This window comes from Cavia porcellus, unplaced genomic scaffold (assembly GCF_034190915.1).
Source record: "Cavia porcellus strain 051 isolate PalLab524CR breed Dunkin Hartley unplaced genomic scaffold, mCavPor4.1 scaffold_19, whole genome shotgun sequence".
NCBI lineage: Eukaryota > Metazoa > Chordata > Mammalia > Rodentia > Caviidae > Cavia > Cavia porcellus.
This window is the reverse complement of record NW_026947502.1, coordinates 49,522,592-49,810,949: the sequence shown is the minus strand read 5'-3', so window position 1 is coordinate 49,810,949 and position 288,358 is coordinate 49,522,592. Positions and strand designations below refer to the sequence as shown.

The 288,358-nt window shown below is 40.7% G+C and overlaps 1 protein-coding gene across 3 annotated transcripts; it reads left to right on the top strand.

Moving 5' to 3' along the window:
• Nucleotides 1-94,286: 94,286 nt before the first annotated feature.
• Nucleotides 94,287-269,493, top strand: Khdrbs3 (KH RNA binding domain containing, signal transduction associated 3). 3 transcript variants are annotated; one of them, XR_010041191.1, is made up of 11 exons: nt 94,287-94,427; nt 149,537-149,655; nt 174,848-174,964; nt 179,995-180,141; nt 194,716-194,855; nt 199,428-199,623; nt 224,549-224,631; nt 258,433-258,491; nt 260,311-260,459; nt 261,849-261,898; nt 269,213-269,493. XR_010041191.1 is itself a non-coding variant. In XM_063231035.1 (9 exons), exons 1-9 carry the CDS (start codon nt 94,340-94,342, stop codon nt 260,400-260,402), a joined length of 1,041 nt encoding a protein of 346 aa, XP_063087105.1. In that variant the 5' UTR covers nt 94,287-94,339; the 3' UTR covers nt 260,403-260,921. The 3 variants fall into 3 exon arrangements, 2 of the variants coding, with proteins under 2 accessions (XP_063087105.1, XP_063087106.1); XM_063231035.1 differs by lacking the exons at nt 261,849-261,898; nt 269,213-269,493 and having other exon boundaries at nt 260,311-260,921; XM_063231036.1 differs by lacking the exons at nt 94,287-94,427; nt 261,849-261,898; nt 269,213-269,493 and adding an exon at nt 95,177-95,303 and having other exon boundaries at nt 260,311-260,921.
• The last annotated feature ends 18,865 nt before the right edge of the window (nt 269,494-288,358 follow it).

Below are 288,358 nucleotides of genomic sequence, written 5' to 3'. Positions count from 1 at the left end.
TATAAGAGGTCAAAAATGTGATGTCAATTTTCCTGGACTGAAATCCATTTACAGAAGGGCTGTGTCCTTTTAGAGGCAGAGATAAAACCTGTTTTCTTTCCTTTCTCAGCTGCTGGGGCTGATTCTTCTCATTCCTCAGACACTGGGTCCTTCTTTCATCTGCAAAGTCAGCAGCAGAGTATCTTGCTTCAGTCAGGCTGCTTCTCCTGGGGTCAGACCTCCTCTTCATTTCCTCTTCTCAGGACTCTCAGGATTACATTTAAGTCCCACTTAAATGTTCCATGATAATCTCCCCATCTCAAAATGTATAATTTAATCACATTTTCAATGTACCAATTGACATATAAGGTAACAGTCACTACTAAAACCAAGGACTAGCCTTGGATGTCTTTGGGACCTACTACAACTTCAGCCTCAACTCCTTGGAGAGTCCCCATCATGCTATTCCTTTAGTGATGGGTCCATCTCCACCTAGCCCAGGCAGGAAAAGAAGCTCTGAGGTCATGAATAGCAAGTGTTCAATTTCTAGCACTTACCCTATGTGACCGTGTGACGAACCAGTCTCTCTTTTCCCCGAGTCATGTGTGAAATGGATCTTGCAGTTTCATTTTACCAAATAGAAATTGTTTTATCTCTTATTGCTCTTGAATCTTTAGGGAAAAGTAGTGCTATTTTTTTATCCACAAAAACATTTTAATATGAATCTGTCAGTAGATACCCATGGCTTCAAATAACTCTTCAACACCAGGCCTTCTTCCTTTGACAGTTTCTATTTCTCGCTCTTTTTTTTTTTTTAGTGTAATAAATCTTTATTCTCTTGGTTTGTTCTTGATTCATTGAGGTGGAGACACTTTTCATACTTTTTTCTTAAATCAGAGTGGTACTATTAACCTTTTTTAATTAGATCACCACCTAGAAATTTTAGTTTGCACATAAAACCACAATCATTTTTTATCTTTTTATTTTATTTTTCTTGCTTTCAGCTGGGATTGTATCAAACGGTGTCAATCTATCAAGGTTGACAAGTCAATTGTGAGAATCATTGCACAAAGTCTTTGCAAAAATATCATGTGTGAAGACTTTCAAAGAGAATTTCTCAAAACTTAAATGGGCTCTACAGTCTGGCTAATGTGGTTGGGCAGTTCAGAAGCAGGAGACCAAGAGCTGCCTCTGCAAGAGTTCCGACTTCACAGTCCAGCAAAGCTGTGTGTATTACTCGGCTGCTTCCTAACCAGCTGTGTGCTACAGCAAAGAAACAGCTTGGTCTTTATTTTTCTCCAGTGCCACAGAAACAAATGCAAGTACATTTACAAAGTTCCTTTGAAAATTAGCTTAAATAATATATGTGTAGCATCTGGCATAAGTCCATGCATACATCTATCTAATCTATTTACCCACTCATCCATCTCTATTTCTATACCTATACTGAGAGAGACAGACAGACAGACAAAAAGACAAAGAGGCAGAGTCAGACAGAAACAGACACAGACAGAGACAGACAATGACACAGAAAGAAGGAGAAGAGACAGTGTAGATAAAGATATGAGAGGGAAATACCCACAACAGTGACTTCAGACAAAGATAGGAGTAAATATTTTCTTTCACTATCAGGGTAGGGAAATCACTACAAGACACATTAAAATACTCAGCCATCACCCATTTACTCTTTTGCTGTCTAAAAGTAAATCGAGCATCACTGCAACCCGGACTAACGTCAGCATACAAACATAGGGCCTCTCTTGCAGATGTCGCCAGCCACTCACTGTAGGTCACACTGCAGTGCCACACCCATGCCATTTCCCTTAATCTTCTGTTCACACTGGTCTCCTTTCCATATAGCAACACCTGTGTTTCTTTCCCTGTGGGATTTCTCTTGTGCTGGTGCTTGCTTTGCTGCTGGTGTGAAAGGCAGAGGCACCACAGAAGTGGCATGATCAAGGATGTAGTTCTAGGCTGACAGAGGCCAGCGGCCAATATATTAAGGCCCCAGATCCCTTAGGCCATCCTGTGAGATAATCCTGAGTTGTGTGTTTTGCCTGAGCAATTTACCACACTGTCCACAGGAGTAGATGAGTGGAAAGACGCCTGTCCTTCCCTGCCTCTCTTCTCTACTGTCCCCCTGTTGTTTGGGGCGGCAACCCTGCTTTAGGGTCTGTCTCTGGCCATGTCTCACAAATCTATTGTGGTGAGTAGCTTTATGCAGTCCCATGATACCATGGCTGGGGAAGGGGGGCAAAAGAATGGAAAGAACTTGGACCCCTGAGCAATTGTTGGATGGGGGATGCTCCTGTACCAGGCTGTTCACTTCAGAACTGCTTTGTGAGAGGAAAATGGGTGTTAATGTGTAAGACGTGTGTCATCAGGTCTGTTTGCTCCAGGTAACTACACTATCCTAATTAGCACATCCACTAGGGGTACTCAGTCTACATGGGAGACAAAATGATAATAAAAATTAATGCTTAGGAAATGCTAAGATAACCATGCATGGATTGCAAAGAAAGCCCATTTTTAGTTTACAGTCCTCCAGTAGATTTGTGAGACAAATGATCTGTGCCACAAGTGCTGTTTAGGCCCCTGATCACAACATTTCTTTCGGTCCTCAAATACACCATGTTTTTCTTTGTTTCAGGCCTCTGTCTTGCTGGACATTCTTTGACAGCTGCCAATCCTCTGTTCTGTGTAGCCTCTGCTGACTCTGTGCATTCTCATATCTCAAGAGTCTTTACTTTTTTTGCTCAGATAGGGGCAGCTCATATAACTTGTCTGAGGGATTTAACAGATTATATTTGTCTTGCTGTCTAGTGTACAATGAGTACTCAAAAATACATTGAGTTCTGAACTGCAAAGAGATTGAATGATGCAGGTAACTTTAAACATTGCCCAGCAGACGGGAAGATTATGAGCTATGATTGTCACTCTTGGTATCATTGAAGAAGCACTGCTAGAGCACAGAAGAAGCAGGAGTAAGATGTCATTTATCCCTTCCTACTGATTATCAAACCACATGGAGGAAGAGTTTCACCCCACTGCCTCCCTCCTCTTCGAAGGCAGTGGTCGGGTGCTGCTACACAGGGGACGTGTGTGAGCATGTGTCCTATTCTTCTGCTGGATGAGAGTCCCTGGGAGAAGGGCTGTGCCTTATCTTTGTATTCCAGAAACACGTTTAGTAAGAGTGCATGGAAGGAGAAGGGATAGAATGAACAGAGTGCAAAAGGAGAAGAGCAAGCAGAGGCATTCTGGTTCCCTAGCTACCTCCTCTTCAGGTGAATGATTGTTTTCCTTATAGGGATTTCAAGTTCTTTCTAACTTTAATGCTGCAAGCACATCACACTAAAAGAGAGATGGCTTTGGAGCAGCTGGATTTAAGTTCAAATCTCAGCTGGGCTACATCTCCTTGTATGATCTTGACCTCTTTGAGCCTCAATGTTGTATTAGTAAAATGAGTAACCATAGTGTGGTAACTAAAGGAAATGATTCTGTAGACTGGTGCCAGGCAAAGCCTGAATTCAGCAAAGGTTTCTAATTAGCATTCCAGTGTTATACAATACAGGTGTCACCAGGAGAGTCACAGAATGAACTTAGCTCAGACCTTGGGAGTAAAGCCAAGTGGAGGTCTGTACCATGTGGAAGTTGTATTTATTTTCTATTAGTTCTGTAATGAACCATCACCAACTTAGTGACTTAAAAGGCAGGGATTTATTACCTCAAAGTTCTAGCGGTTTAGAAGGCTGATATGAGGCCTGTTGGCTAAACCCAGATGTTAGCAGGGCTAAATGGCATAGGAGACAATCTGTTTCTATGTCTTTCTGACATCTAGGGCCACCCACTTATCTTGGCTCATGACCCCTGCAATTATATAACTCTCTTGCTGCTGGGGAAAAATCGTGCTGCTGCACGATTTAAATAAGGAGAGCTTTATTTGACTCACAGTTTCAGTGGATACAATCCTCCAGGGCAGGAGCAGCATGCCAGAACCCCATGGCAGGGGAGGGGTGCTCACTGCATGATGGCCAGGAAGCAGATGACAAAGGAAGGAGTTGAGAACAAGAACATGCCCTTCTGAAACATGGTCCCAGTGACCTATGCTTCCAATCAGGCCCCAGTTCCACATGTAAGCATTTTAAAGGCACTTTGAATCTAAACCATAACAGTATCCTTTCCCATCTCCACATCCATCAGTACAGGGCCTGTCTGTGCATCTTGACTATAGTCACAACATTCGTCTTCTTTGCCACTTTTGAGGACTCTCCTGATTGCACTGAACTCAGATAATTTAGGGTAACTTCTCTACCCACCTGACATACACTTAATCCTAGCTGGAATCTTAATTACCACTTGCCATATAAGGCAACGTATTTGTAGTTTCTGGAGATCGGAGGTGAAACTCTGGAAGTGGACTTTTCTTTATCTTTCTTTCCTTTTCTTTTGTGCCTATCATGGTGGTTAAAAGCCCTGGAGAACTGGGACATGAATACTGATTCCAGCTCTACTGCTTTCCAGCCTTGTGACATGTAATCAGAGGTATTTTTACCTCTTTAAAGCTTCATATTCTTCACTCACCAAATGGGCCTCATAACAATCAGCATAGTGTTATGGTTGGAAACCACGATGGTGATGCCTGTATCATCAGGTCACAGTGATATCTTGTGTCAACTCATCTGTTGTCTCCATCTCCCAGGCAATTCTTTTACCTCAGGGTTATTAGGATTATGTGACATAACCTGTAACATAGGACTTGGAAAAGATTGAATTCTGCAAAGTGCAGATTGTAGCAGAATAAGCCCTAGTCTGAGAGTCCCGTCTTTGACACTTACAGGCAGTATGCCTTCGGCAGATTCTTTCACCTCTCTGTGGGTTGGTGCTTTCATAAACTGAGTGAGAATAAGTTCAAGAAGATCACCTGTCTCATGAGGGTGGATTATGTAGATGTGCAACACTGTAACAAAGTTTTCTGTCCCAGGAAAAGTGCCCTGTGATTGGATTCTGTGTCTGCCAGAATAAACTAGACTTCTCTTGGAGCCTCAGGGGCCTCCTCAGTAAGCTAAGCGGCTGTTCTCCGCAAAGCCTTCTGACCATTACGCTGCAATTTGGTGACAGTGTGAACTGGCAGGATGGTTCCTTCAGTCCACATCCCAGTCCCATCCACCCACTATGAGACCTGCTAATGTCCTTTTCGGGAAGGGTAACTAACTTCTCCTTCTTTGCTAAGTATTTTTCTGGTTTTAGCAGTGACAAGCCTCACATCCTGGCAAAACTTGTCCCCAGATTTCTCCAGGCTCAGAGCACAGAGAAGGCAGGAACTGTAAGAGTTCTGAACCACCAAGTAAGTGTGGAAGAAGATAAGGAGCTTGGGCCTGTCCAGTGCAGCAGTATGACACTGTCTGACCCTGAAGGTCATAAGGCAGATATTGGGATCACTACAAGACTGGAGTCAGCGACCAGCTGGATGTGACCTGCCTATGTGCTGCACTGCACACAGTAAGAAGCCTGATGTTGATTGTCACGCAGACTCAAATCCATGGTAAAACATCCTTGGTGACCCCCAATTCACAAAGCCCCTCTATAAATTTGAAACAATGATTTGACTCTGCTACCCTTCTTAGACATTGACAAAGGAGACTCAAATGCATGGGAAATACTCTGCAGACTGAAAAGGACCATGATAGCAGTGGCACTGACTTAGTTTCTAGATAACTCAAGAAAACAGCTCTAAGTGATGGTTAAGTGAGAGGTTTCAGGTTCACTTGCTTCACTATTGACTTCAGTTTAGAAAACAATAAACTGAGCTGTAGAATCTCAATCAGGAAGTGATATAATCCTGGTGACGAGAAAGATCCTAGCCTCTGAGAGGACAAATCTAATATCTAAAGGAGGAGAGCTCAGCTGATAAATGTCCGAATGGCTGTAGGTTCTTCTTCAGTCTTTCAAGGTGGCTCATCTAAGGGCCAAGACCAGTTATGCCTTGGAATAAAGCTGTGTGCCTTTCTATGACACGTGCTCGAAAATACCTTCACTATTTATGTAGCCAGTGGAGGCATAGAAATCAATTTTGCTCTAACCTGCAAACACTCACTGGTACTATCTTAGAACTAGAAAATAAACAGTAGGCCCTTAGAGTCCACCCAGGACAGGGATGTGGGCTACTTCTCCATCCTGTGTCACTCCAGAACATTGCTGGCCTGCTCGGTCTCGACCCTTATCAACTCACCACTGAGAAGATTTTCATTTCTCACAGTTTATATGACTCAATTTACCACTTCCCTCCTGTAAAACCTATGTGAGCAAAAGAATCAAATAAAAAATTTAAAATAAATGCAATACAGACTGATTCAGCTACAGCATGCAGTTCATCTAATTAAAACCATTTTGGAGAGAAAAATGAGTCTGCTTTCCATCATTCCCAAATCCCCCAGGTCCCATAAACAGCCATGATTATATTTATTCATCTACTTGTAATCACAGTGCACATCCTGCCTTCCTTTCTGCCTTCTTCCCCACCATCTTCAAGGCACGGGGATTGTGTTCTCACTCTAGCAAACTTTTCATAGCTGCATATTGGCTCCTTGCTTTGCTATAACAGACATTACTCTATGATGATCCTTTCCAAACTCTGCAGGGGTAAATGAAACAGTTAGTACCCAACTCTGCATAATGACCTCTCTTTGTTGCTCAAGCTGCCATAATGAGGTGCCACAGACTGGAGGATTCAAATTCAGGGTACTGCAGGCAGGGGGCCTGAGATCAAAGTGTCTTTAGGATTGTCTTGCTCAGAGGCCACTCTCCTTGGTTCTTGATGGATGTCATTCCCTGTGTCTTTACATGGCATCCCTCTATACCTGCTGTGCCCAGATTTCCTCTTCCTATCCAGAACTCTGATTATATTGGATTAGAGTTCCCCATAGGACCCTACTTTAGCTTAATTATCTCTTAAAGACTATCTCCAAACAAGGTCAGATTCAGAGGTTCTTGAAGTTAGGACTTCAATATATGAATTGGAATAGAGAATAGCTTCTTTTTAATTTGGTTTCTTCTGGGTTTCCAACCTGTAGAAAAGACATCAGGTTCCCCTGGAGTTCAGCTTTCTGCTGTTTACGTGTTGCTGCCTCTGTGATAAAACCTGGAAGTACATATATGGAAGGACGACCTTTTCTAAGGGGGCAACAGGAGACAGGAAGATACAGTCAAAGTAATCTTCCTTTCCTTCCCCAGTAAACTGTTTCAAGACACGGTGTCTGAGGACATGCCCCACCACCAAGAATCCAAGTATACTTGCTTGTGGAACTACACCTCATAGTAATTTGTTGCTTTGTACTTCCCTTTTTGCTACCTCACTATCCTCTTTATTGATGTACTTGTTATGTTTCTGCTCCTTTAACTTCTGAGCTATGGCTGACATTGAAAAGATAACCTTCCCGGAAGAAAGCCAAAGACTCAATTCCAAGAGTACCTTTCATATGCAAACCAACCCATCCTAATCCCTTCCTCCTGGCTCTCACACTCAGGCTGTTTGCTCTTCACCTGCCCTAATCCCTTGCAGTCAAGGAGGTTCAGCCTCTGACCTCTAGAGTCTGCAGAAATCTGGTATGCAGAGGAGCCAATCCTAATGCACTTATCCTGGCTCCCTAGTTGTCCCCTAAAGAACTTACAAGGAACATTTTGTCCCATTCCCCACCTCTTCCTCCTCCTCCTGTTATTTCCCCCTTGACCCAGCACAGCATAGCACATCTCCTTCTCCAGAGACCTGTGAGGATCTTCCCTGTGGGTACCACTATTTTGTTTCTTGATCTATTGGCAGAACTTTATCTGAATTATAACAAAATCCATTTTAGAACATTTGCCTTTTGGTGTCTGTCTTAATTACTTTTTACTCATCGCTAAGACGAAATACCTGATGCCCAAAGTTGGGAAAGGAAAGGTTTATTTCTTACAATTTTTGGAGGTTTTTGTCCATACTCAGTTGGCTCCAAGGTAGGGTGGCATGGCGGGGCTGCAGTTCATGGCAGCAGCAAACAGCAAGACAGAAACCGGCAAGAGAGCGTGACACACCTTCTTCCTGCCATTACATCACATTCTGGCTCCACCCCTATGCGGATATGGCACTGATACCACCAATCCAAGCTCTAGACAATGAACCAATCACAAATGCATAATGCAAACACATGAGGCCTGGGGGCCACAGACATAAACCATGATACTAAGTGATAATGAAACTATACATTAAATAAGAGTCCAAAACTTTTGTCTTAACCTCATGTCTCAGGATGGAGCAGGCTTCAGGGTCTCACTTAGCTGTTACAATGGAGTCAGGGTCTAAAATCTGGCCTCTTGGGAACTGAAGAAGCCCAAATTCCTGACCTTCCTGAAAGTCTGTGACAGTTAACTGACTGTGTTAACTTGAGTAAGAAACACCTAATTGAATCAGCCTAGTTCTAAGCACAGCTGAGGGGATTTACTGCAGACAGAAGACCCCTGCTAGGGAGCCTTGCATCTGCACAGCATAAAAGGGAAAGGAAGAAGACAGCTTCACTTTTGTGTCTTTGCAGGAGCTCCAGTCTTCCCCTTTGACATGGTGTTTAACCTCTCAGTGCAGATTCTTTAGCCTCCAGCACAGACCCTTTCACCATCTGAAATGGACTCACACAAGATACTCCAATGACCTCCAGGCCTTCGACTGAATCTTTCAGATCTCCAGTCTTTGTGTACCCTCTCTTGCCTGACTGTGGGCCAGTATTGTAAGCCAACCTTATAGATTTTCATATGCTTGTATATCTTCTATTAGCTCTGTTTTCTAGTGAGCCCTGACTACTACAAGGAGGATTATTATGGTCTAGAGTCCTCTGAACAGGGTATGTACACCCAGGTATCAGGGCACTGCTGAAACAAAGCTGGTGCACTCTTATCTCTTGCTCCTCTGAGCTCTGTTCCTGGAGCAGGGGCTTCTCTAACTGTACTAACTTTGTGTACACTTTAGGATGTGTGTCTCTTAGCTTGGTGACCTTTGGGCTTCTCCTTCTGAGGAATAATGCTTTTTGGTAAAGCACTCTGAGATTCTTCCAAGAAACCTACATTCTTGGGACAAGGTGTTCTTATTTAGCTGATGGGAAACAAATATCCATCTAATAACCATAATTATATTGTCAAAATGGCTTAAAATATCACCTTGCTAGGAGTGCAGTGATGTCAGGGAGTTTTGTGACTAGTAAATTGGAACATTATCATGAAATTAAAAAAGAAAAGTTACATTACCAAGTAATTCATTGGGATGATTTGGTATTTCAGGGATAACCACCAAGCAATTTCTGGAACATGTAATTATTTTTTCACTTGCTATTTTATGATGCATTACTCAGTACAGGATGGTTGACTGTGCCTCAAAAGTGGAAGGATAAAGAATAACAGGTCATTAACATATCAAAGTCTACATGGCAGTATAACTTGGATTTTATTGATTCTCATCTGTTTATGGAATAGAAAACTCATGCAGTGATAGGCATTGTGTGATCTCTCATACAAGAGACATATAGGGTACTCCAGGCCTAGGACAGGGACCCAGTAAATATTAACATGCTAGTGGTTTTTTCATTGCTTGCTATTCTCACTGGTCTCTGTGCCTTTGTATATTCTACTTCTGTTGTTGAAATTTCTCTTTTCTCCTTGGCAAACATTTAGCTATCCATCAAATTGTTCCAAGAATAGTCTCTTCTGCCAAGCTGTGTTTGAATTCCTCATTAGGAATTAGGCATTCTTTCCATTGTATACAGCAGCCCCATAAACAAACCTATATTTCAAACCTATCACGGAGGATAGATTTATTCTCATATTGCATAATGAGTTCCTTGAGGGCAGCAATTGCCCATCTTGTGCCTCTATGCCTGATAACAACCAATAAATATTGATGAGACCCTTGTTCGAGTCAGGTCCTAAGCTGGCTACTATGAACCTAGTGAAAAAAAGTTAGATATGATTCCTGCCCTCATGAAGATTTTGGTTGAAAGCCATATTTTATTTGACTTCACAGTCTGAGGTTCTAGTACAAAACCTTAGTAAATGTTAAAGAAAGGAAATAGAAAGGTATAAAAAAGTGGAAGGAGATGAAGAAGTTGGATAGACCTTGGGCGTATCTTCACAGTGATGTTAATAAGAATATGAAATTTGACTTCTCATTCTGAAGAGGAGGGTTATATAGAAAACCATCTAAAGTCAAACTTCTTTCATGCCAGCTACTGCAGAAGGGGCTGGTGTTACAGGAAAACAGGATGTCCCTTTTGTTTATAAAGAATATAGGAAGAAAAAGCCAAGCCAAGGAGTATCTAGTTGGAGATTCTGTAAATCCCCGAAGCTTGCTGAGTTCAGTGGTTATATATAGTAGGCTGTGAAAGAAAGAAAACATAGTGGGAAGAAAAGAAAGAACAGATAATTTATCTGAGGTGGGTCCCTTCTTATGAAATTTCCTGGGAGTGGCCAGAATTACCGACCTGGAGTAGGGTGAGCAACAGTGGTTATCTGCTCACAGAAGTAAGTAAAGCCAGTAAAATATAATCACTCACCATCACTGTCACCCCTCGTTGCAAATCACTCCTGTGCTTGCAGAGCTCCTGGGGCTGCTCCAGGTGAGACTGACACTGCAGCGAAGGCCTTCCAGGTGATGATGGAAGAAGTGTGTGCCCCTCTGGTCACTCAGCTCTACTGCATGGCTGAAGGAACAGGTAAATGGATTCATACAGACAACGCAAAGACTCACTGAACTTCCGGTCCCTCTGAGCACTCATCTCAAACATTCTCTGGGGAGCCAACCCTGATACATCAAGCAAAACTGCCTCTTTTTTCCCTTTGACTCACTTTTATTATAATCAATGTTCTATTTTTAAAATTAAAACCTTAAGTGTAGATATCTTGAAAAATTCAGAATAATTTTTTGTTACTATTTTCCTCCACATTAAAATCAAAAATCTCATGTTTAGCTCTAGAAAAGATTTAAAACTCAAAGCAAAGATCTGCAAACATCCCCAAAATTACAATAGACTACAGGAAGGCGAATAACCTGACACTGTGACTCATTTATCAACCCCTCCCCATCCTCCCACTGAATCCTCAGCCTTCTCTTGGTAACTACTGGACAGATGGAAGGCAGATATTAGAAGAGGTCTTAGGAGCTCATGAAAGCTCAGGGAATTTTGATGGCATAGTCAGAAAGAGAAAAAAGCTCAGAACATTATGGCTGTCTTTGATGAAGACAATAAATGACGGAAATTAAATTCATAGACGACAAAGCTTAAAAGAGGATCAAGTAATTTAAATAAAAATATTGGCATCCAAGAAGACTAAGAATTCTGGAATGCTGGGGATATAGCTCAGTGGCACAGTGCCTGCCTGGCAAACATGGGGTCCTGAGTTCAATTCCTGTTACTAAACAAAAAAACCAAAGAAAGAATTCTGGAATACAGTATAGATAAAACAAAGTAATGCATAGCAGGAGGGTGGAGATTTCATTCAATCAAATTCAATGCCAAAGAGGCTGAACCCAGGGGCCTGTGATGGGCCATCTGGCCAGTGCTCTGTATTAGACCAGAGAATAGATCCCTCCAGGCCAGGCACACATTAAGTCTCTGGACATTGTGTACCAGGGCAGGGGCCTTTGTAAATCTGCTCTCAGCTCCCCAAAGTCTCTTTCCCAACAATTTCTCTGAAATCAGAGTCCTCAGTGATTGGATCATACAGCATTCTGATCTTGGCAGTGTGCAATGGTGATAGCCATAGTCTTTTAAAAGATTTCATTTATTTTTCACTTTAATCTTTGCAAGTAAAGCAGTTTAAACCTGATTTCCAGACTGTAAAGCAAAGTCCAAGAATAGTTAAATGACTTTGCCAAAATTATACTGCTCACTGCCGATGGAAAATATCTTTCCCAAGTCATGGGCCAAATGTACCAATATACATAAATTTAATTGGGACAAATGCATGATCTTCCATTGGGATCCCATATATAATCTAAAGCCCAGAGGAGATTTGATTCAGCAGAAGTACACAGGACGAGCGCACTGTTTTAGTTTACTTCCCTTTCAATCAGCAAGGAGGACGACTCAGCTAGCAAAGGCATTTGTGTGATCACAGTCCCCTTGATAGATTTTCTCTCTTTTATCAAGGTGGGTGACATGACTGACTACTTTGAAATCACAAGTGTCTTACAGCTACAACACTTGACAAAAAGAGATTGTCCAAGGTCATTGCTTAAAGCTTACTGCTGCTTCTGAAGCTAAACCTCTTCCTGCAACCAAGGTCCCTGATCTCAGGCTATGGGAGCTTAACCGAGCCCCCCCCCCCATGACTCTGAGTTACTCCCTTTCACAGATTTATATCACCATAAATGCTTGTCATTTCATAAATATCCTAATGCCAGTTCAGAACAGCAATCCTGTTTCATATTTTTCCCATCTCACCTTTAGCGTGGATGCCACATAGCTCTGCTATGAGCTAAATTGTCCCCTCTAAATTTATATGCTTAAGTCCTAAACACTCCTCCACAGACTGCAGACATATTTGGGGAAAAGGTCATTAACTAGTAATTAAAGTAAAAGGAGATCATTGAGCCCTAATTCAATATGTCTGGGTCCCTCACAAAACGAGAAAACTGAGACAGAAAGACATGTGCTGAGGAAAGTCCATGAATGGGCACACTCACCTGAAAGATGGACATAAGAAGAAATAATACCAGCTATTACCTTGATCTTAGAGTTCTATCATCTCATACTGTAAGAAAATAAACTTTTATTATTCAAACCAATTGGCCTGGGATATTTTGTTACAGCAGCCACAGGAAATTAATACCAGCTGCAGTACTGTAGGAAATGCTTAGCCTTGTAGCCTGAGTAGATATTCCATCAACAGCATCCTTGAAAATCCTCAGGTTTGAATTTTTATTAATGCTTCTTGCCAAAGGCTGTACCAAGAATCACCTGAGACCAATTCCCAGCAAATACAGTGTGTAGAAAATAGGAGAGGAATTGTGCTTTGCTCTGCTTTGGCTCTGGTCCTACCTGTTTTGTAATCCTTCTTGTTTACGTTCAAAACTTTATATCGACATATTTGTTCATAGTCCTCCGTAGCTCACAAGGAACTTCAAAGTAGGTGTGCTATGCCTCTTACACACACACACACGCATACACGTATCACACCACAGAGTTCTTGGTGCAGTGAACTTTGGCTAAGTGCATGAATGTCCACCAAATTCCTGAGAATTTCTCTTCCCATGATTGTATTCCTTGTGGAGAAAAAACAAAGGCGAAGATATGCAAATACACTCATAACCTGGTCTGGTCAACAAGAACACACTTTCTCACTACAACTTAACCAGCATTATGTATTTCTATCTGTCTAGATATAATTAGATATGTTCACTATTCATCACCACCACAAGAAGGAAGAGACTCCATGTAAACTTTAGTATAGAATTCCTGACAAGTATACAAATAACTCCAACATGAGGTCAGTCTTAGATGTATGGTGGTCTCTGCTCAAGTTCTCACTCCCCAAAAAGACCTGACTGCTTTCTATTTCTTTGGTTTCCTTAATTACCTCATTTTTCACTTGATAGACTCTGGTTTGTGACCTCTGACAATGGCTTGCAAAAATCTCTGGGAAAGCAAAGCCATTTTTGCACCATGGTTTCCACCATTTTAGTAATAATTCATAATTTATCTTGGAGTTTTTAGCAGTGAAGTAAGGTATGTTACTTTAACATATGTGAACATGAAGAACCAAGAGACAGAGTGAAAGGAACAGAGGGGGAAGAAATGAGGCAAAAATATGGTGGGGAATTGTGAAGCGAGTCCCATGGTGAGGAACACGACTGTCAGATACAACAAACATACAAACATATATAAGGAGGAAAAGGGGACAAAAAATAAGAATCCATGTACCAGTATTAATTCCTCAGGAGGGATGTAATCATTATGTACTACAAGCATATACCAATTAAAAAACAAGAATAGCTTGTACCAATAAATCAACCAATAACAAGCACTGGTGTGGCTGTAGGGGAAAAGAAACCTATTACTACTATTGGTGGAAGTGTAGATTGGAATGACCACTGGGAAATCAGTGTGTAGATTCCTCAAAGTAGGACTAGAGGTCACATTTGACCCTTCTATTCCTCTTCTGGGTATCTTCCTTAGAGAATTAAAAGCATCATACAGTAGCAATATATGCACACCCATGTTTGCAGTGCTGTATTTTGTGATAGCCAAATTTTAGAAATGGCTCAAATGCCCATCAACTGAAAATGGACAGAGATGTGCTTTTTTATATGGAGTACTACTCTGCCACTAAGCAAAATAAACTCAAGAAATTTCTAGGTAAATTGATGCACCTTGAGATCATACTCCTAAGTAAAATACATCAGACACACATGTGTAAATACTGCATTCTTTCTCTGGTGGGAGAAACTGGAAGGTGTAAATGAGGACCAAAATGTATAGAAGTATTGTGAAATAAGAAGAAAATATGCAAAGGGAGAGGGGGACAAGCGAGGGGGAAAGGAAAGAAGAGAAAAGTAAAAAAAAAGTATAGAAAAAAGAAGGAAAAATGGAAACAAATGACCTTGGGCAAGTGACTTTGCAAAGGGAGAGGGGAGGGGTCTGAAGAGAAGGTAGGGGAGTGCTAGAAAATGTTATATCTGCACAGGTACAAGTTCTATATAATGGATGTGCTCAGAATGCCTATGTACCAATAAAATATTAAAAGTTAAAAAAAAGAGTAAAAGGATTAAAAAGCCCACTTTATCCGATAGAACCAACGTTCTTTAGAAGATTTCACAACATCACCTGGGTCCTGCCTTTCTGCCTCTCAGAGCTGTCAGTTCCATTTCCTGAGAAGTCTGAGAGCCCTAGACACATGGGTCTCTCTCCACTCTCTGGGTCTTCTTTCTCTTCTCTGCCCTTGGTCAATCCTGTTTAATATTCCTATCTCATCACCTCACAGAAGATGCGCTGGTTTCTGGGCTGTACCTCAGTGATAGAGTTTTGGGTTGGTCTTTGTTTCTGGTCCTTCTTTGTCTCTCTGACAAGATGGTACTGCTTGTAAACCCGCATCCTCAGGCCTGGCATGGTGTCAAGCCCAGGGTGGGTGCTTGATGGACATTTGGCGCATAGGGAAGGACAGCCCAAGCTAATGGAAAATACACAAGAGTGGAAGCCTCCACTGCGCGCTCCTGGAGCCATGCAGCTCTACTGACCTTTCACATTTCCCAAGGCTTGTGGGGACCACTGACTCCAGTAAGATGAGCTCATCACACAGTCTCTTTCTTAAACATTTGCCTGATTCTCTACGGAGTTCGGAGTTCGGTATACTTTCCCCGCTTGCTCCCCTCACAGAGACTTTGTGTTTGCTGTTTGTTTACTAAGTGTATCAACAATGCTGGACATTTAATTGAGATGTGTGGACCTAAAAGGAGGTACAGTCTTGGCACCTGTGTGTGTTGGGGTCAAAAACTAAAAGCCACCAATCATGCCTGAAAACCTGTCAGCCAGGTGAAATAGCCCAATGCTTTGTTTTCACAATTTGCAATTTTCTTTGAACAACAACAACAAATGCTCCATCCAGAAAGTTATATTTCTCTTTTAATGGATGTCGCCTCCAACTATAGCATTCTACATAGAAAAATGCACTAGGTGTTTCCTGTGACTATCCCTGCTTAGATCTATTTGGACTCAAGGAATCGGACAATGGAAAAAGAGCACATTTTCTGGTGGATCCCAGAATGATAAAAAAGGAACATAAAGAGTGCAAGTTATCATAGGGAAATGATATAAATCAAGCCTTGTGGCTCACATAGTCAGTGTACTCAATACCTGCGCTAATACATTGCCAGTCTGCTATTCATCCTTTATTCCCAGCGACTCCACTGAGGGATTAGAAGTAGAGTAAAACACAGTGGATGAGGGTACATGGTTTAGAAGCAAATGACCCTGGGCAAGTGACTAAATAGTCTGCACTTCCTTTCTTCATCTGCTACTTTTGGCCAATAACAGTCCTTAGAATTGCTATAGGAATAAAAAAAGGGTAAGTTCAGGGAAAACACTAAACAAATATGCTGTGTAGTAAGCACATTGTTATAGTACACAGCTGTGAAATAAGGAATGAACAAAGAAATGGTGATTAGACCAAGAAAGAGACCAGCAGTGTCCCAGCAGAGACTAAGCTATGACCAGTAAACTTTAAATATGTGCTTTCTCAATGACAAACACAACATGCAGGATTCTGCAGACACACAGACATGGGCTTGAGTCCCAGGTGTTCCACTATCTAGTTTTCCAAACCTTCTCCCATCTTCTTACAGTCTTTAAAATGGGCTTAATAAAAACACTTTTTGGGGTTCGCATGAATATGTACCATATGGAAAGTGCCAGGCTCAGAGCCCAGCACTTGGTCAGAGGGACAGTTGTAAAGATTCACTGCACACCTGTGCCAAAAACACAGAGACACAGGTACTTTGCTAGAAGAGAGTTCTGAGCTCCATGTGATGGCCTATGGATGACTGAAATAACAGAAGTCTATGTGGGATACACTATGATAAATCATTTTTGATCCTTTTTATTGAAAAGCTTAAAGATATCTGCCACATTAATAGCCACGAACACCGTATCTCATATGATAGCTGCAGTCACAGCTACTCTCGTGTTAAGTATACTCTTTTGGAACACAAACACTATTTTCTTTTGAAATCTAAGTAGAAAGTTAAGTGTAGGACATATGACACAGAAGGCCACCTGCAAATCCTGTTTCTGATGGAGGCATTAATTTTGTATTCATCAGAAATGTGATTTTGCTTCTGATTTATCCTTATGATTAGAAAGAGTATGATTTACTCTTTTTACACAGGTCAGGAAATGAGTGTAATGATGCTACCCATTGCTAGAGCTTTCCATCCTAATTACACTCTTCAAAGCCAAGGAAATATCCAGAGGGTGGGAGTGGAGGCCCAGGACACCACTGTAGGGTGGCCTCAAACCAAAACTCTGCTATTACTTGGTCTCCTCGTACCCCAATTTAACTAAAGGAAAGGTATGATATTTATGTTTTCCCAGTATAAGACTATTATATGTCACTTTTCTGGCCTTAATATCAAGTTACTGTGTTACAAGTCCCTCTGAGGAAAGATCAAGGTTACAATGACTTGCAATCACACACAGACACACAGACACACACACACACACACACACACACACACACACACACACACACACAATGATTTTCCCATTGTTCATGGCGACTTTTGCTTTCTTCTGGTTGTACGAATCACTGGTTGCCAGTCACTTACCATTTGGAATACCTTGGTCTACCAGCCAGTGCCCCTTGCCCCTGTGAGTCAGAGCTCCTTGGTTGTACCCAGCTCCTACTGCCCATGGGAGTAGCTGTGTGTCTGACGTTTACATGCTGCTATCTGACTCCTGCTATTCCAGAATTTGACAGTAATGCTCTCACAATTACCCATCACCACTTGGGCTCTATTTTCATCATAACAATTCTCATGTTGAACCTCAACCTAAGGACAGCCACCACTGAGTTTCAGCAAACTAGTGCCTTCCTTAGTGCCTAAATGAAACCAGTGTCCTCTGGCCTTTCTCAAGAAATATAGTCAGCTAATGGGTTCCCTATTCTTACAGAATAGTCCATCCTTACATCCCCCTGCTCTGACTTCTTCTTCAGTATTTTTCACCCATGGACCTTGGATGCCTTTTGTGGAGCCACTCCAGCAGTGGATAGGATCAGCCCCAGTATCACCAGGATGTTAAATTTGGGTCACAAGAGGTTCTTCCTATTTCAACAAAATTTAAACAGCCTTACATTCTGCTCTCCTTAAGCTGATTCTACTTGTCCTTTCCAGAAATGTATATTGAAATGTATATTGGCTAATTCCTCCCATTCTTTTGCAGTTGTGTTATTTCTTACCAGTGTAACACTTGGTTAAATTCTTCTAGTTATTAATATGGGAGAAACAACAAAAGGTGAATAGATATTAGAGAGAACAACTGTCACTCTATGAAATGTCTGTCTCAAGTTTAAGGTTTTTGTGATCTCTAGACACATACAGAGAGAGAGAGATAGACAGACAGACAGAAACAGACACAGACCCAGAGAGAAAGACAGAGAGATTTCTGTCTTCTAACAAGGAGAGAGGACTGTTTGATCCAGGCTAAAGGTTTCATGGAAACCAAGAGGTTTCAAACTATGGGGTTGTTCCACTCAGTTTAGGTCTCAGGGTTATGAAATTCACACAGACTCTGAATGGAGTTTTCAGTTCATTCTTCAGTATTTTTCAGTTCAATATTCCCTAATGTTGTAAAAAATACAAGTCTCTTCCAACAGAGGTGAGGATTCTCTGCTTCCATGGTGAGACACAGGCTATCAGGTGGCCATCCAAAGCCTGCAGTTTCCTTTCCTGAAGGCAACTAAAGCCATTCCAAGAAGCAGCTGATTCTGTGTTTAAGATTCTCATTGCCTCCCCTTGTCACAATTCACCTTTCACTTGGGCCACGTTTGGCTCCACCACTGTGCAAGTCTTTGTGATCTTGGTGCTACTGCAAGCTGCTGGTTACTGCCATGTCTGCCATCCCAACCCTGTTTCCTCCTCACCTGCAAGTTACATGGGATGAAGGCCTCATTCCAACAGACACTTCTAGGGCCACTTTTCATATTACTTGGTTGAGTTTGAATTCCACCCCACCCTAAAACTAGAGCTGAAGACAAGAACAGAGGAGCAGGTAATTTAAGTCAGAGGAGCTAGGGGAGCAGAAGGGAAATCAGTGAGTGTAGGGGAAGCAGGAAGAAACTCAACAGTGTTCCAGCACACTGGCAGCTGCTCCCTTCCTACGTGTGCAGGACAGTGTCCAGAGTACCTTGCAAGAATTTTCACCTTGACCTGACTCAGAGAAGCAGGAAGCCCACAGTTTGAGAGGGTTCTTAATACACTGCATTTCCAGGCTGCCTATGCATTGGGGCATCCAAGGGAACCAGAACAAAGCTAGATGTGAGCTTCGCAATGGAGATGTAAACAGAGGGACATCTTCTTCCTCACAGCACTGTCCACCCCACCGCAACCAGAACCAGAAAGGATTTGAACCAGAGCATGAGGGATTTTCATGTACTATATGTGACAAATAATTTTAGATTGACCTGGAACATTTTAACCAAAATATCACCTTCCAGTTCTCAACATTTGATTTGTCTTACTTTGAGTTGACACAACAACAAACATCAGATGTTGAGTGAAAATGTCTTTCAGTCAAGTACACAGTAACAAATTTGCAGAAACATCTGGATCCTCAATGAAATTTGTATTCAGTTTGCCTTTAGGTTCACACACCCTTAGGTACACACTGATAAAGAAAGAGGAGGCAGGAGCCTTGAGCACTATCAAGAAAAGGGGAGGCACCCCCTCCATTTGCCTCACCCCATCCTCATGTTCGACTTGCACCCTTAAGGCCCCATGTGGGGTGAGGAGGCCCCGTCCAGTCCAGCAGTGTTCAGTCTGGGGGCAGGGAGGAGCAGCTGTTACTAGACCATCGTGCTAAGATCTTTGAAGTCCTGAACTTCAAAGCTTTGAGAAATTCTGTATTATAAGAGGGATCAATTGAACTCACCTTCGTAGTAGATAGTTCTTTTCTTGTAAAACTGCCTTGCAGGTAGAAAAACAGGAGCAGTGCCCTTCCAGCTTTCTCATTTCTTTCTCCAACAGTTACGTGCATGCAGAGCAAAGATCCTGTGCTCAAATGGAGAGTTCTGTGGCACTCTAGATCCTTGCTGCTTGCATCTCTTTGAAACGGTGCTTTTATTATGGGCAAAGATCAACGTGGGCTACCTGTGTTTCCCAGAAAAAAGAATCTCTTATGCATGACTTTCAAAATTGAACTTGTTCACTTGCTCCTAGGAACCGAGACCCTGAAGATACAGAATGGACATGTGGGCACAGCCACCATCTCTGGCTCTGAAAAGACCTCTTATGATCCCATCTTAGGCCAAACGTAACTGCGTGTATGCAATGGATCAAGAGGTTCCAGATTACAGGGCTTCAGCCAGGTGCTTCCCCTGCTTTGGGGCAATTTATATTGTGGTGGTATTGTCCTGTTGGGAGACACAGCACAAAACCAACCTGTATGGGAGGGGGAGAACTCTCAGGACTCTGGAAAGAGCAGGTCTGAAGGTACAGTGGTGGCATCTGCAGGCTGACCTTAGATTGGGAAGGGGAGAAATTTAGTTCTACAGAGGAATAGACAGGTTCTGGTTGTGTCTCTGATGATGTGGAGAGGAAAGTGGCCTCTGGCTTAGTAAAATGGTCATCACAGAACCACACATCTGGGGCTAGTGGTTTAAAGGGGAAGAGTCCCCATTTTTCTCCATGACAGGTGCTGACCCTGGAAATGCTGGAGCTCCTTCACCTGCAGAGACAACTTCAGGATCAACCAAGTGGGAGAGAGGTCCTCAGCCCAGCTGGAATGGCTAGCCAGGTCTGTCCTGCCCCACACAGAGCCAAGAGGGAGGGTGGGATCATCAAGGGCAGATGGGTGGGCAGAGCGGGACTCCTGTGTCTCTCCAGACGGGAGGCCACAGGAAACCATGGGATTGGGATTCTCTTTTTTTCCTTTCAAATTATTTAACAGTCCACCTCCAGCTAACCCCTTCTATAAGTCACCTCACCCACAGGGACCAGAGTTCCCCCAGATCCTTCTGATGCATGTGTTTACCATCTATTAATTGAAATAGGCATAGTTAATAAACCTACATATTCATCAATTTAAGTCATATTGTTTCACCGTTTCCATCTCCTCTCACCCCACTTAGTAGAGAAACTGAATCTGAAATGAGCTTTTAATTAAAAATCTCATAATAATATACAAAATCCAGAAGATAAGGAAATTAAATTTTAAATATGGATCTTTTTCTTTCTCTTTATTTCCTGTTGTTGCCGCTTACAAAGATTATTAGAAAAGGAGGAGACAGGAAAACTTTTAACACAATAAAGGACAATGCTACAGAAGGTTATTCTGGTGGTGTGGAGTCTGCATTTTATGTCCTCAATCCAGAAGCAAATGAGGAGCTGGAACCCTCTCCTGAGCCTGGGGTTTGGAGACCCCCACACCCCCTGACCAGGCTTGCTGAATTAATGGCGATGCATGCCAGACAATGAGTGCCTCGGAAGATGAAGGTTGACCAGGAGATAAAATGGACTGAAGGATTTAACAAAGAGGGGAGATTGCACGAAAAAAAGAATCTCTCCTGACAAGTAACAAACAGTAGTCCCGCATTCTAATTTCTGACAGGCTGATGGTGACATTTATTATACGATGAACATTTTCTCCCCTAACAGGGGATAAAAGACCTCAGTTCTAAAATTGCAGAAGAAACAATAAAAATTTTTTAAATGTTTAACTTTTATAAATGACATTTAATGCTTTCAGTCCAAGGAAATTTTTTATAAGCATATTTGTTCTATAATAATTCTAGTGTATTATTGAATTATAGATGACAATATTTAAATTCTTAATTCAGTAACATAATTACTGATGTATACCTTCATACACTATAATATCAAACATAACAAAATAGTATAAAACCATTCAAGAGAATGAAAGTATTATAGGGTATTCAAAACCAACTAGCAGAAAATGAACAATGTATCCACAAATATTTCAAGGAAAGAGACACTATGGTAAGCTACTATTATGTCAGTTATCTTGTGGTGAAACACTATGTTGCTTAAATTGTTCTGTTCTGATCTGTTTTGTTATGTCTTCTTTTATCTTCATCTTTTTAAAATTAAAAAAAAATTAATTACTGATGAAAACAGTTCCTAGTTGGGCGTGGTGTTGCATGCCTATAATCCCAGCACTAAGGAAGCTGAGACAGGAAGAGCACCACAAGTTTGAGGCCAGCCTGGACTTCATCATGAATTCAAGGATAGCTTGAACTAGTGAGATCTCGTCTCAAAAAGTAAATAAATAAATACAAAAAGAAAAAAAGGAAAGAAAAAAAAATGTTCTTGAGTTTGCCTTTACAGTGGGATATTTTTTTCAGGAATCTGGGACCAGATGCTTTAGGATGGGGACACAGATCACCCATCAACATTTCCAGGTGTAGTTAAAAGCCAATTCACGGCCACGGCAGAGCCCTGAGGTCTTGTAATCCATTGTGGCAACAGAAGGAGCTCTTCATGGAAAGCAGTATTGCGTGGGGGGGAGGGTGGGGTGGAAGGGAAACAAGAATGGGAAAAGCTGAGGACACCCCAAGGCTTGTTATTGTGCATTCAAAAGGACACATTCGCTTGTTATGTGTTTGTTTAAACTCAACCTTGTTCTGGAAATGATTTGAGGAAGCACAGCAAGACAAAAAATAAAAATAAATGAGAAAACTGGGGCAAGAAGAAAATCTACGCTAGAAGAACAAGATGAAAACAAAATGAAGTTGTCAAGCAGAAAAGCATGCTGTGAAGTCGTGCATCATTATCCTAGTTGGGCCGCAGATTTATTTCTTAGTAAGATGCACTAATGTTTTTACAGGTGAGGGTGCAGAGGCCAATTCCAAAATTAGCATTTGGTTTCATTTCTGTGCAGTGGGCAAAGCTAGATAGAAACTTTATTCAAATGAGTAAAAATATGTCCCTCAGGTAAAGCATAAACAAATGAAACCTACCATATATACTTGTTCTCTTAAAAAGAAGTTTTGATCTGGGAGGGTGTCGGTGAAAAGACTTCAAAGCCAGTTCGAGACATTGTGCATGAGCATTCATTCACTCAGGTCACAATGATGCACTGAATTCAATTTTCAACAGATATTTGTCTTCAGAGCAGAGGAGATAAGGGGCAGAAATAAAGAACCTGCCTCTTGGGTGCCTGTCCAAGTGTCCATTGGCTCAGTGAAACCCAACTTCATCTTCTTGGGAAGCAAAGGCCTCGTTCCCACCTCCCTCGTGAAGGCTGTTCCCTATGTGAAAGTTCCTCATAATTCCCATCAGACAAGTCTATCAGACACAGGCATTGCCTGGGTAATAGCAAGTCTCCAATGTGCAGCCCTGATAATTCCAGTTCTCATCACTTCCATGCTTGTCTAACTCCTGTCCAACATCGCATCTGGGACCCAGTGACCTATCAGAAGTGGTCAATGTGATAATGAATAACTTCCCAAGCTGCGTACCTAGGCTCCTTCCATTTCCTTCTCACTTGCTGCAAGTTTTTCCAGAACTGAACTATTATGTTATTTGAAATCCAAGACACAGGGAGAGGCCATCTGGAAGAGGACTGCAACACTTCAGTCATCAGCCCCAGTTGAGCTCCCCATGGTTGAGCTTTTGCCAAATGCTAAGCATGCTGGTGACTCTTAGGCATTACAGAGGAAAGCCCTCTTGGGACTGCAGCCCAACATGACATTACATGACAAAGAATCACCCAATGACCTCAATCAAGCCGTAGAATTGTGAAACATATTACAGTGGTGATTGTTTCACGCCTCTGTGTTTGGGAGGGTGGCTTGTTACATAGCAATAGATCACTGACATAACTAATGTTTGTTTTGTTCTTTGTCAGATATAATGCTGCAAAGACACCTGGAGAAACACTACTGGCCCTTTCAAGGATTTGCATGTCTGTTGGCTGATGAGGGTCCCAACACTGACAATAGTCTGCCTAGAGGTGCTTTTGTTTCTGACATTAAATCTCCAAAGCAGTTCTGTTTGGGCCCAGAATGGCCTAGTGCCTGCCTCAGAGAGAATATGTAAGTAACTCTGTCACCAGTAGGAATCAGAATGAGTCCAAGTGATGATACTGGAGGTTGTTAGCACCTGGTCTATATGCCATGGGCTCACAAGACATTGGAAGGTCACTGTACCCAGTACCTACTTGGGGTACGAATATCCTTTGGTGTATGAATTGCCCCTGCTCAGGTGGAATAGTGCTGAGGCTTGTGTCCATCACTGCTTTCTAGCGTTTGCCCACTGGACTAAGCTCTGGGCCTGCTTTGAAAGTTTCTTAAAATGTAGCTTTTCATGCTATTCTTTCTGGGAGAAACCTAATTCTACCACGTGGGCAAAATGTCCTCTGTCCTTGTCTAAGTCTCCTATTCCATACTTCTTAGCATATATTAATTTAATTTTAAATAAACTGGTAGACACCTACCTAAAGATAAAATACAAACTCCATGAACTCATAACTGGATCAATTTCCTTATTTGTTGTTTAAGGAATCTCATAATATTTACCTTGAAGAATTCCTGAGGGTATAGTAATCACTAAAAATTATGCATAAAACCTTTGTTTGAGTATGTTTTCCATCACTATCACAAAATACCTTGGGCTGTGTGATTTGTGAAGTTAAGAGGTGTTACTCAGTTCACAGGTCTTCAAGTCTGAGAACATGGTGCAGCTTCCCCTTATCTCTGCTTCTTTGCTATCTCTGTACTTCATTGTGGAAGGGGCTGAGCCTTCTCCTTTTATAACACCCTTCTCATTGATCATGTCTCATAAGAGGTAATTTAATCTCTTCTGAAGGCAGTGGCCCTAATGACTTAAGCCCCATCCTTTGAAGGCTCCACCAAATTTCAATGCTGCTACACTGGGAAGCAAGCTTCCAATAGATGAGCCTTTGGGAGACACATCAAACCATATCTTAGTAGCCCCTAACTTGCATGGTGCTCAAGGAGATTAATATATATGAGATGTGATCAAAACATACAGTGAATGTTTAAATTTTTAAAAAATGATTGGGGTAAAAGACACAATGGCATTACTTCTCCAAATATTCCCCCTCCCTTTGAATGCACTTACCTATTGTTCTTGTCACTTTGTGAGGCAGTTCTTGGAATCTTTCATGACACTTAATTGCACTGGCATGGCTGCCTGGATTCCCTGAATTGATTCAAAACATTTACTTTTCATGGGCATTTTGACTTTGGAGAAGAGCTGCAAGTTGCACAGTCCCAGACTTGGTGAATAAGGTGGGTGAGGACATACCATAATGCTTTTATCTGACAGACGTTGCTGTGCCAGGAATGATGTGTACCATGGAGTGATGTCATGATAGAGGATCCAACTGACTGTGTGAAAAGACTCCCAGAACTGCTTTAGAAAGTAATAAAAATGATGGGATAGGTATGCTCAAAGACAAGGGAAATATTTTGAGAGGCGTCAATGGCAATGTATCTTTCACTGTAATAAACTTGTTTTGAAACTTAAGGACTCAATGCATTTTTATCAGCCTTTTGTATTTACTGAACACTTACTATAGAGACACATTATAAATTCTCTCCAAGGAACCATTCTAAATAGGTATGCTTATTAATCATCATCTCTGTTCTGAAAATGAAGTTGAGTCCAAGACAATCTCTTCTGACTACACAGCCAGTAGGAGGCAGGGCTGGGATATGAATCCAGGTTGCATAAGTCCAGAGCACACCTATTGACCACTTCCTACAAAGTGTGCAATTGTTAGCAATTTAAGGAAATAAAGTTATCCTAGGCTTTAAACACATTTTCCTTTAGAGGCATTAAAAATACTAAAATTTAAGAGAAAAAGAAAAAATATTGTCTGGTTAAGTAGATCTATAGTTAATTAGCCAGCTTCGTAATACTCCTCCCAAACACAAGGTAGGCTTTTATTTTCCTCTATGAGCCCAGCATGGGAGGATGAAGGATGAAGAGTAGCAGACCTTAGCGCATCATACAAAAGAGCTTTCTACATGTTCAACAATAAAATGGGTTTCCCGAGCAATTTCTTGATTACTAAGAGCATTCAAACTGACTGACTTACTACTGCAGAGGGTTTTGTGCATCTAGTAATGACTTAGCTACAAAGACATTTCATTTCGATCCACAAAACTTAAAAAACTCCCATCTCCCATCTCCAAAACTTAAAAAAAAAATAAAAATTAGTTGGTGCTTATTAGAGTAGGAAACTGTTAAGTGCATGTGTTAGCAAGATGTTGCAGCCTCTAAACTGGCTCCAGCTTTTCTCCACATCTTCCTCTCCTGCTCCCTTCCATGCAGGGCTGTTTGAAATGTAAGAAGTAATGTGTGTAGCACACAGGCAGAAGGGGGCTGCTGGTGGTTCCTGCAGCATAAGCAGACACTCAGTTCTCTGCACTGACCTCATAGTACTGGACATGTGCTAATCTTTACACAAACTAACCTCTGGTTTCCTGTGAGAACCCAGTGAGATAGGTTTCTTATTTTGAAGGAGCAAGGACACTAAGGCTGACAAAATGCTCCAAATCACAAGTCAAACTTGCACTTTTGGTCCTTCTTCCAGGAAGACTCACTCAAGCAGCCATGAGGTAGCTCCAGTCCATTCCCAACCACCACCTGTACCAACCTAGGATCTGCTGACAATTAATCTCTCCTGAGTTTTGCTAACAGCACGAGTGGCTTACCTGAAAAAACAGGGAACTTTGTGGTAAGAGAAGGTTGCATTTTATTCTGTTGATTGTCAGCTCCCACAACATATGTGCAATTAATGAACTCAACAAAATCACTGTTTCTCAAGTCCATTTTTCCTGAATCCCACTGAAATTGTGATTGTTTTATAATAGCTGCTGCTGTGACATAAATTACCATTAGTAAACATCAAACATGCTTAATATTCTCATCAAGTAGAACAGCCAGGGTTATATTTTCAGTTACAGCTTTGACCTTAACTCTGAGATCTTTGAACGTTGAGTGCAGTCCTGCCCAGATGAGCTGGGCTTGAAATTAAAGTCTGGAAATGCAACTTACAAATATTAGCTATACAGGTTTTTCTGGGAATTTGGTGGGGTGGGGATGAGGGTAATATATTTTATGGGCTTTTTATATGTTTGCTTGTTTGTTTGTTTTAATAGAAAGAATTATTTGGGATTCTTTGGTTTTGTCTTGCTTTGTTATTGCCAAAGGAGTCTTTGCTTTATAAATAATTTTGTTTAATATTCTTCGAATTGCAGCTTTGCAAAGCAGTGCCAAACTGGGAAGTAGGAAGACTAATTTCTGATGTTAGTCTTGGGAAAACTGCTGAAATTATGGCAACCTCATTACTGAAGAAAAAAATAATTAAAAAAGAGGCAAGGAAGAGAGTGCAAGAGAAGGAAAAAGAGGAGAAAAAGAAGGTCGGGGCACAAAACAGAGGGAAGGGAATGAAAAGTAAGCTGGAGAAAGAGGAGTGAAAGAGGAAGACAAAGAGGAGAGGATAAAAGGGCAGGTCAGAGCCTGAATACTCCTCCATGCTGGAAAGTTTCCTTTTTTTCTCTGGAAGTTTCTCCTTCCCATCCAAGTCTACCACTGCTTGGACAGACTGGCCCCTCCATCAGTCTTGCAGGCTGGGTCCATTTCATGTCCTTTCTCTCTCTCTCTCTCTCTCTCTCTCTCGCTCTCTCCCCCCCCCCCCATGCGACTCCTGTAAATGTGCCAAAGCTACCTGAGAAAGGAGTAGGTCCCAGGTTCTCATACTGGAGAGGAAAACAGCCATCCGTTGCTGACCTTGACTGGGAGCAGAGTGCTGTATGTGAGTGGAAAGAGGAATGTACCCTTAAGGTGGGAGCTGCAGCTGGATAAAGGCCGGAAGTGAGGAAGACAAAAACATTTGGAGAGGCCAGACAGGAAAGGAGACTGGAAATGAACAAGGTCTGAACCCTGGAAAGGCTTTAGGCAAGGGACAGAGAGGCTCAAATGAGAGACTTAAAGAATTACGGCCTTCATCAAATAGCAAGGCTAATAGAAAATGTTCTCTTCTTTCCCATCACTCCACACTTCATACAGTTTGTGGCCAGTTACTCATTAATTCATTAGCAAGTGTCTAACGGCTGACATTGCTCCTCATACTCTGCGAGGTGCTCCTAAGCAGGCCTCCTCTTACCTTTAGAGAGACCCTGCAGGAGAGACATAGGCCTATTCCCATCCAATAGGGGACAAATTTAACGCTTAGCTCCATTCTGTAATCACCTGGGGTTGCTCAGGGAGAAGGCAGTAAACCTGGAATCTGACCTGGGGATTCTGATTTAAGGCCTCCATAGTGCTAACCTAATATTTCCCCAGCTCCCAGATAAAGGCCACCTGAGTGGCTCCTTAAACCTACAGATTACCAAGAGATCTCCTCTGGTCCCCTCAGGTTGCTAATTGTTACCAGCCTATTAGTTACTGCAAAAGCCCTGATGATTCTTTATCTTCAGGGAAGGTTAGAAATCATAAGGAAATATAGTAACAAATCCTTGTTGAACTAACTGAAGATCCTGGAAGAGAAAACATGATGTGGGGAAGGATTTGGGAGATGCTCATCCTGGCAAATGGCAAAGGGGAATTGTCCCTTCCCATGTATCAGGGATCCCTCTAAGGCTCTCCTTGCACCTAAGGGTCCAGGTAAATTTCTGGAGAGCAAAGAAGAGCCTTCAGGCATCTTCAAGTCATCATCACAATGCTCAGAACCTTAAAGAGGGAGATGCTGGAGGACATGTCTGGCAGCAAGGATCCCTTGGGGACCTTCCTAGGGAGCAGCTGAGACAAGTCTGAGACCTCACCAGCTGAGACAAGTCTGCTAAGAATTAAATCTGAAGTCCTTGCCACCACAGTCCAGCTCTTTCTCACTATGCACCCTCGACAGCCAATGTGCTTCCTCCTGTGTCTCTTCCAAAGACATCAGAAAGATCTCAGAGGTGCCCACACTTATCTGGCAATGAGCAGTCTGCCTTGCTTTGTTTTGCTTTTCTCTTCCTGCCTGTTCAAGTACCACAGGCTCCTCATTGATTCTATCTCCATGTCCAGCTTTATTCTTTACCCGTCACTTCAAGAATAGCTGGGAGTCTCCTGAGTTTGAACTGCAGCACCTGGAAGGACTTCGGCTCATACCACCACCTAGATTCTATCCTCCTTTGATGAACCTACTACCTGATCCATGCCCACCATTGGTTCTCTGACACCGACCTGGTGGGCCCTTAAAGAGAATGATCTGCCTGGGAGAAGAGGCGGCCACTAATGGAGGGCTTCCTCTAAAGGTCAGCTGTGTGGATAATTTTATAGAGACATGAGTGTAACTGGTATGTAGTTCACCTAAATCCAAGGTTTTTTTTCTCTTTCAACTGGTGATAAATCACTTAAGCACTTGACTATGCATTCTTGTCTGGAGAAGAAGAGGGAAATAGTGAAGAGGTCTCCATGTCTAAACCAGGTTAAGATTATTCCAATGCTACTGCCCTCCCTCTGAGTACAGAGGAGGCATAGCAATTTATCCTCAAACAAACCCAGTCAGAGATATCATTTGGTGTGTTTGTCAGCTGGGGTTACTATAAAATAGTACTGGAAGTGGTGGGTTTAAAAAGAGGAATGCTATTTTGTTTCACACTTTTGAAAGATTCAGTCTGTGGTGAGCCCTTGTTTTGGGCATGTAGCTAGGCATGTCATGAGAAGAGTACATGACAGAGGAAGTTGCTCACATTATGTGACTTAATGTCCTCTACCTCGTAAAGGTTTCACCATCTCCAAGCAGTGCTAAAGGCTGGCCATCAAGTTGGGAAAACTTATCCAAACCACAGAATCCAGGAAGCCTTTTCTGACTTCCCCAACCTACCCTACCTAGGCTAACAGCCTATCCTGTTTGATATTTTCATAATAATCATACATCAATCCACTACTTAGCCTCTAGGTTCTACATGTCTAAACCATACTCAGATGATTCCAATGCTATAGTTTCAAGGGCCAACCACCTGGTCTAAATAACCACCTTGTTAAGTATGGTTGTCTTTTGTATCTTCTGATGGTGTCAACCAGTTATTTTCCAGAATTGTAACAGGCCTGCAAGTATTATTGAGTAGGTTTGTTTAGTCCCCCACAAACAGGAATGACATTTATTACCTTCATATTTCTTAATTCAGCCACAGATGATCCTACCTGAATATGGCAATTTAGTGAGCTTGGCCAATACAGAAACCTCAGCTTTCCTTGCAGACTTGAGTGGATGTGCTGCTGCATTGCCTAGCTTTTCTCTTGGTCCAGGAAGCAATTCTAGACCAAAGCTTCAGCATGGAGAAAGTGACTCCCATCCACACTCTTCAGCTCCAGCCCAGTCTACTCTCCTTAGCTCAGGTGAGTAGACTCAGAGAAGGAATTTAGCCAACACAGACACTGGTACAGTGCCCTGAGACTCCTGGGAGCCTCCCTTCCCTTCTCCCTTCTTCTTCAACTAGAAGAAAACATTACCTGCTGAGAGAAAGTGATGATTGGAACACAGTGATGGTGTTAGGCAAGGTCTCCTGGCTTCCCTGGGAGAGTGGCAAGAAATGTAATAAGCCCACAGATTGTACCTTCTTGTCCAACTGTTCCCACAAGATTGGCTTCTCACTTTGGAAGATTCCCCAGGCAGGCAGTGCAGAACAAAGAAACACTTTGCATTTTAGTGCTGATAGCTTCTGTGTCCTCTAACATTCTGCTCTCCCACTTGACACTGGGCATTTTTTTCTTGGAGTTTTTCTCCTATTCTAGTGTTTCCTAGATCTGTGACAGAGCGAATCTCTGACACTTCACCATTTTTTAGCCACTTTCTTTATTACTGGGGCAAAATACCCATTACCTGTCAATTAGAGGAGATTATTTTTGCCTCACACTTCAATCCATAGTAAGCTGGCTCCAAGGCAAGATGGCATGGCAGAGGGGTACAGTGGAAGAAAAGCTGTTCACCTGTGGCATTCAGGAAGCAGAAAGCAGAGTGAGGGGAGGAGAAGAGAACAAAATAAACTCTTCCAGATCATGCCCGCAGTGACCTGCCTCCTTCCACAAGAATCTACCTCCAAATAACAAGCTAGTTATACTGCTCCCACAATCCGATACATTCCCCAAAACCCTGTTTATGATTCTATGTGACTCGGGGGGAGGCCATCTAGATATAAACCATAATATCCCTCCCATTGCCCCCAAAGTCTAATGAATATATCTTTATGCAAAATACATTAGTTCATCTCTAAGAATTCTCAAATTCCTAACAGTTAAAACATTGCCGAAAGTACAGGTGCAAAACCTTCCCTGAGAATTATGTCAAGCTCTTTACTGTGAGCCTCTGTAAAAATCAAAAAGAAAGTGAAACACTCCTGAACACAATTGCACAGGGTGAACATTCTCATTCCAAAAGGAATGACAAGGGATGCAAAGGAATTGGATCAGAGCAAGACCAAAATTCAGCAGAGCAGATATCAAATGCAATAACTCAATTTCCAGCATAAAAGGCATGTTGTGGCCATAAAATATAAACTCAAAAAGGTTGAATGGCCCCATTTTATGGCATTGTCAGTGGTTGTAGCCCTTGTGACTCCTCTCTTGGGCTGATTTTGTTCACACCTTGCAGCTCCCCTTGGATATTCCATGTTCCTGTCTTCTCAGACTTCCTATGGATTTTAGTGCACTTTGGGCTTCACTTTCACACCTTAATTCCCTGCCTTCTCAGAGACACAGTGCCTGGCCTCTCGCGCCTTCTTGTGAAATCTAGGTGGAAGTCTTCCTGACCACACAGCATCTGCTTTCTGAATGCCTGTAAGACCAGTATTATACAGATAATCTCAACATCTACCACTATCTTGAGCTGTAGCCCAGTTTCCTTGTATCATGGGTATAAATGCCTCTGGGTGTCTGGATGGCTGATCACTATAAACCAAATCCTGAGGAACAAATTCCCTACACAGCCATTCTGGAGCAGAGTGTTCTGGATTCTTTTCTCAAAGCAGTCTTTCACTTTTGTATCTTTTAGCCTATGAAAGATGGAGTCTTGCTGATTCCTCACTCACCCTTAAGACATTTGTCCTACTATTCTGATCCAAAGTACTTGGCTTCTTTGCAAAGCTAGTGTTTTTAGCAATCAAGTTCTAATCTGTTCCATCTTTGCAGGTTCGTCCTTTTTGGCAAAACTGAAAACCTTTTAAACAGGCTTTTTCTCCTGATTTTCAGTATGAACTGAATAAAAGCTCCCAACAGTATCCATGGCACAGCTTAGATACTAGACTGTATTGAAATGTTCTTTGCTAGATTAACTAATCAGCCTTAATCCCAGTCTCACACAAAGTCTCAGTACATGAAAAAATTATAGGTAGATTTTCCATGAGACCACAACTCACTTGGCCTAGAATCCAACTACCAATACAGTCTATGTAAAACTCCCAAGTCTATCTTTACTATCTGCATTTTTGTCAATATTCTAGTCTTCTGATCTCCTACTGGAATCTCTCATTAAATGTGTTGCATTCTTGTATAATTCTAGCTAGTGTCACCAAAGCTTTTCAAACTCCTCTTGTGAACCAACTCCAAAGATTTCTGAACCCCACAGTCAGGTAGTCTCACAACAACGACTCTACTTTCTTGGCACCAAAGTTTACCTTCGTCACTTCTTCATCCATGAGACACAATATGTGACACACACAATTTAAAGGAGGAAAGGTTTCTTTTGACTCACAATTCATACAGGTTTCAGTCCCTTGTTGGCCAGCTTTAAGGCAGAAGGCATGGTGGAAGGACATGGATAGAGGAAAACTACTCACGTCAAAACATGCAAGAAATAAAACATCAGAGGACCTGAGAATAAAGGTATATCCTTCCAGGTCATGTCCACAAGGACATGCCTCTTAAAACCAAACTCCACCCTTTGCCTCTAGTGACACTATCATCCAGTAATCTTCCAAACTCCTGAGACTTTGGAGACCATTTCAGGTCTCAACATTACCGACCAGTCAACAGTGAAATGAAAACAAAGCCCTGGAAAGCCCTCTTTTATTGCCACCACCAGAAATGTGTCCTTCAATTTGTGTCTTTCAATACTGTCTTCTTAGATGACTGTGTTTTCCATGAAGGAAGGACTGCATGCATTTTGCTTATTTCTGTGGGTCCAGCATGAAAGATGACTTTCAGGATATATCACTGCTGATCCGGCATGCTTAGCCCTATGATGGAGTCCTTCATCACTGTGGCCACAGCCCGGTACCAGTGGAATCCAGCTCACTCTCATCCTTGCTCAAAACCAAGCACAGTGCTTCATGGATGCCAATAATCCATCAATGTTCTTAAAATGAATAAATGAATGTAGGAAATTTTTCATAAAATTAAGTTTAGCAGACTTAAAGAACTTTGTTTTAAAATTATGTACTCTCCCCCTTTCTAATGTAAAGGCATTCATTCTTTTAAAAAGATGATAGACAGTAGGATTTTTTCTTTAACATCATATTTAGTAAATATATTTTAAAATGGAAAATATTGGTCCCAAAATTATTTTGAAACCTTGAAAGTTCATTAAGCCTAAGAAGTCTCTGCTTCATAATCTTTCACTATAACTTATAATCTACATAGCAGCAAGTCCACCCGGTGGTTTTTAGAACATTTATAGCCATGCAGCCTTCACCACTACCTATCTCTAGAATATCTCCATCTTCTAAAAATCTGGCCTCTGTTTGCATTCAGTCTCAATTTCTCTCTTCTCCCAGCATCTTCTGCAAAACCACTAATCTATCTTCTGTCACTACAGATTTGCTTATTTTGAATATTTTAAATAAATGGAATTACAGATTATATGACTTTTTGTGTCTGGCATCTTTCAACTAGCATACAATTTTCAAAGTTAATCACGAGGTACCATGAACTAGTATTTTTCCCTATGGCTTAATATTTTATAAGTATAGTACAATTTGTTTATCTGTTTGTCAGTGGGTTATTTTTACCTTTTGGCTATTATGAATGAATCTCCTAATGAACTTTCATACAAAAGTTTTTGTTTGAAGACCCATTTTAGATTCTTTTGAGCATATATCTACAAGCAGAAATTCTTAGTCTTATTCCATATTTCATGTTTAATTATATGAAGAGCTACCAAACTGTTTTCCAAAGTAGGTGCACCACTTACACCCTCTGCAGCGACTATGAAGATTTTAATCTCTTTATAACCTTATCATCTTTTTTGAGACAAGGTCTTACCATGTAGTTCTGCCCGATCATGAACTCAATATGTAGCCCAAGTTTGTCTCTAACTCTGCTCCTGTTCTATTCATTATAGTTCTCTTCATGAATTGCAGTAGTGTCTAATTGTGGCTTTGATACACATTTCCCTACTGGCTAACTGTAGTAAGGAGCATATCATATGCTTTTTGATCATTTGTGTATTTTCTTAGGAGAAAAGCTAATTAAATCACATGCCATTTTTTCCTGCTATTGAATCATGAGAGTTTTTATGTAGTCTTAATTCTATTATCTCCCTTTCTGTGGATTTTCTTTTAATTTCTTGATAGTATCTACTTGATATGAGAGTCTTCAATTTTTTTTTTTTTTTTTGCTACCAGGGATACAACTCATGACCTTGCACTTGCCAGGCAGGTGCTCATGCTGCTGAGCTAAATTCCCCGCCCAAGAGTCCTTAATTTTGATGAAGCTTATTTTACCTATTTTTTATTTTGTTTTTGGTGTCACGTTTCATAAAACATTGCCTAATCCAAGATCACAAAGATTTATACTTATGTTTTCTTCTAAAAGTTTTTTAGTTTTACCTTTAACATTTTATCTTTGCTTCATTTTTGGTCTGTGATATATTATGACGTAATTTTTTAATATTTGATTTTTTTAGTACATTTTTGCTGAACATAATTATTGCTCTCCTTGTGGGTAGTTGGTACACAGCATTTCTTTTTTTTTTTTTTTGCTTTCATTCTTTTATTATGAAATATTACATATCAATTTAACAGCTCACACCAAACATTTTCATATCCCCAAAGGGAACCAATATGATCCATGAGGCTGTTTTTCACACTATCCTATTAATGTTTCACTGTGAATTTTGTTTTTCTCCCTCAATATACTGTATCAAACTATGTAACTATGTGAAAATTTTGTATCTTCTTTCTAAATGCTGTGCAGTATTGTATTGTAGAGATAAACATATGGTATTAATCTGCGCCTCTATTAGTAGAGGCTTATGTTACACTCTAATTTAGGACAATAAAGCTGTAAGGCAGTAAACACAGTGACACGTATAATTTTTGTATGGATATGTGCATACTTTTGAGGCCAACGCACCAAAAGAGAACTGTCTCCTGTTTATGTGTTTCAAAAGAAATTCTATTGCTATGAAGTAGCATACGTTACTTTTATCAGAGTTCTGGAAATTTAATTTTATATTCTGATTTCCTCTCTCTTCCCTCTACCTTCCCTACATCTATTGGTTCCCTTCTCTTTTGCAAAAGATCTATCTCCCTATTTCCTATTACCTATCTTTTATTTTGTTGAACTAATTTTATTTGTTATGAGGAAGGGAGATATATTAATTTCTTTGTGTGTTGTCCTAGACTTTTTTAAAGACTCTTTCCCCCTTTAGAGTTTTCCTCCAAAGCCCAATTAACCATAAATGTATGGGCTTGTTTTTTGTATTTTCAATTCTTTTTCATTAATCAATATGTTTACATTAATATTCTACTGTTTTAGTAATTATGTTTATAGTAAGTTTGTAGTAAGTTTTAAGGCCAGAAAGAGTGAATCTTTCAATTTCTTTTCTCTTCCAGATTATTCTTACTCTTCTGGAAATCTCAAATTTCCTTATACATTTTAGAATCACTTTATCAATTTCTGTCTCACCAAGGGTTTACCACCAGTTACAGTTATCTCCATAGAGGGGTGGTGATTCGAGCCATGACTTCTAGCAGTATGTCATGGAGTCCAAACAGAACTCTGCATGTTCTCCAAGACTACTTCTTTCTCTGGCAAAATCACAGAAAGCCCAGAGAAACCTAACTATGAAGACAATTTAAAGCTCATCACCTTGAACTCCATTAGTTACTAAACCTCTTGCCTTTAAATTTCCAAGGCTTCAGTCCGTTCTGTCTCTCTTTCTAAGAAGTACCAGCATTGTTGAAGAATTCTGCTTTAAGGCTTCCCAGAGCACACTGCAGGCTCCTGCTATGATCCCCTTGCACTATTGGCTAACCTCCTCATTTACCATGAGCCCCGTGATAACAGAGTTCCTGTTTAGCACCCTCGTGACTCTTTGGTCCCCCTTGCTGCAAACCTTCACTAGCCCACAAAGTCAGGAAAGTATTCCAGTCTTCCCCACACTTCTAGCTTTCCTGATAAGCTTGTACTTAAACCTAATATCTTACTGGAATTAAACTAGTGACTCTACAATCAAATTCTAGACCTCTTAATTCCCTCAGACAACAACAAAAACACAAAAGCAAAGCGAACAAACAAACCACCATGAGTCTGTTCCCATCAAGCTCCGGACTCCACTGATTCTCTCTGTCCTTGCATCTTCTCGTTATCCTTGCTCACCCCTTGACTCAGCTGCAGTCACAAAACCCAAGCCTGTTTTCTGCATCATCAGTCAGCATCTAGTTGACTTAGTCCCAGTCCTCAATCCTGCCCCATTACAGAGTCAGAGGTGTTTGTTGCTTTCAGGTAGCTTCTAGTGAAAGACAAGAGTGGGAATAAGAGTGGTGGATGCATTTGGGAAAGAGCTCAGGGGAGAGTGAAGAGCTGCCTTCCTCCACAAGGAAAAGGTGGCTCTTGGAATCTAAACACCAGTAGAAAGAACATAGGAAGTACCCTGAACCTCAGAGAAGATAGGATGTTCATGGTGCATTCCTGTAATCTTAGAATTCTGAAAGCCTGGTGCAAGAGGATCACAGGTTCAAGCCCAGCCTAGACAATTTAGCAAAATCTGGTCTCAAAATTTAAAAAACAAACAAACAAACATATAAATAGAAATGCTATGGAGGAAGTTGTAGCACAGTGCAAAGGTTCTGAGCTCAGTACCTAGTACTGCCCAAACTAAGTATTGCAGAGGAAAATGCTACAAATAACAGGCTCTGAAGGCAGCCCAAGGGATGTTTCCAGCCTCCCTTTTTCCTTACCACCTTCCGCTGTGGAGGTGGACAGACAGATGGATTTGCTGCCTTCTTGTAGTGAGGATCGACAGTGACACACGCTGCTGGCCATTGGGGCATAAAGGGAAGGCTGCTGGACCTTTCAGACCAAGTCTGTGCTTTTTTAGTGGGAGAGTCATCAGCATTTGGAGCTGTTTCCATTCTCTTTTTATTGCCTTAAACATGGTGTGATTCTTAGAGGTATGCACTCCGTATTTGCAACATGAAATGACAAGTGTGACAAGTGGAAATGCCAGAATAGAAAGGCAAAAAAGAGCCTGCATGTTTGATGGCCTCTTTAAGGAATCAAGTCCGTGTGAGTAATCTCTGACTCCAGAACCCATCCTACCAAGAGGCTTTGGAGGTGGTAACATCTGTGATTTCCTTCAGTTCCCCTTGTAGTTACTGGAACATGGCAAGAACTCAAGGAAGATATCTTCAACCGATTCATAGCTCCTTCCATCTCACAGGGAACCCAGGACTCAATTAAAACAAAAGCTGCCTGATTTTCCCCATCACTGAGAGGAGAAAATCTGCACAAAGTAATCGAGGAATATGGCAGAGTTGGAAACAAAGACCTTTCATTAGCCATGACTGTTTTTCTCAAGCCACTGTGTCCTCTGGGTTCTGGCTATCAGCACTCCATGCATAGTTACATTTCTCCAAGATGCCAGAATGTTACTCTCTTCCTTCCAGGAAAATGATAGACAACAGTAGGCTCAAGAATAGAGAAATAATGCACAGAAAAATGATGCTCAAAACTGTGCCAACACTGCCCAGCTTGGGAGTATAAATCAGTGCAGTCAACTTAGGACAGTCATTTGGCAACCTCTATCAAAGGAGATGCACAAGGAATGGCGGCATCTGCTTGTACATGCACTCCCCAGGGAAACACCCTCATGTGGACAAGAAGACATCCCCACAGAAGAGCATCGCTAGATTTTGCAAAATCAAACTCTGAGAAACTTCTAAACTGCCCTTCTATAAGGGAATATGTCAGTGACTTGGGACTCTGTGGTATAATAGATACCTAGAGATTAAAATAAATGTTCTTATATGCAAGTAGAAATGAGTAGGTTTCAACTCCTACTGCTGAGAAGAAAAAGCAAGCTATAGAAAGATACAAAGGAGACTAGATTGTTGGCTCAACCTGCTCAAGTGGCCATAACAAAATACCATTTTAAATAGAAATTTAATTTGTTCACAATTCCTAAGGCTGGGCATCTGAGATCAGAATCCCAGAACAATAAGGATATCTTCCTGTCTTTCAGGTGGTTTCATTCTAGCCTTGTGCTCTTTGGCCTTTCCTTGGTGCCTCTGCTCAGAAAAAGAAAGGAGGAGTCTAGATCTTTACTTACAAAAACAGTAATTCCATCTTGGAGCTTCCACATCATCAATTAATTATTGCCAATGTCTCTATCTCCAAATACCATCGCACTGAGCATCAGGATTTCAATACATCAATTTGGAGTGGGGGCACAAGTTGTTCAGTCTATAACAAATGCTACTTCTGGTCCTTCATGTGGCAGATGAGATTGAGTGGGCCTCATAAATATGCTCGCAACCACCCAGTCATCTAGCCAGTGATATTAGCGCACACTTTCTTAGGCACAGCCCTGTTTTCTCTACTGTACCATGTTGGTCTCCAGCAGTGGTGCACACACTTCTGTGTGCCACCACTATTGCACTGATAAGATTTGGCATCATTGTTAAGATTTCCTTCAATCATGTTTCCCTACTCTTCTCTACCCCTGTCCCACTTGCTGGATTTAGCTGGAACTGGTGCTTGAGCCTGAGTGATGAGTACACTTGAAACTTACTATGGCTGGGCTCTGCTTTGAGCGTTTAAGGAAACCAACTGATTTAATCCTTACAGCATTATCAACCCAGTTTTATAGATAAAGAAACCAAAATAAAGAGAATTAAATAAACTTCCAAAGTCTCACAGCTAGGAAATGGCAGAGTCAGGATTTGAACTCAAGTCAGTACCTACAGATAGGTCAACTTTTCATCACTGGGAACTCAGACTCAACTTGCACAACTCAAAGGAAGAAGAGTCTGTTTTTGCTCACAGTTTCACAGGGTTTAGTCCATAGTCAGTTGGCTGTAGAGCAGGAACATCTTGGCAGAAGCATATAGAAAGCTTTGTTCATGGCAGCCAGGAAGCAGAGCAGGGAAATGGCATGAGAGAGAAAGGTGCCAGGGACAAGATATAGTACCCAAAGCTATGTTCACAGACTCCCTAGGCACACCCAAAAATGTGCTTTACTAATTCCCTAGGCTGGTGTTTCCCAACCCAATCGAGTTGACAGTTAAGTTTAACTATCACTGTGATATGCCACTAGAATCTAAGCATGTATGACAGTCCCTGGAAGTATGCACAGAAAGATCTGTGAGACAGAAAGCTCTGGTGTGGGACCCCACATGGGAGAATGCTACGGGAAAGCTACCTGGAATAGAGGATCTTTGAACTGAGTCAGGAGACTGACTAAATCCTAGCCAGGGGAAGTGGAAAGTTGTTCTCTAGAGTGAAGGAAACACACAGGCAAGATTCAGGTACAAGAGAATAAATACGTGCTAGGTATAGTCAGGTTATTGATGAGGCAGGAGCTGAGGGAGGGGACTGGTGACAATCAGGAAGTAATACCACACAAGGTCAATCCATTCTAGAACTTTTGCCCCTCTTTTTTGCTTGCTTTTGTTTTGAGTAGTTTAGGCTGGCTTTGAACACATTAACTTGGTAGCCCCGGTGGGCTTCAAACTAATAGCAATCCTCCTACCTCCACTTCCCAAGTGCTGGGATTCTAGGTGTACGCTACACGCCAGGCTTCTGCCCATCTTTACAAGGCAACATAGTATAACATAGTACTTGTTTGGACCATGAAGCTGCTTGAGCTCAAATCTGAGTTCTGAATCTTCTTAACCATCTGAATGTGAAATTCACTGTGTCTCACTTCCTTATACAAAATGAGAATAACGATGTGCCAACCCCATAGAGTTGCAGTGAGAATTAACTCGGTTAATGTGTTTAAAGCTTTCAGAACAGTGCTTGGGACATGGTAAGTGCCTTTCTTCCTCCTCTCCTCCTCATCTTGTTCACTGATTTTCATAGCATGCTTACTGTGTCCTAGGACCATGTGATTGAAGGATGGAGCTGTGGGAAGTAAGCTCTGGAGCTCAGGTTTTGAGATATTCATACCACAAAGTGAACTCAAGGCTAGTGAGGGGAGGGATATGCTTCCAGCCTGTCACTTGGAGTAATGCAAAATGTACCTGCATGTTCCTTTCTGATGACAGCAACCAAGGCCACTGCTGAAAGACAAGGACTTCTATTAACCAGGAGCACAAAGGAGCTCAGCATATTAACATTTGACTTTGCAGAAGGAGACACAAGGGTACTGAATTGTTCTCAGGGTCAGGTATGGCCTCAGAGGACCCTGGTGGAACCATGGTCAGTAGAGAGCTATTCTCCAGGGCTCTCAGGCTGCAGGTGACCCTAAAATCCACAGGAAACCCTCTATAATAATAAACAAAACATTAACAGCATTGCTACTTTGACATTTTGGGAGAAGGGATCCTAAGTTACATTTCAAGATTGCTTTATATTGAGGGGCACTTACAGCCATTCATTAGGTGAACTCTACCAAACCCTTGTGAGTTAGCAGAAGCTGGGGTGATTTTTTTCCTATCCTATTGATTAGTAAACTGGGAACAGTTAATGACCTACTTTACATCAAGTCTAGAATCATAATCAAGATCCGTTTGTCTTCAGGTCAAATATCTTTAGCCATAAACATATCTCTCACTTTGTCTGATTGTCCCTGAACTTCAGGACATGAATCAAATAAGTTTAGGTTCACCTTATGGAGGAGAATCTGCCAGCTAGGCTGCTGCAACCAAAATGGCCTCCAGGCAGGGTCCTCAGGGAAGAAGGCATCCTCTGCCCACCTGGCTGAATCAGGGCAGGGGCTCCCAGCTCTGGAATTTGATGCATCACTACATTTCTCAAAAGCACTTTGAAAGAACTTCAGGTTCTAAGTAAAACCACAGAGTGGTGAGTATTGTATTTTGCAAACTGAGAACATAGAAAAAACAAAGTGAGAAAAACTCTACCACATATCACAGATAGGCTACTGCACCGCATTTTCCCAAGCCCCCTGTAAGTATGAAGAACTGAATGTGATATAAACAATATTCTTTGTAAGAAAAATAAAGCAAGGTCCAAGGCTGCCACGTGTGATTTTACCAGGCTGTGCTCTGTGACGCCAGGGGCCAGAGTGTCTTCCCCAAAGCCTGTTCTGATGGCTTTGGGGAAATGTTTGGAGGAGATAAATTGGATGGCTAGAGTTCTATCTAGTGAGTTCTATAATCTTCATGGCTTCAAGGAAATAATCCGCCTGGACTAGAAATTTTGAAATGTGCTCAGAGGACCACAAGGAATCCACCACTTTGTATCCAGGGCCACCACTCTAAACAGACCCCAGCTCAGCCCCTTCTCCTGTAGCAGCATTCCGTAGCACACTTGAACAAAGTGTTTCCCAATGAAACATTAGCTGAAATCCATACTCTGCTCAGATTTTTACCAGAAAATCTTTTCTCATTCAAGATCTCATCCAAGGTACCACACTACCTTTATTCCTCATGTTTCTTTAGATTCCTGCTGTGGCAATTTCTCATTCTTCCCTGCTTTTGATGACCTTTAAAGTTTTGAAGGCCACTACCCAGGCATATTAAGATTTGCCTGATGTCTTCATGATTAGACCAGGGCTATGGGCTTTGGGGGGGAAGACGGCAGAGATGAAGCGCCTGTTTCATGATATACCAAGGTGCACTCTGTGGTAGGATTTGTCAGTGAGGAGGCTGAGTTTGATCTCATTTCTGGAGTCCTGTTTGTCAGCCCTCTGCAGTGTAGAGCTGCTCTTCTCCTCCACCCACCTTCTCATTTAAAAGAAAGTCACTATGCACAGCTCATACTTAGGAAGAAGAGTGTTCTGCTCTACTTCTTCAAGGCCAGAGAATCTGTATAAATTATTTACAATTCTTCTCTGTCAAAGATATTCCTATTCTCCCCCACTTATTTACTTAATCATCTACGTATACGAGTATTCACCCATGAGTATCTGTACTTAGGCTTATAACCCTGTAGTACTTTGCTTTTTTGCTCAAACTTTTACAGCTTTGGCCACTGGCAGCACTTTCATCTGGCTCTCCTGTCCCTTTGATAGACTCTCACGATGAGTAATGTTTTGATACTACTTTCTCATTTCCTGGCATTATTAGGCAGATTTTGTGTATTTCCTGCTCAGTCTTCCTGTTTCCCCCAGGAACTTTGATTCCTTTTATTGGAAAATGGATATTGTCAACCAAGAGCTAGATGCTATGAAATGCTGTTGCTACCAGGGTGTTGCTGTTGGTAATCTCATTCAAATATCAAACAAGGAAATACATCTGTGTGTACTGATCCTTACATATACACAAAGCTATAAATATTTCGGAGATAGCCATCTGTGGTTTTGAGCTAAATAGGAGCTCATGCTCATGTCGGCAGCTGCAGTCTTTACATGATTATTCTAGTGCCTGCCTTTATTGTCTGTTACCCATCGCCCAATCATGAGACACCTGCTGCCCCCGCTCACCGTGCCCCTGCTCAATTGTTATATTCCATATTTATGATGACAGTATCAGAATTGTTAGCCTGTGTAGTTTCTTTTCCGTAGTCTTAGAGATTTCACTGGGTTTTAAACATACTTAGGTCATCTTTTTTTCCTACTCTCTTCAGGGAGGTCACCTTACATATTCTCATATATTTGTAATACAGTTAAAAGTGTTTTTATCACATGCTTCATCCCATCTTGCCACCTGCTGACCTTCTACATGAGCTTTATTTGCGTACATTAAAGTTTACCTTTTTTTGCCATAAAGTGCTGTGAGAGTGCTCTCTGTCCCTCCTTCCCTTTCTCTTTCCCTCCTTCTGTCCCTCTCTCTGTCCCTCTCCCTCTCTTCCTCTGCCTGTGTGTGTCACTGGGGTCTGAACCCCGGATCTTGTGCATGTTACACAAGACAATTGCCACTAAGCTACAGTCTCAATTTTTCTTTTCCCTTTTTTTCTTTTTCTTACTTTCCTCTTCTCTTTCCTTTTCTTTCTTTCTTTCTTTCTTTCTTTCTTTCTTTCTTTCTTTCTTTCTTTCTTTCTCTCTCTCTCTCTCTTTCTTTCTTTCTTTCTTTCTTTCTTTCTTTCTTTCTTTCTTGTTTTTTCCTTCCTTCCTTCCTTCCTTCCTTCCTTCCTTCCTTCCTTCCTTCTTAATTTCGACATAGTCTTGTTAAGTTTTCCAGGATGGTCTCAAACTTGTGATCCTCCTACCTCAGCTTTCAGACACATACCACCACTCCCTGCTAAATTCTCTAAGATTTGAAAGATCCTTCATATCGTGTTTCCATCATTACAACACCACTCAGCCTAGTTTCGCCTCTCCACAGAATCCCTGTGCTGTGCCTATGTAACCTTACTTCTCCCTGCCTCTTGAAAGCACTGGTAAGCACTGATCAGCTCATGTTCTATACAAAGTGATACAGGAGAAACATATGACGCCTTCTCAGATTGTCTCCGTAGACACAGACATACATCCTTCTCTCCTACACACATTCTAATTCCTTTTTGTATATTTCCTTCCTCAGTCTTGGGGGTTAAACTCATCGCCTTGTACATGCTATATCATTAAGCTACATTTTTACCCATTTTGTTTCTTTCTATTGGTAAATAATATTATAGTTCTTTTATTCCTCTACCCATTAGAATATCATAGTTGCTTTCTACTTTTGGCGATTATGAATAAGGCTACTGTGAGATTCTGTGTGTGTTGCTATGTGTGGATAGATTTTAAATACGTTGGGATATTTTTGTCTTAGCAGGATCATTGCTAGATCGTATGGTAAGACTAAGTTTCAGTTGGGAACATGACATGACAAGTAGCTGCAGCATGTTGTGTCCCCACCAGCAATGAATGGGAGTTCTTGTTGCTCCACCTGTGTCTGCAATTGGCACTGTCAGATATTTTGAATTGCAACCACTTTACTAAACATGTAATGACAATTTGTTGTTTGAATTTGTATTTTCCACATTTTTCCCATGGTTAATTGCACATCTGTGAGAACTCTGTTCAGAGGTTTATCCATTTTTAATCATAGTAAAATATACACAACAAAACCTCACCATTTAGCCATGTTTAGGTGTGTGTTCAGTGGTATGAATTATAACCAACATCTACCTCCAATATTCTTTAACCTCTCAGTACTGAAGCTCTATTTATTTAACAATGACTCCCATATCCTTGCTCCTCCTGGCCTTTGATATCCATGGCTACATGTTCTGTGTAAATCTGACTACTCTAGGAAACTTGTAAAAGTGGAATCATAAAATATTTGTCCTTTTATCTCAGACCTATTTCACTTAGTATAATGTCTTCAAATTCATCCACATTATAGCACGTACCAGAGTTCCTTTCTTTCCAAGACTGAATAAAGTTCCATAGTAAGTATATACCATAATTTATTTCTCCACTCAGTGTTGATGAACATGAATTACTTTCCCATTTCACTCCTACAAATAGGGCAGCTATGTATGTGGGTGTAAAGACCTTTGAGAGTGTCCGTTCGACTATTTTGTAAATGCACACTGAAGTAGGATTGTTAGATCGCATGGTGATTCTCTACTTAATTTTTTGAGGAATCAACTTACTGTGCTTCACAGTGACTTTTTCATTTTACACTCACCTGTGCAGTGAACACATTTTTTGATGTCTCTACCCTTTACCAACACTTTATTTTGTTCTTCATGGTAATAAACTTCCTGATGAGGATGAAGTGATGTCTCATCATCAGTTGCATTTCCCTAATAATTAGTGATGCTGATTCCCTAATAATTTGGATGCTTTCTTTGAAATGATGTCTATTCAAAATCTCAAATGACCAACAACAAATGCTGGAGAGGCTGTGGGGAAAAAAGAACTCTCCTGCACTGTTGGTGGAAGTGTAGACTGGTGCGACCACCATGGAGGTCAGTCTGGAGATTTCCCCAAAAGCTGGGATTGGAGATCCCATTTGTTTCAGCTATTCCACTTCTAGGCATATTCCCAGAAGAACTGAAAACATCATATCACAGTGATATATGTGCACCCATGTTTATAGCAGCACAATTTGTAATAGCCAGATCTTAGAAACAACCTAAATGTCCATCAACTGAGGAATGGATAAAAAAGTTGTGGTATTTTTATACAATGGAGTACTACTCGGCTATAAAGAAGGATCACATTGAGATATTTATAAATAAATGGGCACAGCTTGAGACCATACTCATAAGTGAAATAAATCAAACTCATATGTACAAATACAGTATAGTCTCCCTAGTATAAGAAATGGTAAGAATACATAAAAGTATATAGTAATCATGATTCCTCATTACATTGCTCTGAAGCCTTATTAGTTGGAATGGTTTTATCCTGGGTTTTTTTATTTTACTGCCTGTGATGGTATGAACAGCTATTTTGAAGAAAACAACACATTATAATAGCCAGTGCTGATTTAATATCATTTTGTTTTGAAGTCCTACTACACTTTTGTTCTTCTGTCTCCATTGGTTCTATCATGTTGTATCTTACTGGATTTTATTATATGTGATAGTATAAACAAAAATTTTTATGGACAAGGAGATAATATAGTAACCATTGTTCATTTTCTGTTACTTGGTTCAGTATGCTCTGTAATACTTTCATTCTCTTGAATGGTTTTATACTGTTACATTTGATACTACAGTATATGAAGGTATACTCAAATATTTCAAGAGACATTATGGTAGCTACTATTATTTTGGGTAGTCTTGTGGTGAAATACTATGTTGCTTGAATTATTCTGTTCTGATCTGTTTTGTTATATCCTCTTTTGTCTTAATCTTTTTAAAACTAAAAAAAAAAGAAAAAAATCTCTGCCTACATTTAAGTGGATTGCTAGTTGTTGAATTGTTGACCAATTTTTAAACAATGGGTTGTTTGTCTACATTGTTGATATATAAATATTATAACTCAAAGATTTTCTCCTATATCTTCTTCTAGAAAGTTTACAGTTGTATATTTACATTTGGTTCTTTGATCTATTCTGTGTGTGTGTGTGTGTGTGTGTGTCTGTGTGTGTGTGTGTGTGTGTGTGTGTGTGTGTGTGTGTGTGTGTCTGTGTGTGTTAGGTACATGGTTGTCTAGTTTATTTATTTATGTGAATATTTATATTCCACTTGTCTAACACCATTGGTTGAAAAGATTCCATTGAATTACATTTGTTCTTGTTGCAAAGATTAGTTTGATTATATTATTCAGGTCCAGGTCTAGACCCTGTGCTGATCTAGTGATTAATCTATCTGTTATTTCACAAATACAGTTTGAAGACAGTAACCTTGTAAGTATATCCTGAAGTTGAGTGTCATTAATTCTGCAACATTTTTCCTTTCTCCTTGGTATTATGTTGACTATTCTTAGTGTCTTGCCTCTCTAAGTAAACTTCAGGATTATTAATACTTACAAAATACCTTTTTGGGATTCTGATTAGATTTCTTCGAATATACAAATGATGTTAAGAAAAACTGACTTATCAATGATACTGAGTTTTCCAATCTGGGAACACAGAACAAATATTTGTTTATTTTGGTGGAGTACTTTGTTTCCTTTATCATCAGATTTATATAGTTTTGCAATGCGAACTATGTATGTGAAACTATATCTTTTTGTTCGGATTATACCTAAGTATTTCATTTTGGGGTGCTACTACAAACAATCTTAATTTTTAAATTTCAGAGTCTAATTATGCAATATTATCATGCAGAAAATTAATTAATTTGTTGTATTAGTCTTTTGTCCTGAAGCCCTCTGTAATTTATGGGACTTTTCACTATTATTTAGAGTTTTCAACATAGGCAAATGTGTCACCAGTAATTAAAAATGATTTTTTTTTCCTTCTCAATCTGTATATTCTTATTTACTTTGCTTTATCTTTCCTTCCATTCTGTATTATTAAAGTTTCTTTGCCATATGCACTAACACAGACTGCTGGTGTGAAATTGAATAGTAGTGAGAAAGGGCGTATTTATCTTCACCTAATTTTAGCTCCAAGTATTATTCATTTAGTATTCTATCCATGATAACTGTAGCTGTTTTGTAATTTTTTAATTAAGTTTTCTTTTATTCCTAGATTGATGAGATTTTTATCATGAATAGGTAATACAGTAAACATTTTTGATAATACCTATTCATGATAAAAATCTCATAAGTGGAATAAATCACACTCATATTTGTAAATATCACATTGTCTAAAATAAAAAAAATAATAAAAACTGAAAGAGTAATAAGATCCAAAATGTATAATAGACATTGTAATAATTAAAGGGAAGGAAAGTGCTATAAAGAATGTAATTGTATGTATGTTTAAGTGTATAACATAGATAACCATACTGTTTATTAGTTTATCAAACAGAATATTTTGTACTGTTATTGTTTGATTATCCACTTTTTATGCTTTGATTTTGTAATTTGAACAAATACTTCTAAGGTAATAATATGCAATTTATCAAATAGTGATTTCTTAGTGTTATTTTATGAAATTCTGTATTATTTCTATCCTTTTTTCTGTTTTTCTTTTTCTCTAAGTTAAAAAAAAAAGTTTACTGCATTAGTTGATATGATCATATGATTACTTTCTTTAGTCTACTGATTAAAGTGATTGTTTTTCAAATATTGAACTACTCTTAAATACCCAGAAAAAAATCTCACTTAATTGTGATGTATAATTCTGCTTATATGGTTTTGGATTCTATTCACTATTTGTGTTACTGCTATGAATTTTTTGCATTGATGTATATAAGAGATATTGGTTTGTACTTTTGATGTAATTTCTTTATTTTTGGTGCTAAGGTAATGCTAGATTCACAGAAATAAGTTACAAAATTGAAAGTCTCCATTTATTTTCTGGAAAAAACTGGAGAATTGATATCATTTATCCCTTAAACATTTATAGAATTCACCACTAAAGTCATCTGGCTTTAGTGAAGTTTATTTGAAAATTAATAGTTATTGATTCAAATTACCTAACAGGTAGATATAGGACTATCTGGACTGTCTGTTTCTCTTTGTGTGAATTCTGGTAGTTTGCATTTTTAAGAAATAAATCTATTTCATGTAAATCATCAAAGAAAATTAGCCATGCTATTTGTTTTTATCCTATAATATCTCTCTGATCAGTAATGATGACCTAGCTTTCATTTGCAATACTGGTAATTTTCCACTTTTTTACCACTTAGTTAAAATGGATAAATATTTATAAATTATATTGAACCTTTCAAATAAATATTTTTCATCCATTATTTTGCTGCTTTAAATTTCATTGATTTTTTATTTTCTGTTTTTCTGTTTCAAGGTCAAATTGCTTTCCTTTCTCTAGTTTTCTTCGGTAGTTATTTAGATTATTAAGTTTAGATCTTTATCTTTTCTAGTATGTACATGTAATACTGTAAGTTCTCCCAGTAGCACTTCTTTTACTGCACCAAAAAATGTCAGATTAGTTGTATTTCTATTTTCAACTAGGCAAAAACATTTTTTAAAATTTTCTTCCAGTGAGCAGGACTGTCAAGCCAAGTGCAACCCAGAGAGTGAGATTATGTGCCATGTTTACAAAATACAGGTTAATTTTGTCTGATAGCAGCAAAATATGGAGCAAGTACCCAAGAGGAGGAAAGACTGAGGAGGTATGCAGACATGTCATCAATATCCTTTACGTCATACTGAAAAATCTAGATTTTATCTGAACTAATGAAGAATAAAACTTTCTACTTACTAGTTTTGAATTTAGACAGTTTATTTCAATCAGAATGCTCTATTATCATCTCTAAGTTTAGTGTCCAATTGTGCGGCTTAAAGAGGCTGAAGAACACAATACTGTGGTGTCCTGAAACTGGGATATGCTTGTGCCCATGATGCTGTGGAAGCCTAAACAAAAGAAAGAGCTTAAAAGTGCATATTCCTTCTACATTTCCAAGTTTTAGTAAGCTACCTAACTGTGCCCAACACACTCAGAATTAGCCCTTATGTTAAATATCTCACAGTTTATGCCCGTGTCCCCTCACTGGAGGCCCAAAGGAGGGTGCAGTGGCTTCCCTGCTCTTTGCCCTTTGGCATTTCCAATGACTGAGCAAGATTCTAATTATTTGTATTAAATCCCTTCCTGCTCAGAATACCTGGAGGGATTTCAGTTTTCCTGAAACGCACTGGCTTTCAGTATTTTTTGTAGGAATGGATCCAAGAGAGACATCTGATGTGGGTAGAGTCAAAGGTAATAATGGCCTTGTGTCCAGTGGAAAATCAGCTGTTGGGAGTGTTTGCCTAATATGGGCTGTTTACAAGGCATTGCAAACACAAAATACAGTCAGGGTGGGGGTAGTGGTTAGCTGATTTACAAGTAAAAATGAAAAGTAACAAAAAGAGATTAAAAAAATGTGGGATCTTAGAGGATCTTAAACTGATTCTGAACTCCAAATGGCAAAAAATAAGATCTAGAAAATCTTTGATCGAAGTAAGAAAACAGTGAGACTAAACACTGCAACTAAAATCAGATTAAGAATGCAATCTCTGCAGTTAACCTCACCAGTTTCCATGTAGTGTGAAGCTGGCACAGAAAGACACAACAGAGAAATAAAATACGCTTGAAAACCATGCCCCAGAAAGATCTCTGAGTGTTATTATTGGTAACTGGATCCAACTGGAAGCAAGAAGATCACAAGTTACTGAACTTTGAGCAGAATGGTATCACCAGAGAAACTATAAGTCTGGGCTAACAAGAACCTTGAAAATCTGAGATTTAGAACAACTACAGTCCTTCAGTATTTCAATAGCAAAGATCATGCTCCAAAGACTATTGCCTCCAAGGAGATATTTTCTCCAAAACATACTTTAGATATGGCCATGGAAGTTTATGAATAAGGAATCCCCATGCCTACTGTGCGGTTAAAGAGGTAGCCATTGAAGAAAATAGAATTCATCAATTCATCATTCTACCTGAAACGTGGAATGGATTGTGGGCAACCTCTTATCCTGCTAGGGATCGCAGCTTGACAATGTCTTCACTGCAGGATACCTACATTGTTCAACCCTGAAACCATTTCATGTCATCTTTGCTCTCCTCTTATGTGAATGGAAGATTACGTGGTCAAATTTCTTTCCCTGCTCCACTGTTGTACATCAGAAAGAAAGAATACTTCATAATTTCTCTTTCATGTCCCTGGATCTCTCATATCTGATGTGACCCTCCATACCCTTTCCTCTTTGCCACATGCAGCCTGGAGGGTAACACCTAGGATGACTTTCATATCTTGAAGATGGTGGTACCTATTGTTCTATATCTCATGAGCAGCAAAGCTCTCTTCTGACCCACACTGTATTAATTTGTTTAATCTTTTTTTTTTTTTTTTGGTCTTTTTCTTTTTTATCAGTACTGGGGATCAAACTCATGGCTGCACACTTGCAAGGCAGATGCTTATGCTGCTGAGCTAAATCCCCAGCCCCCTGATTTGTTAAACTATCAAGGTTATGGAGTTGTTTGTTATGGCAGGTAGAACTAATCACCCTGACTAACTCAGTGAGTAATTATCTCATGCCATACAGCACCTCAGAAAAACAGGCCTTACACAGTTTTGACTCTCACTCAGTAAATTTTTCTACTCTTGAACATGTCTTGTGCTGAATTTAAAATGGCAGGTCATTCCCTCAAGACCCACCTTTATTTGCTAGAATAATGGCATGCTCCTGTGGTTTTTCAGCCAACCAATCTCATCTAGGTTAAAGTGCATGATGGAAGTATCATCTACTGACTGAATTTCTCTCCTTCTATGGTGTTGAAGGATTTTATGAAGAACTGTAACTACACAATCACCACCACCCGCCTTTATGAGCTCAGACAATGGCCCTTCTTTTATTACATTTCCTGTCCTCACTTGCCAAGGCACTTTTACGACTCTGGGAACGATTACTTCACTCTCGAGAACTTGGGACTATCCCTCAGTGCTTCATATAACTTGTCACAATATTTTTAACAGCAATTCTTCTTGTGTGTTGCTGTGAGAGCCTCTCGCCTGCATCTCCCCTGATGACACTGTGCAGGGCTGGTGAGCTCTGCAGTGGGAGTCATCTTCTTGCAGCTCCAAGAGCTATTTCCCAGGGCTGTGCCCACAGTCTGCTTCTCCACTCTTTTGAAATACCTCCCATGGTCTCCTCATGAATGCAGAGCTTTGAGGTTGGGATTTGAAGGTCTGGGGCTTTCTTTGTGGGGGTAGGAATAAGAAAGAAACCATCTCCATAAAGGTTCTGAGTTTCAAAGGAGCAAACACAAAGGTATGTCTTTGCACAAAGCAAGAATGACATAAATAGGTAGCATTTGTTTACAAAGAATTCAAATATAATCCATTTCTACTTGATGCAATGCAATCAGGAGATAGCATTATAATTTTGTGCATGGTTTTAAAGATTCAGGTCCTATTGGCTACCTGGGGATGTCTCTGCCACCCCTGGTATCATGACCATTTTATTTAAATTCCCTTACTTTCTTTTGTTCTTGCATAATATCTGCAGCTTATCTCTCTTGCAATATTAATCTATATTGAGAACAATACAGCCATTCATCTCTGAATCCCAGATACACTAAACAGTGCCCTGCACATAGCAAGCAATCAATATTCATTAAGCCAACATTGATTGAGCACTTACCTTATGCCAGGGCCTGTACTAGGTATAGGTGATACAAGGATGAACAATACACATAAGGCACCTGATATCAGAAGGGTTTGATTTGGCGGAAAGATAGGCAGGAAGCATTTCAAAAAATACAAAAGAGAATAGCCAGGAAAGGCAACTGCCATAGACCCAAGAAGATGTTCACTGTCAAAGAGACATAAGTAGAAGCGAAAGATGGTCAGGGTGTCTGATAAAAGATGCAAACAGAGTGAAAGAGGGAGCAGGAGAGATCTGGTGGAGAGATGTCCAGGCAGAGAGGGCAGCCAATGCCTTAGTGTGTCAAAGAGGCAGCAGGGACAGTAGCACCAAATCAGAATGAGCAGCAGGAAGAGTGAAAGATGCAGTTGGACAGGTCAAGGGAGCAGTCCGGGTTGGGAGCCAGGAATTCTGAAGTCAATGGCAACCCCAGGAGGGTAGAAACAGGGGAACCACATGATTCTGTTTCTATTTCTGGAGCCATTCATCCAAATTTCTGTTGGGGAATAGCTAGCAGTGTTAGGTGGGCACAGGGGCATTAGAGGAGTTGTTGCTCCCAAAAGGGACCTGGAGTCTAGAAGACCGGACGTCAGGGCCTGGAATGAGCTTTTAAAGTTGGGTGGACTGGAGAACACTTTCCCACAGAGATGGAGGCAAATCCAGCCCCAGACACTACCTGGCATTTGTAAAGCACTCTTCATGCTGAAGACTGGCATCTCATCCTTGCATTTATAAAATGTTTATGGATCACCCTCAGGCGTTAGGAAGCAGGAACTATTATCTCCATTGCAATACTTGAGAAACTCCACAATAAAAACAGATTTGGGAAAAATGACAATACTATCTCATTCATAACACAATAAGGGAGTAAGAAACAAACACATATGAAACACAAATTATGAGCTTCAGTAAGTTTGGTAAAACTTTTATTATTAGCTGTAAACAATCAGGTTTAATGAAGCAATACATCTGCTCATGAAAAAGTATAAGTGATTATTAGAATTGTAGATAAAACATTCCTACTCACAGAAGGCCTAATGGAATGAAAACAGTAATTACAATGCCAAAAATATTGCTAAGTGTTAAAACTGACACCAGGGAAAATGAAACACTTTGCTTAATTTTTGGTAACATTGCATGTTGAGACATGACATGCCTGGCATTTCGATTGACACAAAACCTTGTTTTTTTCACTCAAACATGTCGTATACTTTCACACTCTGCTTTGTAATGTGATTTCACAAATTGTGGCCTGGCTCCAGCTCATTGCAAAGCACCCCAGGCTGAAGCTGTGTTTCCTTTCTTCCTATATATTGCCTAAACTTGAGAGTCTGACTTTGTTGTTGTTTGCCGTGACACAAGTGATCTAAAATGCTACTCCCTAAAAGTGTCAGCTTTCTTCCCAGGGAATTGCCATGTTTAGGGACAAAAGCAGGACTGCAGACCTGCAGGGATCAGTTGAACCCAATTTCATATAGTGCTCCTATGAACTAACATAAAAGTGTAAACCAGGGATCATTTTATATTTTGTCTGACATTTTTGGACAATCAAAAGATTTCGCCTGGTAATGGTCTACAATTTCTACTTTAATGCGTTCCCTATAATATATGCAGGTCTCTACAAACAAAAGGAACCTCACAAATTCCAGCAGGTCAACAGTCTGAAAGGCCCATTTCCTTAGAGCGCTGAAATCAGCACCATTTGAACAAAGCAGCCTGTCCTTTTAAGAAAAATCCCTCTATAGAAATGCTATAATTTCCCTGTTACAAAGGAGCCTTTTTCCAAGCACGTAAAGTGCCAGTTTGTTCAGTGTGACCTCTGCTTTCATTCTATCAAGGTTGTATCTGATTACAATGTAAGACAGATGAAGGGGATGCCGTACTCGGCAAAAAAGAAAAAAAAAAAGTTTTAGACTTGGGTCACTTGCAAAAATGGTTCATCACTTTTGTTGGCAACGTTTTCAATATCATTGTGCAGTTGGCTTCCTATGGCAGGCTGGAGGGCCTTTGAGGTGCTTATTGAAGACTGATGCACACAGGTAAATCCCGGGCTGCATTGCTGCTGCTTCTGGAAAGCGAGGCCGCGCGACAAGCTGGAGATGCAGAAGACATCTGTGTCAGATTTGCTTCCTCTTGTCCACAGCACATTTGGTCCCTAAGCCTGCGTGCCATGGTCCAAATCCTATAGGAGTGCGTGTGACTTCTACACAAGCACTGAACCATAGTAATGAACAGTGAAAATTTTATTTGTGTAACACTGAAGATAGAAAATGGTCATTTCCAAGGGTTCAACAGACGAGGTATTTGAAACCTTGTTCTACTACCTAATAATTATTGCAATTATTCTGCATTATTTTTATTATGCAAAGTCATGTGTAAGTGACCTTGGATGAGTGAATGAACTTGCTGGGCCTTAACTTTGACTTCTGCTGCACAGAGTTGTCAAAAGTTAAACAAGATGGTGGGTGTCACTCTCTGGACATGGTGTCCAGCATATAGCAGGTACTCAGGAAGTGGCAGGCACAGTTATTTGCAGTTACAGGACTTTTAAGAAGGAGATAAAGGCCAGGGAATGTCCCTCTCATTGAGAGGCATAGAGGAATATACTTCAGTGTAATCAGAATGCCATGAACATTACAGTTACACTTCCTACCTCCTGTTCTTACTTCAGACACTGGTTAAATCTGTTTCCAATGTAGAGTTTCTCAAGTATTGCAATAGAGATAATAGTTCCTGCTTCCTAACACCTGAGGGTGATCCATAAACATTTTATAAATGTATGGATGAGATGCCAGTCTTCAACATGAAGAGTGCTTTACAAATGCCAGGTAGTGTCTGGGGTTGGATTTGCCTCCATCTCAGTGGGAAAGTGTTCTCCCATCAAACATTCTGTCTGCCAGACTCCCGACCCCTGCCAGGAGCAACAACTCCTCCAGTGTCCCTATGCTCACCTAACATGGTCAGCCATTCCCCAAGAGAAATTTGGATGGCTGGTTTTAAAAATAGAAACCAAATCTTGTGGTTCCTGTTTCTACCCTCCCAGGGTGGCCATCGTCTTGGTGAAGATGGCTTTCTAAGCTCCCTCAGGAATTGAGAACAAGGAATTCCATGATGATATTCTCTAATTTCATTCACTACTTAGAATGGTTAGTCATGGAAGCTTGAGGGGACGAGCACTGTATTCCTCCAAGCACCATGAAGCATGTAGTACTCCCTAGAAATAGTGTAAACATGTGGTTAAAAGAAGAACTATGAACACCTTGTGTTCATAGTAACGAGAAAAGGATCAGCAAGAAGAGTTTGGTGCTAGACATACTGGGAGAGACCTGGCTACTGCTAAGTGGAGGAACATCTCATGCTGTATTGGTGCTAAGATTCAGCCTGGTTTGCAAGATCAATAAACTTCCATTATATGAAGGAACTGAGATTCCAGGGTTTATACAGTTTTACAACAGAGTCCACCTATTCCAACTAATAGGTCATCCCTTTAAGGTTGTCATGAGATTCTAATGAGGTATGTTTAGAGACCGTCCAGGCAGGACAGTGAGTAACATCTTCCATGTGTCCCTTAAACACCAGCCCCTCTCTCAAGCAACCTGTGCCAACTCTAAGTAGAGTCATGAAGTGTAGAGAGGCTCAGCAGCTGGCACAATCTTTCTGCCTCACCTTATGAATGTCCTAACTGCTGCAACAGGGTTCTAAAGCCTGCATGGATATATGCAGATGGAGGGCATCTGCTGATGGAATAGACAAAGGATGATGGAGTCCTAGGGCTGGCAAGGCAGCTCTTGTCTAAAGACTGGAGAGTGTTTGGATAGGAACACATCAAAGAGATGTTTAGCTCTTGCTCTTCTACCAGGCCTCTGTAGCTGAGATAATACAGACTTGAAGCAGCCTAGTCCTGAATCAGAGCCTTTAATCAGAAATGGCACTCAGTGGAGAGGGAGCAGCTGGTCACAGGCAACCCAAGAGGTCCTCCCGAGCCACTTGTTCTGCCTCAGGAAATGACTACGTGTTACCAGGAAAGCAAAATCTTGCTGGATGGCACTCGGCCCCTTCCAGACAGCAAGCACGGAGAACAGGGTTCAAGCCTCTCTCCTGCCTCAAACCATCTGGGTCCTTTGGGAGAATTCTGCTTTCTGCAGGACGTTCTTTCCTTCCTTGCACAACAGCAACATTGCTGTTTAGCACATTTCATGCATTAGCAGAATGTGCTTTCTCCCTCTCTTTTCTTTTTCTTTCTTTGTTTATGTTATTGAGTATTGAACCCAAGGCCTTTGTGTGGAGCTATATCCCCAATCCTTTTTGATTTTCTCAGACAGTTATCTCTGCATCACTATGTTGCCCAGGCTGGGCTAAAATTCGCAGTCCCCCTGCATCAGCCTCCCTGGAATCTGGAATTGCAGACATGTGATACTATGCCTACCAGAATTCACTTCTCAAGCAAACTCTTATGCAGAAAGTCAACATGAAAAGTCTAAAAGTACAAATGGTTAGTTTGAAATAGAACCAAGAGGCGCTCCCAACAGCCACCTCAGGAGCCTCCATGCACCCCTGCAGCCTCCTTTGGTCTGCAGCTTTCGGCTTGAAATTTCCAGGCACAGCTGGTCTCTGGAGTCCTGGGGAGGCCTGCTGTCCCCGATTCCCATTTATCCCTCATATGTGGTTTTCCACCCACAGTTTGGGCCCCAGGCAGCCTATTCCAGTGGCTCTCATTTTGTAACAGTCAATTCGTCTCTGGTTTTCCTCAAATTAAAGAAAAAAAAGAGAAAGACACTTTTCTTTCAAGGGATTGGAAGGAGGCCTTTTAACAGCACTGAAACCACCAGCCTCTGTCCCTTAGAAGCCACTGTGCTCTCTTTAGCCTCTTTGGACAAACAAAGACCTTGATGTGAACCATTCCCTGCGTATTTATAGTACTTGGAGTTAACAGGAGTAAGTTGAAGGCCCTTCCTTCGTTTTGTAAAGTGGAAAAGGTTGAGAAAAGGTGAGATCTCCCCTCCTCCTCTGAGGATGACCCTGGGACTCTAGGCGGGGCATGGGCACCTCCTCAGAACTGTCATAACCCTTCTTTTATGAACCTGCCTGCAACCCTACTTCTTTCCTGCTGCCTCAGCTCTGACCTTCCTCTCTCTGGTGTTACTTCAGGGTCTGCTCGATGCTTACTTCCAACTCTGTTCTGAAAGCTGCCCATGCTCTCTGGAGATAGCACCTTCAAGAAAGCAGGGCAAAGCTGATCCTAGTCCTCCTGAGACAATCAGAGGCTGTCACCTCCAAACTCATCCTGGGCACCGAGTAAGCTGGGTGTTCTGGTACCTCCTTCCAGGCACAGCTGACACCTCAGGGTCCAACCTGTTTTCCTCTGAGCCCTGCTTTTTCTTTCCTATCCAGAAGAGCCTGTCATACAATCTCCACTACCATTCTACTGACTTCTGTGTACCTGGGCTGCAATTACACCTCAGTAACAAAAGCCTTCTAAAGTGTATGGTGACGCTCCAGTTCTAACCCTGATGCTAGTGCTCCCTGGTCCTGGGTAGAAAAGGACAGGAGAATGAGAGAGGCAGAAACAGTCTGCTGTAGAGTGTCTTGTAGACCTTTAGATGGAGATCTTATTCTTTCATGGAGGAAATGGAAATTTTAAGGAAGATAGGTTGTCATGTAAATAAAACAACAGGAATTTTTATCACACTACACTTTCTGTGCCAAGCATCATTCCCAGAGCTGGATCCTCAGGAGAAGACCATGCAGCTGGCACTCATACTCATCCCAAATGCTCTGTTTCCAAGGTGATAAGACAAGGTCCAACCCAAAGCAAATATGGACTCAGGTTCAATTGTCACTTTTTGGCCTTTAAATCTTAGTCACTTCATCTCTCTGTCAGTCTCTTGCATATACAATGGGATCAAAAATGCCATGCACCTTGTAGAACAATTATGAAACATAAAGGAGATCTGCATATAAGAACTTAACATAGTACAAAACATAATCCGGTACACTCTCTTCCTTCCTTTCTTCCTTTCTTTCTTTTTTGTATCAGAAATTGAGCTCAGGACCTTGCACTTTCCAGGTGAGCATCATCCATTTTCTTTATTAATAAATTTGCTAAGTCCTTGAGGGTTTCAGAAAATAACAGATCTAAATTACAAGGATGAATCATAAAAGTTAAATGAAATGCTCAGTATTTTCTTAAAGCTTTAAGAATTTTAACTCATGCAATTGCTAAGTGAATGCGCTCTGAGCACAGTGTTGGGTCAGGGTCTCTTTCAGACACTAGAAAAACAGCCAAGAACAAGACAGGTGCAACCCTACCCAGATAGTGCTTTGGTTCTGACAAGGAAGCAAACAAAGACAAGCAGACATCATGTTGAGTATTCTGAGGAAGAAGCAGCAGGAATAATTTTCCATATTTCCATATATTGATACATACAGACGCATATATACTATACACATATGTATCATGCATGGACATATGCACATGCATGCACATGCATACATGGACCATCTCATACACTTGCATCCGAACTCATCCTCACACTCCTTCACATAGTGCACTAAAAGGTGTTCCTTTTATATTATCTTTATCCTGTTCAGCCAGAGGAACCCACTGCATTAGTGAGAATTAGGAGTTTTAAGGCTATAACAGTGAAAGGAGTCAACCAGAAAATGAAGAATTTGGAATATATCAGGCAGGGATGTGCCCACTGGAGAAGAAAAAGTAGAACTCTTCCTGTGGAAGAAACAAGCAAAGAGATCTCATCTGATTGGAGATGCTGCTTGGTTGCTGCAAAGCACTCTCCACACTCTTGTGCTCTAGACCCCTGCCACAAGAAAGGGCACTGCCGAGAATCCCCAAGAAGGTGAGTGCTTCTCCCCTCCTCCATGATTATGTTAAAGTGAAGCCCACAGAGCAACAAGAACAGAGTGGATCATATGGGTGACTGACCCTGAGACACTGCCACTGCCAATCTTTAATACATCTGGAAGTTTCGATATGTGAAGGGGCTGATCAGTAAGGCTTTGAGAGGATAAAGGGCAGACAGAGGATTGAAGCTGGAGGAGGAGTCCACTAGGAGTGAGGATATCATGGCTAGAATAAAATGATAGGGATTGGGGAACAAATCCCACCATGATATCCATGCAGGCTTAGCCAGATCTCAGAGGACACTAGCATATATATCTGTGACCCCAAACTGACCCACAATGGCCATACCATGGTGGAGACACCAAGAAAAGAAGCTATGTAGATTCCTCTTCTCCAAACACAGGGAAAGAAGCTCTGTAGATGCCTCTTCTTCAAACATGGGGAAAGTAAAAAACTCCCCAGAATAAATAGAACCTGAGAAAACAAATGAAGAATGGATTTCAGGAAAAGAGGAGAAGGGTAGTTCTGATGGAGAGTCTGGATTAGAATTGATGGAGTGTTTTCCCAGAAGAGACCGGATTTCCCCCAGATAGGCTATCTTAGACTATTTCAGATCAAAAGAGACCAAGTTTATCCTCTCCACCACTGGGAGGTGACTCCAGCACCCATGTTTATGAGGATCTAGGACAAAATGACATTACTTACAGAAAAAAAGTTAATTATTTTTGCATTTGTGAGATGCAGAGTGCAAATTTCAGTTCTTCTGTGTAAACAAAAGCAAAAACAAGATGTTGAGAGAGAGATAATAATAGGAAAAAGAGTTGCACATTAGCAAGTGTGATTGGGATAGGACCTACTAAGATACTGACATTGGAGTTGCTACACGAAGGGTGAAGGTGGGTAGAGATTCAAAGAACCTAATACATAAAGGATTCCGGGCCAGAAAAAGAAGCAATGACATATAAAGTGGGTGGTAAAGAGTTTAACATGAGTTGAAGAAGGTGGGAGGAAAAAATAACAGGACATGAGATTAGAGAGGTAACCAAGAAGTGGACATTTAGGTCCTTGTAAATCAAAATAGTGAGTCATTTGAGGAGAAAGTCCTTGAAGGGTTTCAGTAGGACAATGATAGGACCCAATAAATATTGTTGAAATCTCTCTCTCTTTCTCTGGTAGTGAGTTGATAACACAGTTGAGACAAGAGTGGAGCAGGAAGTCTGCCACAGAGCCAGGTCATACCCCCTGCAGGAGATAATGATGGCACTGGTCAGAGAAGCAGGAAAGAAAGGAAATGACATGGATGAATTTGCAATTTCTCTGGAGAAAGATTCTCTGAGGCTTGTTGGTTGCTAGTAGATTGGATTTTGGATGAAGGAAAAGAAAGAATGAGGTGCTATGCACAGACTTCTGGCTTGAACAGTTGGGGTCATTTATTGAGATAAAGATACAGCTGTGGAGGTTTTAAAACACGGTTGAAAACTGTTGCTATTTCCTCAGCATCAAGGAGTGGATTCTCTCCTTACTCTTGTCTCCATGCTCACTGATAAACTATGTTAGAAGTGATTATGATTATCATACCCAAGGGCTGGGCGTAGTAGACTAGAAAGATTCCCTTTTTATTACTGCAGTATGTACTCCTGGGCCCCTGAGTCGTCACTTTTTACAGCTAAAAAATACAAAATTTGAATGGAGTCAAGAAACCCTACAGAATGCTTGTGAATTCTGAAGGTCAGAAATTCCCATAGAACACAGGGAGGAACCCTCATCTCCACTTGGCCATCCATGTGGCTTGCCCACATGGCTGATTCTTGGCCTGGGAAGAGTCAAATGTCTGGAGCTGAAGAGTAGAGACCTTTTGGGAATCTCCAATTGGAGGTGTCACCTCACACATTTCATGATGGCTTCAGAGATGTATGTGTGTGCAAACCCAGTGCTCCGTCATTGTGCGAGTAAACCAGGCTGAAGTTGTGTCACTGTTTTAAACCTAGCCCTGGACATTACAAGGTGTCCCCATATTTATTAGCAGCAAGGCAGCAAGTCCAGTTCATGCTCAAAGGCAGAGTCCATTTGTGTTACCATAATGAAACACCTTTGCAGATAACAGGCATTTATTTTGAACAGTTCTGGAAGCTGGAATCCCAGAACAAATGGTGAGTTTTCCCTCTGCCTCCAAGACTGTCCCTCTTCCTGCATCCTCACATGGTGGAAGACATAGATAGTGCCCCTCAGCCTTTTCATAGGGGCTAATCCTACCCAAGACGACTGAGCCCTCCTGGCCCAGTCATTTCCTAAATGGATCTCAAAGCCATTGTCTTGGAGATTAAGTTGAAACCTCTAGGGAGACTAGTCAGAAAGACACAACTCTATGACCAGGGAAGAAGTTTACTGTCTTAATGGTGCCATGCTGGAGGGACCAGACATCTGTAATCCCATCCAATCAACATTTCATGGGAGCCTGTTTCTGGGTTTTCCAACTAATGCACTACACATGCTTGTCAGCCCACCCCGAGTACCTTGGATTCTCCCAACAGTTTATCCCACTGAATATACCCTATTGCCCTTCATGAAAGCCACACTGGAGAGAACCACTCAGTTGAGTCAAGCCCAAATTCCTCAGCCATACAATTATAAGACACAACAAAATTATGATTATTTTAATTCACCAAGTTTTTAGAATGTTTGTTACACAAGTGAGAGATAGCTACAGAGTTGGAGGCAGGTCCAATTTTAGAGTCAGGGATGATTGGGGCGAAAGAACCAAGGGTTCATGTGTAAACCTGAAATTAATGCTGTTGACCAGGTAATTAAAGAAGTAAGCCTAGACCTGGCTGTAGGGAGAGGCTGAGCAGGAGCCAGAAGGGCTAACGGTGCACTAGACCCAGCAGCTGGGAGAACTCTCCCCAGACACATCACAGAGGTGCCTGCACCCAGTTCAACCATCCACCCACTCCCTCCCTTCTTTTTGCCTGGGTGGGTCCAGGTAAGGTGTGTAACTTCTCCGAGCCTTGCTCTCTTCCTAGAGAACAGAGAAGGCTTCTGCACACAGGAACCAATACAGCTGTACAACAGCCTCTCTCAGAGCCTCCTCTTTGTGTATAAGAAAGAGCAAAGCTGAGGCCTTACCTGGAGATAGAAAACCTCAATCTATAGTGGTATTAATGAAGGGGAAAAGCGTTGTTTATTTACATTGTACTTGTCCAAATTATACTGTGAAAAGAATGATTTCCTAAAATAAAATGTAATTTCTAGACAAAATTTAAAGTATCTAGTTCCCAGTTGACTGGTCCATTTTATATAAACAACAAGAAAGCCTGAGTTAATTTTTTTTTAAAACTCAAAACACCTGTGGGGGTGAAAAATCTCCTTTCCTCCAGCTTTTATTCTTAAACCATATCCACATTTTTCCCCTTCAGGACTTTTCTTATTTTTTTCAGTTGCAATTTACAAACTTGAAAAGATCCCCCACCCCACTCCCCACCAGAGACCTTGTTTAGTGACAAGGAGGAACAAGGGCCCTGCTGTGTCCTCCTTCTGTCCCTGTCTTTCTTGTTGTACAGGCTGCACAAGGGGAAGAAGAGAAATCACATGTGGAGAAGGGGCCTGAATGCAAAGCAGAAAACAGACACAGGAAACCAAAGCTCAAGTCAACAGCCTTCTTTCCAAACTGGGTCTTCGATGGACAGTGAAAACCGAGAGAGCTGTTTTATTGAAATTTGCTCAGCCTCTGGGCTGCTGCAAATTAACATCCATCCCATCCGGGCTCCTGACCACTACACAAATGCATTTCTCTTGCAGAAAAATTAGAAAATAACACCATAGTTGTTATTTTATGAGATAAGCAATGTGTTACTGGTATTTGAGGTGGTACAAAGACCTGGCTGGCAGGGCACTTGGGTGGAGGGATCCACTAATTGCATCCTCTGTTTAATCCTCTAGGTCTCAAACACACCTTCCTTCCTGGCAGAACATCACAGACGTCTGCAAGGTTGCTTTGAGGCTTTTATAGAGGGCTGAAAACAACCCTACAGAGCCCAGGTCTGATGATCGTCGGGGTTTGTCCTGGCCCCACGGTCAGAGGTGCCGTGCTGAGCCTTTCTTCTGCAGGAGACAAAGGCAGTGGTGACGTGGCAGGCTGGGGACAGCACGGCAGGCCAACCACAAGCCACGGGAGTCTCTGATTGGAGCTGGGCAAGCCAGATCTGAGCCTCAGAGAGGGCTGCTCATAAATGAGATCAGCCCTGGCATGGTGTCTGTCACCCAACAGCTGCCGACGGCCAAGGGCCTTTTGAAGTGAGACAAAAATATCTCCCAGCGGCTGGCCGGGAAGAGAGGAGAGCAAAGCACCAAGATGAGAGCTGTTCTTGTGGGCTTGTCAAAAGGGAAGGTGGGGAGGTTTGGGAAAAGAGAACATCATAAGCTTTAGAGGCCCATCGGGGTGGATGACCTCCCTATACCCCAGTCACTGAGGCTAGGCAGCAGGAAAGGGCCTTGAAGTCCACTTGTGCAAGCCTCTTGTCACCCAGCGATGGAGTCCCATTCAGCCACCCTCCCATCCACAGTGCTGCTTGAGTCGTTTAGTAAGGGGGCATTGCTTCTTGAGGTCTGACCCCTATATTTCCAAGGCTCTGCAGGAAGTTGCTCCTGGAGGCAATGCCATCTCCCCCGCACTCTGATTTCCCAGACGACCAGCATTCCAGTGCATTGCACTTGGCTCTGTGAGCCCTGGAGGCCTGAGTGTGGGTTACCTTGTGTTTTTAAGGAAGGCACCTCCATCCTGTGGTCAGAGACTAAGGTCCAGCCCAGTTTTCCTGGATTCCACTGCTGAAAGAAAGTTTCTCCCTGCTTCTGAACCATCTGCTGTAGGATACTATATGATGAGACAGGTGCTAGAGATGGTTGATCAACCTCTGCCAATCACCTCAATGAGTCTGACTCATGGGTCCTACTACCAGTGACTGGGTACTAGCTGATGGAGTCTCTCCACACTGCAGACTTGATGTATAGGAAGACTAAAATAAAGATCAAATGAAAGCATATTTTAGAGTAAAAAAAGGAAGTATTTCCTTGAAACAAAGCAAGGAATTCTGGAGAGAGAAAGAGGGCCAGATTTATAGTAAGATGCTGTTTATGCTATGACACAGTTCCACAAAAGTAATAGCCTAAAACAACAAGAATCGAAAGGGTCAGAAATCTAAAAGGGATCTTCTGGGCAAAGCCAAGGCTGCGTTCCTTCTAGAGGCTCCTGGGGAGTTAGCATCTGCTTTTCATCTAGCTCCAGAGAGGCCACCTACATTCCTTGGTTTGTAGCTGCTTCCCTCCTCTTCAACACCCACAGTGCAGCATCTTCCAGGCTCTCTGACTCTTCTTGGAAAGATAGAACTCCTCTTCCACATGTAGAGGAATCCTGTGATTACGCTGGGTTCACTCAGATAATCCAGAATAATTTCTTTAAGGGTAGTTGAATAGCAGTTTGGGTTTTGCCTGAAACCTTAATTCTTCCATGTACTATAAGATAATGTATCCACACTTTCTGGAGATCAGAATGTGGATGAGCTGGAGAGACCCCAGTTCAGCCCTATAGGGCATGTATGGAAAGTCAGGACACGGTCCAACTGCAGTCACATGTGTGGTCACTGAATCCACAGGGTGACAGATAGCTGCAGCATTGGCCTACAGCCCCTCTCTGGCCCAGTATGGAATCCTGTGGCTGACTATTTCAGGTGGCAAACTGGCTGGGCTATGACACCCAGATACTTGGTTAAATTTTAGCATAGATGATTCTGTAAGGTTGATGTGGCTTCATCCAGTCAGTGGAAGATCAGAAAAGAACAAAAGGTTGGCCCTTCCTGGAGCAAGAGGAAATTCCCCAGCAAACTCTTTAACTTTAACTGCAACATCAGTTCTTCCTGTTTCACCCAGAGCCTGCCCTTGGACTTGAACCTCAGCTCTTTTCTGCGTCTCCAGCCTGTTTGCCTCTGTCATTAGATTCTAGTCTCTCAGGTCTCCACAAGTGTTTGAACCATAAATCTGTTTCTCTGGAGAATCTTCTGATACAAACCTCAAATAATTTACTATGATTACTTGTCTAATACCTGTGTTGCTCTTTTGATTGTAACATTCTTTTGAACCAGGGTCTTAGTACTGAGCTACATCCCCAGTCCTCTTGTTTTGAAAAAAATTTTCATTTTGAAAAAGGGTCTAAGTTTCCCAGGCTGGGCTTGAAATTGTGATCCTCCTTCCTGTTTCTTGAGGCAGAACACAGAATCTGTCTAATATCATCAGCATTTGCTGTGGTCTAAACCCTCTCTATTCTCCAACCACAAGGAGTTTAATGCTTCATTTGAACAATGGTGCAGGTTGGATTCATGTGGGTTCCACTGTTTACACATTCAAAGATACAGACAAGACGCATAATCTTTTTACAGGGAAAAGTAAGTAAACAAGAATAATCCAATCTGTTCCATCTATGCTGGTGTCTGACTTGAATATTATTTATTGAACAGATGAACGAATCAGTGGCACCTGTAACAGGGAGAAGAACTGGGGATACCTGAGCAGGGTACTCCTATTATCATCTCTTTTAATTTTTACAAAACGTTTGCCTGGGAAGACTTGGTTTCTATTTTACATATGAGGCAGCTGTATGCTGGAGTGAAAATTAGTCCAGTTCCCTCTGTCCTTAAAGTGGATGTCCTTCATCTGATCTTTCTTCCCTGAAGAATTACTGGGAGGATAAGACATTTTAAAATGTTGTCTTAAAGGGCTGATTTACTATATGTGTACATATATCATTAATGATGGGCAGTTTGATTTATACTAATATGCATTGCAAAAACAATGAAAAGCTGATTTATAAAAGTCTGGGGTCCTTTAAGTCTTTCAAACATAAAATAAGATGTGAATCAAGAGCTGAATCCAGGCTTCCTCCCATTCAAATCCTTTCCTAAGTCTCCTTTTTAGGCCAGGGATGCTTCCCCCCATGGCAACATGGAGTAGTTTACATGTAACTGCAAAAATCACGTTTACTTTTCATCATCTACCAAGATATGAGAGTCAACGATCCAGTAATGCAATTTCCTTGTGCCCACTTCATTTTAAATAATTGCCGATAAAATCAGAAAGAAAACTTCAGCAAATCTGAAAACAGATTATGGCAGAACTCAGTGGCAATAAGCTGGTATTAAATATTGCTTCAGTGCTTGCGATCAGACTTCATATTCAGTCTAGACAAACACTGGGTCACGGGATTTGGATGAAAGCCAGGGTCGAGGCTTCTGTCATTCACAATGCTTAGATTGGGGTTTGGAAGCCACTTCCTAGAACCACTTCACTGTCTCCATTCCATGTTTACAAGCATTAAATACTTGAATTCAAGAATGGCATCACCTGAAATTGGACACACCACTGACACCCCATGTGTCTGAGTCACTTCTCTTCTTGCTAAGGCACAATATCTGTTACCCAAGCCTTAGAGGAGCAAAAGTTTATTTTGGCACACAGTTTCAGGGGTCCCAGTCCCTGCATGGTATCTGACTCCAAAAGGAAATCAGCATGGTGGAAGAGCCGAAGCATGTCAGGCAGTCTGGAAGTAGAGAAGGAAGAGATCCAGGCAGGGAGACATACACTTCCAGGTCATACCCATAGTGACACACCTCTTCCAACCAGGCAGCCCCTTGTCATAGTTCATCTGCTGCTGAACTCCCTGGTGCATGAATCCAACCAATTAGCAAGTGCCCCTGTGGTCCAGCCACTCTTCAAACACCCCAGATCAGAGCACATGAGAGTTTTAGGGAAACATTTCCGTCTAAACCACATGATCACAATTTTACTTACAAGCCTCACATCCTAGCGAGTAGTTATTACATTCCTCATATAACCAGTGAAATTTTCTTTTTTGTTCAAGTTTGTTAAGGCAGTAAGGACCCAAACTAGTACTGAAGGGGAGGTAGTTTTCCCAGGGGATGTGATCATCCTATTGGACCACACTGCCTCTTAATATGTTCTCAATTGTGGTAGTAATATCATTTAATTCAGGGTCAAAATTTACATCGATAATCCTATTTAGCTTTTTACAGTGATTAGTCTAATTATGTTACTGTCACCGTCCACTTCATAAATGCTGTGCAGAAAAAGCGAATGTAATTAAAATAACCTACTATTGAAACAGATGTGCATCTGCAAAACTGAGCACAAATTGAATTTTTAAGCAACATATCTTGTTTTATATGCAAAAGCATCTCCATTAATTTGTTCATTCAACAAACATTTATTAGTGCCTTGATACCAGTGGGTACTCTAACAGACTATAGGAACACTTAGACAAATGTGATCCTGTAGCAGTTTTGAGACGCAGAAGCCCTTGTAAGGAGTGAATGTCAAAGAAACTAAGTAAGGTGGAGGAGGGACCTTTGCTGCCCCAGTACTGGCCTCTCACCTAACTCAGCCCAGAGCTGTCTGCATTCCTTTCATGTATACTGGCTGGGTCCATTCAGCCTGCACTGCACAGAGACTGTGTCTCCATGAGCTCACTGTCTTCCCTTTTGTGAGGTCCAGACAGACCCTAGACATCAATACTGGCTTCTCTAGTCAAGCAACCTGCTAGAAGAGGTCCTCTGTGCCTTATAGTGTCAGACATGTCCTCGCTACTTCCCTGCTCTGTGGAAATTGAACACCTGTCTGTGTTTTTCTGTCCCCTTAGGTTTTACTTTGTGTCCTCATGTTGTACATCCTGTGGACCTGAGTTGGAAAGCAAGCTCACTTCCTGTTTCTGTGGGTATTCACACATACACTGCAATGACATGAGTTTCTCCTCCAAAACTCATGTGAAAGTTACTCACCAATGTAACAATGTTAAGCGGGACTTAAAGGACGATTAGTTCATGGGAACTCTGCCACCATGAATAGATTAATGCAGTTCTCACATGAGTGGGTTCCTCATAAAAGTAAGTTTTATTTGCTTTGCATATGTTTGCTTGCCTTCCTGCCGGATTATGATCAAATGAGAAGTCCCCCACCTCCAGGTACTAGCACTCCACTACGGAATTTCTCAGCCTCCAGAAATATAAGCAAAATAAAGTTCTATTTATAAATTATCCAGCCTGTCGTACTTTGTTAAAAGTGTCACAGATCTGTTAGAAACAGACTAAGGCATGTGCACATACAGTAGGATGGTTACATTATTAACTTGTCTGGGGTAAAAGTGCACAGATAGGTGCTAAAACATTTCTTGGTATGTCTAGGAGGGTGTTTCTGGGAGAGATTAGTGTCTCAATTAGTAGGACACCAAGGTGGTGCCCATCTCTTGAGGTCAAGATAGAGCAAAGACAGGGAAAAAGAGAAAATTCTGTTTGATCCCCTGGAGCACCAATCATTTCCTGCTCTCAAACTACTTCTTGGAACCCCTTATCCTTTAGAATTCCCTCAGGACTTTGGCCTCTGGCGTTTATATTGGTGGCTCCTAGTTCCCCAGCCATGACTTCAGATTGAGTTGTACTACCAGTTGTCCTGGGTCTCCAGCTTGTAATTATCATGGAATGGGACTCCTTGATCTCCATAATTTCATGAGCCAGTTGTCATGATTAACCCTGTCTTATTATCTTTACATATTTTAATGGTTCTTCATCTATGCAAAATCTGACACTGTATCGCTCTGTCTTTCTGTCACACACACACACACACACACACACACACACACACGTACACACACACTTCACTTCACTTGCAATAAGTTTTCATGAGTTTGGTAAACTTTATTGAAGATTTAGTGGCTACAGAGGGAATTGAACAACATACCACATAGATTTCTGTCCTCCTACTTCTTCATCTCCACTGTTTCCTACTCTGGCTCCCTTCTATTTCCTCCCCCCAGGTTTACCCTAGGATACTCCACATACTCCTTACTTTTCCAGAGCAATTCAGCTCCCACCACTATCTGTCCTCACAAACCTGCACATCCTTACAAATCTATATGCTAATAGCTATCGAGCAAAAACAAAGGACCTCATTTACCTGTTTCATCTTGTATACACTGCTTCCTTTGTAATTTTACATTGGAAATTTTGCTTTTCTACTTGATACACTCATTGAATCATTCGTGTGAATTCTCTTAGCCCTTATTCTAAACCAGTACTGCACAGGGATCCAGGAAACAGCAGTGGGTAAAGAACTCAGCCCCTGCTTGCTTCCAAGCAGCTTGTTGTCTGGCAACAATGGTGCTCAACTCCCTCTGCCAGTCCATTTGCATTCTCTTCCTAATCTTCTTTACAATCAGGAGCCACACACAGTGCATGGACCTTTCAATTACAGGTTCAAGCTCAGACCAGAAACCTGTTGTAAGTGTCACAGTATTGTGTATTTTGAGGAGATGAACTAAGGAAGAAGCCCAAAGGCTGTGCAATAGATGGGCTTGAAGTAACTTAGGCAGAAAACTCTGGAAACCTCTCAGAGATGGAAGAGTTGGGGGTCGCAGTGAAATGTGGCAGGAGGAGGCCAGTGAGGGATGCTCCAAAACACAGGCCAACATTTCCCTGAACAGATGAAGGCAACATCTGTTTATCAATGTCATTCTTTTAATTCCTTGCTGAGTGGCTGCTTCTTCCAAATCAGTAACTCAGTTCAAACACCTCTACTCACAGTGTGAGCGTGAGTTATAATCTAAGAATTTGGAGGTGTTCAAATAAATGATTATGAGTTTTCAACTGGTGTGGGTAATGAGTACATATCATTGTCTCCTTTATCACAGAAGAAACTGGAGCACAGGACAGGTTAAGTAAGTTTCCCTAAGTCTCAAAACTAAGAAGAGACAATGGTTGAACTTGAATGCTGGAAGTTTTGTTCCTAAGACTCTTAACAATTATATTACACTGACTCTGAAAGGCAGTATCCTCTAAAGCTGCAGGACTCAAGATAACTCTGTGTGTGTATGTGTGTGGGTGTCTGTCTGTGTCTCTGTGTGTCAGTGTATGTCTGTCTGTCTCTCTCTGTCTCTCTGTGTGTGTGTGTGTGTGTGTGTGTGTGTGTGTGTGTGTGCCCCTTATGCAATTGCTGCTATGAGTCCTGTGAACTATATGCTAGGAGAGAAGAAAGAAGATGATTGTCCAGAGAATCCTTGACCTATTGTCTGCAGGGACAGAGGATGTGTAGGAACAAGTTCAGCAAATTTTTCAGGACTAAAGTGAATTGAGCTGTAAGAGAAGGCTAGAGACAGTGTAAGAAAATGAGTTCCGGTGGAAAATGTAGCATATGAAAAGGCTGAGACTTGAGAGCAAAATGCTACCTTCTTAGAGTGTAAAAATAATCATTGGCATTTATTGTGCCAGTTATTATTCAGTCTTCTCTACAATCTAGGAAAAAGGGTTTATATTAGCCATAATATTAGGAAATATGAAACCTGAACTGAGGTTTGGAGATGATAATTAAGCTAGCGCATAGTAGGGTCATGCCAATGTCCCTTGGCTAGTAAAAGAAGTGGCACAGAGCCTGTGCAATTAACTCTTTTGCATTACTGCTTCCAATTAATTACAGAATGTTTGTGGAACTGGGTTAATTGAATTGAGCTGGTACATAGGTAACAGAAAGGGCACCATCCACCAACGAGTTAGACTTGGTCAGGGAAAGTCCGGCAACCCAGCAAAGTGAGAAATTGCCATGACACTTGTAGCCAGCAGGGTCCCAAGAAAGAGTAACAAGACATTAAGAAGAAACTATCCAACTGGGGCTGCACAGGACCTTGCTTCTCTGATGAAGAGGCAGCAAAAACCTAGCATCATCTGCCTCTTTATTTATATGGGATATAAAAGCGGGAAGCATATGACTGAGTCAAATGTTTAAGGCTTAGTACTTTGCTAAGAACACTGGCAGTGAATCATTCTCAAAGCTATCTGTAGTTAACAGGGAAGAACACCAAGTGAAGACACCTGCTGGACTGGGCTTGCTCTAGTTCTAACATCTTGTTTACATGGCTCACCTCTGGATCTCAGTGTTCTCATGGCTGGCTTTGTCTACCCCAGAATGTGGGATCAATCTCCATCTCAGCTGCCCCCACAGGTCCCCCTTTCCTATTTCTTATCCACAAGCAGTGGGTGGTCAGCTGGAGTTGGAGGAGCTGCATTCAGAGGACTCTGCAGAAGATCTTTCTTGTGGGAGGCTTTTCTTTCTCTCTTTTCTTCAGGCATCCTTGGTGAAGTTTCTTTCTGTGAAGGCTTTTCTACCTCAAACCCTTTCCACTCTGAGTGAACTTACTCATTTAGGTTAAAAACTCTCAGTCCAAAGATTTCAGGACCCTGTGTTCAGCAGCTTATCCCTATATGACCTGTTAACCCACAACACTAGTCAGTTGCCAGTTTAACTGGAAATTTTCTGAAGGTGTCGGTGATTTGAGCTTTTTCTTCATCGCTAGCTTATTAATATGGCATTGTTTTATTCATCCTGTGGTTATACTTTTCTGCTAAATGTTCATGGTTGAATTAAAGGGATGCTTGAAATAATTAAAATTAATCTCTTGCCTTCTATCAAGGTCAGTTAAGTCTCCTCTGGATTTACCTTACAGTGCCTCTCAGTTCTTCTGTTAATGTCAGCAATCTGAATGAGTCAAGGCCATTGCTTGACCAATTTGATTTCCATGAAAGTTTGGGAGACTTATCTCTCTTAGTGACTCTCCTTAGGCACATCATATGCCACTGATCACTTTCCTGTGTGGTCCAACTATTTCCTTAGTCAGGATGTTGTATGACTCACCAAAGTTGTAGAAGATTACAGAAAAATTTCCTTTATTTCTCCGGTTCTTCTTGACTTCAGAGGGCTGGGGCTAAAGCATTGATTGTCCTCTTAGCCCATTTATCTTTCTAGTTTTTAGTCTCCAAATCTCCATTATTAAACATCCAAAAGACAAGGTTTATGATATTATATTGTAGTGGGAGCAGTGAACTAATTATTAAAAGTTGTATCTGAATATCAAGCACCTTGAAACATAAAGTGTATCCAGAGAACAGTTTTTTTTTCTTTTTTTTTTTTTTTTTACCAATCATGGATATTCTAAATGAATCCCTGTAGAACGTTAACAGACAATAGTTGCATAGTTTTACAGAGAAAATTGAGATCAAAAGCCATACATAATATTGTAACATGACGATCATGATGATATTTTTGTAATATTCTTAAATCATCACCTTGGCATACTATAAATAGCCTTAGTCAATTGTCTATTTAATACATAAGAAGTTCTCATCTAATTTGTTGTCCTTTAATGGTATGTCATTGAAGTGTGTGACATTTTCTGGATTGCTTAATGTCTACACATCTCTAAGGATAGTTGCACATACATAGCACACATACCACACAATTTTTTGTTAAAAATGTTACTATTGACTGGTGGCTTCATGTTAGCTTGGCATGAACTTCTTATCACAAATATCCGGAGCACAATAGAAAGGCAGATGTCTGAGAGAAAATGTTTATCACCATGAAGAATACCAGTTTTAGATTTTAGAACACCTGTACATCTGAATACATTTAACATACTACAATATTAGTAACAATGAATTGTCATAACCATGACAACCTTTGTTTTTTTAGTTTTGTATCAAAAGCATCTTTATTTTCTTAAAAATTTTATTTAAAGAAAGACTAAACAAAACAAAAAACAGATAAAAATAATACATACTTTCAAAGAAAAAACAAACAGTAAGAAATCACTAGTTGATGATTACATATTGTCCTCTTACAAATAGTTGTTCAAGATACAAAAGTGAAATATACAAAGTGGGGATTCAAACAGCAAGACTGAAAACAGTTCTGTTCAACTATCCAACAAAAACTTAGTAATATGGTTATCAATCCTATACACTTAAACATTTATTCAGTTATCCGTATCTTCATTTATGTTGAGATTAAACAAACCATAGCAGGCTAAAATCACTCTGAACAAAGAATAATAATATTGCTGGATTTCACATCATGACACTACAGGATTAGCACTGGGTACTGTAGTGTCTCTTTTTTCTTCAAAGTATTTGTTCACTTCATCGTGCATTATAAGATCAGTTCTCGTAAACTGTTTATAGGTTGTAAGATGCATGAGTCTTTTTTATTATTAAAGAGGGTAAGATTAAACAGAACAAAACAGAATAAAACAGATTATAAGGAAATAATTTTTAAGAAACACGGATTTTAAAGCAAGTCCACTGGAGATCTTCACTGTCTATCTTACTGTCTCTAGTTTTCTTGCAAATAGTTGTCTCCATCTTCACACACATTGAATACATACTGAACATTATATAACTAATCTAATCATAACAGGATGATTAAGGCTTTTTAGGTCTTCAAGACCTGACATTGGGGAAGTCAATAATAACTGCCCATAATGTCTCTCATTCTTTTCAAAGTAGCTGTCCTTATCTTTATGTATGCTAAAATTGAACATTAGAGGCTAGAATAATATCACTCTGAACAGTGAATAAAGTATTGCTAGGTTTTATATCATCATGCTACAGAATAAGCATGAGGTATCTTAGTGTCTCTTCTTCTTCAGAGTATCTGTTCATTACATTGTGCATATCTGTTTCCGTAAACTATTTAGAGATTCTCCCCAAAAGCATCTTTAAATCAGAAAAACTTACTGTCTTATTTCAAGAAAACTTAACCTTTTGACAATAACCAATGTAAACATACCACAATAATCTATTTTGAACAATATTTTTTGTTGCATCTCCTATAAGGATATGAAGATCATCAATGAAAAAGATCAATGAAAAAGAATTGGAGAATTTCCCGGCCACTGCTTTCTTATTCATCACTTGGATTCCTGTCCAACAATTTCTCTCCACCCTAAGGAATGTTTTTTTAATTACTGCATCAACAATTTTGATGACCTGTTAGAACCAGATCATAACACATTATTTTGAAAAATGAGAGATTCTCAAGTCATAATACATAAAACAGCAACATGCATTACATTTATAAAACCAATTTTAACACCATTTTGACCAGCTGGCAACTTCAGTGAAATCATATCAGACAAATGTTTCAAAAATTCAAAAATGCAAAAAAGAAGTAAAATTTTATTGAATGCAAATAAAACAGATTAGATACACAGAAAAATAAAACAAATAGATGTATGACAAATCTGTTTATAAAATCAGAGTTCACTCAAATATGTTTTGGCCAAACTGAATTATAGTAACTCTCTTGCAATTTTAGAAGTTTGTAATCATAAAGAAAGTCAGAAATGTTTGTAGGTCAATTAACAGAGATCTCTTATAAGAAGAATTTGGAAGGGATAAAATGTTTATCTAATATATATATATATATATATATATATATATATATATTTTTTTTTTCTTAAGAATACTGACAACTTTTGTGTCCTTTCCTTTCATGCAGCTTTCAGCTTATTTATGTCCATACACCTCACATACTTAGACCTTCTTTCTTTCTAATGGCATTCTATGTAAGACTTAATATAATTTAGTTTAATATTATCACTTACGTAAATTTCCTTTGGTTTATCCTTTGCCAGGGCAGCACCCTACCTGCTTACTCTTGAGTTGCTATGACTATGCCCAAACAGTTCCCTGCCAGTTGCAAATGTTGTAGCCATTTAATGTAAGAATGAGCATGAACCCAAGGAAGGGTCACCAGTTCCATCTCATTCCATGACTCAGCTTCTCATATCAGCAGATGCTGTTTTATCCTCATCTTCTTGAATCTGAAGTGACCTTAGAGGATAATAGAATGGAACTGACATAATGCTCTCAAACTTCTGTAGCTGGACCATAAGGAGTTTTCTGCTTGAACTCTTCAGAAGTTTTCTGATGGAAACAAGTTTCCCTGGGAGGAAGTCATATGCAGATGTTGCCTTTGGTTAACCCAGATGAGGTATTAGCCAACATCCTCTATCAACTGACGGCCTCCTTCTAGAAGGGAGAACCTCGGTGACCAAATGGCTAACCAAGTTATGTAATACAAGGTGAAAATGGCTAGGAAGGAAGGCTTCACCCTAGCATGACATGAAATTTAAGCAAGCATTGTAAAGAGGGGCATGCAGTCCAAGTAAATCTTCAAAAGGAGCTGGGGACGGAAGGAAGGGCTTATGGGGCAGGATAGAACCCAATGACAGGAGCAAGGGCTCAGGTGGGACTGTAGGGTATGGTAGTTAAGACTGTGATCTCTTTCTGTAAGGTTAGAGGGAAGGAGGTAAACACAGACTGGGGTCTGTTTGCAACGGCGCCCCCTGGCTTCGGACCTGAGAACACCCTCTAGGGAGTTAAGGAACGCAATGCCATTCTCTGACTTCAGTGAAGTCAGGAGGTGCAGCCAACTCTGTATTTATTTCAAAGGCAAAGGCGGATTTGGTGTAGGTATGCGAGGAAATAATTCTTCATTGAACTGAAATGGGAAGAGTACAGGAGGTGCTGCTTTGCTTTATTCATTATACCTAATCATAGCTAAGCCAATCATCAGGAGTCCTATCTTGGAAAGGGCCTTGGGCTGTGACTGCTATTAAGGGTATAGCCATGGTCAAATCAGTTGCCCTCCTAAATCTCCGTTTCCTTATCTGTACAGTAGGAATCATAGCTACTAGCTCACAGGTGTGCTGTGTCAATTGACAGTAATTTGGCACAAGAAAGAGGCTGGATTGATGAGTTTCCTGTGTGCTTGAATGAAGGTTTAAGGGTGTAAGAAAAGGGTGAAAGATCTGTGGACACGGTTATTAAGTAGGAAAGGCCTGAATTATGCACATTGTGTATGCACTCATTTGTTACTCTACTTTGCTATTAAAAATATATATGAAACGTGCAGGAAGCCGTGATTCTCAGTTCAGCCAATGCTCTGCGCAAAGGTGCACCACTCCAATGGTAGATTTTAAGCCTGTAAAAAGATGGGAACATATTTGGTGACTTAGTGGTCCTACCTTATATGGCAATGGGCCATGAAAACAAGACAGTGATTGTTTCTATTTCATAACCAATGTTCCAAAGAGAAAAGGTAAGTTATTGAATTAAACTGTTTATAATCTGCTTTGCATTGGTATCCAGGGGAGTTTGCAGCTGGCCCAGTTTGTTATCAAATAATTAGATGGATTAAATGATCTATTCAAACATAATGGTTGTTTTCTCAAGGGCTGGAGCCTTACCTTAGTTTTTTCTTTTAGCTTACAGAACAGCAGACCTGCAGGGGGAGTAAGTGCTTAACAAACATGTTGGAGTAATTTTGTTCATTCAGCAAACAAGTCAGAGCACAATGCCAAACCTCAGAGTCACGTACCCTGCCTCGTCCTTCAGATGGAAGTAATAATGCTCTCACTGGCTGCACACATGTATTATGTGTCAAAGCCTACAGGAGACCTGACAAGTCTCTTACTATCTCCATCCTTGCAATAATCCAATGATGTACTGCTATCCCTTTCTTTAAAATGAAGATGTAGAGGGATAAAAGACAATTTTCCTCAAGTTGGTCCCTTGCTATGAAATGAAATTTGAGATTTGAACCTCTGTCTGCCTGACACTTTCCCTCACATCATGCAAAGAAATGCTTTCCTCCTTACCAGCCAGGTAAAAAGAGTGGGACTAACTCAGATTTCTTAAAACCCAGCCAGCAAGTCTGAATTGAGTTTGGCTTCATTAGCTTCATTACTGAAGCAACGAGGGAACCCTAGAAGCTGAGCAATGTGCTGTGTAGAGGTGAAGGATCAAATGCATCACGGAAAAAAGTACTTCATACTAGGAAAATAATGATGTTGATATTTTGTCAACAGATTTTTAAATATAATTTGTCTCTTTACTTAATTATTGCAAGTAACATTCCATGCAAATGTTTTGTTGTATTGACACACTACCTATGGAAATATAAATTATTTCAGACTATTTCAGAAATGTTTTTTGCATAAAGATGTTGGTTATATAGATATTAATGCAACCATGAATCACCAGGCTTTAATTTTCTTCCTCTAATATTTTACCCTCATGAATCTTCAATCAATTGTTTTGTTTTGCATCTGCACCTGTTTGCCTTATGTTTCACTTGAGGCTTAAATTAGTCTATGAAAGAACACACTTTGTAAATAGTACAAGAAAACATATATAATATATATACATATATATATATATATAATACATGTATGAGCATACACAAATAGATAAAAAGAATGAAAAGAATTTCCTGAATGAAATCACCACAATTTATAATGGGGTCAGAAAAGAAGGAATATTGAAAGGCTGTCTGAGTGGATTTAACGGAGGAAGTTCATAGATGACTTGAGGTAGAAAAACTTTAGTGGTAATCTGGATTCACACTGTCTTTGTGAACGTGAAACAGCTCAGCAATACAGGACTATGCCTTGCTCACAGCGAGCCAGTGCAGGGAGCATGTGCTTAAGGAAGTAAACACATACACACCTTCCTTTTTCTTTGCTGGCTGTTTCCATGCGTTGCAAGCCCTCTGGCTTCCACCTGCAGCTACAAAATGAGTTGGAACAATGATCTCTTTCTAGCCTGTCATTTTCTGGACCACCTGACTGAAATGGGTCACTTGCTGTTTCTCATCTAGAGCGTTTATCACCATTTGTAATTTTCACACTGATGTGTGAACTTACTTGTTTAATATGTGTCCTGCCCAGGGGAAGAGAGGAGATGACTTCAGGGACTCATCCACACACAGAACAGGGACCACGATGAGTTGTTTAATGGTTAAAGCAATGAATGACTGAAACATACTTTGATTACAGAGGACATAGAAATAATAACTTGGATTTCCTGAGTATCAGTTAGTGGAGGAAAAGTACAGCTTTTTAGCTCTCATGGTTTTCAATTTTATTCAAATATGTGCACTTTGTCTTCTTACATAATTGGCTTTCCACACTTCATATATATAACAAACTATTAAGTGGTTTAATACTCTTTCACACCTGCAGCTCTAATGCCATCAAACTCGATGCTGCTTATGATTACAGGAAAACAACGCCTTGTATTTAAGTCCTGTCCATCTCTATGTCCTTAAAAATTCTTTAGATAATAGCTATAAGACCTTTTTATCAATGCAAAACACATTTCCTTTGCCTTTGTATTTTAAACAGAGTCAAAAACAAATCCACCCAGTATAAATTTGTTGCATGTGAGTGGATGCGGGTGGTTAAAATGTATGTATTTATCATGTGGAAGGAGTTGCCAAGAATTCATGACTACACAGTGATAAGTCATTTGTTTATCTACTCAACTAGCATTGATGGAGCACCCATGGCCTTTGGCCTTCTGGAGAACATAAACCAGCACTGGGAAGTGTGTGTGTGTGTGTGTGTGTGTGTGTTAGTGATCTGGCCATAGAATGAGAGAGCCAAGTTCTCTGGAGTCTCTGAGTAGGGCCACTGCATGCAGGAAGGGCAGACCACTGAGACCAGCTCTCCAAAGGGAGCTGATGTAAGCTGGGGACAAGAAAAATGTACCCTGAATATAGAGCAAAGGCATAAAATGTGATTATCCTAGATCCTGGAGTACAAACAAAACTAATACACTCCCAGTCTAGAGCTAGGGTCCAGTAGAGAAACAACTTCACTATGACAAAATGAGTGATCTTTCAGAGAAAGTTCAGAGTATCAGTGTATACCTAGGAGACTTTCTGGTATGTAATGAGGTCACTGTCACATGCAGACTTGTATCAAATGAAGCAGTTGTATGGGCTCAAAAAGGTTTACAATGGGTCTGGGAATACAGGACATTAGCATATTAGATACTGTGCTTGGGGTGGGAGTTTTTAATTGGATGCATTACTAAGTTGGAAGGTGAATGACTTTTAGCCTCGATTTACTTATCTACAAAATAAGAATGATAAATCATTTGATACTGTGCGTGCACACACACACACATACGAAACACCCTAGTTTCACCTATACCCCCAGCCCCAACCCAGTCCTAACTATCCCAGCGTTTGACCAATTCATACCTCCTCAGCTCCCTTCTCAAAAATGTACTCTAATTGTTTTTTCAGAGCATGTGAGTTCCCCATAAAAAGTCTTTTTAAATTCAAGAACTCACACGTTACTTCCAGCTGTGAGGAAGCCTTCAGTTCACTCCTGATGGAATTGCAGGCTTCACATTTCTCTCTTCACTCCCTGCCAGCGTTGCCAGGACTTGCCAGTTGAGAAAATCTCCAGACCTGCAGAACACACAAAGAAGAATAAGGGGGGGAGAATGAAAGGGGGAGCAAGGGAAGAGTGAGACATGAAGCAAGCAAGGAAGGAAGGGAGAGAGGCAGGTGCAACTTCACCTCCCTGAAAAGATGTATGTCACAAGCTATAAGATGAGATATAAGGGTCAATACAGCTGAGGTCCTGACTTTTCCAGATTGGTTAGTCCATTGTGGCCTGGAGCAATCCAGAACCTTTGCAAAAGAGGTGACTATTAATCACCTGCAGAATTTGGCCTGATAGATGTAAGGATTCTGAGAACTCTAAAAACTGCTTTTCCCAGAAAAAGTCTATGTAAGGCGTGGAAAATGGGCTGAGTTCTACCAGGACTTCCCAGGTACCTCTCCTCTGGTCAAGATTCAGGTGTTTCTCCCGTGAAACTGGGGAGAGAACAGAATTTTTTCATTAAGTTATTGTGAGGAGTGTAGAGCATTCCTGAGAAGACTCCAGTAAGAGTACTGTTTCACCCGCTTGGAATTATCATGATAGTGGGCTTGGCTGAGTGGCAAAGTGGGGGAACCCAGGGTTTGGAGGTAGACCAGATGGATTTGAAGCCGGGTCCACTGGTGATGTGACTGTTCTGAGCAGGCACTTGTTAATTCTGGAGAATGCCCAATGAAGGGGAGCAGAGGGTGAAATAGAAATCTGCATTTATTAACGCCTACTCATGAGACTCAGCATGATCTGACAGGAGTTATTTAATAGAAAAATTGACTACATTGACATTATCTTTTTCCTTATTACCATCGTTCTTTTTATAACTTGCACTGTAGTTTTCATTTTCCAGATGAGGAGACTGTCCTCAGAGAGAACATAATTGGCCAGAGGATATGCAGTTAGAGGGCTGCACAGAAGGAATATGGACCAGGTCTGTCTGTCCAGGTGGCCTGTGTTCATTCTAATGCATCCCAGCCTGACACTCTGCTAGAACCCTCTGCCCCAGCAAGTGTCCAGGTCATCTCTTCTCACCATGCATGGTGTTCGCCCTTCAGAGAACTGAATCACAATTAACAATTCTCTGTTCTTTTGTTCACATAACAAAAATATGAAGCTATCAGTTATTGAAGGCATGTATTACCTTGATGTTATTCTAAGTGCTTTTCTTGTGCTATCTCATTATATTTCACATCAATCTTATGAGGTCAGCACTTAGCAACTGACATGTAATTTTATTTCTATCTATAGCAATGCTATGAAGTTGACACTAATAGTTTCACTTTATAGATCCTCGCCCTGGGACACAGGGAGGTTAAACCCCTTCTTCAAGGTTGTAGAGCTTGTGAGTGCTCCCCGACTGGACTCTATGCTTCATGAGGGCAAATCCTATGGGTAAAAGACACATAATATACACTAATTAAACAGTGAGGCAATGCAGAGGTGGACACCAAGGGAAAAAGCAGAGAGGGTGTTGAGGCTAGTGGGAAGATTTTTTTCGTTGGTACTCAGAATCAGCTGCTGTATGTTTACCGAAGTGATATGTTAAGTGTCTTTCACATGCTCAGGCTCTGCCTTAGTGGCTATACTCTGGAAAATGCATGTGTGTGTGTGTGTGTGTGTGTGTGTGTGTGTGCGCGCGCACGCACGCACGCACATGTGTGTGGTGTGTAAAGGATGATGGGTTGAGCTTGTGGAAGATCGCTCACTACCATCCAAATTCCAGTGGAGCTGGGGTTGAATTCAGTGAGTACTTGGGGAGTACAGAAGAGGTCTGCCTTTTTTAGCCCTAGCAAATGGAAGTAGCAGAAGCTCTGAGAGAAGGACAGGGACTCGAAATTCTACTGCCTGTGCTGCCCTCAGCAAGCGAGGGCCGCTATGGTAGTAACTGACCTCTTGAGGAAAGGAAGGGTAGTACAGCAAGAAGAAAATGATAGAAGTTAGGTTAGTATTTAGAGTCAAATTAATATTAAGCTTTGATGCTATGAGCAAAAGGGAAACATTGTATATTCAAGAGCACCCATTCAACTCAGTGAGGGTATGCTCCCTGAAACACAAACTTCTGTGGGGCTGGAGTGATATTAGGGAAAACTGGTAGAGTGGGCAGGATCAAATCCTGCAGCACCTTGCTGGCTGAATAAAGTAATCAGCTGTCTTCTGAACCAACAGTGATGGAGACCCTGAAGGGTTTTAAGTATGAAAATTAAAAAAAACAGTCTTGCATTTTTACACCGCAACAACGTGGATGGTTGTCAAGAAAGAGGACAGAACAGGAGATCAGTGAAGACTCTGGGGAGGACATGGGAGAGGCGAGGAGGGATGGGAGGCAGAATTTCCAGGAACTGCTGGCCGAGAGGCTGCTGAGATGGAGCAGGGTGGAGGAATCCAGGTTTCTGGAACAATGGAGGTCGCCCTCAGTGAGCTAGAGTGCACTGAAAGAGAACGTGTTACAGGATCTCTGGTGGAGAAGAATAAAATAAAAGCTGTTTTCAAGAGAACGGAAGCTATTTTATGAAAACAAAGACACAATTGCAAAACAAAATCGTAATAAGTTTTTAATCAGAGATTCATTTGTCTTAAGAACTCTTAGACTAATTGAGGGCCCTGTGGTAAAATTAAATGTGACATCTTAGAGAACTTATTCAGTGACTAAGAACAACTGGTCTCCATGCAGTCCTGGATTCTCAGCTCATTTTAAAGACTCAGGAGCTTTTTCTTCAGTGTTGTGCATCTGCCTGGATTTAACCAGAAGTAACTTGGCCTCGTGCATTAAAAGTTAACAGGTTCTTCAGAAAGAAGTAGCATTTTTTAAAAAATGTAATGATTCTTCCATATATTTTAGGAAATCTAAAAAATAATCAGTAGAGGAGCAATTTTTATGAGTTTTAGAAATCCACTTTCTATAGTTTTTTTTACTTGATGAGAAGCCTAATTTTTCAAGGGGCCAATGAACTGATTAGAGCAGTTATAATTTACTAAACACATAAGGGGTGCACATCGTTTATATATTCATAAAATTACTTAATCTCAATATTTCTGAGTGATAGGTATTTATCATCAAGGAAACTGGTTTACTGTATTAGCTTCCCCACTGATGGATAAAGTGCCTGACACCAGTAACTTACAGGAAGACGGGTTTATTAAGCTTTCAGTTTTAGAGACTAGAGTTTGTCTCTTTTTGGCTGCTCCATCCAAGACAGAAGTGACATGACAGAAAGGTGTGACAGTACAAAGCTGCTTAGTTCATGGTGACCAGGAAGCAGAGCAGGGAAACAGCACCAGAAAGGAAGGGACAAGGGTCCAGTTATACTCCCTTCTCAGACACAACCAGAATTGTGCTTTAATAATCCCACAGGTGACTATCAAGGCAATCAAACTGACCATCCAGTTGAACTGTCACACTTAGCAAAGTTAAGTCACTTGCTAAAGGCTCTTATGCATGTTGGAGTTGAAAACCTGGGCTCCAAAGCCTATATGCCATCTTCCATTCCTCAGGTATAGTTTGGATATGGCTTGAGTGTGTCCTCCAAGGGCTCACTTGGAACTTTGGTCACTGGTCTAGTGATATTAAAAGGTGGTGGCACTTTTTGGTAGTAGGGCCTACTGGGAGGTCTGTAAGTTACTGTGGGAACTGCTCTTGGAAAATATTAGAGCAGTTCTCTTGGGAACCTAGTGACTCCTTGCCAGACGGTTGTAAAAGATGAGGCCTAGTTGTGCTCAGTGGTAAATGGCAATAATCCCAGCACTGTGGGAGGCTGGGCCAAAAGACCACAGATTTGAGCCTAGCCTATGTAATTTACTGTCCTGGGAGGATCTTATTTCAAGATAAAAATTAAAAGTGGAAGAGATGTGGAGTGTGAAGGCTCTGGGTTCAGTCCTCAGTGTTACATGAAAAAGGCAAGACTGGCCCCTTGCATCTCCACGCTATGGCTTTCTGTGTAGCCTTTTATGTCATGATGATTTCCACCATTTGGCTTTCACCAGAGACTGAGCCAATGTGTCACCTGATCTTGGGCTTTCAATCTCCAAAACACCACTAAATAAATTTTTTTCATAAAGTATACAATCCTAGGTATTTGGTAAACCAACTGAAAACAATTTTGGTACAGCGACAGAAAAAAGACCTGATTTAGGCACTTACATGTTGGATTTTCATTCATGGTAGAAAGCAGGGCCTTCTTTCTGGTGAGCACACTGTACATTGCTTGCTTAAGAAAAATCACCTGGACACTTGTTGTAACTGGGTGCTTCATTAACTGACAGCTTCTACAACAGAAGTAGCATTATTTCTTTCGAGTGTGATATGAAACTTAGTCTCCTGAACTAGTTCTTTCCTAGAATTTTTATGAACTATAGACTTTCAAAGGTTTTGAAAGATGGAAGAAAACCACTTCCACTTACCAAGTAACTGCTATGCAGTTGCAGGAATCTTTGATTTAAAAATTATTACCGAGACCCAGGTGAGGTAGTGCACACCTTTCATCTCAGAACTTGGAGGCCAATTCAATGGGATTGCCATGAGTTCAAGGCCAGCCTGAGCTACATAGTGAGACCCTGTCTCAAAAAAAAAAAAAAAAAAAAAAAAAAAGAAAGAAAGAAAAGAAAAGAAAAAAGGAAATAAAAAAAGAAAGAAGCAAAAAAAATTATAATCTCCATTTCATAGATGTGAAAATGGAGGCTCAATGTGAGGTGAAATAAATGAATCAGGTTATGTGCAAATGCTGATAAAAGAGAAAGAAGAATTTAATTTCCAGTTTGCAAATTCTGTTGGCCATGAGCTGGAACTATTGACATAGCTTTGTTTTGCCTATGAGATTAAAAAATAAAACCATTATCAAGCCATGGAATGCTAAGGAGTGGATGTGAATAACTCATACCAATAAATGACTTCTTGATTTTGCTGACTGCAGCACTCTCCATCTCTTTGCTGGGCAAGTACGGTCTTTATTTGATCTCAGCACTCAAGCGAAGACAGTGTCTCAGGACAGTGCCAAGCACTAAGGAAATCAATTGGACAAAATGTATTTACTGAAATGAAATTATACTATTTATTTAAGAAACCTTTATGAAACACTTACTATGTGCCGACTTCGGTTCCTAGTACTTTCAATACTGAGTAATTTATTTCTCACAGTAATCCATTAAGGTAGGTACCACTGTGGTTTCCTTTTTACTGTGGAGGAAACTGAGGTACAAAAATGGTAACTAACTAAGGGTCACATAGCCAGAGAGAAGCTGGCTCTTTAGATTGTAATCTTTACTAGAGTGGGTAGCTCTATAATTGGGTGAAGCCCCATTCTTTTTGGGGTAAAATATGGGACTATCGTTTCTGTAATCTCCTTCTCTTGAGAATCAAAAGCCCCAGTTCATGGAATCTGATGTATTTTTGTCTTTCTGTACCCATTCAGATATCTAAAACACTTGCCTCATATACACATGCATGCACCTGCACACACACACACACACCCCTCAAGATAAAGGAAGAAATTCCTCCCCTCACTCCTGGAGAGGCCTTGGAGCGCTGTCCACATGCTTGGTGCTGATCATTCCTGTGGTTCCTCAACTGGAGAACAAGAGAGTTCAACAGGTAGTGAGCTCACACCATGTGCAGCTCAATGCTCTACCACCAGGCACAGGAGCTGGCAAGTGCCACATATCTTCCCAATCATATTTCATGTCATAGTGCGTTTATTCTGACTAGCTTGCTTGATTGGGTAATTTCCCTTCTTTGCAGGGATGAAGAAACTGAGATACTCAATTAAATGATTGGATAGGTAGCCCAGGGACATAGAGTTTTAAAATGGCAGAGTTGAGATAGGAACCCACAGATGCTGCCTAAAGATCAGGGGCTCTTGGTTACCGGGTCTACAGCCTCCATAATGTAGGAAAAGGCACAGGAAACATGTGCCATTTCACTGATTGCCCACAGCCTGCTAGTGTGGCAGCCACTTTTTCCCATGATGCTGACTACAGAGCTGGGTTTGGAGTGGTCTATTAGGTTTTCCTTGGTCATTTGAGTACTAAGAGGAGTATGGTGTGAAATTCTAGGTAAATGAGTAGAGTCTGTAGCTCTTCTGTGGCACACAATGCCTGCCTCTTCAAGCTCAAGTAGAAGCCATGTAAATACACAACCTGAATAATACCAAACATCACAAGGACAGAAAAGCATTACCAGACTAGAAACCCAGCAAGTCAGTTTTGGATATTCATGGTGAAATATTTTACTACTGCACATCACACAGTCATTTGGTCATCTTTACTTTGAACCTACTCTCCACCTTTTCCAATCCCATGTTTGCCTTGAGAGGTAAACCTCTGTGTACTATGTCTATTGGACTTCTCTGACCTGGCTGACATTTGGCCCTGGCTGACGGGTGGCAGCTACAGGAATTCAGAGTGTGGAAGAATGAGGTCAGGGTGTTCAACACCCTGGCTCCTTCCTGAACATACCATTTGGCAGGAGCTGTATTCACAGTCTGCAGCTGTAGCTCTTGTTAAAGGATGTTTTGGTTTAGATCTAGATCTAGAACTTCACACATTCAAAGGCAGAACTTTAGGAAGGTATTTGGATCATGCAGGCCCTGTTATCTCTGGGAGATTCACCCACTGGCAAGCGCATTAGTTGAATGTGCTGCTGGAAGACAGGGCTTGTTTGGAGCAGGTGAGTCATGGAGGGTTTGATCTGGAAGAGTGTATCTCCTGCCTCAACTCGTACCTTGGCCACTGCTTCTTCACTGCTATGACACGAGCAGCTTCCTTTTGTCCAAACCCTTTCAGCATACTGCTCCTGTCTTGCAGTGAGCCAAATATGGACTCAAAGTGTGAGTCAGAATAAGCATTGTTTCAGCTGTTGTGTATTTTGTTCCAGCAATAAGAAAATGACTAAGACAGATACCTCCTCATAAGTCTACAGCCCCCATAGGTCCTGGGACTTCCCGTCTTCCTTGCTTTAATAAGCATAGGATGCCAAGGATTTCTACTGTTGCGTCACACAGTTGAACTCCATCTCAGTTCCCTTTTGCCTCACCCTCATCTTGTAAATGGCCTGTTCACGAAACTCTCTGTAATGAATCTTTTTGAGTGCATCGCTTGTTTCCTGTCAGGATTCTAACAAATATATTAAATGATGGCATAAGCAAACGAAAACAGAAAACTCGCTGCAGCATCATGAGAGAAAGCTCGGAATAATAATTTATTGAGCACTTTCTATGTGTTAAGGGCTGAGCTAAGCATTTTGCATGCATTTACTCATCTCTGCCTCACATTTGGCCTATGAGTGGCTGGATTATTGATCCCATTGTGAGACTTAGAATGTAAGTAACCCTCCAAGAACAAGCAGGGTCACACGTTGGTGATATTGGGGTTGGCAGTGAATCTGTTTCTGTCTGGTGATGAACAGAGGTGGAGTAAGAAGTGTCTCATTTGAAAAAGATCTCCCTGCTTCCTATTATCTATCTTTTATTTTGCTCTTAATTTATATTTTGGGTTTCTCTTATAAGGGAAGTCATGCAATGTTTAAACTTGAGTGCCCAATTTATTTCATTTAATGTTGTAATCTCGAGATGCATCCTTTTTCCCACAAATGCCCCCTTTATCTTTCTTTTAGCAGAAGAAGGGGAAAAAAGAATTTTAAAAAGAGAATACAATAAAATGGAAATACTTTTATCAAACGGGAGTGGGGTCAAGAGTCAGATGGAACATGGAGGAAAGGGTAGGGAAGGGGACAACAAGAGTTAAGATGTGTTAGGTACTTGTACAATTTCCTGACAATAAGGAGAATCACTATGTACTAATAAAATACATAGCGAATTTTTAAAACGAAAATTAAAGAAAGAAGTCAGCATCTTCAGAAAGTACCCTCAGAGGTGCCTGTAAGAGAGGAGGGTCCCTAACCGGCGTGCACACCTGTCTTCCATACAGTCTGCCTCTCAGTTGTGGAGGCAAATTCCCACCTGATGCTAACCTGCACGGCAGCCTCTGCTTCATTCCTACAAAGGGGGCATTTTCTGCCCAAGCCACACCCAGTCTTCCCCAGGAGACTCTTTCCTCCTCGTGTCCACAGCCAATTGGGAAGGTACTTCAGTCCTGACTTCCTGTACCTGTCTATTGGGATTTCATGGGCCATACCAAGGTGTACTCTAACATTTAATGCCTTAAGATGATTCTTATTTATTTTTTTATGTATGTATGTGTTTTTGAGACTTGTGAGTGTCTGATGAGTGACTGTCTTAGAGCATGGTGGTAGCGGTGGAGGTAACAGCTAAGTGGCAACAGAAACACCAGTAGTGGAAATAATGAAAATTGCAGGCACCAGCTCTGCTTGAAGCTGTCTGCTGCTTGCTAAGCACTGTCCCCTGCTCCTTACTGGGGGAATATAGTTTTATTGAAGTGATAATGTGCCCAGGTAAAACACTACATTTGCCAGACTGTTTCATGCAAATAAGGGCATGCGTGATTAATGACAGCAGAGCACAAGCCATTTGATGAGGTGTCTAAGGAATCATCTTACCACCTGGGCAGAATCAAAAGGCGCTGATCATTTCCCCTTTAGCACTTCCTCCTTCCATCACTACTCCCTCAAATGAGGTTATGATTCCCAGTGTGGAAGAGGGAAATGCATTTTGCCCAAAGGAGGAAGGAGCCCTGTGTGCTGGTGGCACCCTGTAGTGATGGCACCAGCACTGCACAGCCATCTAGGGACTTTCTGCAGGGCAGGTGGAGGACATATCTGTCCGGTTAGCACTGACAGCTGGGCCTTCCGAGCCACATCCTTGAGTTTCTTCTCCTCACTCTGTCCCGCTCAGCACCAGAACCGTGGTCACATGCGGCTAAGGCGGACTGAGCTGGGGCTCACATGAGTGAGCAACTGGATTTAAAGTTATTTAAATGTAAATCTGAAAATGGAAGCAGTGCAAAATTTTTTCCGTTAAACACAATTTCACAGTTTGGGTAGGACCACATTTTACTTTAACCATTGAAAATTTTGCATTGGGTTGAGATGTGCTGAGAGTATAAATTACTAAAACTAGTAGACTTATTACAAGAAATTAAAAAGAATGTAAATTCATATTAATAGTTTGAATTATTGATTACTTATTGAAACAACATTCTGGTTATAGTGGGTTAAATAAATGACCTTATTAAATTCAATTTTCACTTGCTGCTTTTCACAATGTCCCCTGGCTTCTAGAAAACTTGAATTACAAGGCGGTTCATGTTACCCTTCCATCCTGAGAGTCGACCTGCTCTGTGGTCACTTAGTGCCTGGCTCTGTGTTTCACATGAATTTAGTGACAGGGATCTGAAAGTAACTGCCTGTAGGCAGTGCTATATCTTCACTTTACAAGTGGAGCAAGAGAGCCCTGAAGACCCTGTCCACCCTAGAGTGTCCGGCTAATCAGGGAAGTCCCAGGGCTGTGTGTGGCTCCCTGGGAGGTGTTGGCCTCCGTGCCTATGTGCTTAAGGGTAACTCACCATGCAGTGGAGATTGTGCATGGATCATCAAGGCTTTCCCTGCTTTGCAGATCAGTTTCCAAAATGTATGCCTTGGAAAAATTGAGAAGCATTGATTCTCAGGATGAGATTTTCCAGAAAAACCTGGACCATCCTGCATGTCACCTGTCACATGAGGGAGGATGAAGTCAGTCAAAGTTGCCTGGGTATACAAAATTCTCAGCCTCTCTTTTCAGAGAGTGTAAGGATGATGGAAAAGGCTTTTGAAAAGAATATGGTATTACACAGAACTCAAAGGATAAAATCTACAGACACAGGCAGGGAGTTTGCAGACCATCAGTGATTTTTTTTTTCAAATTTGTACTAGGAATTAAACCCAGAAACTGTGGGCTGAGCTTATCTCCAGCTCATGTTTTATTTTTGGACAGGATCTCACTAATTTGCTTCGTTTCCCAGACTGGGCTAGAACTTGTTATCTCTCTATGTTAGCCTCTGACAATGCTGGGATTATAGGAGTGCACAAATATGCCCCACTGCAATGCTCTTCCATGTGTATATGACTTGGAATTTATGCTTGTCCTTTTTATACAGCAATTTTTTGTTATGCTCACCTATCCATGTTTTAACCAAACAAAATCACAAGTGAAAGTTGGCGATTTTATGAGACCTAGATTCATTCACTTTTGCTGGGGACTTTAACACTTCATAACCCTCTTGATAGCTGTTCAGATACCAAGGATAACTTGGTACTGCCCAAGATATTTTGTTTCTCATAATTTTATAGAACTCAGATATGGTATAGTTTTACTATTAAAAAATCTGCTAAGTGAATGGAACTGTTTTATGTGAATTTTTATGCACCTTGACAAGAAATAGTGGGTTAGGAGATAGACACGGATATTTTTACTATCGTGAAAGGAATGTTTTACATTTCAACAGTGCTTTTCAAATCATAGCATCTCACGAAGCTTGGAAGGTGACAATAACTTAATGTGTTGTTGAACTACAGCAAATACTTCAGGAGTCCAGGATCACATAACCCCTTTTAGAGCAGAAAGCAAAGGATAAATAACAGCTGTTGTATCAAAGAAAATAACAAAACCCATTGCTATGATGGTCATATCTGAGAACCCAGAGCAATTTTTAGGATTTTTCTCTGGAACTCTTATTGTTCTCATCAGATTTCAATAAAATAGGAAGAGAACAGCTGCTATTAGCTATACTTTACAAGCTCAGAAGCAGAGACAGAGAAATACTTGGAATTTGAAAACATTGCCTAGTCAGGCAGAGATGGGGTCAGATATGAGATCTCTGTTCCCTCTCCCGTTGAGGTCACCAGTACCCACCTGACAGCCACAGAGCAGCCAGCGAGTCCTGAACGTGTCAACTCTCGTTATCTTCCACTATTATTTCCGTGTACTTATCTTTGAAACAGAGAAAGGCTTACCATTGAGAAGCATTCCTCCTTTGTTCCTCTCTTGTTCTCTTGATCTCTCTCCTTTTATTCTAGAGAGCTTTTCCTGTCTTTTGTTCTTTTTTTTCTCATCTTCACATTCTCTTTTCCACATTTTCTCTGCTTTCTTTGCATTTAAGTGTCTTCAACTTAAGATCAGTTTCTACTGTCTTCCTTCCTGGGTAGCATTACAGTCCACTACCTGGGGACCCTTTTTTCCCATGGAGACCAGAGGATTCCCAAGAGGTTTTAACTCAGCAGAAAGTTTTTGGGGCATGTGCATCCAACCTTGGCCACCAGGGGGTGTGTGCGCAATATCTGTGTTTTCTTGGCTGTTGGAAGAGGTCTTAGGAGGATTGCTCCACTGGTCAAGAGTCTGCAAGAAGGACCTCACCTTTCACCCACCAAATCACAAGAGGCGGGTACAGACTTTCAAGACATAGGAATACTCCCATAGAAGGCTAAGTCTCCAGGTGTATAAGTGTCTGGGCTGGAACCCCCAACTGCACCTACCCTCTGAGTGGTATAGATGAGGTGTATTTGTGAGTACAGTATGTCCAGTTCTCCCCTTACTACCTTTGGGTCATGTAAACTTTCTGTGCCCACTTGCATCAGCTGTAAAAACCAGAATCTGCAAAATACTGCATCTTTGAATTTTCCGCCAGCTATACTTCTATACGTTAGATGTAGGAGGTTCTAGAGGTTGTCAAGTAAAACAGAAAAATATGAGCAACAGATCAAGCGGTCCTCTGCACAGGCCTTCCTGAACTATGGCTGGGTTTTGAAATGTAAGGACTGCCAACTAGGAAAAGTTTCTTTGTATCTTTCCCAATTTGTGCTAAGCCACAAATTTGTGTTCTGCCTCAGTCACAAGTTTTGAAAATGTGTTTCCTGTTGCAGCTTCCTAAAGTGAGTAAATATTACTTCCTGACACATACCCTCTTCCCCTCAAAATAAGACTTAGCCTGAAAATAATCAGCCTTGAGAACTAGAGATCAAGAATGCCAGCCCCTACCAGCCTACCCTTCCTTGCCTTATCTGCCATTACTGTTCTCTTGCTCTGTGGCCACTCTATAAGGCAGGGGTAAGGTAGGAAAGGCAAAGATAGGCTGATTAGGGCTGACATTTGTGACTGTAGTTTTTAAGGCCGTCTCCTAAGTTTTATTTTTGGCGAAAGTCGGAGTGTGTGCCATTGTTTGGTAGGTAGCTGGGCAATAATAGCACTGGAAGGGGTCACATTTCAGGTGTGATGAATCCTAGGTGCTTGCTGCACACTCACCTCTGCAGCAAGCCCTGGGGAACAGACGGTGAGCAGGCTTCCAGGACAGTGGTAGAAGTCAAGGAGTCCACAGATGACCATGGCCTAGTGTGTTAAATGTGAACCAAACACAAATATGCTGGTGGAATGAGAAGCAGGAAGGGTTGAAAACCTTTAAAATGCGTTTGGTGTCTGTGACAAGCTTAATGCTCCAACTTAGGCCTTCCAGGAAACCTGCAAGGTAGGTATCCTCCATCCTCCTGTGCTCAGAGGTGTCAAGTGCCGATACAAGAGTAAATAGCCAGGAAACAAAGGAACCAGGACGCAAACCAAGGTTACTTGGAGCCTGAATACAGTCAGATTTGGACTCCACGTCTTGAAGTAACTGGAATAATGCTCACTTTCCTTATGTGAATAAAAAGCTTGTAGGTGAGCAGCAGCCCTGTACAGCAAACAGGAAAGCTATTCTGTAGACACATTTGTGTTTTGTGCATGCTCTGATGAGGCTGAGTTCTTGTGGTAGTGAGTGATTCATTGCAGTTAGTGTCTAAGGGCAGGGAGGTGTCTTCTCTCCTTAGAATAAAGAAGGGTATTGGGGTCAGGTGGGGATTTTGGCTGATAGTGACACAGTGGGAGCTGGCTGTGGCTGTGGGGACTTGGTATGACTCCTGAAGTGACAGTGAATTTGGTTTGGGAAATGTCTCTTCTGTCCTTGGACTGAAAGGCAAGTCATTGACGTGGGTCTTGGGAGAAAGTAGCCAGAGTTCCTTGCTGTAGTGTATGGCCCCCATTCCAGGGAAACAAACTCTATAGACAAAAGTTGTGCATAGCCCAGAACAGGCTTAGGAGAAGTCCGCTTTGTCTGTCCACGCTATGTTGCCTGTACCCAAAGCAAACTTTGCATGTGACACGTGCTCAGGGAGTGCTGATATATTCTTGAGAGATCACTGGCCTGGAAACTCAGAGACCTGAATTTGAATATCACCTGCAGCTGCTTGCAGGAAAACCACAGCTTTTCCTAAGACCTAGTTTTCTTATTTTTGAAAGGACCAGAGGGCCTGAGCCTACAGAATGGCATGCTTACAGAGACTTGCAGTGTGCAGCAAGGTGTAGAGGTGCCCCATGGCCAGCCTGGTGGGTGGGTACAATTTCCTGAGCATCTCACAGAGACATCCATCTCCTTCCTCCCTAGAGGACCCAGCATGGCGCTGATACCTGCCCTTTTGGAAGGTTCCTTAAGAAGGAGGTCCAGAGCAGAAGATTCAGTGTCTTTGCTGTCAGTTTCCTGGTTACAGCCCTCCTCCCCAGCTGCTGGTGGGACATCTCTGCCAAATGCTTGAACGGGGGCAGGACGCAGAGTGAATGTACCAGTGTTTCATAGTGCCACCTGATAAAGCAGAGTGAGGAAGGGAGAAAAGGGGGAAATTTAGACTTAAGCAGGTTTGGGATTCCACTGACAGCCTTGATACACTAAGTGAAGCATTAAACAGTTCTGAGCCTCAGTTTCTTCATATTTGAGTAGTGGAAATAGAATCTTCTCTGCCAGATGGTGAGGGTACTGCATGAAAAGCTACTAGTACAGTGCCTGATACTTAGTAAAAACAGTGGCTAGCTCAAAGTTAGACTGTTACTGGGGTAGAAATTCTAATTTGAAAATGCAGAGGGAGAAGAGCTGTCAGAGAGTAGTATCTACGATCAATACCACAGGTGAAGTTAGGCCAGTGTCTTAGGGAGCTGCCGCTGGAGGAAGCAAATGTCTGTATCCAGAGAACAGCCACACAAGGGGTAAAACATCCCAAAAGAACAGCTAAGCACTCTCACTGTGCATTGGACACTGTCTAGGGAATCTCATGACTTAAAATATATAATTTCCACATTCTTTTTTGAAATAGGTTGTCTTGCAAGATCCACTTGACAGCTGAGACACAGGTGACATAACTTTCCCTGGGGTCAAGCCAGTGGGCAGCACAGCCCTGCATTTAAACATACCATTTTAGGGCCTCTTTCAAGTTTCAAAGAGCAACCAACAGACTCTTGCAGGGACCCTGAAGTGGTTCCTCACCTGGGGCCCTGATACCTGGGCTGGAACTCAGGGCAGCCTAGAGCTCCTCAGAGAGGCACAATTTAGGAGGGTTGCCTAGAGGACTGTGAAGATTTGGCTCGAGGTCATGCCTCTGGCTTACTCCTTCAGCACCTTTCTGTTGCCTGACATATCTGTCCCAAGCACCCCGAGGCTGGGGACCTTTCCTCCCAAAGCAAGCCTCCAGCTCTGCCTCTGAGATGGTCGCTGCGGTCTAATGAAAGCAGACCACTGCACTGCTTCGTGAATGACCTTTTATCATACCATAAGAACACAGAGAAATGACCAGTTTTGCTGGTCCAGAGAACACAGTGGAGACCAGGGTTTGAGGTGGAAGTTTAAAGGCAAGGGGAAAGTCATGACAGGGTCTCTAGTCCTTGGCCCACTGCAAGGCATTTACTCACATGCCTCAGGGACTCTGCAAAAGGCCTGGGGAGCACCTGGTAGGTGGTGAGTGGGTGGGTAGCTAAAGGGGCGTGGAGGAGACCAGCAGCCACACGCTGTGCCTTCCTTTCCCTTAGGGAACCATTCTGTGCAGCTCACTCCCCCAAGGCCAGGCACAAAGCGGTCTATGTCCTAAAGTGAATGACAAGTGGAGCAAGTGGTGGATGTCCCAGACGCCCTGAAGGGCATGCGCCTTTATGTAACTGACCTTGGCGCCAAGGGTCTCACGAGGCGAGGCGGGCGCTGGGAGCCACGCACAAGGAAGGACGCGGCCCCTGCTGTGTTTTCTTAAAAACACCGGGGGCAGCAAACCAGCCCAAGTCAAGATAAGTCTAGGGATCTTCACAAAGCAGAGCGGTTCGCTACAAGCCTTTTGCCCAGAGCGGGGTTGGAGCGAACCCTGGACTCCCCTCCCTCCTGGCTGGGCCTTTATCGCTCCTCCCGGGGATCTCTTGCCCGGTGACCTCGGCGCGCCACTTGACCTTGGTGGGCCTCAGTTTCCCGACTGTGCATCTGGCATTGCTGTGCTGACTTCCGGGGACCTCGCGCGAGCTCGGGGCGGGCTGCGGTGGCCGGGTGCAGACTGCACGCCCCGCGCGCCCGCGGCCAGCACAGCCCGGGTGGCCCCACGAGGCGGCGCGCGCCGGGCGGGTGGGCGCAGCGCGCAGGCGCGGCCGGGCGGGGCGGCGGGCGGCGGGCGGCCGGCGGCTCAGAGTGCGCGGAGCTGCGCGCGGGGCGGGTGGCGGCGGAGCTCTGGACGCCGCTGCCGGCCGCGGAGCGGGTACTGCCTGCTCTGGTCTCCGAGCGAGCGCGCCGCCGTCGGCCCGAGGGCCCCTGTCCGCGCTCCCGGCTCCTCGGCTGCGCCCGGAGCGCCGGGCCGGGTCCCGCACGCAGCAGCCGCCGGCGCGGACTCCCGGGGTCGCCGGTGCCGCCGAGGCGTCTGGCCCGGTCCGCGCTGCCGGGGCGGGCGGGGCGGGCTTCGGGGCCGCGTCCCGGGCCCGGGCGGCCGGGAGCATGGACGAGAAGTACCTGCCTGAGCTGATGGCGGAGAAGGACTCGCTGGACCCCTCCTTCACGCACGCCTTGCGCCTGGTGAACCAAGGTGAGCGCCGGCGGGGCGCTGCCCTCCGCAGCCGGGGACGCGGACCTCGGGGCCTGGGCAGCCGTCGGGGGTCTGGGTGGCGCCCCTGGAACGTGGGATGCCTGGCGAAAACCAGCGTGTGAGTCGGGATGGCTTGGAAGGACGAGGAGGCTAGGGCATTTGAATGAGTCTTGAAGGAAACCTTGGGGACAGCGAGATACCCAGGGGAAACTTCGGGGTGGGGACAGCGAGAGTGTGGGGCTCGGCCGGGGCAGAGGCTGAATGAATGAGCTCCTTGGAGGGGCGGGTGGGCGCGACTCGTGGGGAACTCGGGTGTTGGGTTCCTGTAAGGAACTGGAGACAGAGCTGCGGGAAAATGGAAGGACTTGAAGGAATCCAGTGCAGAAGAGGTGAAGGGAACAGGTGCTGGGGCTGTCGGTGAAGTTCGGGGGCTTTGGAGGAGGTTTTGGGGTCATACCCCAAGACCTTAGGAAAGAGGAGCCCAGAGATCCCAGGGAAAGAGCCCAGTTCCTTTTCCCACTCTGACTTTCCCTGGTGCCCAGATAGCAGTGCTGGGGTCAGTCTGCCCTCCTAAGGGGCAAGCACTCATGCCCAGCCCTCCAAGAGGCCCTGGAGGAGTCCGTAGTGGGGAGGAGGCCAGCATGAGAGCCCTCGTGTTGGCGTCCCTCCTCTCGGGGAAGCGCTGGGTGGGTGACACTCATTGGTGGCTGCCTTGGGCTTCAGAACACTCGCAAAGGAGTCTTTGCAGCCTGGGTGTGAAGGGGACTGGGAAGTGCTGGAGTAGGGGATCCCGGGTGTAAGGAGGCACGCCTACTCCCACAGCATTTCTTCAGCGTGCTGCCTTCTGCCTTCCTGGATAGCCTGCCGGGATGGACGGTAAATGAAGCCTGCCTTGCTGGAGCAGCCCTACTCCCCTTTCTGGCATATGTCTTTCAGATAAAGAGGGCTGGAGACCACTGGTGGGCTTCTTCTCTAGGAAATGACAAATGTGATCTGGTCAGATCTGTTAGGCATTTGCACGTATCACTTTATGCAGTGACAGCCCTTAGTTAAAGCAGGTCTGCTGCCTAATGCTGGCCCCTGCTCAGTTATTGTTGGAAGTGAAAGATGAGGCAGACATATTCCATTTGTGTATAGATATGTCCATTTAAAACCCACGACTTATAATGTTTGCCTGTTGTAGCCAGTTCTTTGGAGCAGTGTGTGTGGTGTGGACTGATGATGGTGGTGGAGAGATTCTCACCATCTTAAGAGGTTTAAGCATATTTGAATTGTTGAAACAAAGATAGGTTTACAGAGCTCCCCGTTTTATTTTAATTGCGTGCTTATTTTTCTTTAATCAGATGAGCTTGTGAAAAAGTGATGGGCATAGGTTCCTAAATTAGAGAAAGAGAATGTAAGTTTTATTCACACGCCCTTCTATGAACAGTTCTACAGTTAGTTTTGTACTTTCTCTTTGTGATTTACATATATCTTTTGTTGCCTATTGGGCTGTCATTTGTATGAAAGAAATGTCTTTTTACACCGTGTGAGATCAATGGTAGAAATAGTCTGGACTGTGGAGTCAAGTGCCTTTTTCCTAGGAAAGAAACTGAATCAAAGTTACGCTGTGCTCAATTAAGGGAATGATTTGACTGAAAGTGTAATGAGTTGTCTTATTTTAGAAGTCAGGATTAATTTCTGTGCTATGTTGTCATAATATTGCATTGCTAATGCATTCACAATTCTTTTTATTTCTGTGTTTTTTCTCCTGTTAATGGCTTCCAGTTGTGACAGGTATTGGGGAGACACTGCCACACAGTGTCTTTTGGGTGTTAGACTTGATTGCCTTACTTTTCATCAAAAATACAATGCTTGCGAGAAGTAGGTTTCTCACATGTCAAGGACGAGGAGCTGGGAAGATTCTCCTGTTACTGTTGATTTAGGTAACTTTAGCCCCAAATGTTTTCCCTTAAATCACAGGCTGATATCTGAGAATATGGAGTTTTATGATTTAAAATATTAATTATGCTCCGTTATGTAATGCACAAGTACAAGTGCCTTTCTGAAGCATGTTGTCTGAAGTCAGACTTTGAATGATTGTTAGGAAATCGATTTTAAAGCTGAAAGCCATCTTATTATTGGCTACCTGCAAGCATTTGTTGTTATTTAGCTGTATTTGTGACTACTTGCCTCTAAGGAAAGTTTTGTTTCAGAGGATATGCTGAATCACAGCAGGGAAACCTGTATCCTGTTACTGAATCCTTTGGGGTGACCATCGGTCAGCATTGTAAACCTTTTTATTGTGGCATAATATGTAATGGGTATTTATTTATAGTTAATGTCTTCAAGTGCTCACAGTAGCTTGTGTTTGTATAGTATTTTAAACTTTACAAGACATGACAACACACATGCTATCTAGTTTTGTCTTTACACTTGTTCCCCGTTGAACAACATATTGGTGTCTTTTTCAGGGAGGGACCTGAGGACCCCACCTATACCCTTAGAGACAACCCCGAATTAATTTGCAAGCACATCTTCTGTCTCTAAGCCCATTTTCTATTTGTGCCTTTCCAAAAAGATTCCAAAATGCCTTTCACATACTTATTCAAAACCTGCAGGAATCAAAATAATTAATACGATTTTTCCTGGTTAATGTAAACACAGTAAAACTAATGCGAGTCCTTTAGGAAGAACTCTCTTGATTTTTCACTAACAGTTCATTTTTGTCCTTACTTTACAGGATTCTAATGCTCAGTGAAAAAGGCACTTTTGAATGAAAGCCCTCGTGTAGTGGTGTTCTAGTTAAGTAATCTACACATTACAATAATCAGTTTATAAATGAGACACGGCCACTTTTAAAAAAATTCAGTATTCATAAACATCGATTAACTTCCTAGCTGACTTTTTCATTTTACCAATCTTTAAGTAAGATCTTAAGCTGGGTGGGCATCAAGGTGTACTCTTACCTGATACAGGTTGGTTTTACAGGTTTTCCTGACTCTGTTTTGTGGCAAGTGTTAGTTACTGATTTTATTGTTGTTTTTCCTCCTTTTTCTGCCCCCAAATATTGAGTTAGTTTCTCTAACGAAGATAAGGGTGGTATTTACTTGTTATAATGAAATCAAAGCAAACAGGCTATAGGCTTTGGTTTGCTTCCTGCTCTGCAGCCTGTTCTCCAGCCTCCCTATAAATGCCTGTTAGGTGAACTGATACTATGTTTCTTGCCAAGGAGGTTAATTGGAGATGAGAGTCCTGTTGCTTGTTTTTATATTATATTTGCTGCTAGGGGACGTGCTGACTGTTTCTAAAAAAACATCTTCAGAAATGTCTTACATATTATAAATTAATCCAGCAGTCACAGTATTGGTTTGGATGGTTTTCAATTCAAGCCAAGTAACTGTTAAATAAGATTACATAGCACTGTATTTTTAATTATCTGATATAATGTATGGATTGGTGGCTGATTCCCTGCCAAGTTGTATTTAGTTGTTGGTTATGGGAGAAGCAGAGAACTCAAGATTAAGTTAGTCTCTGTCCAGATTGTTAAATTCCTTTATTGATATTTGAAAATAAACGTTTTTCATGGTACATCATTTTCTCAAATACTAAGATTTTTAACATTACTTGGGATATACGAAGAGGGTACAGAAGTATACAGGGAGGATTATTACTATACCTTATGTATATTCTTTCTTTGTAAGATTAGAAACCCAGTGGCTTAGGATTTCTTATGGAGTGACCACTTTCGGAAAATATTTTTTGATTTGTTCAAGTGTTGCTAGATTTGTAAAACGACAGGACAAGAATGAGAATTGCAGAATTACATTGGAACGTGATGCCTTTATGCAATACCATGTGATCTCTGGTTCATCCAGAAGAGGATGTGGTGACTTAGTTTTTAATTGTGGGTTTTTTTTTTTTGATTTAGTTTTGAAAGAAACTGGATGTGATGGTTCAGTTTTAGGTAAGCATGCTGGTATAGTGTTATGATTACACGTGGCCAGTGATTGCAAATTCCAGTGTTTCCGTGTTTAGACACTAATGAGATGCTTGGTGAGATCCTAATATCAGGCTTCTGGGCTGGGTCTTGACATAGAAAAAGCACAGTTTGGTCTCCAAGGTCTCCAGACCCTTTGCTCAGTGGTTGAGGGTGAGTTTCAAGGTTACAAATGCCCTCTTTTCCAAGGAACATCTTATTAGTCCTTGTGAAATATTTAGTGGGCAGATGGTGTTAGATTTAACTAAGACAGCCTTTGCATTTTCGAGGGACTTCTCTGTTTCAGGTCATGTTTGTGATCTTAATACTGGTGATAGCCCAGGGATGGAGAGATTGTCAGCCAGTTTTTCAGTTGCACAAACCAAGACTCTTACACTTAAAATGACTTGCCCAAGAGAAGGTACTTACAAAATGTCGCCGTGTAATTTCAAGTTCTTTGGTTCTTTCATTATGCTTTACTGACCTGCAAAAGTCCAAAGTTAGATTACCGGTTAGATTGTGTTGATGTAGTTAGTTAACAACAGGAGAACCGAGGCCCACAGCCCCAGTAAGTGTGGTTTGTTCTTTTCTTTCCTGCCATGTTGGATGGGAAGATAAATGCTGTGACATGTTTTTTATATCTACCCCTTCAGTCTCTGTGCCATTTCCTGGGACCACGTTCCTTTCTCCACAGTGGGTTGGAGTGCTCATTATCTGCTCTCTCTTGGCACCCACTGTCACTGTGGAGTGACCCTCACACACCACTGGGATCCCTTGGTCTTCCCTGGAGAGTGGGAGCTTGATGGGAGGCAGAGCCTGGTCCCCTTCCGCTGTGGTACCTAGCATCATCCTTCAAGCACAAACCTGGCTAATCCCAGTCTTCCTTTGGTTTTGCGTTCTAATTATCATAGAGATAGAAGAATTGGAAAGTCTGCTGGGATGCAGCAGTTGGTAAAGAGCTTTGCGCCTTCCTACTGAGGAGCCCCTGGCCTGGGGTGAGCCTCAAGTCTAAAGCTCTGCAAGTATCAGTCCAGGAGTGCTCCAGGTGAAGGCAGGGGGAGGACAAGCCCAAGTGATTGTCTTTGCTCTTTAGGTGTGGTAGAACAATAGGGGTCTTGCTCTAGGAGATAATTAGCTGTTGTCAGATCTGTTTTGAATCGGATGTTTATTTGCTTTTATTCTGTCTTGAGGAACTTTTTAAGCCAGGGTACTCTAGTACGGTTAGGTTAGCCCTTCTTCCTTAAGGTCTTAATGTGATTTTATTCCACAGAGTAAAACCAGAAGTTTGGAAGCTTTGTCATGGTCCTTCTTACCTGAAGGAGTTAATCTGCAGTCTCAGATGCCAAACAAAAACCCAGAGTCAAAAGAACTAGTGCAATTGCAAATTGAATACCAACAGCAACTTTGGTATCAAAAGACCCCTTTGCCCCCATTGTCATTGCTCCTGCCTGAAGAGAGAATGGCTCACATTTTCACGAGCCAGTAAACGTGGGTGTCACTTAGCACAGGAGATGGTGATTACGATCAAAGCTGCCACACCAGGGCCCCTTTTGTGAGTGATGTTTTCCCGTGCAGTGCACTGTCTCTGGTCCACAACAGAGCATGCAGGGGAGGTGGTTTTGTCCCCTGCAGGCCTCTTTTGTTTGCTTTTTTCACCTGGGGACACTGGAGCTCAGAAATATAAAGTAAGTTGCTCAGTCACGTGGCACATCTTGTGAGTAGTCAGGCTAAACTTTTCAGTGGAGCCTACTATGTGTTGATAGGCTACTTTAGGAAAGAGACCAAAAACTTATCTCTTAACACTGATGCTTGCTTTTAAATAAAAGTTTCATTATAGGAGAAGCCCATCAGGAATTTCTATTGGTGATGATGAATTTTTAAAAGAAATTTCTGAAAATGTGTTTGACCAAAAAGGCAAGCTCACTTTCCCCCTATCTCTTCAGAAATAGTTTCCAGCTTTCAGCAAGTGTGTAAGGTAAGGATTTTTAATTATGTATATTTCTCAGTAGTTAAAGAGAAAATAGGAGCACATATGTACAGAAAGCCAGTGAAAAAATCTTGCTGAGAATTTGTCTTCAGGGAGCCAGTTAAAGGCACAGAGCTTTTTGTATTTTAATACTGTATCACAGAAACAATCAGTCAAGAGCGTATCAGAGATTTATTGTCAGTTCATGGTATATTTAGAAATTCTCCATCCCCTAAAAATAGACTTAAATAAAAGAAAAGATTATAAAAATACAAGAGTATATTCTCAAAATAGGGATCTTGGCTCCCTGGCGGGGAGGGTTAGGGTGAGATATGCTTAAATATACTCACCTCATAATTGCTAATACTAGTTTCATTGTACTGTGAGCCTTTTCTGTTTCCCATGCTTTCTGTTTATTATTTCACTTAATTCTGCTCACATTCTCACACTCTTAAAAGAATAAATCACTTTATCTTGTTTTACAGACGAGGGAACTGAGGCCAGGAAGGGCAGATCATTTTCCCAAAGGCAAGCAGCTGGTCAGGGGTGAACAGGGTTCAGAGCCTTATCTGCCCCCTGGCAGAGCACCGTAGCATGTGCCAGGCCCACCGGGGGGCGGGGGGGGGGTTAGAGCTGTAGCTGAGTCTGGGTTCATATGTTTTCCTTTCGCAGGGGATAACTGGCAGCTCTCAGAGTTACCCGCGGGTACTGGACGGATGGTTGTGTGAGCAGGACCAACTGCGCACCGTGCAGAGGTGCAGGTGCTACATGTCAGTGACAGAGAGCTGTTCTGAGCAGCCTCAGCATGTAGCACCCATTGACAGCGTTTACTGGGGCAACAGCTTTCCTCGCAAAGGGCCAAGCCGTGTAGAAAGTGCAGGATGATCATGGCAGGTGACAGCTGTGCAACTTCATTCCTTGGAGCCTCAGTTTCCCCTTCTCTAAAACTGAGACCTTGTGTCCTCTGTGTAGGGTTGCTGTTTTAGACATACCTAATACACTTTACTGGATATTTTTATAGAACAGCCTGAGAGACACATGTGTGAGTACTGGCATGACTTTCCAAACATAAAACATGTCTGTAAATAATAATTTAATGCATAAATCATCCAGTTGCATTTCTTATGTTAGACTTTTAGTTTTCCAATCCTGGAAATATTGAGGGAGGAACCCATTCTTTAGGAAATCTTTTTTCATTAATATTGAAATTATTTGAATTCCTTTTTGTTATGCTATTCACGATAGTACCTGCTTAAATTAACAAAGTTTTGTAAATAGTTTTAGGACTGCACAACTTAAAACGTGCCTGGACCCTCTGAGGCCTCCCCAGACAAGATGTCTTGTCTTGCTCTGAATTAGTGAGTTATAAATTTTCACTTTCCCTATCTTTTCCACCAATCAGCCTCTGCTGCTATTTTAAGATATTCAAGGCACATTATTGGTGTTGTTCTTTGGTATCATAAAGGGCTTCACCTTTCTAATGTCTTTTTGTGATAGGCCTCACACTTGGGGTCACTGTTGGCTCCAGCTCCCCTTGTGAGGTGACAGTAAACAGAAGGAGCCTTTCTCTCTCCTTTGCACCCTCGCCCCTCCGCGCATACATTTGCTCCCAGGCGCTCTGCCTTTGATCCGCTAGATGGCGCTGCGCACAGCTGGGACACCGCCTATGTATCTACCCTGAACTGAATTTAGTCCCGATCAACAAACCTGAATTGATTTCGCTTTTTATTCACTGTTACTGATTTTTCGTATTTCTGAAAAAACACGGCTTTTGTTTTGTAGCCAACATTTCCTCTGTCCCTAAGGTGTGCCAGGCATTGTCTGGAGGCTTCTTTCCACAAGTTTCTTGGTTCAGTTCCGGCTTTGGGAAGTGAGTTTTGTTTTCATTCTTCAGGTGAAGAATCGGTTGTTAGGGGATCTTAGAACTTGTTCAATGTCCTGTATCCTGCAGAGGATGCCTGTAACTAAAGAGAAAAGTATTCTCAGAGTATGAAAGACTCTTCTTTCAAAGATGCTGGGATAGTTTAAGTTATGAATGCTGGCTGTTACAACCTGTGCCTTGTGTGGGAAAAGTACAGCCTGGCAATTAATTTGCAGTGGAGCCTGAATGTCAGGACCTTTGGGTAAGGAAGAAAACAAGAATCACAAAGGATTTGTGAGCTGCTTCCTCCTGTCCCTTGACTGGAGTGAGCTAAGAGGCACAGTGGCCCTAGGCACCAAACCTGGGGAGCCCTGGACATGGTGGTGCGTGCCTGCGCTCCTACCACTCTGGGGCTGCGGTGGGAAGACTGCAGGTGGGAACTGGCCAGAGCAATTTAAGAAGCAAAACAAAACAAAACGGAACACTGGCAAGAATTTTGCATCAGGCCATTATTGTATTTTTAGTAACTTTGAGCAAGGCTGAATACTAGGTCACAACTTTAAAATTTTTATTGATTTATTCAACTAATATGTATTGAACTACAAAATTGAACTGTGAGTATGTATCTCTGCTAAACTGCAATGTGCCCTCTGGAAGAGTTGCTTTACTTCTTCTGAGTCGCTGTCCCTTCTTTGCTCCTTTCTGACACCCTCCTCCCGGGTGTCTTGCAGGTGAAATGACAGTGATATCTCCTCAGAGATTGTTGCAGGTCTGTCTGTGCTCCCACAGGGTAGCTTACATCTCCGCACTTCATAGCTTAGCTATTCTTGGTTATCTGTTGGTGCAGAGGATTGTCTGTTGCTTGGTGTTTTATTTTGTTTTGTTTTAAGGGCTGGCTTTCCTTACGGCCTGTCTTTCTGTCCCTTGCTTTCATTTCTCTTTTGCTCAGATTGTGTAACAAAAGCTGAATGCTCAGAAATAGCCTTCTTACCTGTCCTTGCCCATTGTGCACGGACCACAGGGAATTGAGAATGACCCTGAGGTCACTGTTGGATGACAACAGTAAATAAGAACTAGTTTTGCTCAGATGGTCTTGGGCTCCTGTCCCCCCGCCAACCCTATGGTGTGTTGCAGCCTTTCTGGGAACATTAACCCCTCTTACTTCCGTTTCATATCTTCAAAATGTTGTTTAAAAAACAAAACAAACCAAAACTGAATCCCTTGTGGGGTTTCTGGGGTTTAGCCGAGATCGGTGTTGTTCAGTCTGTGCCTGGCCTGTAGCGAGTCTAGAATCACCAGCCATGGCTGCCTTCATTGTCCTCATTGCTGTCATTGTCATCATATTGCTGTCACCATCCTGTTGTATCAAACAGTTCATCACCCAGCGGGGAAGTAAACACTTAGGTAGAGCATAGGCAGAGCAGTTGTAAGAGTGTGTTAAGTTCTGGGGTAGAGGGGAGCACAGGCAGTTTGGGGGTTCAGAGGATGACCTGAGGTTCTTGGCAGGAACAGGGCGGCTGTCTTGCTCAAAGTGACGTTAGCTGGATGCAGGGCCTGAGTCCGGTGGGGAGCCCTGGCAGCGATGTGCACCTCTCCTGAGTCCTCAGAGTTTGAACACCTTCCCTGTGTTCCCGCAGCATCTTCACCATCCTGCCTTTCATGATGTATTCATAGTTATTTGTTCACCTGTTTCTTCCTTTTCTCTCCCTCCCACTTTTTTAAGATCTTCATTTCTTCTTGGCATGAAAAGTTTCGAGTTAAAAGAGTAACGCTTAGAGTGTGTACACCTGTCTGTCTGGGACCACCAATGAATGTTGTGCCGTGTTTGCCCAATCGTTCCTTCCGTGCATACGTGTATGTTCGTGGCTTGAAAATAATGTACATGCGTTATTTTTCTTTTATTTCCTAAATACTGAAATACCTTGGTGTATGTTTCCTAGGAAAGCCCTCCTCTAAAACTGCAGTATGGATGATTAAAATTCAGAAGGTTAGTGAGGATACAACACTGTTATCTATGGTCCATAATAGTAGTTGTGCCGGTTATTCCATTTTTGTCTTTTACAAGATCCAGTTCAAGACACATTACACATTACATTTAGTTGTCTGGTCTCTGTTCCTTATTTAATTTGAACAACAGTCTTGTTTTCCTTTCCTTTCATGTATGCATTTTTGAAAAGAAAGGGCCAGATTTTTTTTTTTTTTTTAAGATGAGAATCAATTTGCGTAGCCTTAAAACTAGGCTCCTGTTCCACACTGTTTTGGCAGGAGGTCCCCTGTGGAGTGTTCATCTCCACATACCACAATGGTACCGGCATCATTCTGTCCCACAATCCCTGATATGTTTGATCTCTTGGCCAGCTTGCACCAGGCATTTCCACTGTGCAGTGACCATTCTCTTTTTGTAATTAATTAAAACTTTTGTGGGGTGATACTTTGAGATTCTGTAAGTATTCTGTTCCCGTTAAGCTGTCCCTCACAAATTTTGGCATGCATTAATGCTTCTGAGGTGAATCATTGCTGTTACTGTGATGGTTATCAAACGCTCACTCTCTAACTCGTCACGTGGATGGGTTGACATTGCATGGAGAGTGGGACTTCTCTTCTCCTCCTCTCCCTTTCCTGTCTTTTCCTTTCCCTCCTTTCTTCCTACCCTCTCTTCTGTTTGTCTCATCTTCTAAATTCATGGGTTCTTCTTTAACCCAGTGGGTTATAATCCTTTGCTGTCACTTTATAAACTGCTGCTCAGATTGTCCAGAGGTGGCCACGCGGAGCCTTTGGCCTTGCTCCTGTGCTTTTTGACAGAACTGTCCCACACCTTTGAGTACGGTTGGCCCTTGGCATCCATATGCTGTGTAGTGAGTCAAAATATTCAGAAAAAAAATGTCTTTTTTGAACATGTATAGACACTTTTTTTTATAATCTAAACAATATAGTACATTAACTATTTACATAATATTTACATTGTATTGGTTGTTGTAAATAACACAGTTGATATAAAGAGTATGAGAGGATGTACTTAGGTTAAATGTAAATGCCACACCATTTCACGTGAGGGACTTAAGCGTCTATGGCTTGTGGTATTTTTGGAGAACCTAAAAACCAGTCCCCGAAGAACCTAAGAACCAGTAATTCATTTATTTCTTTTGTAACAGAATTTGTTCTGAGGTTCATCTTGTTCGCCTTAGAATCAGCGGTTTCTCCAGGGTTCTCTGGTCTCCGGTGTGCGATGCTGGAAGATGTTGTAAAGGGTCCTCGCTGCTGAGGTTAGGGTTGGGGTTGCTTGCCCCAGGCCCTTTTGTCCATCCAGCTTGGAAGCAAATATCTACCCTCTGGTCTGTCCTAGGACCAGCTGGCTTTTCCTGAAAGGCCAAAGAGTAAATATTTTGTGAGGTTTACCTTCTACTTAAAATCTGCTGGTATAGCAGAAATGCAGGCATAGACAGCATGCAAAAGAATGTTTGTATTCTGATACAAGTTTATTAAAAATAAGGAGTGTACTGGATTCGCCCATGACTGAGTCTTCCCACTTCACCCTGCTCTTGGCTTAGAGACTAAGAACCAGACTTATACATCAAACTTAGTAAAGTGCTACTCTCTCCCTCCATCCCATTGCCATCCCACAGCAGGGGCATAGTGAGGTTACTTGGATGCAGGGACTCATGATTGTTCTGAGTCCTGCCTGTTTCAGACCATCCGTTTCTCTTGTGCAGAGCTTTTGGCTGTCAGTTTCCTGTGACTTATCAATTCCATGAGGTTGTTATTTGCAAAATGAGAGGCTTTTTAAATATGCACAATGTACAAAGTCAGACTGAGACAGTAATTTCACAAACTCATGAGGGTTTATTGTCAGGATAGGCTGGTCACCCTTTCCTTATGGAGGCATAGCTGAGGCAGAGCCCTGCTTGCACAACAGGCACTGGCCCCGGACACCTGTGCTGGCCCAGCACTGGTCACTGTGCTGAGTGTGGTCTCAGCAGACAGTGAGACTCGGCACACATCAGTGGGGCAAAGTCTCACACTCGTCGCTGTTGTCATCATATAGATGTATTTCTTTATGATTTTCTTTCTGAAATACATCGCTCTCATTTATTCAGAAAAAGACGTTTCCAGCAATGTGTGCTTTTACCAGGGGATGATCCCATGCTCAGTGAAAAGTGTGTCTGAGCAAATATGAGCTGTTGGTGATGCACACTGCCTGTCACTGAAGTGTGTTCCACACTGCAAAAGCCAAGCGCTGTGGTGCACCATCGTGAATATCTGCAGCTTAACAGGAAGGTACAAATCCAGCCATTTGCAGCCTCTCCAAGGGGTCTGAAGTACATGGGCTTTTAATTACTGCTTACGTCCTTTGTGATTCCCTGAATTCAAAAGTCAGTTTTAAACTCGCTGATGAACTGATTTTCAGTTCTCCAGTCAGCCATCTTGTTGTTCAGTGGAAGCTGCAGGAAATTTCCTCAGTTGGTTCTCCAGATCCAAAGAGGAGGCTTACAGTTGTGTGTCACAGGGTGATGCATGGTTCTGGGTGCCGAGCAGGCTGCCTTCCTCCACTTGTGTTTTATCTTCTAGGTCTTGATGTGACTTTTCACATTTTGATTTGTGTAATGCGTTTTTCTGTCATTTAGTTTTGTTACTGTTGTTTTACTATAAAAAGTACCAGGGAGTTTATTCCCCAGTGTCCATCTTTCTTTCTTACGTTCTCTCTTCTGGAGAGGCACAGCATTTCTTGACATAATGTCTGTCAATTAGCACACCACAAGTTCATAACAAACAGAGGATCAGAGTTCTCTGCTCTACATAATTACAGCCCATAGATACTCTGGACAAACAAGTGACCAAGAAAGAAAGTACAGAATTTAGCAGTTGCTTGATTGTATTCTGGACTACGCTGTTGCAGTTTCCGTTTTCAAACCCTGAGTCAGGGTTTTCTTCCTTAAATGAGCGTGTTAGCTTTGTTCCTAAGCTCTGCAAGCTCCAGGTTCCCCATCTGTAAGTCAGTCAAGGGAGACCTACTGACTTATGCTAGGGGCTCAAAAAGTTAGTCGCCTGTTTTCCAAGGGACAATTGGACAAGGGCTCTGCTTTCCTGGGGCCAGCACAGAGCGCAGGGCACAGAGACGGGTTTACCAGCACTTCCTGGGAATATGGATTCAGAAGCATGTGTATTAACTCCCAGCTCTCTGGCTTTGTCAGAGCACCTTCTTCCTCCCGGTAAAGGATTCCTTACAGAACAGGAGCTGTGTGGGGTGGAGAGCGAGCAGGAAGGCAGAGGAGGAGCGTGATCTACTGTTCACACTTGAAACGTTTAGACTCTTTCAGAAAATAACTGCTTAGGCTTTTAGGGGAGAAAGGTAGAAGGGGCATTTTGTCCACAGTATCCCCCAATGGAGGAGTGTTTGGTTCTCATTCAGGAAGAATCGTGCGCTTAGGCTGGACCAAGTGCTGGGACCCAGAGCTGCCTAATACTTTATCCCTGCTTAAAGAGCTTTCAGCTCAGCGGGGAAGCAGCCAAATTAAAAGACATTTATATTGCTGGGTGGTAAGTGCTGTAATAAAGACAAGCGCAGGCCACTGTGGCGCTGTAAAGTGTTGGTCCTTTATCCCGGGTGGGGGAGGGAGAGGGGCTTAGGAGTGCTCCTTATGGAGGGCAGAAACAGCCTGGGCACTGCACCAGAGTGTGATGTACCGTGATGTCTGTTAGTTAACTTCTGAGGGCCTCTCTTCTCAGTGGAGGCTTTGCACACGGGGTGTGCAGTGAATGCGCTTCTGTGCCCCTGCCACCCTGTCCCTGGCACTGCGCATGGGGCCCTCTGCTCTGGGCATCCACCTTCGCATTCACCCCAGTAGATCATAACACTGTCTTCCACAGTGTTATTCCCATATGAACCCGAGTCCCCTCCAGGCAGGCAGGGCACTCAGTAGTTTGGTTTCACCCACAGGTGTTCAGCACTTTGAGTTCAGCCTGTTCTGTGTTTGCAGAGTGCACAGCCAACTGTTGGTCTTAGGGTCTTCATTTTGGATCAGGGAAATTAATATGTTCTCTCTTTGGTGAAGTGAGATTGAAAAAAAGAACTGTTCTTTGCTTGCTTTTAATTTGAGCTTTCCACTACTGACTTTGAGGAGAGATGGGACAGTTCTAAGACAACTGTACCAGGTTTGTGTGTTCTATGACCTTGCGGGTGATAACTTTGGGTCTGGGACTCAGACCTCTTAGAAAGTCCTCCTGTGCCCCGTAAGAGTTACTGGATGTGAGCACCTACCTTTGCTCTCTAAGCTGTAGTGTCTTAGGAAACAGTCACAATGCAAAATACTTGCCAGACTTACTGTGAGGATTTAGTGACATCTGTAAGACTGGACTATAAAACTAAACTCCAGGCTCCTGAGAGCTGGTGTTTCTATTCCTTGCCAGATCTCTGGTGCCTAGCACTGTGCCTGGCAGTGTTTGTGGAATGAGTGGGTGTGTGTGAGGGTACCTCCACACAGTCATTTGAAGTATAAGATGGAAGCAGGAATGTGGGGAGAAATGCAGTAACATTAGGCAGCATTTAGACCAAAAAGGTGTTACAAACGATTCGGGAGTGTGAATACATTTGAGATTCAGGAACACAGCTGAAGGGTGTAACACAGGACAATGACATGGTCAGCTGTGAGTGTCAGATGGGTCATTGGAGAAGCCGAGGATTGTGAATTGAAGAGTTTTCAAATTATGTGAGTTAAAGTTAAGTGCATGGTCATTCTGGATGTCTTCTGCACTAAAAGGGACTGTCCTGTATTCAAAGTCCTGACTGAAAATGAAATAACCCAGTGAGTATGTGAGCTTGCAAGGGAAAGGAGATTGTTTTTGTGCCTTATCAACATGCACGGGCTGGGTAGAGGAAGAGACCCTCAAGGCTTTCCCTTTCTTTTGAGTTAATTTAGCTTCATAAGGAGTAGGTGATTTTGTCTGCGTAAAAATAGGCTGAGGTAGGAGGAGCATATATTTGGGCCCTTAAACTTTGTTACCGCCAGTGATGCTCAGTGCCCGAGCTGATAAGAATGTGCAGGTGATTCCCTGGGTTCGGAGAGTGCCCAGCTCCCAGGCTTATCTGTCTGAAGGCTTCGTGATTCTAGGTTCTCCTTACCAGTGACCACAGCTCTTCCAAGTTGACTTTGAGTTGGTTCCCACTTTTGCAGTAGTCTTTAAATTTCAGTGACATGCTGCATGACTTCCGGTCCTCAACAGTGTATACATGATGAAAGTGCTGCTTCTTCTTGGGCATTTGGGGTTAGTGTGGGGTCATAAGGTGGCACTCTTTGGGTCCAGGTCTTCACGACTTTATGATTCCTGCTGCCTATCCAGGGCCTATAAACTGAGGGTCTGGATGACGGAGACGCACTGCAGAGACAGCATTCTTGGCACATGCACACTTTTATCATTAAAGAACTTCAGTCACAGACCTTTGAGGTGTGACTTGCGGCACATTGGCCCCTCTTTGCTCTGCTGGTCCCTTTCATTTAGCCCTCAGAGCTGGAGTGGGCCCAGCCGTCTGCTTTGTGCTGCCCTTCTCCTGGGTCTCACTTGTGGCTCCTTGAGTGAGGGTTCGGAGCTGCATCCCAAGCGGATCCTGTGCTGGGTCTGTCTGATTGAGATACCACAGGATGCAGGGAGCCAGAGGTGAGTCTTGGGGGAAGAGCCAGAGGCCCCTTTCGAGCCTCTTGCCTGCCTCTGCGTGGAAGCCTCACTGTCACTCAGGCCCACTGCACTCCACTGGGACAATGTGGTTCTGTCTGACGGGGGGGGGGGACATGACAGTTTTGGGAGGAAGGAATGAGCAAGCTTAATAGACCTGAGCAGGTGCCATGTTTTAGTTCCTTTGCCCACAGACCTCAGGAAGAATTAACACAGTGTTAGTTCATAGTTGATAGTCTCATAGTTTATTTTAATTCACTTTAAACTTGTTCATTTATACTCCAGTAACCTATAAAAGACTTCTTTTCAGAATGCTTTTGCCACCTGCTTGAAAAATATCAATAGCACCCTTTTCTAACTAACTTAATTTGAATTCCTTATTGGATAGAAACGATTGGTGTCAATGGACATCTACTCCAAATAAAGGAAACAATATATCTTCTGGTTAAACAAAACCACAACCTTCAGAATTGACTTTAACCCACAGACTTTGCCTTGAAACCTTTGGTCCACTTGGTGGTGTTATCACAGAATACCCGAGGCTGGGCCACTTGCACAGAAAGAAGGTGATGTCATGTCACTGTGGTGACTGAAAGCTCAAATATCATGGTGCCTGTGTCCTTGTGAAGGTCCCCTGGCCGTGTCACAGTGAGACAGAGACGTGGAGAAGGACTCACTGCATGCAGCAGGGGCTGTTTGTGGTAATCTTGCTTTTCAGCAGCTCATTCTTGTGAGAACTAACCCGCTCACTTGAGACCTGACCCACTGTGTGAAGCAGCATCAGTCCATCAGGAGCGGGCACTCCCATGACCTGATCCCCCTTGACGAGGCCCCCTCTTTAGGGCTCCACCACTGCAGCACCGCCACACGGCAGTACAGCTTCCAGAGGCTGAACTGATAAACCATAAGCAAACGGTATCAAAACCCAGCGTACCATGTGCCTGCAGCTGGACGGATGTCGAGGGAGGGTGCACTGCCTTTCTTAGTTTGTAATAATTAAGACTTCACTTGAGTTGCTTGGTTCTCAGCATTTCAGCCACTTGTATGCTATGTGTCTTAATTCTTTCATTGAACGCTGTTGGTCCAATATGTTAATGTGGCGTTATTTAACATCTTTGAAGTTCTTTATGGCCAAGACCTCGAATCACCCAGTGAGTGGTTTAGGAAAACCACTCATTCACTTTAATGCAAAAAGAATTGGTTTTCTTAAGTGATTTCATTTTTAGCAAGAGGTGCATGTATGCAGAAGAAACAAAAATGTTTCTTTTTCTTTTTGCAATTTTCAGACTCAGGTGTTCTTTGGGAAACATTTGAACAGGAACTGAAAATCTGGAAGCAACACGGATTAGTTTCCAGTGCATCCTGTAATTATCACAAATGTGGGAGCCTTATTGTCTTGAAATCTTAGAGAACAGAAATCTCAGTAGTTTCCACTGGGCTAAAATCAAGGCAGAGACACTGCTCTGGTCCCTTCTGAGTGCCAAAGGGGAGCGTCCATTCCTTAACTCTTTACTCTTTCTGTAGGCTGCCCATGTCTGTGGGCTCGGGGTGCACTCCCCTACCCCCATCTCTAGCACCAGGGTGCCAGGCTGAAATCTCTCACACTGATTTCTCCATTCACTCTGATCTGTCTCTTCTACTCATGAGGTCTTCATGTATATATCAACTTTCCTGAATAGTCCTGGATATTTTTCTTTATTTTAAGGGTCAGCTAATCTTAGTTCTGTTAGCAATTGTAACTCTTTGATTGTCATATAATTTAACATTTACAGATTCTGGAGATTACAATGCAGATACCGTCCAGGGGAGCCATTATTTTGCTGACCACAGATGACGGGGGAATGTGGCAGGAAATTGATGTTTATCAAGTGCCTCGTGTGTCTTCTGCCTGGTTTTAGGGATTTTCCTGTGCTGTGATATTATCTCAAATTATACATCAGGGTTCCTAGAGACATTAAATGGCTTGTCATTGTCATATAATTACTACTAATGATGAGTTCTTATCTGTTGAGTTCTTGCTAAGCATTAGACATTGTGCCAGGAGATTTACAAACTGTACTTTCCTCAGCCCTGAGTACAGCCATTTGGGATGAGTGACATGAACTCCTTTGCACAGTAAGAAACCAGGGAGTTTTGCAAGCTGTGAGTTGGTTAACTCATGAGCAAATGCTTTGGACTTTGTCAGTTCATTACCAAGCCCATATTCTTTCTGTGAATATATAGTGGATGGTGAGTTAAGGCTCTTATGGAGTTGAGTTCTCCTGCTTCCTCTTTTCCATTGGAGACTTACCTGGATAATATTGCAAGTATCTGTCAGGGTATTTGCCAAAGTTTATTTGGTATCACTTGTCAGAATGACTATGTCTTTTAACCAGCTGACTTAATTTTCTCCATGTATTCTTTTCTCTGCCTTTGTACTTTTTAACCACTGACAGGTTGTGCCAGCCTTAGTAAATATTTACTGTGCTTCTCCTTAATTACTGCTTTTATTCCTGAAAGATAGCTCTTCTAATTCTGATATATTGCAATCTGAAGTAGAAGTCTCTGTCCTTAACTTAAAGGGAAATCTCATCCAGGAGATTCTACAAGTTAGTTTCTTATCAAATCAGCTGTACATGTCTACCCTGTTAGCTGTGAGGCATCATGGTAAATTTTCGTTTAGTTTAAAATTACATATGCCATGTCCAGGGTCTTTGCACCTGCTTTTCATTTGTTCTGTGCTAGCTGTGTTGCACACCAGCCTTTTCTCTGTCTCCTTTGAGGTGATGGGGACAGTGAACATCAGAAAGGCCAGGGGATTTTCTCAAGGTGGCCTGGAAAGGTGTAGGAGCCGGAATTCACTTGTGTCTGTTTGGTTTCAAAATTTTGTAGCTCATGGCTTCGAAACCTTTCCACATTAGTTGAATAAACAAGACATAAAAATATAAGACGTAGAAAGGATAAAAGACACTTAATGGTGACAGCAGAAGGAATGTTGAAAGACAGTCATTGTTTACCAGTTGAATTATACTAGCAACTGGTGATGTAGACTTAGGAGAGAAAGATCCTTTTAGACTGTGGCAGTAAGGAGTAGTTTGTGAGGGAAAAGGTATTATTATCTAATTTCCATACAATTGTTTTAAGACAGTCCACAATCAGAAATAAAACATTTAAAAATGACCTTGGTAATTGCCATGTATTGCACATCAAATTCCAGGATGCATTGTTCATAGATGTATGTGTTATGTTAATTTTTGCAAAAGCCTTATCTAGATAGATAGAAATTCCTCACATGTACAGACACTGGAACTGAGCTTGAGCTTTAGAGTTTAGTACTGTGTGGCAGGGCAAGGTTAAAACCCAGCTGTTTGACTTTGGGACCTGTGTGAAAGATGCATCTTATTTACAGATTTTTGCTTCAGTCCTGCAAACTCAATTATAATTTAAAATAATTCCATAAAACACAGAGAAAAGAAACTCAAAGTGTCTGACATGGTTGAGTAAACAGAGAAAGAATGCTGAGAGAACTAAAATATATGCATTTTAGAGTCAGAATGTACTGGACTTCTGTTGACAGTGAGTTCAGAGCTGAGGCTGAGGATAGCATGTAAAATCTGTCGATTCCACACTGGAGGTTGCTTTGCCATTCTTCTTGTGGTTATTCACCTTTGGGGAATTTTTGCCCCTCGATGCCCATTTTTAAGTCTCTCCTTTCCCTGTCCTCTCTTCCCTTTTACCCTCTTCCAGTTAAACTAAGCTTTTCTTAGTGGAAGTGTTACATTTACTAAACGCTCTTCACACCTGAATGATGTCTGAGAGTGGTTCCTGTGTATTATTTGTTGGCTCTCGTTTCAGTTTAAACTTGTGGCATCATGGCCAGAGCTCTCTAAAAATACCGACTCCTCACCCAGTAGTTACTACAATAGCATTGTGGTACAGCGCCGAGCCCAAAGCCTGATGTGTTTGTGGCAGGTGAACACGTTCAGCGCCATTAGTGCGTTTGCTGTGGTTTGCTGCTGCCCACGCTGCCCACCAGCTTGTCATTGTCTTGAGATCGTGCTGCAGGGAAAGGTTGTCACGGCAGCCATGGGCGGGATGGTGGGGGAAAGGCAGGCGTTCTCTGTACTGTGGAATCTTTGAAGCTAATTAGTCCTTGGTAGTAAGTAGTGTGAAGTGTATGCAGATTCGTGCTCTGAATTCTGTGGTGTGTCCTTTTCCTTCTTGATGCATCCTAAGGTGTCCTGCCTCCTGCTGTCTTCTGCTCCGTCCAGAGAGCAGAGCTTGTTCTTCCCATCCCTGCACCTTGCAGTATCTGTGGTCTGAGTGCCATCACGGCCAGCCCTTCTCTGCATGTCCAGGGCTATTGGGGCTCTGTTTCTAGGCCTATACAGGACATTTTTAGACCTGTTTTAAAGCATAAATTTAGAATTCCAGTTCATTTTGATATGAGGTGGCCTTGAATGCTTGCTGCTTTTGGAAGACAGTGTTGCCAGCGATTAACAATGAGGCTTATGTATAAATTGGTCTCATTATCTCCACTTCTTTGTTGTTGGTCTGTAGTAAATAATTTACCTCTCACTATCTAAGCTTTCTCAGTTGAGAGAAAATATGGACTAAAGGAAAAATAATCATCATCGAAGGTCATGAGTGTTAAATATGCTCACACGTGTGCAATGTTCATTGTGTGACAGGGAGTAGAACATTCAGGAAACCTTAGCTCTTACTATTACTGTTTTGCAGTTGTGGATTGTTAATGCTGTGCTCACCATGGGGCACAGGATGGGTACTCAGTGGTTCTTAGAGTCCCTAGTCCACAGTGCAGCTGTGTGCTGGGGCACACAGTGTGCAGAGCACCCTTCTCTCCTCTCATTTGCCCTTCTTACTCAGGTGAGTTTTGTTCGAGTGCTGCTTTGCCATCTGATGTACAGGCCGACATTTATCACCTGTGTCTATCACTCCCCAGCACTTGTAGCAGTGACTACCTGGAATAGGTTTTGTATGAGAGATACTGAATAAGTGAAGGCTGAAATGAGTATGGGAGCTTTGATGGGATGACAGGATACCAACCTCAGTGAGACAAGGAGGACCACAGGGTCACCTGCTGCTCTTCACGTGGGACTCTGAGAGGAAGAAAGAACTGACCACCATCTGCACAATAGAGGTTTCAGCCAGAAGAGCAAACATGAGCGATTCCAAAGTCTGTGCCCCAAGTGAGGGGCACAGATCACACCTGCTGTCACATCACGTCCTGTGAAGGCTGGAGCACTGTGGAAATTGAAGGAAGTCATTTTCTGTGTGGTTACTTACTTTTTGTCAGTCTGTTTTCTGATCTAAGTTCTGCTTATTGCAGGTAATCTGCTTTTTTTAATGTAAGGTTTCTTACGATAGCTTTATCTTTTCACATGACAAGTTAATTTTTATAATACCAGCTAAACCTCAGTGATATAATTATGCACAAATAGGCCTGAATAATGATGATGATGATAATGACAATGGCATTTGCAGAGCACTTTGTGGTGCATTCACCGAAGTATTTTCACTTGTTACTTTGGTTGTGCCTCTTTACAGCACTGTGCGTTAGGTAGAATACTTGGCATCTCTAGTTGGTACAGTTTTTCATTTTGCCTGAGCCTTCACAGTATGTACTGTAGAGCTGGGTAGGTAGTTGAAGGGTGGAGTGGCTGTCCGTCATGAGACCCAGGATTTGACCCCCAGCACTGTAAAAGTGTGTGTCGTGGTAGTGGGTAGCGGGTTGTAGAGTTTACAAAGATAAACCGGGTAAGGATCCTTCTATTACTCTTTTGTGTAGAACCTTAGCTCCTGAGTCCTATTTGGTATTCTTGTGACTGACTTGCTAGGAAGTAAAGCAGTCCTGGACTTGGGCCCAGATAATACAGAGTGATACATGCCTGTGAAACCTGTCTTGTGCCTCCATTTATCCTTCCCATTTAGCTTTCTGAGGGGCAGGAGTAACCACAGTTACTCCCAGGTGCGTGGTGATAAGCAAAGCTAGAAAAGAGGTCAGCGTGACACTGGTCATGGAGCCCATGTCCTCCTCTCCTGAACACTTGGCAGTCATTCACTTTTCTCTCCAGGCACCATTCCCTCCCCAGAACTCCACCCCTCGCTACCCTGAGGATCCAACTCAGGTGGACTCCACGCTGAGCTCCAGCTCCAGCTCCAGCACTGCCTAGTTTTTATTCTGAGACAGGATCTTGCCTAGTTGCCCAGCCTAGCCTTGGACTTGTGATCCTCCTGCTTCAGCCTCCTGAGTAGTTTGGAGTTACAGGCCTGTGCTCCCACACCTGGCTTGTGAGCATTGTTTACTGTGTGCTATTGACTTCTGCTCCTAGTCAGCCAAAACATGGACTGACATGTAGAAAATACTCAAGCACTCTGAAGGAACACATACTGAGTTATGTATGTGCTCTCTAATGTCCTCTCTGAGAAGTCCATTTTTCCCTTGGCCTTTATAGAAGGTCCTGTTTATGGATCAAAGGGATCAGAGAAGTATACACACACAAGGTCAGGGGTTAGAGGAGCCAGGGGAGGTGTGGCCTTCATTTTCTAAGCAATAAGACTAAGAACCCAGGTCTTCAGAGCCCAACTGATAACTTCCTTGACACCACTAGAAAGTAGTATTAACTGTTGTTGTGGTGAACTATTTAGAGCTTTCAATGATAAAAATAGCCTGCAGGGGCACACATGCCATAGATTTGTCACCACTGTTACAGGAAATCTGTGTGCCTTTAGCTATGTAGGTATTGTATTTTGTCTTCCAGATCTTTTTAATATATTAACACAGTTTGTGATAGTTTTTGCTTATGTTACAAAACCCTTTTCTTTACGTTTTGAATACAGTAGAAATTGACATGCATTATTGTGACAGATATTTGTTTGCAGAAATAGTAGTATCAGATCTGATCAAGTGTGAGTGGTATTTAACAAAAATACTTACTTTCAAAACTATCTTTGATGAAGGAAAATCAGGTTTTGATTTTATTTTCTCTCCTTCTGTTGAAGGGGATGGTATGTGTTAATTTGTTTGGATGAAATGATTTTTTCTACCTAGTATTTTGACCTTGAGTTTTTAGAACTTTTAAAAATAAATTTGCTTCCCGTGTTCTTTCTTTTGTATTTCCATTAGTTTTCTCAGTATTTTATGTCATTTGAATATCTTATGTAGTGGCTGTGTATATTTGTCATTTGTTAATATGTTCACCATTGATAGTTAAGGTGTAAGAGGTGTTGTGTCTCTGCTGGTTGATTTTCTATCAGTTAGTGGGCTTCAGATATCTGTGGAATAAATCAGTGTATTCAGTGCCTATTGTGTTCAGTACTGTGCCAAAACTATAGTAGGAGAAGAAACTAGAGATTACCCCATCAGTGTTCATGATGTATATAGACATCAGGAAGGAAGTCAATAAAGGATTATCCATCGTGAGGCTGCCAGGCTGTGATGGGGCAGTGCTGAGCAGTGCTGCAGAATGGACTCGGTGTGTACTGGGGAGGGCTCTAGTGGGACTGGCATGTGTGAGAGTGAGTTTAACACTTCAGTGAGGTATGGAACCCAGAGGGCAAGAAAAGTACCATGTGCAGAGTGATGGAGCCCTGATCAACTTTCATTCTTTAAAATTAGCCTTAAACGACAGTTTTCACATTGTTCCTTGTCACACAGCAGTGTTTCAAGAGTTCTCTTTTAAATGAGTGTTCAACATTTCAGAATAAATTATTTTATTTCTGGAAATTTTTACTTCGCATGTGCATAGGTACATATGTGTATGTATATGTATTTGTATGTGCCTATGTCTATGCATGTAGGATGTCAGTCTTAATACATATCTATAGCATATAAATATGCTTATATGAAGAAATATATGTGGTTCTAAGTTATGTATTTGTGTGTATACATACAAACACACATATATGATTTTAACTTGCATGCTTGCATTTTAACTTGCTGATCCTTCTTTGGTAAAGAGGACATTTTTCTCATATCCGCATTAGAAACAGAACTAAGAGGGAACTAAAATTTTTTTAGAACACTGAATTGTTCTTGCTAAATTATTAAGCAAGTGACTTTATCAGGTAGACAGGGTAGGTTTCAGGAGGAACCTTGTTTCTTTTAATTAATGAGCTGTTAAAATAACTTTCTACTGTGAATAGGTTCTGCACCCTGGCAGAGATAAAAAGTTTTGATACCCATTCCAAATTCGGCTTATTAGGAAAAATACTTCTAAGAAAGGCTTAATTTATGCCTTTATCTGTTCAGTGCTTGCATTCAGCAACTACAGATTAGAGAAAGTTAACGTTAGCAAGTTTCAGCATAGTACCAGGTGTCCTTTTGAAAAATTATGCCATCCTCAACAATAGGGATAGTTGAAAACTCAAGATGAGGAAGTGGGACTATTGATATTCAAGTATGGGTTTTATATTTGACTGAGAGTCTGGATGTTAATGGAAGCAGAGAAATAACTTGTATTTAATTGGAGGCTACTAAAAACCACCTTAGGTTGCACATTGCTTGGTGGTGCAGCAGGTGGAAGGATTATTACCGTGGATTCGGCGTACAGGTGGTCCCTGCTCATAAGTGATGCTTCACAGACATCTGAGTGGATCCATTGAGTGTGTGTGCCCAGCTAGTCTTGTGACCAGAATCCAGCAGTGCTGTTTAGCTGTGAAAAGTCACAAAGATTACTTAATTTTTTGGAGCTTGCCTGTTGTTGTGACTATTAGGATATATCATATGTAAAAACCTAATAAAGGACCTCAAGATGGTGGATGCCTGTACTGCAAAAAGCAGCAGCTACTATTGTGGTTAATATTTTAATGTTATTATTATCCACGTACAGCGTATTTCCCTAGGAAATTCTGTCCAAGCTCTACTTTTAGCTTCTTTGCGGTCTTACCTTTCTTGCTTACCTCTGAGCTCCAAGAGGACAGGGTCTGTTTTTGTCTGTCCGGGTGGTAGGCACAGAGCAGGATTCTCATCTACAGGATGCACGGTGGTGCTCCGAATCTTTATGGTGGTGCCTTGTTCTTTTGCGTGTGGTGCAGACATCTTTGGCTTTCCTTGCCCTAGACTGCCCGTTGCTCTGTTGAGCTCATGTAGCCAGTCTGGAAGACCTTGGGGCAAGTTGCGCCCTCCACTGTACTGCCTCAGTTAAACTTTCACTCATTCCTTGGTGTTTTCCTAGCCATTTAAGCTGGGGGTGCTCCTGGTGGTGTATGGCAGATTTTTCCTGAGGATTCCACTTACTAGTTGCATGTCCTTGGTCAACATGAAGTGACAGATGATTTGTTTTAAAGATTACTGCTTTAAATTTGTTTTCAGTACTGTGGGTTGAACTCAGGGGCTTCATGTGAGCCCTTCTGCCCTCTCCCCCTCCCTCCCTCATCCCCTCTCTCTCATTCTTTCTTTTTTGACAGAATCTGGCTAAGTCACTAGACTGAGCTTAAACTTGTGATCCTCCTGCCTCAGCCTCCCCAAACCACAGGTATCACAAATGTGTGCCAGTGTGCTTGGCTAATGTTTTGAGTTATTATAGACACTAATGTCACACTTGGGGACTATTTTAGCATTTTGTAATTATAGATCGCTTATAGAGTTACTCCCATACCCTTTCACCTCAAGTTCATCAGCACAGGTCTGTTGTATCTAGAGAAAACAGAGCTGCTGACTTAGGAGAGAGAAGCTGTAACTTCACTCCTACAGGTGGAAAGGAAATGCCTTTTAATGCTGGTTTGTTTTAATGACTTCCCTGGAGTTATACAGATTAAATAAGCTCCTGACTGCGAAATGCTTTGGGCATAGGAAGTAGTTAAATACCTGTTGGTTTGATTTAGGTCTGGTGTCATGAAAGCTGTCTGATTTCAGTGAAAATGCTCTAGAGTCACCAGCACTTAAATGTCGTAACATAGAGAGAGTCCGTGAGGTCTGAAGGAGACTGTGTGCTCTTCTTGCCCTACCTCTCTAAGGCCATCACTGCAGAAATTGTGTTTTTTCTTAAGTGTTCAGTAGAATTTTACAGTGAAACTATCTGGGTAGTTACTTTTATTGATGGTTTTCATCTATAAATTCAACTTATTTTGTAGATATAGGTCTAAGTTGTTTATTTGATGACTTTGGTACTTTGTGGCTTTTACAATATTGGTTCATTTCATCTCAGTTGTAGAGTTCATCTGTGAAACATTGTTCCTGATATTACTCTGTTAATATTTTAATGTTTGTGAGATCTTTGGTAATATCGTCTCTTTCATCTCTAGTAGTGATATCACCTCCATTTTCTGTTTGCTTCTCCCCTCCTTCCTCCCTTCCCTTCCCCTGCCCTCTCCTCTTCCCTCCCCTTCTCTCTTCTTTTCTTTTTTCTCTTTCCCCCTTTTTCTTCTTCTTTTTCTTTTTGGTACCAAGGATCAATCTCAGGACTTTGCACCTGCCAGGCAGGCACTTATGCGCCTCCCTCCTTCCTTTCCAGTGCTGGATCCAACACAGCGCCTGCAGCGTACTAGGCAAGCACTCTATCACTGAGCTGTATGCCCAGCCATTTCATTGCTTCTTTCTTGAGTCTGTCTAGAATTTTATCCATTTTGCTGATTTTTTGAAAGAATAGCTTTCATTTTATTGATATTTTCTATTTTCATCTTCATTGATTTCACTCTTTTATTTGTTATAAGCTTTCTTCTTTGGGGATATTTTGCTTTTCCTATTGGTTTCTTTAGATGTATCCTTAGATTGTTGATTTGATAATTCTGATGTAAGTGTTCAAGTTGTAAATTTCTAATAGCTGCTTCCCGTAAATTTTAATATATTGTTTTTATCTTTTTAGTTTAAAATGTTTCCTAACTTCCCCTAAACCTTTTTTTGATCTAATGATTATTTTAAAATATATTTTTAATTTCCATGTGTATAGAGAATGTCCTGGTGACTTAATCATTTCTAGTTTATTTCCCTTATATTCAAGGACTATCCCTTGTGAATTAAGTATTTTTGAACTTGCTAAGGATATGCTTTGTTTTTGGTGACTGCTCCAGATGCACTGAAAACCATATATTCTGGTGCTGTCAGTTTAAGGGTTCAATAAATATCAGTTAAATCCAGTTAGTTGTTAGTAATTTTTATATGTATTGTTGCTAATTGTTTTGTCTACTTATTTTATCCCTATCGAGGGAGGATTATTGAAGTTTCCAACTCTAGTTATCTGACTCTCTTTTTAATTGTCATATTTTTGCTTTGTCATAAATTTGTGTATTTTGATGTCCTGTTATTAGGCATGTTTTCTGTAAATTTATATTGGTATGTGTTCCTCCTAAAGTAACCTACCTGTCATATGTGATGTAACTCTGTGTTTCTGATAGGTTTCCTTGTCCTGAAGAGGAATTTGGTATTAATATAGAAACTCAGTATTTATTTTGATTTACTATTTTATGTCTCCTTTCAACTTTTTACATTTTAGTCTATCTGTATATTATATTTAAAGTGAGTTCATTTGAAAACTATGTCGTCAGTTTTTTTTTAATGTAATTGTTCTGTCTTCATTTGGCTTTCTTAAACCATTTGCACTTAGCATTTTAATTATATGTTTGCATTTATTTCAAATCATTTTATTTTCTGTATCTTTTCCCTCCATAAATAAAATTTCACTGGGAAGCAAGCACACTTTTGTGTACCTATTGTCTTCTTTGTCTGCAGCTTTTCTTGCTCTCCGATAACAAAATTGGATAGTTATAGGAACTATAGGACTCACAAAGGCTCTTACTGTCTTATGCTGTTACAGAATGGTTTTTAACTCCTGTTCCAAATCAAATCGTTCCTCGGGATTTAACACATTGTTTTAGATCAATCATAGTATTAAGGGTGAGTCACTGTGGGCTTTGGAGTCAGTCGTGTCTCAGTGTGTATTAACAGGCTGTCACTCATTAGCTTTGTAAAATACAAGCTGTGAACCACACATTAGTGCCATATGAAACAAAAATATGTTGCTTCTAGAAAGTATTGAATGAATTTTTCTTTGCCTTGGTTTCCAGTATGACCTGTGGATGTCTGTGAGTAAACTAGATGTTAGCAATAGTGGTGTGCGTTCATCTCTCTTTCCCTGCAGTGGCTTCTGGCAGAGAATGAATCCCTTGCTCTCAGTACCTATGAGTGAGAATACTGTTTCCCCCTAATTTTTCCTGGCCAGCTTACTAGCAAATAAATTTTTTGTTTCCTCCAATTTACCCATGCCCTGTCTAGCAGGGATACGCTCTTGCCGTTTGGGTCTTGTAAATCCAAAGCCACACTTTCATGCATGCAGAGCATCTGTGCATATAAAAGGTGAAAATCAGGTTTTGTCTTCAAGTTTAAAGTTTAGCAGGAAACAGTATAGACAGTACTGTGTGGACAGTTTCAATATCTGAGCTTCTGAGTTAATGCAAAATATTTTTTCAGTTGAAAATAATAAGGGAAAAGAATAATGATTTATAAGAAAACTAAAAGTTTTTCTTTGGTGTAAGTAGTTTTTTGTTGTTATTGTTGTTGTTGTTGTTTGTTTGTTTCTGAAGCTCATATATATGACAGGACAGCTTCTGGGTTTTACCATTAAGGGACAAGACAAAGGTCAGCTGATACAGAGCAGAGGATGAGAGCTTATGTAGGGGATCGTGGGCCCACACTAACAGAGTGTTTCCAGCTAGAGGAAGCTGCTTTCTAAACTGATACTAGATTTAACTCAGGAAACAGGACTTTTTATTTTGGGATTATTTTCTTAAATGCTACCTGTTAGTCATAGATACAGATATCTGTGTTTCTGGTATGGTCAGAAACTTAGGTATCTGTATCTTTGTTTTGCTGAAAATGTGAGTTCAGTGTTTGGTCATATTGTTTTCTTTTCTTATTCATTTAATGTTAATAGTGCTTTCCTGAACTGATGATTCATTATTTATATTATTAGTGTCACTTCCCTCTGTCTCATTTCCCACAAATGGATTGTGAGCTGTTAAAGTCTGGATCTGGTTCGGTGAGGGCCGGTCCTGTCCTGTCCTTTCCTCTGTGTGTGTGTGTGTGTGTGTGTGTGTGTGTGTGTGTGTGTGTTTACGTGAAGATTTTTGAAAAGACAGTATCTGAAATTATATGTTATATTCCTAAATAATAGTGACATATATGTTTTGTGCATTGCCCCTGTTCTCCAGCCATCGTTATATACTTGGCATTGGAATTCTTTAGCTTTTAGGAAAAACAAAAACATTTCCCTTTCCAAACAGGGTTTTTAAAAAGTCAGAGATACATAACCTGGAACTTGTGTGTTCAGTTAGGTAAGCTTCATTCTATTTAGCTAAATGAGTATTATTGGATGAAGGTAAACATCTCGTGGTGTGCCTACATATGAGAGAGAGTGTCATTTTGAACTTAACTGTTCCAGGAAATTGCTTCGGTTTGCACAGCTGAGCTCCTAAGGGCCCATCAGGTAATGGGCAGTGCTGTCTTGGTTAGACAGTTGAGAAGTGTTTGCACAGTTGGAAAAGTAGTTCAGCTGAGCTTTCCAAAGTGAGGTCTGTGAACCATGGGTTCCTTAGACACAAGGGTTCTGCAGAGAGAAAATAGTAGGGTTGGTGTTGCTTTTACAAGAATGTCATTTGTACCTTTTTCTGTATGCTAAGGATTTTACTGATAATGCATATGTAATTGATACAATTCCTGGTCCCTTAGCAGAAATCAAAGTGGTGACATCAAGCAGTACTTACTGGTAATACTTTTTATTTTTCACTCAGATGGTGACAGCTTAAAAAAACAAACAAATGAACAAAAACTAGTTTCATTTAAGAATGGAGCAGTGGAAATTATTGGTAGTATTGAATGCCACTCTTTGAGTACATTATGAAATTACTCTGCATGAGGGAAGGGGAAGCCCATATGTAGCACTTACACGGGTGCTATAGTGCATATTTGTCTCAAGGAGAGTCTCATACAATTTTGATAGTCATTTGCCAAAACCTAAGGATTCTTCTGATGAAGTAATGCAAATAATGGATCAGAAAGCATTCTGAGTAATAGATTGTGATGGTCAGCTATTAGGGTTGTTAGCACTAGACGTGGGCTCCACTTTAGTTATTTAGCTGAGCCTTGCGTATCTTAAAACAAAGTATGTTTTATGTTTACTTTATGCCAGTAATTCAGATACTTACATGTCTGTGGAACTAATTTGCTTGGAGAAAGCCTTTTGTCTAGAGTCAGTGTTAAGCTATGTCAAAGAAAATGGAAAGGAGAAAGGGAATATAAAATCTGTGTACTACTTTAGTTTTTGTGCAGGGAAAGATCAAGATTCTTTGGTTTGCCTGCATATGGAAGTATTCTAGCATCCTTTGTTAAAATGATTATTCTTTCTCTACTGAATCATCTTTAGATCTTTGTTAAAAACCAGGAAAGTGTACATTCGTGGGTATAGTTCTAGACACTCATGTTTCTCCATTGCACTATTTACTGGAGCCTCACAGTAAGGTGTGGGCATCCAGTGGTGTGAGTCTTTCAACTTTTTTATCCCATAATTTTCTTCACAATTCACATAAGGTCTTTTGACTGTGCCTATAAGTTTCACAATCAGCTTACAGATTTCTGTAAAATCCAGCTGTGACTTTGATAGAGATCTCAAAATATTATAAATCAATTTTTGGAAAATTGTCATCTTAACAATATTGAGTTTTCTGATCCATGGACAAGTTATAAATCTTTATTAGACAGGTCTTTTAAAGTTTCTAACAGTAGTTTTTTAAAACATTGATCGTGTATGGGTTTTAAACATATCTTTTAAAAGTTTTTCGTCATAATTTTATTTTGTTGAAATGTTCTAAGTTTCAGTTTCTAAATTTTTATGGTCCTATATAGAAATACAGAATTACAGAAATAGAGAAGTATGAAATTTTTGCATACTAAACATCCTTATATCCAGTTAGTTTATAAAATTCACTTATTACTTCTAGTGGCTTTGTTTTAAATAATGGTTTTTCTACATCTTTTTATACATGAATAAATGAATAAAGTCAATTTTTCCTTTTTCTCCCTGCTCTGAATTACTTTTATATTTCTTTTTCATTTTACAGCACTAAGACTCTAATAGCCTGTAAGGAAGATGAGAGGAAAAGAAGATGTTCTGTCTTCCTTTCAGAATTGGAGGATTCACTCAGTTTATGACCATTACTTGTGATGTTATTGGCTGGACATGGTGGCAGACACCTGTAATACCAGCACTGGGGAGGATGAGGCAGGTGGATTGCCCTGAGTTTGAGGCCAGCCTGGGCTGCAAAGTGAATTCTAGACCCTGTCTCAAACCACCACCACCACCACCAAAAAATAAATTGTGATATAATTGGAACTTTTTCATTGCTGCCTTTTATCATGTCAAGAGCTTCCTTTGCTCCTGTTTTGCTGAGATTTTTTTTTAATAATGAATGCTTAATATTTTGACATTTTTTCTGCCTCTATTCAGATGATCATATTAATGTAAACTTTTCTAGTCTGTTAATCTAAAATACATGAATTATTTTCACATGTTAAACCAGCTTGACTTCCTGAGATAATCTAAATTTGGTAATATATATTGTCATGTTTAAACATTGTTACATTTTTTTTCTAATATTTTGTTTAGGAATTTTTCACTGGTGTTCATGAGAATGTTGGCACATAGTTTGCTGATATGATCTTTGTCTAATTTTGATCTTGGGCTAATAAACCAGTTGGGAATTACTCTTTTCCCTGTATTTTAAAACAGTTTATGTCTGCCTTCCAGGTTCGACAATTCAGAACTGGGGTTTTTGTTTAACTTGAGAGAAGTTTTTAAACTGTGAATTCACTTATTGTCTTAGTTACTTTTCTTATTGCTGAAAAAAACACCTGATACCCAAAGTTAAAAGAGAACAGGTTTATTTAGCTCACAGTTTGGAGAGGTTTCAGTGCATCATGGACTGGCTCCAAGGTAGGGTAGCATGGCAGGCATCACAGAGAAGGAACGATGCAGAGGGCAAAAGACTGCACAACCAGCAAGGGACAATCGCAGCTCTTTCTATCCCTTGTGTCTAATCCAGGGTTCTTAGGGAAGATAGTACTCATGTCCTTGATCCTAGTGCCCTTGATTCTAGCATTGCACTATAAGTCAATCCCAGAGTCACACACTCCAGATCCAGCCACTTCTGAAAGTGCCCCACCTGTGACTGACCTCATAAGGCTTTGGGGGCTCGTTGCTATGGGACATAATAGTTACCTATTAAAAACAGAAGACTATATTGAGTTTTCCGATCCACTGATATATTATGCATCCTCACTTTTCAGTTTTCTCCCATACCAGTGGTGCCATCTTTTTCTTCTTGAGTGACCCTCTCATCATTTGTACCTTTTAAAGAAAAAAATTTATTTTAACTGAATTGTCAAGTTTACTGATGTAAAACTGTTGATCATATTCTCTTATTCTTTTAGTGAATGTAAGCTATGTAGTGGTATGGCTCTTATTCTGATCTTATATATTAGTTATTGTGTGTTTATTTTTCTCCATCAGTATAGCCAGAAGTTTATCAACTTTATTGATGTTTTTCTCCTTTTCATATTTATAATTTTATTGATATTTGTTTTCTTTTCCTTCTGATTCCTTGGGTTTAACTTCTATTCGCTTGCTACTTTTTTCAACTGAGAAGTTAGATTGTTTAGACCTTAGAACTTAGACCTTTGTTCTTTCTGCTGTTAGCACTGAACACTTTGCATCCTGCAGGACCCTCAGCAAGCTCCTCTCCCCAATTAGCAGGTCATTGCTGCCTGTGGGGCAGTTTGTGCATGGGTGGGGTGTTTCCTCCGACTCAGTGGTTCAGGAGGATGTCTCTTCTGTACACCACAGCTTCCTTTCCTCAATGGCCATCCCTTTCTCTGCAGCCAGGGCACATCAAAGAGGGTACTGATTTTGAGTGGTGGCAGTGGTTTTTGATTTATGTGAGAGGGCTTGGGGTGTGTGCAGTATTTTTGCTGTTTTCTGCCATCCTGTTGCTTTTAATGTACTTTTTGAACCACCTAAAGGAGCACTTTTCCTTCGCCAGCTGTTTCCTGGACTTGCTCTGAGCAAGGGGCTCATGAGAGTGAGGGCTCACGAGAACAGTCAACCAGTGAGCATGTGGTCTGCTCCAGTGCTTGTCATGGTGCTGTTGGAGCCACATTCAGCCTCTTAGAATTTAAACATTTAGTACTTCCTGCCTCCATATTTCCTCTCCTCCCCTCCCCTTACCTCTTCTCTCTCCCTCTCTCCTTTTCTCCCTCTCTCCCCCTCCCTCTCTTCCTTTCACTGCCACATCTGTGCTGTCTATAGTTGAGGCTCTGAGTGGGTGTGTATCCCATCTTTCTTCATGGAGGGATATCACCTTTTGTAATTCACTTTACCTGGTTTTGTAACCTCAGATCTCTAATGAGCTCAAATTTTTTTGTGGATTATAACTCTTTACATTGTTAAGGAACAAGCAATGTTCTTTTTCTGCTTTTCTGCCTTCAGTAGAAATGAATTGCTTGGTAGGCTTTTGAATGCCAGCCTTTAACTGCCTTTAGACCTCAAGGAATAGCTAAATTCACAGGGAGGGTGTTTATCATGACAAGTCTTCAGTTTGGTGAATTTTGTCATTCAGAGCATTCTGTCACCAGAAGATGATAATGACTCCTTGCTGAGTGTGTGCCCATGAAAAGCAAATTCTCTCCTTTTCACTGGAATGTTTGTTTGGTCCTTTGTGATTTCATATGTCACTGATTGTATTTTACCCTTTTAAAAAATCTGATGTCCTTGAGGTCAGGGCTGAGTTTAATTATTGTTTGCCTAGCTGCAAGGCTGTCAGATGCCAAGGCAGTCACTGAACTGAACGTGGAAGAAGAGATAACTGAATGTGTGTTTAGAAAACAGTGAACAGCAGGGTGTCAGAAGCTGATTTCTGCCTCTAGGAATGTTATGAGGGAGAATTTGGGGATGAATGTTTGAGATATGAAAGTAGGTTTTAAGTGTAAACATGTAACTTTAAAACAAAAACATTTTACAAAGTACAGTTTAAGCAGCAAGTTTTCCTTTTGAGATGTAAGCATGTGCTATAGAGAAACGAGTTCTTTAGAGCAGGGAAAATAAATCACAAATGAGTATAGAGTTATAGGAATATATTTGGCTTTTACCTCTTGAGCAGAGGGGCGTGTCCACGTACAGATCTGTAGCTGTGTGGTCATGGGTATAGTGTTAAAGGAGCAGAAATAGGAAGGGGCACTGTAGATGAGTGGATGTGTCATGCAGATAGACAGATACAAAAAAGATGGTGCATCTTTTTAAATAGGTACCAGGGATTGGGAAGAAAATGAAATAATCTACTGCTGCTTAATACTGATGACTGCCTTGGTAATTACCTAAGTTAAATCAGTGTATCCTGATACACATTTTATCTTCTACTACGTGATAAAATACTTGAAGTGCTTTACAACAGTGTATGGTCAACTTGCACAGTTCTGTGGTTGATGGGCACCACGGCAGCTTCTGTCTGTGGTCTGTCAGTGTGGCTGTCAGAGTCTAGTAGGGCCTGAGCATGGTGGCCCGGGGCTGCTGGCCATCAGAGGCCAGGGATTCCAGCTTAGCTGCCATTGCCGGCCGGCGGGTCTGCACATAGCCTCTCAGAGCCACAGGTGTAGGTTTGCTAAGGAATTGGACCAAAAGTGGACATTTCAAGGGGCTTAGACCAGACCAAAAGTGCTCCTTGTGACCTTAAACTAAGAAGTCCGAGGGTTTCAACCTGCTGCATTCTGGGATGATGTAGTAGGAAGCAGTCATGCTGATGTTTGCTCGATCACCATGGCATGATTCTAACTTGCTTTTCTCTGCCTTGAGCCCAGACTGGAGGGAAAAGTGAGTCAGGTGCTCTCTCTCATTGGAAAGAGTAGCAGAGAAGTTGTGATCATGGAATTGTGATACACATACTGACCTTAGGAATACAGTGGCATCATCCAGTTTGGATATTCATACTTTACTCTCAGAGGTAGCTCTGAGGGTCATTTGAGGAATTCTGAAAATCAGCTGTGCCATCCATAATAGCTGTGCCAGAAATTCTCATAGGTCCCAGGTGTTTAGAATGGTATTACTGAAAAGAAGATGTTATCTCATGGCTTCAGTGGACCTTTTCTTGCATGCTTTTTTCTCTTCTTTATTGCTACTTTTTAATGCCTGTCTCATGACTTTCAGGGTTTGTAAATGTTTACATTCTGCATGATACCAGCCTCATTACGTTTTAACACAAGCATCCCTTGTGATCTGTTACTAGCAGGAACAACGTGCCTTTCTAGCTCTTTTCCTAGGTGGAAGGGGTTGTTAGGGACAGGACTTAGAGGGTTACTAAGACCAAAGAAAGCAGTATAACAAAATAAGCTGACAATGTATTTTGATATAAGTGTATCAGAAATCACAGTCATTTATTAATGTCTGCTATGTGCCTAGCACCATGCTTGCCAAGTGATTTTTATAAACTAAATATTTTTTTTTCAGTAACCATACGAAATGGAGAGTATTTTCTTCTCATTTACAATTGAGGGGATTGTTAACCAAGTAAGTTAGTCACCTGAGATCATAATGTTAGAAATTAGATATTTTTTGTATCACTTCACCTGATTTCTCAAAAATATAGTGTTATTCTGTGAATAACTGTGTTGTTCAGATGGTTTACATTTGGTGACAGAAGAAGAAGCAGTGTTATCCTGGCACTAAATCACCATGACATGATTGTGAATTCCTTTGTTTTGTATGCTGGCCTGTGACCCTAGGTTTATGGTTTATCTTTTGTGCTCTTTTGAGAATAGATATGGCCCCTCACGAATGGAATGGATGGGCTTTGAGGTGTTTATGAACTCAGAAGTGACCCTGTTAAATTGTATCTGTAGTGCACTGCTCCAAGGAGTTCCGCCTTGGCACACAAAACCTCATTTCTTTGGGGGATGATGGGCAGGGGAGATTTAATCATCGCTGCAGAACCCCCCAGGAGAGCTCTCCTTAGTTCAGAATTGAGTTTTTCCTGACTCAGCAGACAGCATGCCCTTTGTTAGGAGATTTAATATTTATATAGTTCTTATTTTACAATCTTTCGGCACATCTTAGCTTATATGAGACTTCTTTGGCCCTGGAGTGCACTGCATTTGATCCATTAGTAGAATAATGTGCACCCACCTGTCAGAATATTCTTTAGCGTTGGCTGTAATTGTATCCACAATGTCTGATGTCCTTGCTCTACTTGTCTGTTTATTTTTATTAATACATGTTTATAGCACAGCTCGTAATAGTTGAATCTTGGGAAAGCATATATATCCATCGACAGATAAATGGATGAAGAAAATGTTGTATTTATACACTACAGAGTACTATTTGTGTTTCTTGATAACCAAAATTGTGTCTGTCTTGTTTCTGGAAGAACTCCACAACCTGTGCAGTTTCCACAGTTGTGAGAGACTTTCAATAAATAGGTGAATGAAAGTGAGTGTCTTGGTTACTTTTTTCTTGTTGCTGGGGCAAAATCCACAACATCCAAAACTAAAGGAAAGGTTTATGTAGCTCACAGTTTGCGGAGGTTTCTGTCCATAATCTGGTTGTAAGGCAAGGTGGCTTGACAGAGGAGTAACGGTTCCAAGTGGCCAGAAAACAGCAGGAGCAGCGGGGGAGGGAAGCAAGCCTCTTTTCCTCCCTTACAGTGTAAGCAGGGCAGTTCCTCTAGGACCATGGTATAGCACTGGTGCCATCTCCTCCCTCCTCTTACTGCAGGACAGGGATGTTTACCAAGTGAGGATTCTGGCTCCTGCTGAGAGGCTTAAACTTGAAAACTTCTTAAACTGACACAATGTATCCACCACCCAGCCGTTGAGGAGCTGTTTTCATTTTTAATAGAATCATTTGGTCATCTGAAGTATATGGAGTGTGTGTGCTGAGGAACAAAGGATGTGAAAGTAGGAACCTGCCTGCTCCTCAGGCTCAGGGTGCAGGGCAGGAAGACACAGGGTAGTAGTACCTAGGGTCGATGCTCCGTGGCACTGGCCTCTGTGCTCATCCTGGACAGAACTGGGTAGTGTTGTTAAAAATCTTTGCTCTGTCTGCATATTTGAGTTAATGCTGTGCAGAGTGGTTCAGCTCATCCTGTGCATTCCTGGAACTGACTTGGCTTTTCTTGTTCACCCTCCTGGCCATCCCAGCAGGCTCCATTCCTGCTCCACGGGACACACCTGATTTTACAGGTGAAAGAGGCAAGTGGGCAAAGAACAGAGCAGGCTGCCTTTGTGGTTGGGAAGGATAGAAATCGGTCAGGGCCTTTTTCTTTCTTGCTCTTCTTTTGCGCCACTTTAGATTTCATAAATGAACTCTAGGGACAATATTTATAGATGATAGCCGTGTCTACTGATTATCAGGCTTTGATTATAAATGTTTTTCTGTTTTAGTTCCTTACAATGGTTTTGCATATTGGACAATATTATTTACATTTTGTCAGTAAAGAAATGGAGTGTCTAAGTGTAAGAAATTTTGTCAAAGTCATCCAGTTGGCAAGTGCCGGGGCTGGCACTTAAATCCACTTCTGCTTACCCTTAAATCAACCTTTCCTGTAATACACCGTGATGCTATTACAGCTAATCAACCTGGCCATGTGCGTGCGTATGTGTGTGTGCTTTACTATACAAATGCATAGTGCAACTCTTTGCTTATCTGGAACTTAATCTCACAATGTAATTTCCTCTTTTTGAAGCTCTGAAACCTTAGGTACAGGATATAGCCTATACCTAAGTTCTGTTTTTTTAATAATAGCACATGCTCTGTACTTCTTAGTACCTTCTATCGTTGTAATTACAAGTTGTTAATTGTCACTCTAGAAAGATCAAGGTGTTTTAAATGCATTCGTATTATTTTCTTTCCTTTTCTGAGTTTTTAAGCTTACCAGGGTTTTTTCTGAAGTTATTTGTCGTGTTTGTTCATTTGATAAGTGACCTTTTATATTAGGTAGCATTGTTTCTGAACAACTTAGTTTTCCTTTTGCATGTTCTTCCCCATATCACAGTTCTTATCCCTTTTACCACTGCATAATTCAAGTGATAGAATAATTCACTACATTTAAAGTACAGTTTAGAGTTGGTTGTTCTGTCATGGAATCAAATTTTATGATGAGCACAGTGGGCCTTGAGGATTTTGCAGATAGCCAGGTTGTGGCCAGCTTTCTCCCTACTGAGGAAAGTGTGTGTCTTGGATTCTGGGGAGTCACCATAGCTGCTGGTGTTCCAAGCAGTCCTGAGGGAGCATTTGGGAGAGAGTGATGCTGTTCTTTGTTTGGGCTCAGTGAATGAAGCCTGCATGTCTTAGAGGGATTTGACATACTCCTAAATGGCTAGAGATTATGGGAGTGGCAGGAAGAGGAGCTATCCCCAAAGCAGTAGAAGTTTGCCACCTGCTGTGCTCAGGAGGTGGTCAGTCCTCAACTGTTAGCCTTGACTCAGCTGCTGGTGGGAGATGAAGGGAGCTCAGAGACTTTCCTGGAAGTGAAGAAGAAACCCAGGAGCCAAGGTTGGTGACACACACCTGTAATCCCAGCATGCGAGAGGCTGAGGGAGGAGGATTGCTATGAGTTTTAGGCCAGCCTGGGCTACATAGTCATTGTAAGACCAGCCTGAATTGGGACCCTGGGTTAAGAAAAGTAAGTAAATAAAGTAAAATAAAATCAACAGCAACAACAAAACCAGAAACCCATTGAACCTCAGCAAGCCTATGATTTAGTTAAGATCAATTAGCTAGCTCATAGAAAATCAAAGGGAAAGTCAGATTTTATGATTCTTTATGATTCTTTTAGGTACCATTTATTTATTCAATACAGTCTTTGATATACTCAGCAGACAGTACCCAAATTCAGGATTTTCCATGAATAAGATGGATCTATAACTTATGCTAATGGCTACAAAGTAGCATAAGGATGAATGCTTTTGAAAGATGAGTAAAATGATTAGCCAGGAATTAGTGGAAAGTTCTATTTACTATATAATATTTCCTTGAATTAAAGGTTTTCCCCAAGAGCCAGGTGTGGTAGCACATTCCTTATAATCCCAGCACTAGGGAGGCTAAGGCAGGAGGATTGCTATGAGTTTGAGGCCAACCTGGGCTACAAAGTGAGTTCAAGACCAGCCTAAACTGCATAATGAAACTCTGTCTCGGAAAGACAAAAGAAAAAAATTCTCCACAAAGACTATGTGGAACCATCACTGTAATCAGAGATACTATTAATCAGATATAGGTTTAGTATTTCTTGTTTTACTTACTAGCTTAATAGACAAGAAAAGGCTTTTCTGCACTTGTCTGCTTCCCTCGCACATTGCCAGTTATTTAGAAAGCTTCAATGTGTTGTGTGTGTGTGTGTGTGTGTGTGTGTGCACTGTTCAGGAGGCTCTAAGTAAGTGCCAGCTCACATCTGCTTCTGTTCTTAAACTGTCCACTACAACTGTGTGTGGCCACACAGACATTTATTTCATAAAACAAAAACAAACTGGCTGAACTCTGAGAGCTGTTTTTCTTCTTCTTCTTCTTCTTCTTCTTCTTTTTTTTTTTTTTTTCTTCAATAGTCAAGAACCTTTGAACTGCTCATATTGCTCGTGCACGAGTGTACACAAAGGTACAAAGCCTTAGCATTTAGGCTTTTAAAAGCCCACATAAAATGCCAGTGTGATTTTTTTTCTCTTTGGTAAAAGTTTTTTGTTTTAGCATGCTGTTTCTATGAGGTAATACAGGTATTGAGCATGAAACCTAGTATTAGAGTATTGAGATATCTGAATGTATTTGAAGGAAATAGGATTGAACTCAACAAATTTGAGGTGGAAGAAGAGAAGATGATAAGAAATATTTTTATCCATCCTTTAATAAGATTTACAAATGCAATGCCAGTTGCCTAAAAATGTGTTGTTAAGTCTTCCTGACTTAGTTGGAGTGTAAGGAGTTTTAAATTCTTCATTCAGAGATGGCATAGAATGGAATTTTCTTCACTGTCTAATTTTTAGTCTCAGAGTAGTTTTATCCTTGCAGATTCACAAGACACTTTGGGGGTGCTGTTCGGGACTAATTCTCACTTTCTGCAGTCTGCAGCTTACAACACTGGATTTAACATACAATATGTTATGCTGTCATTTGACTGGAACTCATCTTAGCACACCTTGCAGTTTTGGTTTGTTGTTGACATCTTTTAATTTGTTTCGCTATTCTCGTGGCAGGTAGTTACTATAGAGAGTCTCAAAGTCACTTTGAAAATATACATGATACACATAATATACATGTATTATCCTTTCTGTGGCATCTTTGCTTGTGAAAGTAGTTTGACCGTGAAATAAATAATAGTGAATATTCAGTAATCAGAGCAGAGCAACCACAGGGCATTGCTGGGAGTACACTTCTCTCTCCTTCTGAGCTATGGATCTCTTCCTGCTGCCGCCCTGTGTCATTGCCACCCTAGACTTCTCTGTCCTGTAGTAAAAGGAACTTGCAGTAGCATTAAAAAGACCTTTGCAGGCAGGCTGTCAGCAGCCCGGCCAGCTTTTCATTGCATTCTTTTGTCTCTACAGTTCGGTAGTCTTTGGAGGCTTTACAGCGGCGCCGTCAGGACATTTTGCTCAAGCTGTTCGTGGTGCACGGGGTGTCGCTCCACATATCCACAGCATTTGCCTAGTTAGAGCTGAAATACATTCACTCAGAGTTTCCGCCTTGATTTCTTTTGACTTTTATTAGTACATGTTCGCCATACATAACAATTGCATTGGTTGCAGGGGATTAGTACTTAAGATAACACATTTCGGTTCCCTTCTTTCCCCCCCCTTGTTCCATCCTCATTTTGTTTTTTCAGCATGGTGTTTACTTATCTTTTAAAGACCTTATAAAGTTAGTTGTCATACATACAGATTAGAAAACAGATGATTAGGCCAAAGAACATATATAAGTAAATGGTACTAAATCGGGGTACATTTTTAGATACATTGTCTACAATGGACTCAAATAGCTTTTTTTCCTATTACCTGTCTTTTATTATCTGTCTTTGTTTTTCATATAAGAAAAATCATGCAATAAGCTTGTGTGTCAGAGTTACTTCACTTAGCATTGTAGTTTCAAGGTATCTGCCTGCCGATGACTTAAGTTTGTCCTTTTTCTGGCAGTGCAATACTTCATTGTGTATGAATACCACATTTTTAAATCCATGTATCTGTTGATGCACATATGAGTTGTTCTCAAGATTTAGCTGTTACGAATTGCACTGCTATAAACATGGGTACTCATATATCCCTGTGGTATGATACGTGTAACTCTTGGGGTGATATCTAGAAGGGCAATAACTGGGTCAAATGGAATTTCTATTTTAGTTTTTTGAGTACTCTCCGTACTGATTTCCATAGTGCTTCTGTCCCTTTACAGTCCCAACAACAAGTGTTGCTGGCTTTTATTGTTGGTTGATTTCTTGAAGATATCCATTCTTTCTGGATTGAGGTGAAATCTCAGTGCTGTTTTAATTTGTATTTTTTGAATGGCCAGCCACATTGAACATTTTTTCATGTGCTTGTTGGTCGTTTGTGTTTCTGCATATGAGAAATGTCTATTCATTTGACAAACACAGTTATAATTGGATTTTTAACTCTGGGAGATCTAATTTTTTTTTTAGTTCTTTACATATTCTAGATATTAGTATTTTGAGGAGTTCTGCAAATTTTTTTTTCCCATTATGTTGGTTGTCTGTTCACTCTGTTAGTGGTTTCTTTTGCTGTACAGTCCCTTAATTTTTTTTTTTTTACCCAGTAGTATTTCCTGCTGCCTATAAATTTTGTAATATTTCATTTGAACTTTCCTGAAAGTACTTGAAGTATATACTTTGCATTGTGTGTGTGCACATTTGGTCTTGACTAAAATACCTGTTTCTTAAGAATAGAGTTGGTACTGTATTACATAATAATTTTTGTTTTGAATCTACGCAGGGCTGTCCCTCTCCCAAATCTACACATAATTTTTCCATGTCATGAAGCTGCTGCTCAGAATTTTTAAGTAGAATGATTTTGGTAGCATGGAAGAGGCACTGAGTAAATTCCTGTTAAATAAAATAATTTCTGCTGCTCACGTAAATTTTTTACTGTCTTTTTGGTTTTTAAGTGTATTTTGTTAATGCTTTTAGTGCATCTGGTTTGTCCACCTCTCCCTTGTGACTGCTCTGTGGAAGGAGTACACTTCTTTTGTTTGTTGTTGTGTTTTTTTCTCTCAGTTTTAAGCTTAAGTTAGCCAAACTATTAAAGGCAAAAAGTGAGCTTGCTCTAGTCCCTGGTTAGTCACGGTTAGAAAGGTTTCCTGTAATGACCTGTGATTCTGTAACTTACTCTTGCTGCTTAAATTCTCTTCTGAATAAGATTACCTTGAGTCCTTTGCTATGACCTTGCTGCTATGGTTCTGAACATTTTTTGTACATGTGCTGTCATTTAATTTTCACATTAAGTGAGATTCTTATTGTTTGGATCTAAATACCCCCCAAAAGCTCATATATTGAAGGCTTGCGCTCTAATGCAGCAGTGCTCCGAGATGGATCTTTTCTCTGCTTCGTGGCCGCCATGAGCCAGGCAGTGTTTCCATGATACTTCACCACAGGTTCAGAAGAAATGGAGCCAGCAGATCATGGACTGAGACTGTGGAAATCTGAAGCTGAATAAACTTCTCTCCTTTAAGTTGATTTTTTCAGGTATTTTGTCACAGGAATGGAAAACTGATTTGCACAGTGGTAATCAGTGATGCCTGTGTTATAGATACTGAAACTCTTATTCAGAAAGAATGATTAACTCACCCAAATAAACCATTGTCAGCGGGTGAGTTATGACACAAGCGTTTTTGAATGTCTGACTTTATGTTCAGTAATCTAATTTTACCATGATGATACTCTTCTCCGGAAAGAATTTCAGTGACTGGTTTACTGAGTATAAGGAAATCTGAAGTTACCGTGACTACCATAGTCTTTGTGGGTTTTATTAATTCTAATTATATAATATTTAAATTTTTATTTGACTTTATATTTTGTTTTTTCAAACTAATATCAAGAATCCCGCGTGGAAGAGGTTAGAGTTTGTTGTATGTGGTTTCTGAAGCTGGCACTTGAAGCTTAATCCTCTTCAGTATTCTAAAGGTAGATGGTGATATCCCTAATCAAGAGTCAGGGTGATGGGGGCACCCTCTTTGTTTATTTTTGGTGTCATATGTGAAGGTTGGTCTGCAATTCGAGTTCATATTTTTATTAATTGAAGTCTTATTAAATTGGTTCTTCTTTCTATATTATCATTAATTTATACTCCCTTATTACAGGTGTCAGAAAGCTAGACAGTTGTGCATGTCTGGAGGCTGTAGGTTAATATGCTCTTCTGGGAATGCCATAAGCAAAAACAGGTGACAAAACAGCTCCATTAAGCATTCACTTAGGGCTAGTTTTGCATTTTCCTCTAAGCAACTTAATTTTACATTCTTATGCTCATGTTTTGACTTCATTTGTTCCCAAGCTTGAGATCATGAAATTTTAAGGACTTGGCTGGTTGTAGCATTGTATATAATACCTATAATGCAGTTTCTTTGTCAGAGGCATAATTAACAATATGATTTATACATCTATTGGCTTCTGGTATTCATAACACAGTTTGTAAACTTAATTAGTTCCTGGAATAGCAAATGTTTCAAAGATGATAAACACTTTCCCTCTGAGTAATATGTGTAATGGTTTTATATTCATAGAAACTTACTCTTTGCTACTCAAATTAGAATGCTGATAGGTATGTTTCTTAATATTACCTGCAGTTGCACATTCTGAGATTTTATTGTTTTTCCATGCTTTTCACATGGGAAATCAGAAATTTATCTCAAATAATTTAAGCTGTGGGAATATTCATTATGGTTCCATTGTATGGAGAACACCCATGTAAGTGTCATTACTTAGCAATAGATGCCATTTTCCCAACTCAGATGGTGATCATGACCCATACTGGGGGAGAAGCAGTCACTAAACAAGAACGTCACTGCAGGAAAACTTCAGTCACCTCTGCTTTCGGCATTCCCAGACATAGAGAGACTGAAGATGCCCTGCAGAAGCACTGTCAGCAGCTGCAGAAATAGGCTGCATGCCCAGGGACACTTGGCCAGCCTTTGCTCTAGAGCCTTTCTCCCATTAAGAAATCACAAGTCTAAAGAAGCTTATTTGGTTTTTCATGCAGAATCTTGTTAGAAAAAAACTACTAGAATGGTGTCAGTGTCATTAGACTGTGACTTCCAACACCAAAATTAGGGCAGGGGTCACAAAATGCCTGGGTTCCTCCGTATTTATACAGGAAGGAGGTGGAACTCATTGAGGTCAGCAACTTGCTAATTATTGTCTCAAGCTTTGTCTCAGTCCACCCTTCCCATTGCCACTCTAACAATCTGCAGATGGTCAGTGGGGCCTGAGGACCTCCCGTAAGGCCTGACATAGTGCTTGGAGTAGAACAGTTAATGCTTCTCTCTGGCCTGTAGATCCTGAGGACTTTCCACTCCACATCAGGGATTTACTAAGAAAAATGCTAGTTCAAACCTCTCCAGATAAATAGAAGTCAAACCAGGTGCTTCAGCAGAGAGAATTTAATGTAAAGGGTTGGTGGGGGTGCTGGGAGGCTGAAAAGAAAATGAGAAGTACTAAAGGAAGTGAGAAGTAGTGCCATGGGAGCTGTAGCAAGCTGTCACCCTTGAGGCTGGAGGAACCAAAGGAAGCAGCCTGGAGGAAGTACTCCATGGGGCTGGGACCAAGAACAATTAGCATCCTTACCCCAGGAGCTCCAACAGGGACCTGAGAGGTTTCCTCAAAGACCTCTGAGGAAACACTCCTCACTGGGAGGTATGGTCCTATCTTTTTGAAGATAGGCGAGAGAAAGTCACTTGTAAGTGACAGTGATGCTGGTGTATTCCAGGTCAGGGCCTAGCACCTAAACAGGAAGGAGCGAGTCCTGCCAGTCTTCCCAAGCTTAGCATGCCCTGTGGGCAGAACCTTGGCAGAGTCACTGGCAGGGGAAGAGTTCCTGCCCAGCATTCTAGAACATGGTGACTATAAGGAACTAAGAAACAACAGCTGGACAATTGACATAGGTGGTTTGCTTGTGGAAATAAAAGACATAGATAGCTTCCACTTTTGTTAATTTAAACTTTGGCTGGGCTGTTCTGTAACATTTTTACTTTTGTTAATTCACGCTTTGACTCTTCTGTAAAGTTTATCAGCCTCATTGTGCCTCCTATGAAGAATCCCATCCCTTACTTTGTCTTGTTGACTTGACAAGTGTGTTTTGAATCCATGTTGCATACAGTGTACAGGTCCAGGTGCCAGGCTGATGATGATGAATAGCAGAAGCTGTATGTGTCCAAAATCTAGTCAGAGAGACAAATGGTCAGTATGTGTGTGTGAACAGGGTCCTTTAGGCTTAACGTGCTATCAGATGATTGTTTCCGTTGTACAGCATTCCTGCCAGACTCTGCTAGATAGGGCTCTGTTGATGAACTTAAAATCTCTTTGAAACACCTAGTGACAACTTTGGCAAATGTATCATATATTAGAATCTTCAAGTCTGTGCTTTGAACTGGAGCCCCTTTGTTTGTGAGCTACTGTTTGGTCCCAATTCTACCACTGGCTTTATTGACTGCATTGAAGCCCCTTTTACATGATACATAAAAATAGTTAGGTGTAAGTTCTACTTTCTCCCGAATCACTTTTGCTTTAGGATAAGTTTCTTTGTTTTTTTCAGCTGGTTTTGCTAGACAGTGTTGATCAGCAATTTTCTGTTACTGTCTTTTCTCCTAAGTTCTGGCATGCTTTTCCCCACTAATCTTCTTTCTTTCAATCCTCCCCCAGTTCCCAGTAGTGATACCTCAGATACACGGTGTATCTGTTGTGGCCCCTTGCTGAGCCAGCAGCCATGGTGGCTATAATTATCCGTTAAGTTCTTAAAACTTTTGTGAATGACCTGTATAGGATTCTGGCCCTGTTGTTAATCTTGGTGTGGTCATCTTTTTATTGGTCACTGATTTATAGCATACACCATCAAATTACCATACCTTCTTGTATTTAAGACAAGAGAACAGAGGATAGTGAGATAATCTACTATTATCGTTAACTTTAGTTAAAAAGGAGTATTTATTCTTCCATTCTGTCTCATTTACCCACATAGGCACCTCTTTACTATAAAAAGAAATCTGCAACCTTAAAGTAGAGCAGGCCATTTTCAATAGATTTGGAAAATGAGACTCTCTGGACTGTATAATTGCTTAACTAAATACTTTATGAAAATTGGACATAGTAAAAACAAATGGACCCCAATGACTGGCCTTTATGTAGTTAAATTTTTTTTACAAGATCACTAGGTGACTTAAATATATAACTTGGTTGCATGTGTTAAGATTGACACCTAACTTAAATCAGCAGCATACCTTAAAGAAAATCTGCAGTGGGGGTTTCCACTGCAAAGAGAACATCTGCCTCAAGGTGTGAACGTGCCTATAGAGTAACCTAGAGGATGCCTCTGTGGCTTTAACAGAGGGGCGTGGTCCACATTTTCAGTAACTGTGTAGATCTGTGCCTAGTTACTTCATGTCATTTGTGGCTGTGACTATTATAGTGTATGCAAATTGAGTTTTCCTCAGTGTCATTAAATTTGAGTGACAGGATGTGTGTTTCTGTTGCAATTGTATTTTCCTTATTTTTTTTTTTTCATGGTCAGCATTTCACTTTATTTTTTGTTCTTTCATTTTTATTAATGTATATTTGCCATACAGAGTGTTCACGTTGATTCTAGGGAATGTGTACCTGAACATAATATGTCTTAATTCTTCTTTTTTTCCTATTCTCCTCCCCTCCCTTCAGTCTTTCTTTCCTTTCTAATTTACAGAAGCTTTGTTCTATGTTTTTTTCCCTTCCATTCTTTTTTTTTTAAATCCCTTTTCCCATGCCGCCTTGAATGCCTGATCTCATCTGTACTTTGCTTTTGAAGGTGTTTTATGGCTGACATTTTTAGGTGGCTAAGAGCAATAGAATATTGAGCCTGAGAGAAATAAGGACTTTTTCTGCATTATGTATGTGAGGGAAATAAGGCCTTTAGGCCTCATGTATGTCTTGTAATCACTTTAAGCTGTGTGTTGGGTTGCATTTTAAAGCTGTTTTCATTGTGATAGGAGATCTCTTGTGGGTTTTTTTGGTGTTTTTAAACCATCACCAGAAATGTATTCTTTAAAATTTAGTTGCAGTGCTTCGTCATGCTATTTATCTTCAGCATTGTTTTTACAAAAGCAACCCTTTAATACTATCATAAAAATCTGATTTAGGGTCTTAAGCTCCCCTCCTCCCCAGTTTATCCTTACTTTTTGCTCAGTAAAGAGGGACTGATTATGAAGCTGACCAAAGATGTATGGCAGCAGAACGCTAAGTTCCACTTCGCTTTTATTTTAAATAGTCTATCACTGTATTATTGTACATCCATCCAATAGAAAATATTCATTTGTAATCTTATTAGATGCGAAAGTAATAGAGAGAAAAATGCTTGTATTATATGGTTGTTACAGAATATCATTAGTACAGTCATATTTCTATCTCAAAGTGTGATAATGCCAGCAGGATAAATGAGAAAGACATTGAATCTTCACACAAAGGAAATGGATTTTATAATGAGTGCAGTCTGAACAGAACTAATCTCTTTCTTGGATCATTACTTCACCTAATCATAAAACCTTTTTTAATTCAAATCCTTGCAGGGTTCTAATTGGTGACCTCTGGAGCTCGATAATTGTTTAAGATAGCTGGTCTTTTGCAGTATATTTAATGATATTTGCAATTAAAAGTGAGAAATGTGGCTTAACTCCTAGGTATAACTAAAAAGTAGGCTTTCTTTTTTCAGTCTTTAATAGTTATTATCATTCCTTCCTCCCAGTGTTACTGACCTAAGTCTCTATTAACTTATCAAGATGCATTCATTTCTTCAGTGGATTTATCGAAGGTATAGTTGAGAAATACACTGGGTCCTGTTCAGAGCAGTGCAGTTGTTTGGAAGGGATAGGGGATTTGTTTCAGACCAAGTCCTAGTCTCTTCTTTTTGTCATCTAGTTCCATCTTCCTGTTTATCCTTTTAGGAGATTTAAGTAGATGCTGAGTGAGTCTTTCCCAGTCTGTTTCAATAAACATTTATCTGAGAACATTTCTTACTACCGGATGGAAATGGGTCAGTAGAAGAGAAATGGGCCTGGCCAGTGCTCATCCTTAGAACTGATAAAACTGTAGGTGAATCTGAGCCCAATCTTTTGTTGTCTTCACTACTGTGCCTAACAGCATGGTGTAAATTAGTTTGCACTGTTGAATGTGTATTATGTTTGTAACTTCTTTCTTGCTTTTGTTACAGTTCTCAGTAAGCAGCATACATTCAGGGAATACAACTCACTGTTCTGTAGAAGTCCTTGTATTACCTGGAGGGAAGCTTTATCTGTTTTGTTTAGCTGTTGTTTGAAATGTTTCCTTTGGATTTGAAAGCAACAGGTTGTAGGGTGGTATTTTGGGGAGTGAGCAAAACTGAATCAGATAATCCTTTAAGTATGTCATTTACTAGGTATAATAAAAAGAGAGCTGATAATTTCTGGCCTAAGAAGTTATAAGGAATAAATGTATATAAAGCCTCCGATATAGTGTCTACAGTATAGTAATTACTAACCTTGTTAAATTCCTTCTAATTTTTGCTTTTGATCTTCTTTGGTTTTAAATTGTGACAAACCTTTTGATGTTTTTTACGTTAAAATTGGATTTGTTACCAAAAATTATTCATCTCATTTTTAAAGGCATCTGAGTACTTTTGCTTGTTTAAGGGACAAAGCTATATTTTATTGAGGTATTGAATGACTATATATTTTATTTTTGTGTTTTTATTTCCTGCCATAATGTCTGTTGTTTCTGCATATAGTTAAGGAAAATTTAAGACAGCAGGACAAAAGTGTAAAAGATCACTCTTGGCAAAGATGTGTACAAATAAAAACCTTTACACACTGTTGGGAAGAATGCAAACTGGTACAGACCTAATGGGAAATTATGATAGAGGGTCCTCAAAAAATTAACAATAGAATTACCACATAACCCAGTGACCCTTCTAATAGGTATTTATTCAGAGTGAAGCCAGTATGTCAGTTGTGTCTGCTGCACTTTAGGGTTTACTGACAACTATTCACAGTAGCCAAAACCTGGAGCCAAATGTCCAAAGCGGATGAATGTACAAATAAAATGTAGTCTCTGTCCTCAACGGAACAGTCTTAAGTTATTCAGGGTTCTACTTGGGAAGCAAGACAAAAAAAATATTTTAGCGGTTAAAATGGAAAGTCCCTAGTTGACTTAGTTGCCTGTGTCTGATTGGAGAAGCTTAAATTTCTTTTTCTTGGCTCTAATCTTGCATTGTGAGTTGAGTTTTAGTGTTCTTACACAGGAAACGGGTATATTGTAGAGCTGCTCAGCTGTTGGCTTATGAGTTAAGATATTGTTAACAGAACAAATAAATTGAAACAAAATATGTGTTATATGAGGTAAGTAGTAATGACCTATATTTGCATTGTGTGTTATAGTTTTCAAAAAAACTACACTGACAAACCTTTGTTTTGATACTTGTAATAACTAGGTGAGGTTTCTCTAAAACGTATTAACAGTCCAAAGCACCTTTTTAAAATTCACAATCCAGACCTCTGTTTTTATATATTACTAAGAAAGCAGAGGAGCATGAATTTAGATGTGAGACAAACAAGGATTGGAATACTGAATGCCACTTGTGTGGGATGTTAGCCAAGTTTTGAATGTCTTTAAGTAGGTGTTTCCTTTCTGCACTGAGTGAATCATTTCCACATTGTTGCATTGTCATGGAAATTAACTTCCTATAAAATAGTCACCAAATAAGTTCCGCTGCCAATGTGATTGTTACATCTTTGTTGCTTATCTGTGATGGGGGCAATTCATTTCATCCTTTTCTTCTGCATTGTTTTCCCTCTTAGAGGAATTTGGCTTTCTTTTGCTTGTGTGTGTTTTCATCCTAATGTTATATGTGCACATTCAAGGACATTTTGCATAAAGATAGTTGCTCTGTGCTTATAAAAATATTTTACTTTCAAGAATTCTGAATATTTAGAATACTGTTTTTTTCTCTCTTGATGAAAATATATATATTATGAGCCTTTTCAATCTTATTAATGATATATATCTCTACCTGCTCTTTTATTTCTCCTTATGCAACATTCTGTGCAATATTATGAACTATACAAATCAATCTAGTTGAGCAGGTTTTAAGTATATTCAGCTCTGCTTTGGTTGCATGTAATAGGTATTCACTTAGTTTTAGATTGCTTAAATAAAGTAATTTCTTAGTGAAACATTTGTCATATTGGAGGTTAAGCAATTTCTTTTCAGACTGGCAGCCAGAGTAATATTTTACTAATCTGTCAGAATTTATAGTGACTGTGGTTACTAAAATTGATTTTATTTGCCCAATTGGACTGTTATATTCTTTCATAATGGGTATCTGAGCGTTGAACATGTAGCTATTATTAATTTTTTTAGCGTGTGCTTCTTAGTTTATTAAGATCTAGGTTAAGACTTTTTAGTTAAATTTTCTGAAAGAGTTAATTTTTTAGAAAGCAGCAGAGGATTCTGTTGACTGTATTAATATACGCACTAGTACTTCATTGTGTAGACTTGATTGTGTTATTTAGTTATACTTTTCTGACAGTTTTGTGAGTTTTTATTCAGTGCTTTTTAAAAAACTAACAAGTCGCAGCTTTTAGAAGAGTACTTTTCAGCAGTGATTACTCATGCTTTATAAGCTCATTGTACTTGCTCCAATTTAACTTAAAATATTCACTTTTTTCCTTTATTCAATTGTTTAGTAACCATTAATGGAGCCCTTTGTTAGTGCTAAACACTGGACTATAACAGAGGTAAATAGATTTTGGATCTTACCTTCCGTAAGTTACATTTTTGTTTGATGTGCAATAAATGTGAACAGTAAGTAGACAGACATTGCTTTAAATATACAATGGTACAAATTTTACAGTAAAACAGGGCATTGTAGGAATATCATCAGCTTACTCGTGGGAGGAGGGGAAGGTTGGTATTTAAAGTTATACAGAGTTCTACGTTCTGTGTTGCTCAAGATATATAAAGTTAATCATTTACCAGTCCAATTATTTAAGGGAAGGATGACCAAAAGTTACATATTTTGTCATTAATTTTTATAAGATAATGTAGCAAAATGTAAGAAGGACAGTTTTATCAGATTTATTCAATACAGGAATCAACCATTTGTAAGGACACCTGCCTGAATGATACTCAAGATGGTACATAAACAAACACTGCCCAAGTGACATTCAGGGCAAACTGCTAAGTGTTTCAATTAGAAAAGATGTCACCCTTCAAGAACTTACTATCCAGCGCAGGCATTTAGGCTATTTGATAAATGCTTGTGCTTGGTGATTGTGGTCATCAGTACTTTGGAAATATTCATTATTTTATGTTCATTGTGATCCTGTAGGATAGGTGCTATTATTTCTGCTTTTTATGAATGGAGAACTTGCAGCTTAAATCAAGTTGATCTTTGACAGCCATGTAGCTAGTGCCAGCATAGGAATTTACACTCGGGCGTTAGAGGCTAGCCAGGTGAGTTCCAAGGTTCTTTTACTCTTCAAAGATTTGCTTTTTATTTCCATTTTGGAGAGCTTTTACTGTTAATGGCAGTTAGGAATTCAGCAGTCAGCAGTGCACTGAGGGGACTTGGGGTGCCAAACAGAGGACCTGTTTGCCATTGTTGTTTCTTCTTTATCCTCTGGGCCAGAGTATCCATTTTCCTCGAACTATGAAAGTTATCTGTTGTACTATGGAAGCAGGATGCAGGACCTCATAGTCCTCTTTGAGTTAATTACCTTAAGTGTCAGTGTCTATACATGGGTAGCTTCCACTTCTTGCCTTTTTTTTTCCAGCTGGTATTTGCAAACATGGCTTCTGTTTGATCTTTGTAGTCACCTCACCCTGTAAATACTTTGACAGTAGAGGAATTTTTCTTTACCTTTTCTCTTGGGTTTGTGCTTTGAACTGCCCCTGATGCCATGCAGAATTCCTTCAAGTGCTCCTTCAATTACACCTTCAGACCTCGCCAAGCATCACCAACATTTTGGTTATGCAGTTTCAAGCTGACCCTGAAACATGTTTCTTACAGAAAAGCTTTACTGTACTCTGAGAAAATAAAGTAGTGAGATGAGCAGATATAGCTGCATTAAGAAAATGCATCACATATCCTTCAGATTTATAGCTTTTAGAACATTTTACATGTCACTTCAAGAAGAAATGGGAAAAAAGGAAATTAAAAGGTATACTCTTTAATTATTCATGGTAACTGAGAGGTAAAAGTAATCCAAATGTGCATAGACCTGTGAATGGAAAAAAAGTATAATATGTTCCTATAGTGGGGTGTTATTCATTCTTGAAAGAAATATTGTCACATACTCCTAGGACATCAAAGATATTCTAGTCATAGAAATAAGCTAGTACAAAACACACCTGCTGTACATTCCACTTCTGGGAGGTAGCTCAGGAAGTCAGATTCATAGGAGCAGAAGGTGGTAGAATGGTGGCTACCAGGAGCAGGAGGAAAGGAAAGCGCTGAATGGTTCCTGTGATGGGTTAGAGTTTTCTTTTTGGAAGATGAAAAATTTGATCTGTTCCCCAATGATGTGAATGTGCTTGACATCACTGAACTGTACTCTCAAAAATGGTTAAGGTAGCAAGTTTTATTATGCATTTTTTATTGCTAAAGAAGAAGAAGAAGAAAGGTTTAAGCATTTGAAGTCAGTTAAATGTGGGTTTGAATCCCGGGATTCTGGTTACAGATTAGCTGCCTTTGGCTAACTTCTTCACCATGTAAATGAATCCTCAAGATCTCACTCTGTAAAATGAACGTGATTATGAATTTGTTAAGATAAAGATATTATTTAAGTCAAACGCACAGACTTGTGCTGGATGAATCATTGTCAACACAATAATGATAATTAGTGTTCTTGTAATAAGTGATTTCCAAGAAAATTTTCCTTTTTTTTTTCCTTTTTTTAGTGTTTTGCTGTATAATTTCATACACAGTGAGCTCAAGTGGAACCTTTTGGATGGAAAGAACATTCAGAAACTCTTTGTAAAATTTCCTTCAGTTTGCAAAGGAAGTAGCATTGGAGATATTAATACCTGTCCTGGTCCCCTTCCAGCCTTCTCGCCCCGCCCTGGGCCCAGGACACCAATGTGGATGGGTCAAAAAGGATTGCTTCAGCATCCCCCCTGTCCTCTGGCTCCTAGTTGGGTTCAAGAGCATGCATTAGTGTTCACTAACAGAGGATTGATGGAAGATTTGAACCCAGAATGTTTCTTTGGCTTTTTCTGCATTAGGATGCAAAGATGGTTCAATATATGCAAATCAATTACTGTAATATATTACATAATCAGAAATAAGAACCAATGTTACCTGTTCATCACAATAGAGACAGAAAAAGCCTTTGAGAAAATCCAACATCCACTTATGATCAAAACCTGAAAACAATATATACAGAAGGACCTTAGCTCCCTTCTCTTTTGTACAAGATCTGTGTCCTTATTTCTTACTATATATCTTTTGTGTTGCTGTTTTTTTATATTTTTGGAACGTTAGATAGAGAAGAGACCATTACTTAAGAAATTCTTACTAGGTCAGGGCAAAAATAAGCGAACAAACAAAAACCAAAACAGACATTAATGCCGTAGTAGAACTACATCTGCAGCGACAGAAATTCGGTATCTGTGGTTTGAAAACATAGCATTTTAATCATGCCATATTATTCTAAAACCTTAATCACACATTTGCTTATTATTTCTGATCTGAGAGATGGGCTTGGTGTGTGAAGCTGTATAAAACCAAGTGTAATCTGAGGATTAGTAAAAATCAAATCCTCCATATGTTTGACCCAGAAAATCTGATTAGATTTTTTCTATTAGTTGGCCTTCTTTTGCTGTAGTGAACTAAAGAGCATATCCATCTTGGTGCGGATATCTCTCTCAAGATTGCATGTGTTTTAGAATATATTATTATCAGTTTAAAATAGGTATCGATACAAGATAGCTGTCTTAGGGCTTTATCAATCATTTGGTACAACTCTCCATATTTTTTGTGTTGCATTTTACTGGAATTAAGAAAAAAAATCACGCTACTCACAATTTTCAGTTAAGTAGAAAATACAGAACTGTTGATGAAATAGTGTCTATTGAAACTGGTTGACCATTTTTGACTTCAGTAATTGGAAGATGTGAAGTCCACAGAAAAGTAGAGTGGCCTTGATTTCAACCAGCTTTATTGAACTCCAGAAAAGGGAACCAAGGCTGTCTGCATTGCTGCTTGCAGGTCCAAGAGATACAAAACCGCATGCTTGCATGCTTACAGCCTGGTGTGAGGCTTAAGTTTTTTAAAAATAAGTTGTAAGAAGCATTATATTCCAACGTAATTTAGGGCTTATTTAAGTTAGCAGTTATGTCGTTTAGCAACTTTAGATTTATGTTAGGAATGTCAGGTGCGTGATCCAGAAAAGCACCTATTAAATTTTTAAATATTACTCTTTCAGTAAGCAAAGTGGATGAGTTCCTTTGTACAACTACTGGCAGCTTTGGCTTTACTCTTGTGCTGCTATTACAAGACAGTTGATCCACAGAAAAGTAATAGGCCCACCTAGTACTCATTCAGATGTGTACAAGTGCTAGTGGATGAAAGGATGAAGCAGCACCTTAGTATTTCTAGGCTCTGAAAGTTGCACACAGTAGACTCCCGGTAGTGGATGTTCACTGAATGAACAAAGAGATTTAACCTGTAAGAAATCTGAGTTCCAGTGGGAGAGGGGCATATTCCTTCTCCATTTAAGAATAGTGGTTGGAATGCACATAAAGTGCTTTATGCCTATCAAGGTAGGAATGATTGATTCTCCCATTTTAGCTGCTTCCCTGAAAGGGACAATTGCACAAGAAAAGTGGGATTTAATGAGGTTGAGCTTTAAAAGATGAAGATGAAATCATCATTGCACCATCACAAATAGAGCAGAGAGCATGAAGAAAAACATTAGCGTGTAGTTGGTAATGTGCCATGTGTGTGTGTAAGGAGGTAAGGTTTGGGTGGGAGGTGTCTGATGGAAGGTGAAGGCTTTGAATGTCACTTACAGTTAATTCTTGATTGTATACGATTTCAAAGCCAGGCAAGGCTGATAAATAGGATGTCAGTGCTTTGTGATGCTGCACCGACAATGTTTTCTGCCTTTTCTTTGTTATTTGGCCAGCGTTTCTCTAGAAGGCTCCAAAGAGCTTTATTTTTATTAGATTTTTTTTTGTTGTTTAATCTATTATTCCCTTCCTTTAGCAATTGAAATGTAAATTGGTAGATCTATGATATATATATATTTTTCCATTTATGAAGATTCATTAAGAAAACAGAGTATATGCCATTATTGGAAAAACTAACAGCAATTTAATAGTCCATATTTTTATATTTTATTTCATGCTACAACCAAGCTAACCAGAACTTCCAGCTTGGGCAGTTCTAGGTCATACACTTCATGGTTATTTTTTTGCCTCCACAGAGATAGAAAAGTTTCAAAAAGGAGAAGGAAAGGATGAAGAAAAGTACATTGATGTGGTGATTAATAAGAACATGAAGCTGGGACAGAAAGTGTTAATTCCTGTAAAACAATTTCCTAAGGTAAGACAGTGAGGTCTCCTTGCAGACATGTTAACCTGAATTTCAAAGAAGCGGATGTCTAATTTGTATCTGTTTGATATTTCCTACAGTTGTTTTCTCTTAGCACCCACTTCCAGCACACACATTTGAGGTTAATTAAATTTTACTTGGTGATTTGAGGGTTCTGTCTTTTCTGTATGACTGCTGTGCATTATGGAGCCCTAAAAATACATTCTCCAGTCCTCTAAGTGAAATGGGCGACGTGTCTTTTCACTTTTGCTTCTTCATTTCAAATATGGAGTTGGATTAAATGCAGTTATCCAAAATTGGTGTTTAGAACAATGTTTGGCACATATGTTCAAAATTGTCATCTGTTCTAATTTTATTTAAATATTTTCATATTTATCCTTTTTCTTTCAAGTATCCATGTGCATGATTCATACATACTGTTGCATATATATCAGCGGCTCACTTCTTTTTATTGCTGAATATTAATCCCTGACCAGAATGGAGCATGGAGGGTCTGTTTCTTTGTGAAGTTTTCCGTTTTGGGTTATTGTAAATTAAATTGCTGTGAATATTTCTATATGGGTCATTTTGTGACTATATTTCCATTTCTCTTGGGTAAAATACTCCTATTGAAATTGATCAGTATTTAGTTTTACAAGAAACTCCTATATTTTTCTCCAGAGTGCTTTTACCATTTAACATGTCCACAAACAGTGCATGGCTGGTTGTGACTGCCTTACATGTTCATCAGTGTCTGGTGATGCCAGGTTTTCTTTTATGTTTACCAGTCATTTTGATGCCTTCTTGTGTTACTAGTTGACATTTCCCTGATAATTAGTAGTTTTGACAAGTTTTCCTATGCCTATCTCTAGTTGGGAAGTTTAAGTCTTTAGTTGAAAGGTATTTTTGTCTCCACAGATTGTTTTAGAACTTGTGATGGAAACCTGATGGCTATGGAAGTGTGTACTCTGAGCTTCTTACCTGTTCCATTGACCTCTTTATGAGTCCTTATGCCAGTACCATGCTATAGCTTTTTTATACCAGTACCATACATAGCTTTTTTAAACACTGAGACAGATAAAGTATTATTGCTCCAATTTTGTGCCTTTTCAGGATTGCTTATTCATAGAGGAGAATATTACATGAATCCTTTACAATTCCATGTAAATTTAAGAATTCATTTGTAAATTTCTACAGTGACATTGAGTTGAATATGTTACGCAATCTAGGAAAATTTTACCTTCTTAAAGATATTGAATACAGTTGAGTCTTCATTTCTTGAATATGTTTTATCTCTTCTTTTACTCAGGTATTCTTTAAATTCTGTCAGCAGCATTGCATATTTTCAGGGTAGGGTGTTGTATTGCTTTTGTTAAATTTGCACCTAACTAATTTGCACTTTCAACAATTTTTAAAAATACTTGTTATTAGTACTGAATATTTGCAGTACATAACAATTCATATGCACCATGGAGAACTTGTACATGTACACATCACACCTGAATTCTGATAGAATTTTTGGTGCGGCTAAAAAGATAGAAATATGAGATAAAAGTGGCCTTTATTCCAAGAATGAGGAGAAAACCCCTGACCTCTGGAGTCTGGCTTTCTCTCTGCCAGCACGTGGTGTGGGGGCATACACATAGCTTAGGTTTGGGGTGGAGCCTAAGGGGCATTACTGATGCACAGGTAGCCCATTAAAATTTGTTTCCTGCCACAGGTAAATTGCCTAGGGGCGGGGAAGGTCACCTTCTGCCTCCCAGCCTCCCACCACTGTATCTTTAGGGCAAAATCCTTTTAAATTCCTTCTTTTTTGCCTGCTTCTCCTCCTCTCCCTCCAAACCCTCTCCCCCTACCCATTTACAAATACTCCATTTCTATTATTTTGTGTCCTTTTTCCCCTTTGTATTTCTTTTCTCTTACTTCCTTTCCCTTCTCCCTTCTCTTGTTCCCCTTCCCATTTGGCAGTGTTTTTGCTGTTTCTGATTTGCTCCATATTTACACTTTGGTTTTACAATGCAATCTTTAAACTTGTGTTTCTCCTTTATCTCCTGTAACATTGTCATCTCAAGGTGCATCTGTTTACCAAAGAATGCCTCATCTATCTCTTCTTTTTATGTTTTTCAGAATAGTACTCCATTGAATATACTATCAATAACACATTTTCTTCATCCATTCATCTTGTCTTCAACAATAGTATAAATTTAATATTTTAAAATTTTCTTTGTTTTTCCTTCTAATATGAATTTCTTGTGCTATCATCTGCTGTCTTGGTAAATTACTAATTTTAGTTGTTTAGTAATTTCCTTACTATTTTTATGTATATAAACATACCATCTGCTTAAACAGTTTTACATCTTCCTTTACAGTTTTTAAACCTTTTATTTATTTCAGTGCCATTTTGCATTGACTGATATCTCTAATACATTACTGAATGTAAATTCAAACAAGGTGGAAACCTTGGAGTATTTTTACAGCTGAAAACTAGCTGTAAGGTTTTTGTGGATGCCATGTGCTAGGTAAAATTTTCCCTCTATTTCAAATTTGTTGATAGTTTGGATAGATGATAACTTTTGTTGGTATTTCTTTTTGGAATCTGTTAAAATGCACATAGGATGTTACTTCCTTATATTTTTATATAGTAAATTTTAACTATTCATTTCTTTAAATTACAACTTTATAGATCTTAGTGAATGCTGCTTAGTTAGGACATTTGTATGTTTTGGATTTAGTTGCATCTATGATCTTGAGTGATATCAGCGTATAAATTTTTAATATTTTTAAAGATTTTGCCATTGATATTATGTTACTTTACTAAAATGAGTGAGGAAGTGTTTCATTTTTCTTACACAATATATGACAGATTGATATTTCTCTCTAAATAGTTGTTAAAATTCACCAGTGAAGCCATCTGTCTAGTCTTGGATTTGGATGATCAATTCAATATCTCCGGTTGATAAAGTACTTGTCAGATTTTCTATTTCAGTTTTGTGACAGTTTTTGGTGGTTGTTTTAAGAGATTTGTCCGCTGACGCATAATACTTTGGTTAGTGAATCTTCCAATGTATTTTTGGATTTTTTTCTTTTCTTTTCTTTTCTTTTTTTAGCCTTTCTTTTGGTACGGACAACTGAACTCAGAACCCTGTGCTTGCCAGGCACATGCTGCACCGCTGAGCTATGTCCTCAGCCTTTTTTCTTTCTTTCATTGTGCATTTCAGGTATACATAATGGTAGCATAGGGAATTTCTACCTATACATGATATATCTTGCTTCTTTTTTTCCCATTTGACTTCAGCTGCTCACATATTATGCTTTTTGATAGTCTCACTGATTTTTGTTTGGCTTTGTTTTGTTTTGTTTTTTTTCTTTTCTCTATATTTTAGAATACATAATTTCTAATGTGTTTTACACTTCTTTGACTTTTTGCTATGCTGTCTTCATTTTGCTATGTATTCTCTCTGGTAAATTTTTTATATGAGTTTTAATCATCTGTTACAGAGTTTATGTTTGATATATGTGTAGGTGGAAACTTTTTTTTCTATTTTAAGTTAATCTTTTCATTCAAGTGTTGGTTTCATTTATTTACTGAGTACAGTTGAAAATGCTATGCCTTTTTATAATGAAGAGTCTTATTGTTCTAGTTCTTTACATGATGAGTAATTTTGGAGTTGTGTCCTGGACAGTGTAAGAATACATTGTGGAAATTCTAGATTCCATGATCTTTCTCTGAAGGATGTAGATATATTTGTTTTCCCTGGTAATCAACTTAGTTGGATTCAGACTGCTAACTTCATTTATTGGGCCAGTGTTTAGTTTATTCCTTACTTTGACTTTTGTACTTCTGGTATACATGATCAGGGGGCAGCCAGCAGTTTTGATTTTGTGTACAAAATTTGAAATCCTTAGCTCCAATTCTGTCTTTTTTAGTATTTCTCCATCGTATTTCAGTACTGTGGTTATCTCAAGCTCTGCTACTCGGGCTAACAGTCCTGACTGTTTCTTCCTGTATCTTTGCTCTCGATCACAGACTGTGCCTAATTTGGTAACTTTATAGGGTTTCCCTTAGTTGACTATGTATTATAGAGTTGAAGAGCTTATGGCTGACCCTTACAGTTATAGTACTGTGCTAGTACCCATACAGCATCTTTTTTATAAACAAAACTAGTTATGAATATTTCATATACAAGGTCATTATCAAAACAAGACACAGCTCATGGAAACCTTTACAAACTGATTCTGCGTGTTCAATGTCTTATGTACTCGTTGTATGATATGCTACACTGAGAATCCCTGTCTATAAGCAGTTTGTAGTCTAGTAGGTGATGATTAACCCTAAATTAATGCTATATGTACAAGTTAGTACAGGAAATAAAAAAGTATGAATAACATGTCTAAAGAAAATCTCACGTGAGCCGGGGATTTAGCTTAGTGGCATAAGTGCCTGCCTGGCAAGTGCAAGGTCATGACTTTCAATCCCCAGTACCGAAAAAAAAAATCTCACATATTTTTACAGATTGGATAAGGTAGACAAGACAAATTATAAGTCATGGATCTAATAGCTTGAAGTCCATTTCAAGTGTCTGCATTATCTGAAGTAGGTTACTTAGGAGTTACTTTTGATTTCACAATCACCAAAAAAGATTATGGACTTGCAAAGATTATGGACATGCAAGATTCATGCAAGGCTGTGTAACCATTAATATAGCACTGCTGCCAGTTCCAGGAGAGAGAAGCTTCACACTTGCATTAGTGAACCGCTGGGTGGAGACGCAGAGGAGCAGCCAGTGGATGCAACTGATTTTCATCATTCACTGTCAGCTTCCAGGGTCAAAGATAGCTCAGTTTTTGAACTTCCATAGTGTTTTCAGTTCTTTTGATGAACGGTTTTCTACACTCTCTCAAAGGCACACATTGACCATAATATGAACTACCTGGTATTCAAACCTGGAAGTTCAGTTACTTTCTTGAAGTATGTATTTGACCATTTAATATGTTGTTATGGTTTGAATTTGAAATACCCCAAAATATTTACTTATTGGAGACTTGATCCTCAGTGCAGCAGAGTTAGAGCTTGGGGTTGGAGAAGTGATACAGTTGGCCAGTGGGCTGATCCATTGGTGGATTCCTAATAGGATGGAACTGATGAGAAGTGATGGAAATTTAGGGAGGTGGAGCCTAGTTGAAGGGAGCAGACATGAGATTGACCTTAAGACTGTGTCTTGTCCATTACCCCTTCTTTTTCACCTCCTCTTCCTCTCCCACTCCTTCCCACTTCCCCTGCCCTTCCCTTTCCCTCTCCTTCTGTCTCAGGGGCACAAACAGCTTTTCTTCACCCACATCTTTCCACCATGATATTTCCATCCACAGGCCTGAAAATAATACAGCCAGCTGACCATGCCTGAAACTTGAACCTGTGAGCCAGAATAAACCTTTCCTTCTTCCTCAGTGCCTCCATGTATCCATCCATCCATCCATCCATCCATCCATCCATCTATCCATCCATTCAGTTGGCCCACGTTTCCTAAGGGTTTAGCCTGAGCCAGATACTTTTGTTATGGGAAAACCAAAGTGATGGAGACTGGTCTCAAGAAACTCAGTTATGTCTGGAATGCAAATTCATTAATACCTGTTTTTCTGGGTGCTGTTCAAAGACAGAAAGGAGGATTGTTTTGACACCCTCAGAGAAGGAAGCTCTGAAGAAATGTTTCTGAAGTGGTAAATGGGTCAGGGGCCAAGAGTAAAACAGGGTGAGGTTGAGGGGGACCATGGCAGAGGGACATTGCATGTAAGCCAGAGACGTTTGAGAAATTACAAGCTATTTCATTTGGCTAAACAGATTCATTTTAAACAGCTATGTAGGGTTTTATAGAAGTCCTAACAGGATAGGGTTAGCTAATGGGGCTGTAAAATTCTAACAGGAAGTGACATTTGAACTGTCATGGAGGATGTGGAGATTCTCCAGGTAACTGTTCAGGAGAGAGAATGCCACATGCAGTGTCAGGTTGGGTAGAAGAATGCATATGCAACTTTTTAGAAACTGTGTTGGAGTTTGGAATTATGTCAGTTTTCTCTCGGTATAATCCTCTTTTGTAACATGTCTGTACAAAATTCCCTGTTATGGATGCGGGATGCATTCCAAGATGTCCTACAGATACCAGAAACCGCAGAGGGTACCCAGCTTGCAGGGGCTGTGCCTATGATAAACTTTAGTTTATAGATTAGGCACAGAGATTAACAGTGAAGAAAATAACACAGTATTAAATGTTAGTTAAATCTTATAAAGTGTTGGTTTCTGGAATTTTCCACTTACTAGATTTGGGCCAGGAGAGACTATGGGTAACTGAAACCTTGGCATGAGAAACCAAAGATTAGCGGAAACTACTCTCTTATGTTATTAAGTGAACAAAGAAACGTGCAAAAAATAAATAGGTCTCAGTTCAAGAATTTTAAAAAGAATTACCATCTGGAGAGTTATTTTACATACTGTTTTCACTTTACATGTTTGTCTACTTCAGTGTTTGAACAAAGGACCTGGTTCCATTTTGGCAAAGAATCTGAGGATATAAACTTGGAAAATACTTTCATACTATAATTATTTAGAAATTTAGTGTATAATATTGACTTAAATCCAGTAGGTTCAATTTAAGTTTAGTAAATTTCTTGATAATTTTTCTCATAATCTCTTTAAGTATCCTGATATATGCATGCAGTTTGTTGCAGGTCTGTCTTTAGCGAAAGGATTCTTGTGCTAAAATTGTTCCTGCTCTGTGATTATTGAGAACATAATGTTTACTGTCTTCACAGAAGCTCTTAGGTTTGCAATCTTTGAGGCCAAAGAAAAGTACCTACTCATCAAACATGCTTGCTCCTCAAATTTCAATGATGTTTCGTTTTTAAAGTTAGTTTGCACTTTTTTTTTTTTTTTTTTTTTTGTAGCATGTTGCAGGCACTTTAAAATCCATGAGTTTACTACTAGGTAGAAGTGTATTCCATGGAAATTACCATACATTTAACGATTACCTAGAATAGTGCTTGACAGACATATATGAAAATTGATCTTTTCTATAGCTCCCAATTGATTTTCTGATATATATATATATATATATATATATATCAGAAATTATATATACAATTATTTATATATATATGTACCCCCCAGAGGACTTATGTGGAAATTATTTATGCATTCAGCTGGTAGTTTTATCTGTAGGAATAGTGAAAATATATCTATATCTTAATTTGTAATTGACAGTTTGTAATCCTCTGTGTATCTATGGAATACAGTGTAAGTTTTTGCTACTAGGATTGAGCCCAGGATCTCATATGTGCCAAGCATACACTCTACCACTGCATTGTACTTAAACCCAACAGTGTGATTTTTTTTGATACATGTATAAAATTTAAATGATCAAATGATACTAAATAGTATAACCATCACTTCACAAACCATATTTTTGGTGGTAAAAATATTTAAAAATCCTTCTAAGCACTTTGAAACGGACATCATTAACGGTAGTCACCACATGGTGTAGTACATGCCAGTACGTGGTGTAGTAGTTTGCTCCTAGTGTCTGTGAAGTGCTGTTCTCTGGCCAGCATTTCCTCTTTTCTGTCTCCCCTCCCCTCCACTCATTCTGCCGCTCTACCCCTTGGAGTCTGGGTCCGCCTAGCAGAGGGTTCTCAATGACAGGAATTCTTTCTTTAGTGCTGCACAGTATTTCATTCTGTATATGTACACCACATTTTAATGTTTTTTTTTTTTCATTCTTTACTGGGCACTGTTTTTAATATGGTTATTTTGAATAAAGATGCACCAAACATGGAAGTACAGACATCTTCTCCCCATAGTGACCTCAGTTGTTTTGAACAGCTGTTTGAGAACTGTTGGATTGGGCATGAGTTCTTTATTTCTAACCTGCCTTCACCAATTCTGATGAATAGTGTTTGTTTAGTCTCTTGGTGGTGATACTGCAAAGCACTCAAGACTGGCTCACTGTAAAGAACAGGAAGGCATTTCCTGCAGTTCTAGGAGCGGAGAAGCCCAGGAGTCAGCACTAGGTTTCCGAGGAAGCTTTCATGCTGTCGCCTCGCGTGGCAAGAGCTGGAAGCTTGGTGGAAGGCACCAGACCACTCCCTACATTGCCCACTTCTTAACACCACCACCTGGCGATAAAGCTTCATCCTGTGTTTTGTAGGCAACACAGTAAACCACAGCAGCTGACTGGTTGGTGGTTTTGAAATTAGTTGATATCAAAGAACCTCAAATTTTAAAATAATTACTAAAAGACACATTTATGTATTATCAGTCCCTAGGAATGTTCTTTCTTATGGGGACCCTGCAAACGAGGCTTTTATGGGTGTCGGTATATTGAGAAGACTTCTTGACTTATCGTGGCCATTGTTTTGCTGTGCAAAGTGCCTTTCTGCTTTTGTCTTCCAGGCATTTTGACAGCATACACACATTACAGTGGGAATTGGGGTAAGCAAAGTTATGGACAGCAGTAAGAGAAGTCACTTCAAAAGGGGCTCTTACTCTCCTCAGAGGTCTCTGAGCTCTTGGGACCCGGTGATAAACATGTCATTACATATCTGAAAATCATTGAACTTGGTGACTGCAAACGTGATAGCATGTGGAGGAATTTGTATGTTTTGGATTTTCCCCATTTTCCTTAAAGTATTTTATTATTGAGCCAGACAGAAACTTACGGAGTTCAGTTTGTTAAATGGAATCCTAAAAAAGCCCTGCTGTGAGATACTTGTGAAAGAATCTATTCATTTTGTTTTAAAGGTTTAGTGTAATTATTCCAACAATTTTTCTCTGAGCCAAATGAGTAATTAAAACACTGGTTATGTTTAGGCCCCCTGTGATTCTTGTAAAGCATCTTACCATATTCAGAAGTCTTGGAATGGTACAGTAAATGTCCTGTGATCATAATGCAGTAAGTTTATGAATTACTAAAGGCTGTATTGAATGTCTTTGTACATAAACTTTGTAATCATATCTTTGCCTACATATAAATGCATTAGTGCTTTAGTAACATTGCTGGCTTATACACCTTGAATGCTGCTCTGTTTTTATTTTGGCCCTGAGCTTCATAGTAATCACCAAGTTGGATCAACTGAAATGTGCATGCATGCACTCTTTTTGGAGATGAATATGAGCAGAACATAATCCCTGCTACTATAGTTTGAATATGTGGCTTCCAGATACATGCATTGTAAACTGAATCTCCAGATTCATATGTTTGCAATTGGAACTTTTTCTTTTAAGAGTAAGTGAAGATTGAGTGAGGCCTTGGGAGGGAGCGCTTATGATAGTGTAAATAGGTCTCCTAGCTGAGAAAGAAAGACCCAACCGGTGTACTTGCTCTGTTTTTCCTGTGATGTCCTCTGCCATGTTAGGATGCAGCAGGAGGATCCAACTGAGAAGATGCCAGTACCACACTCACAAACTTTCCAGCTTCCAGAATTGTTAGCTAAATAAGCTTTTATTATTGATAAATAATGACTCAATTGTGGGTATATCATGATAGCAACATGGAAGAAAGTGACAGAAAATTCATACTGTAAACTTTTATCAAAACAAATAAGTGGTGTGTAATTACAGGCAGCCAGAATACCCGATAAAAGATGACAGAGAAGCTTGATTACAGAGTGGAAGTCAGGTCTGCGAGCTAGCGTCACATGGTTCTCTGTTCAGCTCTTCTGCTTACTGGCACTGACTGCATCAGCTTTCTCTTGCTAGATCTCATCCCAGACTCCTACCAAACACTTATCCTCAGTGTACCTGACTGTAACAGAATACTTTAATTCCTCTTTCGGGCTGCTATGGGCTTTTCCTGTATTGTTGTGTCTGTAAATGACGAGCGCATGAGGATATCACTATGGCCGTTCACCTCTCCCTCTTTAACCTCCTCCCCTTCCATCTTTCAGGTACCATTCATTTGCTTCCTCCATTGACTGTGATCTGTCTCTCTGTGCATTATGCATTTACAGTTTAATACAGAAAATTCCGTGCCTGACCCAGTGTATTGTAATAACTTACCAGTAGAAGATTTTTGGTCTTTGATTTTAAATCTTCCAGTTCATTCTTCTCCACATTTGTAGCTAGACTCTTATCATTCAGAATTTTCTAGATTAATAATTTCAAATGCATTTGTCTGTGGCCTACAGAAGTTTATCGAGTTTAGTTCTATTTTGTCATCTCTACTGTATCTGGTTGAGTTCTTTGTGCTCGCTAGGTAAGGCCTCATACTAGTGGTGGAAGGAGTATAGAATTTTTAGATAGATAAACATACCTGTTTACACACACACAGAAGGTGAGTGGCCAGTTGGATAAACTAATTCTTGTCTTGTCTAACTTTAGACATGGGGGTGTTTGCAGTAATAGCCCAACGGGACTATATGTGTGACATCACCGAAGGACGCACTGATACACCTACTGCTTGCTGACTTTCTTCCTTTCTCACAGTTTTGTAGCTCTGTAATTCATTTGTGATGCATATTTCATACAACTGTGCATCACAAACTAATTAACAAATTAAACATTTGTTGAAATTCCTTATACCCTCTCTTCTGTTTTTTAATATCCTGCTGTACACCCACCTCAAGAGGAATGCACTTACCTTGCTGATGTAATGCAGGTCCTAGTATTTCACAGCTGTTTTCAGATGTCTTTCTAAATAAACAGATTTATCACATGTTCAACAAGATACTGTTGGCCAGTTAGGAACTATCTACCAGAAATCTGCTTCCTTCCATCTATACTTATGTTATACACTCTGGCTTTTTTCTAATTAATGTCGTGGGTAGTGATTGATGCATTTTGGGCATTGACTTTGACTACTCATTCATTTTTATATGCATGAAACATCCTTTCCCTGTTACAAACTAGATGCTGTTGTAGGCAGGTGGGTAGATACCGAGTTGTTAGAAGAAACTGACATGTTTGATGCTATTAAAATTTAACTTTTGTGACTGGCTCATCAGTCATGTCTGTGAAAGATCGATGGTCCTATGGTCTTGTGCCCCTGTGGCTGCATCTCCATGCATGTGTGCTTTGTGAAGTGCTTTTCCTTTTAGTCCATTTATACATTGCTGTCATGTGATTTGATCATCTGCAGCAGAACTGATGCAGTGCAAACTCCAGCCCAGAGTTTTCTGGAGGTCTGACAGACCTCTGTTTTCCTGATCTCGAAACCAAACACCACACGTGAAGCTACCATTTTAAGAGGAAGTTCAAGGTACACAGCTGGAGCAGAATCAGTGAAACCTGTGTGAAACCCCCCGCCTGTGGTCCCAGTTGGCAGCCATCCCTAACGTAGGAGCCAGGAGAAGAAACCTCCTTGTGGCTGTTGCAGTAGAACAAAAACATGCTTTACTATGCACTTCCTTCCCTATTTCAATATGATTTGTCCCCTCAGAAACTTACATTGCACTTTATTTAGAGACAGGGTTTCACTGTATTGCCCCAAAATGGTCAAAAGTCGTGGGCTCAAGTGATCTCTTGCTTCAGCCTGCTGAGTAGCTAGAAGCCCAGACATGTGCAATCACATCCCAGCTCATGTTGAAATTTGGGCGCCTCTGGGGTGGTGTTGGGATGTGGACCTGTAAGAGGTGATTAGGTGTTATGAGGAATGAATATCTCCTCCAGGGAGTGAGTTCCTCTTGGAGACTGGATTAGTTACCTAGAGAGTTGGTTGTTAACAAGTGGGGCCGCCTTTTGTGTTTTCTGTCTTCATTGTTGTCCTTCCATTTCTCAGTCCTATGACCATTCAGCAGGTGACCCTCTTCTGATCACCTGCCTCATCTTGGACTTCCAGCCTCCAGAATCATGACATCTTTACTTTGGGAGTTATCCACCTCACGTGCCTTGCTACACCCTCTGAAAACGGACTGAGGCGCCCTCTCTTCAATGCCCCGGTTTCTGGATTGTGAGCAAATGGATTAAAATGGCTACTGCTCAAGACTGTTAAGCTTTTGGATTGTTAGTTATGCAGCAGTAGATAGATAATATTACCGTGGAACTTTTCCATTCCAAGTGGAATTTTCTCATTGCCAAGTCAATGAGGCTTTGTAGAATTGCGTGGCATTGATCTGATTTTTATAAATAGAGATTAACTTTTTCTACAACATAGCAGGTATAATGTCCTGAAAAAAGGTTTTAATATCTTTAGTCAAGCTTAGTATTACCACACTGCGTTCTTATATGTGTTAGGTCAAAAAGTTTTCACTGTAATGCCAGTTTTGTATGAGAACATTGGTTATCCTTTGGGTCACTTTAGTGCAGGATGTGCTGCTTTCAGTTGTTTAAACAATAGAGAGGGGCTGTCTGTCTCAGTCTGTTTATTCTGCTAAACATTTGAGATTGGGTCACTTATAACGAATGTAAATTTACTTTCTCATAGTCCTGAAAGCTAGAAAGTCCAGGATCAAGGTGCCAGCAGGTTTGGTGCCCAGCGTGGGCCCTGTCCCCGTGTCTGGGATGATGCATTGAGTACTTCGATCTGCTCTTTCCCCTGGAAAGCAAAAGGTGAAAAGAGCAGAAGAGAATAAAGTCATTCCTCAAACCCTTTTATGTCAGCTCCTGTCCATTTTCATGAGGTAATCACCTCCTACATCTCCCTCTTCTTAATTATATGACATTGGTGATTAACTTTCGATTTAAGAATTTTAAGGGCATAGCTGAGGATATGTGATGAAGAGTTTTATTGAGGAATAAATATTTGAGCCAGGCATTGTGGTAATCCTAGTACTCTGGAAGCTTGAGGCAAGAGGATTACAAGTTCAAACCCAGCCTGGAACATTTTGCAATTTAGGGAGCCCCTTTGTCATAAATTAAGAATGACTACCATGAGTTTAGTATGAAGGTGCTAGGTTCATTCCCTAGTCCTGGGGAATAAAAGAAAAAATAATTACCTGCTCTTTAATCCTAGTGTTTGGAGCTCAGCTTCTAAAACCCTTAGACTCTCCAAAGTGGTAATTTACTGGTGGCCAAAACTGCCAGGTTCTTTGGTGAGGAAGGAGTTACTTACCAGGGCAACCGACAGAATTATTAGAAGGTTGGGACCTAACGTGACCTGGGAGAGGAAAGTGGCTAAAGGTCAGTCTGTTCACCATTGTCCAGTGACTTAACCAAGCACACTGAAGTAATGAAGCCACCATAAAAACCCAGAAGGATGGGTCCACAGCACTTCTGGACGGTTCAATACTTTTAGGTGGCAGTGAGTGCCACGGAGCTTGTGCTTCTTCTCATACACTTTACTCTGTGTGCTTTTCCATCTGTGTCCTTTAATAAATGAGTAAAAATAGTACAGTTTATCATTGCGTTCTGTAAGCCAAAGCAGAAAGCCTAAGTCAGAGCCTAAGAGGGAATCCTGGGAACCCTGACTTAGAACCAATTGGTCAGATGCACAGCCCGTGAACTGGAGCTTGGCACTGAGGTGGGGCCCACTGTGCTGTGGAGTCCTTAGCCTGTGCCACTTGGTCTCCAGGTAGTGTCAGAATTCCTTTCAACCATCAGCATCAATTGGTGTTTGCTAGAGAATTGTTTGTTGGGGGAAGAAATCTCTACATCTTAGAAATGTTTTGTAGTGTGTGTGGAAGGAAAAAAAGTGTTATTTTTCTTCAGATGGCATCTTTATTTGTGAGTCTACAACTTATTACATTTTTATGCTCCTACCTCAAAGTGTGGTAAATTTCTTTGGAGTTGGTTTTTATATCCTGCTTTTTAAAAATTCATCTATTAATATGCACATTTTGCCTGTAGACTGGGTTGTTAGTGTTAGTTAGTAGGTTAAGGTAAAGGGCAGCAAAATGGATATGGAGTCATAAGGGACCAGAGAATTGAGCAACAGGAGATTTACCCCATAGGATTTGATTTTGGCTACAAATTGTGAAGTACATTTATAAAAACTTAACTAACATTGGAGAAGTATGTGTCATAATGAGGAAAAAGTATGACACTATTTATGCCTTTGTCTTAGTGGTAGAATTCTACCATTGAAAAGACCTTTATGTTTTTGGTTTTGGTTTTGCTTTGTGGTGCTGGGGCCTTTTGCAGGCTGGGCAAGCGTTCTGTCACTACTGAGCTATACCCCAGTGACTGGAAAGTTCTTATTTGTATATTTTGAAGTCCTTTTTCTCCTTTTTTACAAGTAATGCTTTTATATTTTATGATATTACTGGGCTACCTGTGGCTTTCTCAGAGCAACAATAGACAGGACATTTGGGTCATTGATCCAAAGTTCATCAGTTTATTGTTGTTCCATTGAACTTGTTTTTAGTATTACTGGATACCAGGTATATGTTAAGAACAAAGAAAGGGACCAAGATGTGAAGACTGGAGACTTGAATAAAGTGTACATTCCCTGGTCTTGAGAATCCAGTGTGAAAGGAAATGTCTAATATATACTGGGGTCCTTAAGATGAATGCAGAGGAGGGAGAAGAGAAATGTCCAGCAATACTGGCTGAGCCATTGGCCGGGAAGGTTCTGTAAAAGAAGGGACAAGGCCACACCTGAACTTACACAGTAGATTTTGTTTGTTCTATTCGGTGGATTTTTATCTTTATTGAAAGAATGAATTCACATGAATATGAAAACAATGACCAGAGTGCAAAGAGAAAATGAAATCACCCAGAAGGCATCTGTATATTAAGTCTTGCCCTTGAGAATGATGGTGCAACCCGCCTGGATATATCTGTGCTCTTCTTGTCCCCTACTGTCTTGGCCTGAGTCCCTCCTCTCCGTCCCTGTCCCTGCTGGCTGTTTCTTGTCCCAAACTCCTTAATGGATGGGGCTGTTTGCTCTTTCCTTTATCTTGCATGAAATCCTGGTGCCTAGGTCCCTGCATAGAAGACAGCTGCCCAAATGTCGCAGAGGTCAGTCTGGTTTGAATTTGCTTACCAGCTCAGCAAGGCCCTGCCCTCTGTAGTTACTTTCCATCTCTATCAGCAAATATTATCATCTGCATGTGTGTTTACTTGTTTTTCATCTGCCCTCACCACTGGAATGCAAAACTCAGCAGTACGTGGTCCTTGCCTCCTCCCCACCCCTACTCAGGACCTAGAACTCCTTCATGTTATCAGCAGTAACACTGAGGTCTAGGTGCTGACCTGAGTGCAGGCTTTGTTGAATTTGTTAATATTTGTTGACACCCATCCTTCTGCAGATTAAGGCTTTTGTTGAGGAGAAACACAAGGTGGATGAGTCTGGGCAGAGTTCGGTGGCAGCTGCTTTCCTTACTCACCAACTCCCCAGGGGAAGGAGTCTCTTGGCATTCTCCTGCCCTGCCTTGTAAGCACTTCGGTGTTGCAGAAAAACCCTTTAAGATGTCAACCCTGGTAATTCAGGAGTATCCTTGACCTGATGATTTTATGCGAACCTGCTCCGATAGGTAAGTGCTGGTTTCTAGTTCTTCCAGCACAAGTGCCAGTGGTTTATTTAGGGCTAATGTTTACCCTGAGGCTTAGCGGTAATCTGCATCCTGTCCTGCTTTATTGCTGTTTTATGACTGGAAGGAACTGACTTTCCAGTTTTATAATCTGAGCCAGTGGGCCATTCTTGGAGCATGTTGACTTTGAGAATCTGATAGAAGTACATGACAGCTGAGCCAGAAGCCTGAGAGCAGAGGCTGGAAATGTGGGATGTGCCTGGGGGAGGCCCTTTCATAGCCAGAGCTGAACATTTTGGTATAGTTTTAGTCTTTGCGGAGATATAGTATGATCAGTATTATGTTTCTTAAAGACTCTGCTGCTGATAGGAGGAGGTGGACAGGGCGCAAAGAAAGGACTCTGCAGTGGTTTGCATGAGAGGAGGTGGTGGTGGTAGTACAGTACCACACAAGTCTGTGGACAAGTTTAAGAGATAATTAAGAGGTAACCTTGTTGGGACCTAAATTATAAATTAGTTCATCAAACATTTATTAAATACTTTCTCTGTACATACGTTGCAGATAAAACATTGAACACAGCAGGCCAGGTCAGTGCCGTTGGGGAGTCATATCCTTTTGTAGGCCTGAGTCCAGCCAGGTGGGTGGCCCCTGTGAGAGCAGGGAACTGGCACAAACACACAGGAAGCTGGAGTGACAGAAGGGTCAAGTTTGGTTCCAAGTGCTGAGATACAGCAGTAAAAAAACATCCCTTTGTTCCACTAATCAAGTTTTTGGTGCGTACCCAATTAAAGGAGACCATTTAATAGAGGCCACCACACGTTCTTGAGATTTAGTTGTTTATGAAATGACAGCTTAGCCGTAATTGTTCCCCAAGGAACAGTGTCAGGTCACAAATATAGTTTAGATCAATTAAAACTAGTTTAGGTCAATTAAAACTAGTTCAGAAAGGCATATGGTCTTTTCCAATGAAGAATACAATTATGTAGCTTATATACACTTCGTAGTAAAACTATATATACTTAGACATGTTGATTTTCCATCTTCATAATTGCTTAAATTTTCCTATTTACAACTTTGGTATTTGTAATGTGTATATGTAATACAGTACATGGCATCTAATGAAAAATCACTGGTCATAGAAGTGAAACACTTTTACCTTCAGTGCCAGTGAACAAATGAAATTATGAACAAATATGTATTGATTAATAGAAGAGTAAATTTACTTGAACAAAGGAAACTAAGTATAAAAATGAATGTTGAAATGTATGAAGTTGTTATTATCTTAAAAATGTAATTGTCAAATAAAAACAAATCCGAACTTAAATAAGGACATCCTTTACTGAAAGGATTTTTACAGAAGCACGAAAAAGTCCTGTTGTAGGTGGGGACAGAGTAGACAGCACTGCGGGGGGGGGGGGCGCGCGAGACCTGTATGCTGCTGCGTGTGGCACAGCACAAAGGGACCTTTGTCTTGTGGGGGAGGCCAGGCCGGTGTTTACATATATAGTGATGGCAGCCAGGTTCAGTATAAGAGTGTTCTGTCCTGAGCATAGCCAGTTTCTGAAGGGACTTGCAGGGGCTTCTCTGTGGGCTCAGGTTTCTGTGTGTTAAATTCTGGGCCTTGGGAGACAGAGACCAAAGTAGTGTTTAGTCAATACAGAGTCTGAAGCTTTTTCTGATTGACCAATGAAAGCAAACCCCCCATCTGTTTTGTGGAACAAAGAATGGGAGTTTGGAGGGTATGTGACAGACTTTGCTATTAACAATGTGGTAAACAGATAAGTGATCATCCGCAAGTTTAATCTGAGTCATCAGAGAATGACCAATCCTTTGTGGTGAGCTATTTTGGGGATCACAGAAGCGGGTGTGAGGGGCGTGACACTCCGGTAAAACTGGACACTGACACAGTGCTTTCCATGTTATCTCCTGCCTTAACTCTCAGGGCTGTTAGAAGCCATGTGGTGGTAAATACACTGGCACAGGCCTGGGATGCGGTATTCATGCCACTGGTCAGAGGAAGCACACTGCAGTGACACTGCTGTGGAAGTCCACTGTCACTGCACCCCCAGGAGCTCAGAGGACTAATAGCCAGTGGGAGAATTGTGCTGCTGTGGGAGTTTATTGTTTACCACCCAAAGAGTCCAAAATTTGTTGTTGGTTTGTCTGTGTTGCTTAGGCCTTTTCTTGTTGCTAGTTCTGACTGTAGCTACCTCAAAGAATTTTTTATCTCTTTTTTTTTTTTTAAATGCACTAATGTCTCTTAGACTCCATAAAGGAATTGAATTTGAAAATGGAGGGCAAGATGGTGGTGCCGGCTTCATATTATAGAAAGTGAGCCATGCCTGGCAGTCTCCTCTCTCGTGGTGTTTCTTGACGGAGGCACACTTGTCCTTTTGTACAGAGCACTTCTTCCTGTGCAGGGTGGCCCTGTCCACCTCTGAGGGGGACGTCCTAGGCCTTTGCCAGTGTATACACTAAATCCCAGTGATGCCAGTCACTCTGTCATCTAAAACCAACTTGCTAAATATTTTCCAATGCCCTCTTGGGAGGTGATGCAATCTGCAGTTTAAGAACCTGACCTGCAACCAAGCTCATTTCCATCAGCATGACTTAGGCTCAGGGTGTTCCATATGCACACAATTAGTTCTGAACCTCAGAGGCCCTGAACTGTAATGACATCAATTCCATGACCCACCTTTGACATCAGCTACACATGATCTTCTCTCTGCTTGTGTGTGGACGATTTTTTATGCGTTTTTATTCTTAGAAGAAGCACCCACAATAGTTAGTATGTTCCCTTTGTGAAGAGCCGAGACTCATGAGCATTAACTGAACAAGAGGTGACTGATACATAATATATAGTTCAACAGACTTGGGAACAAAGGATTAAAGACTTTCTGACTCTCACTGTGTTCATTTAAATACTATTTGTAAATAAAACATTAATAGTAAATGGAAAAAGAGAACCTAATGTTATATAAAATCATACAAAATGTTTTGTCTTTTTACATGGAATCCTGTGTTTTCCCCAATTATGGAAGTTTGTTACAGTAACAAGTAAAATGTATTTGATTTTCATCCTTTGCTTTGCACTTGGCCCTCTGTTCCCCTTACTCACATCAATCCCACATTTCATAATTTTATCCAGCAAAGCTTTTATAAACATGTCTTGACAATGGCTCAGATTTCTTAGACTGGAAGAAAATTAGCTCTTGAAACTGCAATTTGAAGCCATTTTAAAGAAAACTTACTTGTAGATCCATAAAAAAGGATGTGCACATGACAGGACACTGTTTGATGTTTTGATCCATGTGTTCATTGTAAGAATTTGGTTTTTTTTTTTTTTTTTTTTGGTTTTTTGTTTATTTGGTCCTGGAGGTGACATTAGGGACACAAGTACCTCAGGCCCAAGTGCTGTCCCACTGAGCGGGACCCTTGCCCTGTGGAATGTTTAAATCAGGTTAAACACATCCATCTCCTCAGACACTGAGGGTTTCCTTATGGTACAGTTATTCCAGCTCCTTTCATGTAGCTTTCTGAAGTGTGTGATATGGAGTCATGATCTGTGGTGACCTACTGTGCAGGAACACATCAGCAGGATGGCTGGCTCCCTAACTCTAGGTTTCTAGTGATCTCTCAGTCACATCCCGCCCCTTCCCACTATCCTCAGCCCCAGGAAATACCATTCTGCTCTCAACTTGTATGAGATTGACTTTTTAATATTCCGCACAAGAGGTGAGGTCTTGTGGTACTTGACTTTCCATACCTGGCTTATTTCCCTTAACATAGTGATCTCCAGTTCAGCCGCTGTTGATGTTGCGGCGAATGATGTTCTTTTCTTTTCATGGCTGAATGATGTGCCTCTGTGTACACGGGCCAGTGTCCTTTGTGCATCATCAGTAGATGGACATTTAGGTTTTTTACATGCCTAGCTCCTGTGAGTAGTGCTGCAGTGAACACGGGAATGCAGATGCCTCTTCTACATACTGATTTCACGTCCTTTGCATGTACACCACAGTGGTGGGACTGGGTCATACCCTAATTCTGTCTTCAGAAGAACCTCTTTGTTTTTCCTAATAGCTGTACTCATTTACATTTCCACCGCCACCACCACCACCATGGAAGGGTCCTGTTTGCTCCACATACTCTCCAGCACTTGCTAACTTTTGTGTCTTTGATGATAGTGATTCTAAATGGAGTGAGTATATATTGTAAACCCAAATAGCTAGTTCAGTCATCCAAGTATAATTCTTTTTCTAATTTTCCTCACAATCCAAAAAGTTATATTTGTAATCCCATTGAGATGTCATTGGAATTCTAGCAAGATAATTCCAATCTACCACCACCAAGGCAGCGTATGGTGAGAGTTAAAAACACCAAGACATATTCCAAGTTTAGGGCAGCCAAAGGGTCCTAAATCTAATCCTCAGTGAGGACATGTGGACAAAGGCCTTGATCCTAGACATCTCCCAGAATTTATTCTCTTGCGAAGAAGGAGGTGGCTCAGGGATGAGTGACAGTGAGGATGGGGGGGGGAGTGGGAATTATGTGAGTAACTTGAGCTGGCTGGCCAGCTGCAAGGTTGGCATCTCTGTAAATTGCAGAGATAAAGATATGCAGAAGGATCAATCTACATAATCCAATTAAGATAGCAGTGAAATTGTTTGGGGGGCACTATCCTTCAGTGTCTGATATGCAAACTCTTGTGCCATCAGGAGTCATAGCCTCTTGTCTTGAGGCTGTACCCAGTTGACATTCCTGGAGCTATTGACTCTAACATCTGGTGTGCTCAGTCCTTTACTGTGGAGAACACTTTGAGGAAACAGGACTGTCTGATGGCTATTGACTTTGCATATTAGCACCTATGCTAGCCTTATTTGCATGCTCAGAGCCAATTGAAGAGAGAAGGATATACCCTAGCCAGCCTTTCACATATCAGTATAAGGAAATGAATCTCCAGATAATCAAAGTCACAGCAATTGTTTTGGATCCAAAAGGAGTCACTGGAGTGTCTCCCACAAATATATACCTTATTGTGGTTTTGATTTGACTTTTCATGTTGATCAGTGATGTTGACATTTTTTCATGTCTGCCATTTTTATGTCTTCTTTTTAGAAATGTCCATTTTTCTAATCAGTTCTTTTTGGTATTCAGTTTTATTAGTCTCATGTATTCTAGATTTTGATCCTTGTCAGAGGTATAGTTTGCAAATGTTCTTTCCCATTGTGTAGTTTGTCTGTGTATTCTGATGGTTGTTTTCCTGTTCTGTACAACAGCATTTTAGTTTCATAGAATCTTTATGGTCTGTCTTAGCCTTTGTTTCCAATGCTTTTTAAAGTCTTGTCCAAAAATTCTCTCCCAGTGCCAACTGTGATAGGTCACATCCATAATTCCAGCACTCTGGAGCCTGGAGCAGGAGGCTTCTAGTGAGTCTGAAGGCAGCCTTGTTGCATAGTGAGTTCAAAACCAACCCAAAATACATAGTTTATGTACTACTGCACTATTTGTCCTGTACCCTAAATATTTGTCTTCTTTTGTACTTTCATAGTTTTCAGTCTTACATTCATGTCTTTCATACATTGTGTTCTTTCTTTCTATTTCTTTCTTGCTATTTATCTATCTTTCTTTGTAACTGGTAATAGGGCCTCATATCCATCTGCATGCAGATACCCATTTTTCTCAGGCCTGTTTATTTTTATTCATTTCTTTATTTTAAAGTACTAAGGATTAAACCCAGTGCCTCAAGCATGTTAGACAAGCACTGTATTACTGAATTATATCCTCAACCATTTTAATTTTTTTTTTGAACAAGGCTTGCTAAATTGTTCTGAGTAGCCTTCTGTGATTTTCCTACATAAGCCTTCTGAGTTCCTGACATTACAGGCATGTACTGCCATGTCCTTCGTAGCATCATCTGTTATAAATACTACTGAATTATGTATTTGGGTAGCTGAAACTAAAGGATCACAGGTTTGAGATAAGTCTGCACAAGACTTTTTTCCCAAATGAAAGAGATTAGGGATGGAGCTCAGTGTACAAGCCCTGGATGGACTCCCCAGTGGTGCACTGATAAAAAATAACACTGTTCTTGTTTCAAAGCATGATATTATCATCTTTTCTGAAATTCAGTTGCCTACGAATGTGTTGATTGACTTCCAGCCTTTATATTCTGTAGCACGGGTCAGGCTTCTACTGTTATGGTGATAAAATACTATTTTGAAACTAGAACTTTGTAGTATGTTTTGCAGTCAGGTAATATCAATCCTCCTGCTTTGCTCCTTGAGTTTACAGGTAGTATTTTGAGGGGTTGTGTGTGTGTGTGTGTGTGTGTGTGTGTGTGTGTTTCTTACAAACATCATGGTTTCTTTTTTCCTTATTATGAGAAGAATGATATTTCCATTGGGATTGTGCTGAATGTATAGGTTACTTTGAGTAGTATTAGTAGTTTAACATTATTGATTTTTACAATCTAAAAACAGGATGTCTCTACACTTTTTGTATTGTTTTCTTGAATTTTCTTCATCAATGTTAAAGTTTTCATTTTTTGAGCTATTTCATCTCTTTCGTGAAATTTATACCTAGGCATTCATTAATTTATTCATTCAGTCATTCATTGTAACTACTGTAAATGGAGAATTTCTTTGGAGAGTTCTACTTCAGATGGTGGGCTGTTGGCACAGCAATGCTACTCATTTTGTACACTGATTTTATAAGCTACAATTTTGCTAAATGTATTACTTCTTAAAATTTTCTAGCAGTGTGTTTGGAACTTTCTGTATATAAGACCATGCTATCCTCAGTGACACTGTGATTCCCCTCTGCTCTGGTTTGGATGCCCTTTGTTTCTTTCTCCTTATTGTTCTGGCAAGGACTTCCAATACTGTGTTAAATGAAATCAGTGAGAGTGAGCATCCTTGTCTGCTCTGCATCTTAGAAGAAAAGTTTACAGCTTTTCCCAGCCCAGTGTAACGTGAGCTGTCAGTTTGTGGCATGTGGTCTTTATTATGTTGAGGTACAGTCCTTCTATACCTAACTTGTGTAGTATTTTTATTTTTATCATGGATGTGTGTTGAATTTTATCAAATGCCTTTTCTACGTCAATTGAGATGTTTATATGATTTTTGTTCTTTTTTTGATATGATGTAACATTTTATTAATTTCTGTGAGTTGAATCAGAATCCTTTGCTTTATCAATTGTCCTTGAATAAATCATAGCTCTCTCTAGACTTCATTTTCTTCTGTATAAAGTTAGATGTTTACACTCTGATTTCTAAAGATCCTTAAATTGTTTCAACTGGGAAGTTTTTGACCATTTAATACACAATGTAAATACGACTATTTGATCTCAGAAATATATTTTTATCCTGTAGTTGAAATGCACTGTAATGGATGTAAAAAGAGTAATAAACAGATAAGGTGTGAAAATCAAAAGAAAGTGTGAGGCAACAAAAGATAAGTTAGGAATAGTCTGGTGCCTGCCAACTGTGTGGATAGATGGTTGTGTCTCATGACAATCAAGAATGAAGTGCACTGCGCTTGCTGGGCAAGCTGAATGCAATCAGATGTGTGCTCACTGGTGTCAGAAGACCTTACACAGACTCGAATTCTAGATTTCACTTACTGTCATGCAGTATGTAGTGAACCAAAAATGGACACTTGGTTGAAAGTTCCTATGAGCCATGATCTGCTGGACTACCGGATATTCTACCCATCTGATCAGAATGGGCCTCGGCCCTTCCACACCCTAGCACAAGACAAGTGTTTTCCCAAAGATGCTGAATAAGAGAAGTCTCCAATTCTGAGACACAGATAGATACTTCTAAGGCTGAGGACCAGGTCAATGCTGCGAATGAGGGAAATGTATCCCTTAAATGAAAGTGTACATGTTACTGATGGAGTTCCCAGGATTCTGACAGCCCAGCTCCTGACTTCTCCTAGGAGATTATAGGAGATCTTCTGAAGATGCCTGGGCTAAGAGAAAGGAGACATATAGGCAGTGAGATTGATTAACTCTTTTTGAAAATGGTGGGTTACAGTCAAGTCTATGTGAAAACAGAATTCCAGTCCGCATTTTGGAACCCTGGTCTCACATTTTTAAGAGCCAGTAGCAGAGAGTGCACAGTGATCTGAGGACAGACCAGGATATAAAAAGAGACAACTCACAAGTTGGGGCAAGGAAGCCCTTAGTAAGGCAGGTAACATAAACTCCCAGGCAGAGAGGGGCTGCTCCCTTTAATATCTCCAGAATGATAAAATTCTGTTTCCGTAAATCTAAACAGAATGCCATAAAAGGAACCAATATAAAAAGTCATTTTATTAGACACTTGATAGCAGAAATGAAACAATCAATAGATGTATGAGAAATGTAGTTGTCTTCCAGAAAGTAAGACAGAGTAAGGAAGTGTAAGAGAGATTCAACTCAGAAGATCCAGTACCCAATACTAGAAATTTTCAGAAACACGGCAGAGAAAATGGAGAGCAAGAATAAGACAGGAGTGGGGCACCAAGACACTGTCCCCCCCACTTTTAGTAGTTTTTGACTTTTTAAACTCTGTCAGTATAACTGTTATATTTAAGAAAATGACTCAAATTTTAAAAAGCAAAAAGTGATTACCTATGAAGGTTAAAAATATATAGTTGATTCATGGTTGAAGACCAATGAAATTAAAACTGGGCAAGGAAAAAATACAATTTTGATTTTTCTAAAGCGTTAACTAATTTCAAGAAAATTACTTCAATTGCCGTCGTTGGATAAATTGAGGAACAATTTTCTCTTCAAAACAGCAACAGCACAACAGTGGCATAGATCACAGCCGAAGCGGTAACTACACAGGAGCTTGTAATCAGGAATCTTGCCAAAGACAGCAACAGCTTCCTCCTGGTAAACAGGATGCATTCTGCTGGGGAGCTAGAGTTGTCTTGGTTATAGTAAACCTTTTAAAATTGTGTGGAATTCCTAACTATGCTTCTTTTATTTACGATATATTTATCAAGTGTCTATTATGTGCTAAGCATTGTTCTAGATGAGTTATTTATATGGTATTGACCCACTTAGTCCTCAGAACATCTCTGAGAGTGTAATTCTTGTCCTCATCCCTTTTTTTTTTGCAGTCCAGGGAACTGAAGTACACTGAAGATAGGTAACTTGCTCAGGGTCGTTCAGCTAGTAAGCAGAAAAATCCCTAAGCCATGAGAGTCTAGCTGCAGAGCCATACTCTTAGTGAGTTCATTTCTATTCTGGTCATGAAATAAGAGGGTGCAGGTGTATAGGTTACATAAATGGCCAACATTCACCTATCTAGTTCTTTTGTAAGAGATGGATAAATTTTGTTGTAAGGCTCTCTCAGATACTGAATTCCTTGGGTCTCATCTGGTCAGTCCATTCTCTAGTCTGATAACCCATTTAAGTGGTGACCAAGTGCAAGGACTCAGGTATTCCCTGGTGAGTGATACAGTGCATGCTGCAGTATACCTGGTGTCACTGTCTTCATCTGTGCCATATCTGTATCCCAGCACCATTCATAGTTGATAGGATAGCAGCCCAGGAACTCTGGGAAACGAGTTCCATTCACAATTTATGAAAATACAACAGCAATTAAATGATTAGCATAAGGTGTAGCTTTACAATCCTTAGTTTCATTTTACGTAGTGTGTACAGCACCTCACAATGTGATGCCTGTGACAGTAACTTAAATATTTGTCATTAATGAGTAAAGCATAACATACTACAGTATTTCCTAATGTTCAAGATTGGCAAATTACTGTAAAATATGAATGTTACAAATTTGGTTGGTTGGTTTGTTTTTCCTAGTTCAACTTTGTGGGGAAACTTTTGGGTCCACGTGGCAATTCTCTGAAGCGTTTACAAGAAGAAACGTTGACAAAAATGTCCATCCTTGGAAAAGGTTCCATGAGAGACAAAGCCAAGGTAATACTCACTATAGACAATAGCTACTTATCTGGCAGGTAATACTATCAATGATAGATCATCCTTTGTATTAATATCTGTTATATAAGAGCTATCTAGGATCTCATGTGCAATTAAAGGAAAATGTTATATAAGCCAATATATTTGTGATGCTATTTAGAAAATTATGTTACTTTGGCCAGTACTTTGGTCAGAATGTATAGTTTCTTAAACTTGTATCTAATGACAGTACTCATAAAATGTAATTATGATTTTGATTCTTTAAGTAACATGTCATTTTGTAGGTAGTATATGATAGTACTAAAGTTATCATGAAGAGATCATCATCACTGTGAACATTTTAGATTAATTCCTTTAGGTCATTCATTCTTTTCAAATACAGTCATGTACTGCATAATGGCATTTTGAGCAATAATGGACCACATGTATGACAGTGGTCACATGCGTTATGCTGCCTAGTGATATAGTTGCTGTGGTTTATGTTACTGGACCACATGGTCTTTATACAACATGGAAATTGCTTTGTGGTGCCTTTCTCAGAAGGTATCCCTGTCTTTAAGTAGTCCAGAGCTGCAGTTGAGTTTATAGTGTATATATATTCTTTTTATCCTTTAATTGATACTATATGCATTTATTAACTTAATAAAATTCACTTAAAATGTTTTTATATTCATTTACCATTCTACAACAGTTGTTCTGTTTGATGTATTTCATGATAAATGCTCTATTTTCTTCACCAGCTAACAGTTACTGAATTATTTTTACTGATCATCTTCTTAAAATTTTGGGAGAGATTGTCACATATCATAATGTGTGTCATTTATGTTACTCTATTGTCGCTTATTTTCTCATCATTAAAAGATGTATACTATTGAGAACCGAGTTCATAGTCAGTGATCACCACCATGAAATGTTAAACATTGAGTTTTTGGTGTGAAAATTATTAAGATGAAATCTAGCTCTTCACAACCAATCCCATTGAAGTAATGGCTTTTGTAATAAAAATAGCCATCATGTTTATTGAGTGGCCACTGAGATTCAGGCACAGTGAGCCATTTTACACACAACACTCTGTGTTATCTTTGGGAAAAATTATACAAGATAATATTTTTCTTCTTTTATATGTAAGAGTATTTAGATTCAGAGAACTAGAGTTATTATCTGGACTGCTTCATTATAAAAGTTACCAAGAAATCACCATCACTGTGAGGATTTTAGACTAGTTCCTTTAGGTCTGTCATTGTATTTCAAGTACAGTCATGTACTACATAATGACAGTTTTTGATGAATAACTTACCACATATATGACAGTGATCCCATAGATTATATTGCCGAGTAATGTCATGGCTATTAATTCAGTTAATAAAACCATTTTTTTCCTGGCTGTAACACTCATATGTTATCATACTTGTGTGGAATATAGTTTTAAGTTATAGATTCCAAGGCCCAAACTTACTTAGGGTAGAAATGCTAAATAAAGAATGATTCTAATGTGTGGCCAGGTTTCCCTTGACCTTGTTCAACTGCTTACCTAAGCATTGCTATCCCAAATGATGTTACTTCTATTTCCTAACTTATCTATTCTGGCAATAGGAGAAAGTTAAGAAGTTGATCCAAACTTATGTGCCTTCCAGGAAAGTACTGCATACTTGCTAGTATCCTAATTTAGTTCTTAATAGGGCTGTCTGCTAATGAGCCACATGAAAGGTGCAGTGAAATCCGTGGACAGAAATCCATTGTTTTGCTTATTTTGTTTTTGTTCATGGAATACCTTGGTCAGAAGCAGTGTTTTGTGTCATACAGCGGCAGTGATCAGGGTATCCAACCGAATTTTAGAAATGAAAGGAAAGCAAATCTTTTATCCACATTCTATGTCCAAATAACAGGAAGTGCTTGCCTATCCATATACTGAAAGAACATTATCAGCCTGCCATTCAAGTTTAGTTGTCCTTCCAAATTATATTACCATATTAAGGGTTTGTGGTTGTTCTTTGCTATTGATAAATTGAGTACCCTCCAGTGGCAGCATCCTGAAAAATAGAGGAGTCTGTTGTGAAGTAATGCATAGCATCTGTCTCTATCGCTGTGATTACTTTGTTTAAGAATACTCTGAGCAGCTTTAAAATGGTCAGAGCTTGAGACGCTTAAACATATGCCAGTGAGTCTGGTCACCACTAGTTCACTACATACTTTCTATGCATTTGTTGTGCCAAACATACTAGGATATCTTTCCTATGTAGTTTATCACTCATTTAATAATCCTGTCATTTCTATGTCTTTGAACGTAGAGGTCACCAAACGACAGAGCAGTTCTGTAATTGATAATCATTCTTGTTCAATCAAGATACCCAGCAACTAGAAGAGAAACACATACTTTGGATTTACAGTCCACTCATTCCACAGTCATTGGACTAAGATCAAAAGTCTGTGTATCTCTTGACTTCATAATCCTCTCTGTTCAGTGGTCCTTAGTGGAGCAGCATTAGATCAGAGTTAATTGTGTTTATTCTCAAATTAGCTGGATATTTATTTTCCTCTCTGTGCAGTCACTGTAGTATAAGGCTCCGGGTTCTTCTTGCAGAAGAGGAAGTGTCACACAGTAGGAGATGCAACATTGATTGCATACATGTAGTCTGTGCCTCTGAACTTGACTTAGTTTTCTTATTCCCTGCATTCATGAAACAACCAGACATCTGTCATAGGGCAGGAGGTAATGAGGAGTGGAAGAAAGGCATGAGAATTGTTATCTCATCTCATTTTAAGGAACTTCCTGCTATTCAAGCAGCGTAGGAAAAGCCTCACCATGTAAACTTCTGGCAGTGCGGAAGACTCATTGAGGGTTTAGCATCTGGATAATCAGAATCTTCCCAAATGTTGCCAATCCCTTTATGTTTTCAGTATTAACCAAACATCCTAAATCTAAAATTGGAGAGGAATAATTACCTGCATTGTCATTCGGCAGAACACCAGCATTCTCTGCTGACTCTGTCAACCTTTGGCCAGCAGCAATAAAACCTTCTAGAATATTTCTGTCTCTTTGGATCTCTAACTGCCAGCATAAAGCCAGAAAGGCAGTTTCCTGTCACTGTAATAAATATTTGAAATAACCAACTTGCAAAAAGAAAAGATTTATCTTGCTCAGTGTTGGAGCTGCCAGTCCCCAAGCTGGTAGTCCCGTTGTTGGGCCTGAGGTGAGGTCACGAACCATGCACCATGACAGTCACACAGCAGAACGGAGCCAGTCACCCCTCAGCCAGGAAGCAGAGCGAATAAGAGCTGGGTCCTGCTGTCTCCTTCAGTTGCACAGCCCTCTGACTTGAGACTTCCTATTAGGCCCCACATCTTAAAGGTTCCCCACCTCTAATAGAGCCTCCCTGGTGACCACGCCTCTAATGCAGGGACCTTTGGGTCACTCAGGATTCCAAACAGGGCAAGCCCTGCACCTGTGATTTCCTTCTCAAGAGTAGTCAGGAGCAGCCGCTTGCTCCATGCCAGCAGCCTTCTCTTCCTCACGGTGTCGCACTGTGCTGTTACTCTGCCATGTGATCCATCAGTTAAACCTTCAAAAGCTTTGCACTGCAGGTGACAGGAAATATCTAAGTCGCGTGTTTGCGGCCTGAGTGGACACTATTAGCATCCCATCTGCTCTGTGACACCTTCCCTACGCCTTCAAGTGTGGAATGTTGGTGACAGTCGATCATCTTTTACTAGTTTAATTCTAGTCTATAGAAATTCTCAGTTAATAATCTATTGTAAGGAGGATCCTATTGCTTAATATTAAAATTTCATTCTAACATGTTCTCTATTCAAAAAAGCCTATCTTGAGCTTCATTCATTTTCTTCTTTTACTTTCTGTATCGCTGAGACTGTGGGAGTCGTAACTGATGTGCCCCAGCTCATTGTGTTACCTGAGGCCTGCTGAGCTTTCAGGTTGTGTCAAGTGTCATGCTAGATGTTCCTGCTGTGTCACTGACAAGACAGTAGAGTAGTTAATGTTACAGGAGGTAATAATAGGCATCCATATCACATTCATTTATGGGATGCACACATGCTAGGCCTCACTCTAAGGCTTTTGTTTACTCTTTACCATTATAACAATGTAAGTGTTGCACTGCTACCCTCCTTTAGCATCACCCCTTTGATATAAAGGTGAAGTAACTGCCTGGAGGTGTATTAGTAAATGTCAGATTTGGAATTCACATACAGAACTTCAAAGTCTGTTTCTTTCCCAGCAACCAGATTGCTTCTTATCTGTAATCCACAAAGTATTCTGGTGAGAACTCTTCACTCTGTGGAACCCCTGACATTATATAATCGGCCCCCCTAAAAGCTAAAACCTTTATCACAATTATATAGAATCATGTACTCACTGCCTCATTCCCAGATAGAATATAGTGCCCCACACGCACGGTGACTGTGCAGATGGGCAGGTGAATACAGAGCTGGGTGAATGTTGTTCCTGCAGTGTGCGGTGAGCATTTCTGCTGGCCGTGCCCTGTTGTAGGTGTGTAGCATCCACCATCATATGAGGGAGCCTTGTCTTCCGCCCCCAGAGATCACCATCTGCAGGAAAATACTGGAGTGCAGTAAATTTTGGTTATTTCAGGTGCTTTAGGTTGGGGTGATGCTGTATAACTGCTTCACAAGCATGCGGTATCACCAGGGCCAAAGTGGTCCTGGGAGCTTAGCCAGGCCAAGATGTGCAGAGGAGCTGGCAGCTGCTTGAGCACCTAGGGAAGGGGTTGGGAGCAGGTGGGGACTCAGCTGGTGGGGTGGGGGCCAGTGATGAGCTCCTGTGGGCCCAGGTCGGGAATAAAGAGACTATTCCTGCCACAGGAGCAAGCCCAGCATGAGTCTGTGAAGGCCTGGGAAGGACAGTCAGATTGTAGGTAAAACCTTCTTTCTCTAGGGTAGTGATAGCTATGAGGTGCCTCCTGATGACAGTCTGATGCCAAATGAACATTGAGTGGTTTTTATTTTTTTCTTGTGTAATTATGATACATTTTAAAATGTGAATTCTCTTTCTTCAGGAAGAAGAGTTGAGGAAAAGTGGAGAAGCTAAATACTTCCACCTCAATGACGATCTCCATGTCCTCATCGAAGTGTTCGCTCCACCAGCAGAAGCTTATGCCCGGATGGGGCATGCTTTGGAAGAAATCAAAAAGTTTCTTATCCCTGTGAGTGCAATGCGGGTGTGTGTGTGTGTGTGTGTGTGTGTGTGTGTGTGTGTGTGTGTCAGTTTGATGTTTTTTTTTTTTTAGTTGATCTTGGGGTTAAACACAGGACCTTCGAAGTAAGCTATATCCTGAGCCCTTTTTAATATTTAAGACAGGATCTTTTTAAAATTTTAAGGCTGGGTTTGAACATGTGATCTTTCTGCCACAGCCTCCTGGAGTGCTGAGATTGCACATGTACCTACCATGCCTAACTAGTATAATTTTTGTGTAATTAATTTTACTTATACAGTTTAGCTGTATAAGTAATTTGTAATAATGATTGTATTTATCATTGGGAATTTGTACCTATAGATGATATCTTGATGCCGCTTTTTCCCAATTCCTTTCTCCTCACTTCAAGTCCTCTTTCCCTCCTTATTTACAAAAGCTTTGTTTCAATTTTATCCTTCTTTTCTCATTTTTTTCCATTGGTTTCTTCCCCTCACACTACGAGTTCCCTTCCCATTTGAACTATTTCTTTCCATTTACCAATATTTATTGTAAATTTTGGTCTTCTTACACTTTCATTTTCTCAAACTAGAGAGACAGTGCAAATATTTACACATGTATATCTAATTTATTTCACATAAGATTATATTTTTAAGGTATATCCATTTAGGGAGAAATGTTTCACGATTATCCTTCTTTAGATTGAGTGGTACTCCTATGTGTTTAAAAAAAACCACGCATCTTTATCCATTCATTAGTTGATAGGCATTTGCATTGTTTCTAAGATTTATGTATTACAAATTGTGCTGCTGTATATATATGTGTGTGTGTGTGTGTGTGTGTGTGTGTGTGTGTGTGTGTGTGTGTGTACGTTGCTGTGGTATGATGTTTTTAATGGTTAATATATGGGTCAAATGACATCTCTAGTCCTACTGATTTCCACAGTGGTTGTACTGGTCTACACTCCCACCAACAGTGAAGAAGGGTTCCTTTTTCCCCACAGCCCCACCAACATTTGTTATTGGTTGATTTCTTGATAATAACCATTCTTTCTGGAGTGAGATGAAAGCTCAGCATTGTTTTAATTCACATCTCCCGAATGATGCAGTGTGTTGAACATTATTTCATATATTTATTTGCCATTTCTACTCTTAATCTGAGAAGTCTCTATTCATTTCAGATGCCTAGTTTTGGATTGGATCTTTAAATGTCAGAGGTCTGATTTTTCTTAGTATATTCGTGATATTAGTCCTTTAAGGAACAACCAGCAAATTTTTTCCAACTTTATAGGTTATCTCTTCACTCTGAGTGGTTTCTTCTGCTGAGAAAAAGCTTTCTAATAAGATGAGACCCTAATTGTTGATTGTTTGTAATATTTCCCATGAAGTCAGGGTTTTGCTGTTAAAGTGTTTGGCTTCTGATAGAGTTCAACCTATTCTGTCTTCCAACAGATATTTAGTGTTTTTGTTTCATATTTAGAGCTTTGTTCCATTTTGATTTTAGTTTAGCGTGTGGTGAAGGACATGACAGCAGTTTAAATCTTCAGCATGTAGAAAGCTAGTTTTTCCAGTACTATTTATTAAAGCAGCTATCTTTCTTCTAGTAAACATGTTTGGCCCCTTGTCAAAGATTAGGTAGCTGAGTATATTTGGAGTTGTGTCTGCATCTTTTGATCTACTCTGTTGATCCTTGGGTCTCTCTACATGTATTTTTGCCAGGACCATGCTTTTTATCATAGTATAGTATAATTTCAAGTCAGGGATTGTGATCTTTGCTGCCTTGTCTTTGTTGCCAGATTTGCCTTTGCTATTCTGAGTCACTTAATGTTTCAAATGAGTTTTAGGAAGATTTTCTCTAGTTCTGTGAGGTTTGTTACTGATATTTTGATCAATATTGCATCAGTACACCTTTATAAGTGATTTGTTTCTGTCTCTAACATCTTTTAATATTCTTGTGCTGAATTTCTGGAATCTTCATTATTATAGACATTACTGTAGATTTATTTTTGTCTATGACTAATTGGATATCTGTATGCCTCACTTATCTGTATATGAAATTCTTTTTTCATGCTTGGGGATTTTTTTGCCATTACTCCTGTGAGCATGTTTTTTATATCATTTGTGCTGTCTCCTAACTTTTTGCATTGCCTCTGATCAATCTTATGCTTTTCTTCTTTGCATCATCTTGCAGCTGTTGCATTGACTTTTCATTGTCCTTTGCTACTTTTAAGAAATCTTTCCTTTCATGATAGTTAACAGAAATCCCATCTTCTAGATCCGATATTCCATCCTTACCTTGGTTCAGTGGGTTGCATATACTCTGAGTAGAATTTTTAATCTCCTGGACATGTGTTGACATCTGCTTTATGAATTCCATTTCTCTCCTATGTTGGACATTCATAATTTCCATCACTTTCCTAAGCTCATGTATTTTTTATTTATTTATTTATTTTGCCTGTATGTGCTCTAATGGCACAAACCAGGTCTTTTGTTATGGTCATCATCTCCATAGTTACCTGAGTGATTATTTCTGATTTGATTAGTTTCTAGAGTTTTATTTATGTGTTTTGTTACTTCCACTGTTAACACTTCAGTGTGTTCAGGTGGATGATGTTCAAATTATTCCATTTCATTGCCCTCTGAGTTTTCTTTTGTGAGCTGGAAGTCTGGGGTTACATCTTGTGTAAGTGTCTTCTCAGTTTGTGTATTCTAAAATTTTAATTTATTAGGCCTAGGATTTAACTCAGTGGCATAAGTGCCTGCCTGACAAGCATGAAGTCATGAGTTCAATACCCAGCACCAATTTTTTTTTTTAAATTTATTTTCTGTATTGATGCTTGTAAATTTCTTGTGGTAAATACTTTTATTACTATTGTCATGTCTTTCCTGGGCAAGATCTATTCATGTCTTCTCTGTGTAGCTGATTTTTTTTTTTTTTCTTGGTCTTTGTTCCAAAATGCTTCTTCCCAGTTTGTTAGACATGAGAAGTTGCTATTTGATTTCACCTATTTGTCATAGCATCTGTCCTTTTGTACTGAACTATGATGATAGTTACTACTCCAGAGACTCACAGTGTTGTCCTACAAGGGACACTAGTAAGTATAGCAAGTATGGCATCCTGGCTAGAAAAATAAGTTAGCTTTAACAACAGCATCTAACATAGCCCACAGACTGACAAACTGTGATGACTACTAATTTGGTACCTTTAACAATAGGAACAAGATCTACAGTTATATAACAAAACCCAACATAAACCAGGAAGTTGGATGCTGTGAGTTTCCCCTGATTGGAGTGATTTTGCCCTGTGTTAGAAGCTGGGAATTTAAGAGGGATAGGATTAGGGAACAAAACAGGGAGGTCAATGAAGAGAAATATAGTAGAAGCAAGACTGGAGCACAAAGGATGATCACCCAAGCTTTTGGGAACTGGAGAAGAGGACAGGCGAGAATGAATGAAGAAGACCGAAGAATATCGAAGCATACCAGAAAGGCTAGAAGATCAGGAAGGAGCAGCTTTCTGGTCAGTTCTCCTGCAAGTGCTGGCGAAATTTGCACCAGGCTTCAGTGTCCTGTGTTGGAAGCAAGGCAAAAAAAAGGTGAAGACTAGAAACTAAGTTCACTCATATTAAAAATGTCGTAAAAAATCAAGACAGCTATTGAAAAAGAGAAAATTTAACTTCAAAACAAAACAAATAATAAAATCTAAGCAACCCCCCCCCCAAAAAGGGCAGGAAAAGGAAAACAAAGCAAAACAAATAAAGCAAAAATAAATAAATTTCTGGTGTCCACAGTTCTGATGTAGTGTGCAGCTGCGAGCCCAGAGCTGTGCAGGATAATCCCGGCAAGTCTGCAGTAGAGTTGATGCTGGATTCAGGGCTGATCTTGGCCCCCAGATATGAGGGCTGGGACCCATCTTTAGCCAGCAACTTTCTGGATGTCCCCTTGTGGACCTGCCCATGCCTTACTCTGTTTTTTTTGTCTGTGTTGCTCTCCCAGTTGTTCTGACAACCCCAGACAGGCAGCCTGAGGATGCTCTTGTTCCCATGTACAGTCTCCCCATCCTGGTCCTTGCACAGCCTCCTCTGTTCTACCATCCTACTCTCCCCACCCGTCTTGGTTTCTGTCCTTTCCAGGCTGCTGGTCACAGGGTAGGTGGGGCTAGTGCTAGTGGACTCAGTCATTCCTGCCTCTGTGGAGACAGCCCAGAGCTGCTTGGTCTCGCTTCTTGCTCAGTTCTTGTGACAGGGGAGTGCTTTACTTTCCACTTGTTGCCCTACAGGGGCCTGAGGCCGCTTAGATCGGAGTCCCACTCTGATCTGCAGGCAGCAGGAGACATTGTGTGTTCTACTCACTACCTTCACTGCCTCCACTGCGGTTCCTAACTTCGTTGTTCCTAGAGATACCAGTTGACTGCTATGATGCATGGCACAAAACAGACATAGTTAAAAGAAAAAAAAAAAAAAATCCTGGAGGCTCACTGGGGAAGGAGCAGCTTCCTGGTCAGTTTTGTGAGTGCTGGCGAAATTTGCTGCCAGGCTTCAGTGTCCTGTGTTGGAAGCAAGGCAAAAAAAAAAAAAAAAAAAAAAAAAAAAAAAAAAGGTGAAGAGCTTTATCTCCCAGATCTACCCTGGATGGCTTGTATTTGCCACACTTTTTCAGTCCATCAGTTTTTGGGGGGATTTCCCAGAAGGGTGGTGACTACTCTGCATGCAGGCAGCAGTCCCACCAACAGCCCTGTGGTCTGCTTTGCCAGTTTATGAAGTCCTATGTCTATGTTTTATTTGATCTACGAGTCTCTTATGTCAGATTGATTTTGGCATCAGGGGTATGTCCCTGTTGTAGTAGTTTTTCTCTGAGTAACACCAACATGGCTTCTCCTCTGCTCAGCTGTATTGAATTCTGGTTCCTGATTCATATAATTTTTATTGATAGTTTACTTGTACTTTATGATCATTTCTTTATTTTAATTTCTGAAATTTCTTGCCAGTAATTGTGATTTGCATTGCTTTTTATCTATCCAAAGGCTTTATGCTGTCATGTCAAGTAGACCTGTGGTGTTCTTGTGCTTTACATATTAGGCAGTGAAGTTTGAGAGAGATAAATAATGCTGCTAATTGCAGATGACTAGAAAATTTGAAAAGCAAAGTCATTAATTTAATTGGGGATTTCAGACTCCAGGTTTTCAGATTCCTGAAAACACTTCACACACTCATGGTTCTCCATATGAGAATCTTCCATATGTTACACCTTCTGCTTGGTGTCAGATATGTAGTTATGAAGAAGGCCAGCCCCACCCTCAAGAAATGCATAGATTAGGGGGAAAGAGAGCAATGTCCACTGCCACTTCAGTCCAGCATAAATGTATTGACACTACATTATGACTATGCTTTGGCTATTAGCTGGAGCAGTGGGCAGGTAATGTGGTTAGTTTCTGCCAGTGTTATATGTTCTGGTAATGACTGCTACTCTGTTTTAATCCTTGGATACCTTGACATTGCTAAGAATGATTATTTAAAAGTAATCTATCTTCGCCTTTGATTTAAAAGTTAGAAGCCTTTTGTGTGATTTGTATGCTAGTGATAAAAATTTTTGTGATTTACATGTGTTCATGATTTGTTTAAAAAGGCATTCAACACTTTGGCTCATGGACAGTTTATTCTGGAGAAGTTGACACAGCTGCCACACAGCTGTCTGGGAAGACTGTGTCCTCAGGGATCCCAGGCTGGGCTGGTGTAATAACACTGTATAGCATTGAGCTGTGATCATGTCATTTGTTAGGAAAACAGCTATTATATTTCTATGGAACGAATATTTTAAGTCACACTTCATTTCAGTAGGTTATGACATAGAATTGCATTATTTACCAACATGAGCACTGAAAATGGTTAATATTTGGCTGAGTTACTACAAGCAAATAGGACAGCTTAGGCATTCATTTAGTTTAAAACCAGTGCTTACCATGTAACATGCACACACATGGTAATACAGAATGGTCCCTGTCATCATGAAGTTTTGCAATCTGATAGACAAGACAGATATGAATTGTAAATGACTATAGAATTATAAACTTTGGTGAGACCATGACCTAACCAGGTGGGACAGGTCGTGTTTCCTAAAGATGGATGCAGTAATGCCTTCCATCTCATAACCTTTACAGGCCTCTACCGTGGAGTTACTTCTCATTCCCAAACACTGCTCTGGTTTCGAGAAGGAAAGTCTTTTCCTGTGTGCAAAATACAAACATTTTCTGTTTTGTTCTGAGAGTTTTATTATATTGTTTTGTGATTTTTTTTTTTCCCCTTTTGGTAGTACTGGGGATTGAACCCAGGGCCTTGAGTATGCTAGGCAAGTGCTCTACCACTAAGCCACACCCTCACTGGTGTTTTGTTTTGTTTTGTTTTTGAGTGATATTCTTGCTGACTTCTTCAGAGTGGATTTGAACTTGCCATTCTCCTGCTTCGGCCTTCCTAATTGTCCTTTACTTAACACTAGACTCTCTTGGAAGTTAGTTGTTTTTTGTTTGTTTGTTTGTTTTTTAGAATAATAAGCATCCCCTTATTTGCTGACAGCCATTATAAAAGCTGATTACATTGACAACAAAAATGTCTTCTTGGGTTGATGTCAGAGGCAGTGTTTTTATGTATGGCATGATGTGAGGATGTCAGCTTTTTTCTATATGGAAGGCCAGCTGTCCTAGCACTACAAGGTAAAGACGTCCTTTACCCATTGAATGGCCTTAATGCTGTTACGAAAGGTAACTAATATCAAAGTGGAGTCTACTTCTGAATTCGCAGTTCTGTTCCTTTGATTTTTATGTTTGTCCTTAGGCCAGCACCATACTCATAATTAATTAATTCTCCTAATAAATTTTGAAATTGAGGTTGTGCAAGTTCAACAACTTTGTTCTTTTATCAAAATTGTTTTTGCTGTTCTTGCTTTTTTGCATCTCTGTTATGTTTTTTAGGATCAGTTTATTCATACCAAATAACTAGGAGTTCATTTGCTAGGATTTTAGTAGATATTTTGTTAAATCTATAGATCCATTTGTGAATAACTTTTACCTTTGAGCCTTCTAATCCATAAATGTGAAATACTTAATTTTTTTTTTTTTTTTTAGTATCTCTTAGCAGTGTTTTGTGGTTTTTAGGACATTAGCTTGGTATTTATTGCATAAAATTTATTTCTAAGTAGTTCTTGTTAATGTTTTTATGAATGTAATTGCTTTTCAGTTTAATTTTCAATTGGCTACTAAAGTATAATAATGCAAATGATTTTTATATGTTGGTCTTATACCCCATGACACTATGTATGGTATTTATTAGTGGTAGTGGATTGATTTTTAGTAGAAGCATAAAGATGATTTAAGTAGAATTCTAATGAGTGGAATTAGTAGGATTCCATGACATATAGAATCCTGTTATCTGTTAGTAAAGGCAGTTTTACTTCTTCCTTTCTAGAGTAAATATCATTAATCATTCCATTGCACCTCTTCCCTTCCTTTGCTTCCTGTTTTCCCTTCTCTCCCTTCCTTCCCCTCCCATCTCCTCCCCTTCACTCCCACCTTACACTACATCAGAATCATTATTGCAGTGTTGCTGCTGAAAGTACGAAGAAACCATTTAGTCTTTTACTGTTAGCAGTCAGATTTTTTGCCACCATTTTTCATGGTGAAGACATTTTCCTATTCCTAGTTGTTGAGAGGTTTTACTGTGAATAAGTGGGGTAAACAGGAGTCTTGAATTTTGCTAAATGCTGGTTGAGATGATTATATGGTCCTTTTTTATTTTTTTTTCTACTAATAATAGTGCATTACAAATAGGTGAAACCAAGTTTGCTTTTACTTGATCATGATATGTAATCTTCTTTATCTGTTGCTAGATATGGTCTATTAACGGTTTTTGTATCTGAGTAATCATGCATGATATTGGCTCACGATAGAATATTATTATGGTATAGTCTTACTTTAACCTATACATTTCTGCTTCTGGTGTTTATTCAGTGGGTATGAACCATATACTTCTAAGTCTGGGGTTGTATTTTTGGGGAAGATTTTTCTTTGGTCTTCCTTGGAATTTAGATCTGTTAACAAAATATTTGGTTTGTTTTTCTAGGAATAACTTTATTTCACCTACATTCTGGAGCAGGCTATGTAATTCTTAGCTGACAAAGAAACAACTTTGGATGCACCCTGCTGCCTTCTGGCCTGTTGCTTGAGATGAAAGAGAGTCTTTAATCATTTTGCTGTGCTTCTGCAAGATCTCTTCCTGTACTCCTGTTGCTATCCAGACTTTTTCTGTCTTGGGCTTTCAGTAATTTGATTAGGAGATTAGGATGTGTTTGTTTATCTATTTGTTGGCTAAGCTGTATGGAGGTATGGAGTATTGTGTGTTTCTTTGTTTTTAATGGTGGAAATTTTCAGGCAGTGTTTAAGTTTTTCTGTCTTTCTCTCCACCTCCTCTGCCCTGGAAACCCACTGCAGGTCTCTTGGTTCACTTCTGGTGTCACATGAGTCTGGACTCATTCGTCCTTTTTTCTCGGTGTTCCTCGGACTGGACATTTTAATTGACCTAACTTTGTTCATTAACTCTTCTGTCACCTCTAATCTGCTGTTGAGCTCATCTAGTGAACTGTTCCTGCAGTTCATGAATCTTTTTCCCACCGCTTTTATTATTAATTCAATATCTGGGCCCTCTCTAAGATACTTACTGTTGCCTGTGGTTTTTGCTCCCTGAGAATGGGTCACATTTCCATGTTTCTTGTTTTGTTGTTGAAAATTCTGTGTGTGAGATAATGTATTGCAGCAAATCAGAATCCTGACTTACTTCCCAGAAGGTTGTTGTTGCTGTTTGTCTTCCGTTTCTTTAATAATTTAGCTGGAGTCAGCCTGTGGAGTCTGTGCCCTCATGCTTTGGAGGTAATCATGTCTCTCCTCTTGGTTTTCCTTTTTACTTTATTTCAGCCTGTTGTTTAGAGAGTTCTTTACACTGTACAGTGGTCAGCCAAGGGCTGGAGGGAGGTGCATTCACATTCCTGCGCCCCATGAAACTGTGCGCATGGGCTAGGGGATCTCGAGTTCTCTCTCTTTCTCTCTGCCTTGCTGGCTGTTTTCTTGCTGGGACTCCTGGTCCTTCTTTTGCATACACACAGACAGGCTGCTTGGCAGGACTGTGGAGAGGCTGGCAGGGGTCTTTCCTGCCTGTTCATTTCTGTGGTCTGCCTCTTCAAGATGGCACTATCAAGCTCGCTCATTTCCATGTCTTCCTTATTTCTTTGCTACAAAATGAGTATTGTTTGACTGCGTTCCTGGTCATGGAATTTCTAACTCTTTATTCCAAATTAACTGAGTTCCCTCCTATAGCAAAGCTTTGGATTTTTGTGGCTTTCCTGTTTCTTGGGGAAACTAACATAACAACTGGACTAGAAAAGAGTGGTGGTTTACATCCCCAGACAAGAATGCCAAGGACTCCTCTTTTCCTTTCCTTTTCCCTTTCTTCTTTCCTTTCCTTTCTTTCTTTTTAATTTTGAGATGGATAACTTGCTAAGTTTCCCACACTGGCCTTGAACTCCTGATCTTCCTGCATCAGTCTCTTTGAGTAGCTACAATTTCAGGTGTACATTGCTGTACCCAAGTAGTCTCTTACCTTCCTTAGCTTCTGTTTAGACTTTTTTTTCATGGGTAAATTCATTGCATTTTCAGTTTATTCTGTACCTTCAGTCATTATCAGTACTACAGAAATGGTTCCTTTGGACATTTTGTCAAATTGTGTTGTTCTCTATAGGGAAGTTTGGCTGGGCCCCTCACTTACCCAAAAGTGCCTCATTATTACTGTTTTAGTTTGTGTGTTTTTGTACCCCTGTCCTTATGAAAATATGAAAAGTTTTACTTGGTTCTTTTTAATACCTGCATAATATACTTAAGGTCCAGAATTTATCTAGCCAGTCCTCAAATGCAAACATTAAGGTTACTTCTTACAGATTATAATGTAAGCAGTGATCCCAGGATTAACCTGGAACATAAATATTAACATATTTTAGCAAATGTATCTGAAGAGTAATTCCTGGCAGAGAATCCACTGAATTTCAATAAGTTCCATTTGATGATTTCATTTAAAGTTCTTTTCCCGTTCTCCTGGTTAACATATGTTTAAATTAATTCTATGTTCTTTGGGTAGAAAATCTTGCATACCAATATTTTGTTAGAATTCCGGCCATCATTCTTAACTTCACAATGGATGAAGTTGGGTTTAATAGTTTTATTTTTCAATGGATAGTTAAAATGATAACTCTGTAAGTCATTATTGTCTGATTTGTATTCTCTACCAATTTAAAAGCATCATTTCTTTTTTTTAGATTTACAGTTTTTGTTAGTACATATATGTAGCACACAATGTGTACACTCTTCATGGTGAGTTAGTGCAGGTAACATCTTGGGCTTTTTTATAGACCCTTGCCCTTCCCTGCCTCCCTTGAAATGCACCATCCTCTTCCCTTTTTTCTTTCCAAGGAAATAAAAATGTAACTACAGTCATTATATCGAATGTCCATGCAATGTTAGAAGAAAGTCACATACATTTTTTAAAATTATCATAAATGACACAACTGACATTCATTTGGTTAAACTCAGACATAACCTCAGATGTCATTGACTCAAATCCTGTATTTCTCTGTTACTGTCTATTTTAATGTAGTTTTACAAAGATAATATTTTTAATGGTCTTTAATTATAGTTTTCATGACACCATAATAATGACTTAATCTTAATTAAAGCAATACTGTTATTTAAAGAAAATTTTATGGTGTTTTCAAGTAGAGCCTCCTTGTCTTTTTTTTTTTTTTTTTTTTTTTTTTTTCATGTAATAACCTTTTTAAGTAGGTATGATTGATTGCTACACTTCCTGAAAATTTTCAGCAGGGCAAATATTTAATATTTACCTGGCACATTTTATTTAGAATGTGCTTTACAAATCCCTTATTGATCTTCACACATTTTTAATAAAGTGATTTGGAACATTAAAGTGCTTGTTTTGGAGAGGTTCAATGGTGATAGAAAATTTCAGATGACTCTGGAGGTCAGAATATTTCAAGGAAGCCAGGGAAACAGTCTGTGTTTATAGTACGTAGATCCCAGATAATAAGCTTTTCCTGCTAATTGTAATGACTTCTATTCATCATTTGCTTTTACTTCCTCCCATCTTGCAAGTTGGGATTTCAACTTCCTTTTCATTGGTGTTCATATTATTTATTATTCTATTGTATCTTCTAAGTTTGAAGCCACTTTCTGCATTCTGCTTTTAAAAATTAAGGTATTTTGTTATATATTTACTAATTTTTTTCAGATTTTTAATTCTAAATTATTCAGTACACTATCCTTTGAACCTTCTGATCACACTGCAGTATGTTCATGTTTTCTCTATCCTGAAATTCTCACTTTCTGCCTTCAGAATGAGGTGTTTTCTCTCACACAGGGGTGGAAGGTACTCCTTGCCCTTGCTGTGTCTGTGACTGGTTCTCACCTAGTCTTTATCATGCTGAAATGGACTGCAGCTAAAGCCTTTACAGAGAGTGCTACTGAAGTTAGTGGTGGTTTGTTAATCTCACAGAATTAGGATTTGGTTGTTTGATGGAAAATGACCGTAACATTGACTTTCTTTGATTTTATACTATAACGAATTCATCTTTCTCATTTTCATGCCACAACTTTGTGGTCTAATTTGTAAATATCCTTCCCCTACTCCCATCCCACTTTTTGTGACAGTTTCCCTTTGTTGTCCAACCTGAGCTCAAACTCAGCACCCTCTTCCCTCAGTCTCCAAATAGCCGAGATTACAGGCATGCACCACCATATCCAGATATGTCTTGTGTTTCATTCCAAAAATTTCAGTTTTAGTGTACAAATCTTGTATTTTTTTGCTTGTAGCTTGTTATTTTATTTTAGATAACACTCATTAGCTAACAGTCATTAGTTCTTATTTTTTTCTGTAGATTCTGTAACATTTTGTATACTAGTTTATGCCATATTTGTTTGGTAGAGACTGTTTTAGTTCTTTCTTTTTAATTTGGATGCTGTTTATTTCTTTTTGTTATATAGTTGTCCTAGCTAAAACCTCAAGTGCGATGCTAAATAGAAATGGAAAGAGGATATAACCTTGCCTCATGTTTGTCTTTAAGATGATACTTTGAGTCTTCTCAGTGCTAAATCTATGGGTTTGGTTGAATTCTTCCATGAAAAATTTATTTTCTGCCTAATGAAATAATTGTGTGGCTTTTTTCTTTGTTTCATTCTTATCCTATTATATTGATTATTTGTTTCACTTGGTTTTGTTTTCCATTGTTGTTTTTGTTTTTTTGAGAGAGGATCTCACCATGTGGTCCAGGCTAACCTTGAACTCACTGTGTAAGCCAGGCTGGCCAGATTTGTGGCCACTGTCCTGGGTCAGCCTCACAAGTGCTGGGATTCAGGGTGTGCGCCTCCACACCCAGTGCATTAGTTGATTTTCTATGTTAAATCAACTTTTCAATCCTGGAATAATTTCTCCTTGCCACCTAACATTTGTATTGATATATGTGTAGGGTTTTTTTGGTTTTTTCCTAATCCTATGATATGCTCCTGTTAGGCCAATACTGGCCTCTGGAAATGCGTGAGGAAATGTTCCTGCCTGTTAAATTTGTCAGGTTTTTGTGAGTCCTAGGTCAATCTCCAAGGTTTCTGTCCTCTTCAGAGTGGGTTAGAGTTGAATGTGCCAACAGCTAGTCTTGCCTTTGCATTTTTGGCAACTATCACTCAACCTCCAGCAGTCACTTCATTAGCAACAACTCAGACACGCCCTCTATATTATCTACCTGATTGGCATACTTTTTTTACTGTATCTCCTTGCAATCATTTTTTTGTTTGTTTCTTCAGAGGCCAGGTGATGCTCCAATCTAACTTCCGATTTTAATAATCCAAGTCTTCTTTTTGCTTAGTTTAGCTAGCTAAGTTTATCAATTTTGTTACTCTTTTATGCAAACCAAATTTTGATTTTACTCTATTTTTGGTTTACTATTTCATTTATTCTTGCTGTAATTTTTGTTTTTTTATTTTAGTATTTACTTCCCATTTTTAAAGAGAATAAGTTAGTTTATTGATTTGAAATTTTTTATCTTAAATATAAATCTTTAAAGCTTTAAATTTCCCTCTGATTTTTCCATTAGATGTTCTCTTTCCAATTGAGTGTGTTCTTTTTTTTTTTTTAATTGTCACTCATTTGACAGTATTTTGTAATTTTCCTTGTTATTTCTGTTTTGTTCTAATGGTTGTTTTAATTATGTTCACTTATTTGTATATATTTCTGAATTTCTTTCTAGTTCATTCTGTGTTATCAGGTAATATACTTTAATTTCAACCCTTTGAAATTATTGAGACTGGTTAAATTACTTAACCTGTATCCTGTCCTTAGAAATACTCTGTTCCCATTTGAAAAGCGTGGGTCTTTGAAGGGCTTAGTGTCTGACTAATCTCTGTTGAATCTTATGTTTTCTATATTCATTAGTAGAAGAACAGTCTTCCCAGAACACGGTGTATGTGTGGAGTAAAATCCTCACTGACTTCTCAGCATCCTGCCTTCCAAACATTCAAAGCTGTCTTTGGAGTAACTGAAGGCATCCGTTGACTTGGTGTCAGCTTTCCCTTTCACTTTTGGTCCATCCATATCTGAAATCCTTGCTGGTTGCCATTATCTTTCTGCCATGTAGCACTTCTTTTGATTTCATGAGTTGAATATTGCCTAACTTGTAAAATGTTTTTCTTTCTTTGCCTTCTTCTGATAACTGGTTCTCATGCGTCCTTAGATGGCATTCCTTGTAGAGAACCTCCTTTCTCTACTGATAGCTGCACTGCGTGACCTTCCTTTTTTGATTATTTGGACTTGAACTTTGCTTTTGTATATATTCTGTCTTTATTGACTACTCAATAGAGTTGAAGATGGTAAGGACGAGGGAGAAATCAAGGGTGACTTAGTTTCTGAGTTGAATATTTAGTTATTACTGTGAGGTAAAAGGAGAAGTGTATGTTTTGTGGAGTAGGATTGTGTGTTAGATTTTAAAATGTGCATTTACAGCTTATGCAGTATCCAAGCAGGAATGACTGAAAAGAACATGTGCATGGCTTTTTTTTTTTTCTTTTTTAATTTCAATAAAGCATCATATTGTGTCTGTGTCCTTCTGGCTACATTGAGTTCCTTGATTCCAAGGACCAGAGCTGATTCTTTTTTGCTTTTCTTGGTCTCATGATAGATGCTCAGTGACTGCTAGTAAAATTGAGTTATAGGTAACAATGCCTATATGATATTTTTACATTTTGCTATAAAAGTTTCATCTAGAAACAAAAGGAGTGATGGCTGACTAAAGAAAATTTTAGCTGGGGGAAAATGTGGTTTTCTTTTCTCCCGTTTTTATAAATGTTTATTAATATATTTTCATTTTAATGAACTCATTTTATTTTATAAACTCGTTTTCCTAAACTTTTTTAAAAAGTTGTTTGCTTTTTTATTGTGAATACTTTTGTATTTTTAATTATGAGACAAATATACCATCTTCTCTTTTCTGTGTAGGACTATAATGATGAGATCAGGCAAGCACAGCTCCAGGAATTAACATATTTGAATGGTGGATCAGAAACTACAGATGTTCCGGTAGTTCGAGGGAAACCCACTTTGCGTACAAGAGGTGTGCCAACCCCAGCAATAACCAGGTAAGTGTTACTAATTGACCTTATTTTTAAGGTTAATTTACCATAGAAGTATTTTTCATGTTTCTCATATTATTAACTAGAAACAGCTGTATTGCTACAGCTGTATAAAGCCTATATTCTGATATTGTGAAGTCACATTGAAGACATTTCTCTTGGAGGGAGATATTCCTAGGCTTATATGTATATCACTTGTACAGTTACTAGCTGATAACTTTAGACAAATTACCCTTCGCTCTAACGTTACTGCCTAAATACTTTGAAATGAGGCCAAATAGTATGAAGCTATGCCTCATTATGGTGTCCTAACTCCAGGGACCTACAGAGGTTACCTGAATTAGGGGAGCAGAGTAGGGCATGCCTTGGTATTATTTGGCCTACCTCATTTATTGTATTAGTTTTCTCTTTATATGACAGGACCTTATATATTTTCCGAAAATGCACCACGCATTTAATAGTATATTTTCAAATATTTTGGGGGTTTTTCAAACTCATTTTATCCCTGCATGACCATTTTATGTTTGTACATGTACCGAGAATGTAGTGTGTGTTCATAGGCAAAGTGCTTTTAGTGATGTGGGCGTCCCAGCCAAGGAATCTACTGTGCCCAGTTTCTTGCCATAGAAACTCCCATCAGACTTGTGTCTTTAGATCTTCACCCCCTAAAGGCACAGAAAATACGGGCAGGTGGCTAAAAACAGTTTTCAGGGTTGACACTTCCATGGCAGCATTCTTTTCTTTTTAGTGACATAAATTGACAGACAGGTAGGTAAGTAGGTGAGTGTACCCTAATGATGCATAGCCATGGTAGCCCTTTAGTACAACAAATCTCCTAAGGACTAATTTCTCAGAATGTATCCTTGTTACTGAGAGACTCAGGACTGTGTGTAGTCAGTAGGTACATTTATCTAGTATTGTGTATATAAGCTTTTTAATGCTATGTATAACCTTACTCCTGTAAGTTTAGTATACAAAACTACATGTTCTAATTTTTATTTTATGTACACATACCTGTAATATAAGCTAACCTAGTGTACTCTTTCACTTAGAGTAGGTTAAGTTCCTCTAGCCTAATCCTTCCTGCAAATACACAGAAGGAACCTCCCAGGGGTTGAGCTTTGAGGTAGAGCACAGTCCTGCCATTGTCTGGGGGCAGTGTGCCCTTCATGTCACAGCTGCCAGTTTCCCTGAAGAGATTTCCTAATGTAGCTGTTAGTTTTTAAGCTGAGGTGGCAGTGTTATGAAGATATGAGGAAGGGTGTTACTTTGGAACACCTGGGGAAGCACCTCCTGCCCACACAGACTGATTCCCTTTGATTACAGCGTAAGAGTATCTCATCCTTTAAACTTCTTTCATGGTCTTGATGGTTAATGTTCTTTGATAAGGTTATTTTTTAAGTTCTCATTTTGGGCTCTGGTTTTGTTTGTTATGGAGGAAATCGCTGGTCTAGCGCTGAAATTAAAGGTGTCCTTCAGTCCTCACGTGTTTACTTGGAGTCACACATAGTTCTTACACTAGGAGCCAACCAGTGGGCACACTTACACTAGGAGCCAACCAGTGGGCACAGGGGACACAAGCCGCTCCCCTTGCCACCCAGTGCTCTCATATCTCTCCTCCTTTCCCTTCCCCTTCTCGCTCTCCTCTTCCTTGCTGTCGCCCTTCCTGCTCTGCTAGTGCCCTTCCCTCTCCTTCCTCCTTCCCCTTGTCCCTCTTCTTCCTCACATTTTTTGTTTGTTTTTTGAGAAAAATCTCACTGTTTAGCCTGGGCTTAAACTCACATCCTGCCTCAGCCTCCCGAGTACTGGGGATTACAGATGTGTACCACTGTGCTCTGCTAGGTATATCCTTCTTTCCTTTCTCTATTTGATTGTGGTTTCCTGCATCGTAAAATCTTACATTTCTTCTTTCTGCAATATAAAGTTCATATTCCTAAAAGAGGCATTCAAAACTCTTCTGTACTTTTTCTAAAATCTCTCTTCAGCTCAGTCTTTCTTCATTATATGGCCATCATATTTCCTGTGTATTTGACCAAGTCTGAGCGGGAAAATTCGCTTTATACGGTTTGTACTTGCGCCCTTGTGGGCCTTTGTTCCTGTTGTTTCTTCTCTCTGTGGCTGGTTCTCCTTTTGCTCTCTGCTCCACTCACTGGTTTAAATCTTATTTCACAACGTAACCTCAAAATCTCTTAGCATGTGCACAGCACCTGCGTTGCCTCAGCGCATTTTAAAGTACTTAAAAGGTATTATCTGGCTTAAACTTGCTAGCAGTTCTTTGAGGTGAGCTGTGTGTTGTGATTGCCTGGATTACAGCTGAGGAAACCGTGGTCAGAGAGGTAAGCTGCCTGCCTGGGATCCTGGCGGATCCAGGGGGGTCAGGTTCCACAACCCAGTGTTCCCTCTGTGTTTGATCCCTGCTTTGTGTTTTTCATCTTAAAGTTTTTTCCTCCTTTCCCCTACTAGTGTTTCCAAGGAACTTTTATTCTAATACTTTCATTATACTTTTATAATGGCACATGATAACATTTTGATACAAGCTATGAGGAAAAGACATTTAGTTACTGTTTTTTTTTTTTTTTTTTCCCCTCAAAATCATGTGTGGTAACTTGTAAGATCAACATAGCCTATCCATTCAAATAAGGTAATGAAAATAAGTTGATGTTGAAATTACAATACAAAAATGCATTGAATTTCCTAAAGGCCATAGCTGGGAAAAAGTAGAAACAGAATTTAGTGTCTAAATGTTTTAAAACAGTAATAATACAAAGAAAAATACAAAAAGAAGAGGTGGAGCAAGAGGAGAGGAGGAGGAGGAAGAAGAATGGGGGAGGAGGAGGAGGTGGAAGAGGAGGATTGCTTCCTCATTGAAATCTGGAACTTGTTAGTACTAAAGCCGTGAAGGTGATCCAGTGGATATTCATACACTGGTCACCATGTAATGTAGTAAGAGTTTCACTGGCGTTCCTCGTTACCATAGCCAGTGACTTAATAAGTCACTTTGATTTTACCTCTAAAATAAGCCTCAAATCTATTTCTTTAATTGCCCCTGCCATTCATTTTCATGTTATCTAGCCTGTTCTTCCACTTTTCATTCATAATCATAATGACCATTTAGAATTAAATTTGATTCTATCTTGTTTCTTTGGATCCTTCTGTAGCTACTTTTGCAGCTGTAAGAAAATCCAAATTTGCTGGTTTGCGTGCAGGTGACCAGCACTCTCTGTCCCTTTCTGTGTCTTCTTCCTCTTTACGCCTTACTCTATTCTTAGCCCACACAGACGGCTTCTCAGGGAAGCCTTTGCTGATTGTCTCCTTAAAGTAGCTGTCCTCAGATCCGGAAGCTGGCTCTTCACACCCTGCCTTGGGCTGCTTAGTAGTGTTTATGAAACTAAACTTACTTTACTTGTTTACTTTTCCATTGGATACTCTGTATGTCATGTAAATCCGTGAAGGCCCTGTCCACATGGCCTTTGGCATACCGATACCACTTGGTAGATGATATGACACAGTAGCACATTCTGCAGACTCCTGCTGGTCAAATGCTTACAGTTTAGAATATTTTTTTTTAAATGGCAGCTCTTATTTTTATATTACTGAATTTTCCAGGGAATTAGCTTTGTGAGAATGTTCACACAAATGGCTCTGCTTTGGAATTTCATAGTAGGACAAGTTATTGCTGAGGTATTTGTGTGCACCATGCACCCCACTTCTGATACCTTTGCAAAGCAGGGATGGTGGACAGTGGATACCTATAATGTATAGTGAAGACCTATCGTGAAAATATAAATTTTTAATAAATCCTTTTCACTTTAGTTCCAAATTGAGAAAACTAAGACTATGCTTTAACTGAGGAGTTCAGGAAGTCTCTCTGCCTGCAGCCTGAGTGGGACAGTGCCTCTCTCACTCCTCACTTGGTCAAGGGACCCCACAGAGAAAGAATTAGGGGAGAATCACAGAGAGAGAATTGAGACCAGTCTAGGCAGTGTGCCTTTTATTTTATGTTTTTCTTACACCACGTTTGACTGTTCCTGTATGGTCTGCATTAAACACTTCAGACACCCAAGGATGATTCCTGCCATGTGTCTCTTTAATAGACTTAGATCTGTGTGCTTTTGTCTAGTGTAACTGTTAGCTCTGTTTTGGCCTGTGTGTTTGCCAGCCGTGTGTTTTCAGGCAATTTTCAAGTTGCTATAATTCTCAATTTCCTTGTTCGTAGGTAAGCAGGGATAGGCCCACTTCACGGAATTGAAATGATGTCAGGTTTGATCCTGCCAAGACATTTTCAGGACCTGTAGTTTCCCTATATGTCATAGCTTCCTATTTTGCCTACAAGCCAGAGATGGAGTCTCAGCTTGTGTGTGTGTGTGTGTGTGTGTGTATGTGTTACAATATTGTGCTGAAGCAGCTGATTAAATTTCAGTTTGGCAGATCTGTTTCTTACTTGCTTTGGTCCTAACTTCATATATAGTTCTGTATTTCTTCTCTGTAAAAAATATGAAATATTGATTTGTATGAACAAAAGATACAGGATGATAGAAAGTATGATAGATACTGATGACATGAGCTTTGTACTTTCAGGGGGAGAGGAACAGTGACAGCCCGGCCAGTCGGAGTTGGGGTTCCACGAGGGACACCAACAACCAGGGGAGTCCTTTCCACCAGAGGGCCAGTGACTCGGGGAAGAGGCCTTCTCACTCCAAGAGCAAGAGGAGTCCCTCCTACGGGGTACAGACCTCCACCACCACCCCCCACACAGGAGACCTATGGAGAATATGTAAGTGATGATACCATGTGACGGCTGTATTGGTCAGAATGTCTCAGTCCAGAGGTGGCACTAGATGTCACAGCCAAGCACTCACTGAGTCTGACTTGAGTTCTTGAGTATTCTACCTTTATTTCACAAGCAGTTACTGAATGCTAAGTACTTAGTCTGAGAATGGCAGGACCACTTTCAGCAAGATACTTAAAAATGGTAGGACCCACAGAAATGGTACCTTTCAGCGAGTCGCTGAAATGAGTTGTAGGGGAGACTTTGGTGGGGAAGTGCAGGACAAGGGTCTGGGAGACATGCTGCTAAGCGCTTACAGAAGCTCCGGATAGCATTCCTATTCACTTCTGGGTAATCCAGTTACTTAGAAACCATCACCTCCATGTCAGAAGGTGGCTGCGTTCCTCAGTGTTTCCTTTTGAGCTGGGCTAACTATAAATTTTCAGTGAAAAAACCTAAAGCTCTCTAGTTTTTAAATGATGGATGAGTTGCCATTGACTTGATTAGATAACCTTTGTGTCCTTTGCAGTTCAATAATTGTGTTTTATACTATCTTAAGGAGGTAAGCAGAAGTAAAGAACTGTTAAGAAGGAAGGGATAGGGTTAGAATTAAAAACAAACATCACTCCTTTTGTATGCAAAAATGGAAATTGCACTTTCAGTAAAAGTTCAGGCTGCCTATATTTCTGAGGAATTAAAAAATGTAAATTTTAAAGCTGACCTTGAGACTAAGTGTTGCTTTTGCCTGGCCTGCTAGAGGTCAGGGTTCCATCCACAACACCACAAGACAGACAAAGATGTCCCTGATAAGACAGACAAAGATGACACTGTGATAAAATGGAATTTTTTTGGATGTGCTTGATTGTATTTTTGACAACTCAGTTTACTCTTTATTTTTACATTGATTTATTTCCAATATAAAATAATAAGAATAGTAAGACAGGAATGGTCCTCTTATTTTTTTTAGATCTTGTCACAACTGCTACTTTTTTGAGAAAATACATCTCTCAGTGCTTGAGGTACTTTATGTTCTTCATATTGTGTGTGCTAAAATGAAAAAAAAAATATTCTCACACAGGTTTAGATCCAAGAAAATTACAATTAATGCTATATGTTCTACTTATTTTTAGTAATTAGTTAGACCTATTTAAAGATTCTGCTTTATTAGCCCAGATAAGAAAACATGACCGGTCACAGGAACTGCACCTGTTGAAATTGAGTTGGTTTTTCTCAAGGTTATTTAAACATCCCCGATCATTTATAATGTCATCTGAGCCAACCATTCATCAGAGTCACTGTCACAAAAGACTTCCTGAGGTTTTGTCATTGAGAAGCACATGTTGACAGACAAATGTCTTTGACTAGGTTGTCATTCCTAGAGTAGCTAGGGCATACCAGGCAGGCACTTGAGTAGAATAGGGAAGCTATTGTTAAGACCAAATCCTCCTTTATGGAGTACTTGTCTTTTAAGAATAACTCAAGGCAATTCAACGCGATTAGCATTTTTCAAAAGCACATAAATAATGAATGTGTGAAAATTAGACATAATTACAGTAACTCATCTCTTTTGTGAGACCAAGAAATACCCGTTTCCCAAAATGACATTGATTTATAAGGTATATCCAAATAATTAAATAACTGAAAAATTAATTAGTGTAATCCCAAATATATTTACTGAGAACATTTTAGCAGCTCAAAATGTTGGTATAATTATACAGAAAGACAAGTTTAATGCTTCCTGTCTGAGCTTATCTTACAAATGAATTTCTAAAGTGAAATAATTTTTTGATAAGTTGCTTTAGGGTCAACATGCAAAACAAAGCAAAAAGCATGCAATCAGAGTAAATGTATGTCCCTCTAAATCTGTAATCATGTTACTATCTTGAAAAGAATTAACAAACCCAGAGAGTATAGAAGCAAAGGATTTCCTGGGCATCTTAGGAATTTCTGTTTGGGGTAGCTCTAAGTCAGGGTCCAGCAGAAGGCAAGAGTAGTGAGAGGTCCCTTGCTGAGGAGGTGCAGGGACTGAGATGCAGAACAAGGCCAGGGAAAGAGCATGTGGACCGAGAGGGAGGTCCATAAAACCAGAGCCCTGTGACTGCTGGCTGTGCATCTTGAGCTCCCGGCAGAATGTAATTGCAGACTTACTTACTTAGGTCAGATGCCTGAGATCAGGGGGCAGAGGTGACCAGAGCTCACGCTCCAGGCTGCAACTGTAGTCCAGCCTTAGCCTGATTTCCTAATGGCCGCCTGACTGCATGTTTGAAAGGCTCTTTCACTGTTGCTTTAATCACGTTTTTTCTTTGATTTTAACAAACTTACTTACAAGCCTGCATACTTACAAATTGATAATTGCTTCAAGGAAAACTGCTGTTTTCTGTATTCTCTTCTACTGTGTCTCAGTACTTCACCTTTGTACCAAATGTGTGGATCTCTCTTCCGCCCCACTGAACACTTTTCTACAGCTAATGACAGAGGCATAGGGTTTTAGCAAAGGTCTCACAGGGTATGAGCGAACCCCACAAGATTGCTCTCTGCTAGAGAAGTGGTGGGTCCCCCACTTGCCCACGGTTTCTGACTTTGCTGTAACTTGGAATTCCCACAATCTCTTCCTTCCCCATGTGTCCTAATTTTCTAGGACATCTCAGAAGTCAGATAAACAGGAGTAAGTAGTAGTTTATTCTGAGCTGAGCACAAAGGGACATGGCCTGGGAACTCGGATTCATGTTACCCTGAATGGTGTGTTCCGAAGAGGTTCCTTGAACTTTCACAGTCCGATTTTAGATATGCCATTACCCCTCACCCATAAAGAAGAAACTATGTTAGAATTCTAGAAAAATCTTAATCTCCTCTAGGTAACTGTGAGACTCTTCCAGGTAACTGAGTCTCCCTAGCTGTCCCCGAGTCACTGCCCCGCCTCACTGCTCCTGCCCTTCCCCAGTGTCTGTACATTCATCCCTACCAGCTTCAGCCCCAGAAACACAGATCGTGATTTTTCAATACCTTCCTTGCTTTGTCCGTCTCAGCCTTTTTTACCACTGTGTTTATTCTTCTTTTGTGAAACCTCTCCAGTCCTAAAGACACATCACTAATGTCAAGGGATGAAATTTCTAACAATTTAAAGATTTTAATTATCCATACTTTTTATTCTAGAATTGGCAACATTTTATTTCACAAAATAAATGTTCAGTGAACTGAGCAGAAGAAATATTTTTTGTTTTGTTTTGGTAATATTAGGGTTGAACCCAGAGCCTTGCACAGATGAGGCCATTTTTGTACCACTGAGCTATACAGATCCCTTTTCCTAAAATCTGTTTTAGGAAAATGGGATTTGGTCCCATTGAGGTACTGGCCTGGAATTTGGCAAACCTCCTTAATAGCTGAGATTATAAATATGTGTCACTCTTCCCAGCAAAGATTCATAGACACAAGAGAACTGAAGACACAGAAACAGAACACTAAAAGCAGATTGGTCATAGGTAGGGACAAAGAGATAGAGAAATGGAGAAGTCATTGGTGAGCATCAGGTTACTCTAGGTACCCTTTCTGTATACTAAAGCAGAGGTGACTATATTATTCTGCCTGTTGAAACTGGCCTGTTAGGGAAACTTTGGCTCTACCTCTTTGATCTCACCTTTTCAGAAGGTCAGATAAGCAGTTATAGTTTCACTTTGGATGCATGGAACTTGAGCACAACTGATTACATTTTCACTTTTTGCCTGGTCTGTTGAGGCACAGTGTGGGAACTTAGTTCCAAACAGTGGCATCCTGTAATTGGAGTTTAAAGTCAGCAGTATGATTCCTGTTTCCTGGGTACTTGTCAGTGCCTCTGTGCTTGCTTACTTTGTCTTTAGTAGGCTGCTTCTTGGTGCAGGAGTATGTCTTTATCTTCTTTTGCCCAACGCCTTTCACTGGGCCTGACATTTTGCGGATATAAGTAAATGTATAGAGGATGGATAACTTGGCCTTTGTGAATACAGACTTAATTCCTGTGCCATGCAGTGTGTTCTGTGCATTTTTTTCACATACAGTACTTAGTACAATAAAATTTAATATCTTAAGTCAGTTTTAGCAAATATAAATGGCCCATGCAGTGAGATAATAAAGTGTAACTTAATAAACTATTATGTGAAGGGGAAATATTTAGTTTCTGATCCCCTCTTCAATGTGGTGGTTATTATGTTCTTATAAAAATTATTTAACTTTTCTGGCCCTCAGGTTTGGTTTGGTTCGGTTCAGTTTGGTTATTCATCTTTGGGACACAGTAATGGCAGGGCTCTGGCCAGTGGGTCAGCAGGTCAGAGGGTCAGATCACACGCTGTGCTTGACCTCCCCAGCTTGACAATTCCATACTGTACTGAGTATTATTTTCGTTGTTGTTGAAACTTGGCTTCCACTGTCAACCTAAAGATGAATTTTATAGTTAAGAACTATTTTCAAAAAGTGGATATCCGGGGCTGGGGATTTAGCTCAGTGGCATAAGCGCCTGCCTTGCAAGCAGGCAGTCGTGAGTTCAATCCCTGGTACTGATAAAAATGAAAAAGACAAAAAAAAGTGGATACCCTTGAAAGAAAGCCATGGAATAAACAAATTACATTTTAATGATAATGGAATCAAGCTAAAAGTGAATGGCTGTGCATCTTTCTAATTCAAAAATAGAAGTTTTGAAATATGGTTTAAAAAAACCTGGCTCTTAGAAAAGTATATACTTGTATCCCTTAAGGTTCATAAACAAAAACAAAAATTTAATCACAGTAGTCTCTACCCCATCTCATTGTACTGGACTCAGTTTTATAATCCTGAAATGTATTTACTGTTCAGCTAAAGTGTTGTGTACTCATTTAGAGGTTTGGCAGTGGAGCTGAGGCATTGTGCACCTTTGAACCATGTGGTGAACGGTGTGCTGGGGTGCTCTAGGTGGAGCCGTGCAAGTCTATCAGAGTGTAAACACTGTCTCCTTGAGCAGTGTCTATTGTGCTTCTTTCCAGCAATAGGACGTTTATGGAACTGAATGTGGGACTGTCCTTTAGCTGCCTTGGGTGGTGGGGTGGCATTTGCCAGGAGCACAGGGAAGGCTGGGCAGCTCGAGAGCTTCCATGCCCATACTGTGTCTTAAGCATACAGTTTTTACTTGAAAAGACAACAGGGCTGCTGGAATCTGAAATACTGCTCTAAATAGCAGAGCCAAATGTGTCTGGCCATAGTGCCTGTGCACACTTCTGTCTGAAACCTCTGGTTCATGTTTCTCAGAGGGAGAGCACAGGCAGCTGTGTATTTGTGCGCCTCTACAGGGAACTAGGATGCATGGTGGACACCGGTGTTACACTGTGTGTGCAGACTTCCCAGCAGCACTCTGGGGGGTGCTCAGAAAGAGTGAGAGGGGCATCATCTGCAGAGGAGGAGCAGTGCTTAGTGAGCCTCAGGCCATTGACCTTCAGCAGTATCCACTGACACCACAGGTGTCACCGCAGGTGATGAGGGCGTGGCCAGGATTTAATCCCAGGTTCTCCAGCCCCTAATCTAAAGTGGCTGCTGCCAGCATTCTCACTTTCATCATGATAACAGCCAGAAGCTGTGTGAAAATGAACAAAGGAGTAAAGACCAGAGCTAGCCACAGCATTTTAAGTGCATGGGGTACTTGAAAAATATAGTACATGCTTAAATTAAAAAAAAAAAATATTATACTAAAGGATACATTGCCAAAAATTATGGCAGAAGCAAGACAAAGGGAATATTTTGGAGAGGGGAGTAATGGCAATGTATTTTTTACTGTAATCAAATTTTTAATTAAAAAATTTACATTTCCAATCATCTCATGTAGTCAAGCATTTATAGCAGTTTCTGTCAAATAAAAACATTATGTTATATCCTTATATACTTTATTCACTGCGTTTGACACCCTGGAGACTTCCTCTAGCTGTTTCCCAAAGATGACCACTCAAGGAGAGTGTTTTGAATCAATTCAGGATGTCAATGCAGCCACAGGAGCAACAGTGCAATAGAGATACAAAAGAGGACTCCCAGAGCTGCCTCAGACCTTGTGGGGACAAGTGTTCAGAGAGAGCAGGATCAATGACAGTGTCTTTTACTCTTAATTTTTTTTTCAAAAGCAAACAGAAAAAATGGTAGAAATAGCACAGAGTTTCAAGAAAAACAATAACAAATCAATACTAGTACATTACATATTGTTATCTTAGAAGTAGTTGTTCAGGTTACAAAATGTAATCATAAAAAAATGAACAGAGAGTCAAACCATGACAGCACAAACTGTTCCTTTCGATGAGCTAACAGAGAATTAGTAGTAGTTATTTGTCTTGCACACTTAAGCATACATACAGTTACATGTGTATACCTACAAGTTGTTCTTTAATTTTGAGCACATTCTTATTACAATATCTGTTGTCCATTTTGGACCTTATTAGTCTTTCAGTAGGGAAACAATATGATGTTTACAAATGGGGGTCTGATTTATTTCATTTATGAGGAGACTCAAGTTGCCTCCATTTAGCTATGAAAGCCTCAAGGTCATTCTTTTTATTTCTTAGTAATATTCCGTTGCATAAAAATACCACATCTTTTTCATCCATTCTGCAGTTGATGAGCAATTTGATTGTTTCCCAGATTTAGCTATTACAGATTGTGCTGCTAAAAACATAGGTGGCCATGTATTGCTTGATATGACTTTTTTCAGTTTTTCTGGGATAATACCTAGAAGGGGAATAGCTGAATTGAATGGGACTTCCAATCCTAGTATTTTGAGGAATCGCCATACTGATTTCCACAGTGGCCACACCAATCTATACTCCCAACAACAGTGGAGCAGTGTTTCTTTTTCCCTGCAACCCCACCAACATTTGTCATCAGTGGACTTCTTGATGGCAGCCATTCTTTCTGGAGTGAGATGGAATCTCAGAGTTGTTTTAATTTACATTTCTTGAATGACCAATGATGATGAACATTTCTTCATATATTTATTTGCCAATTGTATATTTTCATCTGAAAACTGTGTGTTCATCTCAGATGCCCATTTTTGGAGAGGGTCTTTGAATTTGGGGGCTTGATATTTTTTGATTCTTTATATGTTCTGGATATAATTCCTTTGAGGGACTGCTGGCTAAAATTGTTTCCCATTCAGTGGATTTTCTTTTCACTTTGTTGGTGGTTCCTTTTGAAATATAAAAACTTCAGTAAAATGAGATCCCAGTTGTTGATTCTTTCAAGTACACCTGTGCAGTTTACGTTTTGTTCATGAACTCTTTGCCTACCCTTATGTCTTCAAGACTTCTACCTACCTTGTCTTCCAGCATAGTTAGTGTTTCTGTTTTAATATTTAGATCTTTGATCCATTTTTACTTCAGTGTAGTGCATGGTGATAGACATGGGTCTAGTTTCAGTCTTTGATACATGGAAAGCCAATTTTCCAGCTCAATTTATTAAAGAGGCTTTTTTCCAGTGAACATGTGTAACCCCATTTGTCAAAAATAAGGTGGCTGAGTTTCTTTGTAGTTGTGTTTGCATCTTCTAATCTATTCCATTGATGCTCAGATCTATTTCTTTGCCAGTACCTTGCTGATTTTATCACTGTAGCTTTGTAGATTAGGATGCCTCCTGCATTGTTTTTGTTGCTCAGAATTACCTTTACTATTCTAGGTTTCTTCCGTTTCTAAATGAATGTTCAAGAATGTTTTTTCTTGCTTGATAAGGTATGTTGACAGTGTTTTGATTGGGCTTTCATTAAATCTGTATAACAGTTTTGGGAGTATGACCATTTTCACAGTGTTGGTTCTTCCTAACCAAGAGCAAGGGGTGTCTTTCTATTTTCCAATATCCTCTTCAAACTCCTTTTTTAGAATAGTATAATTGTCAGCATATAGATCTTTTATATCCTTTTTTTAGATTGAAACCTAAGTATTTCATAAACCTGTAGCCAACCTTATCAAGAAAAAGAAAGAAAAAGCTCAAATTCATGTAGTAACTGAAAGAAGAGAAACTACTACAGATTCCGTGGAAATTCAAAAGTATTATGAATATCTACTTTGAAAATCTTTACTCACATAGGATGGAAAACAGAGGAAATGGACAGATTTCTAGAAACGTATGAATTGTCAAAGCTGACTCAAGAAAGCACGACAATTTTGAATAACCCAACAACAGCTTCTGGAATTGAAACAGTGATTAAAAACTTAGCAACAAAGAAAAGCCCAGGTCCTGATGGATTCATGGCTGAATTTTACAAGAAAGAGAAAATTTAATGCCAACATTCCTCAAACTCTTCAATAAAATTGAAAGGGAAGCATCCTCCCCAACTCATTCCTGATAGTAAGTATTGCTCTGATACCAAAACTAGAGAAAGAGCCAACCAAAAAGGAAAACTATAGGCTAATTCCATTAAAGAACATTGATGCAAGGATTCTCAATAAAATACTGGCAAATAGAATGCGCCAAGTCATCAAGAAGATTACACATCATGATCAAGTTGGATTTATCCCATGAATGCAGGAATGGTTCAACATACACAAATTAATAATTAATTAATACACCACATCAACAGAGCGAAAGACAAAAATCACACGATCATCTCAATAGATGCAGAAAAAGCTTTTGATAAAAGTCCACCACTTGTTTGTAATAAAAGCCCTATAAAACTCAAAATAGATGATATCTACCTCAATCTTATAAAGGCCATCTATGACAAACCAATAGCCAACATTATGCTAAGTGGACAAAAACTGAAAGCTTTCACTTCTAAAATCAGGAACAAGACAAGGATGTCCACTATCACCACTCCTATTCAATATGGTTCTGGAAATATTGGCCATAGCAATCAGACAAGAGAGAGAAATAAAAAGAATAAGAATAAGAAGAAGTTAAATTATCACTGTTTGCAGATGTCCTGATACTCTACATGGAAGATGCTAGAAACTCTTACCAGAAGATCACTTGAGATTTAATTAATCAGCAGTGTAGCTAGACACAAAGTCAACACTCAAAAATCTGTAGCACTCCTATACTCAAACAACAAATTCAATGAGAGAGAAATGATGGGAATTCCACAATAGCATCCAAAAAAATGAAATACTTAGGAAACAATCTAATTTTTTAAAATTGAAACATTCACTGTATTGTTCCATCTTACCTTATACATCAACTGCACTACTAGTCCTGAGCCTGTTCCTACGAACTGCCGCCCTTCTGGTGTTTCTCACTGACTGAGGAAGACACTGAGGCTCCTCACAATTATCAGCCTCAGTCTTGAGTTCCTTAAGGAAGGTCTTGCTTTAGCTCAGCCCCTAAAACAGTTTTCTTACGGAAGTCATCACAGAGTGGTAGAACATCGTACCCTAATGTTTAACTGTAACCTTTTACAGATTCAGTTATCAGAGTGGCAGTGTGTTCGTCAGCCTTCCTAAATTAATAGAGACAAAAGCCGCTGCCAATACAGGTGCATGTATGAAGGGCAAGCATGCCACATGCCTTGCCTGTTACATCAGAGAGAGCATAAACTGACTCCAGACAGGCAGGCAAAGGCTTGCAAAGGATACAGATTTTACCCGAGTTGGTTCTCATACATAAAGAAACCCCTGTGGTCTTCACTTCCTGGGAAACACATTTCTAAGCACTTTACATGCCTTTCTTTAAGCCTTAGAACAGCAAGGCTTGGTAGGTACGTTTACAAAGTCACAGGCATGTTAAGGCAGAGCCAGGGTCCGCAGCCCAGTTGTCTGGCAACAGATTGGTGCTCCTGCACACTGTGACTTTCATCAAATGTGAAATCTTGTGTTTGCACATGGAAAACTTATCAGATGAAAGGGGCAAAGTGTTTAATCTCTTTAGCAATAGAGGTTGTGTACACAGTTTACGGTACTGTAAGTACATGATAAAGGAGTAATTGGTTTTACTCATCCTGCTGCAGCCTCTACGCAGTATTTCCTCCTACAGGAAATCTTCCACTGGTGAAAATTAATGCAGGTTTAAAGAGATCATTTAAATAGAAGCGGGGATCTGAACCTCCTGAGCAGAACTGCCCCTCTGTCTCCCTTCTAGCTTCATGGCTCATTAAGGCTGTGTAGGTGAAGGTGTCTTGAAGAAGAATACTGCTACTAGATATGTACAGCTTTAGACAGTAATTCCAGATGCAAAAGCTATCCTCAACTGCATCATAAGGATGTAGGGTCCACTACTCTGCTGTGATAGGGGTCAACCCCGTGCGTTTTGATGATGAAGAACATGAGTGAAGGCCCTTAGGGAAAGCCAAATGCATTCTTAAAATGTACATGTAGATTTTAAGGACTCAGTGAGTAAAAGGATAATCCTTCCCATTCTTTTGAAAAATCTAGAGCCCACCTGAAGTTTTAGTTATGTGCCTAGTTTGGAGATTTTTGTACAGATGAGGGATGTACTGACAGCACATTTCCATAATACAGTGACTGCCGGCAGAATTTTTGACAGTTAACTAATCTCTAAACTGCTTCAATTATCTTGTTTTCCATAGTAAGGAACTTAATTAAAACAGAGTGCAGATTGTGAAAAGGTTATTTATGAAAATGCATTTTTAAATGTGAATCGAAAAGCCTAGGGACACCTTTTTATTTTAAGTAAAAAGATAAAGGTGCTGTGATTTATTCATTCACTTTACCTGAAGCAAGTGGAAGAGCAGCACAGTGCAATTTACGTGAATGTCTGTCTGGAAAAATCATGAGTCAATCTGTATCCTAAGTTGCATGAATATTTGATTTTTCTTTAGAAATGTAAAGCTTTGGGAAATAATTCCAGATTTTTTTCAATATATAAGTATAAAAGGTCTTCTTCTTCTTCTTCTTCTTCTTCTTCTTCTTCTTCTTCTTCTTCTTCTTCTTCCTCATCCTCTTCCTCCTCCTCCTCTTCTTCCTCCTCCTCATCCTCTTTGTTAAACAAAAACAAAGGAGTGCTTGTTAAGATCATGGAGGGCTCTAAAATGTCAGTGTGCCAGGGGACAGAAAGCCTGTGTCACCTTCATCATTAATCCTGCCAGTCCCAAGTGAGCTGAGCAGTAATGGTGTATTTGAGCTAATGTGACAGGTGTGTCATGTCCTTTGGGTAAATTAAGACTGGGGTAGGGAAATAACTTGTGAAACACTATGTTTGATAGATCTTGGTTGTAATACATCCCTACAAGAACCTGTCCTCTTGTTTTTTTATCATTTTCCTTAGGCATTTATGAAATATAGTCTCTGCCTTCAAGTAAATTAGAATCTGAAAAAGAGGTACAATTTAGAAAAGGAAAAATTATTTTATCTCTACCTTTCTGAGTTCATAGCTGGAATGAACCCTTGTAACAAAAGAAGAACAAGTAGAAATTTGTTAACGTGTATTTCTTGTATACATGAGAGATACCCAGATAAGGAGTATGTTATGGTTTAGATCTAAGATGTCCCCTACAAGTCCTGTATTCAGAGGTGAGGCCTGGCCCAGGGCAGCAGGTCACTGGAAGCATGTATTCTTAACTCTGCCTTCCTGACCATCACGAACTGACCTTCTTCCCTCCCCTAACCCCGTCTGCCATACTCTTCTGCCTTGAAGTCAATCAAGTATTGACTGAATCCTTCAGAAACCCAAGCCAAAGTAAAACCCTCCTCCATTAAATTGTGGGTTTTGGGTATTTTGTCCTAGAGATAGAAAAGTGACCAGTACAAAATGTACCTCAAAGAGATAGCTTATGAAAGAATAACTTCAGCAAAGATGAGTTCAGAATTTGAGAGGTGATTAACAAAGAAAAAGGACTTTAAGTCTGGGGACAGCAGCTTGGGAGAAAGCAAATAAATGGGGATTTTATGTAAATTTCCCTGGATCCGTCTCAGCCTCATGAGTGCCTCACATCTTCCGTTATGAACCTTTGTCCCTTCTGGCAGAGAGGAGGAGAGACACCTTTACCTTTGTAAATTTGAGACTTTATTTTAAGCAGAGAGGGGAGAGCATAGAGCTTCTCTTTCATCTTCTAGTTTTTGATTGCCTTCAGCTCAAAATACTCCTTGTGTTAAAATGGTGAATTTCAGGATGGCTTGTCTGGTCTCCTGCACAATGATTATCACCCTTGCTTTGCATATTTTCAGAATCTCCTGACATTTTAGGTGGTGAATCTCTGTTATTTGGACCCATGTAATACATATTCAGGGAACTTGTCTTAGAGTAATGTAATCTTTTATTTGTGCTGTTTCCTATTAGATTGTAAGTCACCGGTGGAAGCCGCTCTCCCTTTTTATCTACAGAGCCCAGTGTATAATAAATACTCAGTGTTTGCTTTCTGGATACCCAAACAAAATGCAGTCATCCTTCAGGATAAGAGCATCTATATTGACCTGTGTGCAAAGAATATTTAAAAGGGGCCAAAGAAGGAAGACTTTTTAAAAGATGGTAACATGCAACCAGCAAGTAAGAGCACAGATGAACAGAGGCAGGAGGAGTTGCAAGGAGTTTCTATGGAGATGAGTCCTGGTGTCCTGGAGATAACCAGGGGCATCTTGATGAGGTTTATTGTCATCTTTACACTTACAGATTTATTTTTATTCTGTTTAGTTTGTGTTATAAGTTACATCTGGATGTCCCCCCCAGAGCCTCATAGATGCTCATAGATGAGGCTTAGGGAAGGTGACTGTATCCCAGGGATGAGGTACTCATTGTTGGATTAGTGGGGTATAATGCTGGAAGCTAAAGCCTGGTGGGAAGAAGTGGATCACTGCGGGCATGGCCTGGAGGGGCATGTATCTCTTCTCATTCCTTGGGTCCTCTCTTATTTCTGCCTGCTGTTTCTCTACTATGCCCCCCTTACCGTGCTGTTCTATCTTGGAACCAGCTGAGTATAGGTTGAAACTTCTACAAACTGTGACCCAAAATAAACCTTTCCCCTTTAAGTTGTGGTTGCTGGGTATTGTGTCTTGGCAATGAGAAAGTCATTATGTTTGTTTGTAAATAGAATTGAGTGTGAGGCATGTAACAGAATGTAAAATCTTAAGAGACATTCATGACTATAGGAGTTTAAAGTAAATATTTAAAAATGTAGTTAGAATGCAACCACACTTACAGATGAGGTGACGTTAGTGGGAAGACAGCTGGCAGTCTCCCTAAGTCCCCATGGCGTGCCCTGAGATATCACTAAAGTACAGGCCTATAGTTGGTTTCATAGGGACAGACAGTGTTAAGGCACAGGCAGTGTTGCAACAAAATCAGGAGCCAGAGTGAGTGGCTGCAAATCCTTGTTTGTTTCTAAATGCTACAAGATTTTAGTCAGTTTCTTTAACTGTTCTATGCCTCAGTTCCTGATCTAAAAATGAAACTATTGTCAGTTATCGTGGTAGCACAGAGTTATTTTGAAGATGCAAACATGTAAAAAGCACTTATTATGGTGCCAACATATAAAAATGTGACCAATATTATTATTGCTAAAGGACAAATCTTAATTCCTGTGTTTAGTAATGGAGTTTTTTTGTTATTGGAAAAAAGTGAAACAAAATTTCATAACAAAATAAAAGGAGAACAATGCTTAATGCATTGCATATTGTTACCTTTAAAGTAATGACACAGCACAAGATAATGAACATAAAAAATTCTCTAGTCGACATTAGTACGTCTTTTGAGGAAGATTCTTATTTTGTCTCAACATTAATATGTGCAAAGCATAACACCCAATATTATGCACACTCACCAGAATGAGAAAAATTGAAAGGGTAATATCAGGTGTTCGCTGTGGTGGCACATAACAAGGATTTCCCACACTGCCGTGGAAATAGAAGCCAGTGTACCACCACTTGGAAGAGGGTTTGTGACCTCTGTTAGAGCCCAAGATCCCCTGCCTGGGACCTCACAGGCCCGCTTCGGAAAGCTCCTTATCACAGGTACACACATGGAGGCATTGGAATCCTATCAGGATGTTTAGGCAGAAATTGGAAAGAAGCAGTTATCTGTCAATAGTGGAATCAATGCACACCTTGTAGTAAAATCATTCAGAACAATATTTTAAAGCAATGAAAAGGAACCAATTGTCACTATATACAACTGTATGGTTGGATTCCACCAACATACAATGTTCAGAAAAATCTGTAACAAAACAATAGATATTCTGGTTCCATTTATATAAAACTCCAAAGCAAGAAAAACTCACCAGTGGTGTTGAATGTCAGCGCAGTGGTTACTTTGGGAGCAGATGCTGATAATTGGGACAGGCACAGCAGACTCCTGGGGACTACTGATGTCCATCGTTTGATTTTGGTGCTGGGAACACCTGGTATGGGACCAGCTCTGCTCATTTGATTAAAATCTCTCAGCATATGTGCCTTTTTATGACTTATTTTATGCTTGAATAAAAACAGTAAAAATATGATCGATTTGTGAATTAAGAGAATTACACCACTAGATAGAACTGATACTCTTGTGAATATCAGAACAGCACATTTTCCTGCAAGCTGGTCTGTTTTAGACCAGGTGTACTCCACAGATCTCTCTAGTAAGTCTAGCATCTGAGGAAGAAATAATCTTCACACTAGTATAAATTCCTGATGCCTGAGGTTAGGTTTTCCTCTTACCTGGATATGAATCATTTGCATTTTGGTGAGCAGGAGCCCTTTTCCCTTTACAGTAGGCCTGGAGTCCTGTGTCCTCTGGCAGTTCCATTCAGAGAGTCACATTCTTCTCAGGGAATAACACTTGGAAGAAGGGATATATCAGTGTAAATCCATTACAGTCAGTCACGTACTTACTCAGAAACTTTCTGGGTGCTCGCTGTGTGGCATGAAGTGGGTAATAAACAAGGCAGAGGCCTCTGCTCTCAGGGAGACTGAATTACTAGTGGGGAACTTGGGTAGTAAGCAAGTTAATATTGGATATTATTACAAATCAGTCCCCAGATCCTCTTGTTGAGAATAACTACAAGATGAAACAAAAACTATACAAAACTTTTGAAGGCTAAAAATCTCAAAAAGTAGAAAAAAGAAAAAAAGAAATTATTGAGTCACCAATTTGAAGAAAAATGAAAGCCACAAGATGACCTTTGCCTTTCTGGCTGGTTCTCCAGCATCCTTCTCCACAGGACTTGACCCTCTTAATCACAGCATGTAGGAAAGCGTCTGTGTGATCATTTTCCCAACTCCCTCAAGGATGCTCCATGCCAGCCTGGATGCCTGAGACAGGAGCCTGCTGTGTGACCTGGATGCTTTAGGACTTCAGGAGTTCTCTTTGCAATCCTGGTGGAGAAGGCTTCTCACAGTTTCCATGAAAATAACATAGGAGCTGAATTGAGTCTTGAAAGAAGTGAAGAGCTTGAGAAAGCCTTAGGAAATGGGGTTTAAGACCCATTAAGTTTGAATGAAATGTTTGATAAATCCTCTGGTTTGCATGTTGGAAACAAAAAACAAGTTGCTCTTTCAGGGAGAAGCAGGGAGATGCTGACCAGTGGTCAGCATCCATTCGTTCTGTACAAAAGCAAATAAAAATCTCTCTGATAAAATGTAGCAGCAATAGGCCCCAAAATAATTTTATACCTAATTGTAAATAATCAAAAATTAAAAAGTAATACAGGAAATAATAAAAAAGGAGTAGACACAGACCACCGTATATTCAGAGAGCAAACAATGTTTCAGCTATGTTCATCGTAATCAAAGAATTAAAAAATAAGCTTGACTAGTCAAGCAGAGAACGATAGCATGTAGGGAAAAAGACTTTCTCATACTGAAAAATATAAGCACGTAAATGAAAGCTAAACGAATTCATATAATGGCAGAGATCCTCTAACAGCCACTGCGTTAACTTAGACCCTAGTGGTCCCACAGGTCTTTCCACTGACCTCGCGGCTCCCAGTATTTTTACCTGTTGCCATAGCCTTTCCTGTTGTTAAAAGAAAATGCCCAGTTGGGCATGATGGTGCATACCTGTGATCCCAGCACTTGGGAGCCTAAAGCAGGAGGATCTCTAGGAGTTCAAGGTCAGCCTGAACTACTACCTTGTAACAAAAAAAAAAAGAAAAGAAAAGAAAAGAAAAGAACTTAGATTGAATGACTTATAAAAATTTTTTTATATCTCACATTTCTGAAGGCTGTGTAGCTCAACTTAAAAGGTACCAGCAGATTCATTGTCTGTTGAAGACTTATTCACTATATCCAAGAGAGCGTTTCTTTCTGTGTCTCCAAATGAGGAAAGACAAAAGGGGTGGAAGGAATATAAAATCCAGGTAACTCTCTGGAGCTTCTTTTATAAGCCTTGGCTGCATTCATGAAGACAGCCTCCCATCCCATGGCTTCCACTAAAGTACCTCCCATTTAACACCCCTGCAGTGGGAATGAGGTTTTAGCATGAATTTTGGAGGAGCAAAAAAGTCTATAGATAGCATCCCCTGCCCTCAGAGCCTTTCTACTTGCTGTTCATCCTGTCTGAAATCCACTTCCCCCACAAAATGTCTCCATAACCAGCTCCTTCATTTCTCTTACATTTGCGTTGTCTTTTCTTACCATATGTAAAATGTTGTCTAATGTCTCAAACCTCGCCTGCTTTCTGTCTCCCACATAATATACCATTGATTTTGTTTGTATCCCACTAGAATGTTTTGTGTCTTTAGTTCTGTATCCTCACTGCTCAAAATAGTGCCTGGCACATAGTAGGTAATCAGTAAATGTCTACCTCCCAGGGTGCAGGGGAAGATCAGTGTCATGTTAATAGTGTCATTTTAATTTTGGGCTCAGTAAAGACAGCTATCCCACTCTTTTCTCAGCTCTGTAGGATTTGTGGTTTAGATTGATTTTGTTGTTGTTTTTTAGTTTTCCATTTACAGTTGATTTTCTTCATTTTGTTTTAGGGTTTCTGGGTTAAGTTTGTTTCAACACTATTTTACAGTATTTCCAACACCTTGGAAAATCCAAATAAATATAATTCTACTTTAGTTAGACATGGTCTGAGAGAGAAGGTGAAATTCTATGAATCAGAGTGACAGAAAGATTTTTAAAGGCTGTGTTCAGGTGTGGACAGAATGGCTACTAACCTTGGTCAGTCTGTTCCTTAGGAAACATAGTAATTAATTGTAGTATTTAAAAGGAAATACAGACTTTGCAATATACAGTATTTTAAGAATGCACATTCTACAAAAGAAAAATATCTGTATAACTTTGTTTTTGTCTATTTTAATAGTTTGAGAATGTTAAAAAGAATAAGCCCTTGAAACAAACCTATCTTCAGTGGATAAGAACTGTACCAAACAGCTTCCACATACATGTTTGATTAAGCCTCCTGCAATCATCAGAAACAGCCAGGAGTTTATGTTCCCCAATTTGGAAATTATAAAATTGGGATTTGGAGAGTTTATTTTTTTCCTAAAGTCATAGCTAGTAAATGGCAGGGTATAGTTTTCATGTTCCAAATTACATAGCATAACCTTCCAGCCAAGCAGGAAGCAACAGGGCATGTGATTTGATTGGTAAATAAATGCTTTATTCAAATGATCTAAGAAAGATTTCTCATTTAGAATTATTGATACTTCAGAGTGACTTTTGTTCTTAATTATAAAATGAGTTGGTTTATATGTTTATAGTCATTAATGGTACTCATGTTTGTTACTACACTGACAAAGGTATTGTTACCCAAAACGCTAGGTAAAATAGATTTCTGAAAAGACTTTTTAATTATTTGTTGTATAAATTTAAAATAATCATTGTAAGAATTAAATAAGCTTTTAACATTGTATTATATATTAAAACTTATTTTGAAATAGCTTTTATCACCCTAATTAAAGTGAAGTATATTGCATAATTATCTCTTTTTAAAAGGAGTGAAAACTGAAAATATTTTAAATCACTCTCTTTGCAAATTCTGACTGTTAAAAATGGTTTTTCTCAGGTTTAAATGTTATCCTCGATTTTACTTGTGACAGAAATAGAATTAAATAGGTCATGCTGCTTCCTTTATCCTGGAAGATCTCTTCTTTTCAAAGCAAGATTTCTCTAGTGTTTGACTGTGTTTCAGGTTGAGTTTTATTGGCGAGGAAAAGGCAAATGAAGATGCTCCCTGTGTCACAGCGTGTCTGCCCTCACAGTAGCCTAGCATCGGTCTGTCCAGCGTCCAGGTCACTGTTGCCAGTTCAGTGCCGCTTCTAAGCTAGAAAGTTAGAGATGTAGTTTGGTGAAAAAGCAACCCTTTTTAGTGACACAAGAATGTATATATTTGTTCACTATTGTTAATTATGTTGTGCATATTTAGAAAATGAAGTTCCAAAGGGAAACTTTTGCTCAAGGCAGGGAATATAAGACTGATATTTAATGTTTCATAGAAAATAATACAATTGAGATCTTATTAAAATTTATAATATTTTAATTAGTATACTGAATTTCCTCCTACACTAGTTTTGTGATTTGCAGTCATCTCAAAGATAGTATTTATTATATGTCCTGTGATTTGATTGCTTGATTAAATTTTTCATTCATCCTACAAACATTATTGCATGCTCTGTGCCACACAAGAGAACAGTCAGGCCCTTATCTTAAGGGTCTTGCAGATCTGAAAAGGAAAAGAGGACAAGAAGTAATCCAGGTGCTATGTATATTCAAACAGACACTTTTCATAAAACAAAAGACAGATGAGGGATAATTCAGTCTTAGTTCATAGAATTGGTGGCAAATAGATGATGCCCAAGAAAATAGGCTGGGGGAGAAGCTCCAGGGGTGCTGGACCAGACCCTGGGGGTGCATGGTGCAGTAGCTGCCCCGGGGTGAGTAACAAAGGACAAGACTGAGACATGAAGGAATTTGGTCTTTGCCTTGTAGGAAGCAAGAGAAAAGGAATGGGTGGTTTAAGCAAGGAGACAGTAAGCTCAGGTTTGCAGTTTTAGGTAGAGAATTCAGGAGGAATATGTAGATGAGGAAGCCCTGAAAGACTAGTGTAGGTGAAAAATTCTGAATGATTCTCGGAAATCTAATGATTCACCATGGAAACATAGAGGAAGGAATGATTGTAAGAGTTAGGAGTGCAAAAAAGCCTCAGCAGTGGTAGGAAGGCTGACAGGTTCACAATTCCATGGACAAGGCCTTCTCAGAGAACACACCTCAGGGTGGTGTGCCGTGGGTCTCAAGTGTACCTGGCTTCCAGGCACAGAGCTGTGTTTCAAGATAGTGCCTGGCATAGGAACCTGCAGGAACATCTTGTTCATGATGACAGATGAGTGCCCCAGCAAGGCCCATCCATGCAGCACTACCTATTTGGCTACCGGGTGGCAAAGCACAAAGTGGCCTCTGCTTTCTTAGCACAGAGAAGTCCCAAGAGAACAGAAGGGGCTTCCTTGCCTGAATTCTTCCCGAAGCAGAGACACAGAGCAACAAGCACACAGACTGGAAGCCATGTGGCAGACAAAAGGCTGCCAAGGAGATGCAGCCACGTCATCAGCAGAGGAAACATGGAAATGGAGAAATCACACAGATACTAGTGTAAAGAAAATCCAGCGTTTCTGAGCAGTCCCAACAAAGACCGTTTTAAGTTCCTACTCCCATGTGCAGACACTTTAAAGAGTAGGGTCTAAGCCTAGATCTGTGATTAAATTCAGTCTTACTGTATTTTATTATTCCACTGAATTATCTGTTAAATTGTAGCAAATAATATATTCACTATTATTTTAGAATTCCTACTTGAGCCTCAGAAAAATTGAAAGAGAAATGTTATGATGTAAAATTATGTAAAAAAGAGAAAAATATGAGTAGACTGTTGTTAAAAACACTGGAAGAGGCCTGGAAAAAAAAAAAAAAAACACTGCTAAACCTGGTCCTTAAGACAGAAGTAGCCCTAGCATCTCCATTGTCCTCCAGGCTTTGTTTTAATCATTTGCTGAGTCATTTTCTGGTTTATTTCCCCCTGCTGCTTCTCAGCCAGTGACTTCATCTTCTACTTCGCAGTAAAAATAGAAAATCAACAAGAATTCCCTCCACCACCCCACCTGGAAACTTAACTCATTTTGGTGTAGTTACAGCCAGATTTTTTCTGCTATCCTAGTCTTTATGCCTCCTTATGCTTTTCACATGTTTTCAAATTAACAATACTTGTCATAATGGGAGATTGTGCAGAATATTCACTCTTCTAGTCCAATCCAGCTGTGCAGTTACCATGAAAGAAATCTACTTATAGTCGCAAATTTAATATTTTTAAATGTCCAGTATAAAATGACCGCAGCTAATAATTCAGTGACTTGAACAATTGGAAAATTTAAATGAATTCCTAGCATGTAATATTAGGTGGAATAATTGAGCAAAGAATAAATGATATTTCTACAGCATTAAAAGTGTTGTGCTCAATGGTTTGCCTGATTTTTTAATCCCAGCCATTTGCATCCTCAATTCTTTAAGCCCCAAAACAGAATACTTCACTTGAAGAGCCTGGATTCTTTTCAGATTAACAGGTTACTGAAGAAGCGTTGATCACATTGTGCAGTGCAGTGGTCTTGATACTATTCAGTCCACCCTTCCTGTCCAGTGCGCCCATACTGTTCCCAGACGCAGGTTCCTAAGACACCAGGGAATAGTGTCACGCAGAATCCAGGCGTGCATTCTACCACTTGCTCCATATGTGGTTTGTGGCTTTCTGATTTCACCATTCCCGTGTTTCATTTTGCTCTTATAGTACACTCGCCACAAGCAGTTCGCCTCCTGAATGGAAAGGGTTAGTTTTTTTCTAAACCATTGTTTGGCACCTGCGGTTCATTCTGCTTAATTCTAATTTTTAATGACTTTTCCCTGCTACTTTTGCTTTTATGTGCTTTGAGGTTAAGTTCTAACATTGATGCTTCTATAAATGTTTTTTCTTTTTCTCGGTTGGGCTGGTCTGTCCCACCTCGGTGCTTCTCCTTGATGTGTTAGGTTACAGTTGTCTCTTTGACTGCTGTCTCTCTTCCATCCAGTCTCATGGTAAGTGCTCACTAGATTGTGAAGGTCCTTTCCATGCGTGGGCCTTACAGAGGGCCAGAACAGCATAGGTCCTACCTGAAGACCTGCTCTCAGGTGAAGAATGTTCCTTTTTGTTAGGAGAGGCTAGTTTTCAATTTCTAATTAATGTTTGCATTTTGCCATTTCCCTGATAACCAAAATCAGTTAAAAATATTTGCTTATTTGTTGTCTGATAGCTTTTTCCTTCTTGCATTGACAATTGGAAGATTACAGCAAAATACTAACTTATTATTAGCTACAGTAAGAGCACAATGGCTTGATGTTTGTGCTGTGTATTCATTTCTTCTTCCTCTTGCCTCATTTAGTAACTTCATTTTATATTCACATTGTTTTCAAAATGCAGAATATATTTGTTTGACAAATATTCTGTTCTTCCATTGTGATTAAAAAAAAAACTTTAAAAATATAGGTGTCCATGTGTAAATTATATAAGTTTTATTCCTACCAGGATAGTTCTATATATCCTAAAGCAAGTAAATTGAAATCTAATATTTAGCAGGTGAGTTGTTTCAATGATCAAATCAAGGTAATTAGCATTTAGATCACCTTAAACATACTGTATTTTGAGTTCTTTTACTGTACATATATAATTGTATATAAATTTGTACTGTATATATAAAAATTCTTTTACTGTATATATTATATAAAAATTTATATAATATATAAATTTATTGTGTATCACTTTTTTAAATTGGAGAATAAAATGATAGCTTTAAACTAGCTATTTGGGTCGTATGCTTGCACGTTGAGGTTCTGAGAGTCTTCATTTGGGGGAGTGGCATTAAAAATCCAGGGCAGAAGTTGGCACTGTTGGTGCTGCATGATGATGATTAATAATGTTGGCCATTCTTTATGGAGTTCTTTGCATATCAGACACTGTGCTAGAATATGTACACATGTAGGAGCCTATGCTTTCTCATCATTTTAAGATACTTATAAGGGTTTACATTTAAAATTAATTCTGATAAATGAAAGAATATGCCTAAAATTCTTGTTAGTAAATTACAGAATCCCATCTAATGCTAAGTACTTTCTCTTATCTGTAGACTACGTTTCTATACTTGAAAGGGCCTTATATATACTCTGCAATCATTAAATTATTTCTGTTGATAATATTGATGTTCCAAGATGCTTTTGCAGGCACATTTAGATATTAATTAAATAACAATAAATACATAGTCAGGTAATTTACCCTGGAAATGTAGGATCACTTATATAGTAGGATTTATACTTTCATAGCCTTCAGTGTCATATGTTCAGAATTCTCACTTTGAAATCTCTCCCCTCTCAGACAACTAGAGAATGGATTTTATTTTTATTGGGTTATTATTGTCTTTTTTAATTTCAAATGTTCTTCATATATTCTGGATACTAGGTATTATCATATTTGTGACTTGCAAATATTTAGTGCCATGCAATAAATTGTCTGTATACTTTGTACCAGTATCCTTTGACTATAGAAACTTTTAATTTTTAAATCCATTTTGTGCATGTGTGTGTATGTGTCTGTGTGTCTATGTGTATATATGCCATTAGTGCTATTTCTGGCAAGTCTAACAAATCATTAAAGTCACAAAGATTTACACTTACTTTTTTCTAAAGCTAAAGCTCCTTTTAATATTTTTATAAAGCATATCCACTATTGATAAATTATCTCAGATTTTGTATACCCATAAAAGTCTTAACATACATTCATATATTATATGTATTTATATATTACATATTATATAATATATTGTATATGTCAATTATCATATTATATGAATTATATAACATATATTGACATTATATAATAATTATACATTAATATTAATATGTGTAGTAGTAGATGTTGAACCCAGAGTTTCATGAGCATGCTAAGTGTGCACTCTTTTTTCCTGGATATTACATACATATGCTCATATATTTGGTGATGTCTCACAGATCTCTAATCCATTCTTCCTTCACTGTTTTTCTTCATTGAGATTATCAACTCATATATGTTCAAGCTGTCAAATTCTTCTGCCAGTCATATCTGCTGATGAGCTCTCTGATGAATTTTTCATTTTTGTTAAATTTTGCTAACAAAAAATTGTTTTGGTTCATTTCTATTTTTATCTGTGTGCATACTAATATTCTTTGTTTGGTGAAGCTTTATTGTCATAATTTTTAACACTTCCAAATGTATACTTTAATAAGTATATAAACAATTAGGTAAGCCTGTGGGAAAACTGACCAAGATACATAATTAAAAGATCCAAGTATCTATCTAAGTTTTCTGTATTTTTTTCTCTTTGCAGAATATTTACAAAGGTGTTCAATATATAACTTTTCATGTCATTTTGGAGGGCCTTCACTGTAAAGATAATTCTTTAGTGTGATGACAAATAGCAGCCACACTTTTCTCGACCTCCATTCTAGATGAACTCCATTTCCTCTTGAGATATTAGTTTCCTTCTGTATTTCTCAGGTAGCATTTTTATTATTCCTGTATTGTCTGTTGGACCTGAAGCATCAGCAGCTCTGGTGATTTACTCCCCTTAGAAGGCTATGAAATTACAGAAGAGTGAGATGGGATCTCTGCTGATCTCAAAGCTTCTGAGACAGTGGGTTTTGGATTTGTCTCTTCTGTCAGGGAATCTTATTAATGGTGTGTGTGGCTTGGCTACCTGGACAACAGGCTGACAGATGCATCTTGCTGCCCATCGTGACACAGGGAAAGGGCAGCTTCCAGGAAAATTTTCATACTTTTTTTAGTTGTTCATAAAGGATGTCCTTCAGTTCCTTGGCTGTATTTAAGGCAACTGATGAACATTTTTTGACTAATAAGTTCACTGTCTCAGTTTCATCAGGTATAATATTGCTTGCTTTTTTTTTCCTCATATAGATGCATACTTTCATATCTCTCTCATGTCTAATTGTTTTGTTTAAAACTGGACATTGTACATAAGCTCTTAACTCTGGAAATCAAATTCCAGATTTTTTTTATAATGGGACATTTTATATAGTTAATCATCTCTGGATATTAGATTCCAGGGTTTGTTAGTTTCTTTGCTATTTGATTGACTTTCCCTAAATAATTCCGTGAAGTCTATCTGACCTCTGCTCCACTTTCGCTTACTGCTCAGTTCTTTGTTAGACAGAGAGATCATTAAAGACCTAAAAGCTTCGTGACCTCTGGATTTTACTGGCACTCCTGTTCAACTCTTCCCTGACACTTTACAACGAGCCGAGCCTTAGCTTCTCACTTCCTGCTCCTGCTCCGTCTGCAGCAGGATGTGAGAGCTTCGGCCTGCACAGATCTTCCTGGTGTCAATGTGGCACTCTGTATGGGCATGGACTGCTAGATTCCAGCATATTCTAAGATTTTTAAAAACCTGTGTGGATATTTTATTCCTTCTTTTTCACCTATACTTTTTGATTTGCCTATTATTTAATTCCCTATTCCTATGCTGACGAGAGTAGCTGATATCTTAAGCAGTTGCCCTTACTTATTAATTTTCTCCAAATTTTCCTCAAGAATAGGTTTGGCACAGGGGTAATCTAAGTCATGTTGAATAAAGGCAGTCTCCTGGCCTGAGTCTTTGGAAGAGGCCCAGTCCTGTGCTTCTCCGCCAGTGGCCCCAGACTGTTGCCAACTATGCCCTTTGGTTTTTCAGGTCCCTGGAGAGCTGAGGTAGAGGTTGGAAATAGAAGTTAAAATGTGACAAGGCTCACATTCTTACTAGGATTCAGCCAGTCTTCTAAAGATAAATGCTACCGAGATCTCTACTTTTTTTTTGCTCATTTTCTAGTATCCTGACATTTTTTTTCAATATATCTTTGCTTTTGTAGAGAGAATGTTGCAGGTTATTACTCGCCATTTGCCATGAAGCCACACCTATGCGTTTTTCTTTACAATCTAATTAGACTTACAGCTTCATGTTAGTTGATTTAATGAAAATGCACTAAAAGCACAATGCTGCTTTCTTTCCAGAAAGTTCTCTGACCATCTTTGTACTTCTGTCACATTTTAGGACTATGATGATGGTTACGGCGCTGCTTATGACGAACAGAGTTACGATTCCTATGACAACAGCTATAGCACCCCAGCCCGAAGGTAAGGGTCAGTCCTCACAGAGGCCCACAGAGGCTCACAGAGGCACCATTGCGTGTACGGGTTGTGGGAGGTATGGCGTTCAGCTGGAGAGAGGGAGCTGACTTGTCTTGGTTTGTTTGCTTGTTTGTTTTTTCATCTTCTAATTCAAGAAGCAGTATCTGTTTACCCATCTGTGTTACTTGACTCAGATTCACTGTGGTATTAAAGCATTTGGGCTTAGGAAATATTGAAATTTTATTTATTCTAAAGGCTTGACATAAGCGTTCAGTCTAAGGAAGAATAATTGCCTCAAACCTGTGACTACTCAGTCCTAAGGCCAAAAATCACATGAGCAAGGCGTGTGTGTCCTGCCCCGCCAGTCCCAAAGTGTTTCCTATTTATTTAAGTTTTGGTTTCTTGATAGCAGTGCTCATGTTTTCTAACTCTTTCCTAGGTTCCTTCTGTAGTGAGTTAGTTCTGATTCATTTTTTAAAGTATTTACTCAGAAATAATTATTGTCAGAAACAAAAAGAAACTTCTGATAATATCCATGGGTGTTTATTGACACATAAAGCCAGTTTTTATGTGGTCAGGATGTTTTCCTAAATGCCTGCAAAGTTTTTGCTTTATGATTTTGTGTTTAAAAGTGCCAAACAAACACTGGTGTAAAACACATACTGGTTTTACAGTGGTCAGGAGACAGATAAATATGGCCAGTGTGGTTATTCTAATGAAGCGTTTACCTTTGAACTGAAACAGGACTGGTCCAGATTTGAGCACACAGGCTGTCTTATTTGTTAGCTTTGTTCCTGGAATAGCGGAGATTTTTGAAACTGTCATTTGTGATCAGGGAAGATTATCTCCTATATAATTTGAACAACTAAGCGCTTTTCCAACTTTGGCTGGACACTGATCTTTGGTAGAAGCGTGGCGTACTGTGTGATGCCTTTTACTGTGTGGGGAATAGAAGCATGCCTGGTGTTAGAGGAACCCCTTCATTGGCCAGCACGTCACACATGCTAGATAAGCATCTCATTTCAGTGTCCTAGCAACTGTCTGAGGCATTTGACACTTTCTTCAGTCACCGGGTAGGTAAAGAAGGGAGCAAAAAGATTAATCTGCCAAAAATCTCACAGTAGGTAGAAAAATTAACTTCTTAGACAAACAACTCAGAGATGTTCCTTATAAATAACTGTGTCTTTCTCAAATTTTACTTTAAAACAAATATCCACAATATTTTAGTTTTCAGCCTAAATATCCTAGCAGAGCAAGTCTTCACTTCCACAATATTTGCTGAATGCATGATGTATTTCTGGCATTGTTTCTGTGAGTTTCATGAGGCCTATGGCTGTGTCATGTGAAGGCATCATTCCTGCTGATATTCCTGTAAGGCAAGTGTTTTGACAAAGATTCCAGGGCATGCTGGTGATAAACGCTGATGGGTGGTAACTGTGGTAGTATGACTGCCACATGCACTTTTTCTCAACTCCTGGTTCCTTTCTAGAGTCACATTGCAACTTGCCTCATCTCTGGACTTTCCAATGTAGGTGTCTTGTTTGAACTGTATGTGCAACTTGAGTACCTATTGCATTCTGCATTCCTTCTGAGTACTTTATATATTTGACTTCAGTTTTTCTTCACAAGCACCAATCCAGTGCTGTGCAGTAATCATCATCTGTAGTTAATACATACAAAAACTATGGCATAACTTTTCAGCAAATTGCATATGCAGTACAGGACTACAATCCACATAGTCTTTTGTTTTTCTGTATTTGACCTAAAGAACCAAATTTAAACCATTCACCAGATTTAAAGCATTTTAACTCCGTAAGTACCATGATATGTCACATTGTGTCTCCTGCTGAATTGATGGACAACAAGAAGACCATACTTATTTAGATCTTATTCTAAATCAGGCATAAAATTTAAGCCACTACTTACAAGCTCATTTAACTCAAGTGACAATAGTGAGAGTTAATACACATGATGAACCTGTGGCCTGGGCACATAAACAGCTGATCCCAAGTATGAATCCTGAGTTGAAAAACTTAGGGTGTTTTCCTTTAAGCTGCGATAACATGGTAACATCATTTAGTGTGGGCATTCATTCTCTTGATCAGTTACTCAGCATTCATTCAATATGTTGTATGCTAGGTGCTGGGCTTAACAGTTAGAATACAAAGATCAAGGTAGACATTCTGTCCCTGAAAGGCTCACTGCCAGATATTTAAATACAATGCAAGGTGGTAGGCACTGCAAGTCTGAAGACAGTGTTTCCTGTAAACTAACGTACTCTGAAAAGGGATATGAAAGAGAGTATCAGAAAATGGAAAAAGATCCCTTGTTCTTGAGTAAGAAAAACCAATATAGTGAAAAGATCATACTTCCAAAATTGTTATACAAATTTAGTGCAATCTTGATCAAAATACCAATAGCATGCCTCATAGAATTAAGAGAAAGTAATCCTAAAATTCATTCGGAAGCGGGAAAGATCTAGAATAACAAAAGGAATTCTGAGAAGCAAAGACAAAGCAGGGAGCATCACAATACCTGACTTGAAATTATACCGCAAAGCTACTTTGATAAAAACAGCATGGTGCTGGCAAAACAGACCTGAGGATCAGTGGAACAAATTGTAGAAACAATTCCAAATATACTCAGTGATCTTATCTTTGACAAAGAGGCCAAATACATTCACTGAAAGAAAAGTAGCCTCTTTAATAAATGGTGCTGGAAAAACTGGCTTCCCATATGCCAAAGACTAAAACTAGACCCATGTTTCTCACCATGCACTAAATTAAACTCAAAATGGACCAAAGTTTAAATGTTTAAACAGAAACAGTCTTCTGGAAGAGAGAATAAGTAAGAGTCCTTGAAGACATTGATGTAGGCAAAAACTTTTTTTAATAAAACCCTAGTCCCACAAGAAGTATAACAAAGAATCAAGAACTGGGTTCTCATCTTGTTAAAAAGGTTTTACATACCAAGAGCAATAACCAACAGGATGAGGAGACAACCCACAGAGTGGGGAAAAAACATTTTCCAGCCATTCCTCAAACAAAGACTTAGTATCTGGGATATATGAAGACCTAAAAATCATACCCCCCAAATTTAAAGACCCAATCCAAGAGTGAACATCTGAAATGAATACACACTTCTCAGGTGAACAAGTAGGCAAATAAATATATTTTTAAAAAGTGTTCAACATCACTGCGTCATTTGAGAAACACAAATTAAAACAATGATGAGATTCCATCTCACTCCAGAAAAAATGGATGTTATCAAGATATCAACCAATAATAAGTGCTAGAAGGACTGTGGGGAAAAGGTATGCTTTTCTACTGCTGGTGGGAGTGTAGACTGGTGCAACCACTGTGGAAATCAACATGGAGACTCCTCAAAAAACTAGGACTTGAGGTTCCATTTGACCCCGCTATTACCCTTTCTGATATTGTCCCAAAAGAATTAAAAACATCCTACCACACCAGTATATCCACACCGTGTTTATAAGCAGCCCGGTTTGTAACAGCTAACTCCTGGAAATAGTCCAAATGCCCATCAACTGATAAATGAATAAAGAAATTTTCTTTTTTAGAGAAGGATAAACTTGAGACATTTCTATGTAAATGGGTACACCTTAAGACCATTCTCTTAAGTTAAATAAATAGACCACACATACAAATATTACATGGTTTCTCTAGTATGAGAAACTGAAAGTTTAAATAGGGACCAAAATATGTAACAGATAAAGGGAATAAAAATAAAATATTCAAATGGGAAAGGGGAACTAAGGAGAAGGGGAAGAAGAAAATGAAAGAAAGGAAAAGAAAATGACAAAAGAAAAATTGAAACAAAGCTTTTGTAAGGAAGGAGAGAATGAGAGATTTGAAGGGAGGGGGAAACAATCAAGCTGTATCATGTACAACTACAAATTCCCAGTGATGAATGAGCATTATGTATATCTACAGTGCACCAGTGAACTTATTCATTAAAGAATAAAGACTGAGTGATGTTCTGGTTCGAGATTCTGGGAACAAAGATAAACAGTCAGCCCAGATGACAAACAGGAGGGAAACTTTCCAAAGCAAGAGTAGACAGGAGAAGAGGCCTGACACAGGAAGGTCTGTGGAGGCAGGTAGGGCTGAGGTGTGTGACGCTGGGAGTATGGAGAAGCGGTGGTGGAATGGGGCAGGGGTGACCATGGGTTCCCACCAGAAGCATTGCAGCTTGACACTGAGGACAACGATAGGGAGCCACTGAAGCCTTACATTCAAGCAAATGGTGTGCTTGGGCTGGAATTTAGAGAAATTAATTAGCTGACACTGTCGAGGCTAGATTGGCAGATGGCGAGCCTAAGGGAAGAGACCAGTTAAGAAGCCGGTACATTATAAATTATAAGCTCTTTAAATGTCGGGAAAGGTGCACCAAAGAATCTTCTTGCCTGATAGCCAGTCTGCCTCTTTGAAGTGATCATTTCAGTGCTACGACTTGTCTTACCTGAAGGAGTGCAAAGCTTTATGCCGGAACTGCAAATGTGAGCGAAGCGCAAGCCACTGTTTCTTGGCAACACTTTCATTTAACCCTGTGACATGTGAAATGGACATCTCTTGCTTTTAAAGGAGAAAAGCATGGTTCACAACACTTAGCTTCCCTAAGCTCATTTTCATTAGAAGCAAAACAACCAACCTGAACCTAGGTCTGTCTTCCACTGTAACACTCCCAGGCTTCTGCACAGGCTGCTTCCTTGGGAACTAAAGTGAAGCCATTACACTACGCACTTGGGTGCAGAAAAGGTCGTGTGCACTGTATTAGCTTACTGGGGCTGCTGTAACAAAATTCTAAAACTTTGGTGGCTTAAATAACAGAAATTTATTGTCTCTTGGTCCTGGAGTGTGAGTCCAAAGTCAGCATGTTGGCAGGTTCTGTTTCTGTTCAGCGCTCACAGCTCGGTCCACAGATGGCCATCTTCTCTCCGTGCCCTCGATGGTCTTCCTTCTGTGCCTGCACATCTCTTATGCTTCTATATATCCAGATTTCTTTGTTACACAATTTAAATCACCTTGTTTAAAGGCATGATCTCCAGGTATAGCCATACTCTGAGGTTTTGGGGTCAGGGCTTCAGCGTATGAATTTAGGGGAGGGTACACCACCCAGCCCATAACAGGAATATATTAAAGCATGGATGTCTTTATGGCCTTCTTAGTCTCAGGATTAGGATTATAGAAACCAAATCATCTCTAGTATTGTGTAGTAGGTATTAATGGAGAGTTTGGCATCACTGTCATCTTCAGTTACCCGGTGCTTGCTATGGGCGTGACTCTGTTCTATAGATTTACATAAAGTGTCTCTCCCATCTCCACAGCCTGTGCTGTGGCTAGAGTCAATCTACACATATTCCAGTTCCTGGATTTCAGAGCAGTGACCCTGCTATGAACCTCCTGAGGCCAAACAAAAGTGCAGATCCATTCTGGCCTCCGTGCTCCCTCCTGCATCAGTCTCCCTTACCTTTCATCTGTCCCTTTACCATTGTTGGGATTTCAGTTGCTGGAATGAATCCCTATTTCTATTTCCTTTACACTGTATTCAAAACTTTAATGCTCTGTGATACTTTTACATCTCTTAGGCATTGTGCCTCAATCTAAACCCTAAGTTGTGCCCTATCAGAGCAGAGTTTCATCAACATAGACGTTTCCACGCTCTGCATGTTAAAGCTGTAGGCTAAGACTAGTGCAATAAAGAAATTTGTTTTTCAAAGTTTACATTAGATCCGGTCTTACATTAGATCCTGACTTTCCCTGCCCTGCTCTGAAGGCACTGAAGTCTTGGGCGACAGCAGATGCTACTTTGTGTTCCAGGTAACACTTGCTGTCTGCAGCCAGGCACATCTCTGAATCTGACTGATTCTGATGCATTCACTTCTATAAAATTAATTTTAGATTTCACTAATTTTCTCAATTTAAAAAGTGAAAGTACATTCTTTGCTGTAGTTACAGCTGAGGATTCCTTACTTAGCCTCTTTTTAAAGAACAGGACTATTCTGGAAATGTTTCTGAAATGTCCTGTTACAGAGAGAACACGGAGCCGAGGTTGACACCACACTGTCCGCTGTAGGAGATCCTAGCTCAGGTCACTGTGGGATGCCGGACGTGTGGCCAGTCCAGGTTAAGAGGTGCTGAAGTTACGAATATACACCAGATTTGCAAAATTCTGCATGAAGAAAATGTGTAAAATAGATTTTATATTGCTTAAAATTGATATCACCTATTTAGTTGTATTTTTTAATGTGGCTATTAGAAAGCTTTTAATTATTCGAGTTGTAATTGACAAATACAGTGAACGTTCAAATGTTTTAAAAATTGCAGTAAAAGATACTTTGCCATTTATTCCCCTCAAAATATTCTCCTTTGTTTTATACTTTTATCCCATCATTGTAGCCACTTTCTGAAGCAGTTCTTGAAGTTCTTTTTTTAAAGTGCCTTTATTCCCTGAATTGACTTAAAATACTTTTCATGGCCATTTTGACATTAAGGAAATTTTAGAAGTTACATAGTTCCAGATACAATGAATAAAGTGAGCGAGGTATAATGATTTTACAAACATGCCTTTCCAATTGGTGGCACTCAACATGCAATAGTATTCACTGTACTTTTTTGTTTGTTTGTTGTCTTTTTCTTTTTTGAAACAGGCTCTCACAGTGTAGGACAGGCTGGCCTTGGACTTGTTTTGTAGCCCAGGCTGACCTCAAATTCACAGTGATCCTCCTCCCTCAGCCTCCCAAGAGCTGAGATTACAGGCATGTGCCACCACGCCTGACTTCACAGTATTTTTTAAATCACATCTTGTAAAGACACCCATGAAAGAGGTCTTCCAGAGCCGCCTCAGAAAGTGGCAAAAACAATGGTATAAATGTATTTTGAGCTTGAGGGAGTAGTTTGAAGGTGATTAATGGCAATGTATCTTTTACTGTAATGTTTTTTTTTTATTATTTAAATGCACATATTCTTTTCTTCCTCTTGTACAGCAGTGAGCAAAGTGACCCTGGCTAAGTCTTCTGGTGCTATCCTCCTATAGGATGGTGGTCCCCGGTTTAACAGCACACTCATTCAGGAGTAGCACACAATTCTCTGAATGCAGAGAGAGTTGGAGAGTGTTAACTCATTCAGGTTTGCTAACTTCCATTTAATAGTTTATACTTTAAGATGCAGATTGCATTAGTAAAGTATAAGTGTTACATACAGGCACAGCATGTTGAACAGGACAGACTTGCATCTAGACCTCCAACCATAACACTTATGGGCTACTGTGATTTGGGGCAAGTCATTTAACCTTTTAAAACCTTGTTTTATAAAATGTCTTACTATTGTTTTTTACTTCAGAGGACCAACCAAAGGTTAAGTGAAACGTGGCGGCACCTATTCTGTTTTCTCTCCTGCAGGCCTCAATGAGAACATATGTGAAGGAATTAGCACATTGTCAAGGCTCAGTAGATTCTAGTTCCTACCCTCCTTTCACCATTCTAAATTACTGTTTATATTAGTCATCTTTCTCATTGCTGAGACAAGAAACCTAACACCTAGTCCTTAAAGAACTTATTTTTGGCTCATGACTTCAGAAGATTCAGTCCGTGGTTAGCTGGCTGTGAGGTGCTGTAGCATTTTCTCACTTCTTCGAGACTGAAAGCAGAGTATGTTGGAAAAAGTGCCATTAAGAGATCCACTCTTCAGAGTATGGCCCCAGTGACACACCTCCTAACTACAGATTAATCTGTAACATGGTGGACTAATATACTGTTGACTACAGCACCCCATGATCCAGTTATCTGTCCATGAGTCTTATAATCCACTGAGGTTGACAGTTAATTTCAGCCATGTCACCACTGCTTCTCATTCTATGTAAGAATGGCCATGGAAAGCACTGGTTAGCCTGGAAACACTCTGGGTAGATGTCGTCTAAGGAGAGTTCAGAGAGAAGAGACATCTTCTAAAGGACACTTCCCCATGTGCATGGTCAGTATCCATATTTGCCACAAACTGGGAGTTAAGAAGGTCTGCCGTGAGGAAAGAGCAGACAGCAGGGTGGCATGGCTACCTATCAGTGCCTTCTGTTGTAGTGAAGGTTCCTTTCAGAAATGACTTTCCAAGGGCATAAGTCCTGATCATTTTATGATTCTGTATGTTGCAGAAGCAGGTTTTATTTCAGGAGCTTTTAGAAAAGAATGTTTTCCTCCCAATTTTCAAATATCTTATATTAGAATTAGAATGTATATGACAGTCGCTGTATTGTGATAGAAAATTCAGAATAGTTCAGCTATGTTTCAGCATTGGTATTTGGTAATGACCTTGATAAAGTACTATAGAGCAAACATGTCAGTTACTGTGAAGAAGAATATAAACTATTCTTTACAGTATTTCAACTGTTATACATACTGGCTCAACTGGAGTTATTGATTGCTTCCTGTGGATGCACAGTTTCTGAACAGCTTTAGCAAATGAAGATGAGCAGATGATTTGTGGCCTCAGTTCTTGGGCCTGGTCCTCCCCTGCCCTGTCACAGGCCATCACAGGTATCCTGGTTTTGACTCCTGGAAATCCTTTATAAATGTTTCTGTTTCATTCTAATAAATTCAGTTAGTTTTCATTTGGCATCATTTTTTGTGCTTCTATTAACAGTTACAATATTTTAGTCTGTATTGCTCAGGGATTTTAAGAAATATTTGGCTACTGTAGTAATCACAAGTTCAATAGAATTTAAAAAGTTTCTGTCTCACAGAAGTGCAAACTACCCTTGAAGGATATGTACATGACTGTTCAGAAAAAACATTTACCTTCTGGATGAGTTTAATTCTAATTTCCCATCACACTCTGTGGTATGGTTGGTACTTTCAAGTATCTTTAACTTTCTGAAAAAGGAATTATATATAACAGCTACAATGTGGAAAATCTATTAAACCTCTGTAGTACCCAGATATCTGTGGCCTTTATAAACAATATCTCCAGCTTTGTGATGACTCTACATGATGCTTTTCCATATAAATGTGCTGCGAATTAAAAGGTTTCACAACTTTCCCAAGAATACTCAGATAAAAAGTACCTGAGCATAGGTTTTTATCTGACTCTAAAAATCATTATCTACCTGAGAGAGGTTTTATATTGTAAAATCATTGCCTTGTTTTGTTACAAAGCAATATCTCAACTCCTTTATCTAAACAGACGTAGTAATAAAAGCCACCAGAAGATGAGAATACTTTTGGTATGTTTTCAAATGCCAATTCCAAGAGAGAAATGAGACAGATTAGCATCACCATGTGCCTGTTGTATTTTTCATGGTAGTTTCCACTGGCAGATTTAGCTTAATAGGTCCAATAAAGTATGTTTGAGTGCTGACCTGCAGAAGTCTAAAAATAATTTGAAATTGTCACTTTGGAAATAGTGACCTGTTGTTTAACGTAAGATGTAACCATTTAAACATCAATAAAACTGTCTTTTGAATGCTTCTTTTTTTCTCAGGATCAGCTTTTTAGGGATTTTAAAAGCATTGAGAAACAAGTTGGTCAAGATGAAAAGCTTATTAAACATGCCTCGTAAAATTACTGTTAGATATACTTTTTGGGTTGTTTGTTTTTTCCAATGTGTCTTTTTTTCGTTGCAGAGACAAAACACCTAAGGTTAAAAGAGGAAAAATTCACTGTAGCTAAGAGTTAGTAGAGGTTTTGGTTGGTAGTTGGCTGCCTCCAGAGCAGGGTGGCATGGTAGAGAGAGGAGCATTGCAGAAGATAAACAGTTCATGGCACTTGGCACAGTAGAAGGTAGCAAGCAGCAAAATAGTGAAGTAACAAGCAATAAGCAGCAATTCTCTTTCTGTCACTTACATCCTATCTGTGCCACCCATCTTGGGGTAGCACTCACACTCAGGGCGGGGCAGCCTTAATCCAAGTGCTGCACCATGAATTAATCCCTGCATCACATCCTTGATCCTAGTATCACACACTCTAGTTCCAGTCACCTCTGAAAAGCCCCAAGTATGACCGCATGAGGCTGTTGGGGGACATCTAGATATAAGCCATAAAACAGGGCTTAGGATCCTAGCCAGGGCCTTACATATGCTAAGCACGCACTCTACTGCTGAGGTGTCTTCAGCCCACCAAATATACTTTTACACAGTCTGATCCTTTGGGTTGTTTTGTTTTGTTCTGTTGTATTTTGCTATTGCTATGCAACTATTCAAGGAACCTAAGCACAAATCAACCATTATAAGAGGTCAAACCCCAATTTTTCTAGCACAGTACTAGGTAGACATTGACAAAAAATGGTTGCCAACACATATTATACTGTGTAGCTGTAAATACCTTGATTCTCAGCCAAAACCCTGTAAGAAGAAAAAGAGAAGCCAGTAATAAAAATGTAAACAACTCTATTAAAGAAAAAAAATCCAGTGACATATGTTAAAGCACTGTGCTAAGTAGGGTATTCGGGACTATTGCAATAGAGGTAGGGAACACAGCAGTAGGATTTGGCACTGGGCAAGAGGGTTGGACTCTAAATATAATACAGCCAAATGGGAATTTATAGTCAAGGAGCAGAGTTGAGTCCATGGATAGAAAATCCCTAAAGGGAAACTGGGTTACAGGGAATTCTGGCTGACTTGCCATAAAAGGTTATTGCTGAAGGCAGCCAGGGTGATCAGACATCTCCAGGGGTGTGGTGGAAGATGAGGACCCTGATCAGGTATCAAAGGTATAGGATTTCTTGCTAAAATGAGATTTTAGAAGGACGTCTGCATATGACCCTCAGCACATGCTCAAGAGCCAACTGATACTTGGCCAAGCAGAAACTCTTTGTCAGCTCTGACAGAGAGAAGGAAGAGGACCACCCAGTGGCAAATGTAAGCAGGAATAAGTACTGCTATTATTGTATTAATAATTATCACTGTATGGGTATAAATATATAGATATATACATATAGATACCAGTTACATTCAGAATGACGTATCTCTTCTGGTCTTAATTTTAACCTTAAAAGGCATGAATATCATTATCCTTACTTTATCCTTCAGCAAACTCACACTCATACAGAGGCTAAATGAATAGTGCAAGTTACACCTTAGTGGTGACACTGTTGATTTCAAAGCCCAGTAGTGTTTTTCAAAGAATAGGGTAAACATCTCTGCTGTTACACAATATGATTTTACATATAGATGCTCAGACATTATTAAAATGTTAAATTTCAACATTAATGAGAAATTAGGATACACATATCAAGCCTGGGAGTTTATGGATATTATTGCTATAATTCACTTACAATTAACTCATTAAGATTAAATGCCATGGTAGAGGGGACTGTTAAGTTTCTAATGAGACAGGAGTAGGCATGGATGGAGGTCCTGAAAGTGGCCCCTGGGCAGTAGAGGTTTGGCAGAGACTGCACCCAGGCAGTGGTAGCCATAGTACAGCCCAATGGGACATTTGATACGTGACTCAGAGGCCTACCCCTGGGCTTCTGACTAAACTATGCTGCCTCATTATTGGTATCTCAGTTTCCTGAAAATAATCTAAGAAATTATGTAGCTTCATCATGAACCTTCTTAGAATTAAACTTGTAAGAAATGAAATGTTTTTAAGATTCATCAAATTAATACACTTTGTCTCTATAAGTACATATCAAGTATTAGTTACTGTGTTATGTGCTCCCATGTTGAATTTTTTAATTCCCAAGGCTGATTAGGAAACAGTCCTTAATTTTACACATACTGAAACTGGTGCTCAGAGAGTTTGAGTGTGACCAGACTCACATAGCTGAGGACAGCCAGGCTGCTTACCAGTTATTTTCCAGATCAAGCTGTTATACTTCTACCTAACCTAAAAATAAATAATAAAAAAGGTCCTATAAATACACAGAGAACTACAGCTTTCCTTCTCGCCACATGGAATCTTTATCTCCACGTCATATGGAGAGACTGTAGTGGGCGGAGACATGCTGCAGATAATAAATCAATTGCCACCATCAGCTTACTCTTCGTTGTTCTTGAGAATGATGAGATTTATCACTGAAGAACTGAGGAGTAGCTGTGGTGTGTGAAAACAAAGTCCACCAGGGATATGTACTACATCATTTGGATTTGGCGCTGCCATCTGCTTAATGACACTGAGAAGACAACAGTGGTGCTTGTGATCAGCCACTCATAGCAGTGACAGATGCTGTGTAGAGTGAAGTTACCAGGAAAATGCAGACTGTATGATGGGCTTTAGAAAAGGAGCAAGTGTGGTTATTAAGCTCCAGTTTTAAATCTTCGCTATAGAATTTTAAGATCCCTAAGATAAAGGTCTATTCAATAAAGCTCTTTTCTTTCTCCATGTTCTCCAGTCTCAGAATGTACTTTCATTGGCTTGTAAAAGAAGGTTCTTAACAAATCTTCATAAATACTTTTTAGCAAAAGAAAATAATGCAATTTTTAAATAGTTTTGACTGTTAAAATTATGCGGCATGATTTAGTAAACAATGACTTAAAATCCACATAAACCTGCATTTGAATCCTGGTCCCATGAATTTCTTAGCTGTGTGATCTTGACCAGGTTATTTCACTTCATTGAATTTTTCTCATTTGTAAGATGGTGACTATGATATGTGACTTGCAGAGTTGTAATTAAATGGTAGCAGATGTAATGTAGCCAGTAGTTCAGTAAATTCACTGTAGTAGCATTTAGTAGGTACCACACACGGTTCTAATATTTTTTCAGCCTTGTAAATACTGTTGTTATATCATCATATAAATGAGGGAAGTGGAAAAACAAAGATTATGGAACATTCTAGATCACAGCGAGTAAGTGGTGGGGCTGCCACTGAACCCAGACTGTTAAACCCCCTGCCGCACTGCTTCTGATGACCGTTGTCACTGAGTTCAGCTGCTGCCCCAGAAATGGTGACAGTCTCTCTTGAGAAAAGACTCCAGTCAGTGCAGTTCCAAAAAATAATCTGAGTGAAATTCTGAATCCCATTTTGATTCGCCTTTGTGAAATTTCAAAATCTCACTTAAGATAGATTGCTTAGAGCCCTAACTAACTACCTTAGAGGCACAGTCTGAGCTCAGAGCTTGAAATTACTTACTGAGCGATGATTTACAGTAGAGATTGTCAGTGCTTGGGTTGTTTAGAATCTATTTAAACTGGACTCAACTTTTGGAAAAAGATAATTCTGACATGATATGGATTGTAGTTTTTTATTTGTTATCACAAAGGAGTATTGCTTTTGAAAGCTAATTATGAGTGTATTTCCAGGGACCTTAAGCAATATTTGTAACCTGTGCCACGATATTTGGCTAAATAAGTGTCTGACCTTACAATATCTGGTGAGTGTTTGGTAGTAAATTTATTTAAAAGCTCCTTAAAGGAGGACAAGAAGTTTCTGGTAGAATCCGGAGCAAGAGGGAAAAAAAAGGATGAATGTCATTTCTCACTCAGACCATTGGTAGTTTTGGTTTTAATTAATTAGAACCAGTAATGACATTTGAGGAAAAGTTAGTAAGTGTTGCATTTTGTAATTATGGAAATCTAAGAATTAAATAATTGATAAGGAAATATTTTACATGCTAATACATCAGTAAAAAAATGCTAGCTATTTTTCCAAGTTTTTCTTACAATTACTAATGTATCATTATTAAATTTGTACTTAAAATTTTGAATAACTGAATTGCAGGATTTTTTATATATTCTCTTTTGTTAGCATCCTAAAACATGAGAGCCAATTATTTTTACTTGACTAACCTAAAATGAGAGCAGGATGCTCAAAACTTCAAGTGTGTCAAATAAGGCAGAGTGCAGATGTATACACGTAAGAATCAGGTAGACTCAGCTTCTCCACATAACAGTTGTGTGAGTGATATTTCACTTCCCTGTCTACAAAAGGACAAGTACCAGCACCTGTTTCTTAGGGTAAGTGTAAAGAGTAACATGAGAGGCCATCCCTAAATAGCTTAGGGTAGAAGCTGGCATCTGGTACTCAGCATTTTAGCTGCATTGTTTTAGTTACCTGTCATGGCTGAGGATGTTGTTGGTGCCCAGCGTGCTGTGGTGACTGTCATGGAGTGACCATTAAGACCTCCACCATGTGAGAGATCACTTCTAGACTACCCCATGTCCGGCCGTTCTCCATACACAACACCAAGCAGACTGGCGCATGCTGCAAGTTTGAAAGCAGTAATGCTTTCTTTTGTATGTGGCCATTTCTCACTCTGATACTTTAATGTTCTGTGACAGTTCAGACATATACATGTAGATATATATAGGGCATTTACATGGGAAGGTAGGAAATCTGTTATAAAAACTGTGCTGCGCACAAGGACACATGCCTGGTAATCTCACCTGCCAAGGAGCCTGAGACTGGAGGTCAAGCCTGTCCTGAGCAAATTAGCAAGACCTTGTCTCAAAACACAATGCAAAAAGCTGGGATTATTATTCAGTGTGAAGAATACTGTCTTAAAAGCAAAAAACAACATAAAGTAAAAGGCTAGGGATGTAGCTCAGTGTGAAGAAAGCCCTGGGTTCAACCCCAGTATCCAACCTCCCCAAAAAGAAAAAAAAAACTAGAAAAGTACGGAGATTCATGGATATAGAGTCCTTACCTAGCATGCATGAGGCTTGGATTCCAGCCCAGCATGGAGTTAGGAAATCGGGGGGGGGGGGTCGCTCTTCCCTAGATCTGCCATTTAGAGGGATCTCTATACCATAGGAAGATGAATTTATTTTGGGTATAAAATTTACAATATATAGAGATATTTAATTCAGTTGTGATCTTTTTAAATAGATTAGTAAAAGAAAGAATTGAATGTAGTCTCAGACTGCTAAATTATCAGACATAATGCCTATAAAATTCACAAAAAGTATGTATCTGCATATAACCTGATAGGACATTTTAGATATAGAAAAATTACACTGGCCAATGTAGTGGAGATAAAACAGTGTCTAAGTTGAAGGTGAACCAAAACTGGATAAAAATAAAGAATATTTTGCCTGTCTGTAGATGGTTCTTGCGAATTAAAATCACGGGTCTGTCACTGCTGGCAGGTCACTTCTGTTGTGCTCAAGGTCCTCTCCATGAGATGGGGTGATAAGAGTACCGCATAGGTCGTTAAATGAGTTCATAGATGGGAAGCACATTGGTGCTTCAAACTGCAAGTGGGACCTCTGACTACCGCTAATCTTTTACTAAACCCGCATAGCAAAATGTCTGGGATTTAGAACTTTGGAAGACTAGAAAGACACTTGTTGCAATTCAGAATTATAATACTACTAGAGTGAATATTGATCGCCTTCCGATTATTTGAAGTTTGTGGTCAAAGAAAATGTTATTACAGGTGGATGAAAAGTACTTGTAATAATTTGAAAAGCAAGGGGATTTTATTTTTGAGGGGGAGTGGCTTTCCGTTTTGGCAGATTGTGACGCTGGTAAGTAGACCCATGTTGGTAAGGGCTACTAGGTAATTTAAGTAGAAAGTGTTGAAGAATCGTAGAAGACCATTCCTTCTGCTGGAAGCCGTCACTTTCACAAGGCCTTTCTATCAGGCTATGATTTTCCAGTCTCATCTCAAGTCACGCACTCATGCAGTCTAGCTTTCTACTGAATTATTTAGGCATGGCTCATTTACAGTTTGCTCAGTTATACACTAAAATTAAAGCATGGCCTCTGTGAGTAAATTCAACACTATCAAAAGCATTCATGACTTCTTCAGTTATTTTCTTTACATATTGTTTTTAAAGACTTTTATAATTTTCAACAATGATATAAAACAACATTTTCCTTTCCTTTGCATTCATTTCCTTGGTAGACTGCTTACAGCAGAGCCGCAGTAGCTGAGGTCAGTAACTACATCTTCCAGACTTTTCTTGACTCTCTTTACATCATGTCCAGTTGCTACCATCTTCTAAAAGCCAGTCTTCTGTTTTTTCAAAATACTGTATACTTCCATACTCTAACACTGCTTACTGGGTGGTTGAGAGTCCTTCCCTTTTGAATAAAGAGCCTTTCAGTGACAGGGGCCCTTTGTGACTCATCTCTTCATATTGACATATATTGCAATACCAATCAGAAAAGTAATCTCTGTTTTCCAGTTGAATTAATAACATTTACATCTGTACCAGTATAGAAATCTTTTTATTGGGAATATAGGAATAAATCTGGTACCAATTAGACACACTGTGAAAATGAATGATTTACTCAACTATGTCTGCACAGAGACTATGTAGCCTTAAACAAAACTGATGAAGAAAATCACCTGTTTGTTTATTATTTTTTGAGCTGGAGCATGGTACAGTTATCTGTAAACTTTTTAAAAAATTCTACAATTAATTTTGATAAGTGACCAAGGTTGATGATTATACCCCACTAAGTAAGGCAATAGGTAGAAAGAATTATGCCTAGTGCCTAGCAGATAATTGGTAAGTAAATGTTTGTTTCCCCAAAACCTAAATTATTTGTATTTTTGTAGTGCCTTCCATTCATTTTTTCAGCAAACAACTATGGGGTACCTGCTGTGGACCAAAAATTACTCTCAGTCCTTAAGACTTGTTAGTGGCAAATAAGAATAAAGATTTCTGTCCTTGTAAAACCTAAATTCCAGTGGTGACATTTGTAAGTCCAGTAGACATGTTCAGCTTCATTGACAAGGTGATTTGGAGGCCTCTCAGAGTTTACCTAAGCAGGTGTCTCTGGGGACCATGGTCTCTGCAAAAGCCCTGTGATAAGAGTCCACCCTGTGTATTCTGGCATCCTGCAAGATATAAATTTCCTCTGCTTGAATTCACATTTTTAAATTCTTCTGAATAGAAAATTTTATATTCCTTTTGTAATAAAATATCTATGAACAATTTGGAAAAAAATTTTAATGTTCCAAGGACATACTACAATTTTTATCTAAAATTAACATCAGTACAATTGAAAGAACTTAAAAAAATTAAAACTGTGATTACAGAAGACTGTTCATGGCATATGCTGTTATATTGGCCTTTAAGCAATTGCAGGCAGAGAAATGACTCTAAAAATGGTCCCAAATCAGCTGGGTATAGTGGCACATACAGTAAATGCCCAAATTATGCACATTCGAATTGCACACTTTCACAGGTGTACTGTATGAGACTCATTTGTTGGCTTACAAGTGAATCTGACTTATGAACAGTTCTCCTAGAACAGAACTCATTCATAAATTGGGGAATTACTCTACCTGTAATCCCAGCTACTTGGGAAAGTGAGGGAGGAAAATCACAAGTAAGTCTGAAGACAGTCTGGGCAATTTAATAAGACCATTTCTCTAAATAAAATGTAAAAAGGGATAAAGATACACTTTACTGGTAGAGTGCTTGCCTAGCATTCAAGAGGTCCTGGTTTCAGTCTCCAGTTACACACACACACACACACACACGCACACACACACACACACACACACATCAGTACACTGTTCCTAGAATCTTTTGCCATGTTGCAGTAGGTGCTTATGGACTTGAGTTGGATAAATTATTCTGACAGGTCCATTAAATCACAGGGGCCTTAAAAGAGAAAGAAGACTCAGTTTGTGACTATGGAAGAAAGGCACTGAAGAACCCAGCCCTGATGGCTTGGATGATAGCTGAAGAGGCCACTGGCTGGGTGGAACGGCATTGGCTTTGGAGGGTAGGATTGGATTAGCCTTCAGATGCTAGAGCAGGCAAGGAAGCAAGTTCCTCTTAAAGAAGTGCAGCCCTGCCCACACCTGTGGAAGTAGAACCATGCCAGATTTCTGACCTGCAGAACTGCAAAATCAATCTGTGTTAAATTTCTAAGTTTATAGTAATTCATTACAGCAAACATAGAAAATGAATATGTCAACTAACTGCGAGACAGAAGAGATCCTTTGCAGGTATAAATATTGTGTAAACTGATAAAACATTCAACATTCAATAAAACACTATGAGATAAGAAAATATGACAGTCAAGAAGGAAATATAGACGGTAGACAGTTAGCCCAGATATTAGAGCCCTCAGTGTCTTAAAAACGTTGAACAAATAAAAGTTTGAATCAAGAGGGAAACTTGAAAATGGGCCAAATGGAAGTGCTGGTAATGAAAAATTATATCAGACTTGAAAAATTATCTCTGTACTTGCTAGAAGATTGTTATAGTAAGTAAGATGACCTGAAGACAGATTAATAGGAATTATTCAGATAGACACACAGAACACAAGAACTTAGAATGTGGATCACTGAAACAACTGTAGAAAAGCCTTGTGTTTGTCAGCTTTTCATGGTTCAGACACAACGCCTAACATCCACAGTTAGAAGACGAGAGGCTTAACCTGGCTGGCAACTGCAGCTGGTTCAGTCTGTTGTCACCTGCCACCAAAGCAGGATCATCATGGTGGAGGGCTTGGCTGAGGAGGGCTGCTCACCTCGTGGTGGCCTGCAAGTGGAGAACAGACACAGTGCCGAAAGGAAAAAGCAAGCATCAGATGTGCAATCCAAGATCACACCTCCAAATACTGTAAATGTGCTTTACCAACCCCTCCAGCAGCTCCAGGCCAATTAGGTTGACACAGTTAAGCTTATTCACTATATTCCACTATATTTCAGAGAAAAAATACCCAACACCCACAAGTTAAAGGAGAAAAGGTTTATTTCAATTTATAGTTCCTGGAGGTTTCAGTCCACAGCTAGCTGACTCCAGGACAGGGTGGCATGTTAGAGGGGCATCACAGAGAAGGATGTGACAGGCAGACAAAGGCAAGCAGAAATCCTGCCTTTTTCTGTCCTTTTATATTCTATTCAGGGTATCAGCCTATTGGTTGGTACAATGTGTACCCACAGTGGGGCTCCTGTTTTCCATGCCCAGAACTATGCTAAACCAGTTTACTTATTATACAGCCTTAATCTCAGTATCACACACCTTAATCTAGCATTACATACCCATGATCCAGCTACCTCCCCAAAACCCCACCTCTGAGCCCGTGATGGTTCAGGGGAACATCTAGATATGGACAGAGCACACCACGTGTCATTTTGACATGCAAAAACATCTCCTTAAGCCATATTTACATTCCAAATAAAGATGATAAGTTCATAATTCTGTCTTAACATTATATAATTATCTTGCATGTAACAAAAAATATAATAATCCCTCCCCCAAAGTTTCAAGGCAAGAGTCAAAGTCCCTTCTGAGCCTCAAGGCAACTGTGAACCTTTGTAAAATTCAAGCACAAGTCACATAATCCTGTGGTGGCAGATGGCAAATACTCCTATTCCAAAAGCGGAACAAAGGTATAGAAAACAGTGGGACCAAGGCAAGACTAAACACAAGCAGGACAAATACAGTAAGTCCTGTAGCTCCATGCCCTGCATCCAAGGCACACACACATGAGATATGAATTCCAGAATGCTTCAGCAGCTACATGCTACATGTAGCTAAAAGCATACATGCTACATGTATGGCCTTGCTAGTTGTAGTACACAGGACCTCTGTCTTGGGCTGTCTCTCCTCTGTGTCTGCAGCTTTCTGTGGCTTATGTTTCACATTTTGGCATCCTCTGCTTCCTATGGTCCTGCTGTCCTTTCAGACAGTTTTATGCACTGTCCTCTCAGGGGCTCCTCCTTAGGCCTTCCTCTGAAATCTGAGTCAAAGCCAAAAAATTCTTGCATTGTTCATACTGGTTAAAACCTGCATCACATAGATGACACCAGATCTGCCATCAGTTCAGGTAGTAGCCATTCCCTTTTGGACCTCTGAGTATCTAGATGATTGAGCGCAGTTAAATGAATCCCCCGGGATTAAACCCCAATTGTCAAGCAGAGACCCCAATAGTTCTCTTGTCATTTGAGACGTTTATACTTTGGCACATTTGAACCTGAGATGGATGGTGTCTTGCTGATTCCTGAGATGCCATAAAGGTTTCTTTTTTTCCTTGTTGAAAGTACTTAGTTTCTGTTGAATGGCACAGTCTTTAACAGCCACACTTTCTTTGGCCCACAACTTTACACTCATTCCTCTTTGGGCCAAAATTTAAATTTTTCAATTTTTTGTTGTCTGTATTGTGCTCTGAATTAAGTGTAATTACCACAAATCTATTATGTGTCATTGCAACCTCATTGAAGAGAGAAGTCAAGGGGTAGAAGAAATACATGAAAATATAATGGATGAATATTTTTCTAAAACTAATGAAAACTATCATATAAGTCCTCAAGTTCAATATCCCAAGCACAGTAAATATATATAGAAACACACCAAGGTACAACATATACAACTGTTTTGTAAGAAAAAAATCAGCTAGAGCTATCAGATGTTGCACATAGAGAGAAATGATAATCTAGCTAAATGGAATTACCCCATGATTTTGTGTTAATATGTCACTTCCTCAAAAACATGTAAAATAGTTATATTTAAAATAAAAAATTCCTGAAGACAGGCCTTTGGTGTTTTTGTCTTTTAGAAAATGACAAGCTGGTTCTAAAATACATAGATATTAAGAGTAGCCAAAACATTCTTGATAAGCGCAAATCTGGAATACACCTACCAACTTCCAGATTTATTAAACAAAAATAATCTATATCATGTGCTGTTTGAATACTTAAATAAAAAGCAGATCAGTGAGTTTCTGGAAATAGACTTAAACATAATTACTTTTCATGTGGATGCAAAAAGAGTTAGGGAGTAAAAACTTAACCAGCAGTGTAACACATGCATGGCAGTTACACATGTAGAAGAAAAATACATAAACCCCCCACAAATGCACCTCATATAATGTTTTTTTGTAAAATGTGAGTTTATGGTGGCTCATGATCTAAAGGAAAATGTCAGTTCATAAGATTCCTATGTGAAAATATAGGTTATCTTTTTATTTCTTAAGAAGTTTGGAAAATATAAACAATAAAAGAAAAGCTGCAACTTTGACTTCATAAGGCTCATCTCTTCATCAAAAGACATCATTAAAAATTAAATAGGTAAGCCATAGACAAGGAAAAATGCTTACAGTACATGTATCTGACAGATGACTTTCATCCAAGTTATATGAAAAATCTCCATAACTCAGTAGGAGAAAAACATTACCTGATCTTGAAAACAGGGAAAAGACATGAACAAAAATAGTATATATTCAAATGACCAATTAAAAATATGCAAATATGCTCCACACTGTGCTCAACAAATGCAAATACACATAAAACCTCAGTAGATGCCACTGTACACCCACTAGAGTGCCTAAAATAAGAGTCACTGGCAGCATCAAATGTTGGCAAGGCTGTGGGACAGCTAGAATACAGTGCTGTGCATTGAGTAAAATGGCACGACCTTGGAAAAGTAAACCAGTTTCTTTAAAAAAATGTTAAACTATCTCCCTTAGTATTTTCACTCCTAATAAATTTACCTGAAAGAAGTGAGAATGCATATCCAGGAGAAGCACTATAGAACAATACTTAGAGCAGGTTGATTTGTAACCACCAAAAACTACAACTGGCAAATTATGTCAAAATGCAGGAGAATATACTGTGACACATTTATCAATGGAAATGTTGCTCATCAATAAAAATGAACGAGATTGTTGTAGCTGCAATAATATGGATAAACCTCCAGTGATATTTTGAAAATAATTCTGCAAAGCTCAGATCTAGGGACTGACTTGTTATTAGTGAGACCATCTACTAAATTATCAAATAATAAGTGAACTTTTGTCTAGGAAGACCACTAGGGGCAAACAGCATGCTCAGTGGCATGTGACGGGATGGACTTGTGAGCTGATTGTAATGGGCTCTTCAGTGGGCTGAAGTCTGGAATTCCTAGGAAGGATGCTCTATGGAAAATCTAGAGAACTATCAATAGGAGCCATGCTTGTGATAGACCTAAATACGATCCTGCAGAGTTTCACTTAGTTCTCTAGTTCTTCTAAATTAGGGTGGTCTCCAGTGTACATTACTGTGGGTCGTGAGTGTTTGTGGAGTTCTAGCCTGCTTCCTGCTCGCCCTGTCTATGGTCTACCTCTTTGCTACCATTTCTCTATTGTGCAGCCAGAACTAATTTTCCCATATAAACAATACCACACAAGTTTTCTTATACTTACAGTGTAGATTGAAGAGGTCAATGTCTGTTTCCTTTCTGTCTACTCAATCCCATATCTGGTAACACCTAACACACTGCTGAAGTCTACACAGTGCTCAGGAAATAAATGGTAAATATAGACAGGTGGAATTTCACTTGGTATTAGTAATTTTCAGACAAAACAGATATTCTTCTATTTCTTAAATTTAAATGCAACACTTAAAATATTTTAATTGTGTATTTGAAGAGTGAGCCTGTATAATTTGTATGTAGATGGAAGCTTTAATACCATTATATTCCACAGAATAATCTGAAAATCATTTGCTTGTCTAACATTGTCTTATGTGGTACTGACAATCCTATAAAAAAATCTCATGAGGCTTTCTTTAAGATTATTTCACATATACAACAATTGTAGATCATAATTAATGCTCCCTTAAAGCACAATAGATAAGGCCTTAAAATCTATGTATTTATTTATTAGAAATCTCCCCAAAAAATTTATTTAGAAATTTCCCAAAAGGATCCTTATTGTAGCAGAGGAATGGGGATTGTGTATAAAAACAAATGCAAGATTCACAAATGATCCAGTAGAAGCACTACAAACTGGCTCATAAAAATGCTGATAGATCACTATTGCAAGAGCCAAAAAATTCAGCACAAATGATTGCATGTCCTGCCACCCTTCATTGTGGACTTGGAGAATCAAGACAAAAAATAAAATAAACAGGCTCTCTGAACTCAGCCTTGATCTCTCCTCAGAATGTTTTTGTACTTGTGAACTTGAGCATCGGTTTCAGAGCCCCCTGCCTAGGAACGTCTTCCTGAGCCCACCTCCGCTCTCAGGGCTTCTCCTCCGTCAGTGTATACGCTGCTCTCTGCAGGAAACCTTCCACTGCCTCCACCTGAAAACCCTAATGTGCAGTCTCTGTAATTTAAGCAAAGAGTCCTTATTATTTGTGATGTCTAGTACCATGAGTGTAATTCATAGTACTTTTTAAACCATTCTTTGCTAGAAAAATAAGTTGTAATCAATGGATTTGTGCAGTGCTCACTTTCCTAAAAGTTCAGTGTAATTGTGAAATTGCAAACTCTTGTCCAAATAAAAGGAAGCTGTTGGTTATTGTTATTTTTTGTTAATGTTGTTAGGCTTTTATCACTAGAGAAGTTCCTCACTACCTTAGGCCAGAATTAATATTGGCTGAATTGATTATATGGTTTCAAATAAGCGTTCTGGGGGAAATATTCATTTAGAAAGCATTAATGTTTTGATACTATTATCAACAGCTTTCCTTTAATAAGAGCTTGATATACATATGTAACACAGCAATTTTTTAATCTTGCAACTATCTTAAGAAAGTTGTAGTTTTAAAAACAATCTTATAGATGAGAAACTGAATTAACTTTCCCTAAGCATACACAAAGTGCTGGAGCATATATTCTGAAATGTTTGTTTGCTCCAAAGCCTACTTCTTAGTAACTGTTAACTTTATAGCTATCTTCTAAAGGGATTTAGTGAGATAGAGAAAGTTGCTTAAAGAGCAGATAAATGTGTGTTAGGAAAGTCAAAGGGTGGCAGCGCGCAGCCCTCTGGGCAGTCAGGGCTGTGTGGGTCACCCAGGTGCGCTGGGGAAGGAGAAAGCACAGCACGGACTGCAGAATCCTGCAGACAGTATTGTCTTCCTTTTCCTCTACTTTTTAAACATTTTAGTTACTTTTCTTATTGATGAGACAAAATTCCAACACCTAAGGTTAAAAGAGGAAGGGAAGGGTGAGCTTGTAGAAATCTCAGTGCATAGCTGACTGGCTCCAAGGCAGGGTGCATGACAGAGAAGAACCAGTGGATAGCAGGCAAAAAGCAGCATGTAGCAAATGACAAGCAGCAAGCAGTGTCACTCTTCCTGTCCTGTATTCCCTATCCAGGCTTCCCACCCTTCAGGAGGTAGCTCTCAACCCCAAGGTGGGCCAGCCTTATTCCTCCCACCACACTACTTAATCCATTCTAGCATCACATCCATGACCCCAGCATCAAATGCCCTCGATTCAGCCACCTCTGAAAAGCCCCAATTATGACTTCATGAGGCTTTGAGGCGACATCTAGATAGAAGCCATGACAAAATGACAGGGTTGTTTGTTTTTTGTAAACCATCTGTACCTTTCAATAGCTAAGAGTAGTAAAGAGGACAGTTCTTTGCTAGCCTGGTAAGAGAGCGTGGGTAAAGCTCTCAGATCCCAGAAGTGGAGCGATTCCAGCAATGCTCCTGCTTCCTATAGCTCAGAACGTCTTGTGAGGGTGAGACTCTGCGTTAATTATAGGTTCAGTGAAATTAGATGGTTGTTTTTCTCTCACAAAAGACCAGAAACGGCTCCAGGCCAGTGGGGGGACTCTGAGTGGTTCAAACCTTCTGCCTTTCACTCTTACACCCTTCCTACCCCTGCTTCTACTCTGAGGCTTGTCACAGTTCCAGTAAGTTCCTTTAGTTCCAGCCATCCAGTTGGGGTTCAGGCACAAGGAAGGAGGAAGAAAAGCTTGCCTCCTGGGTGGTCAGTCCTGTTAGGAAAGTTCCTGGGAGCTTCACGTCATGTGCTTGCTTCTGTCTCATTGACTCTTTCGTTTGCAAACTTGGCTATTACATGGGTATTTGAAGTAGTGATTAATATATTATCACTGGTATACACGCATCGTCTTATTAGGAGTTTGTTGGTAAGAAAGGAGAAAGTGCGTGCTAAATTGGCATGCATGCCTATTGATTCCTCCCATTTAAACTATGAGTTATTTTTTCCTTATACTATAACATATTGTAGAACTAAGGAACTCACACCTGCCGGACACAAACATTCCAGTTATTGTTTACATATGTGTATGCCCATATGACCAACAGAACATTTTCTGCACCTCAGAAAGGTCTCTGGCTTTTTCTTCGAGACCTTAAATATGAGACATCTGAATGCCAGTAATCTCCTTGTGTCTCCATGAGTTACATGAGCTTTAAAAAATAAAAATAAAAAACACCCAGACCTATTTGTTACGAGTCTGAGAATATGGTGATTGATGATAAAATTAGATAGCAGTGAAAAGCAGATGGAATGGAAAGGATCTAGATTGGGAAGTCAGCTCACTAGACTTCTTTCCTGCCTTCATCTCAGTCTAGCCATGCGTCTCTAGAGGAATCATTTTACGTTTTCACTGAGGGGCTTTTCTGGTACCCAATCAGATCGAATGTTGTTCTGCTTAGCTGCTGTTTCCAGCTTTGTGTGGCTTTTGTCTTCATTGTCAGCTTAGACTTCTCTTCCAACAAACCTTGCCATGTTCCTAGGGCTAATTCAGACATCATGCCTGAGTCCTACAGAATTCTGACTTCTCAGTATCATAGACTTACTCCATTACTCCATTTGCCAGTCTCCACTTGTCTGCCTTACCTGCAAAACTTCTGTCATAATGAATAAATCTTGCTTGCTGTTGCTTTTCTAAGGCTGGCACACAGTAGGTGCTCTACAGATGTCAAATGAGAATGTGATAAATTTCTACCACATTCATCTCACAAAGGAGAGTATAAGACATCAGAGTTTTTGTCTTCTTAAATGGTAGAAGGCTATTGTTTTTCAGCCTAAACTTATAAATCAGAGGGAGTATCTCTATTGCAAGTTTGTTTTAAAGATGAAAGATAATTCATATATATACCAGCACAATATGTGGCTCATAATTGACACAATGAGGAGGAGCATCTATTGTTAGAGCCATATTAACCCTTTATTTGCATAGCTTTGTGCATCACGTGACTGTGAGCTTCTTACATCAGCACCAGAGAATTGAGTTGCTGTGGGCCTTCTCTGTTAGGAGGATCTAGGATACAAACATCATTGCCTTCTCAGAGAAGCCTGTCTTCTGAGTCTTCCTACACAAAATGTGGTACTCTCAAACTCTGTGGAAAGCAAAATAAGAGAAAAAGAATCCTAAATGTATCCTGAGAGATTCGAGTTTAAGCATAAAATAAGAACTTTCTGGCAGGCTTACTCAAATGTGTTAGTGTGACAAGTTTTCCCAGCTTCTTTTCTGGAAGTCTTTGAAAATAATCTTTTCTGTCAGTTGATTAAGACAGTTTAGCCTGAAGGGCAGTAGATAGGTCACATAGCCTCTCAAGATTGATTTCTTCCCTTTGATTCAGCAAAGTACCTGTAAGTTCCTGCACTTTGCAGGAGAGGTAAAATTTAGAAGTGTTTCACAGTTGAGAGGGGCAAGATCAGAGATCAAAAGCAAACTTGTGTCTCTTGATTCTCTGGCAAACTTGTATTGACATTTAAAATCTTGGACAAAGTAATTGTTACTCTGAAATGAGATTTTACAGACTTATTATAGCAATAAGTCCAGGATAAAGAGTCAACATTTATTTTATATTAGTGGCAGGTCAATGAGAAATGTTTTATGTTTTTTGACTCAATTATTACTCATCCATCATCACTCCATCGAGGAAGACACAGCTGCAGGGTTATTTATGGAGCAGTGACGGTAAGCCATATAACTTATTTCATTGTTTTTCTTGAACATCTTTTATATCTCAGATACTTGTGGAAGTTGGAACTTGAAAGATTTAGCTGCTTTCCCAAGATAGCTCTATTTTTAGAAGAAAGAATGAGATTTAAAGCTAACTGAACTTTAATCCAAACTCATTAATCATTAACTTTTCTGTGTCTCCGTGAAATTAATTGACTTTGTTTATAAAATGCTCCTACATGCAATCCTAACTGACTGTCCAGTAGCCCTAGGAAGTAGCAGGTGACATGGGAAGCATCTGTGTGAGGTACGAGAGACAAGAACCTGAGTGAAGTGGCTCTTTGTGTACTGTTTGGCCCCATGAGCTGATGTGGCATCTGCATTTGAGTAGCAGAGATGCTGGGAGAGCAGGTGCTCTAACCTTAGGTCACTGGGTTCCTACTGTCAGGCTTATGACTGGCCCATGGTAGCAGTGGACTGGAATGGCAGATCGGGGGAAGATTTTGAAGAGGGTCTAGATTATAAGGTCTGGCAGCTGTGACTAGGTAGCAGTGGACAGCAATAGCTTCAGAAAGGACATGTCTGTGCCTGGCCCTGACAGCTGGGATGGGTTCTGTGTGAGATATTGGGGGATCTGAGGCAAAAGACCAGCCCAGAAGTGTGTGCATGGGGCGAGGTGTGTGGGATGCAGCAGGGTTAGGAAACTTCTAGAGGAATGAGTCCTGCCACAGCCCTGTGCCCCTTAGGAGACTACGAAGCAGAGCTAACTGTGTTCTGAATCAGAGTTTTGCCTAAGGAAATGCCATGACTCGTGTAATCTCTCCTGACTGCTGAAATTTTCTCCGTATCAGCAAGGTTTTACACTTTCTAATCATTTGCATGTCAGTGGCAACACTTTAACCTCCTTCTCCTCTCTTTGGAACTTGGCTCTTGGCAGAAGAGGCTTTGGTTTGGGCCCTTGGTGGCATTCTGCGTACCATATGAGGCCTAATTATTTCTAGCTTTTGACCTGAGATTCTCTTCTTTTCCCCTAAATACTTAGATGCCATTGTGGGGTTGTAATTGACCTGGTTTACATAATGTTGCATCCCTAAGAATAAAGAGGCTTGAAGTGAAGGAGAGAGAGAGGGGAAGAGCACACACAACCTTCGTGGATTAAATCATAGAGCCCAAACACAACTGTAATGGTACCACCACAGATCATCTGTGCCAGAGATCACCATAATAGATATAACAATAACAGAAAGGTTGAAAAATTACCAAAGTGTGACACAGAGATGAACACATGCTGTTGGGAAAATGACATTGATTACTTGTTAATGCAAGGTTGACACAAACCTTCAACTTGTTAAAATGTAGTATCGATCCAGTGAACTGTAAACAAATGAGAATTCCAGAATTTCTGTAAATGTACGTGACTTTTAATTCCTAAAGAAAACTATTTCTTTCAAACCTAAGCTTACTTTCCTATTTTCTTATATTCTTAGTACTAAAAGATGACATGTAGCAGTTAGGACAGGCAAACGCCCTACCCTGGCGCTTTTCCTGGTGATCTGAGAGACTTCATTTCCATTGCTCATGGAAATCCTAGTTGCCGTCCGACTTCTTGCTTATGTCTGGACGACAGGGCTTTTTAATCATGGCATGGTGTGAGATCTGAGACACAGTCCCTGTGACACTGGACTCTGTCCCCTCCAGGGCAGCTACCAACAACTGACTGCTTCCCGCGTCACTCTGCAGACAGGTAAATAGTTTTCTACATAAAAGAAACATTCTCCAGAAGACTGTATGGTTCTCCCTCTGCTTTCCTTCTGAAATTTACTGTGTCCTAGGCCAGTGGCTCTTGAACATTTCATATTTTATACTTGTAAAAAAGTAGTGAGGGCCATAGTGCTTTAGAGTACATGGTTCGTGGCAATATTTACCATATCATAAATTAAAACAATTAAAGACATTTACTAATCACTAAATATGGCAATAATTGATACATTGCTTATTACGGTAAATAATATATCATAAACAATTGATATTTCCCCCCAAATCAGTAAGAATTACGGCCTTATAGATTCTCATATCTGCTTTAGCATTCAGCATTCAGTCTGATGTGATTTTTGTTTTGATTAAAGTAGTTGTAGCAACTTATATATAATTGGAAAGGGATAATTGTGGATACTATTTTTTGATCATAGCAAAACCCAGGATATATAGTTTCTCAATTACTTTTTTGTTTGTTTTGACCCTCCCCCACTCCATGCTAGGAATTAAATCCAAGCTATATACCACTGAACTATATCCATAGCCTACCAAATGGTAGTTTCTTAAGGCTGAGCCCTAAAATCTCATAAGTAAACTTTTGATACTCTTACATTATGATACCTTAGATTCTGTTTCAGATATGCATGTAGCATTTGACAAATAATGGCTCGGTGTAGTCATGAATATCCCTGCAGTACCGTGACACATTTCCTTATGCAGTAGCAAAAAGTCACATTCATGATTACCACTGATTGCAACTGAAAAGCCTGCAGCATTGGCTTGCTATCAGTTTCCAGTGGCAAATGCTTTTCATTGCTTTCTTGAAGTGGCAGGCTCACTTCATTCATTTCCAAGAGAAGGCCTACCAGAGACCGGAGTCTATATCACTGTAATTTGCTGCTATTCATCCTGGAGGCGGAGGTAAGGCTCTGTGAACAGCACTGGCTGCAGGTGCTGTCCTCTCTGTCACGGATCAGTGTGCCCAGGGCCGCGGCAAAGAGTGGCTTTCCTGTCTTCACCTAGAATTATCCACAGGAGTACTTAATAGTTGAGATTTAATAGAGTTTATAAATTTTACTACTTCTTTCAAGGACATTACGTGAAAATACTGTTATAAAAAGACAAATTCTTACTGTGGTTTAGTACCACAAACTTAACTCTTCATAAAATGCAAATTATTTTATCTATTACATTATTGCAAATATTAGCAGTTGAAAGAACAGGTAATACCTTAATATTATTGTAAAAACATTTTGACTTGATGGACCCTTAGTCTTTATGAGTCATGCATTTGAACCCCTCCACACCATGTCAAAGATAGAGTATGTATTCACACTGTGGGAGAGAGATGGATTAGTGCTGAACCCACTAGCAAGAGAAGAATGAAGCAAGATGTCTAAAACATTTTATGTCTCGAGCAGCCTTGCCATCAAATGTGTTGTCCTCCGTTTTAAAAGCTCCTGGAGGGCAGAAATGTCAGGATGGCCAGTAAGTCACATAGTAAGCACTGTTAGAAGGCCCCTCGGCTTCCAAAGTTAACATTTATGCACTTAGTTTGAACAGACCTAGCAAAACAAGAAAGACTGAAATAAAGTGAAATTACTGCCGTCTGTTTTCCCAGATTAGATGAGCAAAGCTAGTCAGGTGAAATCAGTGTTGAACAGGATAAGGAGCAGAAGAAGACTAAATGTCAGGTGTTTCTTATTAACCCACCCCAGGACCGGCCCTCTGGGGTCCATACTGTGTTCCCTGTCTTTTTCCTGCTTCTATGGGTGGAGGGCAAAGATGTCTGGAGACAGGACTTGGTCCCAGCATTGCAGGTTATGCTTGACTCCTTGTAGGAGAGGAAGTTCAGGAGGGTGTATCATCCTGCAAACCAGGGTCTCCTTCTTGACTCAGTTGATGGAAGTGAAAACCTGGGAAAGCCCGGAGTTCTGCTGACACTGAGGCTCCTTTGGCCCAGATCATGGGGCAGGTGTGGACGGTGGCAGGAGGCCTGCGGTCCCTGCTGCAGCACCTTATGAGAAGCCCGCCTGTAGCTGGGTGAGAGGGGTCTCCCTGGTCTCTTTTGATGGAGCTGAGTAATTGGTCTCACTTGTTTCTTGTCTGCTATTAATATTATCAGTTGTATCCATAAATGAAGAGTTTTTGAGTGACTTTTCCCCTTTGCAGTGTCTTGGATTTTTGTTTCTCCTTGGGAAATAGGACACGTCTTTGGTTAATAGACATTTGAGGTGTACGAAATGAAGGCTGCAAAAGCCATTCAGATGGAACTGACAGGTAGAAGGGGCTCAGCTGTGCCCAGCGCACGGCTTGATGATAGTCTTGCAATAAATAATCAGAACTGGGTGAAATGATAGCAAATGTCAGTTTGAAGTTTTTGCTTGTCAAAATGAAGATTGTCTTATCACCAAACCATTGCTGGACCAAATTATGCTACCTTTTATCTTCTTTTCCATTAAAAAACATTCTTTAACAGACACATATCCCTCCCCCCCACCCACTTTTTGTGCTGAACTGGGTTAGAGGGTTGCACAGATAGATTTCCAGTCTGTGCGGATGTTCATTACTGCTCACTTCATGTAATAAAAGAGGCTTGGTTTGGTCAGAAAGCAATTGTTCAAGCCTTCTGTTTATTAGTCTCAATATCTGTCATTGATGATTCCAAGTTAGACAATTGGGAATTGTTTCAGTCAAGGAAGTTCTTTTCAGTTTTATGAAGTGGTTATTCTCATTTTATCTGTGCAACAGAGATAAAATTCTCAAGAACATCAAAGTTTATTTGCTAAGGAGCCATCATGATATAACTTTTGACCTTTGGAAAGAAGACGAAGGTTCATTTAATTCACAGTTGAGTTTCTAAAAAGTATTAGCCAGTTTATTTCCAGCAAAATGAGGAGTTATTCTGACTGCTGTGGGGCCAGGCTGTGGAGAGTGATGGCTGGGTAAGAGCCACGTCTGGACTGCCCAGCTGGCTGGTGGACAGTGGTCCCTGAGGCTGTCGGCAGGTGAAGGCCCAGTTCAGACCCAGATGTCTTGATGGATGTTTGACATCAGCATCATATGAAAAGATTTGACTGACTGAACTTTTGTTCTCAAAATTTGAAAAAAAAAGCATTCTCATATTTAAGCTACAATATCTTAAGAAAGGCACATTTTTTTCTCTTGTGGATATTAGTTCCATTATCTTTTTGAATGTAAAAGTGTATCTGCTCTTTCCTCAGCTAGTACCTCTTCTTTTTTTCACTGTAAATGTGCATTATGCCTTGAGAGAAATAGGATGACAGAAGGAAAGGGGAGGGAGAGGCCAGAGAGGACCGAGGTGGGGTCTCAGGTCACTGTGGTCATGGGGCAGCCTCTTTCCCTGGACACAGACTTTCATCTGGGCATAAGGAGGGGTCCTAGGAACAGATCAGAGGAACGAATGCAGGAACATTCTGATGCAGTGGCACTGCTGAGCAGAAACCACCCCAGCATGTGGTGGCCGTGGCTTTCTGAGTTGTGGGTGTGGAGCCTGCGTGAGAAGCCGGCAGTGTGGCTGTGTGGCAGTGGTCTGCTCACAGCAGTTCATTTGTCCCACATGCCCTTCTTCTTCCTGCTTTCTCTAGCAATGCTAGGCCCGCATTCCAAGCCCATGTTTTAAAGTGCTATAGCTGCAGGTGCTCTGTGGAAATATTGCCGCTGCCATTTAGTACAGTGATAACTGCAGTGGTGACTGTTCAGGGCCTGGGCAGCATTGAAAAGAGCCGAAGAGTCCAGGACAGTGCATTCCAGATGCCTGCCCAGTGGAGAGCTCACATCATAGCGGTGTGTTATTACACTTGAGTTAGTGTGTAAGGCTGTGTTTAAGCCAGGAAAACAATGCGGGCCCTGTGCTCTGCACCTGGAGGAAGCACTTAAAACTGAGGTGGCCCCAGCCTTCTGTTAGTTCACGTTGGCTCTGTTTGAAAACACTTGGAGCCTGGGATTTCCCCACTCAGTTTCTGCCGCTGTGCTCTGCATGCTGTGCCCCTGTTCTTCTCCCTCCTCACCTGTCTTCATGTCTTCATAACACTGCTTCCATGCTGTACTCTCTGAGCATCGCTGGTTTCACACTAGAGACATACAGATCCTCCTCCCCCACACACTATTCCCACACACTTATGGGGCCCCGAGTGTGCCAAGCCAGGACCATGAGGAACAGGAGCTGGATGTGTGCTACAGGAGAAGCTGGCCAGCCGGGTTGGGAAGCTCCTTGGGGAACTGGCCTGTAGGATGAGGTGTGCATAGGAAGTCATTTTGACAGAAGAAACAGCAGTGTGAAGGCTTGCCTCCTCCCCCTCCTGCCCCCCTGCCCCATGCTTGAGAGAGGACATAGCTTTGTTGATGATGATGTTCTCCTGGGGCAGCCTGTACTGTGCCATCCTGTTGGACTCAATGATTCTCTCTGGTGTCACTTACTTGAGAATGGCAGCACAGTGGGAGGGCAGCCTACAGGTGGTCTCAGCAGGCCAGGAGATCCCCTCTCCAAGTCCTGACTGATGAGATAGTGTAGCTGGTTTGCTTCCCATGGTGCCAGGAAGCTTCTCCTTTGAGTTTTTGAAGTTAGAATAATGGGAATAATTGTTTTCCTACAAAATGAAGAAAGAAAGCCTATAAGAACGAGCAGAGTCTCTTCCTCAGACTCCTGTCATACTGATGGTTCAGTCTTCAAGCTTCTCTATAAATTGATTCCTGTAAAGACAGACACAATTTAAATATGATTTTTCACAGTTTGCAGAAACACAGTGATAGCAGGCTCTCTTTCTCTCTTGGCGTTTCAAGGACGTTGTTGGTTGGAACATGGATTGGCCTGTACTTGCAGAAGGTGCTGCGTAGCCTCAGATTTGCATCCACCCTGCAGAGCGTGCTCACCCAGTGTCCTTCTCCTCTGTTGCTTCCACTCAGGCCACGTCTTCCTCCGGTCACTGTTCTCCCGTAATTCAGTAGTGCTGATGAAATGAATCCTTTCCTTTCATCGCAGCCCACTTTAATACACCAGAATGTGAGGAGCCCACAATTCACACAGCACTGTGCTCTGTGGCAGGTGTATAAGGGACGAAGAAGAAACAAACTTTCCATCTGTTGGAAGGAAGGAATGGTGTTTGTTCCCCAGCACCTGGCATCCCCCCAGCTCTGGTTTTTGGCACAGGTCCTGGGGCTGTCCACACAGACGGGCCATTTCCATGCACACTCATCCAGAACAAAGGCTGTCTTTGTTTTCCCTTCTAGACTGGGGTGCAGAGGACAGCACCCTGTGTTGTGAGAGAGCAGCAGTTATAGTAGTTACGATGTCAAATATACTATGATGTATTAAAATTGGCGAGTTAAAAGAGGGGCCTTTGATGGCCCAAAAGTCTAAGGTTTCTATTTTAGGACTCTGTCATCCCAGTGGAAATTTATTCTGCTTTTTTAGACACACTCTTTATTAGACTTTAGTTTACTTAGTTTTCAGAAAACTTCATTAACTATGATTTGAATCATTGTGTGCTAACCGTGTTCTCTTTTGTCCCTGCAGTGGCGCTGATTATTATGATTACGGGCACGGGCTCAGCGAGGAGACTTACGATTCCTATGGTGAGTGAGTGCCAGAAGGGGAGCACACAGAACACCGTGGTGCAGAGGCTCCTCCCAGGCCTCGGCGGTGGTGGGAAGCCGTGTTTCTTGTGACTCTCAGCAGGCTCCTCACTGCTTGTCTGTGTGTGTACAACTGTTTCCAGGAGATCTTGCAGTGTTTAAATTTAATATTTAAGAAAACTAAATATTGCAGAGAATTGCATGAATTCAAATTCTGAACTTAGATTTTTTTTGTTTGTTTTTAATTTGGGTTGATTGCCATGTGGTGATTATTCTCAGTAGTTTGGGCAATCTGCAGATACTTTATTCCTGTCACTTTTTAAAGAGTCTGTGCTTCTTGGTAGTAAAGAGAAATGAAGTTGAGACCACAGCTCTAAAATGCTTCGTCCACTCCCACCTTAATGTTTTAATCCAGTCACAATCCCAAATCCTCTGAAGCAATTACACTGGAAGCCAGTTCATAAAGGTTACCAGATCACTGAAATGGGGAGGAGCCCAGGGGTCTGTTAGATCTACAGGAAGACAGCTCAACTCCTGATTGAGGGGCAGTTGCTAGAGAAGCTGGGGAGTCCATGTCCAGAATTTCCATATGCAGGATCTAATTAAAACGATTGGTGGCAGCAGGGAAATGATATAAGAAGCGCCTTTGCTGCAGGGTAGAGACATCAGAGAACATGAATCATCAGTCAGCCCCAAAGCTCTGAGAGCCAGTGCCTAGTACCAGTGTGAGCGAATCAGGCCCGTAGTTAATGGATTTATGACATTTCTCTGAACATAACTGAAAAACCATTTTCCGGTGTTCCTTTTGAAGTGCTTTTTGTTGTATCACCTGCCTGAAGCTGTGATGACCGCACCTTGGAATTTTTTGGTTGTTGTTGTTATTCATAACAAACACTTAAGAGAAACACATTGGCTTGCTGAATGCTGTCTACTTAAATTGATGCAAGCTAGCTTGAGGGAATGACGTTGATTGCATGTTCCTATCAAAAGAAGAGGTCATTTTAAGCATTTTTCTTTCGCAGCTTTTTAAATTGGTCTCTGTGGACACGTGGCTTTTAAATTGCTGTGTGTTGCAGCAGGGAAGTTAACTGTTTGATGTCAAAGACCTGTAGACTTACTGAAACTTTTAAAGCAGAACGACTGCTAATTTCAGGATTTGAAGATGATAGAATACTCTTTGTTACTAACGCCATTATCCAGCATGGATTTGGTATTATAATGATCGAAATTCAAGTTTATGTCACTAGTTTCTCTGATACTAGTTGGCATGCTTTGAGGCATAAATTTCCACCCGAAGCAACTTTAGCATAGTGTTTCTATCAAAGGACCCAGGAAAAGTAAAGTAGCTTTTTCTTTCTCTGCCCCTTCTCTTTTTTCTGTCCAGGTTTTCTTCCCTTTGTTTCCACAGTTATCTGTGTAGTTTTTCTTGTACTCACTGTTAGAAGAAATCTATGCGGTCCTTTCTAGTCTCATTTCCCCTGAGAATGTCTTAATGTTTCACAAAGCAGTTCAGTTTGCTCTACAAGCTTCTGAGTTTTAGTGGAGTGAGTAGGAAACAGAAAGTTCGTGTAAAGTCAGATGCCATCTCAGATACAGAAATCATTTTTCTTACCTTCCTGATAAAACGTTTTAATAGTGAGACGGTTGTTTTCTCACTGTTTGCAAAATTTTTTAGGTAAATTCCCTTGTGTTTCTTGTATCAGTACATCAGAGATATGTGTCTTCTATATGACACCTACCAGTGGTTCCGGGTGAAGTCAAATTCTGACAAATGGTGCCAGTAGAACAACCTAATTGTGATTAATCTTCCTTGTTTCAGGCCAGGAAGAGTGGACAAACTCAAGACACAAGGCCCCTGCAGCGCGGACGGCGAAGGGCGTCTACAGGGACCAGCCCTATGGCAGATACTGATTGTACTGTCTGGTGTTGTGAAATAGCCAATCTCCACCGTCCTGTATACTGTTCAAAGTAATTTTTTCTATGAACAATCCCTTTTTAAATAAATCCAAGTGCTTAAAATCTGAATGGATGGAATTTAAAACTACTTTGCTGAAGCATCAACTTGGTCAGGAAAAAAAAAGACATGTAAAATTTTGTTATTTCCAGTCTGTATATGAAAAAATAGGTCATCAAAAGGAAAAAAATAACTTCGATTAACTAGTGTTAAACAAAAAAATAGGTTTACTAAATATGTTAATCCATTCTTTTAACATAAGCCTCACTTTCATTTTAAAGGTTTCCATAGAATTTAGTTATTTTATCTTTCAGCCATATGCTAGTTTTTTTTTTCTCTTGCCAACATGCGTAAAAAGGGAAGCCAATTACAAGTGCAAATAATGTGGTATTCTTTTGTAACTCAAGTCTTGAAATGTTCTGTAGTGTTAAGCAAAGTCTCCTCTTGCTTGATACTAAATAAACTTTTGAAAGAAATTTTGTGTGTGTGAGCTAACAGTTTCATGTTTTTCTTATTTAAAAAGGCCTTCTTAAATAGTTGTAAACAGGGAAAGAGTTCCTTTAACAATGCTTGTCATAAAAGGGTCACACTAAATATTGTACAACTTATTTTAAAAGTGGTATAAAATTAAATGTGCCATTATATACTCACCATAGACTTAAATGCTGATTAAAGAGTCCAGATGGTATCAAGCTGCATGAGTGACACGTTAAAACCACCAGAACCAAATCTTGTTTAAAAACTGGTTTTAAAATAACTACTGGATTTTCTGGAAAAGATGTGATCAGTTTTCATCTTGTTGAGCGTTTTTTCACTAGTGCAACTTTGGATTTTTTATGAGACTTTTGGTACCTTAATGAACACCTCGCTCCATGCTGGAAGCACTGAGCACAAAGCTTTTAAAGACATTCTGACTTGACTAATTGAGGTCGCACTCGCCAAGGCTGAGGATGTGTAACCCTTAAACGGTCTTCATTTTCAAAGGTAAATAAATCCAATAAGATTTTAATCTCACTTAATTTCTCTTAATATAACTAATAAAACCAGGGCGATTACAACTTAGCAAGTTTCATTAGCCACTTTAGCAAGGTTTTAAGATAAGATCACCTAAATTCTCATTTTAAAAAGTTTAATTTGTTTTAGTAATCTAAAAAGCCTTAGTTTAGTCAGTTTAATTGGGGCCAATTATTCCCTGTTAAACAAATGTAAAACCTCATAACTAGTTATTTGTAACACAGTATTTGGTCAGTAATTGAGGGCATTCTTAAAAGTGACAAATACTTAATAAAGTTGTACTTTAATCATTTGACTTAAGCTTCATAGATTATGGAAAATGTTTAAATTTTTTATTTTTGAGGAGTTTTCTTCTCTTTGAGTAAAAAAACGATCTTTTCTTTTGTTAGGAAATGTCTGGGATGGCAGAAGATCTGGTTGTGACCAGGCGTGAAGCAAGGTAGGTTCCCTTTGTCCCAGAGGAGCCGCGGGGCTGAGGTGCAGCTCTGCATGTAACCATCAGACCTGCAGCCTTTGTGCTTAGCCGCAGGGACGCAGGCCTGGGAGGATAGCACTGGTCACCTCCTTCCCTCAAAACACAGCTGTCCGACCAGTGATAGGGAAAGGTTGCTAGATTATTAACCTAAAAAACAACTGTTTGGTGAATGTCTTGTATAAATTGATTCCAGTCCTACTTTTCTACATATGTATGCATGTGTAGGAAATTACAAAGGGATGCAAGAATTTTTAGTCATGGTTGTCCTGGTTTTGTGAAAGTACGGCTTTTTAAGTTTTCAAGATAAATCATTGCTTTTATAAAACAAATACTACAAAAGTTTTATCAAATTATTTAATATTTTTTAAAATCTGGAGATATAGGAAAAAAAGATCTGTGAAGGAAAAGTATCTTTAATTAGATCTCATTTTTTAGGTACTTTGTTCTGAAGCATCAAAAGCCACTACCTAAGCTGTGATCATCTTGAGTATCTCACTTTTTCAGTGTTTACATTTGAGTTCTGCCACTGAACCGACCTTGTGACTTGGGCCAAGTCTCACTTTGTACCTCAGTACCATGGAAATGATGTTTGTCTCATGGAGTTGCTGCTAGAAGACATTAAGTGAGGGTCTTTTAACCTGACAGTGATATAATCTCATGTAAAACTAAAATGTCAGCATTGAATTTGCATATTTAATATAGATAGGAAATGTATGACCTTCTTTTTTCTTAATAGCCAAAATTAACTGAAATTAAATTACCTTTAGAAAGAAAACAGTTCACTCCAACGTTCTCATAGACCAAAATAAGTAAGCTCATTTCTCGTCGTCGTTTTTGTGCTCTGGCCTCTTTTTCCTGCACAGAAAGGAAATGTGCCATGTGCCACATTTCTTCAGTATGTGATGGCATTGAGATTCTCTGGCTTTTTATAACTGGGTTATCATATATCAGGCACAGGCTTCCCTTTCTGTTTGTTTGTTTTGGTTTTTTGCTTATTTGGTAAAGGGTTTATTACCTGAAAGCCGTGTGGTCGGGCACTGCGTACAGTCAGGAGGCAGAGTTCCTGTCCTGGAGGCTCTGGGGGGACTGAAGCCCTGCTCTTCATGGCTTCTGGAGATCACCTGCGTGCTGTGGCTCACTGCACCTCTCCGTCTGCAGGGCCTGTCGGGACTGGTCCATCCATCCTGTGCTGCCGTCACTCTTGTTCCCTGAAGGTGGACTTCTACGTCAGGAATTAGGATAGGCAGAGGGTCCACCACAGAGTGTCTTCAGATCTAACTCATAGGAATTACTGTATGGTTTTATGTTTATTTTCATTTTTTAAAGAAACCAGGCTTCATCAGACTGTAAAGATGAATCACAGCCAGAAAGTTCAGGGACGCTGTTAACCAAGGGCTCTCCTGCTTGGCTCTCAAGAGCTTCTCACATCTTGTCCATACCCTGCCAACTCTGATGTCTTCCCATTTCCACTGTCAGAGCCTGCAGCAGCTGAGCCAGGCTCCCTAAGAGCTTCCTAAGAGCATTGCTCTCCAAGCCTTTGGTTTCCTGTTTTGGGGTCAACTTGTCTTCTCCTGTGACAACATTCCCCCAGTGTGAGCTGTGTGTGACATTGAAGCCATCATTGGGAATAGAGATGTCTGTAAGATGTGGGGCCCTACATTCAAGAAACTGAAGATTAATAGAGCCTGTTTCTTTGTCCATAGAAAGATCCCCATTCTTCAGTGCTTGGCCCAATGCTGTTTTTAGGAGTCAGAGCAGTCCGAGATCCCCTTGTCCTCTCTGAAGAAGTAGTACAGTTTCAGTTTCTCCAGTGTAGTAATAATATCACATAGCATAGTGGATGCAAGCTGTTATAATAACTGAGTGCATGATTATTGCTTTCCATAAATTTTGTAATTGAATTCTCCAACTATAAGCTGTCACCTACATTTTACAAAGGGCACACTTTAGAAGATGATATCATCTATGTTAACTCATATAACTTGTCACTGGCGAAGCCAAGATTTGAACCCATCTCCTTCATCCAGAGTCTTGTATCGTTGCCCTGTCAGCTCTGTGCTACCCTGGCTGCCACTGAACTGAAGGCATCACCAGAGAATTCCTGTCTGGTTAGCTTACATTCGCAGCAGTAGTTCACACACTCCATGATTAACCAAACATTGTGATTGAAACCGCCCCTCTCTGCCTCCTCCCCATCCCTGCCCTAGGTTCCATAGGGAAAGATTCTTTGGTTTTATTTCGGTTCTGAACCTTCCAAGGCATTTCAAGTCAAATCTTGTCAGTGTTCACTCGGCTGTATTTCCCGAGCATCTGCTCTGCTGAGGAAGTAGGAGTACAGCAACCGAAGACATAGTTTATGACCCAAAGATGCCTAGTCTGCCACGGAAAACGTGGGAGGAAACCACCAGCAGGGCTCTGATAGGTACACATGCGGTTCTTTGTAGGCTCATGAAAGAGGGGTACATGTTCCAAGCGGAAATACATACACACCTCCATTTGTGCTTGTCAGGGACCCTAGTGCCAAACAGTGGATGCCTAAGAAACACCTGAACTTCACCCTCAAGTTCCCTCCCGTCACACACTGCTTAACAGGTAATAGCTACGATGGCTCCAGTGAGCAAACTTAGGTTAGCCAAGATCGCCTCCCCCAAATAAAACCACACTCATCTCACCAGCACTGCAACTCAGGCAAGCCTGGCTCCCTCACAGTAGCTCAAATTCAGAGGTGCCAGTCTTGTGTACAGAAATGGGTCCACAGAAAACGATGATTTAAAAAATCAAAATGTAGAGTCAAAAATTAAATCTCCTTATAAGCAATTTCATAGGATACATGTGATAAATAATAAAGCTTATTTTCTGTGCAAATAATATCCACTATCTACTATTTATGTCAGTGATGGTGGATATTTTAGAGACCAAGTACCTAAACTGCAACCCCAAACCACTTATTTATCACAAAGTGCAAACACTGCAATTAAACCTGCATACTGAAGTTTTAGTTTAGAAAAAAATAACTTACCCAAAGCTCAGCTGCTGGGGCACCCTGGTCCACACATCAACAGGATCTGCTTGCCTAGTGTGGCATGTGTGCCAGAGTTCGCCACTATTGATCTACATACTGTACATGTTCAATTTTTCACAGGGAAAGAAGAGGAAAAATATATTTCAATCTGTTTTATGCTCAGTCCTATTTCCATTTGTAAGTGAGAAAGGCTATAGTGTGAATCATTTTCTAATCTGAGTTTTACCCTACTTTGTCTAGTGGAAAATCCTATCCACTTGCAGTTGACTCTGACTAGGATTCCTATTTCAACAATCTTGGTTTTTGTTTTGTTTTGTTTTGTTTTGTTTTGTTTTGTTTTGTTTTTACTGATTAGCACCCACTGCTGAAATTGTTTGACAGATCTTCTATGGTGAGTCATTTGGTGGTTCCCAGTAGCTTTCAGAATAAAACTCGTGTGCTCTGAGCAAAGGCCCTTCTTGACCTTACTGCCCACCTCCACAGCACTGCCCTCCAGCCTACCCAGCTTCAGTGAAAACATCTCGTCTGTTTACATGGCTGTGCCCTTCAATGCCTGAAGTCACTTCCTTACCCCACCTGCCTAGCTGTTGATCTGTCTGGTGGTTCAGTCCATCCAGTCTGCAGAGTGGAATTTCAAGCATACTCTCAGGCAGGTCTTCTTGGCCCTGTGTCCCAGGGCACTGAGTCCCTGCTCCAGGACTTTATAGCACTCTGAATTCTGCCACTGGTGTCCTGTGTTTGGCAATTCACTTTTCTCTCTTCCCACCAAGTACTTAGTCTTATGACTAATGTCTTAGTTTCTCTTTTTATTGCTGAGAAAAAAAAATACCCAATACCCAAAGTTAAAAGTGTAAAGGGTTACTTGACTCAGAGTTAGTAGAGGTTTCAGTCCATAAATCAGCTGGCTTCTAGGCAGAGTGGACTGGCCAGGGGGCATCACAGAAGAACAGCCATAGTTTCCACAAGATAGCAAGAAGCAACAAGGGAGGCTTAACAGCACCTTTCTGCCCCTTTTATCTTATCTAGACTACTAGGATTAGAGCTACCAAACCAATCAGTGCACTGATTTAGTAACCACACATCTTTTATCACACACTCTAGATTCAGCCATCTCTGAAAAATCCCTGTGCCTGCTTGAGGCTTTGGGAGGACATCTATGATAACTAGTAAGTGGGAAATGAACAGCAATTGAATACGGGTTCGAATGAAAATAATGAAGTGGCTTAGTGTCTCCTAGTGTGGAAGAATAGATTAAGATTGCTTTGCTCTCACTGAATTGACTTGATCTTTCTTCAGTTAGAAGAAAACATACTAGGTTATTAACCAGTATGCTGTTCACATATGTCTGACATTCAACCACCACTATAGATGGAACCCATGCATGTGCCATCTAATACTGTGCCTAACATCCCAGTAACCCTCAAAACAGGCTGGAGTGAATAAGCAGGTCTCATTGTGCAGTATGCAGGGCTGGTGCTGTACCAGAGAGCAGGCTCTACTCTCCCTGTGGATATGTCTGCCTTTTTTCTCACTCCAGAACTAGCTAATTTAAAGAAGGAGCAGTGCCTTCTTTGATTTGCATCTCTAAATCCTATCATAGTGACTGACCCAGAACAGAGCAGCAACGAGACTGTTGGGGTGGAAGGGAAAAGTGAACAAATGGACCTGCAGTTCTTAAAAACACTGGAGTGAACACTTTTTCCAATGAGTTTCATTTGTCAGTAGAAATGAGCTATGGTACTTTTGTGATGGTCATCTTTTTCAGTGGGAACATGCAGGTGCAAAACCAAGTTACATATTTCAAACAAAATAGGTAATATGTGTGCTTGGTGCAAAGTCCAGGAGAGCATACAGTGAAACACTGGCCTTAATTCACACCCTCCCTCCAAATACCCACAACAGCCATTCACATTGTTTTCAGTTTTTCTTTTTTCACTCTTTTCAGAGATAATGCACAGGCAAGCAGAGAGAGAGAGATAGGCAGACAGACAGGCAGACAGACAGTTTATCACTTTTTGCATATATTTAAGTACATTTTAGAGTTTGTTTTATATTATAACTATCTTTTTATTGACTTTTTAGTTTGGTTGAATGTATGAATGTGCATAATTGAAATAACTACTGACCAATACTTGTTTACAGTATTTTCCTCCTGTAGTGTTAGAATAGTGATCTTGTGCATGTGTCTGTATACATCTCCAGGGTAAGTTTCTACAGTAGTCTACAAGACTGATTGCATTTTCCATAGATACTCCTCTCGTTCCCATGGAGTCCGTAGTGTACTTCTTCATGTAGCATTTCTGAAGGGAATTTGAGCCTTAAGTGCCTCATAGAGCAGTGAGCAGGTATGCTTGTCAGTAGACTCCTGTGCTCAGCTCAGATGGGCCTGGATGCACAGCACCCGTCTGCTGTGTCGGGCTCATTCACAAGTGGATGCAGGGGAGCTGGGCTCAACGCAGACCCGTGGGTGCCCATCTTTTGTCTTATGGAAGCTCAGGCCTTGCCCCTCCTTGGAGATGTGTTTTCCTCTCACTCCTGGACTGTTCACATTAGCTGTTTACATTAGCGTGTATATTCTCGGGTACTGGCCCATCAAGTGGCAGTCGGCTAAGCACTGTGCATACGCCAGAGTACAGAGAAAGCCTCCACTCCAGAGGGCCCAAGAGTGCACTCAGAGCAAACCCCTAAGACCTGCTGGTATCTCCCCCACAGTGTCTCTGCTCCCCTGTTCCTCTTCTCTGCTCATCCAGAGCCTGTTGAATCTTCATGGTCTTCCCTCTCCTTTAACCAAAAGACCCTGCCGCCTCTGCCCAGCAGCATTCTGTTGAGGACCATCTAAATTTGAATGCAGGACACACTGTAGGGTATTACCTTCCTACCCTAGCACGATCGCAGAAGCTCATGACTGAATCTCATGCATTTTATACATATCAGTCCCCAGCCATTCAAAACATGTTCATTGATTAATCAGGGATCCGTAGATGTAGTGTTTAGCTTTTTTACGTACTATATTCACCTTTAGAGAAACGCTGTGCATTTTGTTCATCCTAGCACTGCTGACACTCCACACAAGGTATCATAGAGCTCACTGTGTCTCTAGCACTCTTCCAGAATAAAATCCCACATAAAGAAGAGAAGTGCACGGGAATGAACTTGGACTCACAAAAAGAAAGGAAATAAATCATATTTTGAAATTCAGAATCTCTTAAGCGAGCAAGGAGAAGAAAAACATTTTTCCCCTTTCAGCCTGAAAGAGTCATGGGGCGGCTGACCAGGCAGTGGTAGCCCAGGTTTGGGAGACTGACAAGGAATTACTGGCAAAAATGGTGCCAGGACACCCTTGCAGGGAGATGTATCTGGAGACGCAGGGAGGAGCAAGACCAGTGTACTCAGCTGTTCCAGGCCACACTTTGTGATGAAACCCTCTAGAGTGGGGCATAAACAAACAGGATAAGGCACAAACTAGCCCTGATACTTCCCCACTGTGATTGGGCCTTTCCTGCTGATGGTCACTCCATTTTTGAAATAGGAATCTTATTACATGTGCCGCATCAAAATAAGTTCTCCAGTGTTAGTTAATATAAGATTTTTCTTAAATATCCAAAAGCTGTGTATCTTACCAGAGATAGGAATGCAAGAACTGTACCACAGTAGACACAGAACTCATTTCATGCTTTAATATTAGCATTGCTGTTGTGAAACCAAACTCATAAAAGTCATCAGGATGGTACCCTCATCATCGCTGCATGCTTTAGTCCTTTTCTGTACTGTGATAAAATACCCACTACAATTTAAAGGAGGAAGTGTTTACTTGGGCTCACAGTTTCAGTGGGATTAGTCCATGGTAAGAAACTGCATGATAAAATAGCATGTTGGAGGACAACTCTCCATGCATGGTAGCCAGGAAAACAAGAGAGAAGGGAGGAGACGGGCCAGAGTACACCCTCATGGGGCACAGCCCAGAGGACCTTCCTCTTCTCACTAGGCCCCACCTCCAGACACATGAGACTTTTGGGGAGCATTTTATATCTAAACCATAATATACTAATCCATTATTCACCTGTCTTTACTGAACACAGATATTTGGTGTCCTTAATTTTGATGATTCTGTTTTACAGTAGTCTCCATAGCCATCCTCAGCTCTCAAATTTCTACTTGCCTATTTCCTTTGCCTAAATCCTGCCATTCCAAGACAGCATGTAATGATTATTTGTTTCTCTGTGTTCACTAATATTTTTCATTTCCCTCTCTTTTAGGAGCCCTCCTTCTGTTCATGGACTGCTGAAGAATAGTCAGCTCACCCTCGTGCCTAGTCAGTAAATGAATCTACATGAGAACTTGAAAATCATCTTGATGTATTATTATTATTTTTGCATAAATTTTTGTTTTGTGAAATGTTTTTATGAAATAGTATGCTTTTAATTTAGAAGGCCTGTTTTAAAAAAAAAAAGGAAAGAAAATCAGTCTTATTTTGTGGTCTCCTAATAACAAAAGAAGAATGATTTGTATAGTCGTTAATAAAGGCTGCCTGTTGAAATCTCTTCTACTTTAATAGAAACATAGAAAAACAGTCTTGTTATTTCAGCACAGTTCTAAATTTTGCACACTTAAGCACCACGCACAGCTGCAACTCACTGCAAGAAGCTGAGATTCTACACGTATTACAGATTTGAAAATAATTTATCTGTCTCAGCTATGGGTGAATAAATACGAAAATGTTAGGCTGAAGATATTCCATCACACACAGGGTTAATGGCTTCTGGGGAAGCAGACCCTGCCTTTCAAGCCTCTCTGGTTTGTTAGGGAATGTAAAGGTCATGATCCGATCCTGTTGCTCATTTACAGTGCCTTACGATTTTAATTCTGTGTGCCCTGGAAGGGTGTATTTGATGTCTTCAGCTAGAAAGAAGCTCACAACATGCTTCCTAATCTAGGAATTTCAAGAACAGTCTTATCTTGCATTGTTACGTTGTCACTTTCTCACCTCAGAGATATGTTTCTCAGGGCATTAACTTTACTGCCTGCTACACTTGGGCCATTGGTTAACCACAGAATACCTTGCACAGTTTAACACCCCTTTAGCCTCTCATGATGCAGCCTGAAAATCGTCTTGCACAGTCCTCACCTTTGCCTTTCTCCTCTGTACGCTTCCTCATGGCAGAGCTTGGGTGTCGGAGGACGACTCATTCAGCGAGCCTCCGAGCAGTGCAGAGGGTATGCACTGTGGGCACGGGGAGACACGGCCAGCTTGGCGCACTTCTGTTTGGAATTAATTTTCAACAAATAGAAACTTTAGAGCATAAGCAGGCTGTGGGAAATGGAAAGAACTCGATCTGTCATATCCTTCTCACCTGCCAAGTCATTGGTGCTGGTTATAAATCTACAAATCATTAAATGTGTGATTACTGAGAGCCTCTCATTGGCTGGACGCTGGTCTGTATACTGGAGAGAGAATGGAGAAAAAAAAAAGAGTCTATTCCGAAGAAGCTCCCCTTCGTGGTCACAGACAGACCATGGGCCACAAAATGAGGACAGCTGCTATGAATACTAGAGCAGTGTTTGGGAGGGGGATTAAATTTAATCGGGGTGGTGGAAGAAAAAGACAATATAGCAAGAAACTAAAAGACAAAAGTAAACTGTCAACTCACTAGCAAGTGCAAAGGCCCTGAGGCAGGAGCATGGTGGGTGCCTGAGAGGCAGCAAGGAGCCAACAGGAAAGTAATGGAGTGCTCAAGAGGCAAAGAAGATTAGAAGAAAGCTGGGTTGCTAGAAAGAGGCCAGAGCACGCAGGGTTGAGCAGTAATTATTTTTGAGCATTAATGGCCACTCTTGGGGTTTGGAAGGAAAAATGGAACAGAAAAGTAATACGCTTCAAGTCACAGAATCACTCTGACAACAGCATCAAGATTGGACTGTAGAGGGGAGGGGATGAGTCTACAGGGGCAGGAAGGGGGCACTGGTGTGACAGAGCAGCAGCAGGACACACGGAGAGCTGACAGGCTTCAGAGGGGCTTTGAAAGCTGAGCAACACTCTTGTGATGTTAAATAACACATTTCCTCCCCATCACCATCCAGAGCCTCAGGGATCCCTGCAGAGTCAGGAAATCACCCCCCACCCCACCCCCACCCCGGTCCTGGCCCCGCCTACCTCGCTGCTCTATGGTAACCGCCCCACCACTCTTCTGTGTAGTTGTGGCAGTGCCCTCTGAACGCGTGATTTTCCACTGCAGCATGGTCACCTGGGGTATCCATCCATGTTAGGAGAAACAGCACCTGAGCTCTGTTTCAGCTGAACATTGGAGGCTGCCTTGTTTTTCTCAGGGGCTTCACTTTCCCCAGCCTCTCTTTATCCGGAGCCTATGATGAGCGGCTAGGGTTGGGATTTCTGGCCCCTGGCAGCTCTGCCAGTCCTGCCAGCTCCTTGGGCACGGAATGGGGCTCGTAGCCGCCATACTTCTGAGCACTTCATGGCTCATGAAGTCTCTGCTTGGTTTTGTGACATAACCCCAGAGCGGAGGAAGTGAGTGTCCTTCCGCTCTCCTAGTCTTCTTTCACACTAGAGTAGGTGGTCAGAGTCCAGGCTCTTCAGTCAGCACCTCTAACACCACACCTATCAGCCTTTTTGTTTCTGAGACACACAATCCCAGCACCCACAATTTAAAGATGGAAATGTTTAATTTAGCTTTAGTTGGGGGGGCTCAGTCTGTGGTCAGCTGGCTGTAAGGCAGAGACAGAGCAAAGCTGCTCAACTGAGAAACAGCTGGAGAACAGTGCCCAAGAGGAAGGGGCCAAGGGCCAGACACATCCCAGGGTCATGCCTCGATGATGGACACATCCAGGAAGGAACACGCTTATGTAAGCTATGAAGCTGACAGATTAGGGTGGTCACAGTCGCCCACCACGCAGCCTCTGCATCTTCATAGGCGCCGCTTATAGCTTTTCAAGTGGGCTGGGTCTTCCTGTTTGCCTTATGAGCATCTTTTTAACCAGTGGCATTCCATAAAGGAAATAACAGTATACCAGTCCTGGGAGCAATGGAGAGGCCCAGGACTGCTGCACCACGGGCTGAGAGAAAGCAGGATCTCTGCAGGTCTGTGACCCACACAGTTCAACATCCCAAGCCATGGGGATCTGGACAACTCCATGGCTTGGGAACTCTGTGCCTAGCTGAGTAATGCTCTCCTTGAAGGCTCAGCTTGAGACTAAAACCCATACCTTCCCCATAGCCACATCATCACTGCAACGTGGCCATTGGCGTCCTTGTTTGTCCTCCCACTAGACTTTACAGCCTTCAGTTGCATCCTTCCAGCATCCTGTAAAAAACAAACAACAAAATCCTAAACTGGATAACTTATAAATAGCAGAATTTTATTGCTCGTCTTGGAGGCTGAGAAGCCTGTGATCAAGAATCCTGCAGACTCAGCATGGGGAGTGTGTGTGGCTGGTGTGCTTCAGAGGGGCCCCTCTTGCAACTTCACACAGCAGTAGAAGATAAGGGCACTTGCTTTGGCCCCTTTTATAGTGATGGCAGTCCTATTCCTGAGCGTGGAGCTCTCACAGTCTGCACACTTCCCAGGGACTCACCTCTGAGTGCTATCCCTACATATGTGTTCCAGTGAATGAGTTTTGGAGTGATACCAGTATTCAGACCAAAGCTGCCAGCAGAACCAGATGCTGTCTTCAGTGTCTGCATTTCTGATTCCTAGCCCAAGGCCTGACTGGCAGCAAATGCTCTTCAAATATCTGCATGGCTATGCAGCCAGTCGCCCACTGCCCTGGGGGACAGGAGTGTAAGGGGTGTTGCTCAGCACAGGGGTACAGCTGATCAAGAAATCAGAAATGCTACTAGACTGTTCTCTGACTAGGCTCATTTGAGTCCATCTCAGAGACCTGCACTCCTCCTTTCACACCCTCTGGGGAAGAGTTTTCAAGCTTGGCAGCCTGGAAATGACTGTTCTACTGTTTGGCTTTAAAGCTCTGACTGACTTCCTATTCTTTTAAAAATAATAGTGATGACTTTTTTCAGAGCATATTTACACCCTAAAACTATATGTGATTAAAGTGATGTTTTCATGGAGTAGTGAAAATTACTGCTGCAACCACAGCCCCTCCAAAAAATCCCCTTACTAATAATCAAAGATTCTGGCACTGGTGTAGCCCAAATCTTCTGCCAAGTGACCCAAGCTGGACTAAAAAGCTAGAAGTCCTGGCAAAGCAATGCTTTTCAAGAGCTAACAGCTCCACTTCCCGGGTTCCTGCTCCATGTGACAGGTGATGTGTCCATTCACTGGTACCCCTGCATGTCCAGCTTACTTCTGATCTCTTTTCTAATGTCCCAGGTGTCCCCACTAACAGTCACCTAGACATGTGTAGGCAGTTCCCCTCCAGCTGGCCGCAGCTCTCTGTCCTGCCTCGCTGCAAAACGCTGGTCTTCTAACTGTGCTCTTCATGTCAGCTCCTGGAGACAGTCCAGACAGCGCTTCTGCGTGCTGTCTTTGCCTCACCCTGGTCCTCAGTGGAGCTGAGGTCTGAGATCTGAGTCTTCTGTGTCACATAATGAGCAAGTCCAGAACTCGACAGTTCAAAGGACAACTGTTAATGAAAGTTTCCATTTCCCAAATGTTGAGAACCTGGGGCACATTCTAGCCTTGACCCAGGTCTTCGCAGGCTGAGTCAAGCTCTCAATGGACTGCAATCGTCAGGGGCTTGTCTGGGGCTGGAGAACTCACTTGCAAACTCCTACACCACATTGGCTCCTACCCACAACTCACTATGGGCTGCTGGGTGGGCCTCTCCACTGGGGGCTTCCCAGGAGTGAGTGGTCCAAGAGAGGGGGGAACACATGTGACATCACTTCTGCTTCCTGCTGGTCCTCAAATATACCACCCCTGGTGCACCATGGGAGGTCCTTAAATGGCTTTGAGCCAGGAGATGGGACCATGGGGCTGTTCTAGAGGTGGTTCCCACCTGGACAGGTCCCAGTGCATCCCTGTGCCTTGGGGTACTTGTGCACGGAATGGAGATAGTAGAGGCTGCCTCAAAGGAATTGTCCGAAGATAGTGACATCCATACCAGGCCCTTGAAATGAGGAAGCCCTTGATATCTACTATCTGCCAATGGCATGGCAGCACTTTCCCTCCCACACCCACTGTGCAGTGCAGAAGCCACCTCTTCCCTCCCACAGATCCTCAGCCCTGATTTCCACATCCTCCTCTCTATCCCATTTTAGTTATCCATGCTATTTCTGCAAGGTAACTGCCCTAGAAGCCTTCATCTGATTGCTTCTCCAGATCTCAACTCTTAGTCTTAGGCCCCTTCGGCATTTGCTTTTTTACCCTACATTAATCATCCTAAATGCAGAACATCTTCGTCACTGGTGCCCTTTTGATGCTGTGTAATTTCCTCCAGGATCAAGTTCAAGCTCCCTAGCTTTGTTCTCAAGGACCCATCTCCTCCCTTCCCACACCCTATGGTTAGCCCTGTCTGGATTCACCATGTTCAGACACAGCCTGCTTGTCCCCCATACCTCTATGCTCTGTTGACTCTGCAGTCCATGTCCTCCTCATCTGTAGTTTCTCTGTCCTCTTGAAGCTTCCCTGACCCCACGGGGGCTCTTGCTGCTCTTCAGACCATGGCACTGCCATTAAGTAAGTCCTTTCTCTGCACTGAGTAGCTTGCCATGTTCAGCAGCCCTGATGTCTACATCTGATAGGCACTGATGTCCTGGTGCAGGTGTGAAGGAGGTGGCCATCTGGGAGTGGTGGGATTGCATGCTGACTGCTGAGTGTAGTGAGCAGAGGAATTTACAATTGATAAGCTCTTTTTAAGGCCCACTGGAATAGAGCAACCTCCCCAGCACTCTAGGAAGGAGGTGTGTGTGAAGTACCTTCTTCAAGTCCCCCTGATCTACATGTGGAAGTGAGGCTGGCCAGAACCATACTGATGGACATGTGGTTTTCTGGGACATCAACAGCAATACTGTTGAGATCCATTTTTAAAGCACAAAGAAGGACACTGTTGATAGAAGCCTATGTTGACAAAAGAAATGTTTCCTATATTCCCTGAACCATTTGGATAATTTTACAGATGGGGCACACATTGTGGCTTCAGCAATTGGCCACACTTAGTCTGCTCAGAGTCCCATGCAAAATCCCAGCCCCTGTGGTTGGTGAAAAGGCTGCTTAGAATGGCTCATCAAAATAGCTTCCTTGCCAGCAAAACAGACATCTGCTAGTGAATGTTGGGGGTGGAAGTCTGTTCTAGTCAGGAGGCATCTTTGGTATTTAGATTCTTTGCAATAATGGACAAATACGGATGGAGAAATAAAATGGGTCCATATGTAAAGCACAAATGTGTTGGCATGGTTCTACGGGCCACACCACTAAGGTTCCCTCAAATGCCACTGCATTCTCTCCATTCTGCCAGCTGCTTGGCAGTGACTGCAGCATCCATGCAGGGTTGAATGGAGAGCTCTGCTTACTGACACCATGGTGGTTACTGGAGGAGAAGCTGCCACAGGGAGGCGGGCTGCTGGAGGGTTGCCTGCCACACTTCTGAGAAGCACAATGTGACCTCACCATTGTGGATGGTCTGCTCAACGTTTTTTTTTTTTTTGATATGGGGTATTTTGTATTTTATTTTGAGACAGGATCTCATTACATTGATAAATTGCTTGGGTAGGGCTTGAACTTTCAATCCTCCTGCCTCAGCCTTCCAGATTGCTGGAATTACAGACATGCCCAGGCCCCAGAGCTCTTAGGTATGCAAGGTTCCATTTGGTTTTCTGGGAAGCCTTCTCCTGTTGACCGTTGCTCTTCCATCCCTGGCAGATGCCTTTGTGTGTCCCCATCCCTCTCCTGGGGAAGTAGCCTGCAGTGCCCACACACCTAGCTCCATATGTGACACCACTTCATGTTTAAACAGCACACCCTACTCGCACAGCCAGGGAAGGGCCCGCCTCAATGCCTGAACCCTAGGACAACACTGGTGTCTTTGTGTGGGCCCTGTAAGACAGGGAGCTGCAAGGGCAGGATGAAGACTTGCCCTTTGCCCACAGCCCTATGCATACCATCCAGCAGGCACCTGGGGGAATCCCCACCCCCACAGCTCCTCCAGCAGGTGCAGCCCAGAGTCTGACAGCTGCCCCCTGTCTGCACCTGGCATGCCCAGAGGGGTCTCTGTCACTTCCTACTCCTGACTCCCAGCTTCTGCTCCAACCTTGCCTGCCTGCAGGGCTTTGGTCTCAGATGCCTGGCTAGCCCTCCCTCCGCCCTTTTGCTGGTGCATAGTTTTTACTCTCCTGAGACACTGGTTCTCTTCCTGCTCTTCTATTCCTGCAGTCCAGCTTCTGCTGGACTCCACTCAGCTGCCTCACCTGTGTAACCCAAGCTGCTGCCAAGAGGCTCCCCTGCATTTGTCTTTGGATTGCAATAAAGTGTGTCTTAGCAGTTGCCTGGCCCCCACATCCTGGCCAAAACTTTTGTTCAACACTTCTTTCCATCAGCTAAGGTCTGGCACAAGGTCTAGCTTGCTGAGCCTCAGTTTTTTCATCCATGAAATGATAATACCCTACTGACTACTCTAGAACATTGATGAGAGAATTTCAGGAACCTGGCGTTGGTAATGCTCTAGCCAGAACACAGACAGAAAGAAAAAGACAGAATACAGACAGAAGAAAAGTGTGTCACTGTGGCTCCCTCAGTCATTCACCAAACATTGGTTGAACACCTCCTGGGTACAGAAGAAATACTCTGCCCTGAGCAGCTCACATAATAAGGAAGGGAGGGAAGAGGGACAGAGCAGATCACAAACACAATTTTGAAAAACCAGCCAACAGACAAAGAGCATATGAATCTTTAGTGCAATGTGATATTTCAGCTGAACAAAATTCAGGACAATGTCCTCAAAAAATGCTGTGATTTGCTAATTCTTCTTCCACTCTGACTTCCAAAACCAGGCCCTTACACAAGTAGCCTGCAACTGTCCAAGGGAGACCAGAGTCCTGCGGGAGGACAGTGCATTCCTGGGAAGACAGCAGAGCACAGAGCAAGCAGTCACATCCTCCGGTTTGTGTGGAGAGGAACCAGCTCTCAGTTCATGGTTCCCATGGTGTCAGAGTCTTCACATGCCCCAAGTCTTCATGAGCAGAACCTCGGTGGCTGCGTCTTGTTGCTTTAGGTCCTGGGCTGCAGACAGTGTGTGAGCATCAGAAGCGCAGAGCTTGCGAAGGTTTCTGCTGAGCTGCATGGGTACTCACCTGGTCATGCTGGGTGGCAACGGATGCAGTGTCCACGTGGAACGACACGCTGTTGCATGCTGCAAAGCAACCTCCACCCCGCAGTCATCTCTCCTTATACCAAGTAGATTCATCTGAAGTGGGCTTCTCTGCACCCTTTAATTCCTCCATCTTAAATCAGAGGACACAGCCATATTATAGAGCACTTATTCCCTGGGGTATTTTTTTCCTACACCATTATATTGAATAAATGAGGTCAAACTGTAGGTACTTCCACAAAATTTTCTTTCCCATTAAGCAGTATTGAGCCACCTGCCTACTCTCTGCTTCCACATTTGCATTTACGTTTGCATTTGATGCCAGGAAAGAGCTCATCTCCTGCTCTCTACTGTGCAGACGAGAGAGTCAGAGCATGCACAGAGTTGCAGCCCAGTGCTGTGACTACCGTAGTGGGATGGGTGTTGACACCCTCGGCCACGTGTGCTGTGTCTTTCAGTTTCTTGGTTGCTTGTGAGTCGTGGCCTTGGTAAAACCTATATCCACAGCGGTGCCTTTGCTTTTAGAACACAGTTCTCAGGAGCTGCGGTTAGAGGAGGCTGAAGAAGAGCATGAAAGGAAAAGTCAAGATGAGGGGCTACAGGGGTTTGCAGCCAGACATTCACCATGCAAGGCTCACAATACAAATGTGTGCATAGGACCATCCCTCCCTACCTTACCTAGCTCTCAGTCAGTCCTGCAACTGCTAAGAGCATGCCAGGCCTGTGCAGATGGGGATGGGGACACAACACCTCTGCTGGCCTCTAGGAAGTCCAGTCTCCACTTAAGAATCACCAGGGATAGTGCTACCTGTTATTTTCCACCTTGTGACTGATCAGAGGAATGACAATAGAAAGATGGGACTCTATTTCAGGGCAATAGTCCAGTTGCTAGGTACAGGATGCTCATTGCAGGAGATGATGCCCCATGGGCACAGTGCAGCACACTCTGGTGAGCCTGTGCCCTGCTCAGACCTGCCACGTCCTGGCACTAAGATCTGGGGCCAATCTCATAGCCTTCTGAGCCTCAGTTTCCTCAGTGGATAAGTTGAAAGTTGGCATGCTGGCACTAGCCTTGTGGAATCCATGGAAAGAAAAATTCAGGTAAAGCTGGTGGTCCACATGCCCACATGAAATAGGCTGGGTGGGGGCAGTCCCTCATCCCAGCCCCCTGGTACAGTGCTAAGGGCAGTGAAGGAGAAGCAGGATAGAAGGGGACGTGCAGAGGTGCAGGAAGAGGGGCCTGAAGATGCGCAGGAGCCGGCTGGCTCTCCCAGGACAAGCGCAGACACTTGTCTGCGTGGTAATGACTTTCTATCTTTAGACACGGCGTGCTGTTTGTGACCTGCTTTGTAAATAGACGCTGCACAGAAATAGATGCAGCCATCCTGGGGGGCAGAGGAAGGTAGGGGCAGAGGCACCAGGGCCCCAGCCTCTCTCTGTCCCTGGGAGAAGTCAGCTCTGAGTGCAGATCTGGGAGAAATTAGCTGATGGAGGGGCGTCTCAGGGTGGTGGCCCAGGATATGCCCCTCTTTGCTGGGGCCATTTTAAAGACATGCTTGTCTCATTCTGTTAGAATTGCAGCCAATGCAGCCACAAAGTTAAAAGAGAGACACCAGCTGACCACTGTGAGCCCCGCTGGATGGAAAAAGGGCCAGCCTGGAATCCAGGCAGAGCAGAAAAAGGGACCTCGCCTCTACTAGCACTACCTGCAGGCAGGTGCTGTGCTGGGGACCTGCTTTCATGCTGAGATGCTAAAGACAGGCTCAAGATTCCTAATGGCAAGGGAAGGGCTGGGACCAAAGACCTCTTATTCCCTATGGACAGCGCCATGGGCCCCACCCCTCGCATCTGGCTCTCATTATTAGACAAGGAGGGACAGTGACAGGTGTCACCTCCGAGTGTCACTTCCCAACCAAGTTGCTCAAGGACAATGCTCTTTCTCTGCCCTTGCTCCCCTCAGTCCACAGATAGAGGTAGAGAGGACAAAGACACACTCGGAGAGGGGTTTAATCCAGCCAGGATCACCTGCTCATGCTCCCTGGATCACTGTTCAGGCGAAAGCAGCTTCTTGAGGGCATGATCAGGTGTCAGGTTCTTTGAGCCTCTCCTCTTCTGTGCAGCCCCGTGCTCTTCTTCAGTACACTGTGACCCATATGTTCCCAGCAAGCTCCAGGTGAGCCTCTGAGGACTCCTGTGGAAGATGGGAAGATTGCTACACACCTGTCAAATCCTTGTATTTCTCAGGACCACTCATGGGATGGACAGGACAGGAATGTGGAAGTTGGAAGCCACCAGCTTGGCAGGAACTGGTCTCCTTCTGCAGAGGAAACCACGGTACTCAGTTCATTCCTCCTTGGCTTGATCTCTTCTCAGTATCACTGAGTGAAGAAGCCTTCCTGACACCTGCCCCCCAGCAAATCTAACAGGCACTTCCAGTTCCTCACATGGAAGTCCTCCAACTACTGGCAATCACTGGATGCCCCCCAGGACAAACCTTTTACATGTGGTGGCTTCTGCCTCAGGCACCAGAGTTTCCCCTACTCAGAAATGTGGCCCTGAGATGGTGACCAGAGGGGAGATTCGTGGTCAGTAAGGGACAGCAACAAACACATAGGCGGGCCCATCTCCTTGCCTCTTGAATGAAATACAGCTTCTCAAAATCCAGAGACACTGAGCCCTGGAAACTTCCAAGGGTGACTGCTTATTAACATACACCTCCAGCCTTCTCCCCATCTGTGCAATGCATGTCCTGAGGCCTGTCAAAGAAACACTTTGTGTCACAGTCCTTGTCTTGGGACCCCTTTCTGGGGAAACTTGAACTATTGTAGACAAAGCAGTGATGCCCTTTAAAGATGCCTATGCCCAGATTCCTAGAATCTGTGAATGTGTTGCTTTCACAGTAAAAGGGAATTTTGAGATACAGAGATTATTCAGGATTGTCTTTGCAAATCCAAAGAGATTATGGGAGCCTTTACAAGAAGAAGGAAAGAGAGCCAAAGACAGAGAAGCTATAAAAAAGAACACAGGGGATGATGTGTACAGAGATGCAAGAGGGGCCCTGAGCCAAAGAATGTGGGCAGTGTAGGCTGGGGTGGTAGTGCATACCTGCAATCCCAGAATTCTGGGAGACTGACACAGGAAGATCACAAGTTCAAGCTTGGCCTGGACAACTTAGGGACATAGCGAGACCCTGTCTCAAAATACAAAATTAAATAATGCTTGGGATGTATGTAGCTCAGTGTAAAGAACCTGGAGCCTAAAAAAGGAAAAAAAGAAGAATGTGAAAAAGACTAGGAAATAAATTCTTCCTATAGGCTCCAAAAAGGAATGGCACCTTGATTTTACCTCTGGAGATAGCTATCAAACTTCTACCAAATGTTAAGGCAATAAATTTGTGTTGTATTAAGCCACTAAGCATGTGGTATTTTACTATAGCAGCAATAGGAAACCAATACCTCAAATAAATACAACATGGGCTTAAGGGTAGGATCTCACACTCTGGAGTTAGGCCCCTATTTTGAATTCCTGGCTCTGCCAACCAGCTAGAAGGTGAACTATGCAATTTCCCTAAGTGCTCATTTTCTCAATCTGACTGATTGATAGATCCTCTGAAAAGATGTACAAATGGTTTCCTGCCATGCATGTACTGCACAAAAGGATGAAAGGAAGACATGAGGGAGCAGAGAGGGAAGAAGAAGGGATTGAAGAATGAGATGCAGAGGGAAGATGGGAGCGGAGGACATCCCCACCCCAGGCCAAAAGTGCTGAGGGTGGTGCAAGGCTCAGCGTCTACAGGACATGTCCTTCAGAGTATGTAGAAAGACACCTGGGAGCTTCCAGCCATGGCGTATTGGGACACAGAGCCTTCCTGAGGGACAGTGCCTGAGCATCCGGGCAGATTGAGGACAGCAGGAAGGAGTAAAGGAGTGATATGAGCTTCACGGAGACACCACAGGGCTTGTGGGCGGGATATTGCAGGGTCTCAGCATGGTGTGAGGCTGGGGTGGGTGAGATACATACTCCACCTTGCTCAGGAGTGTCAGTATGACCCTAGGGGCAAGGAAAGGCCTGGGGAGGTGACTGGAATGGAAAGAAGGATCCCTGGTGAAGAAGGGCACTGGCCCTGGAACTGGACTGCTCAGCCTCAGGTCCTTGCTTCACCTCATGGCTGCCCAGGAGGCCGTGGACAGATTATGTCATCTCTGGGGACCTCTCTGTCCTCATCCGTAGCACAGGAGGGTGTGAAGTGATGAACTCAGAGCTGGTGTGAGGGTCAAAGGAGACAACACACAGCATTGATCCTGGTACATGGGCCTGTGAATGTTACTATCATTTCCTCACCTGTCACCTGCAGTGAGGGCTGGGTGAGGGCTCAGTGGGAGGGCCCTGAACCCCCATAATGAGGAAAGGGAGTCAGAAGCTTTGGGAGCCGGCAGTGTACACAGTGGGATGGGACAACTCCCTGGATTCTTGTTGATGTCACTTCCTAAGATTTGTATCAGTTAGGTATCTTTTGTTTGCAAGTGTCAGGACAACACAGAACAAGCTGGCTTTCAGCCAGCAGGGATTTATTGATTCAAGTAAGCAGAAAAGGGCAGAGGATAAAGCTAGCTTGTCTCTTGAATCTGGTCCCTTGGGGCCAGATGATTCATGGATTGCCTGTCTCTTCAGGGTATCAGGATGGCTGAGTGTCCTTGCAGGGTGAGATCTGGTCCAGACTCTGCAGCCCATTCTAACTGGACAGATTTTGATCACATGCCAGCCCCCCAGAAAATCTCTCTAACTGGAAACGTTTCCCCAGCCAAGACTCTGTGATTCGCTCTTATTGGACAGACCTGGGTCATATGCCAGGCCCCCAGCCTATCACTGTTGCTAGAAAATGGAGACTGAGCTCATCCTGAATCTCCTCCTCTGCTCCTGGAGCAGGGGTGATGTGGGCTACACTTACACAGAGTAGGTAGAAAGGAGGAAAATAATAGATCCCTGTTGCTAAAGATAATAGAGGAAGGCTGGTGGCCACAGATTTCTGAGCAAGGCAGAATTAGAACTGGCCCACAGTGTAGGTATAGAGAGAGGTGGAGCCTGCAGGGAGAAGTCACAGATAAGCTGCCTCTACATTTCCTTCCAATCACACCCTTGCTCAAAAATGAGCCCATTTGAGAGTCTGGAGATACTGTGCCTCCAGGCTGAAGTTGCTACATTTAGCAAATAAAAATATAGGATGCACAGTTCAATTTGAATTTCAGATAGGCAACAAATAAGTCTTTAAGTATAAGCATGTCCTTTGCAATATTTGGGACATATTTTACCAAAAATATTATTTGTTGTTTATCTACCACCTGGAGTTAACTGGATGTACTGTGATAAATGGAGAAGCCCCACAATCCAGGCCGCCCTTTGGTTTTGCAGCCTCTTCCGAGAAAGGTAAGATTTGTTTGAGGGATATGGGCAGAACTCACACCCATGTCAGGGTGTTATTCCTGGATAGGGTGAGCATTCTAACAGCAGTCACTCAGCATCTGGGTCAAGGGCAAAGACAAGTTAAACGTTGCTCTTGGTGGTGTCGTGTCTGAGGTGATGGATCACTTTTCCTCCCATGAGAAGAGGAGGGGTTTTGGAGTTCAGTCTCCCATTAAACCCCTCCGTGAACCATCCCTGCCTGGCCCTGGCCCTTTGTAGAGTCCCCTCTAGCTAGAGAGAAGGTGGCCCCTTCCTCCCATCCCAACCACTCATGGGAACCTTAGAAGAAAGGTAAAACCTGACCTCCAGTCCCAGGAGGCAGCCCCACCCTAAGGGGGAGCTCACAAGCATCTTTGTCCTGTTTCTCCTGGGCTTGGGCAGCCCTAGGGCTGGTGTTAGAGATTTGTGGAGAACAGGACTCGGGGCCTTGGGGCCTCAGCCTCCTTTATTTTTTCACCGGAATAAACCCAGCAGGAGAGCCAGTAGGAGGGAGCCACTGTGCCCTCCGGGGAGGGACACTGCTCAGAGTCTGGAGTCTCTCTCCACCTTTTCACCTGGGTGCCCCTGGTCTGGGTCCCTGCCTTCAGTCTCTACACCCTGAGCCCAGCCTGGGGCAGGAGCGCTCAGAAGGGGCTTTCCCCACTCTGGTGAGTGTGCCTTGGAGAGGTAGAGTGGCAGTTGCCTTGAGTGACAGACACTATGTAGGAATGAAAAATTGCTTTGGGAAAGATATTTGTGTCTTCCTTATTTATTTATGTGTTTACTCATTTATCATTTATATTCTGTCTACCCCTTAGACAAGATGTGAGAAGTCCTACAATATAAAATACACAGAGAGGAAGCAAAAAGGGACAAAATAGCACTATATAAATTAAAGATCATTTTAAAGAAACAGGGGGAAAATACATGTCTATCCAGCACTTGGGCTGAAGTTGTTGTTGCCTCTGAGCTATTAATTTGGCTCCAAGGCACCTGGAGGCAAAGTGGGCCGGGAAGAAAAACACAGTCACCCGGAGGGCAAGGAGGGCAAGGCTGCTGCTGAGGGACATCAGTGGTTCCACGCCTCTACTTCCTGGGCTCTGCCTGGGGTGTCCAGGTGGGCGGCTGCCTCCTTGGCCTCAGGAGTGACCAGGAGGATGGGAAGGTGGCGACTCCACTCCACAGCAAATGTGAGCCACTTAATCTGGTGGCTGTCCGCTGTCCTCATGAAACACCTTGGGAAGCCTGTGTCCCAAAGATTATGCAGTTGGTAATCACTTGTGTACCAAGATTTGCAGATTTGTTTTTCTCATTAAAATAAATGAAAATAGGTTCAGGAGTGTTACCAAGGCTGGCTACCAAAGACTGACAGGCTTCTGAGCCAGGCTTTGTCATAATAGCTGCAGGATGAATGAGGAGCTCTGCTGGGGAGCATGGGGGAGGCTGCAGAGATGCCCTTCCTGGTACCCTCAGGGAGCTGTGGGACTGGCCAGTACCCCACCACGGGCTCCCTGTGACATTGAGGAAGGAAATGGATGTATCCCCTGTGAGCAAGAGGAAGAGGAGGAGGAGGAGGCGGGTGGAGGCTGGTGAGGGTGCCTCAGGAGGACCTCTGCTCCTCAGTGGGGCTTCAGCACATGGCTGGAGGAAGTTGTGGTAGCCATTAGCCGGTGATGCAGGTGGGAAAGTGGGCCCCCTATAAGCATTAAGAATGTCCCCCACCTTGGACCACAGGCCTCCCCCAAGAGAGAATCGCCTTCCTTAAAACTGCCTCACAATGTTCTTCCATGGGTTCCATTATCTCTCCAGGGCAGTTTATTCCTGTTAGGCAGCATGAGCAGTGTTGAGCCAGAGGCTGACATGGGTATTCTGGGGACCCAGGGCGGGACTCTCACAGTCCTGCCTTCCTCTGCCAGACTGTGGTCAGTGCACATGCCGGGGAGGCACATGGTCAGTATCTGTATCACAGAGTGGGCATGGCAGGCAATGCACACACTTCACAGTGTCGATGGAAGGGAGGGCCTGATGGGGGCCAGGATGGGAGAAGATGATTTATTATTTATTATTTATACTAACCTGAAACTTGCTTTCCTGCTGCCTCTACCCAGTGGCTTTCACTCTGCACATTAGGCCATGAAGAGAAGCTCCAACCTCACCTCTACCTGGAGATCCTTGTGGAATGTGAAGGTCTTAGTCACCCCTTGGCTCCTGTCGCAAGTTCCAGGCTTAGTGTCCTTGGACCCTTGACTGCTATTCTTGTACTTGGCTTCTGCCTTTGCCCCTCTGGCTGGGGGGAATGGGGACATCAACAGCACCCACTGATACCCCATCCAGATGTCACAGGATGTAGTCACAGGATCCTCAGCACACAGGTTAGATGCTATGTTGACTGCTTAATCAGAAGTGAGAAAATGAAGTACAATGAGGGGACAGCAGAACAAGCCTGCTCGAGCAGGATTGGGTCCTGGGCAGCCTGGCAGAGAGAAGCAGGGGAGCTGCTTCGGGTACAAGACACTGAGCTTGCTCTTTCACAATTGACACAAAGAGTGGAAAGGGAAACTTCGCTGCAGTACTAGAGACACATTGCACTGCAAAGGAATTAAACAGGTAAATCACGCCCAGTTCCGTCCGAGGTCTTCATACATGATGAACAATTTTTCATCCCACAGCGTTGCTGAGGAAGCTCAGAGTCTTGCGCCCCAGTGGCCTGTTAGGCACTGGAGGATGACCACTGTGCACCTAGTCACACTGGTTCCCAGGAGAGGCCCTCTTCCCTTCCCTCTGAGCTCTGCCTCCAGTGGAGCTCCAGGTGCCCAGCGAGAGGCTGTGCACCTCTCACAAAACAGACTGCATAGGCTGCACAGACTTCTTCAGCTGGAAGACCACACACGGTGCAAACTTAAAATCCAGGGTTCTCTCTGCACTTGACGAACAGCAGCCATTGTCATTTTTATGCAATAGACAATCAAAAAATAGGGTGAATGTAAAAATTAAAACTGTATATATTTCACAATAAAAAGCACATTGACAAAAATGGTGGGATAAATGCATGTGAAGTCAAGGGGAGTCTTGGGGAGAAGGTAGTATGCATTTTAGTGTAATAAAGGTTTTTATTTAAACAGTCATGGTACGTTTTATTTACCCCTCTTTGATCAACTGTCTACAGCAATTTCTGCTAAATAAAAAAGTTAAGTGTTGCCCTCATTCACCTTTGTCACTAGGTCTGTCCTTGTATGGCTTTTGACTCTTCCGCATAGCTAAAATGACCAGGAACAATAAATGTCTTGCGTCATATCAGGTCATCAAGGCAGGCGTGACAGCACAGCTGAAGAACTCACAGAAGAGGGTTTCTAGCTCTGCTTCAGAAAGCCGTAGGAATGCTGGGATATGTGTGTTGAAACTTAGGGCAGGTATTCTGAGGGAGATTAATGTACAAGTGTTTTACTGTAACGTGTATTTTTTACTTCATGTGTGGAATAATGGGGCTGCCTTTGCGCCCTGTGCCCTGCGCAGGTGTGTGCGTGCATGTGTGTGCATGCATGTATGTGTGTGTGTGTGTGTAAGGATGGAGTCTGACTCAGCACAGAACATCAGTTACTTACTAGAAATTAGGTCTTGTTGCTAGCTAGATATGTAACATTGGCCAAATCACCTCTAGGCCTCCATTTCCTCACCTGTAAGATAAATGGATTGTATGATGGCCCAGGCTCTGGCCGGTGATTTGTCAGAGGAAGGGTTCCAATCCTCACTCAGCAGTGCCCTGAGACCTCAACTCTCTTCCTTTTCCCATTTCCCATCGGAATGAGATCCTATGACTTTTTAAAAGAGCTTAGAGAATCAAAAGAGGAAAGAATTTGAGGATTTGCCCGAGGTGGGGTCCTTTCCTCAGGTTCTTGCAGAGATCAGTGCTGCATGCTCTTACAGAAAGCTGCTACTCTGCAAAACAGCAGCAGGGTGACGCAGCTAGTACCCACTCAAGAAGAGTGGGGTCAGAATTTCTCCTCACCGAAACACATGCCTGGAGTTCACGCATTAAACTTGGTGCCCAGCTTCCCAAGGCCCAAAGCCTGAACACCCCTCTGTCTGTCCAGAGAAGCCCAGCTGGATGCTGTGGATAAACGGGGTGTGGATCCCACTCACCTGCCTACTCCATTCAACAGCAGGGGCCTCAGCCTTCCTGACACAGGTCCTGTCCTGTGGAAATGGTCACAGAGCTGAAGGCTGAATTTACCCAGTTAGCATTTGTGTCACATCTGACATGGCGAGGTTGGTTATTCAGTGATAATGATTTGTGAGCAGTACATGGCCCACAGTAGCTATGACTTATCAATTTTTATTATTGTTGATTTTTACCTTGGTCCACTATGAATCACCCTAAAACTGTCCCTTTAGGTTGATCCACTCTGCTGTAGGGAATCCTCACTGGAAAGTCATGGACATGTACCCTCAAATCTTTGAGCTCATCTTTACATGAGTCACAAGGTAGTTATTTATGCTTTTTTCCAAGACAGATGAAAGAATAAAATGCAAGTGCATATGAGGACACCTAGTGCATTGCTGTGCTCCAGACAGAGGAGACAGGTAGACACAAGTTGGCTGTGGGCCGTGTGCCTCTCTGCTTAGGTGTGCATAATGTATACTTTTCTGTTTCAGAAAAAATTTAGAGTCAGCCCTGAGTGTAGTCAGGCACTGGTCAAAGGCTGTCCTTGAGTTATCTTACTCAATCCTCACTGTTTCATGGGTTAAATATGATTGTTATTTTATCATCCTTTTTTTTTTTTTTAAGTACTCGGGATTGATCCCAGGATCTTTGCACTGAGTATGCTGAGCTACATTCTCATCTCAATTTTCTATTTTTAACTTTAAAACAGAGCCTTGGCATGTCACTAAATTGCCCAGACTGAGCTTGTACTTACAATACTCAGACCTCAGCCTACCAGAGTATTGGGATTACAGCTCTTTATCCTCCTCTTTGTATAGGTGAGGAACAGGTTCTCAGATTCACACTCAGGTCCTGTCATTGTGATGCTCCTTTCTGGCTGGTCAGGCACTGGGACTTTGCTTGGAGCATCCCCTTTGCAGGGGCCCAGCTCTGTGCTCAGTGCAGAGCAGCGCAGGTGATGCTCCCCCTCACACACACCCATGCTCCTACCCTGCCCTCCCTGCAGCCTCGCAGTGCTGAGGTTATAAAGACGCATGGGCTTGATTAGGCCAGGCTCCAGTCCCAATTCATCATCATCTGCACACCTTTCAGAAAGCCCTTTGCACTTTAAGAAGAGTGGACTTGGTGTCAGGCAGCATTGTTCTGATTAGAAAGAACAGGCGAGGCTCGGCATCGATCCGGGAGTCTGAGTCTGGCTCCTTTCAAGCTTCCCAGATGAGGCCTCGGAGGGCAGCACAGTCAGCTGTAAGGATGAAGGATGAGCAGGCTGGTGGAACTGAAGTGGGGTAGTTTTTAGGAGCTGAAGGCTCTTAAGGTTCAGTGAGATTCGGGATGTGCAGCTCCCTCCCTGGGTGGCCTCTATCACAGTGAGGGATTTCAGAGCAGATTCAGACTCCTGCAATTCGAGAGGGCAGAGGGGATCTCTGGATGACTCCAGGTGAGGCAGCTGCCCACCCACTCAGCCAGACCCAGGCCCATGATTGGTCAGCAAGAACCCCCTTGTCAAGAGAGTGAGCTCTGCCACACA

What these genes read in the sequence shown, in the direction of transcription:
- Khdrbs3 (XM_063231035.1), top strand. Translation starts at nt 94,340, where the DNA reads ATGGACGAGAAGTACCTGCCTGAGCTGATGGCGGAGAAGGACTCGCTG. An exon ending in CCAACCCCAGCAATAACCAG is followed by an intron (nt 194,856 to 199,427) that starts GTAAGTGTTACT and finishes TTGTACTTTCAG; the next exon opens with GGGGAGAGGAACAGTGACAG. An exon ending in AGGAGACCTATGGAGAATAT is followed by an intron (nt 199,624 to 224,548) that starts GTAAGTGATGAT and finishes GTCACATTTTAG; the next exon opens with GACTATGATGATGGTTACGG.